This window comes from Bicyclus anynana, chromosome 16 (assembly GCF_947172395.1).
Source record: "Bicyclus anynana chromosome 16, ilBicAnyn1.1, whole genome shotgun sequence".
In the NCBI taxonomy this organism is placed as follows: domain Eukaryota; kingdom Metazoa; phylum Arthropoda; class Insecta; order Lepidoptera; family Nymphalidae; genus Bicyclus; species Bicyclus anynana.
Genome location: NC_069098.1, coordinates 3,376,521 through 3,664,878, shown reverse-complemented (window position 1 = coordinate 3,664,878; position 288,358 = coordinate 3,376,521). Strand labels below are relative to the sequence as shown.

The following is a 288,358-nucleotide window of genomic DNA, read 5'->3' as shown; positions in this document are numbered from 1 at the left end:
CCCTTCACCGTTTGAGACACGTGACATTTAATTTCTTAAAATTTCTTAATTCTCTACAAGTCTGCCAATCCGCATTGGGCCAGCGTGGTGGACTATTGGCCTAACCGCTATAATTCTGAGAGGAGTTTCGTGTTTAAAGCTTAGCCGAAAATGGGTTGCTTAAGAATATGATGTTAGATGCATAGCAGTAATCATAAAATATACGATTTAAGGTAGGTACGTATTTTTTTATTTGTATAATAAAAGAAAGAAGAACCTGTAATTCCTGTGATTTAACATTCACTACTGCAGGTAAACTCTTATCTAAATTGTGAAATTTCTGGAGACTGATTTTATAACTTCTTTTCCAAACTTTTTCAATAAAAACTACCAGGACAGTTTTAACTTCGAAAATACTATAAAGATCTTCACTTAAAAGTTTTTCAAACGACTAAGTTAATTTAGCTTCTGCCAAAACACGCCTAGAGCTCGTAAGCGGTGGATTTTATGACGTTGAAAGTTTGATTGTAAATATAAACTTATTTTAAAAACAAAAGCTTGGATAGTGTCTCAAATATATGCTGCTGAATTATACTAAAGTAACTATCAACTTAAAATTATGATCCTTCTAAATTTTATACTTCGAGTACACTACGTACCGGTCGAAGGAGACCTGCATATTCTTTCCCATTTCATGGAAAGGCGCATGCAATACCAACGACATATCGTTTGTATGGGATGCGCCTTTAAGAGTGTGCAATATGTAATTTGGTGGTTACAAATGGTTCTGGATCTCAGATTCTGGAAAAGTTAGTAAGTAGTATGCTGCGCGCTCACGGAGCCTATTTACAACAAACAAAACCCACTTCAACAAAAAACTTCATTCACTTCAACTAGGCTTAGTTTACAAGCACTTTTGAAACCACGGTAAAGGTTTTAGATAAGGGTGATAATTATAGTCAAAAACTTAAAATTAAAGTTACGTTCCAAACGCAAACAAACAATCAAATCTTACTTTTTCAATCTTATATTTATAAAAAAATATCATCATCATCAGCCGATAGACGTCCACTGCTGGACATAGGACGCCAGCGTCAAAGAAAAAGCGACGAAAAAGTCCGGGAGGTCGAACAACACTGTGCTTTCCGATGCGGGGTCGACATTCTAGCACCTTGGGACCCCAACGTCCATCGGCTCTTCGAACTGTGGCCTACCCATTGCCACTTCAGCTTCGCGACTCGCTGAGCTATTTCAGAGACTTTAGTTCACCTGCAGATCTCCTCATTTCTGATTCGATCACGCAGAGAAACTCCAAGCATAGCTCGCTTCATCTTCATAAGCGCCATATTTAGTGACCCAGTCTAGGATCCGTAGATCATCACTGACAACACGCACTGTTCGAAGACTTTCATCTTTATAATATTAGTTTAAATATATTTCGATGTGTGTGCGATCACCTTAAATAAGTTCTACAGAATTTTCCTCAATACCGCTGTTATAAATCAATGTCCGAAATTTTCCAACCATTGTGTGCAAAAATTGTTGATCCCAAATCGTTTGTAGCATTAACCCAAAAGGAGGATAACTAATGGACGATCCTCACGGGGACACAATAATGATAAAAGTGGGAATTGACAGTTTATTCCATTTCTTCGGCAACCATTATCTACAATGAGGTCGTATCTACCTTATTCATGTGAAAAACGTTTTTTGTGAATATTCGCTTGTGTGAATATGGTTTCCCTTTGGCGAATATGTAAAGTCGCGTCTGCCTTTTATCTAGTTCAAGAGTTGGTCTAAATTTATAAGGAGCCCAGGCCAGGTTTGTGTACAAAGGCTGAAAAAAATAATATATTTGATTATTTAACTATTTTTGACGGCCTCCGTGGCGCAGTGGTATGCGCGGTGGATTTACAAGACGGAGGTCCTTACTGGATTTGATCCCCGGCTGGGCCGATTGAGATTTTCTTAATGGGACCAGGTTTGGCTGGTGGGAGGCTTCGGCCGTGGCTAGTTACCACCCTACCGGCGAAGACGTACCGCCTATTCATTCTACTCCTAAGAAGTTAGTCCAATTTCATCTAAGATTGCATCATCACTTACCATCAGGTGAGATTGTAGTCCAGAGTTAACTTGTAAGGACTAAAAAAAATCTACAAATTCACTTTTAATTTAATGAATTTAATATTTACTATCTTAAAGAAATGCAACAACAATACAGATAATAAAAGCCGATTGATTTCATGTGTTATGTCGGACTTAAACCGACTAAAACCCCATGGCGATCCGACTCGGCGCTTGATGAGTATGCTACGGGAACTTTTCGTAAGCCATCGCAACTCAGCTAGCGGTACCAATCTCTCCTTCTCTCTATTATTGTTAAAAGCGGGCACATTGGACCACTGAATACGTCAACAACTCGAGGATGTATCTACGGTGGGCAACAGATTCCCCATGCCCATCACCCGGAGGTCCTCGTCAGAGAAGCAAATGGCGGTAGTGAGCGAGCCGCTTAAGTCCGGCTCTCCTACGGTGGACAGGGTGATACTCTACGTAAACCTCTCTCAATTTTTTCGCCTTTTTCTGTGACGTCACAATCTCGAAATAAGAGACTACAGCTTCTCAGGATTTCTCACTATCTGTCATGGCTTTCATGACATCTGCCAGAGATAAGTCTCGACCGATTGCAACCATGTGTGTCTCCACCCAACTGGAAAATTCATATGATATGAGGCCAGAGCTTCTCAGAGTCATTGACGCAATGTGTCATGGTTCATTGAATCATGGCATTACCGAGGAGTTGTCAAGGTTTTTTGACATATTACGATGCAAATAATTTTGACTACACTTCATAAGTCATACACCAAAATATATGATCACAATAACCCTTTCAAACACATAATTTTACCTTCAAAATGAATGTTTTCCTAAATACAAGCTTGTCAGCTTGTACTCACTTGTGTACATATTTTCTTTTGAAGTGAAGTCTAACCGCCGACATAAATAATCTTCTTCAGCTGTCAAAAGTTATGATGGATACGATTGATTGTATTAGGTTTAGGAGGGGGGAGGCAGGTGAAAGGGGGGTTCTTTACGGGATAGCGAGCTTCTGACGTAGGGTCTGAGAAACATGGGGTAAAATATTATTATGTACCCACTAAGATGGATTTCTCAGAAAATTTGCTCTGGTAATATTGTCTTACAGTTACAGTTTGTGCAAAACAGATTGTATAAATACTTTCAAGTAAATTACGTATTAATGGTTAAATAAGGTAGTTAAGGGTGTTTTTAACATTTGTTTTTTTTTGTTATTAATAATTTTATATAAGTACTCAATATACCTATCTAATGTAAGTTTCTTTTGCAACCATTGAATTTTTACGTGATTTATATTTACCAATCTATACTAATATTATAAAGCTGAAAAGTTTGTTTGTTTGAACGCGCTAATCTCAGAAACTACTGGTTCGATTTAAAATTACTTGCAGTGTTAGATAGCCTATTTATCGGGGAAGATTATAAGCTATATATTGTCTCCATATTCTTACGGGCACGGGAACCACGCGGGTGAAACCGCGCAGCGTCAGCTAGTTTTTATATAAATGACTATTTTAGCCTTACTTGAATTCGCCGTATTAACTTACTGAATTTCTGGTGTAATTGTAAATTCAAATTTACTTATTTTTAAAAAACTTGTTTTAAAATGTAAAATTACAAATTACACTTTAGGTCTAGGTACCTACTCGTAATTTTCCAGTTTCAAACCGCCCCAAGAAAAAAGACAAAAAAATTAAATAATTGACGTTTACTTATACCGGTCTAAGTTTAACTAGTTTCAAATTATTTGTAAAAGGTTTTGGAAAACTCCAGTTAAGTATTCAACAGCCGTAATTACTTTTTGAAAAGGAGATCTTAGCATTTACTCGCTCGTTAATCACTGGACATCACTGACTTTTTGCACAACTCCGTCAGCGGAATTCAAACGTAGACATAATATGCTCTTCCTTATTAACTTTCTATTTAAACGCGCAAAATAATTACTAACCTATTAGCTATTATCATTATCTATCTAATCATTATCATTATTAGTCTATTTTAACGCGGGCTATTATGTATAACGGTGTACCATTTCTTTGTTCATTCTTTACAAGTTAGCCATTGACTACAATCTCACCTGATGGTAAGTGATGATGCAATCTAAGATGGAAGCGGGCTAACTTGTTAGGAGTAGCATGAAAATCCACACTCCTTTCGGTTTCTACACGGCAGGGTGGTAGCCACGGCCGAAGCCTCCCACCAGCCAGACCTGGACCTACTAAGAAAACCTCAATCCGCCACGGAGGCTGTGAAAATTGCAGTAATGGAATGGTTAGGACCGTGGCGCAGTGGTATGCGCAGTGGATTTACAAGACCTGGGTCCTGGGTTCTATCCCCGGCAGGGCGGATAACTAAATTTAGTTATTTCAACGAAATGATGTTGATTTATCATGAATATTATTATATTGATATAAAAAAACAAGTTCAAGAAAGAAATAAGAATATTTCTCGTATACCAATATTGAAAGGGTTCTTTGTTTTTATTGAATAGGCTGTTTTTTTCACTGTTGTAAAGCTACACTATCCCAGGCTGCTATAGGCTATATTTTATCCCTTTGTTACAACTGGAACGGGAATTACAGGGATAATATATAGCCTATAGCCTTCCTCGATAAATGGGCTATCTTACACTGAAAAATTTTTTCAAATCGGACTAGTAGTTCCTGAGATTAGCGCGTTCAATCAAACAAACAAACTCTTCAGCTTTATAATATTATAGCATATAGTATAGTTAAGAAATTATACCTTAACACAAGCGTAAACAAACTTGAATTAATCTTCTTTTAGAGCAAGACGTTTCGCTGACAAGCACACTCGTGCGTACGAATTATTTTGGCTTCGTTCATAGAAATCGTATGAAAAAGAGCAACGTGTTTCCCAAATAAATGTTAACAATCATTCAGACTTCGCGGGCTTCTCTCGCATCAATTTCGTGTTTACATCTTTTAGGATGAAAACATCGTTTATTACATTGGTACGAGTTCTTAGATATTATATTTAGAAGCCGTGATAGCCCAGTGGATGAGGTTGGCCAGTACCTACCTTCGGGGGCCGTTCGAATCCGGTCCGGGGCATGCACCTCCAAATTTTCAGTTATGTGCATTTTAAGAAATTAAATATCACGTGTCTCAAACGTTAAGGTGAAGGAAAAACATCGTGAGGAAACCTGCATACCTGAGAATTTTCTTAATTATCTGCGTGTGTGAAGTCACAATCAGTATTAGGCCAGCGTGATGGACTATGTGGCCTGATCCATCTTATTTTGAGAGGAGACTCGAGCTCAGAAATGAGCCGAATATGGGTAGATGAAGATGATGATGATGAATATTTGTGTAGATACACTCTACTTTGGATCTTTGGATCTAATGAACCGATTTTGATAATTCTTTCACCACTATAAAGCCATGTTATTTGTAAGTGTCCCAGACTATATTTTATCCCTGCATTCCCACGGAAACGAGAACTACGTGGGTAAAACCGCGGGGCATCGGCTAGTATTATATGTTTGTTTCAATAACTGGAATATTCAATTTAACGTTACTTTTCATGTTTTAAAGCGTTATATCGGATGATACCTTAATAACACATTTTAGTAGTATTTCAGGCATTCCTAATATTACTTTTCTATTAACTTTTCAATCTAAAACGTGACTAAAGAATAGGTTATTAAAATGTCCCGTTACATTGCAACCGGCGAAGAATTTTCGAGAAATTACTATTATAAGTATAAAAGGTTTTAAAATTTTCATAATTGTGTGCAATAAAGAATTACAGTTTCACTTAAAAACGAGGTTGAAATACACATTAAAATAAATGAGGTGAATAATAACTTATTGTGTTTTTAAAACCTGAATGCGCATTTATTTTAATAAATTTTAAAACTGGAACGTGACACAAAATCGTATCGAAATTGTGTCAAAGTATTAAAATAATATTTTGGTTTTCTTTATCGATTCATCTTGAATCTTTAAAATACGTCTTTAGTAAACTTTAAGAAGTAACTAAAGTTCTTTTTCAACTGAAACTGAAGTTCTTCTTTTTTTTTAAATTCCAACAATTGTTTCAATTTTAATGGTTAGCGTAGGAAAAACTTACGCTTTTCTCGCGGTACAAATGTACTGTAAGTATCGCTTTGCTATGGCTTTCCACTTCTAATTATTAAAAAAAAACTACTTTCTATATTACAGCCTTTCTCAACGTGTACTGTTTACTAACAAACAAATTAGAAATGAATGTAGAATGCAAGTCAATTAATAACTTATTTATATTAAACTATGTATTGTTTGTTTATAAAATTTAATTTTAAATTATATAGACTATATCTAATTTTTCCAAGCTTGTTTATCGAATTTATTTTCATTAATTGAAGAACAAGTTAATCATAGTTATTATTAGGTTTGAAATGATTAGCGATTTATACCCTCATTTTTAATTTGTTTTATCGTAAACAGTACACATAAAGATAGGTTGGATAGTTAATAATTTGTCATCTGCATATTCTGTCCATCTATTGACCTGATTTTTGATGCAGTACGGTCTTCAAAGCATTTTGCAAGTAACTGCACGTCAATCCATAATAGCACAGAGTGCTAACGTGGAACTGAAGTGAAGTTTATATTTGCAAGCGCGGCTGAGTGATGCGTTCGGCGCCGCACTACGTAAGCGAGACTGCTCGTAGAACTAAATGTTCCTGTGCTTTTAGGCTGCCACTCCACTGAAGCGGAGCGAGGCAGCGGAGCCGAGAAACGTAGAAATATTAACAACTAACTCTTAATTAGACAGAGACTTGCGAGCTTGTTTAAAAATTCATATAAAACCGGTAAGCGGAGTGGGGAATCACGTGCGGGGAAACGGAGCTTTCTTCGGGAAGTCACTACGCTCCGCAGCCTCGCTCCGCTTCGGTAGACAGACACAGTATGCAATTCCGCTCCGCATTATTCCGTTTCTCCGCTGCACTCACTCGCTCCGCTTTCGTGAACAGGTAGCCTTACTCTGTGCAAATATTCAGTGCTGGATTAAGATACCTTGATTCCCTAAGCAATCTTATCCTGTGCACCCCTATACTAAAGTAAATTACATAAAACAATGTTAATAGGAACTTATAAGAGGTAGACTTTGTATCGACGTCAATTTCATCACCATCAACCCATATTCGGCTCACTACTGAGCTCGAGTCTCCACTTAGAAGGAGAGGGGTTAGGCCAATAGTCCACCACGCTGGCCCAATGCGTATTGGCAGACTTCACACACGCAGAGAATTAAGAAAATTCTCTGGAATGCAGGTTTCCTAACGATGTTTTTCCTTCACCGTTTAAGACATGTGATATTTAATTTCTTAAATTTATGGCTATTACATATTTATGGCTATATACTAGTTAGGATTTGCATGAAAACCGTCCGTACAAGGACTATGTGTTTGAAGTCTGGCAATCCGCATTGGGCCAGCGTGGTGGACTGTTTGGCCTAACCCTTCTCATTCTGAGAGAAGACTCGAGCTCAGCAGTAAGCCGTATATGGATTGAGAATGATGAAGCCATAAATGTATGTATCTAGCACAATATTGGATACCTACAGCATAAACCAACGTATGGAACGGTTTCACTGGTGTTTTAATTTAGACTTTGTCAATTATAATTTAACGTCGGAACAACGTGTGAAAGTTATTATTCTATCCCTGGACAATGATGTTATTTCTGGATAAAAGGTAAATGGGTAGGTGTATTTTCTGTATCCCTCACAACATGTTTTTGGGATGATTAAAATTAACCATCCGTTGAAGAGTTAAGCTTTAAAAGCAAATCCGATAAACAAAATCACACTTGAAAATATATTTTTTTTGAAGGCTCATTTAACGCTAAATGTTGCCCAAAGTTACCATGCAGGTACATAATCTATTTGAGAAAACAGACATACATCCTACAACCGAACTCAACACGTTGTTTCGAAGTCGATTAATCCTATAAACTAATATTATAAACGCGAAAGTTTGTATGGATATTTGTTACTCTTTAACGCCGCTACTACTGAAGCGATTTGGCTGAAATTTGGAATGGAAATAGATTTTACTCTGGATTAACACATAGACTTTTTATCCCGAAAAAATCCATGGTTTCCCGAAAACTGATGATTCCGATGATATGAATGTTTGCTACTCTTTCACGCCTCGACTACTGAACCAAATTGGCTGAAATTTGGTATTGGGATTATATATTATGGGATACTTTTTATCCGAAATTATCCATGGTTGCCGAGGGATTTGTGAAAAAGTAAATTTCACGCAGACGAAGTCGCAGGCGTCCGCTAGTAATTGATACTTATTCACAAAAATACATAATTTTAGATACAAAATTTTAGTGTCATTTTATTATGTTTTTTTTCAACCCTATTATTCGATTCGTATAAACCAAAGAACACACTATTTCCAGACAATAAACTACACATAATAGAGTAGATATACAAGGCATAGATGTAAAGCCTTTTGTGAATCAACTTTGAAATTTTTCACTACATTGTGTGCAAAAAGCGTTTGTCTCGAGCCAAAGCATCCGAAAGAGAACGAGCGCGAGCCTTGAGAATGGGCTTTCAAACTATAGTAGAGAATATTACACAATGCAATCTGAGTTTTTAGGCACTTATTTTGTTGAGCCCGGAGGCAGTTTCCAAACACTAAAATACTAGTAGACGCCCGCGACTTTTGCATGTATTAAAATTATTTTATTTAATGACAAATTAGACCTTAATTGCGACCTCACCTGATGTTAAGTGACGATACAGTCTAAGATCAAAAAAAGAGGTCGTTAAATCGCTTGGCGGTACGCCACGCCCAAACATACCACTGCGCCACGGAGGCCGTTTAAATTTTTATTTTAGCATGTTTTATATTATTTTCTTTGTAATTGTTTTTATTTGTGTGCAATATAGTATAAATAAATAAATAAAATAAATAGTTATGTATGCAACACCAACAAATTGTGATGAATTTGGATAATGAGATACATTGACTTGGAGCAGAGTAATTCCGGAAAATACGTAGTTACTTTGGGTATATCATAAAATGTAACGAAAATACGAGCGTCCACTAGTTTAGCAATAAATTCGTAGAGGGGGTTATATTCTTTAACGAAAAATAATTAAAAACGTTCAAGGAACATAATTATGTTCTAAAATTAACATTTTCGGGGAAATAATATTTCTTTTGTAAATAGATCTTAAAATGTGTCCTATATATGCATATAATTATGACGTAGCCAAGTTTGACGTATTTTGAAATGCAAGTATAGAGCAAAAGCTAGGTATCATTACTCGTTATATGTATAAAAGATAGCCTTTTGTCTGTAAAGATAAGATAGCCTGAACCCCGCTACTTCGCGCAGGGTGTACGTGTTGTGAATAACCAAGTTCTGTATTCTCGTTGACTGATTTAAAATGTCATGTCGCGAGTACATTGTGTGATAAATTGGACGTTCTCCGCAGAAATGTTCGTAATTGAAATTAAATTGACCTGAATTATTATAATAAAACTTTTTTCGAATCTTTATTCGAACAAAACTTTTTTAAATGCTTATTTAAACAGCTTTCTGTGTCGGAATGTATTACTCCGTACATTGACTAAGACTCTACTTTATTATAAAGTGCGTAAGATTTTGATAATAGGACGTTGGGGTCCCAAAGTGCTGGAATGGCGACCCTGCAGGGATTCCCTGGATGCAGGTGGCTCAGTATCGTGATGTTTGGAAGTCCCTACAAAATACCTATGTCCTGCAGTGGACGAACATCGGCTGATATTTGTTTATTTGTTACGATTCAACTTGATTACTCGTCCGATTTTTTAATTAGAAAGCCATGTTTTCACCGAGTAACTATACTAATAAATATTAATGAAAATAGATAGAATAAATAATAATGAGAGCCGTGATAGCCCAGTGGATGGCCGTGACAGCCTCTGCCTCCGATTCCGGAGGGCGTAGGTTTGAATCCGGTCCGGGGCTCCAACTTTTCAGTTGTGTGCATTTTAAGAAATTAAATATCACGTGTCTTAAACGGTGAAGGAAAAACATCGTGAGGAAACCTGCATACCAGAGAATTTTCTCAATAATCTGAGAGTGTGATGTCTGCCAATCCGCATTTGGCCAGCGTGATGGACTATTTGATCTAACCTCTCTCTTTCCGAGAGGAGACTCGTGCTTAGCAGTGAGCCGAATATGGGTTGATAATGATGATGATGATAATGATGAATGAAAATTAAATATTAATAATAATGTATTATTTCAAATCACTTAGGTAAATTAACATGATATTCGAAAATGAGTGGAAAAGTTCCAATGGGAAAATTCACAAAAAGCGTCGATAAAAAAAGGATACCTATCGATTTCGTGTAATTACATCACTTTTCACCGCCCGGCCCATTAACATAACCCTTTTAATCCGTTCCCCGGATATTGTCGATGAGAACCGCCCACTCATCCGGCCCGGGCAATGCCCGTCCGAGCACTTAACTACTGTTTATCGGATTCCTGATCGCTTCACCCGGATAACAGAAATTCTACTATTCTACTATAATGACACATTATTTGGATTCTTTTACTTTACTTTTACAGCCGTGATAGCGCAGCAGATATGACCTCTTACCATCGATTCGGAGGGCGAAGATTCGAATCAGGTATGGGGCATGTATCTCCATCTTTTCAGTTATTAAATATACTTAATTGAGTATATATTTTTTAAATGCACTTTGCAGTTATAATGTTTATATATTAAAACCTCTCATTTCCACAGAATCAAGACCGGGAGCCGCAGCAGAAAAAGCTAAAACCGGTAAGTGGCTCAAGTATGCCTCTCTGACAGAGAGTTACATATTTGTAACTTTTGCCGTGGAGACCCTTGGGCCATGGAGTCGTAGTGCCAAAAAATTTTTCCGTACCATTTCACAGCGGCTAGTTGCCTCGACTGGTGACAGAAGGGCTGGCTCATTTTTTGCGCAAAGGATCAGCCTGGCTGTCCAGCGCGGAAATGCAGCCAGTATTCTTGCCACCATTGCACGTGGGCATGATTTGTATAGTTATTAGGATAAGTTAGCTTAAGTTCCTTATTGTATTCTTTCTCTATAAAAGAAAAAAAAATCCACATCAAATATTTCATTTTTCAAATGTTTGTTAGTAATGTTAGTTTGTTTTTTTTTAATCTAATGTTACTTGTAGTACCAGTTATCTTCCTATGATTTGGATTATGTTTGGGTAGAGGTCTCCTCTTTCTTCGTCCAGTATTTTCTTTATTTGGTAAGAGAAATTATATTAAGATTAAAGGCTAGTAAAAAATAAAAAATATGTAGCTATTGATTAGACTTTGATTTTATAGGACCAGATTTAAGCCCGAGAATCCTTAGACACGATTTCCACTTGGACACCCTTTTGGACTCTTTATTGGACGTTAGCCACTTCACTCCTAGAATTATCACCAACGTTTAAAAAAAGGCCAATAATTGTTCTGGTAAAAAGTTTACAACGACAAGAGACCCTTGACTACGATCTCACATGATGTTAAGTGACGATACAGTATACGAGGTCAATTGACCTCGTGCTTCTAACGCCTTCAAGGGTTACGAGGTCGATGGACCTCGTAACGGACCACATAAAGTTCTAGCACGAGGTCAAAAAGCTCGTACCGCACCAGAGAAAAGTACAGAAAAATCAGTGCCGCAGCGAACGTGTTAACTTGATAGAGGAACAAGTAGATATATATACTAACCAAACCTCTCACGGTTTCTACGCGGCATCATACCGGAACGCACAATTGCTTGTCGGTACGTCATTGCCAGTAGGATGGTAACTGCAGATGCCTATCTATAACCAGAAAAAAATTATAGGTCAACAACCTCAGACCAATTATTGTATAGGACCTACCTCGCTAGATGTTACTTTTCTGTCAAAGTATATGATCAACGATCTAATGCGATTATAAAAACTGTCTCTATATAATCGGTGCTAAATAGTTGTAATCGTGTTCATCGGTTAAAGAGCTCCGTAAAATACCTTTTTAACCGACTTCAAAAAGGAGGAGGTTCTCAATTCGGTCGGTATTTTTTTTTTTTTTTTTTTATGTATGTACACCGATTACTCAAAGACGCCTGGACCGATTTCAAAAATTCTTTTTTTGTTTGAAACGGTATAGTCCCCATTTGGTCCCATTGCCACCATGTCAAGATCTGATGATGGAATCCTGGAGAAATTGAGGAGAACTTTCGAAAATTATATGGGTGTCTAGTGTGTTCGTTAACTTTTCCATTTAGTACTTTTAAGCACTACAATTTCATGAAGGTTTAAAATCGATCTGATGATGGAGCCATAAAACACACGAGGGAACTCCTCGGCGATTTGCAGCAGTTACCTTGTGTTTGGGCTTGATTAATTTGTATTAATGAGAACTTTCCACATAAATAGGTTGTGACTGTCATTTATGGGTTTGGTGATGAAGACCAAGGACAATTAAGGGAACTCCTTAACAGTTTACAGTAACTACCTTGTGTTTGGCCTTGATTAATTCGTATTGCTGAGAACTTTCGACCTAGATGAGTTGTGTCTGTCATTAAGGGTCTGATGATGAAGACCAAGGTCAATTAAGGGAACCCCTTAACGGTTTACGGTAGCTACCTTGTGCTTGGGCTTGATTAATTTGTATTGCTGAGATATTTGTACCAAGATGGGTTGTGACTGTCATTAGGGGTCTGATGTATTCGTTTAAGATGAAATTTTACACTAAAAATGGAAAAATAATAAAAATTTTAATAAAAAAAATACAACCGACTTCAAAACCTAAAAACGTACTCACTAAACTAAAAAGTGAAAAATAACATCATAATATGTTCTACCTGCTGATCAGTATGAAGGCGGTGCTTAGCCGGTGTTGTCTTAATTTAAGCCATTTCTGACAGGACCACATGAAACAACACTGTCTGCAAAATGTAAATCTAAAAGATGTTCTCACATGGCTTGAATTATACATCACCGGCTTAGCACCGCCTTCATACTGATCAGCAGGTAGAACATATTATGATGTTATTTTTCACTTTTTAGTTTAGTGAGTACGTTTTTAGGTTTTGAAGTCGGTTGTATTTTTTTTATTAAAATTTTTATTATTGTGTAATTGAATTGTGTAAAAATTGGACAAAAACTTCAAGTTTAGTACCAGATATATACCAAATCTAAGCTCGTTTTCCTCAGAAAATGACAGACAATTTTGTTAGTGACTATGAGTGCGATACAGGTCCTTCTATAATTGGTCTGAGTCAACAACCTACAAAAGCGATTTCCTTACAACCGTGTTCCGTATACGCCGATGAATAATAGAACGAGAGGTCAATAACACAAAGATGCTGCTCCTAATACCGTAATCTCGGAACAAATATTACCTTGAACATAAAACCCATTTAGGCATCGTATAACGTTGTACCGAACGCTGTATTTGTTATTCTCAAGGCGTACGTGGGCGGATAAATTACACTTACCGGCTTCAACCCCTATCCCAATCAATAAAATACCTTTTACGGGCCCTTTGATTACGCGGCAACTATTATGTACATTCAATAATTAATTATTAGATACAAGAACAATACCGTAACAAAAACATAACATGCATTAAGTGCAAGTGAATAGGCCCACTGATAGGTCGACATATCATTTGGCCTATTCACTATTTTAGTCTATATTATCTACTAAAACAGACATTGAACGAACGAGCTATGCTAGGAGTTTCTGCGTGATCGAATCAAAAATGAGGAGATCCGCAGAACTAAAGTCACCGACATAGCTCAACGTGTCGCGAAGCTGAAGTGTCAATGTTCGAAGAGCCGATGGCCGTTGGGGTCCCAAGGTGCTGGAATGGCGACCCTGCACTAGAAAGCGCAGTATTAGTCGACCCCCCACCAGGTGGACTGACGACATCAAGCGAGTCGCAGGTATTTGCTGGATGCAGATGGCTCCGTATCGTGATGTTTGGAAGTCCCTAAAAAAGGCCTGTGTTATGCGGTGGACGTCCATCGGCTGATGATGATGATGATGAAAACAAACATCAAATCAATTGAAAAATGTCGTCTACCTACTGTATGATATCCACCAGTAGGCACCAGATGAAATTTGTTAAATACAATCTTAGTTTCGCATAATATGTCAACTAACATACGTCAAAGATAGTGAATTAGCCTGCAGGTTGTAAGAATTCGAGACAAAAGACACTGACTTCGAGAGAGAGTTCCATCCACTAGCCATGCGTATACGAATAACCAAGAATATGCGTATACGAATAATCAAATTGCTCTTTTTTTTTCTCTACAAGTTAGCCCTTGACTACAATCTATATGTAATCCTGATGGTAAGTGATGAAGCAATCTAAGATGAAAGCGGGCTAACTTGTTAGGATGATGATGAAAATCCACACCCCTTTCGGTCGCTACACGACAGCGTACCGGAATGCTAAATCGCTTGGCGGTACGTCTTTGTCAGTAGGGTGGTCGAAGCACCCACCAGTCAGACCTGGACCAATTAAGAACACCTCAATCGGCCCAGCCGAGGATCGAACCCAGGGCCTCCGTCAAGTAAATCCATCGCACATACCACTGCGCCACGGAGGCCGTCTAGCTTCGTAAGAGTTCTAGAAATGTCAATAACATAGGGATGCTAATAATGTCTTGCCGTGACGGTGGTACAAGCTCAAATAGCTCCTGTGAACTCTCCAAAATATCTATACTAATATTATAAGGCTGAAGAGTTTGTTTGTTTCAACGCGCTAATCTCAGGAACTACTGGTCCGAATTGAAAAATTCTTTCAGTGTTAGATAGCCCATTTATCGAGGAAGGCTATAAGCTATATATTATCCCCTTAATCTTACGGAAACGGGAACCACGCGGGTCAAAATAAACAGTATTCTCGGAAAACACAGTAAATCATGAAACTAAAATAAACATTTGCAGAAAGTAAAATAGTGCAAAATATTTCGCTCGTAATGATGAAAGTGCGTAAACCCGCTACTGAACGTGTCAGGTGGCGTGACAGTCTCAAGATGTCATGGAGTATGCTTCACGGAGAAAAATCTTACGGAAAAAGTCTAGCTACAATTTCTTGTTATTCCAGGCTATTCTAAATAACCTGTCATGCAAATAGGAAATTGTTCCTCTTTTTACTAAGTGTTATGATCTGTATGTGTTTATTTTATTGTTCTAAACTTCTAAACTTGTTTCATATTTTAACGAATAAGGTTTCGTTAGTAGGATATACTTGGGTTGTTGCTGTCACATTTAATTATGAATAACTAGCGGACCCCCGCGACTTCGTCCGCGTGGAGTTTAGTTTTTCAAAAATCTCTCGGGGACCATGGAATTTTTCGACATAAAAGTAGCCTATAAGTTAATCCATGCTATAATATATCTCAGTACCAAATTTTAGCTAATTCGGCCCAGTAATCGAGGCGCTAAAGAGTAACAAACATTCATATCATCAAAATCATCAGATTTCGCAAATCTCTTGAAACCATGGATTTTTTCGGGATAAAAAGTAAAAATCATTTCCATTCCAAATTACAGCCAAATAGCTTCAGTAATAGCGGCGTTATAGAGTAACCAACATCCAAACAAACATCCATACAAACTTTTGCGTTTATAATATTAGTAGGATTAAATTTTTCTTCTACCGTGTTAATTTTAACAGGCATAAATTAGCTTCACTTGTAACTATGTATGTAAGAAAATCTTGGAATCTCAATTTGACCCACTTTCCGGTCTTCGATTATAGTGAAATTTTGGACACGCTCTGAGTTCTGATGACAATACATGACTCGCTAAGAAACGTCATTAAAAATCCCCAAGATGGCGGACTGGCTGTTTGAAATCCACCGCATGATATGGATATTAATGAAAGGGTTTGCTGTCAGGAATACGAAAAAAATTGTCACGTGACTTATCTATACTAATATTATAAAGCGGAAGAGTTTGTTTGTTTGTTTGTTTGTTTGTTTGTTTGTTTGTTTGTTTGTTTGATTGAACGCGCTAATCTCAGGATCTACTGGTCCGATTTGAAAAATACTTTCAGTTATAGATAGCCCATTTATCGAGGAAGGCTATAGGCTATATTTTATTTAAAAAAAATTAGGGATCCTTCCTAAAACTCCAATAATGTAACCCAAGGTGTACATGGCGCCTTCCCAACAGTCTGCTAATTCCCTCAAGCATTGTCATTGCTATTCAAAAGGCCAAGGGGTTGCTAATACAGCAGCGTCATTCACTCGCAGCACACATCATTTTCTACAAAAAATGTCGCGACAGCATATATCTATCTATCTATACTATAATAAAAGAGTAGAAATCGAGTGTCTGTACTTTGTACAAATTTAACTAAAATCAAGTTAGGGCGATTAGAAATGAGCAATAGAATACAAAAATATATTTTTTTATTTTTTTGCCTGTCTGTCTGTCTATCTGTCTGTCTGTCTGTCCTTCTGTCTGTATGTTCGTGCTATTCTCTGGTTCTGCTGAACGGATTTTGACGCGGATTTCACAAATAGATTAAGCAAAGTTCAGGGCAACATATAGTCTTTGTTTCATTAAAATCGGACAGATAGAAAAAAGTTATCTTGAAAAAACCGGATTGCTCAAATTGATTCGCAGGCGTTATTTGGAGAAACGAGATTTCCACTAAAACTGTGTAATATCGATATTGAGGCACATATTCTATACTCAACTGACCAATTTGTTTGTTTATTTGGTTGAACGCGCGAAACTAATCTCAGGAACTACTTAAAAGTTCAGGTTCAAACTGAATAATCCTTTTTGTGTTTAAATAGTCACATTGTCTACTTTTTTATCGTATAATGTTATGCAAGATTTATTACTATAAAAAGAGCACGAATTTGGCGCAATAGCTATTAAATACTTATCTATATACTTATAATACAACTGTAACAGGTCAAATTACAGAACTTTTTGATTAATTAAAAAAAAAAAATATCATAGGGCATTATACAATCGATACTGAATTCAAAAACATTTTTTTTCGATTATTTGTCTGTCTGTCCCTATTTTTTGTTGACCGGGCATCACACTGAAACTACTGAATGAATTCAAATGAAACTTAGCACGGTTTGAGAACATAATACGGGGCAGGTTATAGAATACTTTTTATAGCGAAAATAAAATCAGAAGGGGGTGAAATAGGGGTTGAAAGTTTGTACGTAAACTTTATTATAGACCGGCATTTGGCCGGGAGTTTGTGATAGGGTCTTTACGGCTGGGTATTTTACCCAAACAAAAAAAAGCGCGGCCTTCGGTCGCGGGGTTGTAATATGGCCTCTGATCGTGGCTACGGCTGGGCATTTTTCCGATGCACAAAAAACGGAACGCGTGGCCTTCGGCCGCGCACCGTATTGTAGTCCGGCCTTCGGCCGGGAGTTTGTGATACAGCCTTCCACCGTAACTACGGCTGGGGATTTTACCCAAACACAAAAAACGGAACGCGTGGCCTTCGGCCGGGAGTGTATGATACAGCCTTCGACCTTGACTACGGCTGGGTATTTTACCCAAGCAAAAAAAAACGCGGCCTTCGGCCGGGGGTTTGTAATATGGCCTCTGATCGTGGCTACGGCTGGGAATTTTACCGATGCACAAAAAACGGAACGCGCGGTTTTCGGCCGCGCATTGTATTGTGACCCGGCCTTCGGCCGGGAGTTTGTAATACAGCCTCCGACCGTGACTTCGGCTGGGCATTTTGCCCAAGCACAAAATACGGGACGCGCGGTCTTCGGCCGCGCACTGTATTGTGGCCCGGCCTTCGGCCGGGAGTTTGTGATGCAACCTCCGACCGTGGCTACGGCTGGGCATTTTACCCAAGCACAAAAAAGTACGTACTTTGTTGTGCACCCTCTTTCGTCCGGGAGTTTGTGATAGGGTCTTCGACAGTGGCTACGGCTGGGCACTTAACGCAGACACAATTAATTGCACGCCGGCCGTCGGCCGGGGGCTGGATAGGGCCTCCGACGATGGCTACGACTTTGCATTTTACCCAAGCACAAAAAACGCTCACATTATTGTACACCGGCCTTCGGCCGGGGCTGTGATTTTATAATTTTTATATATAAAACATAAATAGAAGGGGCGACGGCGTCGAAAATGTACATCGATTTTCACGCGGACGAAGTCGCGGGCACCTGCTAGTATCCAATATGGCGGACGTTCAAGATGGTGGACAGGCTATTTGAAATGCACCCCCATGGTATGGGTATCAAGTGTGTTTTTTAGTTTTTTAAACTTTTCATGTTATTGACATATTATGATAATCATGTAGAGGACTCATTATATACATGGTTGTCTGAATACTTATCATTAACTAAAACTTAATAAATTACAGAACCACAAAATAATAACATTCCGAATATCTAGATAACTAAATGTAATATTAAGAAAATGCTATCCTTTAATCAAAATCTACGTTTGTAAATAGCTTTTAATGGTTATAAACTACAAAACCCAGTATATTTTTAAATACAAAGTAATTTGTCAAAGGATAAGCAGTTTCTGAAAATAAACATCTTAATAAAGGTGCATATTTTTATAGAAAAGATGAAATTGCTTCCTTGTAACTTGGAACAAAGCAAAGCATTGAGGAGTTAATTGACGCTAACTTTATATTACAGTGCACCGTGGGAGTCAGTGCCAAAGAGCGACATTATAATTAAGCGTTCTCACAGATAATAACATTAGACTACGTAATGGTCTATCCAAAACATTGACCTTAATACACCAGCGTACGTGGAGGTACAAACGACGTATACGTTGCCAAAATGGCGTAGGAAAAACTTACTCACAACCAAATTTAGTACGACACGAGTCGACCGATTAAATAACTAACCCGCGCCGACAAGTATCAAGAAGATTATGGAAACACGAATTAAACTATCTACCTCATTTATTGCCAATTATAGCAGCAAATATATTAAAAACAAATGCCAATGAACGAGGTTTAAAAGTCTACCTTGCCAAAATGATGTAGGAAAAACTTACTCAGAGCTAAATTGTATACAAGCATCAGCGCCATTTTTTACTGGCTCTGCCGTGTAAGTATGAATCAGGTAAGTTTTGAGCAACTTTGTTTCAATAATTTCTCAGACGTGATTATAGAAATACAAGTTAATTTATATTTCCTTTTATTGGAGTTTCAGAGCGTCAACGCACTAACGGCTAGCCGCAATGCGGTACGCCGTTCACCGGCAAGCCATATCGTCTCGGTTCTATAGCGGTCCGCCGCAATGGTCAGAAGTTCTTGACTATTGCACAAGATGTACGTCGAAGAAGCTGCTACAGTTATTTATTTATATTATATCTCTGTATCGAAATCCATGATGAGACCCGTGCGCGTGGTTCTCTGTAACGATGCCTGGCAACTTAAGCTAGAGGCGCCCCGCACGGTCGGCCGCAAAGTGCGTTGAGGGGTTGCACACCGCAAGATTCAACCGATACGGCGCGCCGCACTCTCGCGCCAACCGGAGCGGTGGACGGCTAGCCGTAATTAATTATACGATTTCATAATAAAATAGACATGCGGTCTGCCGCAACGGCGCGCCGCATTGCGGCTAGCCGTTAGTGCGTTGACGCTCTTAGTATCTATGTTTGACTCAACCGAGCTTGGAGCTAATAGACGCTAATTTTATATTGCACTGCACCACGCAAGTAAATGTGCTGAAGTGCGACATAGTAATTTGGCGTTCTCGCTTGGAATAACATTACACTGCATAATTACTTTATTATTACTTGCATTAAACATGGTATTTGACTTTAGTTACATAAGGACCGAGGGAGGACCGAAAGTAACGGGAATTGGGCTTTGGAATTTTGAAAATAGAACGATAGTTTGCTTCATGCGTTGTGAGGGTGGATATACTTTGAAGGAGATCAAATTCAAATTAAAAATTCATTTATTTCAATTAAGCTTAGTGTACAAGCACTTTGAAAAGTTAGGATTATGTCATAATTTAATTTAATAAAATGGTGGTAATAATAGTCGAAAACTGAAAGTTAAAGTTACGAGGGTTCCAAAGCGCCTTGGTCCGAGAATAGCCCACAACAAACTCAGCCAAGAAGATCAAAATTTGGATTGAATATATTAAGAAGTTATGAATGGAATTCCTGATATTTTTGGGTCTCTCCTGATATATCTACCTACATAATTGTACAGGATATTTTAATATAAGTAATACAAATCAGAATTTTGACCATAAAACAGGTAATTTGTGTTGTATCCAGATATTTGTTTAAAGAAAAATCACTTGAGCTATTTGATAGGATATATTTAACAACGATATTTTATACTATAGACGTGTTACGTGCCTACAAAACCACCGCAAAAAGTGATCCGAATTTAGCTACTCCACTGAGGGCACACATGTACAATTTTGTGTTTATTTACTACTACTACTACTTTATATAGATATTTATGTATATATACATATAGTGTAGTGTTTACATTTCTTGAAAACAGAACACGATATTGTAGACAATATTCAGGTAATATTTGTTAAAATAACTTTCGTTGCTTACTATGCAACTAAATGAAATTAAGACAATTAGCCATCTTTATTCGCCTCAGTTTCGACGCGTTAATGACATATCTAATAGTATAAAATCTTTGGGCGTTTAACAATAAATGAAGTTTAAGAGTCTGTAGACTTATGTGATTTTTCTAAATGCTTAAAGTTTGTCAGTACTACCATAGCTGATGAGTAGGAAACTATAGCCACCTTTGTTCGCCTCAGTTTCGACGCGTTAATGACATATCTAATAGTATAAAATCTTTGGGCGTTTAACAATAAATGAAGAGTCTGTAGACTTAAGTGATTTTTCTAAATGCTTAAAGTTTGTCAGTACTACCATAGCTGATGAGTAGGAAACTATAGAGTTAGAACCATGGTTACCTTGGATGTAGAAGATCAATCAACAACGTAGATAGTGGATAAGTTAATTGGGTCGCACCCCTAAAAATTCACTTCAACTAAAGTGCAACTTAGAACAAAGCAGTGTCTAGTTTAGAGCTAATAGCTATGCAACTTTATATTACATCGTACAGTGAAAAAACTAAGCGTTACTTCTTATACACAGATTAATCAATAATAGGCAGATGGAGCGTACGAAATATGACGGTGTACGACACCGCTCCATATATAAAAGTCAAAAACGAATACCATTCTCAAGTAAGTGCGACACGAAGCGTCGCATCAGTAACTTTCAATATTATTCAAGAAAAATGGCGTCGTATGTTTTTAAATATTTTAAAAACTGTTTACAATGACTAAAGAAATAAGATGGAGTATTTTTTATTATTGATATAATAAATATTAATTTACGTAATTGTTGCCAGTGTTAAATTTTTAAATACAAATTATGAAAAAAGTTTGTATATGCGGATGTCAACGAGACGCGTAACGTTTGTTTTTTTAAATATTTCACCGCCTTCACCACGCTGCTTGTAAAGACTCACTCTGTATGATCTTTACTCTGTGTTCTTATAGAATCAGACTGAATAATTAAACATTTACCTAGAGTGAAATCGCTTTATGGTACGGGGTTGCTATTTCAGAAACTTGCATACTGCTCAAGACCGTGGTTTGAAAGTCCTTATAAGAGGCCATAAGTCTAACAGTGGACGTTTACTCGTATCTGTTGACAATAAAAAATAAAGTCTCTGAATTTACCGGAAAAGAAATGTAAGCATTACTCGTTATTTCCCGCCACGAAACTCGTGGGGGAGCTAGGTCCCCCGTGTGATTACTCATCATTTGTTTAATTGGAAATTACAATATTTTTTTTCATAAAATTATGAAAAGACATTTATAAGTAATAAGCAAAGTATTTTTTATTGACATTTTAAATAAACATAATTCTAACGTTCTACAAAAAATTTGGAAAGTTTAAGTTAAATATACATAATTAAAATAAAAAAAAACTAAACTTAAAATCAAACGTGAATTGTTTTCCTTTCAGACATATTATAACCGAATTTGAAAAACAGGAATAAAATTTTCAATATTTTCATTAGCATGCAAAATCACAATACTTTTGGTTACTAATCAGTCTATAACAATTCTGCCTCGCTACTAGGTAATACGGCTATGCTATTTATGCGTTATATTAAATATATAAATAGGTAGATATTTGAACAAAGAAAGTTATAATTTTACGTTGCAGAGTTAATTTATTGGAGTAATAAAGGCAGGACGTAGATTTCCTTCAGAGATATAGTATAACATTTTATATAACAATTCTTATAATCCATTTAATTTAACGTTTTACTGTAACATTTAAACAGTGAACAAAGCAAGTCAACGCCTTTATATTGCAGACACGACCTTGCTAGCTGAGGAGCGACATTAGAAGCAATTAAAATTAACTTCCCGGCAGAATATGATAGAATTAAACTATATACAGAATACCAGCCGATGCCCCGCGATTTCACCCGCGGGATTCCTTTCCCCTAAGAATAACGGGGATTAAATATAGCTGATAACACTCACAAATAATAAGGCTTTCTAGTGGTATAAGAATTTTTATAACTCATTTCCTCGTAAAGTATCGCTTATTTCACCAATTTCAATATCGTAATGTATCTCATTACGCACATGTGCCGCAATGTAAAGTAAAATGCAATATAGGACCTTTATCATCCGTCTAAAACGAACAGTACTTTTTTAAATATTGGCAAAGAGTTTTTATGTCAGAAAAGTGCTCAACATTTTATGAATATAATTAACTTTGGATGGAATGGATGGATGGATTACCAGCAAATTTTTTTAAAAAAACATTTAATTCATTTGCCTAAAAAAAACGAACACACTTCGCTGTCTGTCCAAAAATGACAAGCGTATCAAAATGTCATATGGATAACAGGCAAAGATCATTAATTTTCAGAAAGTGTGTTTAAGTGTGTTTCCTCGCAAATGTGTTATAAAACGTCGTAAACTTATATTATAATTTACTATTAAAATCGGTTATGTAGAACCAAAGATTACCCCCTAAAATACTATAAATTTTACCACTTTATGATATTTTTAGAGATTAGTTGTTGTGCCTACGCAGGTCTTATAATATTTTTAAGTAAGTATGAATAATCATATGGTTTAAGATCTTTAATTTCACAAAAGAATTACATAAAATTAGCTTAGATGAGAAATACAATTAACTAAACTAAGATACTTATTTACGAGTGTACACATCTAATTAAAATTCAATTATACATACAAATAACAAAATAATTGTTATAAATGCAGGTGGTAACATATGTAACAATGTCATGTTATTCAATAAGTAAAATTTTAATTTATTTTTGAAAATAAACATAGATTTAGCTTCTTATAAATCGGATAGTAGTTTATTGAAAATTTGCACTCCTTCAAATATAATTTTTTTGTTGCCATAGCTAAATCATGATTAATTAATTAACTAACGGTGGAATTCATAGTCGTAGTAGGGGGCCCCTAAGGGGATTATTCAGCCGCTATGTGTCGAATTCAACCCCTACGCGTTTCATAGACAAAAGAAACCCCTCATTTGACAGGAGCTGGCGGCTGACTGCTGAATTACCGATATTTGTCAGCCAAACCATCCCCTGGCATTTTTTTTTGTTGTTATTCGTGATTTATTTATTAGAAAGTGGACGTTCGGATCGTTATAAGTGAAGTTATAAACAGCGAGTTATATCAGTGCCCAAGATATATATTCGCAATTGCGTAAACCCAGTATAATACTATGGCGATATGGAATGTACGAAAGATTCTCATATTAGGCATAATATGCCTCTGTTTGATGAAGAATGAACACAGAAGACCAAGAGAGGAATACCAATACCGCTAGTATTATACATTCTAGCAGCACTTCGATTCTATGAAACGGGATGTTATCAGGTACGTACCTTTGTTCATTATCAATAATTTTTTGTTCATGAAGACGCCGCGCGGTTTCACCCTGTGTGGTTCCCATTTCCGTAAGAATATGGGGATAAAATATAGCCTATAGAGCTCGGGAATAGTGTAGCTTCCCAACAGTGAAAGAATTTTTTAAATTGGTTCAGTAGTTCCAGAGCCTATTCAAAACATACAAACAAACAAATCTTTCCTGTTTCTATTATTAGTAAAGATAAATTAGGAGTAGATATAAAACCAATTAGCCCAGTGGGTATGACCCCTGCCTTTGATTATGATGGTGTAGGTTCCCAACAGTGATAGAATCTTTCAAATCAGTTCAGTAGTTACAGATCCTATTCAAAACAAACAAACAAATTTTTCCTGTTTATAATATTAGTATAGATAAATTAGGAGTAGGTCAAAATCCATATAGCCCAGTTGATATGACCTCTGCCTTCTATTCGGAGGGTGTAGGTTCAAATGCTGTCTGAAACATGCACCTCCAAATCATTTCAGTTATGTGCATTTTATGAATTTAAATGTATATCACATGTCTCATACGGTAAAGGAAAAACATTGTCTCTACATGTGTGAAGTCTGCCAATTCACATTGGGCCAGAGTGGTGGACCTTATCCCTCTCATTCTGAGAGGAGACTCATGCTTAACATACTCATGATGAAGAATTTAATTAGTTTGTTTGTAATCTAACCTATATAAATGTTAGGTATACCTATCTAGTTTTGATTTAGGAAATATACCTATAACCTACATAAATGTAACTAACATAATGTTTATTTTCAGACTGTATGTGCATTCCATCAAGCATTCTATGAAATAACAGAAATGCCACAAGTCAAGCTGTATTGATGGCACGCATAGGTATACATATAAACAACCCCGGAGGACCCTATGCACAGATTTAAAGAAACCGGCTATCATGGCAGGGAATAGCAGTGATGAGCTCTGAGAATACTGTTTTACCAAGAATACTGAGAATACTTTGGTCCTTGAAAATCCGAGTTTTCAGATCACAGTAATTGGAAGACCCACATACCTTTAAAAGTCAGCAGCATTTAATATAGAGGTAGTAGGAGTGAGTGCAGTATGTTGTAAGGTGGTCACTCACTCTGAAGTCCATAACAATAGAAAATGTATACAAATCTTAATTGAATGAAATTTATTGATTCACATCTTTAATAAAGATAATTATTAAATGTTTACTTCTGCATTTTTCATTTAAGTCTGGCCCTATAAAAATATACAATAATAACAATAAGTTATATGTAAATTATGTATTTATTGTTGTTATTAATTAAACTTTGTATTAAAAGGATATAGGTTTGATTTTAGAATTGCAATAAGTACTGTGTGGTTCATTATTATCAGCCCATTACCGGGCCAAGCCTACCTCCTAAATATATAATATTATGTGATCTAAAGCTTTGTGAAATGCAATTTTACCACTATTCCTAAGGATAAGCTACACTTATATTTATTTACTGCACTTACTATAAATTGTAAGAAAATACAGCATAATAGTACCTACTTGTAATTATTTCAGGTAATTATAGGTGGTTTTGAGTAAAATAAACAAATTTCCTCTTACAATATTTTTTTTATTTCAAGTAGGATTCCACATTACAAAAGTATGAAATATCAAACTACATATATAGTAAATAGTATGCTTGGGATTTCTCTGCGTGATCGTTTCACAAATGAGGAGATCCGCAGACAAACCAAAGTCACTGACATAGGTAGCACAGCGAGTCGTGAAGCTGAAGTGGCAATGGGCAGGCCACATAGTTCGAAGAGCCGATGAAATCGCAGTGTTGGTCGAACCCCCACTAGGTGGACCGAGGGCATCAAGCGGGTTGCAGGGAGCCGCTGGACGCTGGCCCCTCGAGACCGTTGTGTTTGAAAGTCCATGCAAGACGGCTATGTCCAGCAGTGGACGTCCATCGGCTGATAATTTTGTATATGATCATGTTCGTCCACATAACTTCAATATTTTTCTAACAGCTCCTTGTGAGAAAGAAACTTTTTGATAAAACTGATCTATTGTACACTTGAACGAATTAAATTTTACTACGATAAATAAAAACAAAAAGTAAATGAAAATATTAGAAACTCAATTATTTTGTAAAATGTCAAAGAAAAGAATTAACAAAATACGTCTCTCTGTGGTTGTGTCACAGAATTTTCAAAGATCTAATGTAAAATCATAGACAACATTTGCTTGAAACTCCAGTCACCTAGGGGCTCTCCAGTAGTTGGTTTATGAAATGCAATGAAGGATGATTCAATAGTCAGCCCCTGGGTGAATACTGAATATTGGTTTGTGGGGGATTGTTCACTTCACGACTATGAATTCCAGGGTAAAATCTACATTAGTTTCTTTTCCCAAATCGCGTCCTTTGAGAGATAATGCTTCGTCCTTTTATTTTATAACATTTTTCACAGATAAGAATATCCTTAAGTTGGGAAAATATCTTAAGTAATTTCTTGTCGTTAAGGTCTCCAGGGAGCAGTCGCCCACGCTGTATTATGTCGCTGGAAATAAAAAAAAATACTATCTCAGAAAAAGGACGACGAAATGTTTCAGACAATGATGTTATATTCGGCGGTTTATACTACAATCAACATCGACGTAAATGTATTCTTTGTATAAGAAATTGAAGAAACTCATGCTGCGTTTACAAGAAACTCATACTTTAATGGCATGTGTATTGTGTAGTTGTAGGTGTAGGTATATAAATACTATAACTCAATAAAGGTAACTTTTTTGTATAAATTACAAGTTCTAGGAAATGCGATGGCCCAACACTATTTAAGTAAAGCGAATAAACAGTAATGTGAATATTATTGTCAATAAAGTTGGTGGTTTAATAACCATTAAAGAAAACTGAAATGGTTTTCAATTGGTTGATCGGTTTAGTAGATCCAGAGTTTACCCCCTACAACCTCACATACTTTACCTCTATATAATATTAGTATAGATATCATTGTGTGTGCGCGAACAATCACAATAATCACACTTCACATCACATCACATCACACTAAAATATAAATTTAAAATAAATTTTGACGGCCGCCGTGGCGCAGTGGTATGCGCGGTGGATTTAGTGACGAAGGTCCTGGGTTCGATCCCCGGCTGAGCCGATTGAGGTTTTCTTAATTGGCCCAGGTCTAGCTGGTGGGAGGCTTCGGCCGTGGCTAGTTACCACCCTACTGACAAAGACGTACCGCCAAGCGATTTAGCGTTCCGGTACGATGTCGTGTAGAAACCGAAAGGAGTGTGGATTTTCATCCTCCTCCTAACAAGTTAGCCCGCTTCCATCTTAGATTACATCATCACTTACCATCAGGTGAGATTTTAGTCAAGGGCTAACTTGTAAAGAAAAAAAAAATGCGAAAGTTTGTGTGTAAGTTTGTGCTTGTTCCTCCTTTGTACAGCAGCTACTAAAGCGATTTGGTTGAAATTTGGAATGGAAATAGATTTAATCTTCATCCCGGAAAATCCATGGTTCCCGCAGAATTTGAGAAAAACAGAATTCCACGCAGACGAAGTCGCAGGCGTCCGCTTGTCTTAGATATTTTTTGCAGGTGTGTGTGTACTGTAGTCTTAGATATTTCTTTGAAGGTGTGTATACTGTCGGTTTTCATTACTTAAACTTCATCTTAGATGACTTTGTCGGATTTAAAGACTGGTTGTATGCAACTATGTAGCATTTTTCAGTACATCAAAGCGTTCTTTGCTGAAACAACACAGCTACGTCGGCGGCGAGCGAAAAAGCGTTAGGAAAATACAAACGCGACGGAATTTCCATGACAATACGCTGGTATGGGAACATAGCTTCACAGTTCGTTACGTAGCGGTATAAACCGCTAAAAAAGCCACATAACTCATTGTAACATAATATGTTGTTCACGAAGTGGCACTAAAGAACTTAGTGCATAAAAAGAACGAAAGAAATGCTTGTATTACGTGTTATGGTACGATAACTGTCTCGCTGTTTTAATGTGGTTTTGGACGAGATGCTGGGTTCTATTCTTGGGCCGAGCTATGAGGTAATGCCTGAGTTTCTTAGTGACATTTGTGGTGTTACGCCAGCAATGTTAATGAATTTTATAACACATTTGTAAAGTATCGCTTATTTCACCAATTTAAATATCGTAATGTATCTAATTACGCACATGTGCCGTAATGTAATATAAAATCTTTATCATCCGTCTAAAAACGAACGGTACTTTTTAAATCTTTGCAAAGAGTTTTTATGTCAGAAAACTGCTCAACATTTTATGAATAAAATTGACTTTGTGAGATAAAATTTACTAAATAAACATTTAATTCTTTGATTTTAATAATTTTGACAATAAATGTCAACCAATTTATCTGTATGAAAAACACAAAAATATTAATTTACTTTATTAGTAATACTGGCTGTTTTTGGTGCATTTGTCTAAAAAAAAACAAACGCTGGTGTGCGCACTTCGTTATCTGTGCAAAAATGACAAGCGTATCAAATGTCATCATATGAAAAACAGGCAAAGATGCAAATTAATTTTCAGAAAGTGTGTTTCCTCGCAAATGTGTTATAAAACCGTCGTATGACATACGTGCGCTTTGACAATTACAGCCTCTGCTTCCTTACTATAGTTATTGCCTTTGGCTCGAGCAACAATATCGCCTCGGCTGTAATTTTCAACTTACCGCACTTATATCATAATGTACTATAACTTTATCATCATAACCCAGCCAATTGGATCAGCGTCATTGAGCCTAAAGGGAAGTTATGACCAAGGTCTCATATCTATCACCTATTTAGTTGTTTCAATGGATCAGGCATGATTGTTCCTCTTCCTTCTGTCGTGTTCCTCACGTATGAAGATCGTGACTACCATGCTTGACTTTTATTTTCATCGTTATCAACCCATATACGGCTCACTGCTTAGCTCGAATGCTCAGAATGAGAGGGGTTAGGCCAATAGTCCACCATGCTGGGCCAATGCGGATTGCCAGACTTCACACACGCAGTGAATTAAGAAATTCTCTGGTGTGCAGGTTTCCTCACGATGTTTTCCTTCACCGTTTGAGACACGTGATATTTAATTTCTTAAAATGCACACAACTGAAAAGTTCGAGGTGCATGCCCCGGACCGGATACGAACTTACACCCTCCGGAATCGGAGGCAGAGGTTATGTCCACTAGGCTATCACGGCGATCTTTTATTTTACTTTATTGTTATTTAAGTTTTATTCTCTCCCTGTTTTCGAATTAAATTATTCAAAAAATGTTCTAAATGACATAGCAAATGATACAAACAAAAGAATGAATAAAATAAAATATTTTAGAGATGTACAACGCAAGAAGCTCCAAACTGTATGATATAAAAACACGAGGAATTCCATAAAAGCACAAAGAATTCGTACAATTTACATGCTGTTTTGTCGTTTCACGGCAAAGGAACTGAATAATACAGCAATATCTCTCATGGGGCCTTATTTCGGTGGGAAGCAAACGTTTGTGACGAATGGCGTTATGAAATTTTTATGCCGAAAAAAGTTAGTTCAATTTTACTTAATTTATACTTAAAAACCTAATACCGCAGTCAACATTCGACCATTAAAAATGAAATAAAATGCGTAATGATATTAACTATTTTAACAGTATGGGTAGACTTAAATTGTTTTCAGATAGCATGGGTACAGTGACAGTTCGTTTCATTCTTGAAAGTTCGCCACGATTCACGATGACAGTATCTACGTATTATGAACGTCATAAGGCAACTGTATGTCATGCTATCTGAAAAACATTAACTAGGAATGTCCGACCGAAACTAGTTTTTACTGCGGAAATTTAAACCGAAACAGAAACGTAAACATCCACGTAAGGTTATATTTCGTGCGACAAAAAGAAAATTTTAATAGTTTAATAAAAAAATCACGAATTCAGTTTCAGCCGAAACTGGTTTTTTCGCCGAATCTTGGCCGAAACCGAATCCAAAACTGAAAGTTCGGTTGGATCCCAATGCTTCAGCGCTGCAACAAATTCTTCAATCAGCCAGGTAACATGATTTTGTTTAGAACAGCTTCTCTATACTAAAGCCGTACTGGAGGAAAATATTTTATGAGGGTATAAATCTCTAGTCATTTCACACATAATAATAATTTTAGATAACTTGTTCTTAGAATAATGAAAATACATTTGATTATTAGGCTTAAAACAATTAGACATATAGGTTTGAATAACATTTTATAAGAAAAAATACATAATGTAAAATAAAAAAAATATGAAATTACATGCGTTTTCTACCCTCATTCCTAATTTGTTTGTTATTGAACATTACTCTTCGAGTATGGCTTTAGTACTTAGTACATAGTAACTCAATGATTCAGATTTCCAGATCCAAGATAACTATATCATTATATCCCCCGTGCCCCCGAGAGCACAAGCAGTTCACTTTCACTAAGCACCACATGTTTTCTAGCTGAATACGTGCTCAGACGCGCCTGAATAATAACGTAGCTGACTATTGCTCCTAAAAATTTCATAGCCTTATCCGTCATAAACTCTTATGTTTTCTGTTTTCTCTTTATACTATACTAGCGGACGCCCGCGACTTAGTCCGTAGTAGTTTTTCACAAATCCCTCGGCCTCCGTGGCGCAGTATGCGCGGTGGATTTACAAAACGGAGGTCCTGGGTTCGATCCCCGGCAGGGCAGATTGAGATTTTTTTAATTGGTCCAGGTCTGGCTGGTGGGAGGCTACGGCCGTGGCTAGTTACCACCCTACCGGCAAAGACGTACCGCCAAGCGATTTAGCGTTATGGTACGATGCCGTGTAGAAACCGAAAGGGGTGTGGATTTTCCTCCTCCTCCTAACAAGTTAGCCCGCTTGTATCTTAGACTAGTTAGGTTGTAGATTGCATCATTACTTACCATCAGGTGTGATTGTAGTCAAGGGATAACTTGTAAAAAATAAAAAAAAACTATGGATTTTACCGGGATAAAAAGTAGCTTATGAGTTATGACTAATCTAGATCTATCTCTACTTCAAATTTCAACAAACTTAAAAGTAGTCATAAGTTACTTCAATAGATGTAAAAAGGTGTACCTATAAAAATAGTTTGGGTATAGCTTGGCAACTTCGTTCGTAACACTTCCGATATTGCGCGCGGGCATGTAGCGATGAATGAAAAACCCACGACTGATGCACGTCACTTCCCCGCACGTACGATTTCACACCCGGGCAGTCTTTCAGCCCGTCGCCCGCATATCATGAGAGTATTATCAACGAACTTGCCAGACTAACAATCTTACTATCCGAATAATTCGACATCGACATAATAATTTTTGACATGATTAAAGTTAAATATACAAAAAATCATTATCACCTTTTAACACATTTTTACGCTGCATAAATGTTTCAAACTTTTCTGGTATTTTCAATCGGTCATGTAATTGCAAAAACAGTACAAACCCTTATTTTCATAATAAACAGAAATGAAAGAAAAAAAGAGAAAATATATCAGCTCTAACATTGTATGTTCGAGTATATCGGTTTATCTAAATGAAAGTCTGGCGACGATTTTATACAGGCTAGCCTCCTACGTCAGGATTCCTTATTTGCGCCAATATTATATAATATAGGAGGTTGCATAACACTGTCCGTTAGTGTGACCAATTTTTTGGTGTTTCCGGAAAAAAACACTCGTCAACTCACGTCAACGTTTCAATTCGAAATTCACTGTTTTTCTGCTTTGCCTGAGACATTTGACACACTATGTGACATCCTTATTTACATATATAGTAATCCTTAACATGAGAGTTTGGCGAACAAATCGTACAATTTACCCACATGTAGCTCATGTTTTATTTTCAATGATTTGCAGCATTTGATATTGCATAAAGTAGAATGCATTTTATGATTTATAGCTCTGTAAAGGTGCAAAAGTACAGTGTGTTAAGTGAGATTTTTGAATCATTAATTCAATTTTCTCGCTGGATTCTACCAAGTTTTGGTAAGGCTGCCTTCGCCTTAGTAACGCATGACATGAAATGATAAAGAACCGACTGACGGACAAAGATAGACGATATATATTTGACCATTTTCACCAAAATAGGGCAAATTATTTAATAAAAAAGTTATCACTTGAGAACTGGATACATACAAAAACTGCAAAGACATAATGGGAAAAGGAATCGATTGAAATCGAACATGGTTGATTTTAATTTGCCATCCAAGATTTGACCCACTTGCCTACCACCCTTTTAGTGTAGTTTTAGGCTTACTTTTAGGCTTTGTTTGTATGTAAAAATATATAACTCAAAGGTGACTGACTGACTGACTGACATAGTGATCTATCAACGCACAGCCCAAACCACTAGACGGATCGGACTGAAATTATGCATGCAGGTAGATGTTACAATGTAAGCATCCGATAAGAAAGAATTTTGATCAATTCTACCCCCAAGTGGATAAAATAGGGGATAGGGATAAAATAGGGGATAGGGATAGGATAGGGGAAGTTTGTACGAAACTTTGGCAATTTTGCGGCGATTTGGCTGAAATTTGGAATGAAAATAGATTTTCCACTGGATTAACACATAGGCTACTTTTCATTTCGGAAAAATCCATGGTTCTCGCGAGGTTTGTGGAAAACGGAATTCCACCACGATTCGCTGGCATCCGCTAGTTGTACGAATATATACTTACGAGTAATTGAGTTCAGGATTGTAACAAAACACCTTTTATTAAACGAATTTACTTCATTTGTTCTCACATATTTAGTTTAGCCGATTATTACCAACTTTTTTTTACTTGTCTTCGTTCACTAGGAGCTCTGCGACATTATTAATACATTTATTTAATGAAAAGTGATCCTAAAATTTGTAGCCAAAGACATGGACACACGGATGCCTATACTCTGCGCGCGGGAAATTGAAAACCATCGAATGCGATTTGGGATTTGAGTGGAGGTCATAAAATATATCCGAAACCGGCACTGGGTGCTAAATAAAGCATCGGGCGGGTGAGGGTCAAACTGTTTATTAAAATGTTTGCTTGTTTCGCTTCGTGGCTGAGTGGATATAGCTTTGATGTGTATTTGCTTATGTTTACTTTGCATTTCATCATCATTCTAAGTAAGTAATTTAAGTGTGCTTTTACCCTTATATACTCTGCATTGACAACACGAGCATACACATATATTTTAATAAACGGTTTAATATTATTTTTTATCATAACCACCAATTACAACTACATAGTTAACCGACTTCCTTTATAATTTATTTTTAACAAAAAAATTTAACCGATTTCAAATTCACAAAATTAAACTAAAAAGTGAAAAATAACATCGTATGTGCTACCTTTTGATCACTTTGACGACGGTGCAAAGCCAGAGACGTATTAATTAAAGCAGTTTCTGAAAGAACCACGGGATAGAACTGTCTTTAAATCTTAAAGTTAATAATTTAATCGGCTTTAGTTAATGCATCACTGTGTTGGCACCGCTTTCAAAGTGATCAGAAGGTAGCATATACGATGTTATTTTTTGCTTTTAAGTTTATTTTTGTAATTTGAAGTCGGTTAAAAATGAAATCGCTTCCGCTGAATGCTCGCTTAGAACTATTCAACGGATTTTAATGAAGTTTTCAGCAATAGATAGAGTGATTCAAAAGTAAGGTGGTAAGAGGAGGTTTGACGGCCTCCGTGGCGCAGTGGTAAGCGCGATGGATTTACATGGGGGGGGGGGCATAATAACCGTGTGTGTCATAAATATCCTGCATTGTGAATAATCATAATATTATTAATCACTCCACACTGCGTTATATTAGTATCTAACTATATAGCACCCGTGCGAAGCAGAGGCGGATCGCTAACATTAAATACTACTATAACTAGCAAAAGCCTTGGGACTTCGCCACGTGGAACCCTTTTAAAAAATGGAATATGAGGGATATTGCATTGCATTGTTTTGGTATATGTCAAAGGGATTGGGCAGCTTTTTCGACGAAATCTCCCAGGCGACATAACTTTTTCCGATACATACTACAAACTATACTACAGCCTCTCTTGATAAGTACTGTTTACTAACAAACAAATTAAAAATCACTAGTCATGTCACACCTAATAATAATTATAATTAACGTGTGCTTAAATTAAGAAAATAAATTTTATTAATAAGCTCAGAAAACTTAGGTATGGTTAATATATTTTATATAACATTTTATATACAAACCATACATAATTTAAAATAAATAAGTTATAAAATGACATGCGTTTTCTACCTTCATTTCTAATTCCTTTTTTGGTAAACAGTCCTCATCAAGAAAGGCTTTATATTAATAAATTTTACACAAAACCCTGAAATTTATATACCTAAGCTTTTCTCATGAATCAATTATTCTATATTGGGGAAAACTGTATAAAATCTGTTTAGTAGTTTCAAGTTTATCGCAAACAGACAGAAAGAGTGACGCGGCGGACGAGGTTTTATAACACAAGAGCTTTTGAGTGCATAACATATCAGACTTTTAGTTAGGTAAAACCTGTCCAGTCCTTTCATTCTGGATTTGAAAAGCGGTAAAAAAATGTATTAAAAAAAATCGGGTCTCGACTTTAATATAAACATATCAATTTTGTCTCCACTGAAATATTACATTATAATATAGACGGTCAAGTAAAACCTAACAATAAATTCACATCTGTTACAAGGTTAAACGTATAAGGTAATTTTGAGAGGAACTCAACAAAGAAAGTAGTATCAATATCTGGAAGAGGCAATGATAGATTCATATTTTTGCATAACTAGTATCAACACCATCATTATCAACCCATATTCGGCTCTCTGCTGAGCTCGAGTCTCCTCTCAGAATAAGAGGGCTTAGGCCAATAGTCTACCACACTGGCCCAATGCGGATTGGCAGACTTCACACACGTAGAAAATTAAGAAAATTCTCCGATATGCAGATTTCCTCACGATGCTTTTCCTTCACTGTTTGAGACACGTGATATTTAATTCCTTAAAATGCACACAACTGAAAAGAGAGCCGTGACACCCCAATGGATATGACCTCTGTCTCCGATTCCGGATGGTGTGGGTTCGAATCCAGTCGGGGGCATGCACCTCCAACATAACTAGTATAGTTCGAATGAAATGTTATATCTATTAACTTAATTAGTTTAATAAAAAGACAAGCTTTTTTTTATTTTCTACAAGTTAGCCCATGACTACAATCTTACCTGTTGGTATGTGATGATGCAATCTAAGATGAAAACGGGCTAACTTGTTAGGAGTAGGATAAAATCCACACTCCTCTCGGTTTCTACACGACATCGTATCCGACTACTAAATCGCTTGGCGGTACCAAGTGAACCCAGGACCTCCGTCTTGTAAATCCGACGCTCTTACCACTGCGCCACGGAGGTCGTCAAAATTCGTAGATCTGCGATTACATACACCCTCATTGCAAATAAGACAAATCCCATTTTATTATATAGTTTTTTTAGTTAAAATTGTATAATTAATAACTGTATTGTTAATCACAGACAGACAGTTAATTGAAAATAGCTACAAACGAACAACAAGAATAACTATAAATACAGTGAATGGAAAAAGATAGAAGCAAGATATCACTTTTCAACGATCTCTTTGAGTCTCTGAATTATCCCTTGATCTCTTTGACGCTAACCCGAGATTGGCGTAAGGAAAGAAAAACTATTTCATGATTCTAAGGTTAAAATGATTACAAAATGTTCAGACTATATTATGAACTAGCAGATGCCCGAGACTTCGTCCGCGTGAAAATCAATTTTTTTATTATTAAATTTTTATAATTGTAACTCTAAAAATGGAGGACTTTCCATACAAACTTTCAACCCCTATTTTACCTCCTTCTGATTTTATTTATGCTATAAGAGTATTTTATAACCTGCTCCGTATTATGTTCTTGTTAAGTTTCATTAGAATTCATTCAGTAGATTCAGCGTGATGCCCGGTCAACAAAAAATACGGACAGACAGACAGACTGACTGACAGACAGACAAGAAATCGAAAAAAAATATTTTTGGCAATACAAATTTTCAAAATATGTTCAATGTACAGAATTTGACCTGTTACAGTTTTATTATAAGTATAGATATAACTAGAACGTATAAAGTTACTTAAATCCTCTGTCTTGTCATTCTTCCATTCCCTTTGTGACCCGAAACTTAAAAATAATGTAAAGCAAATCACTTTTGTCGAATTGGGTTTTACAAATAATAAATTAATTTTATCATATCTATAAAATTGCAGGTTTAAGAGTTTAACAGTACCTACATATTTAGTTTCTTTTGTACCTATTATTTTATTTTTACAACATTTTCCACTACCAGGGTCACAAACAGAGATCTTTTGTTGAGATAAGCGTTTCCTTGTTTACTGCTTTTCTTTTTACTTTTATGTGTGATTATTGTTGATACTACATGAATAATACAAAGAGCCGTGATGGCCCAATGAATAATAACCTCTGCCTTCGATTCAGAGGGCGTAGGTTCGAATCTGGTCCGGGGTATGCACCTTCATCTTTTCAGTTGTGTGCATTTTAAGAAATTAAAAATCAAAGGTCTCAAACGGTGAAGGAAAAACATCGTGAGGAAACCTGCATACCTGAGAATTTTCTTAATTATCTACATGTCTGAAGTCTGAAAATGCGTATTGGGCCTGCATAGCCTAGCCCCTTACATCCTTAGAGGAGACTCGTGCTCAAAAGTGAGTCTAAAATGGGATGCAAATTATGAAATAAATAAAATCTCTTAGAAGCGAAGAAGCAATGCCCCACAACGCTACCAACCACCTAAAGTGGAGAAACATGGCGCAGTCAGCTTCCTACATCGTAGCAACCATGAAGAAGAAGAAAGAACTAGGCCTGTAGCCATGTGGCACGTCGATCGCCTTTCTACAAACGCTAACGCTTCGAAAAGAAATAAAATGTATTGGTATGACAGATCCGATGGACAACTTGATCACGTCACCTGTCGATAATGAATGTCATTCCCATACTCGTACATTTTGTTAGTTTTCGAAGCGTTAGCGTTTGTAGAAAGAGAATCGACGTGCCACATGGCTACAGGCCCTGTCTAGTAACTCAACATCCTCGTGTTCCGGCACGCTGAAGGTTTATTGAACCGACATCTGGTGTCGTTAGCATAACTAATGTTCTTTGCCGGCCACTTATAATATCTTTTAATATTAGCTTTTGATAACTTATCTTTTAATATAATGTGGTTAGAGAATGCTTCTTAATTTAGAATTTATTCTTCGTATTTATTTATGATGAGACTTATTTCAATTTATGTAGGACGTTTATCTAGCAATTGTGCATTGCAAAATGGTTTTTCCTCTAACTTCCAAGTGACAGAGTGAATAATTATAATAATTCACAAAAAAGCATATCTTTCTATTAATATCACATCACATTTTACTCATATATATAATTATGCGAAAGTTTGTGTGTAAGTGTGCGTGTAAGTTTGTATGTTTGTATGTTTGTTCCTAGTTTGTACAGCGGCTACTGAAGCGATTTGGCTGAAATTTGGAATGGAAATAGATTTTATTTAATTAAATAACTGATTGACCTTTAATTAAATAAAATGACGGCCTCCGTGGCGCAGTGGTATGCACGGTGGATTTACAAGACGGAGGTCCTAGGTTCGATCCCCGGCTAGCCTTTTGAGGTTTTTTTAATTGGTCCAGGTCTGGCTGGTGAGAAACTTCGGCCGTGGTTAGTTACCACCCTACCGACGAAGACGTACCGCCAAGCTATTTAGCGTTCCGGTGCGATGTCGTGTAGAAACCAAACGGGGTGTGGATTTTCAACCACCTCCTAACAAGTTAGCCCGATTCCATCTTAGATTGCATCATCAATTACCATCAGGTGAGATTGTAGTCTAGGATTAATTTGTAAAGAATAAAAAAAACATATTAAAACTCTTAAGAAACATTGCAATAGACAGTTTGTAGCACAGTTTGTAGTCTTTTTAGTCTATTATCAATAAAAAGAAGTAATCAAAGTAGCGTTGTCGCGTGCTTAACTTTAATCTTTATTTATGATTGTACTAACTTTTGTCGTAAACTTTAGCACTATTAGTTTCTGAATTGCTCCCTCTGATATATTTATTGCTTTATTATTTGTATCAACTATCTTGTAACGATAAGTTGCATGTAAATTGTATTGAAGTACTATACTTTATTGCTTGTGCTTTATCTAGTTACCTTAGTTTTGTGATTTGTGTAATACGGGTTTAATTCCGATGTCAAGGAATTCCTTAACCCTACATTCTGTAGTCACAAGTTCAGGACTCTGCTCGGAGTTTTTCTCTCTACCACGCGATGGACCCGACACCCGCACGGTGAATCCATGGAATGCTAAGATATTCGTCTCATATTATCTTAGAAAGGGTATCTAAAGCTGCTTAGTAGAATCTTACCAAATTTGGCTTGGCATGGAGAACAACACTAGCGGTTTATTCTAATCGATCGTCAATGTCTGTTCGGAGTTTTCCTCTATACCACATGATGGACCTGGCACGCGCACTGTAATTCATAGAATGCTAAGATATTCGCTTCTCTTACGAAAGGTTGATCAAATGAAACTAAATCCATGTTATGTTTTGCCTTAGTTCTTAGTTCCCAGAATACTCGTATGTTTAAATACAGATAGAAAGACATGTAAATAAATTGTTTTTCTTTAACACCAACTTCACCAAGTCTCCAGACTGAGACTTTTTACTGAGAATTCTCTCAGAGAAGACTCGAACCCAGAACCTCGTAGTCCGAAGCTACTGGAACACTGTACCAATGAAGCTTGAGCAACTAGAATTGTGAAATGTAAAATGTAAAAGTAAAAATGTAAATGTAAAATTCAACCCACTGAAGGCTTTCCTTTCCTATGACGGTACATAACAAAAGAATAAAAGAAAATTATACACATTATTTACTCTGCGGCTGTACATTCCTACCCATGAATGGCATTACACACACTTTTTAAATCCCTTTAAAAATTCCTCATCTTTTTGCATTATTTAACAAAGGAAAACCAACAATGCACTTTCGCGCTGTCTGAGAGGCTTGCAAGGAGGCGCTAGGACCCTCTACGCTATTGTTGTGAGGCTTTACTAAGGCTCTAGTGCTCACGGGGTTTAGAGCCCCCTTCAATTTGAAGGATTAGCCATGGTGCTACGCTAAGAATAGTTGTTATGGTTTTATAAATAGGCATCGAGTCTCAATATTCTATTATTTTTACCCGACTGCAAAAAGGGATATGTTTTTCGCGCGTACCCTGTATGTATGTATACGAATACGTGAGTATGTATGACTGTCGTCATCATCATCATCATCATCATCATCATCATATCAACCGATGGACGTCCACTGCAGGACATAGGCCTTTTGTAGGGACTTCCAAACATCACGATACTGAGCCATCTTTGGCACCTGCATCCAACTAATCCCTGCGACTCGCTTGATGTCGTCAGTCCACCTGGTGGGGGGTCAACCAACAAACTGCATAATATGACTGTATGTATATAATATTTTTTATTGCCTCATATCTTCCAAACCGCTAAACGGATTTACGTAATTAAGATATCGTTAGATTCGTCTTAATAACCCAAGTGTTCTTAGATAGGTAAAATAATCACCTATACAATGACTGAGACGCTATAGACTCGATGTGAAAAAAAAGTCTTTGTCGAATATTGCGATATGGATATCAAATTCAAGTGCTCATCAAGAGGATATCAAAATGATATATCATAGCCATATTAAAAAACCTACAATTAGAAAAACGTTATTTGTTAATCGTTACACGAAATACTCGGATATATGTGCATTCTTCACACAACACACATAATACCTACTCGTACAACTGAGATGTTAAATGAGAGTTTATCAAGAAAGAGAATGTCAAGAACACAATAAAATGTACCTAACAGTCATTTTAGCTTTATCACCCGCATACCAGTTCAGATTAGCTTTGAGATTCAAGCCTATTAGAATAGCCTGTGCTAGTGTGGAATAGCGAAACGAATGGCGATTGTAATATATACCTAGTGAATATATGAGACACTAGAACATATCACGTCATTTTCAAAACCTATAAAGTGATGCCATCTGGATCTGTATTAAAAATAGAGTAAAATTTATCCATGAATGTTTTTTTTTCATCAATCAGCCGACCAGCCCACCAGAACATCAAAAACCAGAATACGTGGTTCTATAACACCGTATTCTGATTTTTGATGTTCTGGTGGAATATGAAAAATAAAATTTTTGAAAAGTTTATTTCCACCACAGAAAAATTTATTTAGGGGATTTCTAGGGATTCCTTTCAAGGGATACAAAAAGCCCCTTAAATCTAAAATCGCTTAAGTAAATATTCAAAAAATATTCTTCAACAATTAAAAAAAATTACAATCTGTATTGCCAAACTGACGGCTCGCCATCCTTAATCCTTACAAAGGGCCTTACAATGGTGATGATGATGATTGGAAAGATTAAAAAAAAGAAAAAAAAATAAGTTCACAGCTTCAGAAAATGTAGAAGGAAATGATCTTAAATTAAATGATCCAAAATCTCGTATATATTTACGAGCCCCTAAATCTCATGTCATCACATACTGAGATTGAGAATCGGCAAAAAGATTAGAATATAATTGAGCTCAGCCTTGAGTGGTATGATGCCGAGCATTTGATATAAAGCGGCTTTACGAAGTGTATTATGAAAGGTTCGTTGCATAATTGCGACGGAGAGCCCCGTAAATCATCCGCTTTATACTTTATACGTAAGATTTAACAATTGTCTGAATGGGATGTATCAAACACAACGTCTTTATATACGTACGATGTCGTGAAAGCCTTAATTTTACATATTTTTTAAATAATTTATACAATCTGTATGTTAAATTGAAATCAGTATCGATGAACTCTGAAATATAAATTAATAGTCGCTAATAAACAAATCAAACTATTGACTGCTAAAATTAAATGAAATGAAATGTTAAAATTTCCAAGACGGGTTAACATAGCTTTTGGCTGGTGGGAGGCTTAGTTACCACCCTACCGCTAATGACGTACCGCCAAGCGATTTAGCGTTCCGGTACGATGCCGTGTAGAAACCGAATGGGGTGTGGATTTTCATCCTCCTCCTAACAAGTTAGCCCGCTTCCATCTAAGACTGCATCATCACTTACCATCAGGTGAGTTTGTAGTCAAGTGCTATCTTGTAAAGCGAAGCGAAATAATAAAAAAAAAGCGAATTTAAAGGGCAAAACACGAAACACAATTATTGAACGAAAGCATATCGATAAATTTCCATCAAGAATGTTTCCAATAATCCCACGAATGGCAAAGCCTTGAGCGAAGTCCCGGACTTGTAACCGAATGATGTAGGGTTAAGGACGTCCTTTAAAACTAATTAATACTCCCTCTTCGCTCAAGATATTCTCTCCGCCCAGCCAAACCTGGCAAGATCCCACCAGAGCAGCTTTAGACACCCGTTCTAATATAGAACTACGAGTATGCGATATTATATAGCCAAACACATTTCTCCGACTACATTCTCCCAACACTATATTAATACAATAAGCAGTACACTTAAAACGCCATGTTTAAAGTTGAGAGCTCGCAACAAAAAATCTTTCCGCATTAAAAAGACAACAACGTCACAATAGTACAAATTAAAGTAGAGAGATCGAACAAATAAGAATACAAAAAAACTCTGACCCAGAAGAACTCTTTGCAAATTCGAAATTTTCTACAGCCTGACGCAATAAAGAAAAATATTAAGAGCGCAGTTAAGACGTAACACAATGGAAGCGACTGCCTCTCCCCGGGACCGTAACGACAGAGGAAATTACTTAAGAATATTTCCTTAAGATCTTAAGATTTCATCTCTGTAAAAAAAAAAGAAAAATATAAAGAACAAAGCATTATCTCTCGGGAGACTCGATTTCGGCGGATCTCTGCCCATCTTGCTCCGAAAAGGCCATTGTGGGCTTTATAATGAATTATAAAAACAGTGATAAGTGCTAAGTGTGTGCACTCCGTTCCATGCTGTGAACGTTACATTACTCTCTCCGTACTGTGCAGAGGAAGTTCTTTTATAATTTTTTGTGTTTGTGAACATTTTTTTTGGATAAAACTCAAAAAAGTAGCATATATGAGGCTCAATAAATTTTCTTTCAGTGAAAAGTGTATTTGTATTATCGGTTCAGTTTTTTCTAAGAAATGCTTTGACAAACAGATAGACAGATCTTGAAATCACAATGAGACACATTAATTTTATTTATATGTATTGATTAATATATGGATATCTAATAACCACATATATTATATATATGATAACTGTGTATATGGTGTCACACTATACATATACACTTGATAAAAGATTATACAACGTGTCCCAAAATTCAACGATAAGCGGGCGCCAAAAGATTGACCTGCTCATGAGCACTTAAGGAAAAATAATAAAAAAAATATACCTAAATTTTTTTTTTAGTTACAAAATAAATTTTAAAATTCTTTGAAAATTTACACCTTGTATGATATTTTGAACTACCGCAGCTACAATTTCTTAAATATGCTTAAGATTTTTTTTGTATCGGAACCTAAGTAGTACTACTATTCACCACAACTCTTAAAAACACCACAATGCCCGCAGTTTTTACACAAAAAAAAATCAAAATATTTTTTTTCCCTCAAATTTTTAAAGATTTTTACTTTCAGTCTACTTTGACTCATGGTCTTGCAAAAAAAAGTATGAACACCGCTATGGCAAGTTATTTTCAAAGTTGACGCAACTAATCAAGATTTCAAAATAGTATAATACCCTAGGATAACTAGTCACAAAAAAAAATATGCGTACCATTTGTAAACAAGAACCAAATTTCTTAATTGTTCTTGTTGTTAGTAATAAATTTTACTATGTTCCAAAAATGTGTTTGTTATTTTAATTACACAACATTAAAGTAAATGTTCGAATTGTTTTCCACCGGCATTAATACAGGCACGACATCGCCTTAAAAACGACCGTTTTATTTTTCGCGCATATCTTCTAGCATTGATATGTGCCGCAGCCTGAGTGATTTTTTGCCGAAGCTCGTCCAATGTCGTAATCGGTTTTGCGTAGATCCTGTCTTTGAGACAACCCCAATAAAAGAAATCCAGGGGGTTTAGGTCGGGTGATCGGGGTGGCCATAGGATAGGACCAAGTCGCCCGATCCAACGCCCCGGATACTCGTGGTCTAGGTATTGTCTCACAGGACGAGCGTAGTGAGCTGGGCAACCATCATTTTGATACCACATATTTTGAAGGTCGCTTAGGGGGACGTCTTCTAGTAATTCTTGCAAATCATTTTGTAAAAAGTTCAAATAACTGTCCCCATCTAAGTTTCCTTGTAATTCAAAAGGCCCAATCACTTTTCCATTTAAAATGCCCGTCCATAAGTTGACCTTAAATTGATATTGGGATTTGTCTTCTCCCATCAGGTGCGGATTCTCATTGCTCCAGCTGTGTAGGTTGTGAAGATTTAAATAGCCATCTTTCTTGCAGGTTGTTTCATCCGACCATAGTACTTTATCCAAGAACTGAGGATCTTCCCGATGCTTTTGAAGCATCACTCGGCAAAATGCGATCCGCAGTGGATAGTCCCGTGATAGTAACGTTTGTACACGTCTGTAATGATATGGGTGTAGCCGATGACGTTTTAGTATTCGATGTGCTGAACTTTTTGGGATTCCCGTAGCTGCTTCTATGGCACGCACTGAGGTAGTTGAATCAATGTTTATTTCATTGAGAACTTCTTCATCGCATTCCGATCTAGGTCTTCCAGCGTTTCTTCTAGCTGACGGCAAACGACCCTCCGAAAACGCTTGATGCACATTCATAAATACCCGATAATCTGGATATCTTTGAGCGTTTGGGTACCTTTCTCGATACAATCTGCTAGCAGCGTTAGCATTGCACCGACATTCTCCATAAATGAGATGCATGTTAGCGTATTCCATCGGCGTGTATGGTTGCGGCATGATAACGCTAAACAGTCCAAAATACACCAAAAGTCCAATTCACAAAACACAGGCACAGTCCAAAATAATGCCAGGTCAGTTCAGTTTGCAGATCACTTAAGTCCAGTCCAAAATGCAAAGCCAAAAGTCGTTAGTACGAGAGCCACGTCAATTGAATACGGAAAGTTGCGCAGTAAACAAAGGAGCAGAGCGTACTGACTTGCTGGGAACAGGATTTTCTTTACCTGCATCATTGTCATTCAACAAAGAACATCTGTCTATCCCTCTCTAACGTATACTTATCGCTATCTTTCTCTCTCTCTCTCTCTCTTATTTTTAAATGTTATCGTTCGTTCCATTAAAATTCTAGGAAATTGCAACGTATGACTCACATCATTTTGTGCATAAAGTAAAAGTGATTTCTAGGAGCAAAAACATTTTAGAAATTTAGTTCTTGTTTACAAATGGTACGCATATTTTTTTTTTGCGACTAGTTATCCTAGGGTATTATACTATTTTGAAATCTTGATTAGTTGCGTCAACTTTGAAAATAACTTGCCATAGCGGTGTTCATACTTTTTTTTGCAAGACCATGAGTCAAAGTAGACTGAAAGTAAAAATCTTTAAAAATTTGAGGGAAAAAAAATATTTTGATATTTTTTTGTGTAAAAACTGCGGGCATTGTGGTGTTTTTAAGAGTTGTGGTGAATAGTAGTACTACTTAGGTTCCGATACAAAAAAAATCTTAAGCATATTTAAGAAATTGTAGCTGCGGTAGTTCAAAATATCATACAAGGTGTAAATTTTCAAAGAATTTTAAAATTTATTTTGTAACTAAAAAAAAAATTTAGGTATATTTTTTTTATTATTTTTCCTTAAGTGCTCATGAGCAGGTCAATCTTTTGGCGCCCGCTTATCGTTGAATTTTGGGACACGTTGTATGTATTGATTACTATATGGATTATATCTATACATTCATTAAGTAAAACTTTTCCAACATCTTTTGTGTACAAATCCTTAAAACTAACAATGACCGAACAAGTAACACAAAGTAAGTCAGTTAAGTCGCTCTCAGTTGATAGGCGGTTGCAACAATTTTAAAGTCAAATCCGTATCGCAAAATATTCAAAGCTACGTTGCCGCTGCTTCGACTTGCAAATCGTAACACAGTAACGCCCTCTGTGCTACAATGGCTTGATGTTTGGATACTTTATTGTTCTTGGGTCAAAAATGTTGATACTGGAGTAATAGTGGTAGAGTTTTAATAAAATAACTCATAAGGGGAAATCATCATCATCATTATCAACCCATATTCGGCTCATTGCTGAGCTCAAGTCTCCTCTCAGAATGAGAGGGGTTAGGCTAATAGTCCACCACGATGGCCCAATGATTGGCAGACTTCACACACGAAGACAATTGAGAAAATTCTCTGGTATGCAGGTTTCCTCACGATGTTTTTCCTTCACCGTTTGAGACACGTGATATTTAATTTCTTAAAAATGCACACAACTGAAAAGTTGGTGGTGCATGCGGGGGACCGGATTCAAACCCACACCCTCTGGAATCGGAAGCAGAGGTCATATCCACTGGGCTATCAAGGGGAAGTAACCTATCTTATTTTGCCGCCAACGTATACCGTATAACGTAACTTTAACGTATGTTAGTTGACATACACGAAATAGAGATTCTAGATAGTTTAGCAAGTTCATTGATACACTCCCATGATGTGCGGGCGACGGGGGAACGGACTACGCGGGTGTGAAGTCGACCGCGCGGGGGGCAGAGGGAAGGACTGTGCGGGTATGAATTCGTGCGGGGCATCCCTACCTCCATCCCGGCCCGCGCGAACTATCGGGAGTGTAACTAACGAATTTGCCAAGCTTGTAAAAAATGTCACCCGCTGCCCACTGACAACCCTTCGGGGATATAATGCAGTAGGTACGCATTTTCATTCCAAGCCATCTTCAGTTGGTCTGACAAATACAGCCCTGAAAATTGTCCGACTAGGTTAATAAATTCAGCACAAGTTTTCAAATTACAAACTTACTAAATTTTACATGAAAAATACCTATACATCTAAACGCAAACTTGATACAAATCAAATCTTTATTTCACGGAAATAATATTATGCTATAGTATGCGTATGATACTCACGACTACATTAAAATCGATTGCAGAACCTCCTTTTTAATTTAGAGTACAATTAGTAACTATCCACACGATCCACATTGTAAACGAGTATAAATCATAGTTGGCAGTGAAGAAAGAGCTTTACATAGTTTACAGCAGATGGGTACATTTTGGCAGATATTTAATAATAAACAAACCTTAACCCGGCAACTACAAGGGCCGGTATTAGCAACGCAAAACAGCTCGCTCGGGCCAAACGTGCCCCGCATACTTTGTGGATTACGAATTTGACTTTAAAATTAAGCAGACAAACTAAATTCCGAACATCTTAAATATAATATTGACTTTTAGTCAGACCTTTCAATGAACTACAATACAAAATTCTCAGAGAGTTATGGCCGACGCGAGGGAAGGAATTTTAATTTATCGATTTAATTTCATCATTATGATACCATATTCAGCTCACTGTAGAGCACGAGTCTCCTCTCAGAATGAGGTTAGGCCGTAGGCCACACTGGCCCAATGCGGATTGGCGGACTTAACACATTAAGAAAATTCTTAGGTATGCAGGTTTTCTCAAGATGTTTTTCCTTCACCGTTTGAGACAAGTGTTATTTAATTTCTTAAAATGCACATAACTGAAAAGTTAGAGGTGCATGCCCCGGACCGGGTTCGAACCCACACCCTTCTATCACGGCTCCAACTGTTCTGTGAATCTAATGCCAATGATCAATTCCGAAGCTGATTTATAGCATCAGATACCACAGCTAAAAAGCAACAGTACGTGCTAGCAAGCACTGTTGTTGGCTAAAATCTGCCATCTATTTTAAAAGACCACCACCACATTTCGATAACCAGAATGTCAGAAGATTCACACCTACAAGATCTCTTGCAAGTGGAAGTTAAATACTATAAAAATCTTCCTGAAATGTGTGTTCTCCCAGGGCAATTCCAATCGTAGATCATTAAGATAAACAAAGTTATTAATTAAGTTATTTGATAAGAAATTCAAGTATTTCGTGGTTTGGAAAATCGCGTTAAGCCGTCATTTTTACCATTAATTAATAGTAGGTATCTAGATCAAGAGCTAATACTATAATCTATTTAAAGCCTCAATCATTAAAAAAAGTCCTCCTAATTACTTTAACTAGCAAACTCTCCAAATAAATCGTTACCGTACATTACACGAAATCTATTATCCGGTAAAAACCGTTCAGGATTTCGGAGAGCAGTAGTTAAGTGTCCAGTCGGCCATTCAATAGATCCGGATAAGTGGACCGTTAGTCGCCCGCCAATATCCGGGACGGACCGGAAAAAGCCGGATTAAAAAGATTACGTTAATAGTGCCACCGTGAAAAGTGACGCAATTAAAAGAAACCGATTCCTTACCTTGTCCTTTAACTTTTAAAGTAAATTTGTTTTCGTTGGTTCATTTTTTTTTCTCTGTTTGATGCCTTACCATGTCTAACAAAAATGCACTCATCAAATCAAATCATTTACATCGTTATCAATCCATATTCGGCTCACTACTGAGCACGAGTCGTCCTCTCAGAATGAGAGGGGTTAGGCCAATAGCCCAATGCGTATTGGCAGACTTCACACACACAAAGAATTAAGAAAATTCTCAGGTATGCAGGTTTTTTCACGATGTTTTCCTTCATCGTTTTGATATTTATTTTCTTGAAATGCACACAACTGAAAAGTTGGAGGTAAAAAGCATACCCCAGACCGGATTCAAAACCACACCTCCGGAATCAGAGGAAGCTTACGAGAATAGAGCAAAGTCATGAAAACAGACTACATCCGGTTTACGAAAATTATAATTACCCAGTCTCACATCCTAATCTTAAGATAAACCAAAACTTTTCGAGTCCTAAGGAAAGCTTTACTTAAACTAATTATTATCTATTTCCGTTTAATAATACTTTCTTTCTCGGCCTAACTTTTTCTAATGGTTTCTTGGATGAACGAAAAACACTATATTAGACCGGGCTCGAACCTCGAACAACAAAACATACATAATTAGAAGGCTCGAACTTTTTGAACCTCATTTTTTACATATACGAGTATGTTATAAATACAAAGATTTACTAAATGCCTGCTACATTACATACGTTTGGAACATGGCGTTTAAGTGTTTTATAACGTATTTCATTAATTTCCTCATCATATTAAGCTCTAAATTAGCGAGTGGTCGACTCTCAACAGGTGGCAGGTGCAGCAAAACCTCGCTCTCTAAATTCTACCCCAATAAACGTCAAAGGCCAATTAAAATACATTTATTAGCGTTAAAATTTACGCGTTGGGTTGTGTGTCGACATGTTGTTCGCAATAATTTCATCACAGTTTATTGTTTAATACAAAATAAAGTCTTCTCCATTAGGTTATGTTAGATCTACCGACATTAAAACTGTATGGTGTTTCAACTCGTCACTTGATAACAATTCATTGGAAGGTTTCGGAAACCATCGCTACCCAGGCAATGGCACCCGCAAAGCAAGCTTTCTCTAGAAGAAAGCAATCTGACAGCGGAAACAAAGAAAGCGTCAATCTTTCAAAACTCAAGGACTTATCTCCGGTAACCCACAGATTTCTCGTATCTATCGTCAGGAGGTCTATTTCATAACTAAAAATATATTTTAAAACGTAGAACACACTTCGCTTTAGTTAGAATATAATTATGGTGTTTACTTTTTAATTTCTTTGCAATTATATCGAGAAGTACATCCCAAAATAATATTTTTATACATAAATCTAACTTATCTCACACAATGATATTTTAAATCAGTCAAAAACGAACGCGGTACACGGTTTCTTTATTCAGAGCACGTACGAACAGGGGCAAAAGGGGTGAGAATTCAACCTATCTTATCTGCTCGAACAAAACGGCCATATTTCAACCCTTTATTACTATGTACGGGAAAATTCTAGAACCCTTCGTCGAGCTTTTTGTGAAACCGATTCTGATCGGATTTAAAAATGGCAAGTTTATGGTGTATTCAAACATAGCAACATCACATCAAAATTCAGCTGAAAATCAGCGCCGTGTATTATACCTACATGTATATAGTACACGATATATGCTGAACTGTACACCCTTTCTTTTTTAAGGGTTACAAAAAGATATGCTGTCTTTAGGTTAAGTTACTGTCTGATACTTTTAAATCTGAATAAACTTATTTTCTTTTATTTTTCATCAAAATTAGCATTAGAAAGAAAGAAAGAAATTAAGAAAAGACGTTTATTTTAAAGTTGTGCCACACATCACATTGCCTTACACTAACTGTAGTGGTTGAGGCGTCAAACATCAATTAATTTTTTATACGTTTTCATCAACGATCTCCTATAGAGGTCGATGGTTTTCATACTAAAACTCGGATAGGCAGTGTCACAAGGCCTTTAAATTAATTAATATTATACAAAATGAAAAATAATATCACAAAGCGGGCGATGGAACGAGCTATGCTCGGAATATTTCTGCGTGATCGAATAAGAAATGAGGAGACCCGCAAAAGAACCAAAGTCACCGACATAGCTCAACAAATCGCGAAGCTGAAGTGGCAATGGCGCGGCACATAGTTCGAAGATCCGATGGACGTTGGGTTTCCCAAGGTGCTAGCTAGAATGGCGACTCCAAACTAGAAAGTTCAGTGTTATTCGACCGCCTACCAGGTAGACCGACAACATCAAGCGAGCCGCAGGGATTCTCTGGAGGCAGGCGGCTTAGGATCGTGATGTTTGGAAGTCCCTACAAAACTTATGTCCAGCAGTGGAAGTCCAACGGCTGATATAATGAAAATGGAAAATTAATTTATAATTTAAATTTGTAATAAGAGTAAAGACTGAGTAAGTAATTTTTGCATCTAAGATATCTACAAGTGCTGACAAGTTTCTCGCTCTTGTCAGACTGATCCCAGAAAGCCTTGATTGTGTTATGTGTGTAGTGACCCTTATTGATCGGATTTAAAAGCGGTAAGTTTACGAGGTCTTCCGGTAGGAGTGGCTCAAATTGTAAGTTAATGTTACTTACCGAAGAGAGCTTAAGGTAGGTAGCGTTTTAAATTGGCCTTAAGCTTCTGGGGTTCTTTTTATCGTGAAGCGAAAATGTTATTTTAATTATTTCTGTTTAACTCGTTTAAGTATTTAATTAAGTATTACAGGGTTCGATATATGCTTCTTCTATTGAAAATTATTAAAAAAATAAACCTTCCCGGTGCGGGACATTTGAGTGCCCAAGCAACCGGTGGTCAGGGCTCTAAAGTGAGGAACCTCCTCACAATACGCGCCGTCTCAAGTATCACTGCCTTCTGTATCCGACTCTTGATCCAACAGTTAAGTGAAAGCTTCTTAAGGTGTTGGTCGAACCTTTTCGCTACAAGACCATTGATTGAAACAACTATCGGAACAATAACAGTTGACTCAACATTCCACATGGCAGTAATCTCGTGAGCAATATCCAAGTATTTTGATACTTTTTATTTTTCGGCTTTAACTAGATTATCGTCATGTGGAACCACAGATATAAGAAGTAACTAGATTTATAAAGTGCCAATTCTTTGTATTGAAACCAGCGTACCCGGGGGCGTGGCCTTACAAACACATTTATAGTGTAATAATACTAATCACACTGATAAACTCTTCACTTAATTGGCTGTTTAATATTTAGTGAAAAAAGAAATATGTTACCCTTATATTAGAGTTGAAATTTATTTATTACTGTTGTCTCAAAACAAATGAAAATTCTTGAATGAAAAATCATGAATGAAATCTATAGTACCGCTACTCGTCACTAGTTGTCTCTATTTAGAAGCTTTATTACCTTATAAATAAGATTCAAAATAATCCTAACTTTGTTTTATTAATATTGTCTAGGGATGTGAAATAACGATAGTCTTAAACATCGATAGTCATCGTTACTCGCAGTAAATAAAACAAACGTCTGTTGTTTAAAAAAAATTGAATTTCATAAAACTAAGAATAACAACATAGGTCAATCAAAAATTTAAAATATATGAAGAAACACACACAAGAAAGTAAAAAACAAGCATTTTTTTTTAATGTAACACTCTGAAAAAACATTAATACAACTAAAACTTTGCACGATTCGAGTTTACACAACAAAGAAGGTCAAACACAAATCCATAACTTGTGATCTTCGTACTATTTGCTTAAATTATGCTAAGTTTCATTTGATTTTATTAAGTAGTTTCGGAGTGATACATTTGGAAAAACCAATGTTAAACAATGTTTCACAATTGTCTCAGGACAATTTGACTTACAAATGAAATGAAAAACAAATAATAAAAAATAAAACCCGAGATAGTACAGTGTCGTCATATCTTTCTCAGACTATTCTTTTCGAACTATATTTATTTACAGAAGAAGATTTTTTATATTTTTTTCAGTATGTACTGTACAATATATGCCAATACAAAATAGATCAAATAGGAAATAGGCCAATACAAACTGCAAGTATTGTTATGCCTATCTGTCAACTTTAGATATCACCAGAAAAACACCACAATGTCACATTATTGCAATGTCTAAATTCGTTCGTTTAAGTTTTGAGAAACACGTGACCAGCTGCTCTAAGTATTTCGTAAACTTAATTCCTAAATATTTCAACGAAAAGATTCACTCTTTTCCACTAAGTAAAAGTAGTTCCTAAATATATAAAAAACACGATAGTATATTTTTTTTTAATTCGTCGGTTTTTGCAGAAAATAACTCAATTATTTCCTATTTAACTATAATGAGTTTCATGATGAATGTATGTATTACCAGTAGATTATTTTCCAACCCGTTAGTAGTCAATAGGTCAATTACAAATACTCAGACTTGACGTTCATGTTTGGAATAAATTACAATACGGTTTTGCATAAAACAAATTTTGCTTCCTAGTCGCCTCGATTAATTGTTTTCCTCTACGGATTCCTAAAAAAAATTTTCGAAAATTTCATCATTATCGTGTCATCATAATAGTAGTAGATATAAAATATCGATATAGTATTATCGACATCCCTAAATGAATAGCCAAATGACATATGGCAGCTGCTTAAATTCAAAACTAACATAAATCAAAATTACACTTTTTTCAGGAGAACTAAAACAAGAAAAATAAAAATGATTTTTTGGTCTATTTTTCGTCTTATTTTATATAAAGCATAATATAATATATACATTGGAATCATATTTTTAAAATGTTTTGCAGTTTTCTGATAAACTGAATGCTAGAGGAGATATTAAAAGCATAAAATATGCTGCTTTTCAATTGAAACCTTTGGCTTTGAAATCAATAAAATAATCGTATATTTATTTATTATTATATAAATATAAAATAACAAGGATTATTAATATTAATAATTAATACATTTAATTAGGAATAGAAGAATTATTGCAATAAAATCATTTTTGTATATTTTTGATTTATGATAGTTTTGTTGTTGTTGTTGACGCAGCAAATGTATGCCCACTGGTGTCAACAGAATCATCGAGAAAATCGAACTTGTATTAAAATAAAGTAAACTTTAGTACTATTCCCGTAAAGTTTATTTTAGTTTGTGACTTTGAGTAAAATTATTTTTTCATATTTTAATGAAAATATAATAAAATACGTCTTAACGATGGTACGAAACACCATAATTTGATACATGTTTGTGGCGGCTATCATTTTTGTATTCCAAAACGGCACAATACAGCATTTTTCTAGTCGTTTTTAATTATTTTCAATTACCGAATTTGACAACCGCAGGACGTAACGTGTCAGTCAACGAAACAAGACTGCTAGTACATGCGCGGATAGGCTTGCGAAGCTCCGCAGACCCGGGTGTAAGCGGGCCACGCCCCTATGCTACTTCTATTGCTAAAAGCGTTAGCTTTTAGCGATCTCTGTTCTGTGTGTGGAACAGTAATATCAACAATTAAAGCATGACGCATTGACCGGTCGACTATCACTATATCAGGTCTATTGTCAGGTATATCTTTGTACTCATAACACAAAGTACACCGTATAGCCTGTGTAGTATTTTGTACCCATAACACAGAGTACACCGTATAGCAATTATTATTTATTTCACAACCATAAATCTACATGCAGGTTCCATTTCCTTAAAACCTTTTTGTTTAGTCTCACGTAAATTCTGTTTGGACGTTATTTTTTCAAAATGCCTACTGTTTATCGAACGCGAGGGAAAAGGGATATATATCATTTACGGTGTCCCTTTTTCGACAATAGCATTTCAATCCTTTGCATAAAACGCGCTCCAATATGATAACCCGAATAGCCGCGGTATCACTCCAGGCGCTTGAGTTTGCTTTAATAAAAATATTTGTTGTGGATTTGTTAAGGATTTGGCGCGGAACTGTACTGTATGATAGGGATTGCTTGCAGCGATTAAACCATCTTTGCTTTTAAAAATATTGTATCTACTATTCATCATTATCAACCCATATTCAGTTCACTGCTGAGCTCGAGTCTCCCCTCAGAACAAGAGGGGTTAGGCCAATAGTCCACCTCGCTAACCCAATGCGCATTGGCAGACTTTACCCACTCAGGGCAATGTATTAAAATACATTACAATTGCTCGAACACTTCGGAGATACGTCTAAACCTTTCGCCGTCGCAATTTGGCAGATATATGACGTATTAAGGAATAACTTTGGATACTTTCTACTCCAATATATCTACAGAAATAAGGACTACGCGGTGAAACCGTAGAACACAGTTAAACTACAATATATCAGTGACGATGTATTGAAATACATTACAATTGCTCGAACATTTCGGAGATAGGTCTAAGCTATTCGCCGTCGCAAACTGGCAGATTTCTGACGTAATAAGGAATAACTTTGGCTACTTTCTACTCTTATATTTCTACAGAAATAACAACTACGTGGGTAAAACCATAGAGCACAGCTAACATACAATATATCAGTGACAATGTATTGAAATACATTACAATTGCTCGAACATTTCGGAGATTACGTCTAATCTTTTCGCCGTCGCAAACTTTTCCATCGGATTTAACTCGAGTTTTACACAAACAGCTTATGATACTTAAAGGAGAGCTTACGTTATCGAACACGGAATTGGCATAACTCTGCAGAGGGATGTGGAAGGGTGCAAAGATAACTTTATGAGAGGTATTAGGCCTTATTACGAGGACAATGAAACAAATACAGGCTTATTTGAAGTAAACGAATCTTTGAACATTTTTTTAGACTGCAATATGAATATTTTGTTAAAAAATAATAATATGCGCTAGTTTATTGGATTGGATATCTTGCCTCTGGGTGTGTATTAATTATAATTATTTTATTTATTATAAATTTAAATTTAATATACTGTGTAATTCTTAGTTATAATTTGAATATTTTATTCGTCATTCTATTGTATGCAATATAAGATTATCTGAACAAAAATTATATTCTTCCTACCGAATTGTTTTTTTTCGGCCACGGCGGTCTAACCTAACCAAACCTAACCATGTCCGCAGGAGATATTATAGTGTACAAGTGTGACCACAAGTGTACAAGTGTGACCACAAGTCTTTTCCCTCACTCTCATATACGGCAGACCCACATGACTGGTAAAAGATCATGCCTCTCTGAGGCAGGGGGACGTACCAACACCTCCAGTTTCCCAACTCCAGGCTGCTATTAAATCATAATTCTTGTAATAATATTCCCAATAACTTTGTTAACCTGACCCGGGATTCGAACCCTGGACTTCATTGTCCGTAGCTAAACCAGTCAACGGGACCAATGAGGTAGTTAATAAATAATAATATCCAATAGATGGAAAGCGAAACCAGGCATTCTTTAATTTGAAACGTTAAGTTATTGAGGTTTAATCCAATCTACAAATGAAATTCCAATAGTTTGCCACTAAACGGCATGAGTGGACCAAGAAAGGAATTCTACAGAAACCACAAGACTCTAGAGCATTTTCCTTTATTATGAGCTATGTGTGGTCGAAAGACCAGATTTAGGTAGATATAATTGCATTTATAGTGGTTGCTAACAAATTGCGAATCATTGAATAGTTTCGACGGCCTCCGTGGCGCAGTGGTATGCGCAGTGGATTTACAAGACAGAGGTCCTGGGTCCTGTCCAGGTCTGGCTGGTGGGAGGCTTCGGCTGAGCCCGGCAAAAACATACATACATACCGCCAAGCGATTCAGCGCTCCGTAATACTTCGTGTAGAAACTGAAAAGAGTGAGGATTTTCATCCAACTCCTAACAAGTTGGCCCGCTTCTATTTTAGATCGCTCATCACTTACCATCAGGTGAGATTGTACGCAAGGGCTAACTTGTAAAGAATGAAAATAGTCTTCTAAAATATTTACTTGACATTTATGTCTAGACTTTCATTAATTAATATACGAGTAATATTAATAACTAGCCGACGCTCCGCGGTTTCACCCGCGTACTTCCCGTTTCCGTGAGAATACGGTTATACAATATAGTCTATAGCACATAGGCTATATTGTAATAACGTGGTAAAAGATTTTTCAAAATCGGTTCAGTAGATCCAGAGATAACCCCACAAACTTTACCTCTATAAACACTGTAGGAAATAGTAGTCTGAGACGGATATGACGTCACTCGATCTTGTGTTGTGTTGTTGTTGTGTGTGTACCGACGCTAGGTGGCGCGACTTCTTTCCGTAAAGAATAGGGATTAAGAGAGGGGTAGCGATCGTTTGGCGGGAACGACTTGCGATATAACGTGCCGTCGTACGGTCGGCTTCAATATGCTCGTGGCGTTGGAGCTCTCCACTTTTCTTGTTGTGTAATTCTTTATGGGTTACTTGAGGATAGGCGAGGAGAGTGTCTTGAGTGGAAAAGGGAAGTGTTAGTTAACTGCCAAAGGATCCTTTAACCCTACACACAACGTCCATAAGTGCGTGACTCCACTCAAGGTTATTCTCTGTTATTCTAGGGTCTTATTTTGGTTACAGTTTGCTTTGTTATTTCAGTTGTCCTGACAAAAATATTGTGAAACCTTCGTTAAACATCGGTTTTCTTATTTAGTAAATCCACTTTTGAAGAGTTCTGCTAAAAATAGATATATTTGTTAGCGACGCAAATGCCATTCTTGTTGTTTATTGTGTGCCTTACAATGAAACAGAACGTGTGTGATGGCAGCATACATCATACTTTGACAGCCCTTTGAACATACAAGCTACTTTTTCGCGAACCGCCAAACTGTCATAACATACGTTCCCGCTATAAGCCATTTTTAAAAGTAAAACCTGTGCTTTTATTAAGCCTGGCCCTTACTATATTATTTATAGAAATTTTTCATAAAGTAGGTATTTTGAAAATCAAGATAATCTATACTAATATTATAAAGCTGAGTTTGTTTGTTTATTTATTTGATTGAACACGCTAATCTCAGGAACTACTGGTCCGATTGGAAAAATTCTTTCAGTGCTAGATAGCTCATTTATCGAGAAAGGCTATTATTCCTACGGGAACGAGAACCACGCGGGTGAAACCGCGCGGTGTCAGCTAGTAATTATATAAATGCGAAAGGTCATTCGTCAAAATATCTCGATAACCGCTTGATGTGCAAAGTTGTTTGGCAGGGAGTTCATAGGTACGACCCGCGGCACGTAACTTTAGCGCTGACCGTTTATGCGCAGAAGTCTAAAATACGGTATCGGAGGGGGGCTGCAGGTATGAAGGGCGGGCATGCGTAGCGTCCGTAGCGGTGATTGGCTCTCTAGTCGTATTCGGTCCCCGGCACTGATACGACGCTCCGCGAACTCCCAGTGTACAGTCGCGTTCTGAATTGTTTTGTTATTGCTATTAATTTTTATTGTTGGTTTTCGTTAAGTTTATTTGTTAAATATATATATTTTAGTTTGTTTGAGACTTTACAGTGAATATGTCTAGAAGAAATACTGTTTTGAGAAGACAGGCACGGAAAATGGTGCATGACGTGCATTGTTTTTTAAAAAGAGAATCTTCTGAATTAATATATTCTTTAAAACAGCTCAAAAGTGAGATTGGCGAAGCTACGAGTATTTAGAACTTACATATCTAGACTTACATTTATCTGAATTAAAAAATTATAATTGCAATAATGTTTTTATTTTTTACATTCTATATACTTGTTAAAAAAACGATGTCTTTGAAAATATTTGGAAATTTGAACTATAAACTACTCGTATAACACCTACACTGTGAACTTTGTAATATAGAAGTAATAACCACAATATTTTATTTAATAAGTATAATATAATTATGCGTGCGTGACAGTACCTATGCACAGCTATACCCCACATTTCGTTTATAGCTAGACTTACTATTTAACATAAACATTAAAATAATGTCATTAAAATTATTTACTTATTAATTAATAAACGTAATAATTGTATTGTGTGCGTGACAGTACCGATGCGCAGCTATCCCCACCGTGTTTCGCTCAGCGCTAAAGTTACGTGCCGCGGGTTATAGTAGAGGTCTACTAAGAACGGATTTTGCAAAAGAGCCGGATTAAGGAGGTCTAAGGGCGGACGAAGTCGCGAGCGTCCGCTAGTATTGAATAATATAACCATCATGTACTATAGATATTATTCCATAGATAAGCGAAACACGCTTATCTTAAGCACAGCTGGAGCTAGCGAGTTTTGAATGAAACAGAAATAAAACAATTTCAATTCTAAATAAGATCCCACTCTAAATGAAGTCGAGATAACGAGGGGTCGAAGTGACCCACTGGCAATAAAACGGCTCAGTTATAAACGGATTCCTGTGGGAAACATTGAAGGAGTTCTGTAAACTGCTAACTGGGGGCAACTTCGATTTTACTTAACTACATCCGAGAACAAATAAAGGCTGAAAACATTTTTGTCGCCTATCAATTTTCCTTTGTGTTTTTGACGACCTCTTTGCCACAGTAAGTTGGTAGTGCTGCTTCTCAACAGAGAGGTCCTGGGTTCGTTTCCTAGCTCTGTGCAGTAAAGGATTTTATAATTTCTAAATTGGCTGAAGTCTGGTCTGGTGGTAGGCATTCGGTCGTATCGGTGAGCACTTAGTTATTCACACGTCTGACCGCAGGTGGATTTACAAATCGGTGGTCCTGGGTTCGATCCCCGGCTGGACCGATTGAGATTTTCTTAATTGGTCCAGGTCTGGCTGGTGGGAGGTTTCAGCCGTGGCTAGTTACCCGCCATCGATTTAACGTTCCGGTACGATGTCGTGTAATAATCGAAAAGTGTGTGGATTTTCATCCTCCTCCTAATAAGTTAGCCCGCTTCCATCTTAGACTTCAACATCACTTACCACCAGGTGAAATTGTAGTCAAGGGCTAACTTGTAAATTTAAAAAAAAAGCGTTACGCTGCAATATTGAATTGGCCGGTGTGCTTCGTGTAGCCTCAGATCGTGTCGTTCGGCGTTCGATCGGTGTTTTTTCGTTCGTAATCACCACTGTTGTGACGTATGTAGGAGACAAATGAATTATACGACGATTATATTCCAACTGATATATTGTACTGAACGACTTATAAATATATTGTGCAATATCTCTGACCCCCACAGTGAGCACCCTAACAAAGACGCACCGCCAAGCTATTTAGCATTTCGGAATTCGGTACGATGTTGCGTAGAAACCGTTTGAAGTGCCTACGAGTGTCCATTTTTGAGTGCATCATAGCTTAACATCAGATGTGATCGCAATTAAGGTCCAACTTGTTAGAGAATTCAAAAAAAAGTAGAGAGTAGAGAAGAAAAAAAGAAAAAAAAAGTAGGTAAAATGCACTTTTGAAACTCATTTTATTAAAGGTAACTCACCTGTTCGGAAGGCAAAATCAATTAAGACTAACCGACAAGAAACTTAAGCAGATTTTTTTTTATTCTTTTACAATAACTTTCAAGTAACTAAATTAAAGTTATTAATTAGATATTTCCTTTAGATACATCCTTTTTACTTGATTTCCTGCACAAATCTTTGTCGTACGAAAAACATTAACCCTCTATTAATTATTAACCCCCGACACAAAAAGGGGTGTTATAAGTTTGACGTTTCTGTCAGTCTGTGGCATCATCCCGCTCCCGAACGGATGAAGCATTTTCAATTTAGTTTTCTTTTTATACATATTAAAGGTGACTTATGTGCAAGTGTTCTTAGATAATAATATTGGTGAAAATCGGTTGCGCCGTTTAAAAGTTCATGTGGATGAAAATGGGGAAGAATAACCGTGTCGGCTCTCAAATGAAAGCACACTGAAAGACTTGATCGAGAGTGTAATAAATAATTTCGGGGATTTACAAATGTTTAAAATTTTTACTGTATCTTACTATCTTATAAGTCGTAACACATTGATTTACCTTCACAGCAAAAGTAATAAAGGTAACATTAGTAAATCAGAACTACAGACAAACAAAAATGAGATACATGCTCAAAACAATTATTCACACCCCTGCGCCACAGAGATCGTCATAAACGGCTCAAATCAACGGGGGAAGAAAAAATCCTACAGCGGTATTAGTACTAAAGCTTCACTGCCATCGCCTGCGTCTGTCGTAAACTGACTGTAAAAGCTCTTCAGGATCGAACCGGGCTATTCCTTGCGAAGCGTCGTAAATTCGGAATTGCACTGATAAATAAATGATCCGGGGAAATTCGTCACGCACCCAGTGATGTATGCCTTAGGAGCTCGCTGGATATAAATTGTTTGTGATGGAACCATTTCGGGCGGTGTTTTCAATATATTTTTATGTTTCCACCGAAGTTCATGCAGATTGGTTATTACAGATATTGGCCGTTCAGCGTGGATTCGTCAATTTACAGCCAATTTTTTTCGCTCGTGATATTTTTTACCCTATTACTGGTAACGGGATAGCCGGAACGTTTTTGGTACTTACAGTTAACAACTTGTGCTTTTGTATGATTCTACCTCTACTATTTACGAGATGGCGTTAAAAGAATATGATTAAAATTAAATTGATATTGTTCCTATTTTTCGCGTTTTCTAATGAAAATCACCGAAGTTCGTAATAAATCTAAATGCTAAACCTTGTAAAAGTAATGACTTTCAAATGTTTTAACGATTTTGAGATTATACTATAGGTATGACACAATGTCGTCACGGAAATGGTTTGGTAAATCGTTTCTGTACACGAAGAACAGAAAAGGACCCAGAATTGAACCCTGTGTGACGCCTATTATTGTATAAAAAACCACGCGACTTTATTTTTTGCAACATCTTTGATGCTATAGTCGCATTGTTGACTATTATTATTAATTTATTTGAATTGTTTAATTTTAATGTATTTGAATTGGTTAATATTAATTTATTCTTAATTTTTAATTTGATTGAATTTGAATTTATTATTTTTAATTTTTAATTTGTTTGATTTTGAATTTATTTTGTTTGCTTAATCTTCATTTTGTAATTTAAGATTTATTGTCGTAATTATTATTCCTGATTGCTCGAGAAACGAATTGGGAAACTGTAATGTTTCTCTGGGCACATGTCATGTATATAAATAAATAAAATAAATAAAATAAAATCTTATTTAACTGCTAGAGATGTTTTCCTACAGTGAATCGATGTCAAGAAGACAATCTTTATTTTTTTTCTCATCATCGTCTTTAATTTGAAATAAAAAGTTAAACCGAAATAGATTTCCAAAGCTTTCGACGACACGAAGATTTTCATTAAGGACGTAAAAACGTTCGCAATGCATTTTTCATTTGCTGATAAATGACAATAAAACTGGCAAGTGAGATTGGGACAATAAAATCTTTCCACCTATAAACTTGTATCGACACGTGACTTTAAAGATTGAATATCGATTATGTACTAGCATTTACTCTCTTCTTTGCCTACAAATCCTCATGAACCATGTAGTGTAGTGGATGAAGTTTAATAATATTTATTAAGAATTTAAAGTAACGTGAGTGTTATTCATATTAATTGATTATGAAACACAACTAAAACCACTCTCTTAGTGCGCGAAGCGAGCGACTGCACGCCGCGCCGCCGCTTCGCAGTTTAGATTGTGCCGCGCAAGAACCAGCTCATGACTAAGGGCCCCGTATGGGTTCGAAACTGGTCAGGCATACTCCGACCTTATATCACGTGAGTTTTAGTTAGGTGATAATAGGTGTCACACAATGTCTTGAATCATTTCTAGCTAGATCTATTGTATATTCTTATCCCATAGCGATAGTATTTAATTAGGAAGTATTCTATAATGATATAACTGGTCCCATAGGTCTAGCGGTTAGCCTATCCTGCTTCGAATAACGAGATCCTGGGTTATATATTATAAAATGTATAGTTATAGTTTATCGACTTCAAAAATTCGGCCAAAAGTTGGGGAGTTGTACCTTACCTTCGTTCTTAGGCTTGCCTAAGAAAGGTAGGTTTTCATTCAGATTTCTATTACAGTCCCTTTATATCAGCACCTAAAGTGTTTTTCAGATAGCATGGATGGACATGGTCGCCTGTGTGACGTTCTTAATACGTACTTTTATCGTGAATAGCGGCAAACTTTGAAGAGTGAAACGAACTGTCATCCACACCATCCTACATGAAACGAACTGTAGTGAAATTTCTCTAGGCTACTCGCTAGCGAACTTCATTCCTGAATTAGCACCGAGCCAAAATCTTTTAGCTTACTTTCTCTTTTTCTTTTTTACTTTCTCTGTACTAATATTCTAAAGAGATAAAGTAAGTGGTATTGTAGGGGATAAACTCTGGATCTACTGAAACGATTTTGTAAATTCTTTTACCATTAGAAAACCACATTATTTGTGAGTGTCATAGGCTATATTTTATTGCCTTACTGTCACGGTATCGAGAACCACGCGGGTGAAACCGTGGGCCGTCGGCTAGTTCACAATAAACCAACATCAACAAGAATTTATTAAGATTACAATTTAGTTCAATATTTTAACTTACGTAGATTAAGATCTAACATTGTGCTAAAATTTAACTCACTGAAAGCCAGTGGCGTAGCGTGGAGAGGCCCAGTATCAAAATTAGTTGCGGGGGCCCAAATGAAGGGTAAATAATTCTCAAATGAAAATGTTTGCGTAAAAATTCCAGAAAAAATTTATACGATTTCTTAAATATCGATTTAAACTACCATCTACCATGAGCTATGAATCAGCGTGTGCTCGAATGCACCTACTTCCACTATCTATAAGAAGGAATATTAATGACATCACCTACTTACTTAATATTGTAAATAATTCGGTTGACTGTGGCCTGCTCCTCAGTAAGTTATATTTCAGAGTCCCAATTAATAGGTACTCATCCTCGATCACATTCAATTTTGTGTAAGGCGTCTGCGCATACTAAATTTAGAAACAATTCTTATATACCTCGGTCATGTCTTTCTTTTAATAAATTGAGATTGACTGACCAAGAAATTGACCTCTTCTGTACCTCGGCTACCACTGCCCGTAAATCACTGGCCACAGAGTACTTTAACTTGTATATGTTAAGCTAGCTTGTTTACTTATCAATTTAGTTTTGTTGTTTCTGTTTTCTCTTTCGTCTTTTATATTATTGTATCTCTATTATTTTTATCATTATCTCTTTTTTTTTTTTTATATATATGATTATGTTTTATTGAAGTATGTTTTCCTTGCGAGCTTGCTATATAATATGTAAAATTTATTTGCGAAAACTTGTAATTGGCTATAATCTGTTTTCTATGTTGTTACTTTTATTATCTTTGTATTTAGCTGTAAGTTTTCCTTTCTAAATAAATAAATAAATAAATAAATAAAATGAGATTCTATAAAGTGACATGCCGATGAGAATTAAAACAAAATTAGAATTTGCCGCAGAAGTATGGAGAGAAGTATTATGAAAATATCAAAATAATCAGAAGATACGATCATTCTATCATACGCCAAACCAAGGTTACAGTTGCTCTCCAATACTGTCTAAAACAAAAATGGCGATGGGCAGGTCATGTAGCAAGGATGAGTGGTGATCGTTGGACAACATAGTGGTCAGGCGTCACAGGCGAGTAGGCCGACCACTTGGTGGGTGGTCCGACGACATTGCAAAAATTGCTGGCAATACGTGGGTTAAACTAGCCAAAGATCGGCAAAAAGAAATTCTAGTGGTGAAACAAGAACCCCGGCCAGGTTCTTGTTTCACCACTAGAATTTCTTTTTAAATGTATATTTAGTAAATAAGTATATATAGTTTAAACTGCATTTTTAGTTGTACACATTACTTGTAAAACAAGAAATGAAAGGCTTTTTAATTTATTTTATTTCTTTATTTAAAATAAATATGACAGTGACTTAATGTATGATATTTCCAACTTTTGGATGCACGCTTAATCCGGGATTTATTTTACTTTTGAAACTACAGTCTTTTATGATTTTTCCTGGAGAGCATCAAATGAAATGAGGTTGTAGATTACATTCCCTACAGGGAGCCGCTGGATGCTGGCGGCTCGAGATCGTTGTGCTTGGAGGTCCATGCAAGAGGCTTATGCCCAGTAGCTGATAAGGTAAGGGTAAGGTGGATTACATTTAACTAATTTATGCTTTCACACGTAAGGGGCCTTGTAGTCCGGGGCCCCGTAACATTGCTAGCTACGCCCCTGCTGTAAGCTACCCGTACCTACACTGAATGCACCGGAACACTTACTTTTTTAATAAATTTTGCACTCTCAACTTTTCCAATAAAACCCGCCAGGTGAGATTTTAATTTCGGAAACGCCATAAAACCTGCTGCCTCTTAAAATTCGTTTAAACGATAAAAGTTAATTTAGCTCCCGCCGAAACATGTCGGCTATGGTTGAACTGCGATTTTACGAGATCAAAAGTTTTTAAAGCAAATAAACGTTAAAAAGCCTTCAGGGAACACTTTTAGAAACATATTTATTTTAAGCACTTATTGCCACTTCAACCGACTTTCAGAAAATGATACTCTTTAACAATGTTCAGACGGCCGCGTGGCACAGTGGGCAGTGATCCTGCTTTCTGCATCCACGGCCGTGGGTTCGATTCCCACAACTGGAAAACATTTGTGTGATGAGCATGGGTTTTTTCCAGTGTGTATTTATACATTATATAAGTATTTATATGTAGTATATAAATGTATATATGAATATTATAATATCAACTGTCATAATACCCATAACACCAGCTACTCTGTATGCTTACTTTGGGGCTAGATGGTGATGTGTATTGTATAAGTATGTTTATTTATTTAAAAATGTCAAAAATAAAAAATGTTACTGGTAACAATATAACTTTTCTGATGATTTACCAGTTCTTTTCCTTTTCACAAATGCAAGAAGAAACTTAAGCTAACTTATCATAATACCTTCACCCAGTAATACGTGTTTTCTACCTAGTACCTCTGTACTACTTGTTTGTAAGACTTAGCTGATTAATAAAGATTTTTTCATTTTTTTTTTTTTTCATAATAGTTATTACCAATCATGCTCAGGTGGGATAGTGGCAAGAATTTCTTTTTTTATTCTTTACAAAGTAGCCCTTGACTACAATCACACCTGATGATAAGTGATGATGCAATCTGAGATGAAAGCGGCTAGCTTGTAAGAACTATGTGAAAATCCATCTAACACGACATCGTACCGGAACGCTAAATCGCTTGGCGATACGTCTTTGCCGGTTGGGTAACTAGCCACGGCCGAAGCGTCCCACCAGCAAGATCTGGACCAATTAAGAAAACAGCCGAGGATCGAACTCAGGACCTCCGTCTTGTAAATCCACCGCGCATACCACAGCGCTACGGAGGCCGTCAAGAATACTGGCTGCATTACCGCGTTGGACAGCCAGGATCAGATCAGAATCATCATCGACGAAAATCGAAATTACAAACTAGTTCAGTATATGTTGGAATATTTTGGTGCCAAATTCAGCAAGGTCTGTTCAGTCGTTATGGCGTGTAACAAAAGCATCCATCAAACCATCAAACCATCCATCAAACCATCCATCCATCTATACATACAAAACTTTTATATCATCAGCCTTCACTACCTTCCATCTAGGTGAAGGGCGTCCTACACTGCGCTTGCTGGTATGTGGTCTCCACAGAACACGTCACACACACAGAAGCAATGCTGAGAACTGGATGGACAAACGCTAATCACAGTAGTTCAACAAGGCTCTATCTAATGCCCTACAATACCTACATACTAGTTAAAACTTTTCCTGAGTTATAACAACTTTGTTTCACCAATCTTAATTATTAGGATACCTACCTATTTATTTGAAAATGAGTAATAAGTATTTTTTTTCCAAGATGAGCTAAAGTAGATACTTATTAAGATGTTCCCAAGCTAAGAATATTAAAGACATCGCCGCTAATTTGATGAAGAGAACGCTTACGGAAATAATTAAATTATGAAAAAGTTTCCACAAAATTAACTTTCTCTCGAGAAGTAAATAATTGTGATATTTTTTCAAGGATTTATGGAATTAAACTCGTATAAAATAAGCTTGTTTATCTCTGCCGGCCTCTCTCAGTGTCTTTTTCTCATAAAAAAGGGGAAAGTATTTTCACTTTAGCTCAAACCCAATTTTCTTCGATTCACCTTAATTAAAGTAATAAGTAATTAGGTCTGATTTGTCTGTCCATGTTAAGTGAATTCCACAAATTATTATCTTAATAATATTTTTCCTTTTTTTATTACTACTGTCTACTACTATTCAAGTATGGAGATGAGAAAGAAAAAGAAACCGCATAAGGCTGTTTATACTTAAAAACTTATTAATAGGTACGACAGCGACATCTATGATAAACAGCGTAAACTATGACGGTATCTCTCGTGATGACAGCTCCCTTAATTTACAAGCAGCGTACGCTCTAAGAAGTAATTACGCCATCCGAGAGGTGGCGCTAAAACTGCAAAACTTGATAACTACGTTAACAGGTTAAAATAAAATACAACAAAATTAATATGGATATATTCCTTTTTTATTTTAAGCTGAAATGGTATTGAGTCATACTTGTTAAAGTAATGTCCTGCCATCTATGATTTAACTGAGGAAACATGTCCTGTCACACTAGTACGCAAAAATCTACGCAGATGGCAATACCTCATAAGGTTTTTCACTGTATCTATCTTTAATAAAAAGAGTCTAGTCTATTAGTATAATTCAAAATGTATATTTGTCAAATTAACAAATACGATTTATTAGCAAATACATATTTTCTAAAAGTTCTTACAAATAAATATAACTTAGATCTAAAATGGCCTACCTATATAATAATGAAAGTGGTATATCCGTTTTTATTCAATTATGCTTTAAATAAAACTGCCTGTAATTTGATTAAAAAGATTGAGAAGATTTGATAAAAAAGGCGTTATCATCATCATTATCAGCTTACTAGCGGACGCCCGTGACTTCGTCCGCCCTTCGTCATCAACCTATATTCGGCTCACTGCTGAGCTCGAGTCTCCTCTCAGAATGAGAGGGGTTAGGCCAATAGTCCACCACGCTGGCCCACTGCGGATTGGCAGACTTCACACACGCAGAGAATTGAGATAATTCTTTGGTATGCAGGTTTCCTCACGATGTTTTCCTTCACCGATTGGGACACGTGATATTTAATTTCTTAAAATGCACACAACTGAAAAGTTGGAGGTGCATGACCCGGACCGGATTCGAACCCACACCCTCCGGAATCGGAGGCAGAGGTCATATCCACTTCGCTATCACAGCTCTCAACGTCCGCCCTTAGACCTCCTTAATCTGGCCCTCTCGCAAAATCCGTTCTTTGTAGACGTCTACTACCTACGAACTACCTCTCTGCCAAATTTCAACTTCGTACGCTGAGGGTAGGGTGTCAATGTTAACTCTTCAACTTCCACTATCAGACTGATGTTAATGATAATAACCGACGCCTTAACGTGCTCACCGAAGCATAGGGTTGTACCAGCACATATGGGCTGAGAATTTTTACTGAAAATTATCTAATGAAAGGCATCGTATTACATAGCCCAGCCGAGGAATCGAATTCAGGACCTCTTGTGACCTCAAAACCATGTGGCTATGTGATACCGCTAGAGCAGTGGACAGGCATAGGAATAGTTTACCTACATAACATAAAGTATAAATTTATAAATACGTATCTGCCTATTTACGCTGATCCAAAAAACTAAATAACGGATTTTGGTGCAATTATTGGCAATATTTAGACTTTATTGTTGGAAACGAAGAAATTCATCTAGAAGAATGAAATTCAATGCAGTTGAAGTTAGTGTAAAATCTTATTCCTGAAAAATTAAAAACTTATCGTGAAGCTTTACTTAGAAGCAGTATGTACATTGTATAAATAAATAACGTAAAATGTAGGAAGGTCCCAACATGCGTACCTACACAATAAAAAATCTTAAAAAATAAAAAAATAATCTTTGTCTTGACTTTAAAAAGGTACAGATACTACGTTACATTATACCATAAAACTAAGGGATCAATAAATCGACACATTATCTTAAACTTAATTATTTATTATATTAATGACTGCGATAGTTAATATTAGAGTAATTTATTTTTAAATAACTTACTTAAATTACCTTGGTTTAAAAGATATGTCTAATACATAACATTGCAATCATAAAGATATAGCTTACAAAGTTTCTACAGGAGTTACTCTTCGAATGATCTCGTGGTTCCGCGACATCGACGCTTCTTTGTGCTTTTTTTTCTGGTTGCGCCTCATCTGATGCCATGTGATGATCGTAAAATACTTTGTTTTCTAAAGGCTTAGCTGAAACTGTTGCCAAGCGAGTCGTTGTATACGAATTTTGCCTTTTATCTTTATTTTCAAAGATTTCATTATCCTTTTCCTCTGGTTTCTCCACTCCAATAGTTGTAGAATCAAGTGATAAATCCAAAAGGCCTTTGTTAGTTACTTTGAGTGTTGCAGCCGATAATTCCATCGGTCTATCTGTCATTGATGGAATAGTTTTTGTTGTGTGGACTTTCATAATTTCTGCAACTTCGTTTGTAATGGGAATAAGACTTGTCAATGTCGCTCTTGTTGTTAATATGGACATATCGCTTGTGATTGTATCGCAATTCAGAAGTTGTCGTAGATCTGTATAGAATAGTTGTCCGTTCAACTGTGATTCGTCATAGTATTCGTAATCCCCACCAGCTCCGTTAGGATCAACGTCATCTGCATCCTGTTCTGGAGCTTTATCAGACTCCATAGCTTTGACCCATTTATCTTTAAGCTCCGCACTGGGTGTGCATTTTAAGTTTTCTATAGATAACTTGAGATTAGCGCTTTGTGTTTTATTCAGTAGAGTCACAAACCAATCGAGGCGGCAATTGCACGAGAAGTTGTTATCTGAAATTATAAAATAAATCATTTTGTAAGTTAATGTTGTAAGATTGTAATCTTTTTAATTTACAAGAATAAATGCTGATTTTCTAGCTGACTATTAGTAGTCACTATTTACTTAAATCAAATAAAATTGCTTGTAAATTAAGTCTCATTATAATATTATAAGCGAATTTGATAATATTTTATTTATCTAATTCGCAGGGAATGCAAGCAAAATATCTTACACTACACTTATCATCCTGGGATACATAAAGTATAACCTCGTGTGGTTGGTATTAGAGCAGTGATCATAGTCAGTAGACCGTAGCACAATATTTTTTCTTGGAAACAGAAATAAATGTAGCAGTAATTTCCCTAGAAGTAGTTTATTCTTATTTGGATTGTACTACTAGTACAATACAAATAAGAATAAACGACAATATTACCTTCAACGTTCAAGCTGCTAATATTATTATAAAAGTTATCCAGTATGGGGTTCATCACTTCGGCTTTTAATACTTGAAGTTTATTGCCTTTCAAATTCAACTGTACCAATGATTGTAATGCTTCAAACGTCTTAACATTATCAATATCTGATAGAGCATTATGAGCTAAGCTTAAAAACTGTAACTTAGCAAGTCCGTTAAAAGCTTTTTCGTCGAGCATTTGAATTTTATTCCCTTCTAAATTTAGGATACGTAAATTTTTCACCGGCGCAAATGTGTTATCGCCAATAACTTCTAAACTGTTACGACTCATATCAAGCTTCTCCAACTTTTCCAATCCCGAAAACGTTTCGCTGTTCAAACTGAACAAATTATTACGATCGATTTCAAGTTCCCTCAAGTTTGACAAATGTACGAATGCTTTGTCGTGAATGGTTGTTATCTTGTTACTTTTGAGATAAAGCTTTTCGAGTGATGGCAAATCTTTAAACACGTCTCTATTGATTTCGACTATCAGATTTGTATCCAAACCAATTGTCATACACTGTCTAAGATGAGCGAACGCATTTGGTTTCAATATCTTGATCTGGTTATCTGTAAGCGTGATTCCTTTTACGGAACTCGAATTTGAGAAGCTATATGGTTCGATGACTTCAACATTTCCATATTTCACTTCAATTTTAGTTAATGCTTTCGTGTGTTGGAATGCATTTTTAGGAATATATTTAATGACAATTCCTCTAGTGTTACTCAGTGATATTTTTGTGGCGTTTTCTAAATCCTTGAACGTCTTCCATATTGGATCGTCGTTTGATACTCCATCAACATTCAGATAGCAATCAGCACTTTGTATTAGATCGTGGTGGTGGGAGTCTTTGATGCAAAAACACTGCACTTTACTCGTGCTACTCTGGTCGCAGAGGTGAGTTTTCGTTTCACGTTTCTGATGGACCCGTCGGGCTTCGACAAAGATGAATGCGACACATATTAGTGTCAGTATTCCCCAAGAAGCCATTTTTCAATTATCTTCGTTTCTCCTTGTTGTTGTTATCTGTAATAGAAAAAATCATTTTTAAAATCATTATTTTTAACAATACACCCATCAGGGGATTAGGAACGACTAGCAGAACTTCGGTTTTTACCGCGTTAGTGTATGTCTGATTTTCATGAGAATACGGGTATAAACTGTAACTTTTAGTTACTCCCTGATAACATAACTTTCCATTGGAGAAAGAATTCGAATCGGTCCAAAAATCGGTTTATGAGTTTATTCGTTACATACCAATATACAAATCTTTATAATATTGTTAGATTTTTAATTATTTAAATAATTATAAATACATAAGACAACATATAAAAACTCCTTCTTCCAGATAAATGTTTTAATCTGTACTGTTTATTAATGATAATGGTTTTATTCTGAGGTTGGTAGGGTATTGTGATACATACTCTATGTAAAAGAGGCGAACATGCGATTATGTGGCGTGAAGTTTATTTAATTAATGTATTATCCATCTACCAAAGTAACGATTTGTTTAAGAATGAGTAATAAGTTATTTGAAATACAGTTTATACATTCCAGCTTGTGTTATTTTATTCCATTGCTTTTATCAGAAGTGAGAGTACCTACGAACACGATGTCATTACCTACATTAAAGTCGATCTACAGAAAGAAAATGTAACGGCATTTAAATGAAGTGTGAATTTGGGAAACAGTGGTTTACATTACGAGAAATGCGATAAAAATCATACGTGTGTACAACCATTAAGTATGTATACCACTGACGGCTATGGGACCACGCCGCACTGGTCCCGGTAAAAGTATTTATGCGATGTCGGTTGTCGATGCTTACAATATCTAACAAGAATGAAGAAACGTAAACGTAACACACTTATACCATGTTGACGATATTTATGAGCAAAACAGTCAAACAGTCCAACAGCACTCATAAGAGGATATTATTTGAAAAACTGCGAGAGAACAGAGAAGAACGTGTAAATTAATAACAAAATACAAAGATGCATGTGTGGTGTTAGCTGCAGAGTTATATGAGATGGAATCCTGTTGGTTTGACGGATGAGAAATACCAATGATGTCTAAATATATTAAACTAGGTGTCTGGTGAGTTTTATTAGTTTGATTAAACAGCCTCATAAATTATTCAGTTGTGACTAATATGAAATAAAATTACAAAGAATAAATAATCACTAGGTGAAACTAAGTATGGTTGATAGGTTGTCAGTTTGTCTGGCTTATTGTCAAAACATTTTTGTTAGATGACTATATCTAGGAAACCAAAATCATTTAAGTGAAATGTACACACACACACACACACATACACACTGCTCAAGAAATTAACGTATGAAGACAGACCACTCTAGGGTTGTTAGGATGTAGGACACTGGCATAATGTAATATTGAGAAATCTTAATTATAGAACTACATTACATCCGTTGCTGACATGGGACTAAAATGAATTAACTAAAATATTGTTTTTTTTTGTGCCTGTAACTTCAAACTATACATTTGTTATATGTGAGTTTTTATGACTGAATAACATAAAAATTAAAAATATATGAAGTTTTATGTAATGGTTCAAGTATTATTTTAGGCCTTGATGTAGGTACCTGATAACAAGTTTTGAGACAGCTATTACAATATTTTCAGATAGGATTTGCTTAGATATATCATTATGTAGATTACTGTATGTACTTAATATAAATTTTTTTAAATCTTTTAAGAAATTGGATTGATAGATTTCTTGAAAAATAAATTTGTAGTTATGTTTGAAAACCTATTTAACTATTCAAGCGTTGACAACATGCCTTCAGCCTATTTAGTATAGAACAGTTATTAACAATCTGCAGCAACACAGTAAATGATTCTTATCCATGAATATTATTATATTCGGCTTATCTACAAGAGTACTAAGAGATATTATGATATTCATCTTAATGAAATCTTATAATTAATTAAATTGGAGATTTTTTTTTAGGGTGATATTAAAAAGTTACTTGTGTGACAATTGAGTAATAAATAATTAATTATAATAATATCATTGATCACAAATTGTCTTAGAGCCCAGTCTGTATGGACTTCAAGTAAAGAGACACAGATTGCCATAAATAGGTTGTAAAATATTTGTCTAAGACATATTTTGACAGTTTTGTGGGTGGGTGACGTTGGGCTCTCTTTTCATTAATGGTCATGTGCAGATGTATAGATTCTACATACAAGTAAATTAACCATACTATTGCTGTTGTTTTAGATTCAATCAATCAGTTTATTATTTGCAGATACACTAGTGTATTTAATCCATGTCTCATTTGTTTATTTCTAGCATTTTATTAGATTGCAACATTTTGTATAATTATGAAAATTAGTAATTATTATGGGGTTGTGGTTAGAATTATATATTCGGATGGTTACGATGATATGTGCATAAGGTTTTAACTAGGGTATACTAGTACACTAAAGGTAAAAAAAAAAATTAGAAAATTCCTTGGCCAACATATTAAGTGGTATAGGTTTTGAATATAGATTTGTATTGGGTCCTTAGGTAGTCAGTACATTTGTGCATCTACAAAGTGCATGCCACCGAGTTGTTGGTACCTGCATGCAACTGATGGGTGGTCTGCATCAAGTATGAATCAATATAGAGACTTAAATCATTACATCAGTAAAATAATTAATGGATATAGCCAAAAAAAAAAAAAAAAAAAGAAATTTAACAGAATTAAAAAAAAAAGAATATACTAAAATTAATGAATAGGTAAAACCTCTGATAGCAAACTAGAGGTATATAACAAAGGGGGTGGTCTGGTCTAAGACAGGTTTATGCTACTATTATTACAAAAAAGGGGGTAGTCTGAAGATAATTATACAATACATAGTCAAATATCATCTTTTCTTATCTAGTGATAACTACTAGGATTGGATTACATACTAAAATTATTACAATCATAAATCGCAATATTTTCAAGAAGTCTTTATTATCATTAAAAAAAAAAAGCATTTCTTTAAGAGAAAGAGTCTTTTGTCTGAATTAAAGTAAATTGATAGATTAACACATGTTTAACATTTTATTTCATTTTATGTACCGGGTCTAAGGTTCATTCAATTATAGACTGATTTTCTCTTGGATGCTAGGTATGCTAGTTATGTTAAATTAAATTATTTGTCAAACAAGTATGATATTTATCTGAACGATTAAGTGACTGAGCTATGTGATACTGTGTGAAAATATTTGATTACAGATCCGAGATGCATGGATATTGATTGATGAATATGGGATATATGAGATTCTCATGATAATCATCGGGTTGAACACAGCCCTATTCGACAGTTGACCCAAATCACAAAGATGAGAGAAGTTACACTATGTATTGATAACACACGATTTAAATTTAGTATTTTTATTTATGATATGATGATATTATAATTATGTATTATATTGAGAGTTATTAGTTTTGATATATACATATATTTTAAATATTTGCTCACATCCATGATGTTATTCATTAATTATGACTTACTGATGACGATTTGTGTTTTGGTAAAATTTTAATATAAGGATAGATGTATTACACAGGCCGACACGATTTTCGTTGTCCAAGATATAATTATTTTTTTTCTACTGATTTTGTAGTGCTGATTACGAAATCAGACCTAATTTTATCATATCACATCAGATTTTTAGTAAAATTAATATATTCGCTAGTTTTGATTTTTCAGTGAAATTTTCGAGTTTTGGCACTCTTTCTTTGAATTAAGCGACCTCTCATGAGAAATTACTTCAGTTATAACAACGACACACCTATTTGTAACGCGTTTCGTGGAAATAAGCTGTTATAGTGCCTTTGTTAAAAAAAAATATATATATATTTTAGTTAATGGTTTTTTTTGTTGTTGGAAAACGTCTGATAAACATAACGTCTTCTATAAAGTGTCACAATAGTCCAGATATATTTTGTTACATTTGTTGAAACTTTATGATTCTAAGCAAAAACTGAAAAATTTGTGGAAAATATGTATAATAAATATGTAGCTTATTTTGACTTCAAAATACAAATAAAATCGTGGACTCTGCAGTTTGTACTAATCGTGTTGAACAATTAAGGCAGTGGACACTGGACATACAGCAAAAGACAATCTCTACCTTTTGGTACTACCTATGATATAGTGAAAGCAAGACAATCATACAGATATTGTTATTTTTGCTGTATGTTAGAAGCTTTTAAAGTAAAATTTGTTTTCCTTTTTGTAAAAAAAAATTGATGTGATAGAGTAGTTGTGCAGGTATTTTTGTGTTCAAAATACTATAAATTACTGATAATTTTTACTGAAATCAAAACAACGTTCAAAAAGTATTCATTTGTCGGCCGGTGTTATCGATAATATTTTAGATAGTATTATAGTATAGTAGTGTTATGACGACTAATATACCGTTATTTGTTTTGTGAATGATTATGGATATATTTGTTGTATAATAATTTCTCTATTGATTATTACACAGCAAAATAAAATAAATAAATAAATATAAAAAGATTCCAACGAATTGATAAACTCCTTTTTTTTGAAGTCGTTTAAAAATGTATGTATATGTATTTATATCTGATTTTATATTTTGATTATCTTCTATCACATGTCATCTGGAAGTCTAACACGATCATGAAGTCCTGTAACTATATTAGTTCTGAACTTGATGGTGAGGGGTTCGGTGCAGATGCAACACATCATCTGGAAGTCTAACACGATCACAAAGTCCTGTAACTTTACTAGTTCTTGACTTGGTGGTGAGGGGTTCGGTGCAGATGTCACACATCATCTGGAAGTCTAACACGATCACAAAGTCCTGTAACTTTACTAGTTCTTGACTTGGTGGTGAGGGGTTCGGTGCAGATGTCACACATCATCTGGAAGTCTAACACGATCACAAAGTCCTGTAATTTTACTAGTTCTGGACTTGGTGGTGAGGGGTTCGGTGCAGATGTCACACATCATCTGGAAGTCTAACACGATCACAAAGTCCTGTAACTTTACTAGTTCTGGACTGGGTGGTGAGGGGTTCGGTGCAGATGCCATTAATCGATGATGACGAATTTGACAAATATAAATAATGTTTTGAAATGATAAAAATAGATAAGTTGATTGACAAAAGCTTCACATGAACATTATGTTTATTTATAATATGTATCACTCTTATTCTTATTTAACATTTTTATGATAAAAGTATATAGAAGAAATCAAGAATTTCATTATAGTTTCATTGGATTCTTTTAAATAACTTATGGGATGCTGTGTGATAATTAATTATAAAATTTTATTGTTAACATTGTTCTATTTATAGTTGATATTATAGTAATGTCATAATTTCATGATATTCTTGTGTTGTTTGGGGACAAACTTTTAGTAAGGATGGCCGAATATTAGAAGATAAAGACATTACATTTGTAAATATTACATATCGTCTATGTACTTAATGCTTTAAATTAATCTACTACTCTGTCTAAGTTAATTACAATATTTAATAAGTCTCTGTCTAGAGTAAAGCTCCCTCTTGTCATCTGGAAGCTCAGACAAATATTAGAAGATAAAGACATTACATTTGTAAATATTACATATCGTCTATGTACTTAATGCTTTAAATTAATCTACTACTCTGTCTAAGTTAATTACAATATTTAATAAGTCTCTGTCTAGAGTAAAGCTCCCTCTTGTCATCTGGAAGCTCAGACAAATATTAGAAGATAAAGACATTACATTTGTAAATATTACATATTGTCTATGTACTTAATGCTTTAAATTAATCTACTACTCTGTCTAAGTTAATTACAATATTTAATAAGTCTCTGTCTAGAGTAAAGCTCCCTCTTGTCATCTGGAAGCTCAGACAAATATTAGAAGATAAAGACATTACATTTGTAAATATTACATATCGTCTATGTACTTAATGCTTTAAATTAATCTACTAATCTGTCTAAGTTAATTACAATATTTAATAAGTCTCCGTCTAGAGTAAAGCTCCCTCTTGTCATCTGGAAGCTCAGACATACATAAGACCTACCTCGCTAGATGTTGTTTTTCGTCAAAGTACATGATTTACTTGTATGATCTAATGCGATTATAAGAACTGTCTCTGTAGAATCGAGGTTTCATAGTTATAACTTTATATTAACATAACTTTTAGTTTAGTTTAGGAATGACAAAATGACAGACAATTTTGTCATGAATTTGGGTAATTGGACTGAATCTGGAAGTGATTAAAGATTGAATTTATTTCAAATTTGTAAAAACAAGAATTAACATACCAGTTTAACTGAATTTAAGTGTTTGGATTTTTATCAATAGAATCACTATCAAAATCTGTATAGGTCTGTATTCACAATTTGTAAATATTGAATGAGAAATCTGTTAAACTATAATTATATAATTCTTAAAGAATAATTAAATGTATTGTAGGGTGTTTCAACATATTGTTAAATCAAGGTTTAAAATTAGAAAATATCTGTAATGACAAAATTGAATTTTACTACTTGTAAATCAGTGAATTTAGCAAGTAGTAATAATAATAGATTAATTGGGACTCACTTTTGTTATAATTAGAAATTATTGGAAAATTAATGAGTTGTGGTAATAAACATAAATTAAAATTTTAAATACTATGAGACATAGTTCAGTGAATCTTTATAATAATGTAATGTTAGAATTTATTTGTGTTTACAAAGTTTGAGGACAAACTTGTAGTCAGTATGGCCGAATGTTAGATTTTTAATTATTTAAATAATTATAAATACATAAGACAACATATAAAAACTCCTTCTTCCAGATAAATGTTTTAATCTGTACTGTTTATTAATGATAATGGTTTTATTCTGAGGTTGGTAGGGTATTGTGATACATACTCTATGTAAAAGAGGCGAACATGCGATTATGTGGCGTGAAGTTTATTTAATTAATGTATTATCCATCTACCAAAGTAACGATTTGTTTAAGAATGAGTAATAAGTTATTTGAAATACAGTTTATACATTCCAGCTTGTGTTATTTTATTCCATTGCTTTTAATATTAGTGTGGATAAGGATTCTAAGGAATAAGGGCAAGGCGGTGATGATGACCAACTCAGTCGTACGTGTTCGTGTCTCTGCAATTTCACTAGCAACTACATACACCCTTAAAATAGACAACAGCAGTATTTTTGTATGATGCTACATGCATGCGATGCTGTACTGTTTATATTAAGGCGTGTCCAAACATAGCGCGACAATCGTGTGCTGCATTTCAGCGCGTTGTTAGGCTTGTCTAGGGCATGACACATTAGATGCCATAATTATGTTACGTGCCTACAAAATCCGCAAAAAGTGATCCGAACTGTGCTACTCCACTGACCGCACACTTGTACAATTCTTTATTTAGTTACTTATATTATTTATGTATATACAAACACACAACTTGACATTGTAGACCACTTTTGTCCGCCTCAGATTCGACGCGCTAGTGACATATCTAATAGTATAAAATCTTTGCCGTTCTGAGATGTCTACACTAGTCGCGCGTCAGAACTGTGTCACGATTGCCATGTATCTAACGTGCATTCGCCGCGCTGTTTGGACCCGCTTTAAAACGCCGTATTATTTAATGCATTGCCAATAACAATAACTAATGTCATAATTATTTACAAGTACTTGGTCATCGCCTCTGAAGTCATTCTATTCACCGCAAGTCACGTAGGCAACATTTCGAGGAGACAAACTTTTTTATAACTGCCTCAATTAGTCTAGTGTTATGCGCCTTCAGCTCACGAAGTCCTGGGTTCGAATCCTAGGTTGGGTCATGGAATACTTAGTGAGCTTTTTTTTCATCTAAGATATTTTCAGTAAAAACTGGGCCCGGAGTTTGGAAGTTAGTGATGACCCCCGTGCCTCAGAGAGCACGTTAACTCAGTCCCAGTCACTATCATTCACATATGATAAAGTACAGCCGCTCAGAGATTGCGTATCTGACAGGGCGTGAGCGACTGGCAAACATATTCAATAATTATAGTTACTCGGTATATCTCATGTCTGATGAGACAAAAAAACGAGGCAATGTTATATGTTGAATAATATGTTTGTAATTTCTGAGCAGCCAGACTTTAGTGTCCGTTAACGAAAGCAGGTGAAACAGCGGTTCACAGCTAGTTCAATATGCATACTCTACATACATGATCATCATCATCATTATCAACCCATATTCGGTTCACTGCTGAGCTCGAGTTTCCTCTTAGAATGAGAGGGGTTAGGCCAATAGACCACCACGCTGGCTCAATGCGGATTGGCAGACTTCACACACGCAGAGAATAAAACTTCTCTGGTATGCAGGTTTCCTCACGATGTTTTTCCTTCACCGAGACACGTGATATTTAATTTACATACGCATACCTTAAAAGGGCGAAAGTTCAACTAGCCTGCAGAGTTTACGAAATGCTTGCAAAGTTATTTTATCTATAAAGAAATAATTCATAACTTGGACGGAGCTTAAAACAATTCCGAAGAATCTTAAATGCGCTCATCATACAACGGTAAAGTTTGGAATACTTCGCGAAAGTTTATACCTACCAAACAGAAAATTTATAAAACTTCATCAATTTTCAGAAAGGCCCATTTCATACTGAAAAACTGTAATCTGAATTATTAAAACTTGCCAACGCAGCATATATAGGTGTACTAGCTGACGTCGCGCGGTTTTACCCGCGTGGTTCCCGTTCCCGTAAGAATACGGAGATAAAATATAGCCTATAGCCTTCCTCGATAAATGGGCTATCTAACACTGAAAGAATTTTTCAAATCGGACCAGTAGTTCCTGAGATTAGCGCGTTCAATCAAACAAACAAACAAACAAACTCTTCAGCTTTATAATATTAGTACAGATAAACGCAAAAAATCCTAAATTACGTACCTATATATTGTCGGCTACTAACCCTACCGGCAAAGACGTATCGCCAAGCGATTTAGCGTTCCGGTACGACGCCGCATAGTTCCATCAGGGCTAACTTGTTATAGAATAATAAAAATAAAAAAAACCGAGATGTTCACGACTGTTTATCTATATAAAGCCATTATAAGTTTTGTGTAGATTAAATAGAAATATTTTCACAAATCTATCTATAATAATTAGTATTTTTGTTTGGGAACATTATTTTTAATACCTAGAATACAACAAAGCTAAAAGGGCGGTCTATGAATGGCACCTAATAAACTATTCATTCGTTTTTTTTTAATAAATAGTGTGCCAATCAATTCGTTATTTATAACTTCTACACTACAATTCCTTAAATTTTTACTTATTAGGTGATACGAAACGAAGTCCACCGAATGAGCTAGTTATAAATATCTATTTAATAACAAGTGTATCCTTTTACTAATTATAGTTTGTAACAAAATAACAAATTGTGTTATTCGGGCTAGCAATCACAAAAGCGAAACCCTTGTGATAACAAGTGGCTCAAATAAATCATATCACATTCCAACTAGTCAGCCCTATTCCGCACGAGTTCACTGATTGTGCTTACATCGCGAATTACTGAATAGCAAATACCTAATCTACTTATGTGTTGAGACTTGAGATCGATATAGCTACACGTGTAGACGTAATAAAAAGTCCAGACACCGTATCCTGAACTGAGAAGTGAGGCACCGCAATTCTATCAGTTCTTCGTTCTTCTGTTTCGCTTAAATGTACACGCTGTCACGCACATTGATGCACATATGAAGACAGACCGCCATTAATTTCCTATATCTGGCTATACAATTCACACTCATACATACTCAGCTACACATATGCATATGTACATACTCATAGATACTCAGCGTCATTATGGTGTTTGACAGCGAGATACCGTCTGTCTATTTTATAAGTCTATTATAACCAGTCGTTATAACCATCTATCTATCTATGGGTACTAATATTATAAAGCTGAAGAGTTTGTTTGTTTGATTGAACGCGCTAATCTCAGGAACTACTGGTCCGATTTGAAAAAATATTTTTGTGTTAGATAGCCCATTTATCGAGGAAGGCTATAGGCTATATATTATATAGTAGGCTTCTTCTAATCATCGTCATCATTGTCAATATATTTATTTTAGTATATGTATAATTTAACGTATTTCATATTTTTTTAACACTGACCGAGACTAATATCTTGACGTTTCAAAAGTGCTTGGAAACTCAGCCTAATCGAAATAAATGAATTTTGACTTCTTTTTACTTTTTTTTTTTATTTAAATAATTAATTTACATTGTACCGGTGGCAGCCCTACCAACTGTGAACCATGTGTTGTTTACATTAGCGGGACAAATCGGCATTAGTTAATCTAGTTAGGGTGTGTTTGATCGAGCTGAGCAGAGCCACAGGAATACACTAAATCACTAAACAGATTATCTGATGAAATGATAATATTAGGTAAAATATTAATTAACCTACTATTACTTACCTACTTCATGAAGCAATTATTAAAGTTCGATTATTTTTTTTTAGAATTTAAACTATCGTGAGTGTTATTCATATTAATTGATTATGAAACACGGCTAAAACTCACGTGATATTTAGTCAGAGTATGCCCGACTAGTTTTAACCCATACGGGGCCCTTAGTCATGAACTGTTTTTTTCGAAGAGTTGCCACAAATCTAAATAAATGACGACTGGGCCTAACTAACACTAATAAGAAATTCTTTCTTATATTATGCAGTTTATGCTAAGGAAAATATAATAAAATTACGCTCTGGCCAGGACCCTATACCTACTAAAGCCACTGTGGTCACTCACTGCACAACGGTCATCGAACGTATCCATGGTAGATGCTGACTTTCAGACAATAAAATCAAAAGCCGTACGCCGGCAAAACGCAGATGTCGCTTAGAAACCGAAAAGTTGTGGATTTCATCCTACTCCAAACAAATTAGGGTCAGGTGAGATTGTAGTGAAGGGCCAAGTATAAAGATAAAGAATATAAAAAACACGACGTCTATCTAACAAGATTTTCACAGGCTCAGAGTTATATTCCTTATTTATATTATTTTCTACACGAGAACAAAGTTTTCCAGAAGCAAGTTTTATATTTTAAAATAACATAGGTATCTATTGTTTTACTTAGAAATAAATTTATTCTAGCAATAAAATCACCGCAGCGTTACATCACCTTACTAAAATAAAATGGAACCGCATTAAAAACATTTATATTATCTTTTGTTGTCCAACATGACCTCGCAAATAAAGCTAATAGCATACTAATATTATGAATGCGAAAGTATATCTGTTTGTTTTTATGTTACCTACTGTAACGCCTAAACTAATCTTGCATGTTGGTACAAAGATTGATCATGAAAAGAAAAGTATTTTTAAAGGCATTTAATCAGGGAATGAAAGTAATATTCACCGATCTAAGCATAGCCCTGTAAACCTGCACGCATACCAGAGAATTTTCTTGATTCTCTGCGTGTTTGAAGTCTGCCAATCCGTATTGGGCTAGCGTGGTGGACTACTGGTCTAACCCCTCTTAATCTGAAAGGAGACTCGAGCTCAGCAGTGAGCCGAATATGGGTTGATAACGATAACGACGAAGCATAGTATAAGTAAGTACGTACAATTTATCGCAGGTGAAGTCTTACTTATCTAAAAGTTGTGAGTAGTAAGAATATACATTTATACTAAGTGTCGTGGTGACTCTGTCCGTATTTTTAATACAGGGTTCATAACCATTCCAAAGGAGATGGTCCAAAATTGTATGGAGCCCAGGTCCAGTCATAGTACCCTGGCGGAAATAAAAGAAGATATTATTTTTAACTATTTTTGATTATACAAATCTACGAATTTACTTTAATTCTTTCGAAATAATATTCATTATCTCCCAAGAAATGCAACAATAATAAACGTATAAATGGCGGGTAGATGACGTTTTCAATGCATTAATCGATTTGACGTTTGCTGTCAACTGTCATGTCATAGTTGCTCGATGGGCGCCATCTTGATATAACTCAAAAACTTGGATTTTTATTTTATTTATTTCTTTTTATTTAGTTAGATTTATTCACTTTAATAAATTTTAATAAATTCCTTGTATTTTTTAAATTTTAATGATATGGGGTACAAGAGTGGGCCTGAAATGGACCATCTCCTTTACATTCAGTAGTTTTTATATGAAAGAGTAACAAACATCCATACAAGTTTAGTACGAGTAGTAGGATAACAAAAAAAATGATCTCATTATCATTTGTTACCCAACACTCTTGTGTTTTCAATAACGACTCCCACGGTATCACTCAGTGAGCGATGCTTTTAAAGTAAGCACTCCATTGTAGTGCTAAGATTATTTTTTGAAAATATTTTTTTTTATTGAGAAATAATACAATAAGGAACTTAAGCTAACTTATCTGATTAAGATTAAGATATGATAAGATATTATACCTATGATATTTTCGGATAAAATTTTGCTATTATCCGATTTCAATAAAACAAAGCTCATTGTCCAGTCTAAGTTTGAAAACTATATTTTAAGCTTTTTCATTTTAACATATGATGCGAAAATATTTTAGGAGCTGCAATGAAACATAATAGCAAAATTAGTCAATTTCAATGGCCCACTAGTGGGTCCCCCTCCCTCCTTTTATTATGTCTTGCAAAATAACAAACTTCCCAAAATTAATTTAGGTATATGGATTTCCGAAAAAAACGGCTCTTATTAGACGCTTAACCTTACATAAATTAACAAATGAAAACTATAAAACGAAACGAAAGGTTTGTAAGAAACTGTTAGAATGAGTTTTTCTGTCGCTTTAATAAATTTTAATATTAAATCGCGTTAAAAAACGTTAGCTTATGTTGGCGAAGCTCTAATGGCAACACAAGCTTATCCGGAACGATAAAACGTATAAAAATAAACCTATGATTGTTGCCTTCGCTGAATCTCTTTCGGATATACTCGTATCTATAAAGAAGTGTGTCATATGCACCTGTTCTAATTGATCAGAGAATAAATCGGTCGTAGAAATATTTTTTTTCACATGAGAAAGCGTTATCTATAAGTAGGTACTAATACTCGTATTATAAAGCTGGAGAGTTTTTTTGCTTGTTTGCTTGAACGCGCTAGTCTCAGGAACTACTGGTCCAATTTGAAAAAAATCCACCAAAAAAACAAATGAACTACAAACAGACCACGTATTAATTTTTTGAACGCCAACTTAACAATGAAAATATCCTAAAATCCGCTCAGTAGTTGCGGAGTTCAAGGTAAATAAATAGATAACAGCAGATTTTTAATATTGTGTCTTATTGGATTCTTATCTTCTATTTGAAATAGTTTTGTTAAGAAGATAGTTAAACGTACCTACCACTTTTTTTTGCTTCATCATTTCTATATTTTTTTATTATTTATATACTAGACTACGGACTTTAGCTGTAAGATTTATGAGTTTCTACGTCCTGTGTCACTATAATTTACATTTTTCTGTTTCTTCATTCTTACCAAAATATTGTGTTTGACAATACATATTTAGGTAAGAATGAATTAATGAAATAATAAATATTATTTACAACTCTTTACTTTAGAGCCGTGATATGACCTCTGTCTCCGATTCCGGAGGGTGTGGGTTCGAATCCGGTCCGGGGCACCTCCAACTTTGCAGTTTTGTGCATTTTAAGAAAGTAAATATCACGTGTCTCAAACGGAGAAGGAAAACATCGTGAGGAAACCTGCATACCAGAGAATTTTCTCAATTCTCTGTGTGTGCGAAGTCTGCCAATAGCCATTAGGCCAGCGTGGTGGACTATTGGCCTAACTCGAGCTCAGCAGTGAGCCGAATATGAGTTGATAATGATGATGATGATATACAACTTCATGTTTTAAGAGTAGATATTTTTATATTACTATCTACTTTATAATACCTAAGCTTTTTATACTTGATGTATTCGCTTGTATACAATCATGTTTTGATGTTTAATCTCTGTTTAGTTGAAGCACGAAATCAGGTTTTCGCATAAAATTTGCGAAATCAATTTAGATTAAGTACTTATTCATTGTTAGACCAAGCAGATGGTTAATAGAAGTATAAGCCTGCAAAGTGCCGCCCAGTGTCCATCAACTTTTTAGACACCTCTCCAATACTGAAGGTCAGCTTCCTAAACTTCTCCTTTCCTTCTTTATGTCAGTAAACTCCTTTACCTATGAAATTGCCGTTTGTTTGGCTAAGAATTATAATTTCAAATTAATTTTATTTTAATTACATGTAATTCTTTTTTCGAAAGTAGTCATTTGTTTATTCATTGCTGTTTAATTTTCATCACATTTCGGTCTTTTTCGTCATCATGGATACTTTAAAAATGAGTAATTATGGAATATGAGTTGAGTAAACAATACATACTTGTACTTATTTTCATACTCCCAGATCTATCTCATAGTTCCCAAGTAAACAAATTATCCGCTCGATAAAAATCGTGTGCAAATACTCTAAATCTCCGTTCCTCCCTCCCTCACATTTCGCAGCCCTACAATACATCAGGCTGTCAGTGAAACCTTTTGCATTTCAGACAGATAAAGTACAATTGCGTTGCCGGAATAACAAATAACCGGGTTATATTAATAACCCGGTATCGGTATGTAGAACGTTCTTCAACAATGGATTTCTATATCCATATATCATAGCCGGAGAGGTCGTAGTAAATATACAGATATGAAAAATATTGCTTCACATACATTGAACATCACATATTATGATTTTCATCATTGTCATTTATTTCCACACCACTCTTGTGTGTTTGTCTGTGTGTCTGTGTGTGTGTGTGCGTGTGTGTGTGTGTGTGTATGTGTGTCTGGATGTGGCATCGTAGCTCACAAACGGATGAGGTGATTTCAAAATGGTTTTTTAATTTGCTATTTGAAATGCACCTCCATGATATGGGTATCAAACGTGTTTTTAAAACTATTAATATTTTTGATTGTGAATTTGCTATAGATTCCTTAATGGGATCTCAGCAGCTTCCCCAGAGGTTTGTGGGCGAGCGTAAAATCTGTGTGTGTAGTGAAGAAAACGACGAGTACCTACTTTGAACAATGTGTATCATAATTATGTTTTATACGACGAATTACCTTTAAGTTAAAAAATAATCTAGCTCATCGTCCCGCTTGAAGGAATAACTTAATAACCCCGTCATATAACACAGGAAGCCTTTACTATTCTACAGGCGAATAAAAAAGGCTAAATGAGAATGATGTGATTTTCATCGTGAATCTTCTCGACTAAATTTTAACGTCATCATCATTATTATCAACCCATATTCTCAAACTCAAGTCTTCTCTCAGAATGAGAGAAGACTTGAGTGACTTGAGTCCTCTCAGAATGAGAGGGGTTAGGCCAATAGTCTACCACGCTGGCCCAATGCGGATTGGCAGACGCAAAAAAATTGAGAAAATTCTCTGGTATGCAGGTTTCCTCACGATGTTTTTCCTTCACCGTTTGAGACACTTGATATTTAATGTCTTTTTTAATATTTAATAAAAATACTAATTCGGTCTGTATTACAATATGCATTTAGATGTGCACGTTTTGCCTGAAATACGAGTAATTAGTACCTCGGCATGTTGTGGCGTAAACGTTGAAAGTTTGTGATAAGCCGGGCCGGAACATGGTAAATGTTTTATGAATTTTAGATTCCTATGTCAGGGATTTTGAAACGCCTAATCTACTAACACATTATGTATGCATTAGTGCAACAACCAAGCTGTAAGTCCCTCAATTAAAAAATAATTATAATACTCGTATGATCAACGTGGGGCTATTCTTTATTAAAAAAAAAATAATAAAACATAAATGCTAATGTTAATAATGTTTTAGCTAATTTTTAGTCATTGTTTTTTTTTTGTATTTTGTAGATTGTTTGACTGAAGACAGTTTCTACGAGGACAAAGCCACGGGGAAAACAAAGTTTTTTTTTATTTTCGTATTCACTGCAGGTTAGCATAGTGGCCCCTTGATCAAAAATTTTGAATTTTGAATTTTCAAGCATTCACTGGAATTTTTCCATCAGCTCTCAGGAATTTTTCCGTTTCTAGATAAAAACGGTAGTTCACAGACGTGGGAGAATTTGGGTTATTCAAACTTAATGCATCCTGACGCATTCCACATGATTGATGGAATAGAGCGAGATCTCAGGGCCGACAGACTTTGATTATATTTGAAATTAGCTGACGCCGCGTGGTTCCCTTTCCCGTAAAATTACGGGGATAATAAATAGCCTTTCTCGATAAATGGGCTATATAACACTGAAGGTTTTATTTTCAAATTGGACCAGTAGTTCCTGAAATTAGCGCGTTCAATCAAACAAACAAAACTTTATAATATTAGTAGGTATAGATTATTAAGTGTAGCTTTCAAATATTATCTAATAAAAACACTTTGATATTAAATTACATTTAAGTACGTACTTAATCTTAGAAGTACCTAATTTTTATATCCAAGACACCAGTCCCTGCATTCTGTAAAGTTACATCGATGTGACATCGCTCATTTCCGTGGCAACTACATTGTTAGTGACTTTTTATTTTTTGCATTCCATAGACAATATTACAGGCGAACATTACATCGATGAATATAAAATAGCGGAATCACACACCAGGTCCGCTAAACAATGATTATTTTCTGATCGACACAATATTTCATCAGTAAACAAGTGTAATTAAATAGTAGCTTTTAATAAAAATTAATCAAACTTAAAAAATATCTTGTAATTTAACATAATAAGTATAAATTATTCCGTTGGTTAACTCACCAAACCTACCTAAACTCTGTTTTAAAGTTCCCACAGTCTTCAGTTCTTTTCGAACCATGCCGACTACAACATTTCCATGTTAAAACCATAATAAGTTGGTCATTTATTGGCTTATAAGAATTGGCTAACTTGGCTATTTGCAAGTGCCAACCATGGCTTAGTTACGTCGACACGACTTGGCATGGGCCTCTTGAATGGGGTCCAAAATCACTACTTCGAGATATTTTTCAAAGGCCAAGGCTGACTATATTAGCTGTATAACCCGCGCGAGTTTTCATACTACGCAATATTATCCCATGTACATACACAAAGTTTTAGGTCATGGTGTCATCTCGGGAACCAATCAAATATGAGGAGCTCCACATAAGAACCAATATTCCCACATAGCTCAACGATTCATCACTGAAGAGATGTAATAATCGGCACGGCACATAATATGAACATGATTGTTGGGGTCGTAAGGTGTTGGAATGGCACCGCAAAGCGCATTGTTGCTCAACCGTAATGGTATGCCGATGACATCAAATGGTTTGAAGGGGGAAGGAAGGCAGACTGCTGATGATGACAAACCTTAATACCTTTTTTTTTATTCTCTAAAAGTTAGCCCTTGACTGCAATCTTACCTGATGATGCAATCTAAGATGGAAGTAGGCTAACTTGTTGGGCGTAGGATGAAAATCCACACCCGTTTCGGTTTCTACACGACATCGTACCGGGACGCTACATCGCTTGGCGGTACGTCTTTGTCGGTAGGGTGGTAACTAGGCACGAAGCCTCCCACCAGTCAGACCCAATTAAGAAAACATCAATCGGCCCAGTCGGGGATCGAATCCAGGACCTCCGTCTTGTAAATCCACCGCGCATACTACTGCGCCACAAATAATAAATTAGCTAAGACATTCTTAAGGATTACTTCGACTATTCGTGAAAAAGTATAAAAAAATGTTTAGTAATTTGTAAGTGTATCGCGCACAGACATACATTAGCTTTCGGAAGCTTTCGTTTGATGTCAATAATTACGATAATAATCACATCACATCACACCACACTATCACACTAATATTATAAAGTCGAAAGTTTGTGTGTAAGTATGTAAGTATGTTTGTTCCTCTTTTACGCTGTAGCCACTAAAGCGATTTGGCTGAAATTTGGAATGGAAATAGATCTTACTCTTGATTAACACATAGGCTTTTTCATCCCGAAAAAATCCATAGTTCCCGCGGGATTTGTGAAAAACTGAATTCCACATGGACGAAGTCGCGGGCGTCCGCTAGTTATTGATAATTATTGACACACCTCCCGCAATATTTGATTTTACTCGTATGCGCGTTCCCCGAGGTCTGAAATCACTTAATAACATTCACATGTTAATTACAAGCCTCGACGGAGATCCAATCAACCCGTAGCGCAATTGTTACCTTCGGCACGAGTCTCGTTGCAATTGGTATTTATACACAGGGTGTCCCGTGAATATTACGACATATTGTACAGGTTGATAGCTTACATCAAGGCTTACTAAAATAACGCAATGTATGTTAGCTGAAATTCCACGGTTCATAAGTAAGAATACAATACCTATGGAACTTAAGCTAACTTATCCTAATAACTATACAAATCATGCCCACGTGGAATAGTGGCAAGAATACTGGCTGCATTTCCGCGCTGGACAGCCAGGCTGATCCTTTACGCAAAAATTGAGCCAGCCCTTCTGTCACCAGTCGAGGCAACTAGCCGCGGTGAAATTATTCGGTAAAATTTTTTGGCACTGCGACTCCATGGCCCAAGGGTCTCCACGGCAAAAGGTACAAATATGTAACTCTCTGTCAGAGGCATACTTGAGCCAGTTCATAAGTTTTATTGATATTGATTTTTGTACAAAACACAAAAATCCTTCAGTGCAGATTAGTCATACCCTGTGCTGAAAAATTACTAAAATGACTACTGGAAATAACTTACTTTGCAATAGAAAAAAATTAAACTGTCATTACTTGAAATAACTATTCAAAAATAATTACCAAGCTTTTTAACGCTTTAGTAATTTTACAGCACATTGTACCTATGACTGAACTGCATTGAAAGTAAGGATTTTCAATTTTGTACAAAAATCAATAGGTATACAGGCTAGTGGTGGTGATGGTGGGTAGGTATACAAACCAACAGACGCTATGCGTTTTTATACCACATTTTTTTTCACACGCGTAATTGCCGTTCTCGTAGGAATACGGGGATAAAATATAGCCTATAGCACCCGGGGATAGTGTAGCTTCCAAACAGTGAAAGAAATTTTGAAATCGGTTCAGTAGTGTCGGAGCCTATTCAATGCAAACAAACAAAAATCAAATATTTCTTCTTTTTAATATTAGTGTAGATTGAATGAGAGCCTGCGCCGCCGCCGCCAGACATACCTCGTTTTTGAAATAATTTAAAAAAGATTAACAACTTTTTGTAAGTACTGGTAATAACAAAAAGAAATTGGTCTGCTTCTCTGACTGCGGAAAGAACAATGTTGATAGCTATTCTTGGTCAAAGTAAAAGTAATTAGGCTTAGTTTACGAACACTTTCGAAACGTCATGTAATAATATCATAAGATAATGGTGATAATAATTAATCGAAAACCTAAAATTACTACTTTTGAATTTATCTAATACTAATTTCACTATAATGTACAAACTGATGTGACACATTTACACAGAAATATGGATTAAACAATTATGTATATACTACTGCGAAGCTTAATGTTACCTAATTACATTCGCGTGTCAATTACAAGTGACGGGTGATCCAATCAATCTGTAATACGAACAATAGTAACTGTATAATGGAATCTGTTGATTACGAGATGATACTTGAGCTCGTTATTTGTCAATATATCGTATTTGAATTGTTTCATCTGACGGTAATAATGCTTAACCTTTGATCAATTGAACAAAGAGGCTAACTTTGTTAAGTATAAATTAATTGGTGCCGATTGAGTCGCGAATCATAGAACTCTTTTCGTCAATAAACAACATAATAATTATGATTTACTAGAGGACTTTATTTAAAGAGCCGTGATAGCCCAGTGGATATGACCCCTGCTCCCGATTTCGGATCCGGCATGGGTTCGAATCCGGTCCGGAGCATGCACCTCCAGATTTTCAGTTGTGTGCATTTTAAGAAAATAAATATCACGTGTCTCAAACGGTGAAGGAAAAACATCGTGAGGAAACCTGCATACCAGAAAATTTTCATAAATCTCTGCGTGTGTGAATTCTGCCAATCCGCATTGGGCCAGTTTGGTGGACTATTGGCCTAACCCCCTCTCATTCTGAGAGGAGGCTCGAGCTCAGCAGTGAGCCGAATATAGGTTGATAATGATGATGATGAGAGGACTTTCATGACCTTGTTTACGTGATTTTTTCGTTTGTCACAAATACCGCAAGAATCAATCTACCAACTATATGATATCCACGAAGGGTCGTCACTAGTCACCGGATTTATCATTTCACATTTCGTATATGTCATCTTATCATACGTCAAAGTTAGTGAATTAGCCTGCTGACCTGCAGTGGGCCATTAATTTAATATAACACTAAATACTTTTATGACCCACACAGATTTACGTAGTCGGAACTAGGCCACACAACCTACGTATTCATAAAAACAATATCAAAATCGGTTTGCCTCAAAAATGTCATCCTACGCGACAGGACGTTCTATATTACACTGTATCATAAAACATTGCTAACATAAAATATTTTATACGATCCAAATATGTGTAGGTACAATTTTGGTTCAAACATTAATCACTAGTAAACCAAATGTCTTTATGGTGCACTTCCTTCTAAACACCTAACAAGCAATATTGACCTTTAAAGCTATAGCAATAGGCAATGTTTTACTACGTAACAGTTGTTGAGCAAAGTTTGAGCAATTTAGCATAAAAGGTATTGTCATAATGGATTGGACATAAAATAGTGGCCTGTGAAATGTATACCACCTACTTAAATAGTAGGATGCGTGTATCATAAAGATAATATTTGCTTAATGCTATTCGCACATTAGACACCAATAAATCATAATTCAACGATGTCTTAACAGCCCATCGTTAGGCACCTTGTTTTCCTATCGAATATAAAAAACACTATTAAAGTCCCTACTGACTGCGTTCTCACTTTCTAAATATATATAACTCAAAGGTGCCTGACTGACATTGTGATCTATCAACGCATAGCCCAAACCACTGGACGGATCGGGCTGAAATTTGGCATGCATGTAGATGTTATGACGTAGGCATCCGCTAAAAAAGGATTTTGATCAATTCTACCCCCAAAGGGATAAAATAGGGAACTTTGTGGCGATTTGGCTGAATTTTGAAATAAAAATAGATTTTACTCTGAATTAACACATAGGCTACTGTTCATCCCGACCAACTTTGTGAAAAATTAAATTCCACGCGGACGAAGTAGCGGGCGTCCGCTAGTTTATTTATAAATATGATTAAATATATTTTCTCGTATTTCTAATTACTTGGACTTCTCTAAATCTGCCCCTGTAACAATATAGCGATTACCTAAGACTTTATGGCACATTAGATGACATCACAGTCAAGTAATTATAACTAACGTTTGTATGGTTCGTTTAACAACTAATTATTTGTATTGTATTTGAATCATCCTTATATTGTCTCTCATCTAAAGTTGGTGATTATGACGAAGTACTCATGGAAACTGGCTACTTATAAGAGGAACTGTCCTATATATAAACGAGTCAAGTAGGAGGATTCACCTCAGCAGGGAGACTAAACGGCCGGGAGTCAGGGCGACAGGTGGTGAAACCGGCGGACTATCCTAGCCGGGTCCAGCAAGTATTATGGTAGAGAAATAAGTAGACTAGATAATAGTCTCTACTCTACTCTATCTTAACTAAGCGAGGAGAGAGTTATCTATTGTAGTGAGTAAAACATACTAGCCATTGTCAATAGGGCAGGGCTAATAGCAAGTAAGGTATACAATAATTATGTTGATAACTAAAGTAGAATAATGGCCAGCTCACAGATATAAGAAGTAACTAGATTTATAAAGTGTCAATTCGTTGTATTGAAACCAGCGTACCCAGGGGCGTGGCCTAAATGGCTGTTTAATATTTAGTGAAAAATGAAATATGTCACCCTTACTTTAGAGTTGAATATTATTTAGTCCTTCTGTCACAGAACAAAACAAGACTGCTAGTACATGTGTGGACACGCTTGCGTTATTCCGCACACCCGGGTGTACGCGGGCCACGCCCCCTTGCTAGTTCTATTGCTAAAAGCGTTAGCTTTTAGCGTTGTCTGTTCTGTGGGCCAGCTGGCCATGTTCAGTAATTTGGTTTTTATAAACAACCTATTAAAATAATAATAATAAACATCAAATCAACTAAGGAATGTCATCTACCTACTGTATGATATCCACGAAGGGTTGTCAGTACACATCGGATGACATTTGTAACATAGAATCTCAATTTTGTATATGTCGACTAGCAAACGTCAAAGATAGTAAATAAGCCTGCAGGCAGCCTTAAACAAAGAAGTAAATATCAAGTAAGATCCGTATTAGAAACGACCTTCACCCATCTGTTTAATGGATGAAGTGTTTTATATCAAATTTAGTACGATAAAAAATATATTGCGAGTAGCTTGCCTAAAAATTTTCTGGTCAAACTATTATTAACCATTAATAACTATCATTAGTGATAGTTGGGCCTGGAGGTTTTACTATTTCGTTTTGAGTCCATATTCCGTACGTAACTCAATCAAGTGACCTGCGCTACTAGGCCGCACTGAATTTTACAAACGGAATTTTAAATTTAGATTCGTCAGATAAACCTATGTAAATCTAGTTATTTTCTACAAAACTAAAGGTACTAATATTAATCTAACACCAGGGCTGACAAATATAATAAAGAGGTGGTTGTCTTTTGGTATATTTTTTAACTTTTTTTAGTTAATAAAATATTAGTCATGCTAACTTCAAGGTGCTGATGAGACCACTTATAAGAACCGAACTTCCTATAAGTGGTCTCGTCAACACCTTGAAGTTATGAGAATTACTCCCGAGCACCCTGTATATACATGGTAGTAGTTTAATAAACTGAGACACTTTTAGGGTTGTAAAATCATATAGGGCTTGAACCAAATGCCCTTTGGACCTCACAACGAAAGTTATTTAGGCTTTGAATCTATACTAATATTATAAAGCTGAAGAGTTTGTTTGTTTGTTTGATTGAACGCGCTAATCTCAGGAACTATTGGTCCGATTTGGAAATTCTTTCAGTATTAGATACCCCATTTAATGAGGAAGGCTATAGGCTATATATTGTCCCTGTATTCCTACAAGAACGGGAACCACGCGGGTGAAACCGCGCGGCGTCATCTTATCCTAATATTATTAACGCGAAAGTTTGTGTATAAGTGTGAAAGTGTGTAAGTGTGTAAGTATGTTTGTTCCTCTTTTAAGCTGCGGCTACTAAAGCGATTTGGCTGAAATTTGGAATGGAAATAGATTTTACTCTGGATTATCACATAGAAAAATCCACGGTTCCCGCGGGATTTGTGAAAAACTAAATTCCAAGTCGCGGGCGTCCGCTAGTATAGTATAAACAAATCAAAGCCTTTCAATGCAATTAGACTTAAACTCTAAAGGTTATAATGCATTAAGTAGTAAATTTTTTATTTTGTTCTCAGCGCCGAGTTCTTTATTGACCGGCAGGAAACAGACGGGCCCGATTGTGCTTTCTGTAGAACAATTGGCAAACCTCGTCCGTTATTCATTAATGCCTGCAGAGAAGTTGGCAGGTGCCCAAGAGATTTAGGTAGCGTTCTACCCTCGGATTCATTCCTTACATTTTACGAGAATCAAAGAAAATTCTGCACAAATATCACGTTTACACACCATTACACAACTACACATGCACTGATTTGGAACTGTATTGAAAAGGAACGTTATTCTCATATCGGTATCTTTTTTTGCACATTTTTAGTACATATCTTTGTCTATTCTTGACTGATTTGATACGATTTTTTTTTTACAAAACCATGGCTTTTCTGTCGTGTCGTGAAACTTGTGCCTACGTAATGTTTGATTTGTAAGAAACAGTTGTTAATTCGCCCGCGTCATATTTCAAAATATTTTAATTTTAACGAAATTGTAAGTCTGTGGGTTATAAGGGATATAAAACAACATTTGTTCAAAAATGTTCCATATTTCATTCTCGAAAGTACACGACGTACTTTCGAGAATGAAATATGGAACATTTAGGAACACTAGGAGTATGTTGGTAGACGTAAAAAGGGAATATAAGAGCTACGGTTGAGGGAGGAGGGGTATTATTAAACTAGTTAGAGGCGCAGTCAATCAGAGAGCCAATCAAAATGCACTGTGGGGTGACCATGTTTATTTTCAATCGTGGACAAATTTGTCCTTTTTGCGGCTGGTTATTTATTAATTATCCTGTTGTCCACGTGCGTGATGCGTACGTAATGCGAATGTCTTTTTGCGCGTGGTTCATAGTTGGTTAAGTGTGTGAGAGTGAAAAAGTATATAGGTATACAGGACATTTTTGGGAGCGGAACAAGGACAGATAGCTTTATTCGCGTACCATTTTGTCCACATTTACTATATCGACAGTCGTTATTAGCTTTGTATAGCATTATGTAAATTTGTATCCATTACATTAGGCTTTTCATTTCATTCGGGTTCCATTTATACAGTAGGTTAGCAATCAGGAACGATTTTTAAACCCATAATTGTTTTACCCGGGCGATTCAAGCCTGCTTGTAAATATCTACATTATAGTGTTCAATTATTTTGTAAACTATGTTACTCTTTTTTTAAATATTGAGTTACTAATTAAATTGAGTCATCGTACCGTTCTAGTATAACGTTCTAACAATTCACAACAAAAACACAGACTTATTTGTGTTGGAGTTCTATAATAATTCATTTTTTGATGAGTACCTATTATGAACATGTCTATTTTGGTCACCCTACAGAACACTTGAGTTCATTTTTGTTTATTGGCTCCCAGCGGCGCTCGTAAAATGAATTAATGGCTAATGTGATCGATGATAGAAAAGTGGCTGAAGGAAATATTTCAAGATATTTCATGTATATGATTGAGTTACGGCATGATACGGTTGAAAAATCCATTTCCGATAAAATAAAGATAGGACGTGTATATAAAAAAGGAATGTATACCTACCTACTCACCACTGTGTTACTGAAATTATACGTAACAACATACGAGTAGTACTAAGTCGTAACTCTTGAACTATTTGAACTAGAATTATTTGAGAGAAAACTCTCTTGGGTATAATAAACACTGCTTATTTGATATGTTGTTTCGAATAGACATGCTCCTAGTTTGAAGGGTATGGTTACCGGTAAAATGCCACAATTTCATTTAAAATATTTTTTGTTTTTTCGAATCAGGTTGACTGACATAGGTAACAGAGCACCGCAGGATACATTATACTTAATATAATTATTATACGTATTACCTACATAATATTGTAAATTCGTTTTACCTTCACATAGACCATCAGTTGAGATTGGAGTCAGCGAAAACTTATTTCATATAAAAATATTTATGCATATATAATCTTTTTAACAAAAAAAATTAACCAACTTCAAAATCACAAAAATAAACTAAAAAGCGAAGACTAACATCGTATGTGCTACCTTCTGATTACTTTGAAGGTGACGAAGTTATGCGGTAACAAATAAAAAAAAAACATAATCGTCGAAAAGAGAACCTCCTCTTTTTTTTTAAATCGGTTAAAAAAGGCAACTATAGTCATTATAGGTAATCATAAAAAGATGATTTAAATCTATGACAAATTAACATCTATCAATCAAGTTACAGTTAAAGTTTCTGTTAAAAGCAACCATTTAACATATCCTTGACAAGATAGATAAAGCTCCATAGAATAAGTATACATTAAGCATTCTAAAAATATTCTCAAATGCCTCACCCACGCCGATCGACCAGTCCGCCTATTTAAGACTTTTAGCATTTTAGTTAGCCTACCTACTTTACTTATTCAGCAAGATAGATAACTATCGAGAAGTTTGGCATAGATATATAGTATATATTATATACACTATATTATTACATTTTAAAAGAGCAACTGTTGAGTTTCTTGCCGGTATCTTCTCAGCAGAACCTGTCTTCCGAACCGGTGGTGGAATCTTTACAAATAGTCAACTGACGTATCAAAAGTGCTTGTAAACTGAGCCTACTTGAAATAAATGAATTTTGAATTTAGAAAATTTTAATACACTATACAATTATACAGATTAATCATAAAAGTTAATAGAGTATCTATACTATGTAATGCCAAGCAGCAGACTGTAAAGACTCCGAAAAAAAAGAACGATTATGTATTCTGTTCTAATAGTCCTAAGACATATTTGTATGGAATCGTAGCACAGAATTCATAAAAGTACGAGTTAAAGCTATAGACGACAGATTTCAATTTTAATTATGGTGAGGTAATCCATCTATCCAGTGGATATGACCTCTGCCTCCGATTTCGGAGGGTGTGGGTTCGAATCCGGTCCGGGGCATGCACCTCCAACTTTTCAGTTGTGTGCATTTTAAGAAATTAACTATTACGAGTCTCAATCGGTGAAGGAAAACATCGTGAGGAAACCTGCACACCAGAGAATTTCTTAATTCTCTGCGTGTGTGAAGTCTGCCAATCCACATTGGGCCAGCGTGGTGGACTATTGTGGTGGACTATTGTGGTGGATATAAGTGGTGCCTTACCCCTCTCATTCTGAGAGAAGACTCGAGCTCAGCAGTGAGCCGAATATGGGTTGATAACGACGAATCCATAAACGACGAATTTGGGTTCGCTCTTTTAATGAGAACTAAAAATTGAAGTCAGCAAAGTGAAATGCTTATAATGGTATCAAGTGTCAGAATATTCTATATGAATGTTCAGATACTTGATACTTCTATAAGCAAGCACGTTTGAGGAATGATACGTCTGGGTATTGAGTGTCATGACATTTACCTTACACTTTGTATTATATTTCTGTTTAATGACAAGTTTGAATTGTAGTTTCAGATCGATTAAAGCTAAGAACAAATTATAATTACAATGCCGCTATTTTTAATAATATTTCACCTATTCTTAATATTTTGCACGCTTATAACTACGAGTATATGGTGAGCATTCTTAATAATTTAAAAGTTTACATCTACCAATTTGCACTAGGCTATTGTAGCGGACTATTGGCTTCATCATCATCATCATCATTAACAGCCAATGGAAGTCCACTGCTAGACGACGGCAAAACGGTATCGAGCCGCCAGCATCCAGCAGCTCCCTGCGGCTGCAATCCGCTTGATGTCCTCGGTCCACCTAGTGGGGGGTCGCCATTCTAGCACCTTGGGACCACAACGTCCATCGGCTCTTCGAATTATGAGGCCTGCCCGTTGCCACTTCAGCTTCACGACTCGCTGTGCTATGTCAGTAACTTTGGTTCTTCTGGTTATAGAAACTCCAATATTCTAACCTATTGCCTTACTTCTACAATATTAAGTACTTATTCTGTGACTCGGCTGAATTGCCGTTTTTCTTCCTTTCTTGAAGACCAAACGCTGAACCTAATCAGACCTTGAGTATAGGCTACTTTTTATCCGGGAAAAAACATGGTTAGCGCGGGATAGTTATGTAAAAAGCAGAATTTCACGCGAACGGAACCGAGGGCGTCCCCGCTAATTCTCCATAATATTCTGCCAATTCACATTAGGCTAGTGACGGAATAAAGCATGTGCTTACCCACGAGAAACCTCCTTCGAAGTCAGTCATCGCAACGTAAATTCAGACCGCTGGATAAAAATTTGCGAAACTTCCGCGTTTTCTGAAATCTACACCGCTTTGCCATAAATTTTTCTAACATAATAATGAAATTTTCCTGCAGCGCTCTACCACAAATCTGCAGAAATGTCACATGAGCAATTTTGTGTGTTAGTAAAGCCAAATGCATTGGCTTTAGTTGCTGGGTTTGCTGCACTGGCAACAAATGAAAAGTTGATATATTCCGTTTGCAGACTTGCTGAATGCGACAATTGCCTTTTTCATCTAGAAATGCGGAAGTAGGTAATGAAAAATGAAAATTTCATTTCCTCTGCTTTCGTCATCAACCCATATTCGGCTCACTGCTGAGCTCGAGTCCCAATGCGCCAAGGCCCAATGCGGATTGGCAGACTTCACACGCGTAGATAATTAAGATAATTCTCTGGTATGCAGGTTTCCTCACGATGTTTTCCTTCACCGATTGAGACACGTGATATTTAATTTCTTAAAATGCACACAACTGAAAAGTTGGAGGTGCATGCCCCGGACCGGATTCGAACCCTAACCCTCCCGTATCGGAAGTAGAGGTCTTATCCACTGGGCTATCACGACTGATATATATATTTTTTAATATACAAAAATATATTTAGCGCAAGATTGGTTTACTAATATATGAAATATGTTTTATAGGTATTTTTATATTGTAATTATTAGGTGTACAACATTAAAAAACTATAGAGTTTTTTTAAACCTACATAAAAGCACACACACCCATCATATTTTCATCAATGTGCATTCTGTTGGTTCAGCTAAAAGTTTCACAGTTCAATTGTTTTCAAAGATCTATCTAATAGGTCGCAGATATAAATCAATCATTAGGCATTCATGATTGAAAAGTCTTACAACAGAAGCTTGAAACGAATGCACAAAACATGACCCAAGAGATTTCTTTGAATGCATAAAATTCTAGGAACATTTCACACGCGCGGATCGAATGGCTCACATTATTTTCCAAACGTCAATGCCGATATTTTTACTCGAACACGAGCTCTGAGCTCCGGACTTCAAATTATCGAAGAACCAATAAATCACTGGAAACTCGGCTACCATGTGGCCCGCATCCTTGGAGCTTTCGACATCAAACAGAACGGATGTCTTTTGTTATAATATAAATGAAAAACAAAATTATGATCCATTTTTTAGCCACTCATCCAGCTTACACTTAAAAAATTATTGTTTGTTTTATTTTATTTTCTTAAATCTCTGTATCGAACTATTGAGTCAGCATTATTTGGAGAGATTACATTGTCGCTTAGATAACGCAAAAATAATGTTTATTATTTTTTTTCTAAATTAATGTATCGATGAATAAATTAGTCTTTCTTGGATATGTTTTTTAGTAATAGTTGACAGAACGTTGTGCCGCATGCGGAAGAGAAATCTATTAATTTTTTTTGTATAGATTTCAATTGAATGAATAGGTAATATATTAACTTTTAATCAATAGATAAACCTATTATTTTAATAAAAAAAGAATATATAATTATTAAATCAATTAAAGTTGAAGATTCAATTACCTTCAAAAATTAAAGCTACACCAAATATTACCAGTTAGGAAATTTTGCAGGATCGATTTTTTTTATTCCTAACAAACAAACTACTACTACTACAATCTCACTTAATGGTAAGTGATGATGCAATCTAACATGAAAGCGGGCTAACTTGTTAGGAGAAAGAAGATAATCCACACCCCTTTCGGTTTCTACACGAACATCGTACTGACACGAGATAATATAGGTCAGAGATTGTTTCACTAAGAATCTTTCTATAAATTGTAAAAATTATGTTGTTGGCCGTACATAACCTGGGGTCTGTTATATTTTTTGTTGGCCCTCGTAATAAGTCAGTTTCAGATATTTTTAACACTGCTTTTCTTTGTTGAAAACCTTGCAAATAACTGGTCATAAAACAATTTTAGTTGTTATTTCATGAAGCCCCCAAGACATTTGCTAACTTGAATGTATTTTTTTGCATTAAAATGAGATCGCAGTCAAGTGTAAGACGTCGATTGATAAAAATAAAATTTAATAAAAAGCCAGACAACAACTCCTCTTCGAATAAAATAAAAAAAAAACAATTTTTTCTAGAAATATTCCAGACTGAAATGTTGAAACGGAAACAGCTGCAGATTTCTCCTTCCAATATATTCGAAATGATGGAGAGAAACATTTTTCTTTGCCATATAATTTCAGCGACTGCAAACGAATTGGGAATTTTCGCTGGGAAAATATTTTTCCCTCCTTACGTACCTAACGCGGAGGTTGTAAATTTTAATATTTAAAAAGTTCTTTTCAATTTCATGTGACTTAGTTCAAACGGAAAAAAATGGTTTCGCGGAGAAAAAAATACAATACTCATCTTCGTCAATATAATATATTGAAATCACAATAATCGATGGACATAAGGCTGGAATGGCGACCCCACACTAGAAAACGCAGTATTGGTCGATCCTGACGGCCTCCGTGGCGCAGTGGTATGCGCGGTGGATTTACAAGACGGAGGTCCTGGGTTCGATCCCCGGCTGGGCAGATTGAGATTTTCTTAATTTGTCCAGGTCTGGCTGGTGGGAGGCTTCGGCCGTGGCTAGTTACCACCCTACCGGCAAAGAAGTACCGCCAAGCGATTTAGCGTTCCGGTACGATGCCGTGTAGAAACCGAAAGGGGTGTGGATTTTCATCCTCCTCCTAACAAATTAGCCCGCTTCCATCTTAGACTGCATCATCACTTACCATCAGGTGAGATTGTAGTCAAGGGCTAACTTGTAAAGAATAAAAAAAAAAAATCCTCTACCAGGTGGACTGACGACATCAAGCGAGTCGCAGGGATTCGCTAATGTTTGGAAGTCCCTACAATAGACGTCCATCGGCTGATATCATTGATTGATTGATAAGAATCGATCACCGTGTAAAAATTTAATCCTACATCAGGAACATTATTTTTGAATAGCCCACTGCAAAGCAAAGGCGTTTTTGAAGCGTTTGTGATCGTAGAAAGAGAATCGACGAGCCACTTGGCTACAGGGGCTTGTACTTGGTAGGCTTAGGCTGACAATGTGGAAACGATAACGATCATAAGGGAAGGAAATATAAGGGATCGACGGCTTAGCTGTCCAAGTGTTATCTTCGCTGAGCGAATCAGGAACAGAGAACTGAAAAAGTTTCCTAGGGATATCGACAACGTGAGACTGCAGATTACTACGAAAATACTACTAGAAAATAATTGCAAAATTGTTTAGTAGATTCAGAGATTACCCCTGCAACCTCACAAATTGTAGCTCTTTATAATATTAGTATAGATAAGAATTATACATAACACCCTAAATTGACCTGATATGGGAAATAAATTCACTACTTCTCTACAACTTTAAAGCAAGGTACTAACTTTACATACGTACTATTTACGGTAAGAACGCTAGTTTGCTGGGGCTCTAAACACTTGTTATTGTTGTCCTCTGACATAAGCCAAACACACAGGGCACTTTATATTATACGGTACCATAAATTCCCGCTGCACGTCCACAATAATTTCCAGAAACATTACATCACATTGCTACAACAATACCCCGTTTGTTAGGTCGACGTCCGCTTCTGATAGCGGCGATGCTTTCGTTCACTTTATCTCGAGGGTAGTGTTTTATTTTTAACTGTAAGATATTTTTGTGATCTTTAAAAACTACTTTGTGTATAGTTTAGATATCGTTCGATAGCTTACGAGTATAAGTTTATTGTAACATCTTACTTGTGTGCGGCTGAAGTCATGATATGTGATTATCACTCTAAAGTTCGAGCAAATCACCTTTTACTAAGTCACAAACCTCGTACTAGCTATGGTAACAAAAATATTATATTTGAAGGAGCACAGATCTACAATAAATTACCATCTGATATCAAAGAAGCTAAATCTATGTTTATTTACAAAAAGAAATTAAAATTTTATTTATTGAATAACATGTCATTGTAACACATGCCGCATCCAGTAAGCTATAATCTTTGTTTTATTAAAACTAGTCAAGTATACTACGTAAGAAGCCGGTTACAAACATGTAATTTAAAATCTACCCGCATTCTTTTTTTTTTCTTTTTTTTTAGCAATTATTTATTTTGATTTATTGTATGTAGGATTTAAGTCTAATTAGTATGTACACACGTGAATAATTACCTTAGTGAGTTAATTGTATTTCTCATATAAGCGAATTTTATGTAATTCTTTTGAGAAAATAAAGATCTTAAACCAGAAGTTATAAAGGCGAAAGTTTGTGTTTGTTCCTGCTTTACGTTGCGGCTACTGAAGCGATTGACATAGGCTGCTTTTAATTCCGGAAAAATCCATGGTTTGCGTGGGATTTGTAAAAAACTTAATTCCACTCGGACAAAGTCGAGGGCGTCGGCTAGTCATTTAAACATACTTTTGTATTTTTTTGGAATATAGCATAAATGCACGTCTATGGTGCAGTGGTAGCATATATAGATACAGGTGTAATAAGGTGTCTATTGTCTGTGGATATTGTTTATTCAACCTGTCACTCTCGTACATTCAAGTGTCATATTAAATATTCTCTATTATTTTCAAGTGTTCACTTTATTTTACTAATTAATAAATGGAACAGTCGAGCAGTGCTTAAATCTTTTCTTTGACTTCCGGGACTCCCTACCAACAGTATTTATAAGATAAATAAGATAAATATACTTTATTTGCACACCACAATTTATGTCAAATGTTCGACTTTTCCTTTTGTTTTATATAATCCTCTTGCTCTCTTTCAATGAAACAAAACAAACCACCATTTTTTCAGACCATTTCCAAAACTAGAATCGACTTTCTATGGCCACCAAATATTTACATCGACCGACCTTAATCCCGTTTTGGTCAGTAAGCTCTACTACAAACTAACTATAACAGTGATGCTATTCTGTTCTTTAATACCACGGAATAAAGGTGATAGTTGTGTGGCGTGGAACAATTGATTGGGTAGGAGCTGCATGTGTCATAAGTCATAAAATACGTGAATAGTATGCGACGCAGAGACCGCAACGCCGCTAGGTTTCTAATTCTGCATGTTATGACATCATTTGTATGAACAGACCGCTAGACGCTTGATAGAAACGTTTGACTCATCTCTGCGGTTTAACTCATTAAATGATCTGTAGGTCAGGTTGGCTAAGTTTATTGTGGGCTCTTCTCAGAACAAGGCGCGTTTGGAACCCTCTTACCTTTAATTTTAAGTTTTCGACTATTATTACCACCATTAGATTAAATTAAATTATGACATAATCTTGACCTTTCAAAAGTGCTTGTAAACTAAGCCTAATTGAAATAAATGAATTTAGAATTTTTGATGCAAATTAGTCGCAATGTCAAAATTATATATCACGTGTCTCAAACGTAGAGGAAAAGCATCGTGAGAAAACTTGCATACTGGAAAGTATTCTTAATTCTCTACGTGTGCGAAATTTGCCAATTCAGATTGGCATAGTATTAGCCTTACCCGTCTCATTCTGAGAGGAGACTTGTGCTCAGCAGTGAACTAAATATGGGTTGACAATGATGATGATGATGAATGTCTTTTTGCTATAGACGATATAATTTTCATGAAAATTTCATAAAGCAAGCTCAGAAAATTTAATAGTCTGAGTCCTTATAGTTAAGTTAAGTTAACTATATTTCTTATAGTTAAGAGTCATGACTGATGTCACTGTGATATCACTCAGACCACAGACTTCAATAGCCCAATCCGAGGTCTTTGTCTAACAGGGCGCGTTTGAAGGAATGTTTCGTCTCCTCAATTCTTTTAACCTTAATAGTCCACTGAGGGCTATCGTCTCTCTCTCTCATTAAACATTAGTCCATAAAGGAGTCCACAGTATACATATTAAAGTCAAAATTCAAAAGTCATTAGGGTTAGTTTACTAGCACTTTTGGAACGTCCAGTTATGTCATTCTCATTATTTAATGGTGATAATTAAAGTTCATTGAGAAAAACAAATATAGCACTTTTTTATATTAAGAGTAACTAAGATATCTAATCGTGAAAGAAAAGATTAGCGTAAACATCACCATTACACTTTTTAGACAATTTTAAATCAAGTGCGATTTCCCATTAAATCAATACCCACCCACGCCCACTTCGTCCGCTCATAAGATATCTAATCGTGAAAGAAAAGATTAGCGTAAACATCACCATTACACTTTTTAGACAATTTTAAGTCAAGTGCGATTTACCATTAAATCAATACCCCACCAGTGGACGCCCACGACTTCGTCCGTCCTCATTCCGTCAGTCCGGCCCTGACTAAACACTACCTCCCTGCCAAATTTCATATTTGTACGTCACGCGGTTTTCGATATTTCGTGATGATATTTGATTTAGTAATAGAAAGATTTATTTAAATTTATTTTCTTTAGCCCTGTAACCTCAGCACTGATTGAAATATAGAACGACATAATTTGATCTGAGAAGTATACCGTAACTTGATCAGAATTTGAGTCCAAAATGTGACGACCATTTCCGTTCGGGCTAGTTACCCAGTCGCTTGTGTTCCGCAAGATGGAACCGAATATTCAATTTCAACAAATTTTGTGCATGAACGAACTGATATTCAAATTAATTGTAATTACTTTGAATTTAGAATGTGCTTTTATACAGGCTGTACAGTAATTAATGGATAAAACACAAATGGTATATACACTATCTAATTATTTAAAACTAATTTGAATAGTTTTCCAAAAAAAAAGCTACGGTGACCAAGTTTTTTATTTTGGATTTTTCAATTTTTGCTATCTGCTGCTGATAATTTTAAAGTTCTAATTTTTGTTAAACATTACAGATTGAATTACCAATGTATTTTATTACTATTTTTATAAATGATGTTTTATGAGAGATTTAAATGGTGTATGGTGTATGGTGCTGCGTTTTATCCACTAATTACGAGACATCCTATTGTGCATTTATATGCTGGCGGCTCGTAGTCCAGGGGTTAGACTAATAGTCCACCACGCTTTCCTAATGCAAATTGGCAGACTTTACACACATAGAGAATTAAAAAAAAATCTCAGGTATCCAGGTTTCATTACGATGTATTTAATTCATCATTTGAGTTATGTGATATTTAATTTTTTAAAACTGTACATGAATTGGAGGTGCATGCTCCGGACCGTATTTGAACTTAGGCGATCCGAATCAAAAGCAGAGGTCATCACGGCTGGGCTCTCATCTGCTGTTTGTGGAGAAACATTTTTGTTTTATTATAAGTTTGTGAGAAAAACTCACCACACAGGTCACATCTGGAGATGAGAGAAGGTAAATGTCAACTAATAGCGTAAACATTGCGCTGTCCTTTATTATATTACAAAATAATGCAAGGTAGGAAATTTAATACCGTAATTGACCGGAAATAAAAATTTTAACATGAATCAAAATTTTGTTATTAATATTAATTTCAATTAATTTAAATTTAATGTAATTTTAATTTAAAATTTAATGTAATTTGAATTTAAAAATGAATTTATTAATCAATTAATTTAAATTTAGTAAATTAAATTTAGTAGATCTACAAGAAACGCATCCGTGATGGCAGAATTATGAAAATAATATTGAAGTTTCCTTATTTATGAAATTTAAGTTAAAGAGGAAGGTCCTTCAAAGTCTTTGAAGTTAGGAAGGTCAAAAGTTGCCACGCGGGCGAAGTCGCTGGCAGCTACTAGTTAAAAAGATCGATAATAGTAAATCGTAGTAACACGGCAGTTGCAAATTACAGTTGGCCTGTTCCCTATTTCTAAAATATGCATGCGCATTGCATTCAGAATAGCAGTGATGTAATAACTGGATGACAGCCAACTTTACCTGATTGTTATATAATTATATACAACCTTGGCAATCATTCTTCATCTTGAAATTTAAGAGACGATTATTTTTCCTGGCACCTCTACACATTCATAAGTCTGTGATTATATTATCATTATTATCTAACTATTATGATGGCCTACTACAGAGCCTTTTATTTATTCTTTACAAGTAAGCCTTTAACTACAATCTCACCTGATAAGTAAGTGATGATTCAGTCTAAGATGGAAGCGGGCTAATGTGTTAGGAGGAGGATGAAAATCCACACTCCTTTCGGTTTATACACGGCATCGTACCGGAACGCTAAATCACTTGGCGGTACGTCTTTGCCAGTAGGGTGGTAACTAGCCACGCTCGAAGCCTCCCACCAGCCAGACCTGGACAAATTAAGAAATCCTCAATCGGCCCAGCCGGGGATCAAACTCCGTTGTAAATCCACCGCGCATACCACTGCGCCACGGAGGCTGTCAAAAGCGTCTTTCCTTATATGAGAGGGCATTTGAAGCTCTTGTAAGCTAAGCCTACTCAAAATATTCATCGATCGATCGTAATCGCGAATTTCTAAGGAATTGAAACAGCGCCCATCTAGTGGCACTACTGCACAACTGATTTAATTCCTTAGAAATATGCGTTTACGGTTACGCGATAGTCACAGTATGAAAACATTGAAAACTGCCACTAGGCACACAGACATAAGCTGCTTGGCGGCAGTAATAAGCAAAAGTAGAAGAAGAAGAAGAAGAAATATACTTTATTGTACATTAAAAACAAAAATAAACAATAACTTATAATAACACTTAGAAACTAATGTACAAATGGCGGTCTTATCGCTAAAGAGCGATCTCTTCCAGACAACCACTGTGGAAGAGAAAAAAAAAACGTAAGCACCGATTCGGGTATACGCACACAAAAAATAAGAAAAGTTAAGTAATTTAAATACATAAATATTAAGCCCTACTTCCGACCTACTTCCGACGAACTTTACATAAAAAACCCTACTACTGTTGAATACTCAAGTAGCTCTGTACATAACAGATTTTAACCTGAATACCTTCGTCTTGAGTAAAAACAAACAACCACCTAGCCATTAAAAATAAAAGTTAATATTATAATGAAAACTCAACAAAGTTCTCTAGACTATGCACAATATTTCTTGAGCTATAGAAAAGTGTTGGGAACTTACTTTGAAGGCTCGAGGCTGCTTTTTTATGCTTTTTAAATAAAAACTTGCCTCCTTTAACCGTAAGAATGAAAAAGTTTAAAATTTACTAAGTGTGCATATTTAGACCTGAGGGTAGTTCTTGTTCAACCTAGTTGCATTAGCTATAGTCTGGAAAGTTTGTTGATGACACTCCCATGATATGCGAGTGACGGGGGGAATAATTTCGCAGGTGTGAAATCGTGCGTGCGGTGAAGGACTGAGGTGCATCAGTCGTGGGTTTCTCATTCATCGCTACACGCCCCCCGACCCGCGCGGACTATCCGGTGTGTTACAAACGAATCAACACCGAATAAGCAATTTTAAAACCAATACCATAACTAAATGTTTAGCCATAAAATATGCTATGCTCGGAGAATCTCTCGGAATGAAGATCTGCAGTAGAACCAAAGTTGGCGACATAGCTCAACCAGTCGCAAAGCTGAAACGTGGCAATGGGCGAGGTATTTCGGAGAGCCGATGAATGTTGAAGTCGTCTTCACGAGATATTGTGACACGTCGGGTAGCAGCGACAGTGACGGAAACACCATGAAGGACTTGTTTAAAGAATCCTTTAGCCGACATGTTCTCCATGCCCACACTAAACAATTTATGATAATCAACAATTACAACACAAAACATTATTGCACAAAATCACTAAAGCAACTGGCAGCGTGACGGTGTCTAGGCTGCCTAACAAACAATTGAACTCAAGTCATCAAACACCCTCTTATTTATACCAACACAGATACCTGCCTCCACAATAACATAAATATGAATGTTATTACCAACCGTAATCGATGAACTTGTAACATTATGTATTTGGTTGCATTCTATGCGTACTGAAGATAATGTATATTTTGTGATCTCGGACACTGGTGAGAATGCTATCATCTAGCTAAATTCTAATCTAATCTAGCTAGTCAATGCTAAATTTTAGCTTTTACACCAAAAATTCCAGGAAAATGTGTACACGGTCTGTGATTAATATTCTATTACAAAGATTAGGTCATGGATGCGTTGTATATTTAACAGAGTCGTCAGCTAATAAACAATAGGAACAGTTCACACTAACAGCTGATTTCTAAATCCGTCGCGCTGAGATCAGCGCAGAGTTTACTTGTAACTGCATTATCAATAAAGCACATTTAATGGGCCAAGTATTTCCGCTGGGTGGCTAGCAAATCTAGCTGAAAATTCACTAAATGGCTTGCGAGAAACAAATCGCTTTTGATTTAACTTTAAATTGTTCTTACCACGGAGTAGGTAGTCCGTAGTTCTTACGCTAAGATATATAAATTTATATATCAACTTCAACTACGCCTTTTAAAAACCATTGTACCTAGAAAAATAAAACAACAATATAGAAATGATTATCATGTCTTATTTAATTACTGTAAATTAATGCCAATAGACGTAAAAACAAAATATTCCATAATAACAGAGCAGTACCTTCAAATAAAACCTAAACTGAAGGAAATTACATACAATAAACAACTAAGAAGTTCAAAAAAATGTAAATTGTATGTACCGAACTTCATAAATGGGTATGGTAAGAGAAGGCTGGAATATATTGTTCCAACAATCTTTAACGATTTTCCGGATGCGGTAAAGAATCTTCTAAAAGATACCAATATACTCACGAACGTACATAAGCGGAAACTAAAGAATTATTTTTTGGGACAGCCTGTGTAGCGTCGCAGCACCGGTTCACTCACACTTTTTTTTTAACTACCCTATAATGTTTATTCTTGGTATTTATCCTCTTCTGTTTGTTAATCTGTTTATTTATCCTCTTCTGTTTGTGAATAATGTTCTGTTTGTTCCTAAATATTGTATTTATTGTATGCAATAATAACCAGTGCACAGTAAAACTAACTGTGGTTTGTGTTGCACTATGGTTAGGCTTAATTTCAATGTGTTGTTTGTTAAATAATAATAATAATAATAATAATAATATAATATATATTATTGTTTTGATATCACAAATGAATGAATATTATTATTTTTTAAATCCTCTTATTGGTAAATATGTACAAGATCATCATTAATAAGTATACTAGTTATGACATCACGATACAACACAATCGCAGCAACACCGGATATGAAATTAACACAACACGCCAGGAATACGACCAACATAAAATAGGATGCACCGCAAAGCAGGTAATGAATCTATTATTTATACAAGGGAGTAGAAATACGGTAAATATATTTATAAAAATTTGTGTGTCTTACCAGAAACATGCTTAAAAATAATGTGATTAGATAATTTTCAAATTCTTCCTCTAAAAGGGTTAAAAGTCTTCTCAATATAAATTGTTCAGGTTTTAAGTTATATTTTTGTTAAAGAGTTAACGCGTTAATGAGTAAATACATATAAAACATTTCACCTGCGTGGTTCCCGTTCCCGTAGGAATACGGGATATATATAGCTTATAGCCTTCCTCGATAAATGGGCTATCTAACACTGAAAGAACTTTTCAAAACGGACCAGTAGTTCCTGAGATTAGCGCGTTCAACCAAACAAACAAACTCTTTAGTTTTATAATATTAGTATAGATATGGGGTTTAATAGAGAAGGAAAGTTTACACCGCGGACGAAGTCACGGTGTCCGGTAGTAAAAGGATAGTAATAATATGGTCTATTTTAATCCTTCAAAAACTAATTTCAATTGTGAGTCACACGGTGCCGCTATATGCAGTCTGCTCAGGACTGTGGTGTTTAGACGTCCCTTAAAAGGTTATGTCCTGTAGTGGACGTTCATCGGCTGATGTGATAATAATATGTAAACAGAAGATCATATCAGCATTTGCAATAAAATATATGCTGTTATGACGTCACGATACAACGCAATCGCAGCAGCACCGGATATTAAATCAACACAACGCGTCAGGAATGCGAACAGCGTAAAATAGGATGCACCGCAAAGCTGTCACAGGCAACTGCTCATTTTCCATGCAAAGTAATTCGGACCCCCGGCGCCGCGTACACACGGAATGGAATAAATTAGCATTTATAAAGACTTAAATAGTTTATGAATAATCTTCCTAATCGAGGATGGTGCTGTGGTCGCCGCAAAGTTAAAGTCTGGATAATCCTTTAATAGCCGGAAATAGCTTAATTTTATATGAAACAATGTAAACCAATGATAATTTATAGCCTCAATAGCTCAACGGTAAGAGCGGTCGGACTCATCACCGAAGGGTGGTAGTTCGATCCTCACCCCGTTGGTCTATTGTCGTACCCACTCCTAGCACAGTCTTTCTCGACTAGTTGGAGGGGAATGGGAATATTGGTCATATTATAAAAGATATGGCGAATATTCTTTTAAAAAAAAATGTATACTTATTGTCATTGGTTACTACATTATTCCATATAAATTAACCGCAAAAAGTGATCCGAATTTAGCGACTCCACTGAGCGCACCCATGCCCAATTTTCCTTCCTGAACACAACTTTTTATTTCCTTTTTTTTTTATTCTTTACAAGTTAGCCCTTGACTACAATCTCACCTGATGGTAAGTGATGATGCAGTCTAAGATGGAAGCGGGCTAACTTGTTAGGAGGAGGATGAAAATCCACACCCCTTTCGGTTTTTACACGGCATCGTACCGGAACGCTAAATCGCTTGGCGGTACGTCTTTGCCGGTAGGGTGGTACCTAGCCACGACCAAAGCCTCCCACCAGCCTGACCTGGACAAATTAAGAAAATCTCAACTCAACTCAACTCTACAACTCGACATTGTAGACCAACTCAAGAACTCGACATTGTAGGCGATATTTAGGTATTAATTGTTTAAATAACGATAAGCAACTAAATGAAATTAAGTCAATTTTCCACATTTGTCCGCCTTAGTTGATGGGCTAGTGCCCCATCTGTAGTATAATATATCATTGGTAAGTAATAGATAGTGAACCCAAGATTTCTAATATTCTATTTTCGTCTCATTAAACATCGAACTATAAAGGGTTTAAATTCAAATCGTTATACAATTAGTGATTCACCAACAAAATAATTATAAAGTCACATGGAAAGTACACAAACTGGTGCATGGTTTGATAGTGGTTTAATACGAATAACCTCATGTGAAATAATGCGGTTAACAGTGAACTAATGACTCAATGATAATGTTATAAATAAACAGGTTTACATTGCTGTGCACGATATTATATTTTATCCGACCGCTAAAGAAAGGTTCCAACATCCACTGTTGCACGAATCTCCTTTCAGAATGAGAAGGATTAGGTTAATAGTCCGCCACACTGGCCTAATGCGGATTGGCTGACTTCACACACGTAGAGATAATTCTCTCTAGAATTGTCTTAATAGACAACTCTCTGGTATGCAGATTTTCGCACGATATTTTTCCTTAAAATGCACATAACTGAAAAGTTCGAGGTGCATGCCCCAGACCGGATTCAAACCTACGTCATAAATGTGTTTTCTTACGATTAATGAACGTCTCATACGTTGACGTGCACTTCGTACATGCAATAATGCACTGCCTACTATAAAAACTCATACCATGTATTGGAGAACGAACTTCACATTTAGTTCAATTGAAAGATTAATGTATACCCTAGTTCAAAATACTGTGTACGCCACTATTTTGCATAGTCTAATCTAAGACCATATGACAGATATACCTCGGTAATTTTATAAAAGCTGAATGTTTGTCAACCTATGATCCTTCTATAGCTAACTACAGTAAACAAATATGGATTAATAAGATCATGGTGATATTGGAAGTCTTGGTAGAGATTTAGGAAATCTAAGGGAATGGATACTTGGTCGCTAACTATGGGCCTCATAAGAAGGCTCAGAGTCACACAGCGGGCGATGTTTTGAAGTCCCTACAAAAGGTCTATGTCCTGCAGTGGGCGTCCATCGGCTGATATGATGATGATGATGAAGGGCATGGAGAACTCTTATGTTGTTCAGAAGGAAATGTGAAAAAAATCGCTTTATACTATGTTTATTGCGGGACCTTTTAAACGTAGATGTAATTATTTCTTAATCTAACAAATATTGTATGACAATCTATACTAATATTATAAAGCTGAAGAGTTTGTTTGTTTGTTGGATTGAACGCGCTAATCTCAGGAACTACTGGTCCGATTTCAAAAATTCTTTCAGCGTTAGATAGCCCATTTATCGAGGAAGGCTATAGGTTATATATTATCCCCGTATTCCTACGGGAACGGGAACCACGTGAGTGAAACCGCGATCAGCTAGTGATTTTATATAACTACAATATAAATAAGTATTGCTTTTGATTACAGTTTCACAGCTAAACAACACATCATCTCAAGGAACTTTCCGCGCAATTTAACTTCTATGGACCAATTTCCTTAGGGTTGCCAATAGCATACATTTTCAATTTATTAATTTTAAAATTGTTAATTCGTTAAAAGTGCTTGTAATCAAGTAGGTACCTACGCTACGATTACAAGCACTTTTGAAAGGTAGTTTTTTACACCTTGAATTACATTATTGGAGTTTTATTAAGGATCCCTTATTTTAATATAGCGCCCGAGAAAAGTTTAACTTTCCAAAAATGAAATAATTTTTTAAATGGGATTGATATATTATGTATTTATTTGTATTGAAAAGGCTCTGATAGTATCGGAACAAACAATCAAATCTTTCCTCGTTATAATATTAGTATAAAAAACCGCATACAAACCGATCCAATCGTTTGAAAGCTACAATGTATCACACATTGGTAATTTTAGCCGGATGGAACAAGGTTCTTCGGCGGCTTAAAATATTCCTAAACGTTAATATTCCTAAAGGTTAGGTTTGGGTGTACTCTTCTATAATATCAGATCCCCAAGACTGTGATGGACCTGCCAATGCATAGCTTTAAGCAATGTGTTAAAAACATTTACTTAGTCGAGGTTACTACAACATTGATGAGTTCCTTAAAGATAAAAACGCTTGGAGGCCATTGGATCAGCTTCCACCTTCACACAAAAAGTAAAACTATAAGAAATTGTATTGTTATTATCAATTGTAAATTGTAATACTGTATGATTTTTTAAAAAGAGCAACTTGAGTTTTTGCCGGTTTCTTCTCAGCAGAACATGCCTTCCGAACCGGTGGTAGAATCTTTACAAATAGTCAACTGACGTGTCAAAAGTGCTTGTAAACTGAGCCTACTTGAAATAAATGATTTTTGATTTTGATTTTGAAACCACTGTGCGATTCGACCCTGAATTGAACAACCTACAAGATTAATTATTGTTAAGCCCGTCTAAAATTCACAAGTATCGAATTGCATTATAATTGCTTAAATACGGTAATAAATCATGATTCCGCTCGGCCAGATTTGGCGTTGTTTCCGTAAATCAATCCTCACCTCTCTCCTGCCCCCGAAATATAATTTCTATTGTCTTTAGGTTCTTTTTTGGATGTGACGTCAATTATTGATGGCCCACATAATAAATTATTTAGTAATCATTATATTTAATGAAAACATTCAATTCAATTTTTTGTAATCCTCCCCGCTTTACTTTCAACTTTTATTAAATTAAAAAGACTTGAAATCAATTATTTATGTTTTTTTAACACGTTTAAATTAGCTTTTTCTGTAACTAACTATGTATGTAAGTTAATTTGACCCACTTGTATGTCTTCGATTAGGATGAAATTTTGCACATAACAATACATGACTAGCTAAGAAACGTCATTACAAATCCAATATGGCAGCCTCCCTCCTCGAATTAAAATAAGACGAGGGTACTTTACAAAAATTACCACGTGTTTCAAAAGTATTTTTTATTTCATTGTTTCTAATTCAGTCTTTACTTTAATGTATTTGGGTCAACTGCTCTCAAAAGCAATATGTGATAAATCGGCGTGTATTTGCCATTCTGACAGGCTGTATACATTATTCTGTAAGTGATGGTCATTTACGTTGAAACGATATGCCATGCCCGGAGCACACTCTCGCATGAATATTGTACGCATTTGAATGGGAAATATCATTGTTATTGGATGCTGTGTTGTGTTAGATCCGATGTTATACGTATAATGACAGAAGGCTGTTCCTACTCGTATTGTCGTTGGGATTATACTGTAGGCAACGATGTTTTATACTAAAGACAGGGCAATAGCGCTTCAAAACTGAGGCGTACACGTAACCTGACTATAGTATGAAATATCGTTGACAGTAGGTACATTTTGTTTTATTGGGACTTACAATCGATTGGTTGGAGCTTTGTCCTATCGTGAGTGTCCACATCCACTTCATGACAAAGGCATTTAGTAAGAACTTCCAAACTCCACGCAATGCTGAGCCGTCTATATCCTGCGGCTCCCTGCGACTCACTTGATGTCGTCAGTCCACCTGGTGAGGTGTCTTCTGAAGCGGTTTCTGAAGCGCAAACGGCAGCATACGTTACATAAGTCGAGTCGTCATGCACGCAGCGACCAATCCACAATCAGTTGTAGTCGTGGGTGCTGAAGAAACGTGAGAATAATTGATCGTCAATGGCGTGCATACCACTGCGCTTTCTACTACGGGGTCACCGTTCCAGCACTCTGGGACCCCAATGTCTATCGGCTCTATGAGCTATATGCCCTGCCTATTGTCACTTTGCTACTAGTTGAGCTATGTCAGTGACTTTGGTTCTTCTGCGGATCTATCTCCTCATTACTGATTCGATCACGCAGAGATACTCCGAACATAGCTCGTTCCATTGCCCGCTGATGTGATTCTTCTATGTATCCAATAAAAAGTAAATGAATCACTTGATTAATTGATTGATAATGCACTAGAATAATCGACATTTTGCTTGAACACGCTAATCACAAGAACTACCGGTCCGATTAGAAAAATTATTTCAGTGTTAGATAGCCCATTTATCGGGGAAGGCTATAGGCTATATATTATCCCCGTATTCCTACGGGAACAAGAACCACGCGGGTGAAACCGCGCGGCGTCAGCTAGTTACTGATAAAACTGTCCAACAATGGACGTCCTTAGATTGTCAAATTGACGACAACAACTGAAAGATTATAATGCCCAAAACAAAGTTATAATCTTAATTTTAATCCGTTAATCTGCTCTAAGACTTAAAATTTTAACGAACTGTGCCAAGCGATATTTAAATTTAGTGAAATATAATTTCAGTAGAGTTAGCGGTTTATGAGAGTAAGAAATCTAAAAAAAAAAAATTTTTAAGAATATTTGCCATATCTTTTGAATATGACCAATATTTCCGTTTCCCACAAATTAGTCTAAAAAGACGTGTAGTAAGAGTGGGTACGTCAATACTCCAACAGGCGAGGAACGAACCAACGATTGCTCGGCGAGTCTGACAGTTTTGGTCCTCAATCGCACAAAATTTTTTTAACGGACGTTAAAAACGCTAGGTTTCATCGCTTTTTTAACTCTCGTGCGAATGAGGACTATTGTACCACTATTGAAGCTTCAAAATTAAATCCGTAATGGACATTTTGTGCTTCTGTTAGATATTCATAATAAAACGTATTGTAGTCGAAATACTGTTGCATCTAATTATTAACATAATAGCGGACACGCGGTTTCGCCCGCGTAATTCCCGTTCCAGTAGGTATACAGGGATAAAATAAAGCCTGTGTTACTCGCTGATAATATAGCTTTTGATTGGTGAAAGCTTTTTAAAATCGGTTAAGTGGTTTTACTTCCCGGATTTTAGAAAGGAGGAAGGGGGAAAGGAGGGGGATAGCAGTCAATACTTTTGTCGTGAGTTTCGTAACTTTGTGAGTGTCAGGCTATATTTTATCACGGTAGGTACGGGAGCTATTGGAGTGAAATGAAGCATTCGGTAGTGATTAGAATGAAAGATGTCTTCATAATTTGTCCCAAAATAATGAATATAGCCTTGACCAACATGTCTGCCATCTGACCTCCTTAGCGAAAGATGTTTATTGATCTATTAAATATACGAACGAGAACAACATAATCAAACGTGCTCAAATGCACATTTCTGAAAAGTGACTCAGCCTCGTGATCTATATTTTAACCCACTTTAAAAGTAGTTTCTCAATTTGATGAGTACGTTGAAATACGAAGCTTTTTAGAGGTTGGGGGTGAAAAGCACGATTACGTATTTTTTTTATTCTTTACGAGTTAGCCTTTGACTACAATCTCACCTGTAACTGATAATGCAATCTAAGATGAAAGCGGGCTATCTTGTTAGGAGGAGGATGAAAATCCATACCCTAAATTGATTGGCGGTAAGGTGGTAACTAGCCACGGCCTCCCACGTTTTTAAAGAAAGAAAGAAATTACGTCGTATAAATGAAACTGAGGTCTTGTTGTAGAATTAGCAGTTTTCTTAATTACTAACCGACTCTCCGTGGTTTCACCCGCGTGGTTCCCGTTCCCGTGAGAATACGGGGATAAAATATAGCCTATGACACAATGTAAGTCTATGACAATTACAATGTAAATAAATCTATGTGGCTTTCTAGTGGTAAAAGAATTTTTAAATCGGTTTAGTAGATCCAGAAATTACCCCCTACAATATTTACCAAAAATTTTACCTCTTTATAATATTATAGTCTGACAAGTTCGTTGATGACACACCCATGATATGCGGGCGACGAGGGGAAAGACTGCGCGGGTGTGAAATCGTGCGTGCGGGGAAGTGAGGTGTATAGTAGGTTTTTCATTCATCGCTACACGCCCTCCGGCCCGCGCTAGCTATCGGGAGTGTTACGAACGAAGTTGTCCAGCTATAGTAGGTACAGATTCCAGTTTTGTATTGTTGTTGTACTTTAGGGATTGTCTCTCTATCCATTATCGGCATGCGTAATTACTTAATTATTTTCAAATAATGATGATTTGTATTTCAAGTATGTCACATTACAAATAATCATTTTTGATAAATGTTTCATTGCCTTTTTCTCTGCAATATTTTAGTACTTTTTGGAAATATACTTCCTTGTGCATGATTTAAGCGACATTTCCCCTGTTGCAAGCAAACAAACCAAGAGTGAAAATTCAAAGATTAGTTTAATCCCCAAAAAAATATTCTTTTAAATTTTCACGCAAACCAAGTCGCAGGTGCTATTTGACCGTCGACACCTTTATACTTGCCCCTTAGCAAAAAACATTACATTAAACGCGAGCTTTTAAAACGTTCCAAAATACAAAGCGCCTTTTGTTGTCTTAAGTATTCATAGCTACCCTCTTTTTGAAATTATCGCAACATTATATATGGCATACATTGAATGAGCAGTCAGTGAGATGTTACCGTTTGAGTCAATTTCGATTATTATTAAGAACAAGATCTCAACTAGAGGGATTAATTAATTGATTAACAGTGAATAAGATACGTACATTAATTTACTAGATGATGTTTGCAACATCGTCCTAGTTAAGATTTTCACTAGCCCACATAGTTTTCTTTTTGTTTTTAAAGTAGCCTGTTCTTTACCAGATTATAATCTACATCTGTACCTAATTTCATCGAGATATGTTAATCCTGATCCACGGTTAAGGAGCCGGAAAAACTCGTCCGTTGGACTAAAATGTCGTGCCCACTTTTAACACAATATTTTTGCTTAGTTGGACGACAAGAGTTCGACAGAGTTCAGCTCGTGTGGATTAATTTCACACCTGGCTCGAATGATTTTTGTACTGTGTTTGGTGACCAGGTGTCAAGTTAATGCGCATGGGTTATATATACCATCAAGCTTCATTCCTATAGGGGTAGGCAGAGATCATGTCCTTCCACTTGCTACGATCCTTGCATATCTCTCTTGATTCTTCCATTCTCATCAACTTTTTCAAACAAGTTAGTCGGTTTAGGGTACTCTTGGCCTTGCCTTTATTAAGAATATCCTGAATTTGGCCCAAAAACGCTCGCTTTGTCCTTTCCCTTCCAACATTTACGTTCACAATCACCTTATAAATTCCCTTTATCCTCTCTACTTCTCCAAACCGTCTAACCTTTCTCTATTTTGGTCAATACGTCTTTTATACCAAAATATATGGCAAATATATATTTTTAAAAAGTATATGAAAATAATAACATCTCATTGTGACTGGATGGATATACTTAAATGTTTTTAATGGAACACGTTCCGACTTCAAAGTTATCGGGAAGCCCAATAAATCCATCGAACAAAGCTTATGTAAACTTGAACAAAGTGGCTCTTTTGTTTGAAGTACAAAAAGCATTTGAACTGAATGAAGGCTCAATATTTCTCGAAATAATAATAAAGTAATTATTAAGTAATTTAACATTGTAGATATAACATAGCTCAACGTAGCTCAACGAGTCGCGAAGCTGAAGTTGCAATGGGCGAGGCACTTAGTTCGAAGAGCCGATGGACGATAGGGTGCTGGAATGGGGACCCTGAACTACGAAATGCTGTGTTGACTCCCCACCAGGTGGACTGACGATTTCAAGAAAGTCGCAGTGATTCGCTGGATGCAGGCGGCTTAGCATCGTGATGTTTGGAAGTCGCTACAAAAGGTAGTCCTGCAGTGGACGTCCATCGGCTGATATGATGATGACGATGGTGATGATAATGATATATTCATTATAGGTAGAACAAAATATAGCCGTGATAGCCCAGTGGATATGACCTCTGTCTTCGACTTGAAGGGCGTAGGTTCGAATCCGGTCCGGAGCATGCACTTCCAACTTTTCAGTTATGTGCATTTTAAGATTCTAAATATCACTTCTCAATTAGTGAAGGTAAACATCGTGAGGGAACCTGAATACCTAAGAAATTTAATAATTCTCTAGGTCTGTGAAGTCTGAAAATCCGCATTAGGCCAGCGTGTTGGACTGTTGGCCTAACCCCTCTCATTCTGAGAGTAGACTCGTGCGCAACAGTGAGCCAAACATGGGTTGCTAATGATGATGATGAGTAGTTTTTTATTTTTTTTTATTCTTTACAAGTTAGCCCTTGACTGCAATCTCACCTGATGGTAAGTGATGATGCAATCTAAGATGGAAGCGGGCTAACTTGTTTGGAGTAGAATGATAATCCACACCCCTTTCGGTTTCTACACGACATCGTACCGGAACGCTAAATCCCACCCACAAGCCAAAAGTACATAATTATCTTTATGAGAATTAGTAGTATATTATTAGTAGTAAAACAAGGCTTCACAGGGTTCAGTACTGTAATAAGACGCAAAACGAAAAGATTATAAATATAATTTAAAGAGAGAAACATTTTTCTTCGGGACTTAATTTCAATGAATGCAAACGACATGCAAATGTCCAATGCGAAATGTTTTCTTTTGCGAATAATTTTACATAATATCATTTAAAACGTTTTCTTACAATTTGTTGGTGCGATGTAAATACTATTGCAAAGACATAAATTTGTTTCTATACTTTGTGTTTCTTGGTGATAAAATTGTTTCACAATAGGGAAGTTAAGCTAACTTATCTTAGTAACTGTACAAATCATGTCCTTAAAGAATGGTAGCACTTGCAAGAATACTGGCTACATATCCGCATTGGACAGCCAGGCCAGGCTGATTCTTTGCGCAAAAAATTAACCAGCTCTTCTGTCACCAGTCGAAGCAACTAGCCGCGGTGAAATAATATGTTATTATTGAATACTGTTACGAACTAGGGTTCGAAGATTTGGAATGAAACACCTGGTGACTTAACTCCACTCCATAATCCGAGTACCATTACACACTTTCAAACGTAGACAATTCGTTCGTCCAAAATCCGTGGTAGCCGTGATCACTATTATTCTTGTATCACTTGTATCACTGGTATCACTCCGATGTTACTCCACTTCGTTCCGAAGTTACACTGTAATCGTATTTATACCAGTGACAATGATTCTAGATCATTCAGAGAATGCCTACACACGTGTTGATTATTCCACGAAATTCGACAAAAACAATAACAAAATATTATTATCTCGAATTGTAACTCGATATGGCTGAGTGAATGTGGACCTTATATTACTATAAATAAGGTCCTCGGTAACAATATGTTTATTCAGTTTGATTTAGCTTTAGCTAGCTTAAATTTTTGACCAAAATATGATTATAGTTATTATTTTTGTCCAAACTGAAACAAACGGTTAAAAAAATAGGTAAGTAGAGCTTTTAAAATCATATTATTATAGTTATAATATTAAATCTTTTCCATAAATAAAGGCTTTTTATGGCGCTCACAATATTTGTTTGTTATTTACCCAATATTGTACCTAAGCTAAAAATACCTAGAATATTAAAAAAAATATCGTCCACATTTGGTACGTTTTAAGTTACTTGTTATAGCCCAGGTATTTATGGCTCAGTATACGGTATTATCGTAGTATACACAAGCGCTGCCGGGCTATAAATTTCCCGTATTCCGGACTCTCCTAAAGTCTGCGCCCGCAAAGTGCTCTAACGACAAGGCTTGCTTTTCGTACTTGTGTTTTTATTGCACTTTATTTGAACTAGCGGTTCGTCTAAGAGTTAAGACCACATTAAAGATCACTTTATAAGAGAATTTTTAACGCCTTCCTCGCACAGTCGATACCTGCTTTCTGTATAGACTGTGGGTTCGATTCCCACAATTGGAAAATATTTGTGTGGTGAGCATATGGTTTTCCAGTGATTTGGTGTATTTATACATTATATTTATGTGTAGTATATAAATGTATATATCATAAAATCAGTTAAATTAGTACTTAGCCTACCAATAACACTAGCTATGCGATATGCTTTCTTTAAAAAAAAAATTACCAATCTTGACCAATATTCTCATCGATTCGGATCGAATCACTTCTCGGTGATGCGTCCGAACCCTTTACCGTTGAGTATATTGATTGTATATTGTGTATTGAGAGCCGTGATAGCCCAGTGGATATGACCTCTGCCTCTGATTCCGAAGGGTGTGGGTTCAAATCCTGTTCGGGGCATGCACCTCCAACTTTTCAGTTGTGTGCATTTTAAGAAATTAAACATCACATATCTCTAATGGTGAAGGAAAAACATCATGAGGAAACCTGCTTACTAGAGAATTTCCTTAATTCTCTGCGTGTGTGTAGTCTGTCAATCCGCATTGGGCTAGCGTGGTGGACTATTAGCGTAACCCCTCTCATTCTGAAAGGAGACTCGAGCTCAGCGGTGAGTAAGTGAGTGAGTGAATCGTGAAAATCTACAAGACGGGTTTGTAATAAAAATTCCATAAATAAATTATTGAAATTGAAAACTCAAAAAGTAATACCAAACATAGCTCGTTCGCTCAGTTTATACGAGTTTGCTTTTCCCGAATTACACTAGAAAATACGTATAGAACATGGAGACTGTACCGAAAATTATAACTGACTTTCGACCCAAATATCCGCTCGGAGCGACCTTAATCCCATTTCATTCAGTAAGCTCTCCAGTGCTTCCGCGCAAACTAAAGTACGCGCGTTAACAACTGAGTCTTAGGGCCATAAATCATTTCTCTATATCTATCTCGCTTGCACTTATGGGTCTTATGGAGCCGTCTAGTGAAGGGTGTAACAATGAAAGACATATTATCGATAAGTAAAGTTTATTATCGTATCTTGTTCACAAAATTAAAAAAATTAACAATATTTGATTTAATATAATACATATTTCATATTATATAATTATTAACTAAATAAAATTAATCTTCATCTGAGTCTTCATCATCAGAATCTTCGTCTTCTGCCAAATTTATTATAAGCGGCGCGTGATCTCTAATTAGAGCTTTTTGTAAATCTTTGTTTTGAAGTTCTTCGGCATGCCTAACACATTTGGCCCAGTCTTCTCGTGTGACATTTTCTATGGCTCGGTGGAGGTGATTTTCGACATCTGCTATCTTGAAGGTATTATTATTCTTCGCAACTTCTCCCTTTACTTGTGCCCAAATTAATTCTATTGGGTTATATTGACAGTGATATGGAGGGAGCCTTATTACTTCATGACCTCGTTCATTATAGCAGGAAAGTCCCAACTATTTTCCTACTATTTCGCTCTTCAGTTACATAGCTGCCAACAACTATATTGAGCCGTGATAGCCCAGTGAATATGACCTGTGCCTCCGATTCCAGAGATGGAGGTTCGAATCCAGTCCTGGGCACCTCCAACTTGTCAGTTGTGTGTATTTTAAGAAATTAAATATCACGTGTCTCAAACGGTGAAGGAAAAACATAGCGAGGAAACCTGCATACCTGAGAATTTTCTTAATTCTCTGCGGGTGTAAAGTCTGCCAATCCGCATTGGGCCAGCGTGGTGGACTATTTGCCTGACCCATATGAGAGGTCATATGGATTATGGGTGAAATATGGGTTGAATATAGGTTGATAATGATGATGACGACAACTATATACTGTAGCCCTTCTCTAGTTTCGAACCCAAACGGGGCTCTTAGTCATGAGCTGGTTCTTACAACACAGCACGATCCAAACTGATTAGTTCAGTTTTGACAATAAATGAAATGAAAAAAATTAAAATCTATTCAGGGCATTAAATATTAACATTAGTTTTGGTTTAACAAGAACCAGCTCATGACTAAAAGCCCCGTATGGGTTCGAAACTAGTCGGGCATACTCCGACCTAATGTCACGTGTGTTTTAGCCGTGTTTCATAATCAATTAATATTAGTTTTGGTATTACCGTTACATGGTGAATTTAAATAGTATTATTATAGGATGCGGCCGTAATACGATAGAACTGTCATAACAAATTACCCATTTGCTATGCAAAGTGATATCCGACCACCGACATAGTTGTGACGTCTTAGTATAAACTAACCGTGAAGTAGAGGCGTGAACATTATAGTAGGGGAGTCCGGGGTGCTAAATTTGCAGTTACTAAAGCGTCATGGGGGACCGATTAGACTTAGTAGATTAGATGATAGGAAATATAAATGGTAATATACTTTTTTGGCTTACAGCGGTGGGAAAAAAACTGAGACTTCAATTTAATTTTGATTGCTTCAGCTTACTGGAATTATCACAAAATATTAGCGATTTTTAGACATTATTTGCTTCAAAATAAGTAAAAAATTAACCGCGCTTGTGGCTATAAGGATTTTATTTTGTAACTTTAGAACCTGATCTTTTAGCTATCAGCTAATCTCACTTTATCCATATCTGAATCGCTGGATGAGTATTTTTGAAGTTACTTTATTTTTTTGGTTGTGTAAACGTACCCAACAATATTAAGAGCTCATACTTAGTGGGGATACTCGACTCAACAACGTACAGGGTATAGTCTTAGGTTCAACTGCCGCTCTCGAGTAACTGCAAAAGTCCTCACTTCGGTTCCCTTACTATTAGTATTAAAATATCTTTGTGAGTAGTGGATGATTAATATTCCTCTATTGCTCTAGTTAAAAGTCCGGTCTCAGTTTAAAAAGTGTTAGGTTTAATCTGTCAAATTTAACTGCTTAGTAGGACCAGTGGTTAACCTAATGGCTTAGCCCTCAATCGCACGAGAGTTTTTTTAACGGACATTTAAAAAGCGTTCAAATACAACAAATGCATTCCCAAGTATATTTTCACACGACAGCCTTTTTTAAAATACGACTCTTTTTTTATCGCCAATATGTTAAATTTTCAATTTTGGACGTTGGAAATAGATCATAAATTAAATTAAGAACGTTAATAAAAGCGCCAATGCTGGGTTTTAACATATCGCTTTTTTAAATCTCGTGCGAATGAGGACGAGGATCATTGGGTTTAGGGTTCGAGTGAGTCAAGCTAGGGAATATTGAGCTTTTCTTTATTTCAATAATTTCAGTAAGATTTCTCTGCACTCAGTTGGGAATGCGGTGGTATTATACCACCATGTCTCAGAGAACACGCTAATCCGTGGGACCTGATTCTAGCAGATAAGCTTGCCAACCTGGAGTGGTGGGTTTCAAGCTCCAAATTCTTTGTCCTACAAAAAGAAAAGAATGCCTGATGATGAGTTACAAAATGGTACTAAATGAGAGTAGTTTAATCATCACTCAACTTATATTCAGTTCACTGTTGAGCGCGAGTCCCCTCTCAGATTGAAAGGGGTCAGGCTAATAGTCCACCACGCTGCCACAATGCGTATAGGCAGACATCCCTCAGGAAGATAATTAACAAAATTCCAGATTTCCTCACGATTTTTTATACTTTACCGTTTGAAACACGAGACATTCATTTTTTAATTGCACGTAACTGTAGATGCATGCCTCGTATTGGATTCGAATCGAAGGCAGACGGGTTAACCACTTAGTAGCACTTACTGTTTAACAAAACAAAGACAATATTTATGTACAGGAAAAGCGCAATAAATTAGATATATAAACAGTTGGTGCGTTATCCACCTTGTTCCTATTCTACTAGTGCCAAACCACACTGTTTCGTATTGCTATTATTGCATTTATTACAGCTGTGTAGGACGCACTTTAATTTTTTTATTGTGTTACAAATACGACATCTTTTCATTTTTTATATAGTTCTTTTTACGAGGCTATAAAAACTGAGGCCTACACGTGTTTTCGCGCTTTATGAAAAAATAATGAAAACGATTTTCCTCATAATACAGACTTTGTGTAATTCGATATGAAATTTTGATGAAAAAATGAAATGAAGGTCATAAAAAACTTACTTCAAATTCACAGAGTAACCAGAGTGAGTCTACAAGTAACGTGTGAAGCCGGTGCAACCCATAAAAAAATAGTCACGCGTCTCCTTGACAACCGCATATACAAACTTTTTTCATAATTTGTATTTCAAAATTTTACACAACATTTACTTTTATTAATATAATAATCAATAATTACCAATAAAATAATACTCCATCTTATTTCTTTAGTTTTTGTGAGACGCCATTTTTCTTGAATAATATTGAAAATTACTGATGCGACGCTTCGTATCGTACTGACTGGAGAATGTATTCGTTTTTGAATTTCGTATTTGTGACGGGTACGACACCGTCGTGATTTCGTTCTATCTGTATATTAATGATTAATCTGTGTTCAAATTATATCAATTACAAGTCGTTCTTTTACAAATTTCTGGTATAGAATGAAATAGACAGACAGATTGACACGACATGAGGGAAACCATGAGTCAGAACTATGGAACCTTTAACTTTAATTCTGAGTTTTCGACTTTAATTATCACCATTATCTAAGAATATTACCTTACAAAGTTGCTTGTTACTAAGCCTAATTAAAATAAATGAATTTTCCTTTTGATTTATAAATATTATTTTCATTCAAAGAGTAACAAAAATACGTAGGTATATCTACCCTCAGAAAGTTTTAATATTAGCGATATTTGTTACGTAATGCAGTAGTCGAGTCGTGGAATAACACTGAACAGAAAATATGGAAGGAATAAAATTACGTCGTCGCATTTCAAACAATATCTCTCGCGGAATATTAAAGTTCATAAGGCTCAGTAGGAATTGAAATCTGTTGCGACTTCAGTGGGTATAACTTCGACAGTTCCTTTTCTAACGTTTTATGTTGATTTACAGCTGCTGAGACATTCCTAGAAAGGATCAAATATATCCTAAACCTGCGTACCCGGATTGATTGATTGAAGCAGAGCTGTAAGTTCTAGCTTTCCGCTACCCGCGTACTACTACTACCGCGTATTACCCGCGAATACGGGAATAAAATATAGCCTGTAGCCTTCCTCGATAAATGGGCTATCTAACACTGAAAGAATTTTTTAAATCGGACCAGTGGTTCCCGAGATTAGCGGCTTTAATTAAACAAACAAGCAAACTCTTCAGTTTTATAATATTAGAATAGATTATACACCATTAGTAATAATAATAATAATTAGTGATATTCCGAAAAATATTTGTATTTTAACTTGCATAAGTAATGTATTTTTATAGAAAAGTTTCCCTAAATCCTTTTTCGATTAAAGAAAATAATCACAAAATTTTCTTTGATAAAGAAGAATCAAATACTCGTACACTTTTGGGTTAATGAGTCAATCCCCGGAACGTCAGGTAGTACCTACTCGCCCTGAGATTCACCCGCGTAGTTCTTGTTCCCATGACAATATGGGGATAAAATATGGCTTTCTAGTAGTAAAAGAATTTTCAAAATCAGTTCAGTAGATCCAGAGTTTTACCCCTACAATACAACCACAAACTCTATCTCTTTACAATATTAAAGTATAGATAAGCAATCTACTAATAGTCCATTACCCCGTAGCAATAAACTTTTAACGGCACAGTTTCAAAATTAGTTTGTGATGAAAATCATGATTCATCCACATGCGAAAAGCTTTTCCACCCACACATTGTTTTGTTGATCATACGTTTTGGCACCTATAAAACTAGGGTCAATCAAGGGTTCAAAGCTATAAAGATTAATGTAGGCCGGCTCTTAAATGCAACTCTTTGACTGTGCAAAGCAATGGAGGGTTATGTGTTTATCAGTCTACGTATATTTGTTTTTTTGGTGCTCTGAAAAAAAACTCGTAGATCGTTATAATATTGGTTGAAGTAAATGAGGATTTTGTTAGCAACAGGTAGCAGCAGAACCTCGTGGTTTCACCCCCGTAGTTCCCATTCCCGTGGGAATAAGGGGATGAAATTTAGTATATGTTTTTCCCTGATAATGTAGTTTTATTTTGGTAAAAGATTTTTTGACGTGACAACGTCTTATAATTCGATGAAGCGGCTGCACACTCGAATAAAGATGACGTCATGCGTCGTTCTCTCGCTCTAGCTCAACTTTTTTAACAAGAAATAAAGTATAGTCTATGAAGATTATTAAACAGTATTATAGAAAAACGAACATTTTCTTTTGAAAAATGCAAGCATTCCATTAGTATTTCCTTATGACGTTGTCACGTTCAACTATCATCAGTAAACCACTTTACAGACAACTGATTTTTTTTATCGGTCCAGTAATTTTGAGTTTTTAAGATACAAAAATAGTAGTGTATATACTAGATACCATTTTTGGAGTTGTGCAGTTTGTTTTCTCAAAACCTTTTCATATATTATTTTTAGAACAGTTTTTATATATAAAAGTCATTTATTGCGGCATTTTGCCCTTCAGATCGCATGACTCCGTAATAAAATGCAAATTGGTTGATGGCAGTCGCTCTCACAAAAATGTCGCTTTATATTTTTGACGGCCTCGTCGACACAATGTAGTAGCAATGTGTTTTGTCCAAAAAGAATGACGTATTCGAAAATGTGTTTTGTCCGGCTTTTAAAAGAAGAGGTAGACACTCTTCTACGTTTTCACCAATTCATCATTATCATCATCATACCAGCCGATGGACATCCACTGCAGGACTGCCTTTTATAGGGACTTCCAAACATCACGATCCTGTGTAGTGAAGTACACCACTAATCTTAACTTGGCTATAAAAGGCCATAGTTAGAACATCGCCCTCTCTCTTCTCCCGAGCCCCAGTAGCAATGAACCTGTGATTAATACCAGTGTAATAATTATATTTAAACTAAAATAAACTCTCAAGACCTCACCAGAACAATCATCTTTTATTATAAATATAATAAATATAATACATACTGAGCCACCAATTTCATTAATTACGAGACTAATAATAATTTTACAAAATATTTTTTGTATTTAATTTTTTTTTAGATACCTAAGAGTTATGGATTTATACACTACGTACTACGTATACAGTTGCACAGAGAATTCTCTGTTTTGAAAATTATGTATGTGTCCTTCTACAGAGTATTACAAAATACTCAAAAAAGATAAATTGGTAGGTTGGTCGTTCTCAAGTTATGGCGTAACCGAGTGAAATGGGAATTAATTTTCATACATGTAGATTTAAAAGATACACGAATACGATAAGGGACTTTATGGCACGCGAGTGTCGGAACTTTGGTCGAATGCAACTCATTTTGCTAATTTAAAACACACCCTCATTTATGTCAAGGGAGACAAGTTGGAAATAAAAACAAACGGGCCACGTAAGAAGCAGACGATTCGGAGAAAACAATGAAAGAAATTCAACATTCGCAACATCTGCTGTGAATGAAGGTTGTAGAGTGTAGACCGAGAGCTGGTAAACAGTTTGTTTGAAGCGTTTATTTCTGTATGGATATTTATATGTAGATATAATTGATGAACCAAGTGGATAATCCACCTTCAGGGTTATTATGTAACTGGGTGTCCTATTTAAATCACTTAGATTTTTATCGTATTTTCGTTTTTACAATCATCTAACAAAGTGTTTTCAACGAAATGACATAATTACCGTTATTTTACGTAAAAATTAGTATAGAAGTGCTAGTAGCAAATAGAAATGTTAATTTAATGAAAAACTGGTATTTACGTCACTTCATTGAAATAATCATGTTAGATTATTCAGAAAATCAAAAATCTCTGACACAAGAAGCGCGTACTTTAAATCAAATTATTTTATTGGCAGAACATAACCTATTGTAACTTGCTGTGCTTGGATATATTATAAAAATATAAGATTTTCTCTTGCCAATTTATTTATTTTTCCTCATTAATTGATCCGGCTTAAATTCAGTATTAGGTAATACTTAACATATTTTTTTATCACTTCAAATACAAAGCTTTAGTGCATTAGAAGAAACTTCAAAACTATTGACTCGTCATTATACAGAATTTTCAATTATTTTAAGATTTAGACAGATGTATAAAGCTTTTAAATTTAATCTACAATAGCTCTTAGACTACGAAGTTAAGTTGAGAAGTGCGACCTACTTTATATCTGTACTAAGAATAAGATAAAAAGATCGGGCCGAAATGTTTAACGTTCCATTATTTATTAGAAGAAGCCGAAAAATTAATGTTCTTATTTCAAGGGCATTACGTAACACAGATGTGGAGAAATAATTTTACGTTACTTAGGTTAAGCTTATTTACAAACATGGATTAAGATTTAAACCTCAATTTTCGTCAAAGTAAAGTAGACCTAATCACTATTATTTCAGTTCACTTTACTTTGAAAATAATTGAGGTTTGAATATCCATAACTTGACTTGAGTTTTTATGTTGTAGGTATAGGCTTGCGCTTTACTACAATTAGACCTGATGTAAATCTATGATGAGGTCTAAGATCAAGCGCACTTGCCTAGAAGATGTCTATTCACTATTGCCTAGAAAAAAGTTCAAATTGTACGTGTCAGGAAACCTCGGTTCGGGGCAACCCTTCTTTTTTCGTTATTTATTAGTTGTCTATACAAAGTACGCGAGGCGGATGACTATAGATGCGAGCAGGTTTGTGAAGTGAAGTTATAAAAAAGATTAAATTAAATATATTGATTATAAAAATCGGCTAAGTGCGAGTTGGATTCACCCACCGAGCGTTTTTTTGAATTTTTTGAATATTTGCTTAACCTCGGTTGGACGTATAAATTATCGTAGGTACTTTGTAATAAACGTAATGAATGAATCCGAAATCCGACTGTTTTAAAATTGCTTTCTACACTTCTGGACTGAGCTTGTTTTTTTTCTTTTCAGTTTTTTTATACTTTATGCAGTCGGGTTTTTTTATTTGTTTAATTAATTTATATACATCACACGTTTGAAACCTTAACTTCATACATAAATATCATTTTGACGGCCTCCGTGGCGCAGTGGTATGCGCGATGGATTTAGAAGATGGAGGTCCTGGGTTCGATCCCCGGCTGGGCCCATTGAGGTTTTTTTATTTGGTCCAGGTCTGGATGGTGGGAGGCTTTTGCCGTGGCTAGTTACCACCCTACCGACAAAGACTTACCGCCAAGCGATTTAGCGTTCCGGTATGATGATGTGTAGAAACCGAAAGGAGTGTGGATTTCATCCTACTCCTAAAAGTTAGCCCGTTTCCATCTTAGATTGCATCATCACTTACCATCAGGTGAGATTGTAGTCAAGGGCTAACTTGTAGAGTAATAAAAATAAAATCATAAAATCACTGAAGCTAGAGTATCAAAATAGACAATCAAACCGATTTATCTAAATTAAATTGGGACGGAGCGATGACGTAAAAAACACCATCGTTCAATGTTCACATGTGTTCCTTAAATGGAGATAACCTCTGAACCGGTGGAGCGGTGGCCCGACTGTAGAACAGGACGTGATTGTTAATTAATTGCCCAATTTAAGCTTTCGTCGGGTTATCTTTGTCCTGAATGTTTTCAATTTTATTGGTGAGCTTTATCTCTGGACTTACATTATTTTACCCGACTACGTCAGAAGGAGTGTGTAAAGTTTGTTTGTATGTATCTTTTTTTCTTTGGCACGCCCTACAGCCCTAACGGCAGGACGGTTTTTGACTTATGAGATGTCAGGTAATGACATAATATGCTATATAAACTTTCAAAATGGCGCTGGTAAATGAAAAAAAGGTGGAGGTGGGTTTTTTCTTACCGCAACAATATGGGTATCAAATGAAAGGTCGTGAAAAGAGCATTACAAAAATAACAAAACACGCATTTAATATTGTTATTTCGCGACCATAGTAGTGTTTTTCTGGACTGTTTAAAATAAAAGGTCTGTCTTGAAGAAACTGTAAAGTCTGAAAAAATATAGTATGATTTAGAAAATATAAAATCTGAAATTGAACCGAGCTGAGAATCAAACCCAGGACCCCTCTGTTGAGATGCACTACCAACTGCACCAATACTTTAAACCTACGTAATGTACTTTAAGTAAGAGTATTTATTTATTTGTTGAGTTGTGATTGCTTTGTCTTTGATTGATCTAAGCGATGGTTTTCCAGTAAACGTTTTTTCCTCGGAAGTTAAAAATATATATTACAGTGAACCGTGACCGCCACATGTCTAGACAATGATATACCGGATCGGATGCTAATATTCGGCGCGTAACATGTGGTGCATACAAATGTGTGTTTTAATTTTAAGAATACGCGTGACAACACATACACTCATTAGGTACTATTTGATAGTGTGTGATATAAATGAGTGATTATTTTTAACCGACTTCAAAAAAAAAGGCTGAGATTCTCAATTCGACGCGTATGTTTTATTTTTTTTAATGTTTGTTACCTCAGAACTTCGTAATTTCGTAAACAATTTGGAAAATTTTGTTTTTGTTTGAATTTAAACCGCTCTCAAACTGATCATCAGTTAGTACATAATATTATATAGAACTTAGAAAATCTATTATTTTTCGCTTTTTATTTTAGTCAGTATGTTTTATGTTTTTGAAGTCGGTTAAATATTTTTTATTAATTTTTTTTATTGATAGCTTAGTGTTAATATAATAATGGTAAAATAAATTAACGCAAGCATACAGAAAAGTATCGTTGTATATTGTTAATGACTACTTATATAAACGAAAAAACAGCTTAAAAACGGAAATTAAATGTATTACATGACTGGTTACTTATATACCTATTGTTAAATGGTGATAAACTAAAAAAAAGTACCCTAGCTGAGTTTATTCTGGGCTCGGACAAAGGCGCATTTGGAACCCTCGTTAATTTTAAGTTTTCGACTAATTATTATAACCATTATCTTATAATAACTGACGTTTCGAAAGTGCTTATAAACTAAGCCTAATTGAAATTTGTAAATGAATATTGACTATAATATTGAATGTATGTAATGTAGGTGTAGCAATCAATATAAAAGCAGGTTAATTAAAAAATATATACGGTCGAATTGAGAAACCTCCTCCTTTTTTTGAAGTCGGTTAATAATAAAATATAGACACTCACAAATAACGCGGCGTTCCAGTGGTAAAATAATTTTCAAAATCGATTTAATAGAACCAAAGATTACTCTCTACAAACTTTTATAATATTAGTAAGTATAGATAAATATTTAAAATATTGCGGAGAGAACTGCAGACATATTACTATAGTTTCCAAAATATATGGCAAAGTGCGAAGTACCTCTTGGGAACTTGTTTAGAAACTTAGATTTTAGTGAAGGTCTTTTTATGCAAAAACTTTACTTTCATAACAGCTTTGGGTATACACTATACAAACTCAAGAAACTTTGCTTGTAAGTGGAGTTACGTTGGTATGTTGATGGCGTGTATGAAACTAGCAAGTTATTTAATCTCAAAGCAGAGAGTCCAAGATGTTAAATGAAGATTTACTCGAGCGACGAAGGATGATTGGATTTCATATATTACGATAGGAAGAATAAAAAATCGTACTAGTACACTAGTAGTACTAGTACACTAGTAGTACTAGTACTTAAAAAAAGATATTTGAGAGAATGAGGAAAAAGCTGGAGATTTTAAAGATAATTTTCTTAGGATACTTGCGAAAATTATCAGAAAATATATTTTTTATGTGATAACTTCTTAGGGTAGGTAAGGTAAATTTTTATCGTTATCATATAGTGTGGGATATCGTTATCGGTATTTTCGTGCATTATATAAGGGATTAAAGTGCTAACTTAATCTACGGAACCCTATAGCCTACACTGCAAAAGGACCGACACGCACTTGGCCGGTTTTTATTTTCTTTTGGGTTACGCTGACATCGTCACATTTTCGAAATGCACAATCTTTAGGTATTAACTACGTTAGCCCTTATAGGCCGTGCTGATTAAATATTTCTGAAGTTGATTTTTTATTTTCTCTAAACGTAAACATAATAGGCACTCATACTTCTTGGAGATACTTAATCACGATTAGGTATCCTCTCTTACGTTCATCTACCGCGCTCGAATAACTCCTAAATTCCTCACTTCGGCTCCTCTACTATTACTAATAGATACGAGTATGTTGGGAAACGACACTAAAATGCGATCGTAAACGTCAATCACAATAAGTCAGAAGTGACTGCTATATCTGACGCGATGACAACATTCTGTGGGCATCTCCTTGATTTGATACCTACACTGTAATATAATCCTCATTTAACAATATGATTATAGCGCTCGTTTTATGACTAATTACATTTAGATTGAGCCTGTAATGGTCAGAACTTTGTTATGTCATACAAGCTGAGTTTGTCAGAGTGCAACAACACTTAAAACACAACACACTCATACAACATTTTAACGGCCTTCGTGGCGCAGTGGTATGCGCGGTGGATTTACAAGACGGAGGTCCTGGGTTCGATCCTCGGCTGGGCAGATTGAGATTTTCTTAATTTGTCCAGGTCTGGCTGGTGGGAGGCTTCGGCCGTGGCTAGTTACCACCCTACCGGCAAAAACGTACCGCCAAGCGATTTAGCGTTCCGGTACGATGCCGTGTAGAAACCGAAAGGGGTGTGGATTTTCATCCTCCTCCTAACAAGTTAACCCGCTTCCATCTTAGGCTGCATCATCACTTACCATCAGGTGAGATTGTAGTCAAAGGCTAACTTGTAAAGATTAAAAAAAAAAACATAATACACTAATAATAGCTTATGGTTCTTGATGGTTCCGTAGAAAATCTAAAAAATACCTTTTTTGCCTAGACAATTCAGTCTGGACCCTTGAAAGCAATCATAGCTACCATAAGATTCAAACATACATGAGCTTAAGCCGACAAACTTTTAGCTTACATAAAATGAGGTAGATCTAGCTATTGCAGGCTCTTACTTAGTCCTAAATAAATACTAGCGGACGCCCACAACGTCGTTATCGTAAAATTAAGGTTTTCAATAAATTCCGCGGGAACCATATTTTTTTCGGGATAAAAGTAGCCTTTTTGTTGTTCAAAAACCTCCTCTATCTACCAGTGAAAGTCCCGTTTAAATTAGTTCAGCTGTTCCAGAGATTGGCCCGGATAAACTGAAAAACACAGACATACGAAAACTAAAAAAAAGCCTGTTTGTGTTTTAGTATTATGTACTATAGACGCTTGAGAAAATACAAACAGACACTTCAATTCTATTTATAGGTATGTATTTAGAGACACACCAAAGTTAACTGAAATACCAAGGCGACATAACTCAATAAGAAGTCTGTGAAACAAAGGATCGTAACGACAGTGACGTAATATGGGACTGAAGTAAGGTTTACGAGTGTCCAAAACAGGTTACTAGGATGGCAGTAAAATTATTTCAGCTGTAATTGGCTGGAATTACTCCCTACGGTGCAGTTTCTCGACACTCTGCGAGAGTTAGCTGTTTAAACATTGTGGTATCTACAGGCACGGTGATAAACCCAGTTTTAGGGTATAGTGACGTAATGGAAAGACAGTAGGACCTAACGCAACTGGTGAAAAATAGAAGACAGAAGTATGATTTGCTATTTGGCTACGAATCCTAGCTATTTTGTGTTTATATCTTTGGTGAAGGATTTCTTACAAAAGACTTTGAGTAAGTTGAAATTAATATTTAACAGTAAAAAGTATTGTAAAACAAAAACTGTTATATTCGCACTTCCATACATAATTATTATAAATTGAGATTGACTGACCAGGAAATTGACCTCTTCTGTACCTCGGCTACCACTGCCCGTAAATCACTGGCCACAGAGTATTTTAACTTGTATATGTTAAGCTAACTTGTTTACTTATCAATTTAGTTTTGTTGTTTTTGTTTTCTCTTTCGACTTTTCTATTATTTTATTTCTATTATTATTATCATTATCTCTTTTTTTATATTGGATTTTGTTTTATTGAAGTATGTTTTCCTTGCGAGCTTGCTATCTAATATGTAAAATTTATTTGCGAAAACTTGTAATTGGCTATAATCTGTTTTCTATGTTGTTACTTTTATTATCTTTGTATTTAGCTGTAAGTTTTCCTTTCTAAATAAATAAAACAATGTCCTCCGCCGGGTCTATCTCTTTCTCTGTTCAAAACTACCGGGAGGAAAAAAATCATAGGAAAGTTTTCAGTATATAATATGACAAAGTTTCATCTAAATCGGTTAAATATGACTAGATAAGCTAAATGTTGGAAGTATCGGTAAAATTCAAGCCACCAGCTTACACCGAAATAACTAAAATTCAGAAACTCTTCGGAAAATAACAGAAATTCCTCTTTTAAAAATCTACAAAAAATCTGCAATAGGACATATATTTTATGCTTACTATACTAATTCTGTCTTTACGAATTTTCCCACGATGTTTTTCATTTACCGTTTGAGCACGTGGTATTTAATTTCTGAAAATGCACATAACTGAAAAATTTGAGTTGCCCCAGACCGATTCGTACCTTTGCCCTCGAAATCAAAGCCAGCATCCATATTTGGAAGTACAAGAATCGGTCCCAGAATCTACTCGTAGCTAGGGTATTTAACCAACATTATATTGAATGCTTGTACAGAAAAAATCCTTTAAATTGAACTGTAATTAAATATTTTATACCTACGCTTTGCAAAATATCCTTCAAAACGCTACATGGTATGTAATAAATGGGCCAACGAAGCGAATTAAAATTACAAATTGAAGAGACTTGAGCCTGAAATATCATTCTGTGTGTATGTATGTATGTATGTATGTATATATGTATTTCTTTGTATATATGTATGATGTAGTTAAGTATAGTCTATGTATTATTATTATGTATTATTGCTTAATATTTATGTATTTAAATTACTTAACTTTTCTTATTTTTTGTGTGCGTATACCCGAATCGGTGCTTACGTTTTTTTTTTCTCTTCCACAGTGGTTGTCTGGAAGAGATCGCTCTTTAGCGATAAGACCGCCATTTGTACATTAGTTTCTAAGTGTTATTATAAGTTATTGTTTATTTTTGTTTTTAATGTACAATAAAGTATATTTCTTCTTCTTCTTCTTCTTCTTCATTCTGTAAAAGCAAAAGTTGTCTCATTACCACTACATTAATGCTCTAGTTAATTTCAACTGCCACTAGTTATAGGCGTAAATTGAATGCTTGTTATGTATGCCTCAGATATTAGTAGTATTAAAGTTCATTAATTATAAAACAATGTAAATACCTACATTTAATAGTAGGCCGATTTTTAAGCCACTTTAGGTGCTAATTTGGTATTAAATAATTGAAAGATGTCAACAGTATTAATACTAATATAATTATTTTAAGCATCAAAGATTTAAAAACAAAATGAGTTTATTATGATTTACTAATTTTGATTTTGAACGCAATACCATAGACGCAAAGTAATGGCATAGAAGCAGTAGAGGTGCGTCGACATGTTAGATTTGGTGAATATCATGACAAATTTTTGGTTCGAAAAGGTGTTCTGGCCTGGCATGTGACTAAGCCTTAATTTTCATTTTTCTGTCGTAATTTGAAATTTATTAGAGATTCCTTGTCAAGTCTTTATATGGTAAATCAAATATTGTCTATAAATCATGACTAATTACGAACCTGAATGAATTTTCCATTATGTACAAATGTGGTGTTTGGAAGTGCCTACAAAAGGCCTATTGTCCTGCAATCGTTGCAGGACGTCCATCGGCTGATATGATGATGATGATGATAATGTACGTTTCATACTTACCCTATTTAAAACTCTTGTGCAGGCACAGTAAATGCGAGTATTATAGATATTAGAATCAGTAAACTGAACAGTTTATCACAGACCATTAACGGATCCGTTTCGGTGTAACACGTTGCGTGGATGGTTCTATTTGTTTACGTTCAAACAATGTTTATCGCTTCCCAAGCTGCGCTGTGCTCTGTCGCTATGAGTATTCCGTTCCAAGTGAATACTGAATGTATTGATTGTTAGATATCTACCTCTTAACAAATATGTAACTCAGAGAGTTACATAGAGAGAGAGATGTTCTTTTTGCATAGCAAAAATGAATGTTGACCCGGGTCATTGAGTCGCAGTGGCACAAAAAATCCGCGACTAGTTACCCCAACTGGAGACAGGAGGGCTGGCACATTATTATTATTATTATTCTTTACAATGACTACAATCTCACCTGATGGTAAGTAACTATGCAATCTAAGATGGATGGCGGGCTAACTTGTTAAGGGTAGGATGAAAATTCACACCCGTATCGGTTTTTACACGACATCGTACACTAAATTGCTTGGCGGTACGTCTTTGCCGGTAGGGTGGTAAACAGCCACGGGCGAAGCCTACCACCAGCCAGACCTGAACCAACCAAGAAAATCTCTATCGGCCCAGCCGGGGATCGAACCGAGGACCTCCAACTTGTAAATCCACCGCGCATACCACTGCACCACGGAGACCGTCGAAATACAATAGTATAATTTTTTTGCGCAAAGGATCAACCTGGCTGTCCCTCCCACGCGGAAATGCATTCTTGCCACCATTCCACGTGGGCATGATTTGTATAGTTATTAGGATAAGTGGCTTAACCCTTAAATGCATGAAGTCTTCTTTATCAACAAAAAAAATATTTTATTATGTGTAAATGATTATAGATTACGGGAAAAATATTGAAAAAAATCATATATGTATAAATTTATTTATTTATATAAAAAACCACCATGTGCCGTTTTCGGCACTACATGCATTTGCGACATAAATTTTGATTTAGTTTCTATGTATCTCACTGAATAATTTTTTCGATTTTTTTTACACTTAAATGAACCTTGTACTTGTTCCACATGGTCACTCATCATGGTCGTGGTCAATATATCTGACGGCACATATACCTTTGTCTGTCTACCGTCCTTATTTGTTTGTGACCTACTCCATCGCGTATCACATTTTATCATTTACCGAGGTAAAACTTGACATAGCTTTTCTTTTTGTACTTTTTCAAGTGACTCCTGTGATGAACTGGAACTTAGATAGCCTCTTGTGTGAAGGACTTACATAATGTATCATATGGTAATGGTAACATATTCTTCATACGGTCCTCGTGGCACAGACTTCTTCATTTAGATGACAGCTTACAGGATTTTCGATGGAAAAATTAAAATGGCAGCTTGCAAGCAATTTTATCTTCTGCAAAAACTAAATTTCTTCTTCTTCCTCTTATATTCTGACCGACTGATGGTAACATATTTGGAATATGTGGCAGTAAATGTGGCATCCTCTTCTGTGAGAAAGGGGTTCATCATTAGAGTCAGAAATGCTGCCGCGTTCTAAAGGGGGATCATCATAGCTGCCACCATCGTCAGCACCAGCATCTCCATCATCTTCTAATTCATCTAAAAATTCTAGACGACTTGGAGAGAAATTTTAATCTTCACTGTAAGCTTCTATATCGTTTTCAGAAATATCGCCATATTCTAGAGTGCCTCCTGAATCACCTATGTCCTTGTCCGTTATAACTGTAAGCTAATATCAGCACCAGGTTCAAATCAAGCGGGAAATAAAAAAATATAGCAGAAAAATCGTAAATTAAATTGATAAGGGGTCTATAATAAAATTCAAAGAAAGTACTGAAGTAAAGAAAAAAATATACTCTAAATGCATTTTGGGTCGTTTTCGGGACAAGGCTTATGGCGCAGTTTTCTATGTTGTTTTGAAGCAAAAATGAAAAATTCATCAAAAATCATAAAAAAGAAGTACATACCTGCGTGATAAATATTTTTTCGTGACACGAATTGATAAAGTAATTGAGCTTAGCTGCGATTGAAATTCGCAAAAACCACTTGACAACCAAAAGAAGGTATAGGTTCGCAAATTGTCATATATAAAAATAAGGCCGATACATCCATAGATATATGTTAGTTTTCCTTTATTATTAGATATTATTTATGATTTTTATGACATACAAGACTAAAGATTTACGATTAAAATGAGAAGAAAGTCGTTGTGCCGTTTTCGGCACCATATGCATTTAAGGGTTAAGTTCCCTATTGTATTCTTTCTTAATAATAAAAAACCAGATATCTCATGACAAGCATGAGTGGGGTGGATTATTACAATAACATACAGACTTTATTATTATATAGGTACAGTGGATATAAATTTTTAGTTCTAGGTTTAATGACCTCTCTTTCTTAGAACTGCTGGGATATTCAGCAGAAAAGTCCAGGATTTTACATTTTCCAAAGTGGTTCAGGTGGTCTTATGGTAATAAAAAATGGAACTACACGGGTAAAACCGCGGGACGTTGGCTAGTCTATTATAAAGCAAGATATTATATGAAAGAAATATATGAACTGCATCAGAGTGAAAAGCTGCGATAACTTTATATATTTATGAGTTCAAATAGACAAGACAATTTTCTTTCGCAAACAGGAAAGTGCACGAATATTGCAAGAATTCCTTCTAATATGAAGGCTTCAGTTTGAGACTGTTCCGGAGTGTCTCTCGAAAATATAACGGTCCCGACCCGAAGGAATTTATGCCCTATAAAAACGTCCGTTCGACAGCGTTATTGCCAGAAAGGTACTACCCATGCCACCTTACAAGCAGTTTATATGAATTAATAGTACAATATCAGTAAATTTTTGTCAGGACAGGCCAAACGAATTTTCGTCAGGACCAAAAGCTGGGTTGATTTATGTCTTTGATGGCTTTCAAAGCCTTTTTTGGTGTACGAAGTTTTTTATTGTTACATTTGAATGAATATTTAAGATTATATAATGATTTATTTATTTTGCTATCATCCGCGAAAAGTCGACGAACCCATGCGACAACGTCACCCAGGTCCGACAAAATACTCTCTACGTATGTTTCACCCCGAAACCGGAGCATCCTCAGGAGATGTTGACTCTACAACGTGTTAGCTTTGCAATTGCGTTAACTTTGCAATTGCACGTTGTAGAGTCAACATCTCCTGAGGATGCTCTGGTTTCGGGGTGAAACGAACGTAGAGAGTATTTTGTCGGACCTGGGTGACGTTGTCGCATGGGTTATAATCATGATGAACTTCCGCAAAGTAACGCCTGCTTCTATCGAATATTTAAGATTTTTTTAATAGTAGTAGAGCTTTTGTTTCCGAACTTGTGGGAAAGTACTATTGTCTACGATTAGCCCACCTCCCGTGTTTTTACCCACGTAGTTCCCGTTCCCGTGAGAACCCAGGAATAAAATATAGCCTATGATATTCAAAAATAACATGGCTTTTCAGTGGTGAACGAATTTCTAAAACCGGTTCTGTAGAACCAGAGATTACCCCCTTCGTTCGTTATCAACCCATATTCGGCTTACTGCTGAGCTCGAGTCTCCTCTCAGAATGCGGATTGGCTGACTTCACACACGCAGAGAATTAAGAAAATTTTCTTGTGTGCAAGTTTCTTAACGATATTTTCCTACACCGTTTGAGACACGTAATATTTAATTTCTTAAAATGCACACAACTGAAAGTTCAAACCCACACTTTTCAGAATCGGAGGCAGAGTTCATATCCACTGGGCTATCACGGCTCTAATCCAATCGCTATACCGCATCGCAATATTGAAGTTTTAAATTGCAAGGACATTCAAAGATGATAATATCATATTCAACTAATTCACAAAGCTGCACCGCGCCGTCATTTGGTCTGGGAAATAGATTGAGGCGCTCGTCTCATCATGTCTCACGCTAACCAAACATCATTGTCTTCCCGGAATGAAGATAACGAACGTACTGACACACTTTGTCCTTTAATTTTAGTTAAACCAACATCCGTTATTATGACATACTCGACTTTAAAGCAAATGTTTTTTCTGTACTAATATAAATCATCATTAACAACCCATACTCTGTTCACTGTTCAGCACGAGTCTCATCTCAGAATGAGAGGGGTTAGGCCTTAGTCCACCACGCTGGCTCCAAGGAAAATCTATTTTTTTTATTCTTTAAAAGTTAGCCCTTGACTACAATCTTACCTGATGGTAAGTGATGTTGCAGTCTAAGATGGAAGCGGGCTAACTTGTTAGGAGGAGGATGAAAATCCACACCTCTTTCGGTTTCAACACGGCATCGTACCGGAACGCTAAATCGCTTGCCACGGCCGAACCCTCCCACTAGCCAGACCTGGACAAATTAACAAAATCTCAATCTGTCCAGCCGGGATCGAACCCAGGACCTCCGTTTTTTTTTTTGTAAATCCACCGTACATGCGCCACGCAGGCCGTCAAATTTCCATTCCAAATTTCAGTCAAATTGATTCAGGAGCTACGGCGTAAAGGAGGAACAAACATACTTACACACAAAGTTTTGCCTTTATGATTAGTGTGAATATTATTTTATCATACTAACGAGTTAAAACCAAAAACAGAAAAGAATTTAAACTAACAAGTTAAAACCAAAAATAGAAAAGAACTTTACCCAGATTATTATAATTGTTCCAACCAATTAAAACGTTGAGATGCGTTATAATCATTTATTATCAAAGTCAAATTAATTGAAACAATGACTCTCAGTGCTGACACAGTAATACAATGACTCATACAGTAATTACTATTAACTCTATAATGGACATGTTTGTTCTTAACAAATAAAATTGTTCATTTACTGGTCAATATTATTACTGTAACATAGTTCGAAGAGCCGATGGACGTTGGGGTCTCAAGGTGCTGGAATTATCTTTTTTACTAAGTGGCATTATATCGAAATTCTTATGTATGCATGTAAATGTATAACATAACAGGTTAAAAATACATCAAATAAATTAAAAATATCTATAATTTTTCAGCAAAGAAAAAGTTATTTGAAATTATTGATTCTTCATCATTTATGATTGCCAGCTTCCGTATTCTATCCTTTGACCAATTCGTTTTGTACTTAAATTCATTTTATCTTCTGCTTCATTTGGTATTGATTGATGCTTTATTTTGTAATTGATCAAACTTGTGGCACGACGAATCTCTTTCTACAAACGCTAACGATTCAAAAATGAAAAAAAAAAACGTGACCTGTCGATAGCAAATATCATTCTCATTCATTTCTTTATTTTCGAAGCGTTTGCGATTGTAGAAAGAGAGTGATGTTGCAAACACCACATTGCTACAGGACCTCGGCTTCTAGCAACAAAGATAAAAAGTGAAAAAAAAAAACAGTGGGCAAACTTTAATTAACGTATAAACAATCAAGCCAATCAACTCAAAGAGTAGACATGCATAAGGTGTACTGTAACAGAGGAGTTAGTTCGAGAAGATCCAAACTTAATATTCATGAACAAAGTTTGCCTTGCATTGACTCGTCTTAGTAAACTTTGAGAAGCTGTTAGCTGTCTGCGTTCAAGTTTCTGCATACTCAACATTATACAGCTTGTGTGTATCTTTTGGGCCACCTTCGACCGCAGAAACGTACTGAGGCTCGGTGGCATGCACTAGAGTTTAACTAGAGTATGCATTATACGTATAATTTGAACAAAATGGAAATTTCCATCTCAATTTTTAATGTTATAAAGAGGAAAGATTTGATTGTTTGTTCAGAATTCTATTATGATACTAATAATAAACTTGATATCGGAGCGAAGGCCAGCCTCCCCCCCTAGAAAATAATCCTAGATACGCCGATGACCTTGGTCTAAGTACGTTAGGCGACAATGGGAATAGACTGTAGTGGAGTGTCAGCTTCCACCTTCACACAGAAAGTAAAACTATAAGAAATGTAAACTGTACTTGTTATTAATTGTAAATTATAATAGTGTATGACTTTTTCAAAAGAGCAACTGTTGAGTTTCTTGCCGGTATCTTCTCAGCAGAACCTGCCTTCCGAACCGGTGGTAGAATCTTTACAAATAGTCAACTGACGTGTCAAAAGTGCTTGTAAACTGAGCCTACTTGAAATAAATGATTTTTGATTTTGATTTTTTGATTTTGGACTTGAGAGTTAGGAAGTTTCAGAATTCAGGCCTTATATCGTCCAAGAAACAGCACATTTTCTTAATATTTATCCCGGCATTTTAAGAAATTCAATTGCCAGTCACTTATTTTAGTGGCAATCCTTCGAAAAACAACGTTAAAATCAAACTAAGTATATGAGCCTCTAGCGAAGGGGTGCGACGAAAGTATTTATCTTGCAACAGGATATTTCATTCCACGATATCCCAGTAGAAAATAAACTAATACGCTTTGAAATGTGACAATTTAGAGTCTGGCTAAATACAAAAAACTGCTTATGAAAATAAAAGTCGAGTAACTTATTTTATCGTATCTTTTATTTTCATTCGGGCGCGAGGCGGCTTCATTTGAGCTTTTGACTTAAATCCCGCGTTTTCTGTCGGATTTGTTTCTAGACTTCTGGGTCAACACGACTGCTTTTGTCATGATCTCGCAGTTAACGAGATACTTCGTATTAGGATGCAATTAAGAGTAAATCTTCAAAAGACTTCAAGATAAAGACATTACAAAAGAACTGCGATCTCTTTATGACAATTTTAAATGAAGTTTTATCTTTTTTAATAGGTGAGGATTTTTTTTAATAATGTTTACATACATGGAAACGACTAGTTTTCTCCTCTCATGTACAATTAAGAAAAATGCCTATGTGTATAACTACAATACTAAATACATACTATTAAAAAAAAAACAAAAAAAGAATATTTGCCGAATAATAAATAATAAATATGACGAATATTCCCATTCCCCTCCAACTAGTCGGAAAAGAATTGTAAAATACGTTAATTTATAATCTCACTCGCGATATTGTAATCTGTCGACATATTGTGAACTGAACACACTGATTACAATTGAACGTGCTATTTTTCGGCATATTAAAATCTATCTGTCTAATGATAATATCGCGAGTGAGATTATAAACTAACGTATTTTACAATTTAACGGTAATATATACAAGACCTCAAGATTTTCAAATGTAGCCAAATTAAAACGCGCTTGCCTAAAATATGACTATAATGTTTTAGTCTGAAAATAAAAGGTAGTCGAATCATATTAAGCAAAACGAAAGGTTTTTTTTTCATGCCCGATTTAAAAGTTAAACCTTCAAAAACAAAAATCGAAACCCGCCAAAAACTGCTGCGTTCAAGAATTCTATAAAAATATTATCCGAGATTTACAATCCGAAAGGAACAGCTTGGAGAAATATAAATATCATCATCATCATCATCATCATCATCATCATCATCATCATCATCAATCAAATGGTCACGTAACATTATGCTGAGTTGGGGCCATTTTCTGGGTTATGCCAAACATCGCAGGGTATTTTCCTGAATGTCCTGCTGTACTGGAGATATTGTGATGTGATGTGTGGCATAATTTCGAAATAAACGCTTTTTTCTTTCCTTCTTTCTTTTTCATCATATTAACCGCCGATGGGCATCGGCTGTAAGACAAAAGCGTTTTGTAGGGACTTCCAAATATCACGATACTGAGCCGCTTGCATCCAGCGACATAAATGTAAACGAACAGAATTCCAGTACACATACCAATAAAGCTTTTAAGAACTACCGTAATAAATATGAAAATAGTTAGTAGTTACATCAGAATTGGAGCATACACCTGCGTTATAGCAACGCGTAAACTAAACAGTAAACACGAATAAAACCGAGCATACGGAAGATATTGGGCCGGACGGTTTCCTCCATTGAAAATTCTCGCTTACCACAATTTTACGTAATGATTGTAAAAATATAACTAACGGAAGGGTTCACGAACTGGGGCATATATCTAGGTCAGTTAAGCAAATGCAGTATAATGTATGCGCTTGCAATGTGTTGCAGCCGATAAGTTATGTGGGGTGGCTTGAGTAACAGATTATGTTTATTAATAGGTAGAACGTGCTTTTAGGGGTAGGTCTAAGCTTAATGCCTTTATCTCATACTAGCCATACCGCGGCTTCAACCACGTTGTTCCATTTTCGATGAGAACACGGGGATAAAATATTATAAACATCATCATTATCAATCCATATTCGGCTCACTGCTGAGCTCGAGTTTCTTCTCAGAATGAAAGGGGTTAGTCCAATAGTCCACCACGCTGGCCCAATTCGGATTGGCAGACATCACACACGCAGAGAATTAAGAAAATTGTCTGTTATGCAGGTTTCCTCAGGATGTTTTTCCTTCACCGTTTGAGACATGTTAGATAATTTCTTAGAATGCACATAACTGAAAAGTTGGGATTGCATGCCCTGGACCGGATTCAAAACTACGCTTTTCGAATCAAAGCAAAGAGGTATACTGGGCTATCATGGGTCTCTATTAATGATTGCTATGTCCAAAAATCAAGTTGCCACAATAATCGCCGACCTTCGCTAGAAATGACACTTCAGGATCGCGATAATAAGTTGCAAAAAAATATTCAACCTCTAGACACAAACAATGACTTTTTAACAAGAGATGTAGCTGAAAGTAAAATTTAAATTGTAAATGAAGCGTCGCCCAACAACGCTTATATGCAGTTGTATAAATAAAACAACATTCGTTCATTAAAACAGCGGAAGCGAGTTAGTTGTTTGCATTGGTGTAAAACGGTATATAAATCACGAATTTAAATTCACGGCTGATTATCTCGTGTTCACATTACAGTGATTATTTCATTGTCTAATTTAATGTTTTTCAATAAACTATCAGGGAATCTCTTTATCTAAATATTAGAACTTTCACTTTGAATTATAAAATAATCCAAGAACCAGCAATACAAACCTCTCTCATCTGTTATTTATTAGTGATCCTAATAATATTATAAACGTGATAGTTTGTATGGATGTTTGTTACTCTTTAACGCCGAACCGTTTTGGCTGAAATTTGCAATGGAAGATTTTACTCCCACCAGTCAGATTAGGGCGAATTAAGAAAACCTTAATCGGCCCAGCGTATCGAACCCAGGACCTCCGTCTTAAAAATCCACCGCGCATACTGCCCCATGGAGGCCGTCAAACACAAGAATTGCGTGAAGTCTGCCAATACGCATTGGTCCAGCTTGGTGGACTTATCCTAACCCCTCTCATTATGAGAGGGTATAATAATAGGGATGATGACAATTTTTTAAATTGTATATAAATTAAGAGTTTGCTAATAGTAAAGGAATTTTGCAAAAGTAACAGGGTATCTGCGATCATTACTTTCGGAGCTACAGGGATTTAAAGGGTCAGATTTGCGGCGATGTCTCGGATCCCTGAAAAACGCCCCATACAAAATTATACGAATTAATGACGTACATAATGATCGTAAGATTTGTATTGGCGTTCAAACAAAATTACTAATATCTTTGTTATTTGTGCGTTTATGTTTATAGTTAATTTTTAACTGACATCATTTTTTAAATGTCACATTTAATGTAAGGAAGCTATAACTGTAAACTTTCAACTAATTACGATAAAAGATTTTTAATAGATTTTTTAATTTTTATATACCCGAATGTATCGTAAAAATCAATATATTTAAACCTATTAGTCATCATCCCCATTAACAGTGTCGATCGTTAGTGATGATGATGATGATGTTCACGTATATTCGTAAACTCTTGAGCTAAATTCATTTCGTTTGTGCCTCTATCCATGATAGAAACTCCACATCTCTGTTTCTATTGAACGCAATTAGTCGATACGTGCCTTGAGTGCTAAGTTAAATAAAATACAATTTCTTAAATTAAAAAGATACTCGTATCTAATAATATTTATTTAAACTTCACTTTGATTTGAACTCTACTTTGAGGTATCTATACTAATATTATAAAGCTGAAGAGTTTGTTTGTTTTATTGAACGCGCAAATCTCAGGAATTAGTCGTCAGCTAGTCGTTAATATAAATATACCTTACTAGCTGACACCGCGCGGTTTCACTCGCGTGGTTCCCGTTACCGCAGGAGTACGGGGATAATATATAGCCTATAGCCTTCCTCGATAAATGGGCTATCTAACACTGAAAGAATTTTTCAAATCGGATCAGTAGTTCCTAAGATTAGCGCGTTCAATCAAACAAACAAACAAACTCTTCAGCTTTATACACATATTAGTATAGAAATAGATTTCCATAGACATTATTTATTACTAGCGGACGTCCTTCAGACGCGTGTAATTCAGTTTTCCACAAACCCTGCGGGAGCCATGGATTTTTCACAGATAAAAAAGCCTGTATGCTGCTGAATGACCTTCTTTATCTTCCTGTGAAACTCCCATTAAAATCCGTTCAGCCATTCCAAAGATTAGACCGGACAAACACACAGACATACGAACATTTTATCAAAAAGTTTAAGTACGTGTTTTGGTATCGCGTTAATAAGCTTGATATAACACAGACATTCACTTTTATTTTATTTATATTATTGATAAATGTTACTCAATCCGAAAATATGGGACAGATTTTGATGAAATTTGGCAAAGAGATACAGAACAACAAAAGAGTCCTCCATATTAACGCGGATGATATTAGCTAATAAGTATTGTATGTAATAGTATTTTATTAAATCATATTCTCGAAGCCAAACCTGAAACAAAACACAGAAAACTAAAATCGAATCAGACATTTCGAAACATGTTGAAAGAACAACCAAAATACAGGCTCGTTGGAATTTTACACATGCATAACAAAAAAAAATTAAAAAAACACAACAAATGTTCAATCTAACATTAAAAATAGCGGGATAGAGTCACAACAAATAGAACGAGCTTGCTAGAGCCAGATATACTCTTACCACATTTTAAGAACGCTCAAAAAGGGAATGCCCATCCCCGGCCCAGGCCTATCCTATTCACCCTTCAATTGACTTATATCTAAATAAATCTTGATAATTCTACTTTCTATCTCATTTATTTTGCAAATATCCAGACAATCTTTGCTTTTTATGTATGAAATTACTTAACATTGACCCTATTTACCCGAATGTGTCATAAAAATCAATATATTCAAACCTAGTCATCATCCCCATTGGCTACCGTTGTATTAGGATTGGACTGACAAACTTTCACCCATTGAAAAATGAGGCATATCTGGCTTTCGCAGGCCAAACGGTGAACGCTACTAAATAATTTCTACGGCATTCGGGCACAGAGACAATCGGCCGTTTATTTACCATCGGACGCGCTTTGTGGATCGTTTTACCCGAACACAAACTGCAAACTACTAGTAGTTACGTTACCAGTCCGGTTACGTTGCTTTGTCACGTTTTAATGGAAACGGACGTTTGTTTTATTTGTACTAACTGCTAACTCCGTACTAACTTCGTGTTAGCATTGTTGTGAAGCTTCATCTGAAATTTAAATTTGACTTTCCGTAACGGCTCTAGTGGGACCTGAACTCGGTGAGCCTTGATAGACGTCCAGTCAAGGTACTAGTGAATAATACTTTATTCAAGACTTAACACTCGTACTTAAATGTTATCGAAGCCTCAATATTTTTAACAAAACATAAAAATAAAATTGAAGTGTCTGTCTGTTATTTTAATTTTAAATAGCTATGTTTTTTCAAGTGCTTAAAACTAAAACTTAATCATTCGTTTTTAAAATTTTTGTCTATCTGTCTTTATGTTTGTCCGGGCTGACTTCTGGAATGGCTGAACCGCCCGGCTGACTTTAATGGGACTTTCACGGGAAAATAGTGGAAGTTATGGAGCAACATGGCTACTTTTTATCTAGAAAAAATAAACGACCTGCTGAAAAGAATAAATAGTTAGAAGAGAAAGAAAGAGAGCTGTGATAGCCCAGTGGATATGACCTCTGCCTCCGATTCCGGAGGGTGTGGATTCGAATCCGGTCGGGGGCATGCACCTCCAACTTTTTCAGTTGTGTGCATGTGTATGATATTTAATTTCTTAAAAGAAATTAAATATCATACACATAAAAAAAAAATCTTAAAGGAAATTAAATATCACGTGTCTCAAAACAGTGAAGGAATAACATCGTGAGGAAACCTGCATACCAGAGAATTTTCATAATTTTCTGCGCGTTTGAAGTCTGAAAATCCGCATTGAGCCAGCGTGGTAGACTACTATTGGCCTAACCCCTCTCATTCTGAGAGGAGACTCGAGCTCAACCGTAAGCAATATGGGTTGATAATGTAAGTGTGAATATCAAAGAATAACAATATACAGACAACATTGTTATTCTGCGCCTTTGAATATAAGCTTATCTAAGTTTAATTCTACAATTTCAGCTTTACCACAACGTTCAACATTCATTGTTTGTAGTACTTACTCGAATAGTACACAAAAAAGGCGAGAACTAATATCTACACATACTATATTAGTTTACTAGCGGACGCCTGCGACTTCGTCCGCGTGGAATTTAGTATTTCACAAATCCCTTGGATTTTTCCGGTATAAAAGTAGCCTATGTGTTAATCCATGCTATAACATATCTCAATACCAAATTTCAGCTAATTCGGTTAAGTAGTCGAGGCGTGAAAGAGGATCAAACATTCATATCATTAAAATCATCAGTTTTCGCAAATCTCGGGAAACCATGGATTTTTTCGGGATAAAAAGTAGCCTATGTGTTAATCCAGAGTAATATTCATTTCCATTACAAATTTTAGCCAAATCGCTTCAGTAGTAGCGGCGTCAAAGAGTAACAAACATCCAAACATACATCCAAACATCCATACAAACTTTCGCGTTTATAATATTAGTAGGATATCAAAGTTAACCTAAAGGCTTAGAAAAAATTCGTAAAGAGGAAAGAAGAAAACACAATATAAGGCAAATCGATAATAAATTAACAACACATCCGGACCGACAAGTTCGAAAGCGTTGGCAAGCTTTCTGAAGAGCCGATTGGCGTGAAGTGGTATAAGAGGGTTCTGTAGAGTAGCAGCTTTGTGGGAGGGCAAGATCCTCTTTAAACCAGCCAAGTAAGTACTTTGTATTTTAAAGAACTCATTATTGAAGGTTAATATCACTCGTCGATCTTTTTTGCTCAGAATACTTACTACCTACTACGTGTTTTGTACATAATGCATAAAGCTACGTAATAGGAGTAAGCTATAAGACATTGAGATGAAAAATAAAAATAAGTTACCTTTTTTAGTCCCTCCGACTATTAATGAAATTTTTAGTCATAATGCCTCGTTATGTACTTATACCTTGTTATTAATTAAAATAAAATATTAATACCTTGATATAATTCGTACAAAATTGCAGTTTTAACAGTTGGACTGTGCTGTTAAATCGTCCGTGTGCAGTATCCGGTTTTTACTGTACAGTTTTTCTCATGATTTTAATTGAAATTTCGATTTACAGTTTAATCTGTAGTTCTGTAGAGTCTCTTATTAGCTATCTCGCTCCTTTGATTGTGATTACAAAATTTCAATTCTCCTTTATTGTATTAGACCAGTGCACATACTCGTAGCTTTACTACGTGGGGACGTGACTTGAACAAACGCGATCTCCAATATTAGGCCACTTGAAGTCTCAAGCACTCCCACCGTATAGGATGCGAACAAGTGTTCTATAAAACCCATAAATTTCACCCTCGAGTCCTGAGAGGATAATATAATGTAAATTCTGATATCCGTTTAGAACGGGAGTCGATTTCCAGTGCACCCAAAATTCACCTTTAATTACTGGATATCCTTTATAGAATCTTACTAAAATCGCATGAATATTCTTGGCTGTACTAGAATCTGTCACCTAAAACCTAAATCCCTTTAGATGGCTCGTATAATGAAGTAGAGCTTAGAACGTCTTACTAAAGGGATTTTCAGTATATCTAAATTACTTATTAAGTATGTCTTCACAGAAACTTGAGACCACTGTTTGCTAACGAAGATGTTGGGTAGTCTAGCTCGAGACTAGTTTTATTATATTTTCTTAAGAACTAAGAAGCACGGGGAATTTCCATCTATTGTTTGGACGGACAAAAGATTAATGATCTCTGCCTCTAGTGAGTTTCCTCAGATATTCTCAGGAAATAAAATTAAAGACCTGTACTAGATGATAAATTTTGTAAAAACAGGGCTAAAATTGCCTAACTTTTTTACGGTTTTGTATGTAATCTGTAAATGTATCTGTTGAAAATTCTGTCCCACATTCGTTTTATAGCTCCCTCCTAGCAACTTATTGAATTGTCATCAAGTTTTTATATTCATCAAACTAACCCGTGTTACAGACCTACAGTTTTAACTGAACAGTCGAACTGTTAAGGTAAATCGTCAGTCACAGTTTTCACTGTACAGTTTTCCTAATGATGTTGGTTGGAATGGCAAGTAGATAAAACTGTACCGATAAAACTGAATATCTGTAGCGCCTAACCCGCGCTACATACGTTCAGTTTTAACTGTATTACTCTGATTTATTTAATTGTACCTTTTTAAAAATGTTAACAATGCTATTCATACAAAGTATATTACAAAACACTACTGAAAAATTAAAAATAATATATATTTAACCCTCCCGCTGCTGGACATTTGAATGCCCAAGTAGCCGGCGGTCAGAGCTCCAGAGTGAGGAACCTCTGCACAACAATACGCGCCGTCTCAAGAATCACTGCCTTCTGTATCCGGCTCTTGGTCCAGTTTAACTATTTAGTATTTAACAGTTAAGCGAAAGCTTTATAAGGTATTGGTCGAAGCTTTTCGCTATAAGACCATTGACTGAAACAACTATCGGAACAATAATCTCGTGAGCAAGGTCCTTATCAGCTTTAACCAGATTATCGTCATGTGGAACTTACTGTGTTTTATTATTGTTGTTAGATTATCTAGTCTCAGGTGACAATGGTGAGATCGTTTTTGGACGATACATTATAAAATTAATTAGGTAAATGGACGTGTGTGTAAAATTTCGGACGTGTTTTAACTGTTCTAATTCAACTGCACTATGAAAACCCGTTTCCTTTGTTCAGTTCTGTTCTAATGAAATAAACGTTGTTTTATTTGCGCAAAGTTTAAGCGGGCTTTGTTTACTAGCGCCGCATCAAAAACCTGGCATACATAAGTTGGCTAAGGTTTCTGTAATGCTCCTGTATTTAAACAGTATTACAAGGTAATAATTAAAAAAATAAAATTACTCGACTGCCTTACCTGCTCGCACCCAGTCAACCGCTTCGCGTAGATATTTTATAAAGCGATTAATAAATAACGTTTTTCTAATTATAGGTTTTTTAATATGACCATGATATCAAAAGGATTTCAAAATGGTAATTTCTATTTATGAACACTTAAGTTATTAAGACGAATCTAACGATATCCTTATTACCTTTCAGCATACACACTTACATACAAACATACATAGATGCATACAAACATACAAACATACATATATGTATGTATGTATGTATGTATGCCATTTTTTAATTAAACTATTAATGCTATAATGCTTTTTAACTAAAAAACATTTGAACTTTACCTGCTCTTAGTATTTACACGTAAATTCATTTGTAACGATTTTGCTGTTGTTAGTATTGTTTTATAAAGAATGAATACCTTAAGGAACTTTTAATGTTAGGACATTAGGAATATTATTATCGTTTGTATCTTTACAACTTCGTTTTAACACTATAGACAGCGTGAAAAGGAAACTACGCATTTAATTTTTTTCTTCGACTGTTTTCAGAAAATTCTTTTCTTTTTGCCGTCGCACAATAGAGGAAAAGTCCTTGTCTTGGAGAAAACTATTCAAGAACTTCCAAGTTAGTGACAGCTGGTAATTACTTTGCGTTCAAGTTACAGCGGCGTTCCTGATAATTACTGTAGACTTAATATTATTATCGTTTCCTGTTAACTTAAGCTACGTACTAGCCGACGCATCGCGATTTCACTCGCGTAGTTCCCGTTCCCGTGAGAATGCGGGGATAAAATATAGTATAGCCTATGACGCTCACAAATAACGTGGATTTCTATTCGTAAAATAATTTACTTAACCTAAAAATATTACCATCAGCCTATTTTGACAATCCACTACAGGGCTATGCCTCTTTAAAACAGAGGAAACATGGACTTTGGAGCCACCACGCTACTCAAATGCGGATTAGCGAGCTTATGATGGTGATGCTTGTAAAGATCACAGTCGGGTGTTAATGCTAATATTCAGAATTGACGTCATAAAGGACCATAAATGTTCTCCAAGGCACGGGAAAATAACAACACCAACTTTCCAACTCTGAAAATTTACTTATAATTTCTTGGATGAAAGAAAAGCTTTATCTATATGTATTTCATAACCCAGGACCTCGTGAATCAACGACTGGAAGTTATCCATCTTATCTTTTCTCATCTGAGCCTAATATACATGTACTGAATTATCTACTGAACAGATTATGTTAAAATGTAAAACTTTTCAGTACCTTAGTTTAACCTTACAAGTAAGTTCCTATGTGCATAAATGAAAAACAACCTTCGCTAGTAAACCACATAGCCAATGTAAAAAATCTGGGTCAGAATAAGTACATACCGGGAAATGTTAAATGGAAAAAGTCCGTAAGCGGTGAGTGCGACACTGATTTGTTTTAGAGAACACTTCTCAAAGGTTCTCGCTCAAAGGTCATATCCTATGCTATTGTTAAAGACTGCTTGGGACTTCAAGTGGGCCGATTTTTGGGATCTAATTTGTTCAAGTCACGTACATCACGTACTGGAGCGATGTGAAGACTGGTTACGTACAATAAAAGGAAATTGAAATTTTGGGAATCGACAATATGATGCATGATCACCGCGCACGGAAATGGGTTGAAAATACGCTCAGGAGACATAGAGAAAAAATATACGAAGTCTTATAAAAACATTGTTATTAAATGGGAACTTTACAAGTTAACGTTCCGAAATATTGAATAAATACGTATGTTTGCAACTTTAAATTGAAAATTTCAATATGTATTTCGTGGAAGTTCACGACAACTTAAATGAATGGTGAAGAAATTTTTCTACTTTCCGTGAAAAGCTTGAAAAGTAGACATCAAAAGATGTTACACTGTCTATTTGATTTTATTGAAGGCACCACATTTCTCACTTTAGTGACAAACGAATAGACCTGACATTTTAAAAATGGTCGTGAACTACTTGAAATAAATGAATTTTAAATTATGTAGGGATAAAAGTACACATTTCGATTGATCTGGGTGGCATTCTCACAGTATACACCTAAAACTACAAAATTTGTTGTTAATTTAATTTGTCTATACCAGAATTCGTCGACTTATCTGTTATAGGCGATAATTTTGATTTTAAGGTCAGTAATTTCATTATTCCAAATTAGAAAAACAATGTAGTGAGAGTACAACTACTAGGTAGTACTAGCTACAGCCCTTCAGTTTTTACTACGCAGTTTTAACTGTACAGGTAAACCTTTCATGTGTAGGCAAATCTGTACAATTAAATTGACAGTAGGTAAAATCTAATCAATCAGTCGAAACATCATTAAATGAAACTGTACACTAAAAACTGTGCAGTTAAAACTGAATGTCAGTAACCCGCGGCCGTATAAAGGAACTTCATTCCAAAAATACATCTTATCACTAAACCAGTAAAACAGTTGGTATAAACCGTAACACTGTTTTCTTACACTTCGGACAGTTCTTACTGAATAGTCTGTTAATTTCTGCGTGAAAAACTCCAGTTTGTTCCGGACAATTTTAATTAAAATCCTCGCTGCGGTGCAATGAATGGGTGCACTTTAATTGCATAACACTTTTTAATTCTTATCGTGGTGGCACACTCTTCGTTTGCAGTTAGCGGGTGTAGTGTTATGCCGTAATATTATTATAATTAAGGAGATTAATTCCGTAATTAATTTCGAGTAACACTAGAGAATAATGAACGATCGCTCTATTTCATTAACGTAGCTTAATTAAATAGGATATAAAGCCTATTATTGTTTATCAGATTATGAAAATATGTTGTAGGTACTGATGGATCGCTAATTTTATCTTACAGCCAATTAACTTGTATTTAATTTGTTCTATTAGACTGTAACTTTGGATCTAATCTTGGTAACTACATTAAACTGGGTAGTTCCTCAATTTACTGGTAATTAGGTTAAAAGTAAAACCCTGTTTCAAGAATAAATAAAACCCTTTTAGGTATATTCTATACAGGGTGCTCGGGAGTATTTCCCATAAATCTAGGGTTATATTCTTCAAGGAAAATTAGTTAAATATGTCCAAGAAACATGTGTTCTAAAATGACTATTTTCGGAGTAAATAACATATCTTTTGTAAAAAGATCTTAAATTGTGTCCCTTATACGCATCCTTATAATAATGGCATAGCCAAATTTAAAATGCAAGGAAATATAAAGGCGTGTGTTACATGGATAGTCGGAATTATTTGAATTACTTTGTAGGAAAACATAAAAAGATTTTATTTATTCGCTATCAACCCATATTCGGCTCAATGCTGAGCTTGAGTTTCTTCTCAGAATGAGAGGGGTTAGGCCAATAGTCCACGTTGGCCCAATGCGGATTGGCAGACTTCACACACGCAGAGAACTAAGAAAATTCTTTGCTATGCAGGTTCCCTCACGATGTTTACCTTCACCGTTTTATGTTATAGTTAAGCAAATATTATAACCGGCTCCTATAAGTGAACTCGTCAACACCTTAAAGTTATGGAAAATACTCCCGAGCACCCTGTATATCAATGTTGATGTCTACTCAAGTCTGACCTAGACAATAACTATGACGCAAAATATCCTTCACCGTTCATTCAACCTCACCAACCTACAACTTGCCATAGGATATTTGCAAATGCCGTAATCTCCTTCATATTCGAGGCCAACACGTGGGAACGGTAACCAACAGTATTACGTCATTTACTTGAGCTTTTAAGCCTTTTTGTTTAACAGGTTCATTGCTTGTTTATTATTTATTAAATCGTATAAGATTTTTAAATAATTACATGACTCGAGATTTTTTAACCATCAGTAGGGAGCAACCCAACAAACTTCACTTGAGTACATCGACCGCCCCCCCCCCCTCAAAAGTGGCTCAGAAACTCAAAAAGTTTTTCATAGTACCTCAATTACATTTGTACCTACACACATACATGAGAATGTCCTCTACATCTTTTGTCAATTTAATGTAAAAGTCATACTTTAGGAGAAAAACGCAATCCAACCTTTTGAGTTTCTAAGCCACTCCAGGGGGGGGGGGGGTCGATGTACTCATCATCATCATTTCAGCTAATTTCGGTTCAGTAGTTGCGGTGTGACAGAGTAACAAACATCCATCAATAGAAACTTTCGCGTTTGTAATATTAGTGGGATTATTAGGATCAATGATCATAGTATTAGTAGGATCAAAGTCAAAGTTTAAATTCATCTATTTCAATTGCTTAGTTAACCAAAACTATCGAAACGTCATGTCAATTTATATTGTTAGATAATGGTGATAATTAATAATTAGTGGAAAACTTTAAATAAAAGCTACGAGGGTTCCAAACACGCCTTTACTGACCACCATTTAAATCTTGACGTTTCAAAACTGCTTGTAAAATAAGCCTAATTGAAATAAATGAATTTTGCATTTGAATTGTATTTGAATATTTACCTTACCAGTAGGTAGTATTAAGTAGTAGGGATTATACGAAAAATTAAGCTCACCACTAATTACTGAAAACTTAATAACAAACACGCTGTATAAACAAGTTTTTAATCAGGTTAAGCACACAACGATATTATGTTTGTATGCAAACCTTTTCCAACTTGATGGTTAGTTGCTAATTATATCGTGTTGGAGCTTTCACGCCTACTAGCTTGGATGTGATGACGTCAGCATTTGAGAGTTAACCTAATGATGTGTGCCTTCGCCGAAGCGTGAACCCCGGCCTTCAATTAAGTGTGAATTCACAATTTCTAACCGAGCATCGAGAATGTTTTTCTGATGACTCTGAATGGGTTCTTAATTTTGCAGTAAAAACGTTTTAAGGGGTTGATTATGTCTTATTATATATGGTATTTTTGACGGCCTCCGTGGCGCAGCGGTATGCGCGGTGGATTTACAAAACGGAGGCCCTGGGTTCGAACCCCGGCTGAGCAGATTAAGATTTTCTTAATTTGTCCAGGTCTGGCTGGTGGGAGGCTTCGGCCGTGGCTAGTTACCACCCTACCGGCAAAGACGTACCGCCAAGCGATTTACCGTTCCGGTACGATGCCGTGTAGAAACCGAATGGGGTGTGGATTTTCATCCTCCTCCTAACAAGTTAGCCCGCTTCCATCTTAGACTCCATCATCACTTACCATCAGATGAGATTGTAGTCAAGGGCTAACTTGTAAAGAATAAAAAAAAATGTACACATCCGACCATATTCCGTATAATCAGTAGCCTACATTTCTACTATAGCTTGGCAAGTTCGTTCGTAACACTCCTGATAGTCCGCGCGGGTCGGGGGGCCTGTAGCGATGAATGAAAAACCCACGACTGATGCACCTCACTTCGTGACTCTAGCTCATCAGTGAGCCTACGAACTTTCATGAAAATAGTTGAATTCCTTCCAAAATATTCAGGTGTTACTTTCAATTTGTCATCTATCTAGTTCAGAGGGCCTAGTGGAAGTTTGATACTGTTACTAACGCGTTAACGTAAACACGAATTTCCAAAGAATTGAAACAGCGCCATCTCAACGCGATAGTAGCAGTATGAAAATATTGAAAACTCCCACTAGGCACACAGATAGAATTATAACATACGAGTACAGAATACCTCTACAAAAAACTTACGAGTAAGTAGAACTATTATCTAATGTAGTAGGAACCGCAAGGCAAAAGGAATTGTGCTTAAAACGTCCCCAGACATTAAGGCAGAGAGCTACAAGATAGCAAAGGATAAAAGCAAATTAATGACCCGAGCGTAAGAACTGGCATTTGAACCTTGCACTACGCCGAGAGAATATGGGAAGAACGAAATGGTTACATAAATACATATTGTGGCCTATTAAGTAATTCAAATATGGCCTCGTTAAAATTAAAATCGGTTGTCTGTAAAGTCGGTTTACTGACGAAAGTTGAAAGTAACAACGTGATAGTCTATGTGTTAATCTATGCTATCGTCGTCATCAACCCATATTCGGCTCACTGCTGAGCTCGAGTCTCCTCTCAGAATGAGAGGGGTTAGGCCAATAGTCCACCACCTGGCCCAATGCGGATTGGCAGACTTCACACACGCAGAAAATTAAAATAATTCTCTGGTATGCAGGTTTCCTCACGATGTTTTCCTTTACCGATTGAGACACGTGATATTTAATTTCTTAAATATTTAATTTTTTTTGTCTATGCTATAATATATCTCAATATCATATTTCATCATTGGTTAGCGCTGGTAAGTTCAAATACTTTACCTAATAACTAAGTATTAGTAGTATAACTAAAACCACACTAAAACTTTCAAACTATAATAAATTATGCAAATACATTGCCAAAATATTTAAATAATTGCGTGTTGATATTCAAACATAACTTTGCGATCCCTGCTACTTTATTGGTAACCGCTGGTGAATTCAAACATAGTAACATTTCTAATTTAGAGTAGGTACTAAAACCCATACGGTTCCAAACCATAATATGTTGCCATAATATTTAAATTATTGCACGTTGATATTCAAACACAACTTTGCGACCCCTGCCTCTATGATATCCGTTGCTAACTTCAAATACCTAATAAGTTAACATATGTGTTTTACTTCAAGGAATGGAGGAAAACACATATGCTTGAAAAACATTAAGTACATTGCCTTAGATCGCGCGTTGATCATACATTTAAGCTTTGCGACCCCTGCTTGGTTGGTATCCGTTGGTAACTTCAAATACTGTGGTAACTTCTCGGTAAGTTTGGATTACTGAAATACACTCGCGAGTAGGGTTGCCAGGTCGCCGGGATTAAAAACCGGACAGTCCAGTCACTTTGGCCTGATATTTGGGTAAAAAGACCAGACAGTCAACATTATTAAAGATATTGTGTATATCAGTATTAAGAGGAACAATTTTCTTTTTATGTAAAATCAAGCATTCATGATTATTATAGTAAAATTTGTTCACAAATACACTCGTCGTTCGCTCGCTTGCTAAATGTAAAGTCTGACAAAGCCGGACCAGACGGACACCGTTTATATAGGCCGAACACGGAATCATCATCATCATTATCAACCCATATTCGGCTCATTGCTGAGCTCGAGTCTCCTCTCAGAATGAGAGGGGTTAGGCCAATAGTTCACCACGCTGGCCCAATGCGGATTAGCAGACTTCACACACGCAGAGAATTAAGAAAATTCTCTGTTATGCAGGTTTCCTCATGATATTTTCCTTCACCGTTTGAGACACGTGATATTTAATTTCTTTAAATGCACACAACTGAAAAGTTGAGGTGCATGCCCCGACCGGATTCGAACGAACACCCTCCGGAATCTGAGGCAGGGGTCATGTCCACTGGGCTATCACGGCATTGGACACGGAAAAGAAAACCTAATTATGTCCGTCTTTATCCGGTCACCTGGCAACACTACTCGCGAGACCGTATATAAGTTAAAGCTAATACCGAATACCGCTTTTAGGAGATTGACTCTCATGTTACTATACTTTGAATCCAACTTACACTGCCGTATATGCAGATACTAGCGCACGCCCGCGACTTCGTCCGCCTGGAATTCAGATTTTCACAAATCCCGCGGGAATCATGCATTTTTCCGGAATGAAAAGTAGCCTATGTGTTAATCCAGAGTAAAATCTATTTCCATTCCAAATTTCAGCCAAATCGCTTCAATAACCGCAGCGTAAAAGAGGAACAAACATACTTACACACTTTCAAATCAAAAGCAAATCACACTAATTCGCGAAAGTGTGTAAACACTTACCTACACACAAACTATCGCCTTTATAATATTAGTGTGATTTGCTTTGGATGATTTGGAATACATTACGGATACCAGGGTAACAAGTTAAATAGATCGAGTGACGATATAGTCAGGGTTGCAGGTAAAACATGGCAACGAACAGCCAGAGACAGAATACAATGGCTACAATTGGAGGAGGCTTTCACTGCTTTATGCAGTCCTTACAAACAAGAATAATGAAATGAAAAATTAACATTACTAACATAATATATAAAAATTAGATAATATCAACTAACCTACTAACAATCTATAAAACTTGTAAACCTTAATAATAATTTTCAAAAAAAATGTCTGTAATTGTAAGGAAATAAAGCTATTTTTATTTTTTTATTTATTTTTATTACCTACAGTTACTGCCGTGTCTTGACAAAACACTGTATCTAAATAAAAACCGACTAAGTGCGTGTCGGGCCACGCGCACTGTTGGGTTCCGTAGATTAAATTAGCACTTTAAGCACTTTCTATATTAATTAATGCACCAAAATACCGATGACTATACCCCACACGATACGACGATAAAAGAATCATCCTCACATTGCACCCAGGGAAAAAGAAACCCCAAACAAAATTGTTTTTTTCAATTTTTCTTTTTACCACTATATAGACGTAATCAATATTTCCTTTGCATTCTAACCAGTACCAACTGTGTTAACGATTGACTAAAAAAAATAATTATGGTCCTGTACTTAAAAAATTTAAGTTATCTCCACAGAATAAAGAACATACATAATGAGTATTTACAAGCATCGTGGTGAAGCCGGTGAAACCCATACAAAACAAACGTCACACTTCTCCTTGACATCCGCATAAAGGTACAAACTTTTTTTTATAATTTGTATTACACAATTTAATATTAACAACAATTACGTAAATTCATATAATAATCAAAAAAAATACTTAATGCTTTAGTTTTTGTGGACAGTTTTAAAATATTTAAAAACATACAACACCAGTTTTCTTGAAATATATTGAAAGTTACTGACGCGACATCGTCGGTCCTGGTGCTTTTGAATAATCGGGGGGAAATTAAAGATTCTAACGAATTAAAACCTCCGCTCTTTTTGAACTCGGTTAAACAATTCTAGCACTTATTATAAGCTTGAAAATATTAATAATTATTAAAATATAAATATTTTTGATAATTTAGTGTCTTTTATTTTGAGGGTACCTAATATTACAACAAGAAAACGTTCTCATGTTTTTATTAGTTACCTACACAAATAAAAAGAATTATTTAAATGGCTAATAAACATTTAAAAATAATTCTTACCTGTAAAAATCGTACAGAAACTCGATTCGGACTTCAATACAGTTTTTCTCACTTCACATTACAGTGTTTAATACATTTTTTCAACATTATTAAGTTTCTGAATCAGTTCATTCAATTTTTTAATAAATCAAAACACGATAACGTTACGCGATTTATAAGCACTTCTTCAGTAAAACTTTATCACGTCGAGACAACCGCGCAGTTGACAGCCGGCTTTTTCAAATGTCCGACTCTCGAATTTCTTTGCCGGCAACGCGCCTGCGTCTTTACTGTGGCTCTATTCTATCTAAATTTCCCGCCGCCGTAGAGTCTGGTGACGACGTTTCCCGCCAATGTGAATCATAACCCAAAAAAAAAATATAAACTATAAAATATTTAATTTCTGTCCTCGAATTGGTACTATTTAATTTAGCAGGATTATAAGTATTCTATTGTCATGTTAGTATTATGCCAGCAACACGGGAATATTAATTTAAATTAGAATTATCTAATCTTGGAGGACTATTTAATTTTGTATCATTAAATTATTGTAGCGCCATCTATCGTTAGATGACTTCAATAAGTGCTAAAGTCATAGACTAAATAACATGTAGGCAGAGAATACAGATTATAAAGTCACTAAAAGCAAGTACTTTTTATTTAAAAGGTTTATTAGTAAAGTTCAATTATTTATATTCGCACATTTTTCCAGTGCGCTATCCAGTTCGTTTATTAAATCCTTGGGTTTTCATGATCCTATTCGTGTACATATTGCTCAATGAGAAATTCGCAGATTTATTTGGCCAGTATTTATTTATGGTAAATACTTAATGTAGGTCTTAAATAATGATACTCTCAAAAAATCTGAATCCAGAATCCTGTAAATAAATATAAAAAAAACTGCTGGTTGTCCTTGTCCTTACCAGTTTATCCAGAGATATCACAGAGTATTATTAAATGATTTTTATTTTATATGTCTATTAAATTATTAATAATCTGTGATCATTTGCCTTTGCCGAGTTTTAACTTTTATTTTTTGAGGAATCCCGTAAATTAATTATTATTCCTTTTACAAAGACATTGCATCTCTGTTGTATTTAGCAGGTTACACTTTTCAGGAAAGTTTGATAAAAAGGATTATAGTAACTTAGAGAACTTGTAGATGAATTTGATCGCAATGTTGCGACCACCGAGTTTATATTTTGGCCAAAGAATTTTCGTACAAAAACAAACTGTCAGAAACAAAGTGGTTCGACCTGCATCGTTCCTGAAACCACCGGAAAAAATTAAACTTTACAATAGAGAGAACAAGGAACTGTTCGGAGCTCTGCTAGAGACCAATAAGCAAAGAAAAAGTCGATTGCGAAAGGAAGGTTAGTCCATTGCAAACACATTATAACTTGTTATTGTAAATAGCCTTGTAGTCATTTCCACTTTCATTTAATTCATTCATATACCGCGTATCAGTAGTGATATTTGCACCCATATTGTCAATATCATCTCATATTTAAACTATCCTTGAGTCGTAAATACTCGTTACATTTGAAACATTGTATTGCGCGGTTGTTACAAAGTAAATAACGATAATATTACGTCTCCAAAGTACGTCGTATTTAAATCAAAACAAATCTCTCAATCATATGACACTAGGCGCCTTGTGATACGCTACGCGTACGTTTTTGTAGTTATAAAATTATCTGTCCCCAGCTAAAAATAGACCGCATCAAAACAACGCAGCCAGCACCAAGGAAAGTACGCAAAAGTTCGACATTCCGTGCGAAAATGTTTTGAAGAATCTCATTCAAATACAGAACAGTGCTATCAGAAGATTAGAGGCAGTGAAAGGTAAAATGTGGCTAAAAACAAGGACTTGTTCTAACTTGGCCAGTGTTCTCTTCAATGGCACACCAGTAAGAGGCATGAAGACACAAGCAGCTTATTTTGCACAAAGTTCCCCAGCACAGCCTGGTTATGCGAGCGAAGACAAGATTCTCCAAATAAAACAGTATCAAAATGACTTTACTCAACAGTTCCCATCAGTCACTTTGATACTAAATAAAACAATGACTGAGGATACTAGAAAAGCCTTAGATAAGTGGAAACAGGATAGAATAGCTGAGCTGGGCGAAGAAGAATTCAATAGGGCTTATCAAGGTAATTTATATAACATTTTCCTTAAATAAATGTCAAATTTGCCTGTGATTCTATCATTAAAGAAATGATATAAAATATAAATGCTATTCATAACTTATACCTGTAAGTCAAATTTCATCTAGATTCAATCCTTGAATGACATAACAAATTTTTACTTTGTACCATCTTTCATAAAGGTTAATAAATAAGCTGCATGAATGTAAATAAACCTATTACACCAATGATAATAGGGTCATTCCACGTCAAATCGACCAATAGTTGGACTCGACCCCTTTCGATTTGGATAAATTTTGGTCAGAAGTTTTCTTTTATCCTATAACGAAGTTCTGCCGAAGAAAAAAAATTAAAAAATTTTTTTCAAAAGTTATGCAAAATCCAAAATTTCACTATTTTCCATATTTTTTAAATTTATGTTTTAAAAATCTCGAAAACTATTGCAATTAAAAAAATCGCTTATGGTAAACTTGAAAGGGGATACTTGGGGCTATTAAAAAAAAAAATTCCAAAAAAAAATTTTGAAAAATCTCCAATTTGTGAAATTTTGAATTTTTGAAAATTGTCAAAATTGACCGTCGACAATAAATTTTTGGCTCAAATTTTTTTGTGTACTACCTTGTACCAATCTTAAAAGATCCTGAAATTTTTGGAACTGTGTTTTTTTGTTTTTTCAAAAATATGAATTTTTGAAATTTGTTAAAAAAAATTTTTTTCTTAATTTTTATTTTTTTTAATCAGTTTGGCGAATCGCGTAATTTTGATATTTTGAACAAACTGATTAAAAAAAAATTTTAAGAAAAAATTTTTTTTTAACAAATTTCAAAAATTCATATTTTTGAAAAAACAAAAAACACAGTTCCAAAAATTTCAGGATCTTTTAAGATTGGTACAAGGTCGCACACAAAAAAATTTGAGCCAAAAATTTATTGTCGACGGTCAATTTTGACAATTTTCAAAAATTCAAAATTTTACAAATTGGAGATTTTTCTGAATTTTTTTTTGGAATTTTTTTTTTTAATAGCCCCAAGTATCCCCTTTGAAGTTTACCATAAGCGATTTTTTTAATTGCAATAATTTTCGAGATTTTTAAAACATAAATTTAAAAAATATGGAAAATAGTGAAATTTTGGATTTTGCATAACTTTTGAAAAAAAAAATTTTAATTTTTTTTCTTCAGCAGAACTTCGTTATAGGATAAAAGAAAACTTCTGACCAAAATTTATCCAAATCGAAAGGGGTCGAGTCCAACTATTGGTCGATTTGATGTGGAATGACCCAATATGAATAGGATTTTATGTGATATCATAATAAAGAGACCAACATTTTAGAGACCATAAAAAAGTCTATAACCAGCAAACAACCTGTGGTTTTACCCACATTGTTCCAGTTCCCGTGAGGATAATATGGAGATAATATTTTATAGCCTATATTGCTCCCAAATAAATTGACTTTCTAGTGATAAAAGAATTTTCAAAATCAGTTCAGTTCAGAGATTACCTCCTACAACACCACAAACTTTATGTCTATAATTTTAGTATAGATATACAGGAAGAAAATTTTTTTAGTGCGGATATTTTTATATTTTGTACATAAACAAAATTTAATGATCACGTATTTTTTCTTTTTTTTTTTAACTCAAAAATAACAAAATTATCGTTAGCTAAAGTTATTTACTTTTGAACAGAATTTTAGGGTCACCCTATTGTGCGTTTATTTTATTTTCGTTTGATACCTAAAGAACGTCACCAGATCACTTTTAAGCTGAATATATCTTGTTTAGTAATAATATGTACATTATTTTGTTATTTTAGAGACATAAATTAAAAAAAAAATTACATAAAATGTATCGAACTGTTTGTAGATTTATATTCTATTAATGATACAGAACCACGAAAAAAAATATCCGCACTAAAGACCGAATCACCCTGTAGATAACAGAAACTAATTACACTCTATAAATTACATGATTAATTAATGTGTTTAAGAAATATTTACTTAAATAATTCTAATTATAGATTCCAGGTTATTAGGCCAGGTATTTTGAGCTTTGTAATGAGTTTCCACAAAGGGCATTGCCCTGTGAGTTACTTGGCAATGTGACTGTGACTGGCTGATGCCTGTGTCTTTGCCCTATTATGTGAATAATATAAATCATGATAATTTCTAGTTTTGAGATTATTTTTTTTACTTATTTGGCATATATTTTTAAATATGACCAACATCCCAGTCCCTTGCAACTTGTCCGAAAATACTGTATTAGGAATAGGTACAACAATAGTCCAACGGGGAGGTATCGAACCATCACCTGTTGGTGAACCATCACCCGTTAGTGATGAGTCTGACTATTTTATCATTATTAAGGCTCATTACCTGTAGCATGATTTAAGAGGTTCCTCAGGGGTCATAATCTGTATTTTATGGAATAAAATAAAGAATCAATGTGGGTTTTATGTGATACTAGCTGACGCAGCGCGGTTACACTCGCGTGGTTCCCGTTCCACTAAGAGAACGGGGATAATATATAGCCTTCCTCGATAAATGGGCTATCTAACACTGAAAGAATTTTTCAAAACTCTTCAGCTTTATAATATAAGTTAGATAGATATGGACAAATCATTATAATATGTGGCCTGCATATTTTAACCATTTCTCTGGTAGAACAGAGATGAAACTCAATGTTCAAACCCAAATGTTAATCTATTTCTTTGCCAAATTTCATTTTAATCCTTTCAATTATTGGTCTGGTGTGATAGAAAAACAAACATCCATTTGCTTATCCATCAATACAACCACAATAATAATATTCTATTGAAATAAGGAAAACAAGGTCAAATTTTCATACCAAAATAACATATGTTATGAACACAATAAGTAGTATTTACAGATTAATTAAGACTTATTGACTTATCATTAAAGTTACTTTTAAGAGAATTATTCTAAAGTTTCTAGTTGTTGGCCATGAAAGTATAATTTGTAATTTCAATGGGATTTTACAAAACATTTCTTAACTCTGTGGTTCTTGACCTTGGAGAAACAATTCATTTAAGCCTATTACTGGGTGGGATCCGAGTATTTACAACTTAAAAGGATGTTCTTTCTTCAGCTCAATTAGCCGTGGGCACAAAATTCCACAATACCCTCAAGAATTACTTCACACAACCTCAAACACAACTGCGCATTGAGAAGGATGTAGAAGGAGTTTGGGTGTCTGTCGCAGAAGTATTGAAGAGCATATCCTCACCAAAGGCCATAGAATCCAATGTAGTGCATCCTGTATTAAAGTATAGAGGAATATTTGATGCTATTGCAGATTATGAGTAAGTTTTATTTATTTGATCCTGTACACATTCATGTAATAATAATAATTGCCTTTATTTACATACTCATGTGTTAAGGTCGTAACTCATTAGAGCCACCCGGGACCTAACCCGCCTCGTCGTTAGGCTTCCACTTGCAGTCGACAGGTGGGCCACGGGTGGACACTGCGTTGTCACCAGTGAATCTAGCGTGATCAATGAATTTCGGAGTAGTATTTCACATGAAGCAAACATGCCAACAGCGAGCTATCATTGAGTGGTCCACTCGCAGTCCGCGCATGGACACCTCGCAAGCGAGGCGATCCGATGAGGGTATGGAGTTGATGTAGTGAGCCCATACAAATCCATACGAAGAATACTAACCACACGAGGCGAAGCGCTACGGGTCGGGTCCAGGGTGGATCTAATGAGCTACGACCTTAAATCCTTAATTAATATTTTATCCTTAATATTTTTATTATATAAAATAATCCATATTATAGAACACTCTTGTACTCCGAGCATGTGTCAAACACATCTCATCAAGTTGAAAAAACATATTGTCTACCAATTATGACAATCACACTTTTGCCTCATCTCAATGAAAGAGAGATTTTTTTCTAATTCACTGTTATTAGTTGACACTATGTCTTTTTCTCTTCATAAAATAAGTCAATAAGACGCATCGAAGGTGTATTGTTAAGGTTTGATAATATCACCATTTTTTGTTACTTTCCAGAGACAAGCCAACACTTATTGAATGGAAGAAGTCTGACAAAGCACGCAAGGCTATATCAGCCACATACGATAACCCTGTCCAACTAGCGGCATACTTCGGTGCAGTATGCAATGACCTGAACTACAAACATTTGAATGTTCGAGATGCTTTACTCGTTATAGCGTATACGGACGGGTCGAAGGCAGATGTATTCCATCTGTCAACGGACAAGTTGAGGGAACACTGGGCTCAATGGTTGATACGATTGGAAGAGTATACAAAGAAGTATGGCAACGATGATGAGAAGATTCTCAAGGGCGGCAAGAGGACGTTTGAAGAGAATCTCGGGAATATCTAAATAATTCAGGTAACAATCTATTATTGTAATTACTGAAGATCTCGTTGATTCAGTGATTGGCCTATATGATTTCGCGTGTCGAGGTCCTGGGTTTGAATCCTGCATTGGGCTATTTGAGATACTGACTTACTTGACAAGGCCTGGCCTTGTGGGCCGTTAAAAAGGGGGGGGGGCAACATCGTCGCGTGGTAGGGTAGAGATAGGCTGGGGTAGGGTATGGTAGGGTAGGAGAGGTTAGGGGTAGGGTTGAGTCCCTACTCATCCCCTGTATGGTAGGGTAGCTGTAGAGTTGGAGTAGGTTAGGGTTTCATAAAGAATGGATCCCTATCCCTCTGAATGGATTTTCTTCTGCATGGAAAGTGAATCCTTATAATCTTTTCTGGGTATCTATTAACATTGTATCCAAAATTTTGTTATAGTTCATTAGCAGCATATTATAACAGCCCACCAACCGCCAACATCTAAGGAGATATGGAACTCTAGCTTATAAGTTCTTTATGGTAAATAAAGGAATCATTTGATGCTAAGAAATGCTCAATATTTCATACCCAAACAGGGACACGAACCTAGGACCTCATGATCAGAAATCAATTTGGTTTTACTTTTTAAATAAACTAAATGCATTATTTCAGATACGATCAATCATCTATTGAAGCTATCTCGAGAAATACATCAAGATACCTCACTGGAGTCTCATCAGATTAAGATAACTGATGTATGGTGTGACGTCAGCTACCATACAATCAATCATACAAACCAAACGAAGAAAATGCATTTTTCTATGCTGAGAATTATAATGCATTGTTTATTTTCGTTATTTAAAATACTGTTTTTCCAACAAAATTATTCAATTTTTTAACTTATTTGGTATAGTCATTAATTGAATTAGAATTTAGTTTTTTATTACATAGTAAAATATTTACTTTTCACAAAGCGATACAAAGGAGTTCAAATTTTTTTTGTATGGAGGCTGGCATAATCGACCTGTCTCCATTTTTTTTTGTAAATTGTAGTGCATGTATGGATACATAAATGAACAAAATAAGTCAAGTAACATGGTATCCTAAATTGTCAAGTTATCCAGATATTTGGAGTTTAATTCAATTAAATTCTTCTTCATGGCCATATTTGTGCCAAATGAGGACAGTTTATCTCACCAACCAACCTCACGAAGGAGGTTTATTGGTGAAAGCTGACAAGTTCAATTTTGAGGATCTAGTAAATAGTTAATATTTTGTTAGTTCTTAACCTTTAAACAGCACAAATAACATAGATTAATAAAATATACAAATAATTTACTTACTATAAACAAATGATATCTGGAATTAAAGTTTGACATAGTATAACTTGCGGACTCAATCAAACTTCGCTTTGTCAGTTACGCAACCAACCAAGAAAGCTATCAGCGACAAACTGAGTTTTTACTCGCATAAATATAAGAGATTAATAAAAATAAACTTTAAATACTCTGAAACTAGACACCATGTTACTTGACATATCAAAAAAAAAACAAAATGGCGTTAAGTCAATTGCTATATCAGTGTGATGTTTTTTAAATACGTTCATTGTTATACCACGCGACGTCGCGTGATGCGGTTTTTTACGCTGTGGCCGGTAACGCGACGTCGCGCTGTGGTCCATGACAATCTTGTACGAGCTATAGGACATCGGCCATTTACTTAATTCTAAGAATTTGGCTGGGCAATGAACGTGTTAAGGATTGCAATCGAAAAATTAAATACTAGTAGTACTGAATTAAAAAATTGTATTTTTTAATTCAGTACTACAAAGTAAAAAAATTTTTTTTTTTTGTATATTCTTGTGGTGAATTGATACTTTACTTGTAACTTATGTTGTGTGTATGCATTTATCGATTTACATTATCTGTATATTGAATGGTTTATAATTTTATAGTCATTAGTGATTTGTTGTCAATACAGTTAGGAACCATAACACCTAGAAATAGTTTTTTTCAATATGCATTACTTGATTTTTGAATTATTTTGCAGTTGGCATTATAACAAATCCAAATTAGCCCAAGCTTGGACTTGGACTTGAAAAAAACTAGACAAATATCAACCAATAGCGGCGCAACCAGATTTGTGTACTTGTTTTTGCGATCTGTTATTCAAACAGTCAGCGAATAGTTAGAAGGTATTAAACCAGAAATATCGTTTTCTTTCATTATGATAGAACTGTGACATTGCCCTGTTGGTTGCCTTTGTTCGAAATTTGTCTATTTCTCTTCACGATATAGTTGGTCGCATGCTAGGCCTACTGCTTGGGTAAATTTGGATTGAGTACAGTAATAGGATAAGGCACGAGAGTCATTGTATGTATACCAAAAATTTAAAGAAGATAAAGCCCGAGTAATTGTCTAAATTATTTTTATCTAGCATCTCGACAAACTTACACATTATGCGTGTGTATTGTCTGTGAAAATGAATGAAGAAAAAAAATATTCATGTGATTTTTTAGTGCATAATAAGTGTATTTTATTTCATAGGTATAATACTTGTACAATTAATGAGTTGAGGTGCCAGGAAGAAATAATTTACATAATATAAGTCAGCATAGTAACAGTCCCTCTCATTCTGAGTGGAGACTCGTGCTCAACTCGTGCTCGTGCAAATGAATGATGTCATGAGCACTTTTTAATGTCCCATCAAATTGTCATTTTTATTTATTTCTCATCTCTAAAATAAATATTATTTTTAAACTAATTTAAAATGGGTTATTTTTATATATGGCAACATTATAACTATAACAGCATCATGCGTAACGTTAATTTATATTGAAAGTTATTGTGGTTATTTCTTGTTCCTAATTATCTAAATTCTTAGTCTGTAGGTAGTTATGTATTATATTTATTTACTAATTGCTACGACTAAAAGATATCCTTGTGTACTCACATTTAGTGGAGAGAGAGTTGCTCTTGACAGATCTTAGTGAAAATGACAGTAAATGTGGCGTTGCCACATGGCGAGTTAATTAGTTCCATTTTAATTAACTTCTACTCTTTTATGTTGCACTATAAATAAACTTATTACGTTGGTCCAACCAACTTTAAAATTTTGAGTTCAGACTCCACATTACTAGAAAATTTGGAACAAAATTTTTGATTGTTAATTGTTGTTTGTGTGCCAAAAATAAATAAATTACTAGTCACTTAGTGTTTATTAATTAGTACAAAATAATAATCTGCTTAAACAAAATCTCTACATACCTACTACGTAATATAGAAGAAGTGTTTTTCATTTAAAATGACTATGAGAAGATTGTAAGAATCTAGTTAAGATTTTCGGAAAATGGCTAAACAAAATCGACTGATCTTAAAAGACAGTACTGAAATTACGATTAGTTTTGTATAACATGTTGATTTATTTTATTTATAACCGAATCTTTCGCTGCCTTTTAATTTATGGTCTGATTTGGTAATATTATGGTCTGATTTAAGTTTGTATCACAACAGATGACTTTATTAAAGTACCAATTTTTACAACCTGTTTTATTTATTACAATTTTTAGTTATAATATCATAACCCATTAGTATAGGCAATGAGTTGAAAATGAAAAGGTGACTACTAAAGTTAAACTCAATGTGAAATGTTTATCAGCAAAGAAATAAAAAACAAACAGACAATGAGTCCGACTACCCCACCGAAAGTTACGTACGTAGAATCATTATGAGTAAATGGTCAAGGAATCGAATTGCGCTTGTTTGCCGAGCTTTTCAATTTGTAGGAATATAGGAGGAGGAGTAGGTTAGAACTAGAAAGCTGAAATAAGCATGAATAGGTGTGTTAAATTAGCTCTTTAGAGTTGTACCTAAGTAAAAAGAAAATTTCAAATAGATTGTTTTTAGTCTATCCCATATCGTATCGTATCGGGTATCGTTATCGGTATTTTTATGCATTACCTAAGGGATTAAATTAAAGTGCTAACTTAATCTACCGCACCCTACACTGCGCGTGGCCCGACACGCACTTGGCCTGTTTATTGAGTTATAATGGACTATTTTTACTTAGGTATCTCATTATACTTTTTGGAGTTTACTCCTTAAGTATCGATTTTTTATATATAAGGCGCCCGGTATGAGAAAAATCCGAGGGGTAAAACCAACTGAACTAACGAAAAAGTGTCACGTTTTTGGTGCGCACCTTTAGTGCGCAACTTTCTAATTTATTTTAATGATTATATCATTGTAAGAGTAAAATATATAATGTGAAGTATATTATAAAGTCTATTAGTTATTTTACAATTCTATAAATTTAGTCTTCTTTAACATAAGCATTACTAAAGCCCTACTCGATGTGCACTGTTTACCAACAAAAAAAAGTGTGCATGTTAAAAAGAAACAAAAAGTTACCCCGAAGCACGTCTCAATACTCGCGCCTTAAAAGTGAAAGGTGCGCAACCGAGGTGCAGCAGGCCTCGGCGTGCGCGCCAGCCAACTGGGTGCGCACGTATGTGCACGCTGTTGGCGGCAGCGCACGGTGAAAGGTGTGCAGAATAGGTTGCGCACAAAAAACGTAACGCATGTCATTTCATAACTTATTGGAGTTCACTCCTTAAGAATAGATTTTTCATATATAGCCTCCGTTATGAAAAAAATATGGGCAGTAAAATTCGATGAACGCATAGCGTTACCTTTTTTGTGCGCAACCTATTCTGCGCACCTTTCACCGTGCGCTGCCGTCAACAGCGTTCACATGCCTAGCGCGTCCGCACGCACGTGCACGCTGTTGGTGGGCGCGCACGCAGCGCTGCACCTCGCTTGCGCACCTTTCACTTTTCAGGCGTTGCTATTGAAAAGAGTAAACTCCATCCGTGCGTCGGAGCTGACACACACTTTTTTTTTTTAATAATGTTTATATAAAGATAAAATACAAAACACTATTATTAATTCATAAAAAATCGACCCCTCCCGCTGCGGGACATTTGAGTGCCCAAGCAACCAGCGGTCAGGGCTCCAGAGTGAGGAACCTCCTCATAATACGAGCCGTCTCAAGAATCACCGCCTTCTGTATCTGACTCTTCATCCAACAGATATGCGAAAGCTTCGCATGGTGTTGGTAGAAGCTTTTAGCTATTAGACCATTGACACGGTCACTGCTGAGTGCTGGCTCAAGAGTCTGAAATAGTGACAACATGGTTCATGGTTGACCGGTGCGCAGTAAGTTTAGTTCCCCCCTCTGTTGGGCTGGACTATTTAAGTACATATTATATAAAACGTGAAAATATGAAGGAGAAAGGAATTGGTGACATAGGAGTTGAAAACATCGATTTTCACGCTGACGAAGTCGCGGGCGTTTGCTAGTACCTATTGATTAGAATTCATTGTACTAGCCATAGAGTACATTGAATTGGTACTAGCTTTATGGAATAGGTACAACTCTAAAATGCAGATAATAGCTAATCAATGCAAACAAAGCGAGAGCTACAGGTAAGGTAATTCCTATGATTACCTATCGCTATCATAGACGTCAAATTGACGACCACGGACACGGACGCTGTGGTCGCAAAAAACGTCACGCTTTTGCTTCATTTTGAATTAAACTTCAAGTCTGTAGAATGTATTCAACAAATCAACACACAAAACGCTCCATTTCACTTGTGATTATGATTGCAACGCTCGCAAGAAAGTAGAACGGCCCAAACAAAAAAATCTGTTGTCTTAAGAGTGATCGTGATCGTTATGATCGCTTAGTGGAACGTAGACATTATGCATAGTGATTTCTTATGTCAAAAAGTTACATTAAATTGTCAACGTGAACGTCTACACTTACTTACGTCACTCATTCAAAAGTGATTCAAAATCAAAACACCTGTGCGTTGTTTACATTTTCTTTTCATTGTTTCTACACCGTTTTTTTCGCTAAAATTGTATTATACCCATGATTTTAATCAGTAAAAAATGATAAGTAGCAAATTATCGCGTTTATCTTTTGTAGAATAAATTATATGAAAACAAGAAATACAACTTTACTCATATTATCTTAGCTGTTTTGTTTAGTGACTGTTCTGTTCTAGTTTTTAAATTATTCCGGTTTTGTATTGAGTCCAAAGTCTAGTCCATCAGTTTAAAGATTGCCGAGATATTACGTGTTTATTACCCACTGTTGTTGATGTTGTTTGAATATCGAACAGTTGACTTGAAAGGTAAGTTCTTGTTTATAAATGTTAGTTTGTTTTTTTTTAATTACAATTTCTGGCTAAAGGTTTTTAGAACTGGAACCTTAATATTCTATTACATTCTAAGGTTTAAATTATTAGCCATTATTAACAATTTACTTAGGTATTTAAGGTATTTGTATCTACAGGAAATTTTTTACAAAATTATACTGTAGGTATAAAATTTTGCAAATTTACCTATGTCTGGCTATAATAATTGTATTGTACTTAAATAGATTTTATTTAACCTAGTCCTACACAATTGAGCAATATTAAAAAAAAAGTTATTTTAATTTATAACAAGAACTTGTACATTGTATAAAACAATAATAATGCAAATAAGTAATGTACATAATAAATCAATTTGTAGCAAAAAATATCTTGTCTATTAAAAATATCAATTTTCCAATAAACACTGACAAATGGCACAAAGCTTATCCTGTCAGACACGTTTCAAACTATCCTCAAAGCTTGGACCTAACCGGGTCTATGTGGAACCTATATTAAATTGTTTTTCAGATAGCAAGAGTATGGTGCCAGTTCGTTTCACTCTTGAAAGTTTGCCGCAATTTATGATAATAGTATGTATTATGAATGTCATAAGGCAACTGCCACCATATCCATCATCATGTTAACTGATGGACGTCCACTGCAGGACATATACCTTTTGTAGGGACTTCCAAACATTACAAAACTGAGCCATGCTATCATACGCATGCTATCTGAAAAACACTTTGAACCAGTGCCTTTCTAATGAGACATGCTTAAAATTTTAAAGCAAATAAAGTTATGAACATTTCCACACTATAAATTTATTTGTCTTATAGTGTATACAATCTGTATTATTATTCTATCTGTCTGTATTATAATTTATATGTGGGTTACGTGTCTGTATGTTGCTGATAACTTATTGGTTGCTTGTGTAACTGTACAAGCCAATGGAGTGAAGTTACCACATTACTTTGTATGATTTATAGTATGGATGTGATGATGAAGAAATCTATGTTCAGGGGACTAGGCTGTGCCCCCACTGGGTAAAATAAAATGGCACAGCTGTATCATCCTTTTCTCAAAGCCATTTCAACCCCCTGTAATTTCATTGTAGGACTTTCTAGTCTTACAATATAAATGTTTTTAATGTTTTAAAGTAGTGAAGGAACATGTTTCAACTAATTGTTGGATTACATAGACCTTCAAGTGTGATCAAGATCAAATGCCACAAATTTTGATTACTTTCATGTTGAATATGTATAGATAAATTACTTGATATTTACAAGTATGTAGATAGTATAGATAGAGATAATACTTAAAGTATGTATTAAATGGAATTTAATTTTTTTTTTCAGCTTAATAATGTCAAGCATTGTCCGTCGTACATTGTATGCAGCACTCAATAAAACTAAGCAATCATTGCCAGCGTCACGGCAGAATAGCACTGAAGCTAATATACAAAAGTCTATATATAAACAAATTGAGGGGCCAAACCATATCACAGTCAATGACTTTGCATGGCAAAATTTAGACAGGTGGCCTGATAAAACATTAACTGTAAGTAAATTGTTAATTGTAAATTAAAAAGTGTATGTTACCAGTGATGACGTATGGTTCAGAGACTTGGTCGCTAACTATGGGCTTCATAAGGAGGCTCAGAGTCACACAGCGGGCAATGGTACAAGCTATGTTAGAAATATCTCTGCGTGATCGAATCCGAAATTGGGAGAACCATAGAAGAACCAAAGTCACCAACATAGCTCAACAAGTTGCGAAGCCGAAGTGGCAATGGGCGGGGCACTGTTTGAAGATCCAATGAACGTTGGAGCCCCAAAGTGCTGGAATGGCGACCCGGCACTAGTAAACGAAGTGTTGGTCGACCACACCAGGTGGACGGACGTCATCAAGAGAGTCGCAGGGATTTGCTGAATGCAGGTGTCTCAATATTGTGACATTTGGAAGTCCCTACAAAAGGCCTATGTCTTGCAGTAGATGTCCATCAGCTGATATGATGATGAACTTGTTAATTAGCAATAACTTGTAACAGCATTGTTTGTTGGTCCAGTGCTCAGTCTAAGTGGCTTCAGATCAAGAGGTCCTGGGTCAGAATAAGAGATACTGTTCTTTTCTTTCTTCCAAGAAGTTTTGTGGAATTCTCAGCCCGGAGTTGGAATGTTGGCAATGTCAAATTACTAATATACCTGTTACCTGTGCTACTGCATGTACTATTCTGAGAGCTATTGGTTCCAGTGATTAAGGAAAGATCACCCTAATTCCATCAACCCACATTGAAGCAGCTTGGTGGGTTTAAGTACCATATCCCCTTCTACGAGAGAGTCCTGGCTGTGTAGTATGCCATTAAAATAGTCAAGCCAAATATATAGAAAGCTATATTTATTATCAGGGAGTAACATAGGCTATTCAATTCAATATATTTTTATTCAAGTAGACCAGTACTATACATACATTTGCAAAATAATTGTACATAAATGTATCTGTTATATTTACATTGTGTTTTAATGATGATAAGGAAATTCATAAATTTAATGTAAGTTGTTGGATATTAAGTCTAAACTCCAAGTAGTAGAGCCTATATTTCATTGCTGTTTAAATTTGTTTGTTGTGAGGAGATTGCACCTTTGCTGATATAAATAATGTTTATCGCTTTTTTACAACTGTATTTACAATACAAAGCAGTTACTTAAATGAAGTTATTAATTAAGAATTATGTTGATAAATAGCTTTATAAATATCTACAAATGTATATCAATATATCTAATTGTTCTAAGCTTGGCTGGTGGGAGGCTTCGGCCGTGGCTAGTTACCACTCTACCGACAAGACGTACCGCCAAGCGATTTAGCGTTCCAGTACGATGTCGCGTAGAAACCGAAAAGGGTGTGGATTTTCATACTCCTCCTAACAAGTTAGCCCGCTTCCATCTTAGATTGTATCATTACTTACTATCAGGTGAGATTGTAATCAAGGGCTAACTTGTAAATAATAAAAAAAAAAACTATTTAAGCCTTATTAAGCTAAATAAAATTAAATAAAAAAAAGCGTATTAAAAATTAGATTATATTAACCAATATTTAGTTTAATTTAGAAACCAGGTAATTGAAAATATATTAATAGGTGTAAAATGACTAGTGATTACGATAGCGATATCTTCAATTTAATTTGTTTGTTGATAAACATTCCACATCGAGTTTGGCTTTACAATAAGGTTTTTAGGATTAGTCACATTAAGAATACATATTCGTCTCACTGTTGAGCACGAGTCTCCTCTGAGAATTAGAGTTAAGCGAATAGACTACTACTAGTATAGTCATCTTCATCATCACCATCATCATTAACACCGATATTCGGCTATCACGGCTCACTATATTACAGCCTTTCTTGATGAATACTGTTTACCAACAAACAAATTAAAAATGAGGGTATAAATCACTAGTCATTTCACACCTAATAATAATTATAATTAACTTTTTCCTAAATTAATGAAAATAAATCTGATTAATAAGCTCAGAACAATTAGATATAGTTAATATATTTTATTTGACATTTTATAAACAAACCATACATAATTTAAAATAAATAAGTTATGAAATGACATGCGTTTTCTACCTTCATTTCTAATTTCTTTGTTGGTAAACACTAAACAGTACTCATTAAGAAAGGTTGTGGTATAGTATCACTAGAATAGTAACACTAGTATAGTAACACTAGTATAGTAACACTAGTATAGTATTACTAGTATAGTAACTCTAGTATAGTAACACTAGTATAGTAACACTAGTATAGTAACACTAGTATAGTATTACTAGTATAGTATTACTAGTATAGTAACTCTAGTATAGTAACACTAGTATAGTAACACTAGTATAGTAACACTAGTATAGTATTACTAATATAGTATTACTAGTATAGTAACTCTAGTATAGTAACACTAGTATAGTAACACTAGTATAGTAACACTAGTACAGTAACACTAGTACAGTAACACTAGTATAGTAACACTAGTATAACAATACATAATTTAAAACAAATGAGTTATGAAATGACATGCGTTTTCTACCTTCATTTCTAATTAGTTTGTTGGGATATTATTGAAACGGGTACATACCACGATAAAACGACGAGATTTTTAATGTCGATATTAAAAAAAATCTCGTCGTTTTGTCGTGGTTTAAATAATACCTATTCATAATGAACAACTACGAAATAAGTTTTAAATCATTAGTACTCATCAAGACAGGCACTAGTCTAGTAACCAATGGATATGTTCTTTTCATCAGGTCTGCGCAGCAACTGGACATGGTTATACATATGCGCAAACCCATCGGATGTCGGCAATTTTCGCTGCGTCCCTTCGCACGAAGCTCAAACTGCGCAACGATGACAAAGTGGCCATTATACTACCAAATGTACCGGAATACCCTTGCGTAGCGTTTGGTGTGTTAGAAGCTGGATGTATAGCTAGCATGATGAATCCTGCTTATACAGCTGGTAAGTTTATTTATTTACTAGTCTCGGACCCGTAGGTCATCACTGGCAACACGCACTAATCGAAGATTAGCCGCCGCGCGGTTTCACCCTCGTGGTTTTCGTTCCCGTAAGAATACGGCGATAATATATAGCCTTCCTCGATAAATGGGCTATCTAACAGTGAAATAATTCTTAAAATCAGACCAGTAGTTCCTAAAATTAGCGCGTTTAAGTAAACAAACAAACTCTTCAGCTTTATAATATTAGTATAGATCTGCTGATCTGCACTTGCTCTTATTTCTCCAATTTCAATATTATATCTCATTACGCACTTTATGGCAATGAAAAACGCACGGGTTTTTGTTGTAATAAAGTAAAACGCAGGGTTTATTAAGATGCTTTGTCTAAAAAGTATTACTGATTGATATTTTTTTTCTCAGATGAACTAAAAGTCCAACTGGAACTAATTGAATGCAAGGCGATAGTGACATCAAAGCTTTCATACCCGAATATAGCGAAAGCTCTAAACGAGTTAAAGTCAAACATACCAGTAATACTCATAGACAACGACTCTCTTCCTGAAGGGACCATAAAGTTTGCGGAATTCGCCGAAGATTGGGCTATCGACACTAGTTGTTTGAAAGAGGTGAAACGGACCAAAAATGATGTGGCGATATTGCCTTTCTCCAGTGGCACTACTGGATTTCCTAAAGGTGTGGTGTTGACACACAAAAGCGTCAATTCTATGAATAAAATGATCTTTGATCCGAAGATCATTGCAGTTGAGGAAGCTTCTGGTAAGCATTGTTTAGTTGTTTCCAAAAAAGTACACTTTAAGGAAGTAGGACAATCCGACCTCTAATGTTACTTACATTATTATTTCAATTCTAAACGCAATTAAAAATGGAGATTACTTTTGATCTTATGAGTTTTTTTTTCTCATTAGTGATGATGACCGTTTTTTAAATTCTACTCGTATAGGTACGGTGTATAACATACACCGTGCTAGTTTCACCGTCTGTTAGCCGAACTGACATTTATGAGTCCAATACAAGAAACCCCTTAACAATATTAAAAATGACCTCAAGAGATTCACACGCTAGCGAAAAAAAAGTTTATTTATGAATATCCTGTTTAATTATGTTTCGTAAGTATGAAGTTATTGAACTTCAGGCTAAAGTGAATGACCTCAAATTTTCAAACACAACCTGTGTTTGAAAATACAGGGTACTTTAAAATAATCGATTTTTGAAAGTTTGTTACAATTATTGTAACTCCTTGAATTGTACTTTGTTTTTTGTAATTACATTAATGAATAATATATATTGGGTACATTATCAGGGATTTTGGTTTAAGACGAAGGAAACATCACGGTGTATTACACATTATGAGTATGCTATAAGTAAAGCAATTTTGTAGAAGTAATAGGGTCATTACTTTCTGCGATCATTACTTACGGAGCTACAGGGATGGAAAGGGTAATTTTTGGTGCTCTGCGACGCATTGCTAAAAAATGCTTTATAATAACGTTTATAAAAGAATGACGTCGTCAAATGGGCGTTCAAATAAAATTAATAATATCTTTACAAATTTCAATTATAAAATAGATTCGATAATATCGTTTCAATAATAATTCTAGAATTGTCCGTATTTCTAATTATTATATTAATATTTTCTGCAGCTACTCACCAATCAGTGTTGCCAGCAGTGTTGCCATTCTTCCACATATTTGGTTTCAATTTGCTCATGGTAAACCTCATGGGGAGGGGAGCCAAGTTAGTGACGATGCCTGTCTTCAAGCCGGAACTGTTTCTAGAAGTCCTAGTGAAATATAGAGCGAACCACCTGTATATAGTACCACCAATTGGTAAGTTTTTTATGGTCTTACTAGCTGACGTCGCGCGGTTTCACCCGCGTGGTTCTCGTTCCCGTAGGAATACTGGAATAATAGCCTATAGCCTTCCTCGATAAATGGGCTATATAACACTGAAAGAATTTTTCAAATCGGAATCATTAGCAAGTTCTTGAGATTAGCGCGTTCAATCAAACAAACTCTTCCGCTTCATAATATTAATATAGATATAAATGATCTTATTATATGCGGCTAAAGTTTATGTTCGTCGTCGATACCTTATTGGTTGCTTGCGTAACTGTACTAGCCAATGAGTGGTAGCGGGGTTGCGGTAGGTAGGTGTATTAGTACTAGTAGTGGAGGGGTAGGGAAGGGTTAGGGTAGGAGTACTTACTTGCTAGGAAGAGGATAAAAATCCACACCCCTTTCGGTTTCTACAGGAAATTGTACCGGAACGCTAAATCATTTGGCGGTATGTCTTTGCCGTTAGGGTGATACCTAGCCACGGCCGAAGTCTCCCACTCGCTAAATCTGGCCCAATTAAGAACACCTCAATCAAGTACATATAAAAATAAGGTTTATACCTCATTAGGAATGTTGATTCACGTTGTAATAAATTAAAAATTGTTACTTAGTGCACTAAGTGACTAGTAAACCCTGATGATTAATAGCTTAAGGTTATTTATTATGTTATTTTTGAGACGGTACGATAATGCAATATCAAGTAAAGATTATAATTTGTTATTGTAATCTTTATTATTAGCCCGCTACCATAATAGATTGCAATTATACCGTGTTATAACATTACACCGTATCTTCAGATACAGTATTTTGTTATACTACCTAATCTTTATTATTAGCCCGCTACCGTATTAGATTGCAATTCTACCGTGTTATAACATTCCACCGTATCTTCAGATACAGTATTTTGTAGTACCAAACAGATACAGTATTTTGTTATTCTACCTAATCTTTATTATTAGCCCGCTACCGTATTCGATTGCAATTCTCTATAGTGTTATGACATTACACCGTATCTTCAGATACAGTATTTTGTAGTACCTAACAGATACAGTATTTTGTTATTCTAGCTAATATTTATTATTAGCCCGCTACCATATTAGATTGCAATTATATATATATATATATATATATATTTTACATATAAGTATACATATATAGTGTTGTGACATTACACCGTATCTTCAGATACAGTATTTTGTTATTCTACTTAATCTTTATTATAACCATCTTTTCTTAGGTAAGAAATTTTAAGGAGTAAGAAAAATGTTAATTGAAAATAAATTCAAAATCATGCAGCTTTAAACTATTTGTGGCACTAAATCATTATATCATTTGTGATAGAAAAGCAAGTCGTCTGAATGACCTTAGAACCCGACCTTAGGACTTTGGTTGCGTTCCTAAGTCCTAAAGTCTGGTTTTTTTAATCTCAAGGCTTCATTAGCATAATGATTTAAACGGCGAATACGCGTTTAACATAGTAGGAAAGCTAGCAAGAAATTATTAACTGTAAAGTGTATTGTAAAGGCCTTTAATTAATATAGTCCAATATTCAATAAAATCCCAAATTCAGAGCAAATTCAATATTAAGGATTTAGTTTGAGGTTGAATTTGTAAATGCGACTACTTGAGTTGAGTGCCAAGAAGTTGTGTTTGGCGCTCATTGAGTGGGGACGTTTTTTGGTCGCTGATTGTGCATCCACTTTTTAATATGAGATCGATTGTTTTACCTCTATTATAGCGGTGTTTCTTGGCAAACATCCAGCGGTAACACCGAAGCACTTCGAGTCCGTACTGGATATCGTTTGCGGCGCCGCACCTGTTTCTAAGAGCGATGCTGCTGCCATTCTCGATAAAAAGGTAAGTATAGTCAATCTATTACATTGTGTCCATAAAAAGGGAGTTATTACAATGAATTTGAAAATAGTTATTTATGCCACTGTCACGTAATGAGGATCATTGTAGCACGAGTGATTTTTGTGCAATGATGTGAAGCAGAATTGCACAATAGACAGTACGAGTGCTACAATTGCTAATTACGTGCCATGGACGATGATAAAATAAACAACATTTATTTGCAAAATTTGCTAAATATATCAAAAATATATACATAATTCATGTTGGGCATGGTCTCCTCGATTTTGTATTCGCGTGGCCTCCTAGATGTATCTTATGAGGAACCCTGAATTTATGTAGCCAATGCAATTGAACATTGTAATGCAAATCAAAATCTTTGTAGCACGGCTTACCCGTGTGGTAATGAACATTACCGAACGACCTGTAGGAATTTGTAATAATACGGTTTAAAGTACGGTACGGTAAGTTGAAAATTACAGCCCAGGTGATATTGCTGGCCCGAGCTGTAGACGAGGAGTAAAAGTAAGAAGAGGCTGTAATTATCAAAGCGCATAAACTTTTTGCAAGGAAACACACTTTCTGAAAACGAATTTGCATCATTGCTTGTGTTATAAAATATTGAATGATTCCAGAAAGAGCTGATCTTCCGCCAAGGGTATGGTCTGACGGAGACAAACGGGGGAGTATCTGTGGGTCACAACAAGGACACGAACCATGCCTCCGTGGGTCACATATTCAACGGTACTGAATTGAAAATCGCCGATTTAAATACACAGAAAGCGTTGGGTCCTGACGAGGTAAATCTATTGACTGTTCGTTCTCTGCTTTTCTCAGAAGAATCTGCCTTCCAAACCATTTTTTTTAAATATTGGTCATATTTTAAAAAAAATATTTTTTTTATATTGGTCATAATATTTTTAAAAAATATGGCAAATATTCTTAAAAAAAATAATTTTGGAAGGCAGATTCTATATTCCCGTCCCTTTCCAATAAAAGAACTGTGTTAGGAGAATGTATAGAAACCGAAGGGGTGTTGATTTTCATCCTCCTCCTAACAAGTTACCCTGTTTCCATCTTAGATTGCATCATCCTTACCATCAAGCTAAGAGAGCAGAGATGCATAGGCTAGTTATATAAAAGGCACGGAGTAACCAGAGTGAGTCTTTACAAGTAACGTGTGAAGCCGGTGCAACCCATGAAAAAACAAACGTCACGCGACAACCGCATATACAAACTTTTGTTCATAATTTGTATTTCAAAATTTAACATGAAACAACAATTACGTAATTTTATATAATAATCAATAATTACCGATAAAAAAATACTCCATCTTATTTCTTTAGTTTTTCGTGAACAGTTTTTAAAATACTTAAATACATGAGACGCCATTTTTGTTGAATAATATTGAAAATTACAGATTCACTTCGTGTCGTTCTGACTTGAGAATGTATTCTTTTTTGAATTTCGTATTTGTGACGGGTACGACACCGTCGTGTTCCGTGCGCTCCATCTGTATACGTCATCAACCCATATTCGGCTCACTGCTGAGCTCGAGTCTCCTCTCAGAATGAGAGGGGTTAGGCCAATAGTCCACCACGCTGGCCCAGTGCGGATTGGCAGACTTCACATACGCAGAGAATTAAGATAATTCTCTGGTATGCAGGTTTCCTCACGATGTTTTCCTTCACCGATATATCCATCTGTATATTATTGACTAACTGACGCCGCGCGGTTTCACCCACGTGGTTCACGTTCCCGTAGGATTACGGGGATAATATATAGCCTATAGCCTTCTTCGATATAATAATATCACTGAAATAATTTTTCTAATCGGACCAGTAGTCCCTGAGATTAGCGCGTTCAATCAAACAAACAAACAAACAAACTCTTCAGCTTTATATATTAGTATTAGTAAAGTATAGATGAATCTGTAATAAAAGGGAGAATAATTTAATCTGCTAGTAAAGAAACTGTGAAACAAATAAACAATGATTTGATTTGATATTTTTCAGGAAGGGGAAATTTGGTTCCGAGGCCCAAATATCATGAGAGAGTATTACAAGAACGAAGCAGCGACCAAGGAAGTGTTGACCGAAGACGGCTGGTACAAGACTGGGGATATCGGCAAATATGACAAAGACAGTTATTTATATGTTACAGACAGACTGAAAGAATTGATTAAGGTAATTTTTTATATTACACATTGTACATGACTTACATACATATGTACACCGTGCTAGTTTCATCGCCTGTAAGCCGCCCCGACATTTATTAGTCCAATACAAGAAACCCCTTAACGTTATTAAAAATTACCTCAAGGTTATTCACACACTAGTAAAAAGAAATAATTTATGAAAAAATATAAACGTCCTGTTTAATTCTGTTACGTAGGTAAGTATGAAGTCATTGAAGTTTGACATACTTTAGGCTAAAGTGAATGACCTAAAAGGGACTGACGAGCCTGCTGTTTGAAAATACAGGGTGTTTTAAAATAATCGAATTTCATAATTTTCAAAATTTCAATAATGTATTGTCATTATCACTCAAACGGTGAAGGAAAAACATCGTAAGAATACCTGTATACCTGAGAATTTTATTAATTCTCTATGTGTGTGTGAAATCTGCCAATCCGCATTGGGCCAGCGTTGTGCAGAGGAGACTCGTGCTCAGCAGTGAGTGAATATGGGTTGTTATTATTAAGTAGGGCTACAGACCTTCAGTTTTAACTGTACAGTTTTATCTAATCAAAATTTCAATCAAAATAATTGTAAAGTTTTTCTCAGTTTTGTCGACACACGGACAATTTAACTAATCAGTTCAACTTTATAGTTAAAAATGCAGGTATGTAGCTTGCTTTAGACTAAAAAAAACCATTTTACAGGTAAAAGGATTCCAAGTACCACCGGCGGAACTAGAAATGATACTTCGTACACATCCAAAAATCCTCGACTGTGCAGTATTGGGGATCCCTGACCCTATAAGCGGAGAGGTCCCTAAAGCTTTCATAGTACCTCAGCCTGGACAAAACATTAAAAACGAGGAAATACTGGAATATGTTAATAGTAAAGTGGTAGCCTTCAAGAAGGTTAAGGCTGTTCAATTTGTAGACGCTATACCTAAGAATCCATCGGGTAAGATATTGCGAAAGGATTTGAAAGCAAAGTACTGCTAGATAGAGTAAATATGATTTTTGGCTGGTGGGAGGCTTCGGCCGTGGCTAGTTACCCCTACCGATAAAGACGTACCGCCAATTTAGCGTTCCGGTACAATGTGGTTTAGAAACCGAAAGGAGTGTGGATTTCATCCTACTCCTAACAAGTTAGTCTGCTTCCATCTTAGATTGCATCATCACTTACCATCAGGTGAGATTGTAGTCAAGGGCTAACTTGTTAAGAATTAAAAAAAAAATATTCTTAGGGTTTTTTTTATTATATACGTAACACTAATTAGTTAGTAAATGTAATAATATGCCATAATTAGTTATATGTAGAGTTGGTTAAAAACATCAAAATTAAATTTGACTAAACATAATAAGACTGTTCTGTAAAACTTATAAAAAATAGTGTTTTCTATTCTATATTTCTTGAGGTATTAAAAATAAAATTATTCTTAATAAGAGAGTAATACATCTGTTTTTTTAATCTTTGTAGTTTTTAGTCATATTTCTGATACACATTGCAACATTTTTATATATATATATATATATATATTAAAATTTATAACATAAAAGCATGACAGACTATCCGTCACAATTGACATGTTTCAATTCATAGTATTTAGAACGCGACTACTGCGATGTCAGTTGCAACATGCTGCGACAGTCGCGCTGTTTGTAAAGTTCTTTCTATTTTTATATTAAAACTTTATATTAGGCTGAACTTAATTTTATAAAGTGAATCAGGCTATTTCTAACATTTTACACGTTTCGCCTTATAGTGCTTAGAAAGTGATCACGTTTTAGCGTTTTCTACGTTCTGTAACCGCGACAAACGCACTGTCAGTTGCCAGTCGGTGCGACAATCGTGCTGTATTTTAGATACCTGAAAAATTGTAAAGTTACCAATATATACTATTTCTAAATATTAACTGGGATTTATAATATGGGAACAAAACTTCACAATTATTGCTTTTTTATTCAATTTGAAGATTACACTTACAGATAAGAAATTTAAAATAATTATCACTAATTAAGATGTTCATGATATTTTTCTTATTGTAATTAAGTTAAGTATTTTATATTATAAATAAGTCTGACGCAATATTAATATTTTATTATGGATTTTTTTTTGTATTTGTATAAAATTATTGTTATAAGCATTTATTGTATTGTTATGTTTGTTTTTGTAGTAATTGAGAAATATTTTCGTATGTAATTTCAAAGTGTTTCTAGCAATTGTTGAATGCAAGTTTATATAATAAAAAATATGTGGTAAACTTTTTATAATGCTATTTCAAATGTTTTAATTTACAATGTTTATCAAGTTTTTATTTCTGTTTGTATAAAAAAATACTCCGTGATCAAAGTATTACTGTTACTATTTTTTATTTTTGTGAATTATTATTACGTAAAATAAGTATTATAGATGGTTAAATAATTTGTAAGAATAATATTACTAATTGAATTTTTTATATTTGAATTTACTATTTTTCTACTTAATCGTTATTTAGGAGTATTAATTTTTAATTTTATAATAATTCATGTGTATGTGATTTTCTTTTTGAATATACCAAAAATTATGCCAGGATATGACGAGGAGACGTTTGGCCCACGTTTTTAATTTTTTTTTTAAATAAAATAACTGATTTTTTAAAAATAAATATTATAATCAGATAATATAGAGCCGGTGGTGAATTAATTCAAGATATATCTTTATTTTTATTATAAAGATCAAGATTTATTTATATCATAAAAGTTTCTCAGTTTTTCAAATTGACATTAAAAACAAGACTTTCCATATAACAGAACACAAAATATGCATATGGGACCATTGACCTCTTATACTAAAAGGACGCACAATCATGTAGAAATTTTCTCTTGAAAACTGGCCAATTTTGCTTTGACAGTTTTAGAATTATGGGTTAAGCAAATTATACCTAAAGGCCTTTAAATATAGTCTAATATTCAATAAAATCCCAAATCCAAAGCAAATTCAACCTTAAGGATTGAGTTTAAGGTTGAATAATGCAAATGCGACTACTTGAATTGAGTGCCATTAAGTTGTGTTTGGCACTGATTATGTGGGGATGTTTTTTATACGCTAATTGTGCATCCACTTTTTAATAGGGGATCGATGTACGGGACACTATTTGCCGTGTGTTTTTGTTTGCAAAGACGTCATTATTGTAAAAAATAGTACAAAGTTTAAATCGCGTTTAAATTAGCACGACCTTTAATTTTCTTCGTTTACAAATAAAAAACGAAGAAAAAACCATTACAAAAAATACATTGTGTTAACGTGTTATTTATGATATTATCTAATATTTATGTAGAAGTGGAACTATTGAACAATGTGTTAAATTTAAATTTATCACACCAAGCTTAAATTACAATGGGGATGATGACTAGGTTTGAATATATTGATTTTTATGATACATTCGGGTAAATAGGGTAATTGTTAACTAATTTATATATAAATTGTCTGGATATTTGCAAAATAAATGAGATTATAAAATTTCAAAATCTATTAAAAATCTTTTATCGTAATTAGATGAAAATTACCTTAAATTACTTTTTAATATATGAACTATAAACATAAACGCACAAATAACAAAGATATTAGTTATTTTGTTTGTACGCTCATACAAATCTAAAGATCATTACATTGCCTACGACGTCATTAGTTCGTGCCATTTTGTGTGGGGCGTTTTCAGGGATCCGCGGCAGCGTCGCAAATCTGACCCTTTAAATCCCTGTAATGATCGCAGATACCCTGTTCCTTTTACAAAATTGCTTTACTATTAGCGTTCTCTTAATTTATATACAATTTATAAAACTGTCATCATCCCTATTGATTGAATTTATGAATGTCAAGCTTGAATGATGCATGGACGCAATTGGGCGTAGCCAGGATCCTCTATGGGATCCTGGGCAGGTATTTCAAATTTAGTTATTCTTAAATTAGTTTACCAATGATCAACCGCTCTTCTTTAGGGGCAGCTGCATGGATTCAATTAACTGTATTTTGCCATGATATATAGATCCCGGCAAACAAGTTTAACTATACGCACTACACAACTATTCACAGCATTATGTCTTAAGATATTTTACTATGGGGTAATGCTGCTAAAGACTAGTTTACACGCCAGGATATATACGTGAATGACCTTTTTATTTGTTAATTTGCTTTGAAATATTTATATAGGTTTTTTTTTTTACAAAATTTTAATTGTTTTTTTTTATAATGATAATAGTTTAAGAATGGAATGGAATGGAATGGATGGGAGATGTGGACCAAATTTTATTAATATTTGATATATTTTTAAATAAAATGTAATTGCGATACTGTATATAATTTAAAGAAATATTTTCCACTGAATTCATGATCAGGACTGTCTCCATGGTAATATATTATTGCATAGTCACCGAAGATACACAATCTTATATACTAGACCGGTAGATATTAGCCGCTCTAGCCATGTTACATATCGATTTATCTATTATTCATATCAATTTCAGTAAAATCAGAATGACATCCAATTTTTAAGTTGATCACGTGACTTATCGATGACGATTGTTATTCCCATACATTTGCTAATTTTCGAAGCGATTGTAGGGTATGTGCCACGATATACGTACCTACAGGTGTCCCGAAAATAGTAGGTAAGACATATTCTACAGGCTGATAACTAACAACAAGGCCTACTAAACGCAATATATGTTAGCTGAAACTTTACGGTTTTTAAGTTAATATTGATTTTTTTTGCAAAATATTAAAATCTGTATAAAAAGTGAAATTTATTCGTAGGTACCATGTGCTGAAAAATTACTTGAGCGTTGATTTTAATCCATTGATGCGTTGATAATAACTATTAAACTTTGTCTCAATAGTTATATTATTATGGCTATAAGGCAATGATATTTTATACTAGAGGGCACTAACGCATCAAAACTGAGGCTGACCAAAAAATTTAGAAAATTGACTTCATTTCATTTAATCGCTTATTAAATTATTATTTAAACAAATAATACTTAAATATCGTCTACAATGTCGAATTACTATATGAGTATATACATAAATATATAATGGAGTTAAAGACAAAATTGTGCATGTGTACGCTCAGTGGTGTAGCTAAATTCGGATCACTTTTTGCGGTGATTTTGTAGAGTCGTAACCTATCTATAGTATAAAATTATCATTGTCATAAAGTGTTTCTAATTTAGATAAGATTTGACCTACCTACTTATTCACAGGGCTAGATAAATAAGTCTATTAATGTAAACATTAATTCTTGACCAAGGAATCTGACGGAGTGAGCTTTTGTTTTGTTTTAATTGAGGTTTAACCTTTAAAGCATTTTGTGTTTTTTTTTTATTTTTTTATGATTTTTATAATAAACTGGATATATGACATTTAATTAAAATAAGCAATATATACATCACATTTACAAATTGTTATAAAGTCAGATTTTTATACGTTAATTTTATTCTCTATGTTAATAAATTATATACATAATACATGGTGTGTTGAACATGAGATAAGAAAGAATAAATTTTATAATACAGTTTATTTTAAGTTTTTATTTCACCTTATTAAACAAGTCTGCAAATTCAAGTACCTATTATTTAAATTTGCAGTAACTTGCTTCAAAAGCTTTGCCAAGGTAATCTCCTTGTTCTGATATATGAAGGTCTCAATCGTTTGTCTCAACTGTAGGATATTTATATACATATACTGGGTAATATTATAAAGAGGTAAAGAGCCGTGATAGCCTAGTGGATATGACCTCTGCCTCCGATTCCGGAGGGTGTGGGTTCTAATCCGGTCCGGGGCATGCACCTCCAACTTTTCAGTTGTGTGCATTTTAAAAAATTAAATATCACGTGTCTCAATCGGTGAAGGAAAACATCGTGAGGAAACCTGCATACCAGAGAATTATCTTAATTCTTTACGTGTGTGAAGTCTGCCAATCCGCATTGGGCCAGCGTGGTGGACTATTGGCCTTATCCTTCTCATTCTGAGAGGAGACTCGAGCTCAGCAGTGAGCCGAATATGGGTTGATGACGACGACGATGACGAAAGTTTGTGTTATTGTAGGCAACGGCGTACCTTGCCTTGGAGGGGCACCGCAAAATTAGTTGGTAGGCCCAATTAATGAAGAGTAAAGAACAAAAATGATTGCTTACAAACCATACTATCCCAACAATACACAATATAAAAATTTATTGTATGTAAAAGGGCAGCAAAATTTATCTTTGCCCTAAGCGGAGCGGCAAAATTGCTGGATCGGCCCCTGGTAATCTTTGTTTCTACAGAACCGATTTTGAAAATTCTTTTAGGACCATTAGAAAGCCACGTTATTTGTGAGTGTCATAGACTATATATTATCCCCGTATTCTCACGGAAACTGGAACTACGTGATCTATAAAGTACCTTAAAGTACCTGTTGCTTAAGTTATGTATGTATGTACAAGTGGGTAGGTAGGTATGTAGGTAACCTATATATAGAGACAAGTAAACAGTTTAATTGTAATTGAAGTGTTGCAACCTCGAGCCATTGAATTTGCAATCTTGTAACACTCGAGAAGAAGTTTCCTATGCAATTATTCAATTATAAATAATCAAATAGCAGTGACGGCAGCCGTGATAGCCCAGTGGATATGACCCCTGCCTTTGATTCGAAGGACGTAGGTTCGATTTCTCCGGAAGTAGGCAGGGATGTCGTGTAGCCACGTTACTCGTCATGCCCACCGCTCCCTATTTTGACGGTTTTGGGTGCGGGTCAAAGGACCATTTGGGCGTCGCAATGGGGATGATGACTAGGTTTGAATATATTGATTTTTACGAGACATTCGGATAAATAAGGTCAATATTAACTAATTAACAAAACAAAGATTGGCTGGATGGTTGCAAAATAAATAAGCTTATAAAATTTTAAAATCTACTAAATTTTTTTATCGTAATTAGATATATTTTTTTACATTTTTAGCTTCCTTATATTAAACGTGACATGTTTCAATATATGAACTATTAGCATAAATGCACAAATAACAAAGATATTTGTATTTTGTTTGAACGCCCATACAAATCAGCGAGCCAACGACGTCACTAATTCGTGCCATTTTGTATGGAGTGTTTTTCAGAGATCCGCGGCAGCGCCGCAAATCTGACCCTTTAAATCCCTGTAGCTCCGAAAGTAATGATCGCAGATATCCTGTTACTTTAAAAAATTCCATTACTATTAGCAAACTCTCAATTTATATATAGTTTAAAAAACTGTCATCATCCCTAAGTGCGTAAATAGACAGAGCCATATCGCCAACATCGCGGCAGGGCGAGCAGCATTGTATGGCTGCGACCAGTGCCGGATTAAGGTAACTTGATGCCCTAAGCAATTTCCCCTGTGGGCCCCTGTATTAAAGAATGAAACTACCGTAGCCAGAATAACAATCAATGTCAATTTAAAACATTTGCCAGAGCGGCAAAAATAAGTGTGACAAAATTGACTTATTTCCCATTATTTGTGTGACTTAAAAAAATATTTTACTGTTTTTTTCTTGTTTAGTCCCATAATTATGCCTTCGTGATAATTTTGGAAGTGTAAAAACACAAGCCGCAACACGAATAATGAGTAGGTAAGTTGTTACTTTTCATTTGTAAGTATTTGCGAAACCAATGACAATTCCGCGACGCTTCGGGGCCCATCTAACGATTTACGAACGATGTGTAAGAAATACCTACTTTAATTTGTAGCACCTAGTTGCCAAACAAATAAATACAAACAGATTCATGTTACAGAACCCTAAAATACGCACGTAACGAACTGCGATATTGACTTTTATTTTGCAGATATAGTATCAGTTTGCGAAACTCTTCCGCAGTTTCGCCACAGCGCGTCGCCGGCGCTCCTGTCTCCTGCCTCAGTTATTTTTGTGAAACGCTAGAAAACGCGCGCAATTTTCCGAGCATGGCGCGAAAATTGTGTTTACGACAAATCAGAGAGTTGAAATCGCTGAGGAAGCTTTCTACCAGTGTCGCGTCGAGGAAAAATGATGATTATATCATAAAATCGCCTCTCCGGGATGTGGAGATACCGAAAATGCGGTTTTTGGACCGCGTGTGGAAGTTTTCAGAGAGTTATAAGGATCACGAAGCTGTGGTAAGTTTAGTTTATTAACAATAAAAAAATATTATATTTAGTTACCTATCTATACTAAAAAAAATAGTACCAAGGGCTGATTATATTTGTAAATTAAAAAAAAATGTTAGAAGTTTTTTTTTTAAATTATATTGGTAGTACCTACTGAAATTAATTTTAATTAAAAAATAACTTTAGTATCTACCACTAGTTACGCGGACTAACAATTATTATTAATTTAATCTCAAGTGCTTTTCATATAAATTCTTTTCATCTAAGTTCTAAATAAAATTGACAGAAATATCTTGAATATCTTGTCATTAATCAAAAATCATTTCATTAAGATTAGTTTACAAGCACTTTTGAAACGTCAAGTTTGAATATTTGTAAGGACTCTACCACCGGTTCGGAAGGTAGCTTCTTCTAAGAAGAGTCGGTATAGTCGTAGCATCTAAAATAGTGTACTTATTAAGATGTTTTTTTTTTTGTCTGAAAGATGACGCGATTGTGAATAAGATCAAAAACAAACATGTATACAGTCGAACGTAGAACCTTCTCCATTTTGGAAGTAAATTAAAAAGGTAACATAATCACTGTGAGCCCACCAACTGCAGTAGCATGGTGGGTCTAAGCTCTATATCCCCTCTCTCATAAGGAGGGAGGCCTGGCCATAATATTGCGGGCCCTCTAAATAGGTTGATTATAATAATGATGGAGATGCATGACTATCGGGGGTTTTTATTTCTAATTTTACCAATTATTATTTTGTTTTCTTACTGAATAGGTATGTAAGAATAAATAATTTCAAAAACTTAATTTGAATTGCAGCTTAACTATCTAGCAGTGGCGTGTGTAAGAGTTTCGGTCAGGGCATGTAATATTGGGATTCAATTAAGTTCGAATCCGATCCGGGGGATGCACTTCCAAATTTTTAGTTTTACATAAAACTTATGTAAAACTGAAGCATTTTAAGACATTAAATATCATGAGTCTCGGATGGTGAAGGAAAAACATCGTGAAAAAATCTGCATATATGTACCTGAGAATTTTCTTAATTTCTATACGTTTATGAAGTCTGCCAATCCGCATTGGGCCACCGTGGTGGACTATTAGTCTAATCCCTGTCATTCTGAGAGGAGACTCGTGCTCAACAGTGATCCGAATATGGGTTGCTAATTATAAACAGAAATGGGGAAATCTGCATTTGATAAGCTTTAAGAAAAACATCTCTTAGAGTATGTCTTGCTTGAATGCATTTATGAAGTGCACGCCCCTGCCATCTTATAGCTATCAATGTCATGCAAGTTACAAAACACTTACAACAAAGTGTAAACAATTAGATAATACTCGTTTAATAAAGAAAACCTTGTCAGTGTCATTATAAAACTAAGTACCTGAGTTATTTAAATTATCCTTCATAATTGTTGAAACTGCCATTAGGAAGACGTGAGTAAAAGGTATTAAATTTAATGACTTCAGTTATAAAAATATGTTTTGTAATAAAACAGTCCAAAGGTCAATTCATGCCAGTTCAAATGCATACAAAACTGTGGGGGGTGCGGGGCATTGTTAGCACTACATCATCAGATTCAGAGACTTATGATTATCAAGACACCGCATACCAGCTATGGTTCAGTGGTTAAAATCAGGGGCGTAGCTACCGCCGTATCAATGATACGAGTCCCCGGACTACAGGGGCCCTTACGTTTTTGTTTACGTAAAAATTTGCAAAAATGTAGTCCGCAATCTCACCTAATCGGGTGCTTCCCTGGAAAAAAAGCAGAGTTTTCACTTCAGAAATGTTAAAAGTAAAATAAAGTAGTCTCTTTTTCCCAGGTTAAGCGTGAGCCCAAAAATTGGAAATATCCTTCATAGGTTAAGTCACTCGCATTTATTTTAAGCGAACATTTTTGTTTCTTTGGTCAGTAATCTTTACCCTTTATTTGGCCCCCCCATAATGTTGATACAGAGTCCAAGGCACGCTAAGCCACTGGTTAAAATGTTTGTCAGTTCTATGTTTGGGTCTATGAAAATTGGGGTTATCTTCCAAGAAATCATAAATAGCAATCCAGGGTTCGTGAAACGACGGATATCCTCGTGCCTCGAAAGGCATGTTATGCTGTCGGTCCCAGGGTGATACCGCTATTTTATACTCGTCGATGCAATTCGCAAATAATAAGTTTCATTAGAATTTGAACTTTATTTCAAAGGGATGCCAAAAATAAAATGTCACTAACAATGCTTTCATGGAACCCAACGATGTCACATCGCTGTAACTTTACAGAATGCGGTCATTAATCTACTTACATCTGACAGGATCTTTAGAGTGTCATTGATCTCTTTACTTCGTCACACCACATTGGAGCAGCATTATGAGTTTAAAAGTTTAAACATTAAATTTATACAAGAGAAAAGATGTGGCCTTGCCAATAAAAATAGATTATTAACGGTGAGCCGCTCCTTCATTCAATAAGTTGAAGCATCTTGAAATTTTTTTGCTACCTATGGTAGACGTCACGAAAATTATTTATAGATCCCAAAGCAAAACAAAATCATTTCAATCGTAATGCGTCAGTCGAAATGATCGATATAGTAATAAAATCAATCGTAACGTGGATTCAAATCTAAAATAAAGCGCAATCTAAATCGGCAAATGACAGTGGGTGCTTCGAAGTAATCTAAGCATATGGCTAAGCTTGGTCAGGAAAGTACAACCGGCATTTTTGAGCTCATGCAATATTTCCGAGTTTCGATCTTCAGGGAGTGGCTGGTGGGGATATTAGAGGCAAATGAGGCTTAAAACCTATGTCTAATCAGGACATTGTAGGGCGTAGAGTCATCATCATAATTTCCTTCACTTAAGAAGGCAAAATTTGTCAATCTCCTCCATTAGCCTCTATTACTCATTAACTCATTTTCAAGGTGGACTTTCCTATACATATATTATTTCCTCTTTCACACAATCCAACCTTCTCTGCTTTGGCCTACCTTTCCTTTTGTGTCCTTCCACTTGCAATTTCAACATTCTTCTGGAAATATGACTTTTATCCCTCCGCTATCCACTAATATTATCCACTCTTGTCTAATAGATAAAAATCATTTATTTTTTTTCATTGATTTGAAACGTCGAGTTTGACTATTTCTAAGAATATCGTTTCTGTAGGCAGAATTGATACCCATATTTATGACAGACTAGATCTAGTTCAATACGAGACAGGGGACAAACTACTGGTATACTTTCATTTCATTTTATTCGGGCAGGTTGTCACTTATCCAAATTGTCTCCAATTGGGGTCTAGATTTGTAGGTCACTGAAACGTGAGGATACGATATTGTTAGACACGATAAAAATTGCTTGTCAAATACTATCGTTTGGATAGGTACTTATAGATACTGGTATACCTACTTTAGTAGATAAAACGAGTTCAATATTCAATTCGCACAGCTTTATCATGATAGAGTGATAAAATGACATGAGTGCGCTAAAATCATATTCCTCTTTATTGCAATTATTATCATGAGTAATCAGGCCTTGTCACTTGTGATAAGGCACTATAGTCTGTATCAAATGTAGTGGGTGTGAGTTATCGCTTATCAAATCTAATTGCTAATCCAAACTGGCCTCTCTTGATAAACAAACTTACGTTTTTGTGTCATCGACATCGCTACATTTCACAGACATGCATAATTGTACAAGCCGACGCCCTATGGTTTCATCAGCGTAGTTTCCGTTCCCGTGAGAATACGGGAAACAAAATATAGCCTATGACCCTCACAAATAACGTTATTTTGTAAAATAATTTTCGAAATCGGTTCGATAGATCCAAAGATTACCCCTTTAACACCACAAATTTTATCTCCTTATAATCTTAGCATAGAAATATAGATTGTTGTGATGTAAATACAGAACTTTTTATTTAGTATTAGGATAGGAATTTTTATCCTCATCTATCTACATTTTTAGGATCTAGTTCTATCGATTTTCACTTCATGGATGAAAATTGTAATATTTTTTTGTGACTATTTTTCGTCTGTCTACCCTTTCATATGCACTTTCGGTCTATAAAAGGATAGACTTGAAAGATCTTGTTGAAAATTGCTATAATAGTTAGATGTGATTGTGTAATTCTTTTGTCAGAGTTGATTCCAGGGTCTAGAAGAGAGGAGAGACGGATTGAGTCAAAGAGAGAGCTCTGTCTCTTCTTATAATCTTAAACAAAGTTCTATCGATCTTCACTTTATGGGTGCCATTTCTAATATTTTTTGTGCGTAGGTATGTCTGTCTAGGTCTATCCATTCATAGTCCAAGAAAGATTTGAAAGATCTTGATGAAAATTGCCAGTATAGTTTGATGTGTTTCAGTATTTTTTTTGTCAGCGCTTTATAAAAAGGCTGGAAGAATGGGAGACAGATTAATTCAGAGAATCTAGTCACACATAAACAAATGTATCAGTAATTTAAAAGTTCTCACAGATGTTTCGCATATTATCAAAACTGGTGCCAGGCTAGTCAATGATCTAACATTAAAACTTAGACATCTGGGACAGCAGTCTGAAATGCTAAAGGCAACGACCTTTCAAATTACGATTGCGCGGTAGCCGGTAGGTGGGTCCGTAGGTACGTAGTAATAAAACATTGTTTAAAGGCGCCAAAGTTATTGACCTAGCCTACTACAATGTAATCATCAATTAAATGAATCGGTAGCAGTTATTGGGTCCACTGTCCATGGTCCAGCGAGCAATGTAAATACCTATTTAGTACTGATGATTGAGTCTCCCTTGAAAACAATTCTATCTAAACGGTTACGTAATGTGTCCTTTGGAACGTCGAAAATAGGTTGTGATTGCGGTCTTGTATTATTATTATGTAGGGACATCCTATTCGCATCTTAGATTGGTCATAATTTCATCATCATCATCATCATCATAACAGCCGATGGACGTCCACTGCAGGACATAGGTCTTCTGTAGGGACTAGAGGCCCATAGTTAGCGACCAAATCATAATTTACGTGATGCATTTTTAACGACTTTTGACGCCACTCTCCGCTGGTGAGAGTTAGTAAGATTTAGCATGGCCTCTTTATCTCACAGAAGGATTTTTAAAGTGATAATGATAACTTTTTATTGGAGAGTAAGCCGCTTCGTAACGTAACTCGTTACGGCGCCACTTTGTCTGACTTCCCTTTCTCTCACGCATACGGCGGCAGATTTGAGTTATCACTTCTGTCAAGCACCCATAGCCGCACATTTTTTAAAATTTTAGTAAAGTGATGAATTTGTATCAGATTGGATTTAAACAATCGAAGGGCATATTTATACAAATATTTTTTAACAGTACTTTTTCTACATTTAAATAAAAATTATAAGTTTTTAATTTTACACAATTTATCATTCGAAGAAAAAATTAGGCACTTCAAGTTTTTCTAGCCTCGAAATGTTCCTCTCTCGCCCGCTCAGAGATTTGCTAAGAATCAGCTCAATCTCTTTTCCCATAAACAACTAACGCCTATCTGTCCGATCAAAACTAGCTTCACAGTCGAAACCGAAACCGAATTTCGGCCTCACGCAGTCACGCTCCAATCTTTATTTCGAAGAAACCGAAAGTCGGTTTAACACTATTAACGCCCCCTTACACTTTACTTAACCTTTACCGAATTACATCAAGATACAATCATTTTGTCTCGAATTTGTGTATGTGTAAGTGTGTATGTTTTTTTCCTCCTTTCCGCTGCGGCTACTAAAGTGATTTGGCTGTAATTTGGAATGGAAATACATAGACTACTTATCATCCCGGAAGAATCCATGGATTTGTGAAAAATTCTACGCGGACGAAGTCACGAGCGTCTGCTAGTGATTCTTAAAAGGATCTTAATTCTTGTTATATGGTATTGTAGAAACTTTCCAATAGTTACAAAAAATGCTACCCACGTAGCGAATGTTTAAAATGGGGTTACACTCTCACTCACTTCTTTTGTGTATTGTACTGAGGCGAACCTCGAATAGGTAGTTATCGTTGTACTAATGAAGCTATAAGACTTGACTAAGGTTTTTAGTTTTCTATTCTAATTGCATGGTAGGTAAGCGAATACACATGACACACTTAGGTACCTATTTAGTACTTACTTATAGATGGAAGTAGTAAAAGGAAATTTACATTGATACAAACTCTGGTTTCTCATACCAACAGTACACCTATGAATATGTATGGATTTTTAAAGGAATCGGATTGCAGGAACTCTTCGCCCCTGGTGGGTACATGTGGCAACAGATTCCACAAGTTTGGATGCAGGAATCAGGCCCCCTACCCACTGTGTCATCAAATAATAGTTCCCGTAATGATTCAAGTCATAAAACGACAGTCGATTCCGCAGTTGGACACAAAAAACATGCTCCAGATGTCGCTCTCCATATCTGGATTCAAGTGCCTATATCAGCTCCTGGTACCCAAAGCCTGAGCTGGGTAGGATAGTAAATAGCAGTGTTCACACGGCTTGCTGCGTGCGGTTCTTTGCTGGACACTGTTTTTTAAGCAAAGGAATGATAGCTTTTTACTGGATCCAGCAAACTGAACTGCCATGTGAACACAGCGTCCAGTTATGCAGAATACAGAGTGCCTAGTGGAAGTTTTCAATGTTTTCATACCGTGACAATCGCGTAAACGTAAACGCGAATTTATATGGAATTTAAACAGTTGTGCAGTAGTGCCACTAGATGGCGCTGTTTCAATTCCTTAGAAATTGAAACGCAGTTTGCGTTTACGCGATGGTCACAGTATCAAAACATTGAAAACTCCCCCTAGGCACTCAGTAAAAAGCCAGTCCTACAAAACTGGACTATCGTGAGAAAGGACCGTAAGAGCTTGCCCTCTCAAAGCGACTGTAAGGGCAGTCCACCTCCTTATCCTTAACCCCTTAGCCAACTTTCCACTATTTGACGTGCTGGCTAAGTAGATACCTATTTCTAAACTTGATTTTCTTTGGTTTGCTGAAGGTGTAGATGCGGCTACCTGTGTTTTTATGTCGATCAGATCATCGCGGATTGGAGATCTATCATGTGGCCGGTTGCCTTCTACATTTCTCACCTCATTCAATTTCTCTTAAATTATAGTTTCAATCAATTTCTCTTAAATTATGAAATCAATGTAATAATTAAATCAAGGCGTGTGATGTATCTATGTACCTACGCTCCTTTATTTTCAAGGGTAATGGACACACATACTGGCATACTTCTTCTTCTTCTTCTTAGGGTGCCTCTCCGACTAGCGAAGGTTGGCAGTCAGTTTTTTGATCTCGTCTCTATTCTTCGAGATGCGAAATAATTGTGCAGCGCTCGCGATCCCGGTCCAGTCTCTGATGTTTCTCAGCCAAGACTTCTTCCTGGGACCAACGCCTCTTCTACCAGCAACCTTTCCCATCAAGATGAGCTGTAGAAGCTCGTATCTCTCGTGTCGTAGCACGTGCCCTAGATACGCCACTTTTCTCGTCTGATACTAACTGTCTGTAACGTTTAGATTTGAATAAATTTATTTTCTTTCGTTCTTTCTTTTTTATTATATTGCTTACGCGTTTTCTGTTCTGTGGTCAATATAATTACGTCTGATATGTTACATTAGGAATATGTTTTCGGCACGATTTGTGATGACAATGCAACATCCGGGTATACTCACCTTGACCATGAGTTAACCTTTGCTAGTCTAACCGAATGTTTGTTTAAATTTTTGCAGTCCATTACATAGAGTGACGTCATAGTTAAGTTTAGGTATATGAAGATTTTTTATGTTTATTTAAATATCCAATTTTTAATTTTATGATATAAATATCATAATTATTATTCTTTACTAAATATTCGTTGTTCGTATCTTAGGTCTTGATTAATTTGGAGTTTGTATTTTGTCTGTTGGTAGATCAAATGGTTAATTAACATTCTACAGTCAAATGCGTGCAAGCGAATGAATGTTGCAATGCAATGCGAAGTTAAAATCATTCAATATTACCTATAGTAATTTCAGAAGAAGGTTATGGCTTTTCGTTCTGGCAGTAATGTGTACAGACAGATCCACACATTCTTTGTTTCTGTGTTTTTAAATTCAAGGAGAATACGCAAAACTTAACGCATTTTTTACAATCAGTAAAAAAGACGAACTTATCGACGTTTAACACCAAAATAGGGTGGTTAACTCGGGGATAAATAACAACAAAACCGCATTCTTACTGCACGTATTGTTTCAAGTCAATGCACCCGGACGACCTTCATGCACTTTCGCTATAGTTGTCAATGAACGTTGTTCAATGTAGAGATGTGGATGTACCTCTCTTGTATATATATTCTGTGCCTCTGTATGTGTTAGTGGCCTCTAGCCATTTTACATATATACAAACGCTAACTAGCTACAAACAACTAAAACACTACAACTACAAACACTAACTAGTTTTAAAAAGTTAGCGTTTGCAGAATCGATATGAGTATGTAACATGGCTAGAGGTAAAATCAAAATCAAAATCAAAAATCATTTATTTCAAGTAGCCTCAGTTTACAAGCACTTTTGACACGTCAGTTGACTATTTGTAAAGATTCTACCACCGGTTCGGAAGGCAGGTTCTGCTGAGAAGATACCGGCAAGAAACTCAACAGTTGCTCTTTTGAAAAAGTCATACAGTATTATAATTTACAATTAATAACAATTACTGTTTACATTTCTTATAGTTTTACTTCCTGTGTGAAGGTGGAAGCTGATCCAACGGCCTCCAAGCATCTTTATCATTAAGGAACTCATCAATGTTGTAGTACTCTCGACTAAGTAAATGTTTTTTAACACATTGCTTAAAGCTATGCATTGGCAGGTCCATCACAGTCTTGGTAACATTGATTATAGTAAGTATAATACCTACAGGTATCTATAGGTACTCCTTACAGGTATCTGTTGGACGTAGGTACTTACTTATTATAATCAATCAATACATATTAATAAGGAAGTTTATGGGCGGGCGTTCGTTAGTATAGTATAATACGACGACGACCTCTGCAGCGCAGTGGTGTGCGCGGTGAATTTTGAAGACCTGGTTTCGAACCCTGGATGGGTTGATTGAGGCTTTCTTAATTGGTCCAGGTCGTAGCTAGTTACTACCCTACCGACAAAGACGTACCGCCAAACGATTTAGCTTTCCGGTACGATATCGTGTAGAAACCGAAAGGGGTGTGGATTTTCATCCTCTTTACAAGTTAGCCTGCTTCTATCTTAGATTGCATTGCTTATCAGGTGAGATTGTAGTCAAGGGCTACCTTGTAAATAATAATAATAATAATTGCTTGTTTAAACATATAAGATTTGAAACCATGACAGGCAACATAGTCTGGTTATTAGTCTAGACTGAACATATACGCCAGAATGCCTGCTAGGTACTAATCTAGCATAAATATACTCGTAACTGAACGACATTGCGGTGAAGTCATGGTCCATAGTCCACAATTATTGGGCGTAACAATTTACTTGTCTCCATCGTGCAGCAAATTACTTATGACAGGTACTTATAATACAAAGTTCAATATTTTTATTGATAGCTAGATAAGATTGGCATTTCCTATTTTGTATTTGATGACAAATCAACACTTGAGAAACACTCACTTGGTTATTGACATTGATTATTTCTTTCGACGTAAAAAGAAAGGGATGTTTTTTGTTTGTTCATTGTAGTAAAGCTAACCTATGGACCAATATGATACGACTTTTTCTTTGAAAGCTGACTTACATCGATATGTTTTTAGCTATAAAGAGGACCCGATAAATCAATTCGAAAATATCGGCGTTTTCCCATTATCATACGAAATATTTCCGTGTGTTTTTATCACATACTCGTTAAATGCGTTACTATATAGGTAAAATCATGAGTGTCGGGGATATCCATAATTTTAAATATCTTGTTATTCGATGACAATTTAGCAGACTAGACTTGACTACTATTTTATCTAATGTCAACTAATGTGAACTTGGGGACGGTTTCTGTACCCAAAACTCCTGATTTCTACACGGAGTCATGTAGAACACTAAGTTGCTTGGCAGTACTTCTCTACCATTGTACTAGACACAGAATGTACAGTATTAAACTCTTATATCCGTGGCACTAGACCTAATTTAAGCGTGGAGTCGGGGTGCTCAGATTTTGAATTCTATAGAATTCTTTGAAAGTAAATTCTCATAATTAAGTGTATCATAATTTGGGAACTCATCGTCACCCTATTGACACTTAAAGTTAAGGTTAATGTAGTATGTAAATTCATGGTCACCCTTTTTTTCGTGGGTTAATCCTCATGGATACCTTTTCGCCGCGGGGAGGCTAGAAGGACCAACGGACCAACCACAACAACTTGAGGACTTATCTCCGGTGGGTGACAGATTCCCCGTATCCATCACCCGGAGGTCCTCGCCAAGGAGGCAAATGGCGGTAGTGAGCGAGCCGCCTGCGTCCGGCTCTAGGTACTTCGGCAGATGACGTTCCACTTCAAACTCTCTCTTTCAGCCGCCTCTTTCTGTGACATCACATGTCTCACAAAAAGTGACCACAGCATCCCAAGTCATGGTCACCCTACTTAAACGTCAAACTTCATCAATAACCACAGATTAACAATAATAACTATCATTAACTAAATGAAAGCCGTGATAGCCCAGTGGATATGACCTCTGCCTCCGATTCCGGAGGGTGTGGGTTCGAATCCGGTCCGGGGCATGCACCTCCAACTTTTCAGTTGTGTGCATTTTAAGAAATTAAATATCACGTGTCTCAAACGGTGAAGGAAAACATCGTGAGGAAACCTACACCAGAGAATTTCTTAATTCTCTGCGTGTGTGAAGTCTGCCAATACGCATTGGGCCAGCGTGGTGGACTATTGGCCTAACCCCTCTCATTCTGAGAGGAGGCTCGAGCTCAGCAGTGAGCCGTATATGGGTTGATATCGATCGATCGAACTAAATGACAAGCGATATTGGCCTATCTTGTTAAACGTTGCTATCAATTACTTGGCTAATTGTTTTTAGCCCTTTCAATGAATGCCGGGGTTCAATGAACGGTCTAGGCGTTCTATTCACTAGAGAATTCAACCCGATGGCGGCGGCATATATAATTCCAAGCACAGGATACATTGTTATACAATTATTTATTTAAGAGTTAAAATATAAGGATTCAGAAAGTATTCCCGAAAAAATTTTTAAAATCTAACGAAGACGCGGGAATATTTGTACATAAAAATGTAATACATATATTGTACATAAAAAAAGACTCTTTGAACTTGTCAAATAAAAGATAATCTTGTAATCGTTTATATTTTAATATAGAAGGATTTATTTCTTACATTGTATCAGCGAAAGTATAATTATCTTAGTAATAAGTACTATCTAATCTAATTAAATCCAAACCCCCTATTAAAATGTTAATCATTTGGCTGTAATTATAAATATCCGCATTGTTATCTGTACCTACACATAAATAACGTAAATACTTTATCAATTTGTCATACGCGAAAACGATTGATAACAGAGCGTTGGCTTGGTTTTTCTATATTTATAAAATGCTGTGGTTGTTGACTGTCTATAAAGACCCCACTGACTATCAAGTAAGCTCGCATGCCTGCAGCGCTAACGGCTTAACACTATCGCGGTCGCGTCATCATGCCCTGCAGGCATGTGGGCTTATCGGAAGGTGAGTGGCTAGCATAATAATAATCCGTCATTTCCAGCAAAAAATGGTCAATGTCATAGACGAAAGGTCTGTTTAATCTTGGTTTAGTGATAGATAAAGTCTGTCCTAAAAGATTTTTTTTTATTTGACGGCCTCATGACGTAGTGGGTAGTGATTCTGCTTTCTGTATTCATTGGTCGTGGGTTCGATTTCTACAACTGGAAAATATTTGTGTAATGAGTATGGGTGTTTTCCAGTGTCGGGATGTATTTATATATTATTTATGTTTATATTATGTATAAATGTCATCACATCACACTTCCCATCACTCTTCACATAACATCACATCACACTCACACTAATATAAACGCGAAAGTTTGTGTGTAAGTGTGTATATTTGTTCCTCCTTTGTATAGCGGCTACTGAATCGATTTGGCTGAAATTTGGAATGGAAATAGATTTTACTCTGGATTAATACATGGGCATAAATCACATACTTTTTATACCGGAAAAATCCATGGTATCCGCGGGATTTGCGAAAATCTGAATGCCACGCGGACGAAGTAGCGGGCGTCCGTTAGTATATGATAAAATCGGCTATCTTAGTACCCAGAACACAGGCTATGCTATACGCTTACTTTGTAGCTAGATAGTGAAATTGTCGTAAAATACGTATTCATGTATCTTGGAAACATGTTCAATGATTAGATAAAATTTGTAGGTTTTTTGCTCTTTAAAATTTTATCTTTATGGGTGTTTTTCGAAGAAAATGCAAAATTTTTAAACAAAAAGAAATAAAATCATGTCTCCTATCTACGAGGTAAGAGTATAGTTTGGGCATTTACTATCAAACCGAATTGTGTTCTTCGTAATTTTTTTCTAGTAGGAGGATTTTCCATCGGATGTTGTCATCGTTTTTTTTTTTTGCGGATAGCAAAACAAATCTGTTATGCCTCATTCGCACACGAGACTTTTTTAACAGACGTTAAAAAAACGTTCAAATACAACAAATGCATTGTTTTTTATTTTTAAAGAATATTTGCCATATCTCTTAAATATGACCAATATTCTCATTCCCCTCCACCTAGTCGGGAAAGACTGTATTAGGAGTAGGTACGACAATAGACCAACGGCGCGGTGATTGAACCACCACTCTTGGGTGATGAGTCCGACCGCTCTTACCGTTGAGCTATTGAGGCTCTCAGTAGCTGCAGCTCTCTTGTTGTATCCAAGTATATATATCACACGACAGCGTTTTTAAAACACGATGCTTTTTTATCGAGCAGCGTTGCTATTTCAATTTTGGGCGTTGGAAATAGACCATGAATTAAATTAAGAACGTTATTAAAAGCGTTAACGCTGGGTTTTAACGTATCGCGTTTTTAACTCTCGTGCGAATGAGGACTTAGTCACTATTTAGGTATAAAAAAACGAACAAACTCCCTATTAAAAAGTATGATATAGTTTAGGTTTATTGAGACTTGCAACGGGTTCCTTTCTCTCCGTGTAAGGTTGTCAACCTCATTCCAGTTTAGAAAATATTCGAAGTAGCCAGACATCGGCGGAATGGCCTCGCGAGTCGCGGCTAAACTAAAAATCTATAAGCGGATTACCTGTTTAGCTTCTTTTGATGCGAAATATGAGGAGGAATGTTTCTATCGGATTTGTGATTTGTGATACAAGGTAAAATAGTTGAATAAAGTTTGTCCACCAAAACCATTACGTAAATCCATTAAGTAAACGATGATTGGTCTGAGGCCTTCTAAGCCGAGGTCCGAGTCTCAGAAGAGAGTTCCTTAGAGAGTCATTCCGGCCATCCATTGGCGTATCTAGGATTATTTCTTAGGGTGAGATATCATAATAGAATTCCATTCGGTAGCCCAGAATCCTAGGATAGGCACAGGTCCATTTTAGGGTCGGCACAGACCCCCCCCTCCCCCCTTTAAATACGCCTATGCGGCTATCTCCCCTGCTTCCTGCCTTCGGCCTCAGTTTCTGTTCGTCAGTTCTGTGCCTCAACCGTCTGAGGATAAAGCATCATCACCGTCATCGTCAGCTCGTAAGCTCGAGTCTCCTCTTAGAATGAGAGGGGTTAGGCCAATGGTCCACCACGCGGATTGGCAGACTTCACACACGCAGAGAATTAAGAAAATAGAAAGTCGTTCCGACAATCACCTCTGCTTCTGCCTTAGGGTCCCAGCTTCTGCACTTGCCCGATACCCAATTAGCAATTTAAAAAAAAACGTTTAAGGTTCCTCATATCCTCAACCGTCTGCGTATCAAGTATATTTTGTTGAATATTTTTCTTGGCATAAAATGAGAAATGCATGTCCCCAGCGGGTAGTTTGCCTTTGTATTCAAGGCCGTGGGCTCCATTCCCACAACTGACCATCTAAATGTTTGTCGGGTCAGCTAGTAAGTTATTTTTTTGTTTTCCCATTTATTTACATGTCGTTACAAAATATAATACAAAACGCTTTTAAACTTTATAAAAAATATCAACCGTCCCGCTGCGGGATATTTGAGTGCCCAAGCAGCCGGTAGTCAGGATTCCAGAGTGAAGAACGTCCTCATAATACGCGACGTCTCAAGAATCACTGCCTTCTGTATGCGACCCTTGATCCAACAGTTAAGTGAAAGCTTCATAAAGTGTTGGTCAATAGGCTTTTCGCTATGAGACCATTGACTGAAACAACTATCGGAACAACAATAGTTGATATTATTATCACTACATAGTATAAAACAAAGTCGCTTTATCTGTCTTTATGTATGCTTAAATCTTTAAAACTACGCAACGGATTTTGACGCGGGTTTTTTTTTAATAGAGAGTGATTAAAATGGTTTCCGCGGGATTTGTGAAATGCTGAAATCCACGCGGACGAAGTCGCGGGCGTCCGCTAGTTAAATATATAGGAACGTTAATAAAATCAATAGGTACATTTCAATTTCATAGTTTCATTCCCATGCCTAATAATTACTCGTATACCAGTGTTTAACGAATCTAATATTCTAGCGAAACCGGTCCTGAAATAGAATGGTTTATTATCGATGTCCTACATAGACTTTATCAATCGTTTTCAATCAAGCGTAGGTTGTTGCCAACCGCAAGTTTTACACTATTTAAACATTTTAAACACATGACGTCAAGAGGCCCATTAAAGTGTAGTTTGTCTTTGAATGAATAATAAATTATAATTGTTTTTTTTTAACTTTGCCACAGAAAATTAATTTACATAGAATTGTTCTTTAAAATTGTAATAAAACCTGCAGACCAATTCACAAATTTTGGTTTATTTTAGCGGACATATACGAAATTTGTCAACTTATTTTTAGTAATTCATAAGTCACGATTCACTATTCACTATTTATTTAATGCTAACTAATCAAAACTTCAGCAGGCTAACTAACTCTGATGTATGCTAAATTAAGATTCTATGTAACAAATGTCATCGGGTCATCGGGTCGTGGATATCATACAGTAGGTTGCCCAGTTGACACTGTGGTTTTTGTTTACCACTTGGCTTTACGGAATACGAAACTTGTGTTGGTTGTTTGATTTGATGTTTATTTTATAGGTAGGTAGTTAATACAGGCCAAATTAGTAAGCCGGTTAAGATCGTTGTGGTGTGGTTTAATGGAGTCACACCCTCTTGCCCCGAAGAGCATGTAATGTCAGCCATTGACGATCAAGTGAACTCACTTGAAAGTCGATAAAACTGATCGTGTGTTGGCCACGATGTGTCATCTTACCGATCGTGACCAACACACGATCAGTTTTATCGGACATCAAGCCATTAGCGCTGCAGGCATGTGAGTTTACTTGATAGTCAGTGGCAGCTATAATCCGTTAATCATATATGTCATCGTTTACACCCGTAGTACTTTAATATTAATACTCAAAGTTATGCATGACCTGCCTTCCAAACTGATAATCTGTGTCTACAAATATTCAAACTTGACTTTACAAACGTGTAAACTAAGCCTATTTGAAATAAACGAATTTTCATTTTGAAGTGATGCTTATCAAATTTTATTTGCTGATTCGAGTTTATTGCCCCGCAAGCAATAAAAATTGTTAGCGACGATAAGAACATCCGATAAAAGTTAAAAAAAAATATATTTAACTACTGACTTGCCTTTGTTTATTTAGGTATGTCTGGATCGTTATTGGCTAAATCAGTCGCTTTTAAAAAATTAAAGCCTTGTAAATATAAATAAATTTAGGTTCTTGCGAAAGACATCATTTTCCTGATTGTATAAGTGCCATAATTGGACCTCAGCGGTGTCACTGGGGGTTTGGTCTGAGCGCTGAAGCATCGCCTGATAGGGCGCAAAGGCAGTAGAATAAATGGGCGGAACGACTATCTATGGGCGTCTCCTTTGAGACTCGGACCTCAGCGTGTTTTGGCCTAAGTGTATCATTCCGGGCGCCCACGAAATCGTGAGTTAGAAAGCCCACACCCAGGTGACGTCAGATATCAAGGACCTCTTTTTCGCCGATAAAGACTGTGTATCTTGTGTTTGTGTTGCCTGGGAAGCGTTGTTATCTCATCGTAATGGTCGTAAAGGCCGAAAGAAATCCAGTTAACGAATGTTCAGTTGTTCACCAATCATATTAGTTGTCAACTAGTCAATGAGTTTTAGAACAAGTGTTTTATCTGTTCCAGAAATGTGCCGAAACAAAGAAGAGTTACACATACAGACAAGTGAGGAAGAACATGGCGATTTTCGCGACATCACTCCGAAAGAAACTATGTTTGGAGGAAAACGATATAGTCTCTGCTCTGTTACCAAATAGCCCGGAATTCCCCGTCGTCGCCTTTGGTACAATACAGGCTGGTTGTATTTTTAGTCCCGTCAATCCTGCTTATAAAGAAAGTAAGTAAATTAATGATAAGCGGCGTAAGGGATGAGCCCTATGCTTAATCTTAGAGGACAAAACATAGGGAGAAGAAGAATAAGTCAATGAATAAATATTATTTTTTATAATTTTTAATAGTGTTTTGTACTTGGCATATTTTGCATTTTATAAGCAATATAATTTTTTTAAAAGTTATTTAATGAGTGAAAGAAAAAGTCAATAGCAAAAGCCAAAATTATCAATTTCATAAATTAAGCGTAGATCTCGAAAGGGTTAGAAATTAATAATTTTTACTAATATTAGCAAACTTAACTAAAAAATTATATCTCACAACAAATAAGTTAAGTCTGGCTTTATTTGAAAGTAAATTCTTGATGGTTAAAACATCTTGTGGCTGCATGTGATTGCTAATAATAATTTTGATCGGGCTGACAATCTTTAAAAATATCCTCTAACGAGTAAGCTTTATGTCATGCAATCTACATAAGTAATTATTATTATTTTATTAAAGAATATCGTAAAAATAATAGTAGGTACATACATAAACACGTACACCATGTATCCATAGAACAATTCTAGTTCTGAGAAAAATTCAAATGTAAACTATTTTAGACGTGCTAAATGCCTAACATCGCGTATTCCTAAGCGCGTTTGAAATAGAGCACATGGATACTGAGTCTATAAATATAAAAGTAGAGATTAGATCAGACTGTGACTAGCTTATAAATAATAGACTAATTCTCGAACATCTGATATCGTAGTAAGCTGTCAAATGTTTTACAGATATTACTTGTACTATAGTAATTGTTTGTACTATATTTTTTAGACACTCTTACGTAGTCAGGAACCCCGTGATCTATAATAAATAGATAGATATAATAAAACTCCAGCAGATCCAATTCTGTATGGAGGGGCATTAAATAATCGATACTGAAGTAAAAAAAACTTGGACAGACATCTTATTATCAAAGTAGATACAACTAGAATTAAAACACAAAATACGATTATCTTTTTAACTAATGAGACAAAATCCTTCTTCCTTTTAAAATATTAAATAACCGTGTAAAACATAGATCTCCTATAGTTCTTCAAATCTTACTTTATTAGTTAATCCATAATTTACATCTAATAGCTACAATGTTACTTATACAAACTAGCATCAATATTTATTAAAGGATTTTTTATCATCAACAATCATTGTTATGTTAGGTATGAAACATCAAACTCATCACCCAATTAAAACAACAATGTTGCTTTCAGTTGAGATAAGCCACCAACTAAGTACGACACAGCCAAAAGTAGTAATAACAATACCCGAGTGTTACGATAACGTAATGAAAGGAATGAAACTTGCCAAGAGTCGCGCAAAAGTAATCATTGTTGATAGCCCCAACAAAGCAATACCGGCCGGTGTGATAAGGTACACAGAAATTGCCGAATCCGGTGAAACCGACTATATTTTACTGGATACAATTGATAAAAAAGATGACGACGTGGCTTTTATACCATTTTCAAGTGGAACTACAGGTTTACCTAAAGGAGTTGAGATCACATACAAAAATTTGCTAGCTGCAGCTGAAATTATGGCCGTAAAAGAGAACTGTTTTCCGATTTTAACACATGGTAAGTTATTGATTAAAATTGTCCATTGTATACCAATAAGCCTCAATAGCAAACTAGACGATTTAGGGGAAGACCTACATATATGCCACACGGTTTTATTTAAAATATCAATGAGCCCAATTGCTTTCTTTTTAAAGCAAATACGTATTATTGTAAGCAGTAACGCTGCTTATAATAATATTGAAGTATGTAGAGATGGACTTACCAGCAGGAAAAAACTAGATGCATATGGCCAAAGATAGGGAAAAATGGAGGAGGCTTTTACCCATAGGGGGCCACATAATAAAATAACAGAAATACTTTAAAATTTATTGTTAACATATTATGTATTGTAAAACTGTTAAGTGGAAATAAAGCTGTAATAATAATAATAATGTAGATAAATCTTGGGGCACATGTAATATCTATCATTCTATTTTGTCATCATCATCATCTATTTTGTCTGTTCAATAGATACCCTAAATTGATGAGGAAACTTGTCAGTTGACTTGTACCTAAGAGTTTGCGAATTATTGTAACATTATGTCATAAAACTGTTTAACTTAAGAATATTTTTACTCCATCCATTATATTTATAGGTTAATTAAGAGTTCGCCGTGACATCCAACTAAGTAAACTTACGACTGAAGACTAATTAGATAGTAACTGCGATAATAAAGATCCGTTTTAATTAGATACATATGACATAAAACATTGACGACTACGAAGTACATTAACAACCGAGATAATTATGATAAAGTTTACGTAACATTTATCTTAAATTCTCTATAATCTGCTTAAAGACTTTGTTGCTAGGACTACAGTAACTTCAATATAAGAACCCAAAGCTGCTGTAGTAGGATCATACCAAATTTGGCTGAAAGCACAATACGAGAGGAAAATGGTAGTGTTAACTAGATTAAAAACAGCTTCTTAACACTCGCGAGTCATAAAGGATCTGCTGAAGTTATTCTCTCTGTCACTATGGACCCGGCATCTGCACAGCGAATTAATGGAATGTTAAGATATTTTCACTCTCTCTTAATAACTGGCGAATTAATGGAATGCTATGATATTGGTCTTTCTCTCCCTCTCACTCTCGCTCCTAATTAATAACCGTTCCATATTCCAGGTGACTTCCAAGACGTAGTACCGTGTATACTACCATTCTTCCACATATACGGAATGGTTGTTACTCTACTTGGGCATTTCACAAACGGCTGCAAATTAGTAACTCTGCCAAGGTTCTCAACTAGTCTATATTTCGACGTGCTAAGAAACCAGAATCCGACTCTTTTGTATGTGGTGCCTCCTGTTGGTAAGTTCTATCATTTAATAATTAAAATGATTTTAATGTATGCTAGTTTTGCTTTTTTTTTACTTTGTCTTGTTGATAAATTATATCTATAATAATTTATAAAGAGGAAAAGTGTGTTTGTTGTATCTATGGATGGTGGTGTTGTATCTATGGATCTGCTGAACCGATTTTACACGGTCATGGTCACACACGTAGAGAAATAACAAAATTCTCAGGTAAGTCTTCTTTGTCGCTGCGCTCTTGACAGAGCGGTCGTGGTCTTTAGGACGTGTTGGAGGCAGATGTAATACGCCTCACGAGCATTCGCCACTTCTCCCTTTGTGTAGTGAGTCGCGTACATTCATGCAAGGGACCGCCTACAGCAGATTTAATCTGGTCGGTCCATCGCATGGGTGACCTTCCGCGTGGCCTAGTTCCCTCCACCTTCCCTTGCACAACAAGGCGTTCGATACAATCATTCCCTTGCCGGGAGACATGTCCAAAAAACTGAAGAATGCGACTGTGTACTAATGTCGAGAGACGTTGTTTTATGTCGAGTTCTTGGAGTATAGAGACGTTAGTGCGGAACTCAGTCCAGGAGATTCCCAGCATTCGTCTCCAACACCACATCTCCAGAGCATCTATCTTTTTTTTCTCGACTTGTCGCAAGGTCCATGTCTCTGCTGCGTATAAGAAAATGGGGAAAACAAGAGTTTTTACGAGCCGGATCTTGGTGGTTTTGGTAACCTTCTTGTTCCGCCATATTTTCTTCAGCCTGTCCATTGCGGTTCTTGTGATTGCCATACGTCGCTTAACTTCGTCTACGCAACCGCCACTGTTTGTGATTAAAGCTCCTAGATATATGTATCTTGGTTTTGCTGCGATTAATTTTTAATACAAACTCCTGGCTCACGTGCTCCATTTTGAGAAGTAGTCGCTCCATACTGCAAGCACTAGTCGCAAATAAGGTGGTATCGTCTGCGTATCGTAGATTCGATATCTTGTATCCTCCAATAGTGATGCCGTCAGTCCAGTCTTCGAGAGTAATTCGCATGACCAGTTCGGTATACGCATTGAACAAGAGCGGTGATATTATGCATCCTTGGCGAACACCTGCGTTGGGATGAAAACTTTTCGACATAGTGTCATCCGTCCGCACAGATGCAGTTCCATCTTCGTAAAGACGTCGAAGAAGATGAATTAAATGTTTTGGTGTACCCATGTCTAGTAGCACAGTCCACAGTTTAGGCCATTTTACAGAGTCAAACGCCTTCGAAAAGTCAACAAAGCATATGTAGGTCGGCTTGTTGAACTCACGTGCCTTCTCTATGATTTGGCGAACGATTAAAATCTGCTCACGGGTACCCTTGCCTTTTACAAAACCGGCTTGTTCTGGTGCGATCTCTTTCGACAGGAAGTTTTTCAGTCGTTCGTTAAGAATGTGCAGCATAATTTTACTAGCGTGAGAAATAAGAGCTATTAAACGGTAATTGCTACACTTCTTTGTGGAGCCCTTTTTATGCAAAGGAACGAAAACTGTGTACGTCCACTCTTTCGGCCATGATCCTGATTGCCATATTTTGTTGCAAATGTTATGGAAAATATGGACACCTATATCATCCAAAGCTTTTATGGTTTCTATAGGGATAGCATCTCCACCTGTAGATTTTCCGTTCTTTAGATGTGCAATGGCGGCCTTAACTTCGGATTTAAGAATGTCTGGCTCCAGGTTCTCGTTTCCAGGCTCTGTGTTTTGGAAGTTCTCGGACTGATTATCCTGAAACAGGGACAGGCAGTAATTTTTCCAAACTTCAGTGATATTCTCCAGCTCAGTGACAACTCGTCCATCACTATCCTCGATTGCCCAGGTCTTAGAAGAAATTGACTTGGTGATGATCCGAATTTTTTGGTGGAGATCCCTGGACTCGTGTCTATTAGAGTGATTTTCGACTTCTTCACAAATCCTTAGGAGATAATCGTTATAATCTCGCCTGCAACCTGCCTGTACTTGCGCTGATAATTTGTTTAAATCACAAACCTTCACCTCAGGTAAGTATGCAGGTTTATTAACGATGTTTTTCCTTTACCGCTTCAGGTAATTATCATTAGGTATTTATGATATTAGTTGTTAAAAAAAATTAAACTTATCACCTTAAACCCGTAAAACCGGATTGAAGAAACGTGGCGGGTCTATGCTGTATATCCCCTCTCCTATGAGGAAGAAGGCCTAGCACTGTAGTGGGTATTAAAATAGGCTAATAAACACGATGTACCTACTATAAATCCGATATCTATAAAGTTCCACCTAAAATAAAAATTATATTGTAACATTAATGTACGCGTACGTAAGAAATGTAAGAAATTAAATATCACGTGTCTCAATAGGTGAAGGAAAACATCGTGGGGAAACCTGCATACCAGATAATTATCTTAATTCTCTGCGTGTGTGAAGTCTGCCAATCCGCATTGGGCCAGCGTGGTGGACTATTGACCTTACCCCTCTCATTCTGAGAGGAGACTCGAGCTCAGCAGTGAGCCGTATATGGGTTGATAACGACGATTAATGTACGCGTACGTTTTGAATGGTTTGCGTTATGTCAGGGTCTGCTACTATGTATGCCGTAATTGACAATTAGTGCCATAATATTGCGCATCCGATCAAGGTCAGTAAACTCATAAGGAAAATTGAAATTAGGTATTCCATATGATTATTACAAAATGTTTCTTCAAACAATAACTTGTATGTTACCTAATCGTGCAATACGTAGTTTATCACCTATTACCTATATTAAAATATGGAATACTATTTATCTTAATCTGTTTACTGATCATTAATGTCAGACGAACGGACATCTATACTAATATTATAAAGCTGAAGAGTTTGTTTGTTTGTTTGATTGAACGCGCTAATCTCAGGAACTACTGGTCCGATATGAAAAATTCTTTCAGTGTTAGATAGCCCATTTATCGAGGAAGGCTATAGGCTATATTTTATCCCCGTATTCCTACGGGAACGAGAACCACGAGGGTGAAACCGCGCGGCGTCTACTAGTTATCCGATAAATCCGGTTTCCACACATCCGCAGGCATGTGCTAGTAAGTCATAAATCGATTGACGTGTTCTTGATAATTATCTGCCTGCTTTATTATCTAAGATCCTGAATAAGGTCAACCTTCACCTATCTGCTTATCGGATGAAAATTATATTTTATCGAATATCGACCAAAGACCTGCAGTTTTAACTGAACAGTCGAATGTGCAGTTAAATCATCCGTGTATTGTCCGTCAGTTTTGACTGTAGGTACCTCTACAATCTATAGATTTTTGAATGATTTTGATTGAAATTGCGATCAGATAAAACTGTTCAGTTATAACTGCGCAGTTAAAACTATAGCGCCTTTAATAGAGCTGCCTTAAAATTTAAATGAAGGTCGACTTGTCGACTATTCTCTATGTCACTCTCTAATTTTAATTTGACAATAATATGTCGCATAATAATTTAAAGAGAAACCATCTTGATATAAAAAGTAGAACATCATATTTATTTAGGGAAATGATACTGATAAGCTTCTTTTTCTACCTTCATAGGGCGTATAGAATCCGGTCCATGTACCTCTAACTTTTCATTTAAGTGCATTTTAAGACATTAAACATCACGTGTCTCAAACGGTAAAGGATAAACATCTTGAGGAAACCTGGTGCTTCTCTACGTGTGTGATGTCTGTCAATCTGCATTGGGCCAGCGTGGTGGACTATTAGCCTAACCCCTCTCACCTTGAGAGAAAACGCTCAACAGTGTGGGTGCTCTCCAATATTGGTTGTGAATAAGCTTCTATAATGTTTAATATGATATCTTTCCAGCTATTCTCCTCGCCAAACACCCAGACGTTACGAAGGATCATTTCAAGAATGTCAGAACGATTGTTTGCGGCGCAGCACCTTTGGCATCCTCCGATGTTACTGCACTATTAGAGAAAGGAAATGTTAGTACACTACATTTTATTAATTACACTGACTTCACTTAATGTTATAATAGTGACTATAGCTTAGCAACTTCGTTCGTAACACTCTCGAAGATCCGCGCGGGCCGGGGGGCGTATAGCGATGAATGCAAAACCCACGTCTGATGCACCTCGATTCCCTGTACGCACGATTTTACACCCGCGCAGTCTTTTCCCTCGTCGCCCGCATAACATGGGAGTGTCATCAACGAACTTGCCTGACTATAATATCGTGTTATGTCTTAAATTAAAGATCGTCATGAACAGTGACTTCAAATAGTTGGAGAAAGACTAAGATTAAGTTATTGGACGTTATCTTAGTGTAATAATAATTTATAAGTTGAGTTCAAAGTTAAATTAAGTACTAATTAGTCACATAAGCAGGCTAAATAGTAACCTTATGAAGTACCAAATTGGTACTTTACAACAGAGAGAGAAAAATAAAACTTGATTTTACTACATGTTTTAAAATCTCACCCTGTTAGTGGTCTACTCATCAAATCAAATCAAATCAAAATTTGTTTATTGCGAATTCAGGTTACAGTCAGATCTTATTGAAATAAACACCAAATTCCGCCTTACAGCTTGCAATATCATTATAAAAAACATTATTATTTACAATAATCAATTCACACACTTATTTGTACAGTGATTAATTAATTAGTAGGTACATTGAATATTTTAAAGAATAATTCTAATGATGCCTTTACGTCAATATAATGTCAGTTTATGTCAAAGATAAGTAAAATGATAAATTGCAAAAAAAAAAAAATTAGTCATTAATATGGTGTATTTGTATAGTAAGACTATAATAAGTCTTGAAATCAATTGAAATTGGTTTATTCATCAAGGTACTCTTTGATGGAGTAGTATGCTTTGTTTATTAAAAAATTCTTTAATTGTTTCTTAAACCTTGCCAAGTTGGAATTATTTTTTATATTAAATGTCAGCTTATTGTAAATATTTATTGATTGGCAAAATACACTTTTCCGAAACTGTGCTGATTTTGCAGCTTGTCCATGACCATGACATGATACATTCGACGCAAAATAATATAGATTTATTTGAGAGTAGTATTCTTTATAAAAACTATTTTCACTACTACATTATTTTAGAATAATCTAGGTTGTATCCTGAGCTTGTTTAAAATGAATGTTTTACTGATAAAGGATAACAAGGACATCAACTTGCTAAATGCCGATAGGTTAACTGCAGTAGATACAACTCGTGCCTTGTTAACTTGACACCGGGGTCCAATAATGGTTGTACTTTGTTTGGTAGTCAGGTTTAAAGTTAATGCGCACGAGTTATACAAAAATTATTGTGTTGTATTAGTTCTGTGATAAGTATTGTACCACATACTGAACTGATTTTGATAATTCTTTTACCACTAGTAAGCCACGTTACTTGTGAGTCAGCTATAGGTATTTTATCTCCGATTTCTCACGGGAACAGGAACTACTAGCTAGGACAGTATACAATTTTTTTTGAAAAAAAAAGTTAATGGGCAAGTCATAGTCCATGTGCCATTGTCCATTTGCCATTTTCTGAGTTTCAATGTTTAGTTTGAGCAGTTTATCAATGATAGCCAAGTTTTTTAAAGAGCTTACTAATTAGGCATTTTTCTGTAGCAAACAAATCACATTCAATAAAGTTTATTTCCACGTCTGATACGTTGTTGTTGTCCTGGACGTGTTGACCGTGAGAATTTCGATAAAAATCTAGAATTATATCCTTATTTGTTAAGTAATTTTCCTGTTATTAAGTCTTTGTGCGTGGTTTAAAATACGAAAAATAATATATAAAATTTATGATAGGTATCTACTTTGCTACGTGTTCATAATTTACCTTAAAATTTAATTTTAAATTTTCTTGGAGGGTTTTATAATTAGGAGCAGAAATAACCAGTATTTTTTTATTGAATGCCAAGTTAGCCCTTGACTGCGTTCACTGCGCACTGCGCTCTCACATAATGTTTAGTGACAATTCAGTCCAAGGTGGAAGTGGGCTAACTTGGAAGAGGTTGCTACAAGAATATTCTACCCATACTTCTGGCGGTTTCTACACGTCTTCGTACCGGAACGCTTAATAGCTTGGCTGTATGTCTGTGCCGGTATGGTGGTGACTTGCCAGACCAGACCTGATCAAATTTAGAAATAAAAAAATTCTAAACGGACCCAATCTGGGCATCGAACCCGGGACCACTTTGTTGAGTGCTCTACCAACTGCGCCAGAGAGGTCATCAAAAATAGGGTTCAGGCTAATGATAGAATTAAATATTTTTCATATTTATAATCAATCACAAGTAAACTCAGGTTTCAAGGCATATTTTAATGCGTCGGTTAGTTAGTTAGTTAAAAAGTGAAAGACATCTCTGACTCAGAGTTACATAATTATTTGTTCGGTGGAGACCCTTGGGCCATGAAGTCGCAGTGCCAAAAATTCCTCCGAATCATTTCACCGCGGCTGGTTGCCTCGACTGGTGAAAGAAGGGCTGGCTCATTTTTTGCGCAAAGGATCAGCCTGGCTGTCCAGCGCGGAAATGCAGCCAGTATTCTTGCCACCATTCCACGTGGGCATGATTTGGATATAGTAATTAGGATAAGTTAGCTTGAGCTCTTTAAGGTAGGTACTTATTATTTCTTAAACCTGCTGTATATACATTTTACGATTTACTTTATCATTATCATCATCCGATATTTCATATCAGCTCAAATTATAATTGTGAATTATAATAGATAAACGTCTATTATATTTTTAACTAGTTACTTAGGCGCTAAAGATTATAGGATAGTCACGTCAAAGCTATCGTTTACTTTACGATAACCATAGAACTTATAGCATAAGCGACGATAACAATGATTATTTATGTTAGCTATCAAACAATCGTAGACGATTATTGGAACTATAAATGGAAGTTCGACATTTTAATAGAATTATACTGGAGGTTCCTCCAGAACGAGGAAACTCCTCACAAGTAGCCTTCTCAAGAATAACCCCTTCTGTATCTAACCCCTTCTGTGTTCGGTTAACTGCTGGATCAAGACCCTTGATCCAGCAGTTAACCGAAAGCTTCCTATGGTGATGGTCAAAATAGCGATCAATATTGGCACTAATAGTAGGAGAGCTGGCAAGAATTTTTGGGTAGGTATTTGAGGCAAGCTGAAAACTTGTCCTGTACCTCTCCTATTATATCCCAATACGAAACTGCAGACCTGGCTGGTGAGTAGCGGGGCTAAATCAACCCCCAAAATTTTAAAAATATTTTTTTTTTTTATCCAAAAATATACTTGAGGCAATTTGCAATTTTTATATGTTGTAGTTTAATATTTATAGAATATAAAAAAAAATAAGCCAGACGATTCAGTCGGGGTTTTAACATTGCCAGGCGCGTTCAAAAATATTTTGCAAAAAAATATAAAAAATGTATTTGAGGCAACTTGAAATTTTAATAGAGTATTATTTATAACTAAAAAATAAGACTCTCAAAAAGACAGATCATTTCGGTGGGACTTTTTACCTGCCAGGTGATCTTATAAAGTAATGATTACAAAAATATAAAATTACAAAATCAGATTTATTGAAATAGAAAAATTATATACTAATAATACAGCTGCAGAATTATTATGAGTATACAAATATCAATGTAATTAATTCCCTGTCATATCAGAAAGAAATTGTCATTCTTCTTCTGTAGATGCTCCTTCATCAGAGCTATCAGAATCAACTTCAGATTCATCTGTGTCTAATTCGGATACCCCTGCATTATCTGCGAAAAGTAATATATATGGATTGATTAAATAAATCATAGTAATTAAAATACAGCAGTTAAAAAAAAAACTATGTATACGCACCTGTAGTATCATTTTCAATATTATTTTGTTTATTGTTTTCATGAACAATAGCGTCGAATACTGATTGCGGCATACAATCTCCGTCGAACCAGTGGAAATGTAGCGTATCCTCATGAAGTGTCCATCCGTTTCTATTCGGTGTCAAACTGCTGAGGAATCGCAAATATGCATTTCTCCAAATACTCGTTATATATTGCGTTCTTAAAAGATGTTGTTGTAATTCAGCTTTGCACGGAGGTAAAGTAGAGGGATCCCAATTTTAAAGTTTTTTTGAAAGGTTCATCTTCAGTGTTAGCTTTGTAAGTTACACAAAATTTTTGAAACCGTGCTGCATTTATATTTGATATATTTTTATATCCATAAATTTCACAAATAAATGCTTCCAAAATTGGCAAAATTTCTTCACGTGATCCGGTAATATGTGCAACTCCAAGATCTGTTAAAGCTTTTTGATAATTTTGATTTTTTATCAATATTTTATATGGCCTTATTTTTCCTTTTTGGAAAAATGATGGATTACAATCGCATCCTGTTAATGCATGAAAACCAGGTAAACTTGCACATAAAGATGGCCCTAATTCCATGTATAATTTTGTTACATTGATGTACCTTTTAGAGTTCCCAGTGCCATACTCCATAAAAATGTTAAGGTCATCGCTTTGAAGATGATCCATATTTCCTAGCATGATTATCAGTACGTCTGTATCCGAACTTTTAAGAAGAACGTTCGTCTTTCTATATGTATCGAGCTTACACATGGTGGATTATCTTAGTATCAGCTTCTTCGTGATTATTACAGGCCAGATTCTCATCAATAGTCATTTCAACAACATTATTTTTCACAATATATGAATAACACGAATCATAATTCAACTTTATTAATGTGTTACCAATAAATGTTGCCGTTTCATCTGTAGCCCAATAATCAATTAAAAACTGGACAAAACTCTCTTTAAATTTAATATTTTTCAATTCTTTCATAAAGTCTGTTGGTCTAGTTTGGCTGGGACCAATGATATTGAAATCAATTGAAAAAAAATATTGATATATTTTTGTAATCATTACTTTATAAGATCACCTGGCAGGTAAAAAGTCCCACCGAAATGATCTGTCTTTTTGAGAGTCTTATTTTTTAGTTATAAATAATACTCTATTAAAATTTCAAGTTGCCTCAAATACATTTTTTATATTTTTTTGCAAAATATTTTTGAACGCGCCTGGCAATGTTAAAACCCCGACTGAATCGTCTGGCTTATTTTTTTTTATATTCTATAAATATTAAACTACAACATATAAAAATTGCAAATTGCCTCAAGTATATTTTTGGATAAAAAAAAAAAATATTTTTAAAATTTTGGGGGTTGATTTAGCCCCGCTACTCACCAGCCAGGTCTGCAGTTTCGTATTGGGATATAATAGGAGAGGTACAGGACAAGTTTTCAGCTTGCCTCAAATACCTACCCAAAAATTCTTACCAGCTCTTGGACTATAACAGTAGCTTATCGTTCTTTGTAGGGGCCATATATCAAAATTATTAATTGGAGGGCCCAATTTATGAAGAGTAAAGATTTATTACAAAAGAAACAAAAATGCTCGCCTAAAATAAATATAACAGAAACGTATGGAGTGAGTGACTTATGTAGGATGTTCCCAACTTTTAGACGCACGCCTAACCAGGGAAAAGTGAGATTGTGAATTACATAATTTTTACAAATTTTTGGTGATGCATGTCAGGGGCCCCCTATAGTTCGGGGGCCCCGTATCATTGATACGGCTGAAACTAGCTACGCCCCTGGGCTCCCACTACGACTGGAGCAGCTATGCAAGTCATGCTTCCTTCTGCCGCTACATTAATATAAGGTTGTTGTTATTTAATAAAAACAAAACAAAAAATTTAAATATGATATACACTAAACTATGTACACCTATCTAACGTTTTTGCTTACTGTTTTACTTTACTTTACTTTTCTTTTTGTAATGTATTTTTAAGTGCTAGTCCAACGGAAAACATAAGAAAATCCTACCTGGTCTCCACGATACAGATCAATCTAGTGTGGAGACCACAGGCAATCAAATACTCGGTTTTTGTATCTATTTTTCGTTAATAAAGATTTTATTTATTTATTTATTTTAAGGGCAAAATGGAGTTCTGTCAAGGGTTCGGCGCGACTGAGACCACATCGTTAGCGACGTCCACATTCATCGGAACCAACGAAGTGGACTACTCGAGTTGTGGTTTCGGTCTCGCCAACATTGAGATGATGTTTGTGGACCCCGCCACTGTGCAACCGGTTCCTTTTGGTGAGGTGAGTACAGTTTTTAGTTGTTAAAGGAATGATTGTATCATAATCATCATTGATATCCACTGCTGGACATAGGTCTCTTGCATGGACTACCAAACACAACGGTCTCGAGCCACCAGCATCCAGCGGCTCCCAGCAACCCGCTTGATGTCCCCAGTTTAAGTTAGGGGTTGATCAACACTGCGCTTTCCAGTGCGGGTCGCCCTTCCAGCACCCCTCAATTCCCCAACGTCCATCGGTTCTTTGAACTATATACCCTGCCCATTGCAATTTCAGCTTCGCGACTCGCTGTTATGTTTATGAATCGTTCTTCTACAAAAAAAACCTCATTTCTGATAGAGCCACTCAGAGAAACTCCAAGCAAAGCTTGCTCCATTGCCGGCTTAGTGACTTTAGGGATATTCTTATGAGGGCCACAGTCAGCAACCAAGTTTATTTATGTGATAACTAGCTGACGCCGCGCGGTTTCCGTTTCTTAAGAATATAGGGATAATGTATAGCCTATAGCCTTCCTCGGTAAATGGGCTATCTAACACTGAAGTAATTTATCAAAGCGGACCAGTAGTTACTGATATTAGCGCGTTTAAGCAAACCTTCAATAGCTCAACGGTAAGAGCGGTTGGACTCATCACCGATGGGGTGGTGGCTCAATCCTCACCCCGTTGGCCTATTGTCGTACCCACTCCTAGCACAGTCTATCCCGACTAGTTGGAGGAAATGGGAATATTGGTCATATTTTAAAATGGCAAATATTCTTTAAAAAAAAAACCTCTTCATCTCTATAATATTAGTATAGATAATTTCAACTTACTATTCCAGTCAGGAGAACTCTGCATCAGATCTCCCACAGTGATGAAGGGGTACTACAAGAACGACAAAGCAACGAAGGAGACGCTGACAGAAGATGGATTCTTCAGGACTGGTGATCTGGGACATTACGATCCCAAGTACGGCATCTACGTTACTGATAGAATTAAGGAACTTATTAAGGTATGCTAATCGTATTACCTATTATATATATTACTAGCAAAACCTCCCGGTTTCACGCGCGTATATAGTAATGTAGTTTTCTATTGGTTATAGATATTTAAAAATCAGTTCAGTAGTTTTGAGTTTAATCGTTATATACCTACAAAATACAAGAAATGTAAAAGGAAACCCAGGAAATAATAATATCTTCGAAATTATCTTAAGTAGTTTTCACATCTAAACGGCTTGACAAATTTAAATATACTATTATCTGGTTTTGTTATCTCTAATTTAAATGTAATTAAATTCAAGAAAAAGAAAATAAAAAAACCCAAGAATTTACTTGGGTTTTTTGGCTATTTAGCCAAAATCTCCAACATGAAAACTCATATAGAAGTAGTAAAGAACTATTTTGAATAGAAACTGGCATAAAACGTTTTATGAAGCAAACCGTATAAACTATCAGATTTTTATTCCATTTGCTGCAATTTCAACAACCAAAAAAAAATAATACAAAACGTCAATCGGTTTTTGTTGTCCAAGAAATCCAAGAAAATAACATCCAAGAGTCCATATATTCATAATGAACTTCCGCAAAGAAACGCCTTCTTCTGTTTAATTACAAAAAAGTTATTAAAATCATCGATTTTGTTTATCCAGGTAAAAGGAATGCAAGTAGCTCCAGCGGAACTGGAAAGCATACTACGTTCACACCCTGCGGTCCAGGATGCTGCAGTCATTGGCATCCCCCACGAGTACTATGGCGAGGCGCCAAAAGCCTTCATCATCAAGAAGAACGGTCTCAACGCGTCTTCAGAAGAGATCCAAGACTATGTTGCCAGCAAAGTGGCTTCTTTCAAAAAGATCGAAGAAGTTGTATTTGTCAATGACATCCCCAAAACTAGTTCGGGGAAGATTTTGAGAAAGGAATTGAAGAAAATGCATGCGTAACTGTAATATAATTGTAAATAATTTTATAGTATGACTGCGATTTTGCTTCTATACGGTGGAAAGGCGTTAGATAACGTCATAATTATAAATTATTTGGTCCAGGTTTGGCTAGTGGGAGGCTTCGGCCGTGGTTTCCATCCTACCGACAAAGACGTACCGCCAAGCCACTTAGTCTTACAGTACGATGTCGTGAAGAAATCGAAAGGGGTGTGGCTTTTCATCCTCGTTCTAACCGTTCATCAAGTTAGCCCGCTTCCATCTCATCTCAACTGTTCCTTTTACAAAATTGCTTTACTGTAAGCATACTCTTAATTTATATACAATTTAAAAAACTGTCATCATCCCTATTCTAAAACTGTCAAAGCAAAATTATCCAGTTTTAAGTGAATTTTTCTACATGATTATTGTGCGTCCTTTTATTGAGGTCAATGGTAGGATGTTTTCAGCTTTTGGGCTCACGCTTAGCCAGGGAAAAAAAAAAGATTGTGGATTACCTACATTTTGCTAATTTAGCATTCACACATAAGAGGCCCCTGTAGACCAGGGACCCCGTATCGCTGATACGGCGTTAGCTACGCCCCTGGTTAAAAGTCAGTTTAAAGAGCAAGAAGTATTTGTTTCTAAATTCAATCGAATCTAAAGTTGATATACTTACACGTATCTAGTACGTACATAAATATGGCATTTCTTTTGAAAGTTTGAATGATCTCTAAATAATTGAGTGCGTGATTTTTAACTGTTTATAATGTTTACTTGTAAGTATTGTAAGAATGTATAAAATATTTTGGTAGGAGTTAAGGGAATATTAGCAATAATCATCACAGAAAATAATGGATTGGTAAACTCTTTTTAATAAATGTATTTACATTGTACGTGTGGCGTGCACTTCTTATATGCAAAACTGCACTCCCTGTCGGGGAGTGCCCAGTTCGCACGAGAGTTTTTTTAATGGACGTTAAAAAATCGTTTTAATATAGTATGTAGTTAAATGATGTTCTTTTTCCAACGCCCAAAATTTAAAATGCAACACTGCCTGAAAATAGCGTCGTGTTTTAAAAACGCTGTCGTGTGAATATATACTTGGGAATGCATTTTGTTGTATATGAACGTTTTTGTAACATCCGCTAAAAAAAACTCTCGTGCGAATAAAGGCTTACGGCTCGTGTATTGGACACTGCGTGCATGACGGCTCGACTTATGAAACGTCTTCGCCGCCGTCTGCGCTGCAGAATCGTTGACCGTCAATGGCTGACTTAAGAATCTTTATTGGAGAAGGGGTTTTCCATTTGTCTGTTTACGCCTACCCTACTTAAAAAACTTGTGCTCGCCACTTATTGTACCTACTCGGAATTGGGGCCATACTAATGTTAGGATAATTTATGTGAATTAATGATATTTTTGAATGTTTAAATGTCATTGTAAAATACAAAGTGCCTGCTACTTAACTTAACTATCACAATTTTCGCAATTTTTTGGATAGATTTATAATGGGAATTTTAAACAAATTGGAGGGATTTATACAAACTACAAATACACCTATAATTAAATGAGCTTTTATAATGTATTATGTATATTTTTAGAGTTTTTCAAAATTACAAAATTGAACCAAATTATTTTACTAAATTAGTGACAAATGCATTATTAATATTATTATTCTTGTTTGTATACAATTTTAAAATTAAATTTATTAAAGTTTATTTAAAAATAATGATATATACAATTATTGTTTATCTCTTTATTTGGCTTTATAAATAAAGGAATTGTTTTTATCACAATATTTGTTATATGGAAATTAAAGTTGTTTCAAAAAATGTTTTTTTTTTGTCTTTTTATTAACCCTTATAACCTACCTAAAATGTTTATAAAAGACGGAGAGATCGTGGATTTAATCCTCCGCACACTGAAATATTGTCGGAGGTACTTACTCATTTCGTAGGTACCCACGTAATAAAATATTTCGTAATAAAAAAAAATTAAAAAATCAAATTTTTGAAATTTTTCTTGGCGATATTTCTCAAAATCTACTAGTCCGAATCGATTCAAATGTTTTAAGAACTGTAAGTTAAGTAAAGCCCTTTTAAACACTGCCTTATTTGTTCAAATCTTTGAAGTCGTTAAAAAGCTATGAGAGGGTTACATACTTACATACACACCAACTCCTACTGTAAGACAGTCACGATCGTCAAAATAGTCAAGAAAGCTTCCTCCTCTTTCTCCTCCTAGGGCTCAATACGATTCGATTGTTATCGCCGCGTTGCAACGACTTGCGGTACGGACGGCTAACGGTTTCAGTGTGCTCGTGGCGTTCGAGCCGTCCACATCTCTTGTTGTGTAATTCATTATGGGTTACTTGGGATAGGCGGGGAGAGTAACTTGAGTGGAAAAGGGGAGTGTTTGTTAACAGTCAAAGGATCCTTTAACCCTACACACAACGTTCATTCTCTGCCATTCTAGGGTCTTATTTTGGTTACAGTTTGATTTGTTAATTAAGTCGTCCTGACAAATGTTGTGAATCATAACCTTTGTTCGACATTACTTTCTTATTTTTGTAATCACTTTTGAGTCTGCTAAAAATTTTATTTTCGAAACTTTATCGAAACACATTTTTACACAAAAACGCTTTCTACCAAATCCAGCGCTTTGCTACCACACTACAGCTTTACTACAAGCAAGGTCTTTTGTAAGTAAAATAAATATACTTGAAAAAATTCATTATTCTTCGCACGCCAAATGATGATACCTGTGACTTTTCAAGTCAACAGTCATAACATAAAGTCGATAACAGCTTGACGACGGTAATTTAGATGTCAGCACGTATCTATACGTGCTGTAAATTAAGTCGTCAAGCTTTTATCGACTTTATGTTATGATTGTTATGAAATTGTTTTGCATCACTAATACAACTGTCAGTTTAATCGTCACAGGGATCATCATTCGGCGCGCGAACTATAGGTAAGTGTACTAGGTAAAGATACATAGTCGAATTGTGGGTAGTCGTAAAACTGTCACACACACAAACAAGACCATGGATCATTTCAGTGGTTTCAATTTTCAAAGACAAAGAGAAATTATAGATATACAAGTACATTCCAACAATTCCTCATTGCATGAAGACAAAAGTCTTCGAACAGTGCGTGTTGCCAGTGATGGCTTATCGTTCCGATTCTAAGACTTGGTCGCTAACTATGGCCTTCATTAAAAAGGCTCGGAGTCACACAGAAGGTGATGGAACTGTGCTTGGACTATCTTTGTGTGAACGAATCAGAAATGAGGAGATCTGCAGAATAACCGAAGTCACATAGTTCAACCGGTCAAACCGGTCGAAGCTGAAGTGGCAATGGATGGGGCACCTAGTTTAAGAAGGTTAGGTTAGGTACTGGAATGGCAACCCCGCAATAGAAAGCGCAGTGTTGGTCAACCCCCCACCAGGTGGACTAACGACATCAAGCGAGTTGCAGGGATTCGCTGGTTACGTGCGACTCAGGATCGTGATATTTGGAAGTCTCTACAAAAGGCCTGTGTCCTGCAGTGGACGTCCATCGGCTAATATGATGATGATGATGATGATGATGATGATGATCCCTACGATTGTTTAATAGTAGTTCCCATTATGACAGTTCGTCTAAGTAAGTACTACCACCGCGGCATGCACGTTATGCCTATTCGAAAAGAAAAAAATGGAGAAGGACGTTTCCGTTTTGTAGAATTTATGCGTATAGTCACCAACATAGTTAAACTACAAGAATATTGTAAAACTGCGAAATATGACCACGGGCATAGTCTCTCAGAAATTTAGTTTTTCTTAAACGCAATCTTTTAGTCTTATTAAAATGTTAATCTATAAATGTAAAAGCGAAAGGTCACGAAATATTGAAAACCACTTGACGTACAAAAAAACGTTTATAATAGTCAGTAGACCTCTGCTATGAAAATATATTATAACAGGCCCGGATTAAGGAGGTCTAAGGGCGGACGAAGTCGCCGACGTTCGCTAGTAGGTTCCTACATAGGTACATTACGTACCTGCTGAGGTACATTTCAGATCTATAAAACAATTTTATACTTACAAGGTCGTTTTAGTGCTTAAGTTTTGAGAGTAAGTAGGTAGGTACCTACTAATTTTACCTTCGATTAATTACTGTGGTAATTAATGATTTAATATTGACCGGGTCACATAAACCTACTAATCATCATTACAAACCAGGTCCCGCTCTGTATATGAGATGGGATCAGTGGCGTGTATAAGGTTTGTAACTAGGGTATGCACTGTACATACAAATTGAACTAAATCGAACATTCCTTCTTCAATACGAGATCGTCATTTCTCTTATTACAAGAGTCAAGTTAAGACTTAAGTATTACTCTACAGGGTAGGCAGTGCTTTGTTGCATCTATTTAATGCACGACACTGGATGGGTTATGGTGCTTAGACCCATCACGCGGCTTTGATACGGCTTGTCGGGCTTATCGGATGATCATAATAATAAATTATACCCAGGACTCAAACCTAGAACTACGTGATCCGAAGCCTCTTAGACTAACCACTGGACAAACGAGGCACTATTAACGTGCTAATATTTCGCTTTTTTGTTAGCATGAAATTTACATTATGTAGAAATATTAATCGACTTTGAACCAATTTGAACTTTCAACCTACTATCATAAGATCTTTAATCATTTACCACAAGGTGATCACGTAGCACATGGTAATCACTATGCAAAATAGCCGCATGTAATTTTAGGCCTAATTGTGCAAGTGATAAGGCTTATAAACGTTTGATACACACTTGTTAATGACGCATTACAACACAAATAACCTCTGCCCGAGCGCAATTTAACCGTAGTGTTGCTAGTTTATAAATTTTAACCATTTTATGAGCGCCTGAAGATAAGTACGAGTAAAAGTTAATAGAAAAGAATTAGCTGTGGAATTAGTATATTTTATAACTACTCAAAAGAAAGTTCTGAATTCGACCCATACGTTCGTATATGTATGTTCGTGTTTTTCTCAAAACTATGGAATTGGTTTGGATGGCTGAGTGCTGACTGACTGACTTTTTAAGAAATGTTTAATCATATACCTGATTTGATAGCAGGTTGTGGTTTCTTAGTGAAATTTTAAAATATCGTAAAATTCAAACACAGAAATTATGTAGATACAACTAATAAATGCGTTTCTACACGCCTACACGTATGAAATATTGTCACAAGACAGAATTACGTATACGTATTGGGAACACGCAAATGCCTTTCACTAAAACCAGTTAGAACCTTTTTGGCCTTTTGTTTGCGGGCGAAGAGTAGGTTCTTTCTTATAAGGCAAACTAAAAAATAAAACAAAGAGACCATTATATTAAAAGAGTTATTTTAGAGAAGAAGAAAAAAAGTTCATTGAATTCAAAATAAATGATTACAAACAGTAGAAAGAAAACAAGAATACAAATGAATGCAAGCAAAGAGAGAGAGTTTGGTTTTTATTTTTTATTGAATAGAGTTTTTGTTTATTGAGTAGAGTTTTTGTTTGACGCGGACGAAGTCGAGAGTATTCGCTAGTAGTTTTTATAGGCGTGAACGAATTTGTTTCTTTAAAAAAGCGAATAGTTGTCAGTCTAAGTCTTCTATCAGATGATATCATAGTCATGTCTTGCTTAGAAAAAATAAACTATATGAATGTGGATATTCTACGAAATGCTGACAACACTCGTCACTTCCAGCTCCAATCCAATACCATATACCAGACACCAGTCTGTGTCGTCATCGTGGCTATGTTAAATGTTTACAGTTTCCCGAGGACATAGCATAAGCATTGTTTACTTTAACTGAGCGTTAATCGTTTAAGTTTATAATATAAAATGAAGTGATTAAATCTTCCTTTTAATACAAACTGCATTTTAATAAGGTCAGTATACTTAATAACATTGTCTTTGTGTTAAATGTGTGTATAACGTGGTATTGTTTTTGTGCCTCGCCGGTAAAACGCTAATCAGTATGCATTGTTAGTAAACGGTTCTTGCTTTATCTGCTTTGTCTATTTATACCATATTATTATGAAACTTTATAAGAGTTGTTTTTTACATTGTTATAATATTTTGTCTTTTTAGGGTTCTGTAGTCCACAAGGAACCCTTATAGTTTCGCCATGCCCGTCTGTCTGTCCGTCCGTCCGTCTGTCCTCGGCTTAGCGCAGAGATTATTACTACTAGAAAGCTATAATTACATATAAAAAGTAGCAAAATCAAATCTTGAATAATATTTTTATTTTGGGTATCTTCCCTACATGGTGGTATACGTGGAGGTGATATTTTTCCACTCGTTTATCTCGTAGTATTTTACAAACACGTAAAATATTAACATTTTAAGTGCTTTTCTTAGTCAATTAGTATCCTGTCGCCTCCTGAAAGACATGGGTGGACATATAAGGGTTAAAAAAAAGCTAATTTATTCAACGGAACCTTACACTACGCGTATCCCAACACGCACCTGTCCGGTTTTTTTAATAACTAGCGGACGCCCGCGACTTCGGTCGCCAGATATTCGACTGTAACTATCAATAACTACCTACCTCTTAGAGATAAACTATCAAAATTCTTGAATCTTATTTGTTTAACTTTCAAGCTATACCTACATAATAAAAGAAGTTAAGGACTTTCATACAAAATTTCTACTCCAATTCACCCCATAGAAATTTATTTTCGCATAAATAAAAATCAATTTATATGATCCTATTTTTATGCATACAAAATTCATCAAAACAGTTTTTGTAAGCGCCTCACGTAACATTAACAAATTATATTGAAGATTATTTTTTCATCTCATTAATTCAGTAGGTACTTAAAATAACTGTGAGTTTTAAAATAACAAAGACATTAAATAAATAATATGCGTACCTATACCTACGTACCTAATATTATATCTATTCGTAAATCAAGAGATAATTTATATTTTTTTATTTAATCTATTTTATAGAATAATACGAATAATAAATGATTTAAATAAAATAAGGTAGGATGCATTCTATTTTTCTTATTGCCTTTCTGTTTGCGTCGATTCGCCTTATGTGGAATTGTGGAGACATGGAAAATGGAGAAATTCAACAATTTCTAATACAGCTGTTAGTTGACATTTTCTCATTTAGACCCCATTCGCACGAGCGCTTTTATAACCAGCTTATAAAACATTCAAATACAACAAATGCATTCCCAAGTCTATGTTCACACGTCAGCGTTTAAAAAACGCGACGCTTTTTTCGAGCTGCATTGCATTTTCAATTTTGGGCGTTGGAAATAGACCTACATTTAACTTCATATTATATTTGAACGCTTTTTAATGCCCATTAAAAAAATGTTCATGCGAATGGTGGCTTAAATGTAGGTTTATTTAAAAATACATTATTAAGTCTGATAAATTTTGGTATAGAATTAAATTGGAGCTTAGAACAGAATATAGTTTAATTCCTAAAAAAACAGTATTTACGGTATTTGTGAAAAATATATTTTTTTGAACGGAGTCACGTGCGTCCACTAGAAGGTCAAACAATAAAACAATAAAGGAAGATAATTTTACTCGACAGGTAGGCTTTGAAGTAGCATTTACCGCTTTATCATTCGATAGTACAAAGATAAAAGAACTAAAGAAGCGATTATAGTTTGCGAAAAGATTTCTTAGGATAAGTATTTGCAAAACAATCTCTTATCGCAATGGACTAAGGGCTTGCAATAGCCAGACATACATATTATATAATTTTATGACCTCTAAAAATAAAAAAAAAGTTTAATATAGTGCAGATTGGACCGTGGTTGAGGCATGTCTAGCTATTGCAGGCTCGTTTTACAAGATAAGTTTTATCTAAGTAAATACTACTGAAGAATATTGATGTACCGATACTAAATACAATATTTGATATGTTCACATTGTTTTCTATTACAGCCAAGACAATGTTTTCGAAGATTCTGAGAACATCGAACAAATCGTTGAGGGTGTTGCAGAATGGTTCCGTGTGTAGTGTTAGTATACGGAACCAAAGTGTTTGGACGCAAGAAGGAGTTATCAAATCTCCATACAAAACCGTAGAGATACCAAAGTACACATTGTACCATTATGTATGGCATAATTTGGATAAATGGCCCCAAAGAACCATGGCGGTAAGTTTTGAATTTCATGAGTTTTGTAAAGTACAAAAAATTAACAAATTATGATGATGTTGATGATATTTTAAATTTCTTAAGTCTATAGTAATCGAAAAAATTCTGTGAAAGAAGTCGTCTCGAAAATTTGTTAAGCTAACAATCTTCAGATATGTTTGCGTAACGTAATGCAAAATCTGCTTAATTAAATAATCAAATAAGAATACTTTTAACATAGGTAGTTATAAAATATGTAAGTTAAATGAATGACTAAGTCGTAAATGATATTATTCCCAAACATTCATTTTAAAGCATTTTTAAATTAGCATACTAAACAACAACATTGTTATTGTTTCCCGTTAGAAGATATTCTTAACAGATTTATATATATATTTAGATATATTTATAGATATATTTATCTTTAAAATGTAACGTAAATTCAATTTAATTGCACGTGTTACTTATTTCGATAATAAAGAATTTTGGAGCTAGAAGTGTCCCTTGCAAACAGTTCTGTGAATGTTGTAAAACATAGGAATACACTATCATTCCAGGTTTGCGCAGAAACTGGGAGAGGATACACATATGAGCTAGCGTTTAAATTATCTCATACGTTTGCTGCGAATCTTCGAAAAAAGTTGAAAATACGAGATGGTGATACAGTGATGATTATGTTACCAAATGTGCCCGACTTTCCTCTAGTTGCGATGGGTATTCTAGAAGCTGGTGGAGTCATAAGTACAGTCAATCCAGTTTATAAGCCACGTAAGTTATTAATTACTATTATCATGTAAGTGACAAAACAATATCACAACAATTGCGAGTAGGTAATTAAATTAAAGCTGGCCAATTAAATTTAGTTGTACTTTGGTCATGAGTATTAAGGCAATCTATTTGCGATTTATGAGATTTTTAATTTTTCATACAAAAAAGACCTTTGCTCATTCGAATCCTTCTTAAAAAAATAAATGCTAAATATTCATCTTAAGTCAGGCACAAAAATTCTATGTGAAACTTAACAGAACAAACACCAAAGAAATATAAAATAAACATGATAATATAGAAAAAAATAAACAGTTTTCATAAATAATTATAAATTTATTTATACAGTTCCGGTAAATCAGCTTTGTCATACCTATTATGTTTAAGCTGATTATATGAATGCAAATTAATATCTCGTTACAGAGGAGGTCCAAAGACAGCTACTTATGTCTGAAGCCAAGGCCATAGTGACGCTACCTGAACTCACTAACGTTGTCAAAGAAGCTATAAAGATAGCAAAAGTCAATATACCTATAATAGTCGTCAAAACTAACGGAGAACCGATCCCAGAAGGAACTATCGCTTTTAATGAATTAAGTGAGGACGTTCATGTAGATTTAACGTGTTTGAAAGAAGTTAGAAGAGATTACAAGGACATTTGCTTTTTACCATATTCAAGCGGGACTACAGGACTGCCGAAAGGAGTAGAATTAACACATAGGAACATTGTGGGTAACTGTGAACAGTTTAATAACCCAATAATAAGATGTCACGAGGACACTACAGGTAATGAACTATATTTGTTTTTAATTATATTTGTAATAATTAAAGTCTTAAGCGTAAACTAAATAATAAATAGTTACAATAATAATTAGGCAGCATTTGCATAATTCTGTTCTAAGATTTTTAACCTCTGATTTACGCTACTAAAAATGTGACCTTTTTAGTACGACTATAAAAAGTATATATTAGGATTATCTTATCGTCTGGAGTTCTCTGAAACTCTCAAACTAAAACCACGGCCATATTTATAAACATCGATTAAAATTAAAGCATCAATTTACTTCAAAGTAAACAGAACATTAAGTAGTAGTAATTTGTCCCACTTTATTTGGAAATTGATTATTATTAATGATTATATTATATATATTTTTTTTAAGTAAGTAAGTTTAAATATGGCCGTTAATATATTTTGTGTTTCTCACTTTACAGAGACACATCAAGACGTGGTCCTGGCGGTGCTTCCTTTTTTCCACATCTATGCCGCCACGGCGTTAATGTTTCACAAGATGAGTCAGGGCATCAAGTTGGTGACATTGGCGAGGTTTCAGCCTGAGGTCTTTCTACACACGATCGAGAATTATAAGGTTAACTGGCTGTTCGTTGCACCACCATTGGGTACTTAACATTTTATCTTCTACTATATAAAAGTAAGTCGGGTTTTCCTTCCTGACGCTATAACTCCAGAACGCACGAACCGATTTCGTTCGAAAGATCTCGGGCTCCGTGAGGTTTATAGCAAAGAAAAGTTTACATCGAGTTTCACGCGGACGAAGTCGCGGGCGTCCGCTAGTGTTTTAATAATAATGTTTTGTTTAGCGGAATGTCTACTCAACAGCGAACAAATAACAAACAATATAAATTAAAAAAAAACGTAAGACTAGATTAAAATTAAACGAAAACTTATAAAATAAAAATTTAAGAAAGGGACCACACACCTTGATGAGTGCCTCTGCAGAGCTTGTCTCCCTGGTATTTAGGCGCAACCTTTTACATAAATATAAGACAAGATAATTTTCAACACAATGTCCCATGTGGCTTAAATTTGACAATATATTTCGTTTCAACTAAGCAAAAAACCTTTGCTACAATTACCGACAATAATACAGGTGGCATAAATCGAAACCCGTAACTTGTGAAGCTATTGCTTTGTTGTAATTATTTAGTTCTAAAAGCCGGTTCTATATATTTCTGTGTAGGTACGATTCAATAACAAGTCACTACAACGTTTTTCATCGTAGTTTCCTTATGTTTTTAACGATGCAGTCCAAGATGGAAGTGGAATAACTTGGAAGAGATTCAAATTGGTGTCGTTTGTGGCGATATTACGTTTATGTTTTGTATATTTTCAGTACTTCTCATGACAAACCATCCGCTAGCGTCGCCCAAAATTTACCGACACGTAAATAGCGTTATCAACGGCGCGGCGGGAATGGCTGCCACTGATGTCGAGAGGTTTTTGGATAAAGTTCAGGTATGCGGCAACTCTTTCAAATATATTTAATTTATTTATAATTTTTTTTTGGTATTCTATGAAACCAAACAGGCACAGATAGAAGCAGAATATAAAAATACTGTTTTATAACGTTTCCATATCAACCGATCGAATATCGATTTAAAATTGCAAATCGTTCGCTCAAGGACTGCTAAAAATGTTCTGCTCCAAGGGTCAATTTATCTCTATAGCAAATCCCATCCAAATCGGTGGTCTAGTCATGAAATGTGAGATTATGTTATCTTCTGTAATTGATTTTAGCATCTAATCTAATTTAAATTTATACTTTTGGGAAGCTGCACTATGCCTGGGTGCTATAGGCTATATTTTATCCCCGTATCCTTACGGCAACGGGAACTAAGTAGATAAAATCGTGGAGCTTTGGCTGGTATTGTAAGCGAAGGATCACTCACCACAAAAGTTTGAAAACCATTACCTACAAAAATTAAATTTGGCAAGGAGGATTTTACAACAAGGCCAGATTAAAGAGGTCCAAGGGCGGTTGATTTTGCGGGCGTCCGCTATTTATTTTTTTTATAATCCTGATGATATTTTATGATCCAGAGTATGGTTCTTAATTATATTATCTACAAAACCAACGAAAAGTGCTCAGTACAATGAGAAAAAAATTATAAGCCAGCGTTAGGTCAAAATTGCGGAAAAATCATAAAAAAAAAATTCTATCAATTTCCAAATAAAAATAGAAATATAATATACATGTACAAATAGAATATACATGAGGATAATTCGGATACTCCTCGTTACAAGGCATCCAAATTTTAGCTTTGAACGTCAACTCCCCGACCACCCTGTATAATAATTATTGATGTTTTTTTATAACTTCTTTTTAGCGCAACATTCGTTACAACCAAGGATACGGTCTAACGGAGACCTCACCATGCGTAGCTTTGGGTCACAAGGATATTAAAGATTACGACGTCATTGGTAATGCCGTACCCAACACTGAGCTGAGGATTGTTGATATGGAACTTAAAAATTTAGGCCCTAATCAGGTATGTAACTTACCTATACTAATATTATAAAACTGAAGAGTTTGTTTGTTTGTTTGATTGAACGCGCTAATCTTAGGAACTACTGGTCCGATTTGAAAAATTCTTTCAGTGTTAGATAGCCCATTTATCGAGGAAGGCTATAGGCTATACAATATCCCTGTATTCATACGGGAACGGGAACCACGCTGGTGAAACTGCGTGGCGTGAGCTAGTAATTTATATGTGGTATGTAGCGCTATTCTGGGATGATGTTTTTATAATTTGACTTGTTATGCGAGTTTTGAATTCGTTTCTCTCTCTATAGTAAGTAACCTATCGTGTCAGCTTGCGTAGCCAAGTGGGACGTCGATTGTCTTTCTGCGATCGCAAACGCTTCGAAAACTAGAAAAATGTATGGGAATGACATTTGCTATCGACAGGTCACGTGATCAATATATGTCATTCTTAAACATTTTTCTAGTTTTCGAAACGTTTGCGATCGTAGAAAGAGAATCGAAGTGTCACTTGGCTACAGGGGCTTGTTACATAGATAGATTTATATGTGTGGTGTCACCTAGATTACCTGTTACCCTGAACAGCTGAAAATCAGCGCTGTAATAGAGCTTTATTTGCTTGGTTCATTCAGCACAATACTGACCTAAGTGTTTGATGCTTCTATTCGTACTACATGAGTTTTGGTGGTTGAGGCATCGGACATTTTTCCTAACATATTTTTTAGACAATTAAGTAGAATTGATTTTTTAGACTTTTTTCATGTTCCATATATATTATACATTTTGTATGTTCCATATATGTATAGTTTTTTTTCTTATCTTTTTTTATTAAGAAATAATATAATAAGGAACTTAAGCTGTCTTATCCTAATAACTATACAAATCATGCCCACGTGGAATGGTGGCAAGAATATTGGCTGCATTTCCGCGCTGGACAGCCAGGTTGATCCTTTGTGCAAAAAATGAGCCAGCCCTTCTGTCACCAGTCGTGGCAACTAGCCGCTGTGAAATATTCGGTAAGGTTGATGTTTTGTTGAAATATTTAAATTTAAGTAAAATAAATATTTTCAGATGGGTGAGCTATTAGTCAAAGGGCCCCAAGTTATGAAAGGCTATAGGAACGATCCTGAAGCCAATGCGGACGCGTTCACTGAAGATGGCTTTTTCAGAACAGGCGACTTGGCCACGGCAGATGAAAATGGAATACTCAAAGTTTGCGATAGATTAAAAGAGTTGATTAAGGTAACCATTATGTTAAAAACTGATAACCATTCATCTAGGGCAGAGGTTCCCAGACTTTTTTTTCTCATAGACGACTTTCTAATTTAACTGGTTCCGGTGGACCCCCTGTTAAATTTCTATCTAAAACTCGACAAAAATTTGATTAGCTGAATCAACAGCCATCACAAAATAATAGTTAATTAACTTATTGATTATGCTTTGCCAAAAGTAAAACTGTCCAGGCAAAAAGTCATTTCATATCTAAATACTCATGGATTTAAAATATATTCCAAAAACACATTATTTTATCGATATTATTAAGGGGTTTGTTCGATCCCTTTGACCTGTCTGATCCAATGTCTTGGGATAAAATGGATTGGGATGAGTTTGTGGTCTTATAAGAATATTGTGATCATTTGATTTTAATTTAAACAATTAATATTACAATTTTATTACAGGTAAAAGGTTTCCAAGTCCCTCCAGCGGAATTAGAAGCTGTACTCCGAGATCACCCAGCGGTCAGCGATGCAGCAGTTATAGGAGTGCCTCACAATACAAAAGGGGAATCACCAAAAGCCTTCGTGTCTCTTAAACCTGGAAAAAGTGCTAGTGCCAAAGACCTCTGTGATTTCGTCGCCGATAAAGTGGCGTCTTACAAACGGATAGACGACCTTTTGATAATAGATAGTATACCAAGGTCTTCCGCGGGGAAGGTCTTGAGAAAAGATCTGAAAGACAAGTATTGTTAAGTTTGTTGTTATCTAGAAAACGATAAAGTATACCTATATGCTCAGACCAATTATTGTATAGGACCTGCCTTGCTAGACGTTACTTTTCTGTCAAAGTATATGATCTACGATCTAATGCGATTATAAAAACTGTCTCTATAGTATCTATGTTTCATAGCTGTAATCGTATTAGTGTAATACGCACCACAAATAATTAAAAAGAATATTTGACTTTGGGGAATTAATGCAATAAGGCTTTATTACCCTATACTTTAATTTACTCTTTGGGCTTTATGGACAATGGTGCAATAGAGACCCGGGGTTAATATCTGTTGGAATAATAATTTGAGTAACTATTAAACATTGTTGTGAGCCCAAGAATTGATAATTGCAGAAAAATATACAAGCGACTACAAAATTAAATGTAATCATTTTAGTAAGTAAGACTATAATGTATCTTTTATGTATATAAATAAGTACAGACGTTTACAATCAGCGAAATCGAATAAAGAAACAGTAAAAAATAAAAATAAGGTAAAGTTTAATCCCTAACAATCGAATCTAATGATTAATGAAAATTATAAAATGGGTGCTATATTATTATAAAAATCAAATTAATTATTTTTATATATGTTTTGTTTATAAAAGACTTTATATGCTGTTATGACTTATTAAGAATATTTTTGTATATAATCTATAGGACTATATATAACTTTCTAAAAGAAGGGCTCAATAAATGTCTGAAAAAATAAAATTAATGGGTTTTATTCAATAACACTGATATTACCTGACTACCGCGCAATCTATTCTTGATTCAACCAAAGGGCAATGGTCATCCCCGGCCCAGGCCTACCCTAACAACCTGGTAGTTTACTTATATCTAAAAAAATCTTGTTCATTCTACTTTAATACATTACTTTATCAAAAACAGTTAGCTACAACGTTTTTCGACATTTTTAATTCATCTTTAATTTGTCCACAACGGGGACAAGTCGTTGACCATACAGCCTTATGATTGATTTGTTATTTCGTTTTCTTGTTTGTTAACAGAAAAAAATAATTTACACAGTTCACAGCTTCTTGGTAACAGAAAAAAATAATTTACACAGTTACTTCGCCATTTTGGTTACACCGGCGAACAATTTGCAAAAGTAATAAAAAAAATTATTTGTCTCTAAGAAACATTCTTTTACGAAGTCTATTATTTAACTAGATATTTACTTATTACATCATATTATCCATCCATGTACTTTTACACGGGGGTATACCTAGGTTCCCTGGGCAGGCGTTGTATGGGCCGGTGGCCATTCCTCTTTGAATTTACACTGCGTTCGTAGGAGTAATTCAAGAATTTGGGTATGATGCTTGTACTAGAAAGTTCATCTTTAAGGCCTACTTCGGACTTAGTATTTTAGTCGAGTACGAACGATTTTTGGGCGGTAAATCCAAAAATTGTTCGTACTCGACTAGAATACTAAAGTAATCTGTACTTCCTATAAGAAACATTGCTTGCATTGCAGTGTTTTGATTAGACGGTGTGATTGTTAATAAGATTCAATTGCCTAATTAATTATAATTATTATTGTAATTTTAATTAATTATGATTAATGAAATAGTTGATTAAACTAAAAAAAATATAATTAATACTGCTGAATTAAATTACAGAGTCAATGCAATGTTATGGTGCTGATACTCCGCGGTCATAAAATTTTACAGATTGTGTTAAAATTGCAGTGTATGTCAATTTCATTAACAAATGTTCAATCTTAATGATTGATCATACGATCAATCCATCAATCAATCAAATAATCGAAACATTTGTTTATTTATGTAGCATTCGGCAACTTAGGTGATAATACATTGGCTGTCTTAATGTTAATACTATAGATTTACTTACATGAAGCCGAGATGACTACAATTGTAATGAAGATACATTGTTTCGCCCTCAACGGCGTGCTTTCACTTTAACTTACAACTTTTTCAAAAATGACAAGGCATTATAAAATTTTATCATTAGGTACATTACCATGTTATCAAAAAGCCGTGATAGCACAATGACCTCTGCCTTTGATTCGAAGGGCGTAGGTTCGTATCCGGTCCGGGGCATGCACCTCCGACTTTTCAGTTATGTGCATTAATATCACTTGCCTTAAACGGTAAAGGAAAGACATCGTGTGGAAACCTGCTAATACGCATTGGGCTAGTGGGGTGGACTATTAGCCTAATCCCTCTTATTCTGAGAGGCGACTCGTGCTCAATAGTGAGCCGAATATGGGTTGTTAATGATGACGATGATGTTGAATATATATAAGAAAAGTACCGCTCAGAAATGACGGCATGGTGTTCAGAGTTATTTTATGATATAGTAACAGCCTTCTAAGCGTTATTCACGTTGGTTCATTTCACAGGTTAATTATTTCCAAGGACTTGTAGTCTATACCAGAGTTCCCCAAACTTTTTTGTGACGTTGACCCCTTGCCATGTTTTTCCGTTATGAATGTTATTTAAACGGTACATACCACGATAAAACGACGAGATTTTTATTGTCGATATTTCGACCCAGTTGCATGGATCGTGGTCACGACGGGACTGAAGTTGCGAGATGAGAAGTGAAGTCAGCTGTTAGGATGGTTGATTTCCACGGACCGCCACTATATACCCCGAGTAGTTCGAGAAGCCATTGAAATTCGAAAATACAAAAATTTCAATCGGGAAGATGGTTTCAAACTAGCCAGCGAGTGGAACCCGGTAGTAGAATTGTGCAAACCAAGAGGGCGCCGCGATACGCATAATAACAAGAGCGATGTCGTGAGTGTGGTTTGCCTAAACAGCCAAAAACGCGAGGTTGTTGAAAAAAGAAAAAGAACAAGAAAGAGGGTAGATCGATTCTGCCCCTAACAGCTGACTTCACTTCTCATCTCGCAACTTCAGTCCCGTCGTGACCACGATCCATGCAACTGGGTCGAAATATCGACAATAAAAATCTCGTCGTTTTATCGTGGTATGTACCCGTTTAAATAACATTCATAATGAACAACCACGAAATAAGTTTAAAATCATATGTTTTTCCGTGTTGGGTAGACCCCCTACTTAGCTGATATTGATTTCCTGTAAATTTCTAACTGTAGTGAAGTTTTAATGTTAAAAACTTAAAATAAAAACACATGTTAATTTATAATTTTTTTTAAATTAAGTTCATTTATTAATTGAATTTAAATTAAAACTACTCAAAATCAAATTTTGTATCTGTTATGTAAAATATACGTAACATTAAATATACATAAAATAAACTATAAATAAAATAACATAAGCATTAACTCAATATTTTTAGTGAGAAGGATGAACTTGATGCTTTAATAATAAAGATATAAGATAGATGTAAGTAAATAGGTACTATCAGTATATGTGTTAAGATCCACTATCGTGGACCCCCATTTTCATTTCATGGACCTCCAAATTTTTTTTCGCTGACGTAGACCCCTTGCAGGTTGTCATAGACCGCTGGGGGTCGATATAGACCACTTTGGGAATCACTGGTCTATACGAAGATCATGTACCTAATAAATGTTGTTTTACTGACAATTGATAGTCATGTTCAATAATAAGTAGGTGTATAATATTGTATATTATTAGTAGATAAAAATTCAGAGTCAGGGTCATTAGCTGATAACGTAACTATCAAAAAGCAATGATATAATATCCACTTACAAAATGTTATCTTATCATATTATATAGTTACCCTATAATACACTTACAGTGACTTTCTCAATATTTTTTTACCTATTTAATGTTTATTTTCGATCTGTACTATCGAACTCGAATCGTTATGAACTGACTCTTCGGATGATAAATGTCAAAGAGTTATGGATGTGCCGTGCATACTGGTCACGTGGTCTATAAAATTATATAAATTACCTAATTTTAAGTCCGGTAATACTTTAATGATAAGGAGCCGTGATAGCGCAGTGGATATGACCTCTGCCTCCGTTTCCGGAGGATGTGATTTCGAATCCGGTCCGGGATTCAACTTTACAGTTGTGTGCATTTTAAGAAATTCAATATCACGTGACTCAAACGGTGAAGGAAAAACATCGTGAGAAAACCTGCATACCTGAGAATTTTCTTAATTTTCTGTGTGTGTGAAGTTTGTCAATCTGCATTGGGCCAGCGTGGTGGACTAAACTGGTCGGTCAGCAGTGAGCCGAATATAGGTTGATAATGAGGAATACTTTAATAAAAACATTTATTAACAGGACTTCTTTTTTTTTTAATGCAAATTGGCTCGCGTTTGACCATGATCTAACCTGATGGTAAGTGTAGATATAGTCTAAGATGGGACACGCTTGCCTTGAAGGTGCCTATTTACTCTTGTTTTGAAGATACCCAGGTTATAAGATTCAGGAAACAGACTTGGGAAGGGTATTCCAAACCTTAGCCGTGCGTAAGAGAAAAGAAGACGCAAAGCGTTTTGTACGGGTCCTAGGGACATCTACAACATAGAGATGAAAACCCACCCGATGTCTTGCGGTGCGATGGTAAAAAGGCGAAGGTGGTATGACATCGAATAGCTCCTGAGCTGACAGTGTGTCTACTCGATAACTATCTGGACGCTATCAGAAAGAGAATCAGGAAAACGTATTCTATATACTTATACAAAGTAATACATAATTACCTCTTTCGTATCTCGCTTAGTGTTCATGTTAGATCACTACTATAGTGTAGGCTTGTTATGGACTGACTCTTCGGAATTTGGATCATAAATATCAATAGCGGCGCATACTGGTCACGTATTGTATAAAATTATATCAATATTCTACTACCATACCTACATATTGCTACGTAACCTAATTTAGTACTTATTATATAATAAAGTATATAATAAGTACTAACATAAACTGCCAGTGAACCTACTCGATAACTATCTGGTCGCTATCAGAAAGAGAATCACTAAAAACGTATTCTATATAAGTACCTACACAAATTAAAACATAATCATTTCGTATCTCGCTTACCCACTTAAATTCGAAATTGTTATTCGAAAGGACGTGTTTCATAAATTACTGCAGTAATTGTTGGTTTATTATTATTGGAAAAAGTAATTACTTAATAATTATTTAATTGACATTAAATAGTTTAAACCTAGCGAAGATTGTCTTATGTCTTCATTGTTCTCATTTTTAATTAGTGGTATAATATTTCGTGTAGCTAATTATTAAAAGGTTAGCAGTATCTGTAACTTATAATTATTTTATTAGTGTCTGAACTACAGTGGAGTCATGTTGTTAGCGCGAGTGTTAAACAGAGTGACGGAGAAGAGAATGTTTATTGTAAAATATAAGCATACGAGTATCTGGACTGCTGAAAGGACTGTGAAATCGCCTTTTGACGACGTAGTGATTCCTGAGACAACTATCGCTGAATATGTGTGGCGGGATTTGGGCAAATGGTCCGATAAAACTGCAGTGGTGAGTCAGAATAAAAAGTAATAGATCATTATCATCAATACATTATACATCAATCATTAACAGCCGATGGTGTCCACAACTGGACATAGGCTTCTTGCATGGGTCTCGAGCCGCCAGTAGGGGGTCGACCGACACTGCTATTTCCGGTGCGGTGTTGCAATTCACCTTGGGACCCCAACGTCCATCGGCTCTTTGAACTATGTGGTATGCCCATAGCAACTTCAGTTTCGCGACTCAGATATGTTAGTGACTTTGGTTCGTCTGCGAATCTCCTCATTTCAGATTTGATCACGTAGATAAACGACAAATATATATCTCCATCACCCGATGAGTGAGTTTGAGCCTTCTAATAAGGCCCATAGTTAGCAACTAATGAATAAGTTCGTATAAATAAAATTAAACTGTCTGTCTTTAGTTTAAAAACTCTGATTATTTACACAATACTAAAACAAAATCGATGTTATTTAAAATTGTTGTCTGTCTGTCTGTCCGGGCTAATCTGGACCAATTTAGATGGGACTTTACTGAAAGATAGAGGAGGTCATGGAGCAACATAATAGGCTATTTTTGTCCGGGGAAATTCATGGTTCCCGCGGGATATATGAAAAACTAAACTTCATGTTGCTGGCCGCGATGCCATGTAGGTAATATGGGCCCGCAGATTCTGATCTGATGAAGTGTCCATATCTATCACGGTTAATGGTGTATCTCATTAGACAGACAGACAGACGGTCAGCGGTTTTGTTATGGCACCTTTTTCAATTAATTTTTATTGTTATTGTTAGTTGTTATAAAGGCAATATAAATAGATAGGTCCGTCTACCAATCACAGCTCAGCAGGCTAATCTATCTTTGACGTATGCTAGTTGACACGTACGAAATTGAGATTCTAGGTAAAAATATCATCCGTTGCTTACTGGTGGATATATTACACAGTAGGTAAATGACATTTAGTCAATTGTTTTGATGTTTATTTTAATAGTTTGTTATTAAAGATCGAAATACTGAATAGACCAGGAGGGTATTAACCTATGCATTATTTTATTTAGACAAGAAACTATCATAGCCTTATAAAATATTAAGTAAGAGTTGGGTAATTATTACACTGTACACATCGTTACACTACATAGTTTTTTTGGAGTTTATTGGAGTTTACTCCATATGAATCGATTTTTTATATATAAGGCGCCCGGTATGAGAAAAATCCGAGGGGTAAAACCAACTGAACTAACGAAAAAGTGGCACGTTTTTGGTGCGCAACTTTCTAATTTAGCTGTGAGTGTATTGAGACGTACATAGGGTATGCTGTATAGGCGACTATACCTATATACTATATGTTATTGGGCTTGTTTGTTTAATGATTATATCATTGTAAGAGTAAAATATATAATGTGAAGTATATTATAAAGTCTATTAGTTATTTTACAATTCTATACATTTAGTCTTCTTTAACATAAGTATTACTAAAGCCCTACTCGATGTGCACTGTTTACCAACAAAAAAAAGTGTGTATGTTAAAAAAAACAAAAAGTTAGCTCGAAGCACGTCTCAATACTCGCGCCTTATAAGTGAAAGGTGCGCAACCGAGGTGCAGCAGGCCGCGGCGTGCGCACCCGCCTACAGCGTGCACATGGGTGCGATGTGCAAGTTGTTGGCGGCACAGCGCACGGTGAAAGGTGCGCAGAATAGGTTGCACACAAAAAACGTAACGAATGTCATTTCATAACTTATTGGAGTTTACTCCTTAACAATCGATTTTTCATTTATACCCCTCGGTACGTTTTTTGTGCGCGTAAAGTGTTTTTACTCTCTTACTTCCAAACCGCTAATTAACAATGTTTACCGGGTTAATTTGTATATTTATAATATTAGATACCAGCAGACCTTGCGTACAATGTAATTGAGAACGCCATTTCCTAAATGATAATGTCTTCCACTCCCTATATATTTATGAAAAGTATGTCATATAATTATTATATATTATATATTAAAAGAGTTATAAAAACTGATAATACATGATAATGAGTTATAAAAACTTACATAAAATAATTTAATTATCAACATAACAATGCAAATCGTTCAGGACTGGAGCTTATCAAGACGCCAAAGTTTTATGTAAAGCATAGAAAGCAAATTTCTAGCTCTTAGACTGTGGAAAAAAGGTTGAAGTAATCATCATTCTAAAAGACTAATAGATATAGGAAGGAAGTATTCCCATAGGAAGTAACTTCTGTTTTGTTTCTAGGAAAAAATAGACTTCTTCCGTTTTGTTTGTAGGAAAAAATAGAGACAACTTGTTATCACAATATTGGCTTGACCGGAGTCTTTTCAGAAGATTTTTGTAGTGAGGATTTTTATACTAATGATCAGTGGATCAGACAGTTAAAAATCGTTATCTGCCCGAAAATCAGCTTCATAGATTTCCATATATTTTTATTTTTAACTTGTATTACTAGCAAATGCCCCTGCTAAATGTGGAACCTTTCTTACCTCAAAGAACGTATTTCATACAAAGCTTTTTCAAACAATTCTTACTATTATAGTCAAATTTCAATCATTTTACACGTAACAAATAATATACTTGAATCTTTCTTATTAATTACTCTATCTATTGGTAAAAATCTCATCAATATCCGTCCAATAGGTTCGAGTTTATCGGGAACGGACAGACGGGGTGGAGGATTTTGATTCATGATATATTTATATTCATAGATTTTGCCGTTAAGTTTATTTGATTTTTTTACAGATCTGTGGCGTAACCGATAGAAAGTATACGTATTTAGAGTTATATAAACAATCCCAGACGTTTGGTGCTAGTTTGAGGAAAAAGTTCAAAATACAGGATGGTGATGTTGTTACTATTATGTTATCCAATTCACCAGAATATGCCACTGTTACATTGGGTATACTTGCAGCTGGAGGAGTAGCTTCCACCATAAACCCACTTTACACTGTTTGTAAGTATCTATTTATGTAACAACAATCATCATCATCATCATTGCCATCGTCATAATCATTATCAGCCTGTTCGTCCTTATATTATGAGTAGGGATATTTTATATTAAAGCCACATAAATGTTGCTACAACGCCGGTTGGCGGGTTTAGGGTAATAATGTTTGATTTTGTGACGAATACTAGCAGGTTTTTCTCGAACCCAGAACCTCGTGATCCGAGCCACAGAGGATAACCACTGAACTAACGAGGCGTTTATAACAACAATGACATATACCAATAATACCAACGAAAAAATAATACATGGTAAAAACCTTAGATACATATATAGGTGTCAAAGGTAAAAACAATCAACTTTAAGAACAAGAAAAAGAGAAAAATAATACTTGCAGCAGGCTTGACATGATGCTTTAGATAATATGTATAAATATCTTGTGTATGAAATAGTAGATTGTTATACAAGGGGCTAAAAAGACCCATTATTTACGAGGTATTTTTAGGGCCCGAGACGAAGACGAGGGCCGCCTAAATAGAAACCGAGTTTATAATTGGTTTAGCCCCACGTGTTACACTCTGCTTTTCACTAAGATTGCGAGAAAATAAAATAGTTTAGTATGATTTATTTTAATTGAAAATTAAATGTACAAAGTCTACAATTCATGTCTTCAAATATCGCAATATTTGCAACTCAATAAAAATTAAATAAAAAAATGAACGCATTCCACAGACAAGAACACTGCATTTCATTCCAATTTAAAGTTTTTTATTTATTTTTCAAAACAATCAGGACTTACCTATGATGATTCTATTTCCGAATAAAACCTCCTCCGTTTTATAGTAGGCTAGTACTTGGCTAGTACTCGTAACAGACAAGAATTAAAAAAACAAAATTATTTTAGCCCCTAGAGGCTAAAATGCTTGTTTAGCCCCGCTGTGGAGTGGTAATATGACAGTGTTTTTGAGCAAGAGTAGTGAAAATATATTTATTGATCTTGATTGTTTTGATTGATGAGTGATAGAATAATTTTAATAAAAAAAAATGTAGACACTAATGCAAAGATTCATAATTTCCAGATGAAGCCCAAAAACAAATTGCATCCTCCGAGACAAAACTAATAGTGACTAGTCCAGAAAATGTAAATGTAGTAAAAGAAGCCATAAGTTTAAGCAAGTTAAACATACCAGTTATAATAGTAGATTTCGATAAAGATCGACCTGATGATACGGTTTCTTTCAAGGAACTTGTAAATGACCCTCATATAGATAAAGATATTTTAAAAGGAGTTAAAAGATCAGCTGATGATGTCTCTCTTCTGCTGTATTCAAGTGGTACAACAGGACTTCCTAAGGCTGTTGAGTTGACGAATAAAAATATTGTTGCTAACTGCCAACAACAAAATGCGGAAAGGTGCAAAAAGTTCAATGATACAACTGGTGAGTGTTTGGATAAGATCTAAATAAGTATGTTTTTAAATATAGAAATATTAACTGCTAAATATTGACTGATACACAGGTAATAATGTCAAGTGACATTTGATAAAAATGATGTTTATAAATTATCATATTTTGTCTGTGTGTGTTCGGTAAACAACGGTAGAGTCCTTTTCATGAAAGAAGTCCCGTGGTTAAAACCTGAATTAAAATTATTAAATATTGCCTTACACAAATGACAATAAGACCGACATTACCAAATGAAAATGAGCGCCATTAAGACATTAGCGCCGCGTCTGGGGGACTTCTTTCGTGAAAAGGAATATAGTTTACTAAACGGCTTTCGATGTCAAACGTCTCCTCATGTATCATTCTATTATAATTACACTAGCGGACTCGCTCAAGCTTCGCTTTGACTTATTAATTTATTTATTTGCACTTCTTCCCTATCCCTACCTTACACTACCATACTCCTACCCCTACCCCTACCCTACCCCTACCCTACTTCTACTCTACCCCTACCCTACCCTACCCTACAACTACCCTACCACTACCCTACCCCTACCCTATCCCTATACCATAAACCTACCCTACCACTACCCTACCCTACCCCTACCCTAAAGTGTTTTCGACTATTATTACCACCATCACATTAAATTAAATTATGAAATAACCTTGACCTTTCAAAAGTGCTTGTAAACTAAGCCTAATTGAAATAAATGAATTTTGACTTTTTATTACATCTAACGGTGAAGGAAAACATCGTGAGGAAACCTGCATACCAGAGAATTTCTTAATTCTCTGCGTGTGTGAAGTTTGCCAATCCGCATTGGGCCAGCGTGGTGGACTATTGGCCTAACCCCTCTCATTCTGAGAGGAGACTCGAGCTCAGCAGTGAGCCGAATATGGGTTGATGACGACGATTACATCTAAAGCCGAATTATCTTCCAAAAATAGAATAACCGTGTATTCGACAAAACCTTGCTTGTAAAAATCCATAGCCATATAAATTTCGACGGGCTCCGAGTCTCATTGGACTTACAAGACGGAGGTTCTGGGTACGATCACCGGCTGGGCCAATTGAGGTTTTCTTAATTGGTCCCGGTCTGGTGGGAGGCTTCGCTGTGGCTAGTTACCACCCTACCGCTCATTACTTAGCATCAGATGAGATTATAGTCAAGGACTAACTTGTAAAGAATATAAAAAAAAACTTGTAAAGAATAAAAAAAATGTTTTTTTGTATACAACGTTGGCTTTCTAATAAATAAATATATAAATGTTAATATATAAATCCTCCTCCTAACAAGTTAGCCCGTTTCTATCTTAGACTGCATCATCACTTACCATCAGGTGAGATTGTAGTCAAGGACTAACTTGTAAAGAATAAAAAAAAAACTTGTAAAGAATAAAAAAAAATGTTTTTTTTTTTGTATACAAAGTTGGCTTTCTAATAAATAAATATATAAATGTTTCCTTTTATGTTTCGTTTCAGAGACAAATCAAGATATAACACTGGCTTATCTTCCGATGTTTCATTGCTATGGGTTATCAGTTATCAACATTCACAAATTGTCAGTTGGCTTAAAACTGGTGACTCTTCCCAAATTTCGTCCCGATACTTTTTTAAGTACATTGGAAAAACATAAATTTGATCTGATGTATGTGGCTCCACCTACAGGTAATTTCATATATATATATTTTTATTTATACTATAACTTCGTCCACGTGGAATTTCGTCGTCATCAACCCATATTCGGCTCACTGCTGAGTTCGAGTCTCCTCTCAGAATGAGAGGGGTTAGGCCAATAGTCCACCACGCTGGCCCAATGCGGATTGGCAGATTTCACACACGCAGAGAATTGAGATAATTCTCTCGAATGCAGGTTTTCTCACGATGTTTTCCTTCACCGATTGAGACACGTGATATTTAATTTCTTAAAATGCACACAACTGAAAAGTTGGAGGTGCATGCCCCGGACCGATTTCGAACCCACACCCTCCGGAATCGGAAGCAGAGGTCATATCCACTGGGCTATCACAGCTCACAAATTTTCACAAATACCTCGGGAACCATAGATTTTACCGGGATAAAAAGTAGCCTATGTGTTAATTTAGAGTAAAATCTATTTCCATTCCATAAAATCGCTTTAGTAGTAGCAGCGTTAAAGAGTAACAAACATCCAAACAAACATTATTATAATATTAGTAGGATAGGATATATATTAAGTGTATTTTAATTTAGTTTCAAAACCAACTAGGCACAAAAAGTTAAAAAAAAAAATAGTTTTCAAGTAAATGTATGATTATATTTAAACAGCAATCGTTGAGTTGCTAGTTCTTCATAAATAAGTAGATTCTATAAAACAAATAGACATACTAGCTTGGCATGTTCGTTGATTACACTTGCACCGGGACCGGGTAAGAGCAGGGCGGAGATATTATTAAATAAAATCCGGTGAGATAAAAATATAATTTGTATTCAATAATTTAATCTAAAATACTAGCTCGCGGTAGGCACACGAAATTTGTAGGGTCGTGGTAGTCCGTATTTTATCTGCTAATCTTTGATGTTGCTGTATGAAGTACTCCCCTGTTGTGATGCCGAGATGTAAGGTGGCACCAGGACGCGGAGAACCCGACGGGATTTGGTTCAGGGCACGTCGGATGCGTAGACACGTGTACACGTAGATGATTCGATTCGTTGTTTATCCTGATGTATAATCCGTGCATCGAAGAATAAGAGCAACGGCGACGACGACGAAGACGACGACGACGGAGGCGTCGAAGGCGACGAAGGCGACGAAGGCGACGAAGGCGACGAAGGCGACGAAGGCGACGAAGGCGACGAAAGCGACGAAGGCGACGAACCCTGGAATCGATACAGTACCTAATTAGCGGTAGCTATATCAATTCGTCCTGGTGACCACTGACCGGCGGATGTGCGAAACAGGTTTGTACTTACACATAGAAGAAATGCCGGTGTGGTGGTAACAACCAGAACGAAGTAATATTTAAAACAAAATTAGTATATAATAAGCTGAAGGCTAAATGATTCGAATAAATTGAAGATTTATTCGAATTGCGGGTCAGCAAAGAAAAAGTTGTATGAACATTCTAGAATATGTGACTAATAATTAATTTTACCGAATGTTCATGGTTATTGCACTAATATTATGATAAAAAAAGATACAATTCTTCTAGTATAATGTAAGTAAGCTAAAAGTAAGAGAAAAATAAAATACACACACAAAGAAGTAATGAACAAAGAAGCCGTGATGAAGGTGACATTGAGATATTACGTTGCATAAAGTATTTTAATGTGCCATTCAAAACTTACCCTAATGCGGGGAATCGCACTGCACTTACTATGGAACAATTTGGGTTCACTTTAAAGGTTTTAATTTTTATAATTCGGGGTTTTAATTTTTATAATTCGGAACGTGCGTCCACTCTAATAGCGAGCGACACACTCTCGTCGTTCGAAATCCGACGGGCATCGAGCCGAGCCCGCGCGGGGAAGGAGGGGATGACGCAATCGCTGCGTTCACGCAGGATTGTAACGTTACTCGCTTCTATGTTATTTACTTGCAATTTTTAAATATGTGGTACCATTTCGGTACATTACCCCGCCGCTCCCTATAAGGGTTTTATTTTAAAAATAAAATCCGTGTTAAATACTAGTATCAATTCTTCACAATTACCTTTCATAATAACCTTTCATACATCACCTTTCATTAAAACGATTTGTAACTAAGCATTCGTTACAAGTCGCTATCTTTCATTTAAAAAGTCACTGCTTATTGCGGCAGCAGTTGACTTATTGGAAGAATGTGTTATGATTATAATGGGGCGAGTTAATGTAACTAATGTAGATGTGAGTTGTGTTGTATTCTAAAAAATATAATTATAACTGAGTTAATGAAATGTGCTATATTTAATAATAGTATTTAATTCAAAAATTTGTTAATTATTAAGGATCAATTATGATTTATTTTTAAATCTTTAATATGCCAAGTCCCTAGATTGTTACCCAACATGTCTTCTAAGACATATACAAGTGGTGAGCGTTTTTCTAGAACTCGGCACTTTATATATTTTGGGGCCAACTTTTTACTGAAAAACTTGTCTTTGTCAGACAAGACATAAGTTCTCTTGTACACTATGTCTCCTACCTTGAATTCGTGGGCTTTTCTGCGCAAATTATACCTTCGAATGTTTTTTGCATGGGCATGATATAATGTCTTTTGCACCTCATCAAACAAGCTGCCCAAGCAACCACGATTTTCTGCGTATAAATCTCTTGGCATAAATACGATTTCGTCTCCAACGTCATTGTCGAGATAGTGTGAGCCACAAATAACAACTTCGCGACCGAAAACTAGGAAAGATGGTGTATAACCAGTAGCTTCGTTGATGGAGTTGTTAATCGCGAATTGTACTGCTGGTATAAATGTATCCCAGGTTCGATGATCCTTATCGACGAAGGTAGAGAGACATGTTACAATAGTTTTATTATACCTTTCTACAGTGTTAATTTGAGGGGTATATTTGGGTGTGTAAAATACGTTGGGGACATTATATTTTTTGAAAAAATTGTTAGTGACACTACTAATAAATTGAGGGCCATTGTCCATGAAGACAGTTTGGCAAACCCCGTGAACTAAAAATATTTGTTCTTCTAAAATTTTAACTATAATTTCAGAAGTTGCTTTTTTAAGAGGGAAGATATGACAAAACTTTGAAAAACAACAGGTAATTACAAGAATATAAGAATTTTGTTTTCGGGTAACCGGGAGAGGACCGACAAGGTCGATTGATATCATTTGATAGGGACGGGAACATTGCTTGGGCCGACCCATTTCACCTAGCGTGGCATGATTTTGCACCTTATATTGTAAGCAAGTTTGGCATGAGCTAACGTAACTTGAAACGTCACGAAACATGCCAGGCCAGTAATAACGAAGCGTAATGCGTTTGTACGTTTTAAAAATACCTAAATGACCAGAAGTGGGCTCATTATGATTTTCGCTTATAATAGCTTCTCTGAGTTCTGATGGAACTACTTCTTTCCACGAAAATTCATCAGTTAAGTGGCATTTATTTTTAGTTAACCGAAAGAGAGAATCATTTTTAATTTTATAATTTGGAAAATTTTGTGAATTAGTTATACAATTATTATAAATATTTTTGTACCAATCGTCTGTAGTAGTTGTGACAGATTTGGCAGTAGTAATTGCTGAGATATGGATAGCCCGAGACAAGGCGTCCGGAATAATATTGTCGGCACCACGACGGTGTTTAATTTCAAAATTAAATGCAGATAGACGTAGACCCCAACGTGCAAGACGACCCGTTGGATTGTTGATTGAGAGAAACCATTTTAACGCACTGTGGTCTGTGTAAACGTTAAATGTTTTTCCGTTCTCTACGTAACATCTCCAATGTTCTAATGCTGTCAGTACTGCAAGAGTTTCACGTTCAGTAATGCTGTAGTTCTTTTCTGCTGCCGTCAATGTTCGACTCATATATGCAACCGGGTGTTCTTGGCCATTAATAGTTTGAGTAAGCATGGCGCCAACTCCATAATTACTTGCATCTGTATGCACATCGAATGGTAAATCGTAATTGGGACATGACAAAACTGGAGCGGAAACTAAGCACTCTTTAAGTTTTTTGAAAGCTACGTCAGCCTCGTCTGTCCATAGGAAGGGTGGTGCATTCTTTTTACAAGAAGTTAATTTATTAAGCGGTCCTGCAATAGTACTAAACTGTGGGACAAAACGACGATACCATGTTGCAGTTCCTAAAAAACGTTTCAACTCCTTACGATTTGTAGGAGTTGGGAAATTAAGTATGGCCTCCACTTTATCAGGATCGGTTCGTAATCCGTGAGCATCCACAACATAACCTAAATATTTTAGTTGGCTTCGAAAGAATTCGCACTTCTTCAAATTTATAGTTAAGTTAGCCTTCTTTAATTTTTCTAAAACACGAATTAAAAGAGAGACGTGATCATCAAAAGTTTCACTAACAATAATTATATCGTCTAAATAAACGAAGATACGGTGGTCAACATCACCTAATAAAGCGTCAACTAAGCGTTGTTGCGTGGCCGGAGCGTTGGTTAGTCCGTATGGTGTGGTTTTAAATCGAAACGTGCCACGAGAATTCACGTAAAACGCTGTCTTATCTCTGTGTTCTTCAGCAATAGGAATTTGCCAGAAGGCCTTGGACAAGTCTAAGCTACTTAAAAACCGTGCATCTCGCAAATTATCTAAAATTTCCGATATATATGGAAGGTTGTAGGCGTCGCGTTTGGTAACTGAATTTAATTTCCTACTATCGAGGCAGAATCGAGGCTCTCCGTTTTTTTTATTTACTAAAAGAACTGGCGACTGCCAAGGGCTCTCGCAGGGCTCGATCACATCTAATCCTAACATCTCATCCACCTGCTCAACAAGGATCTTTTGCTTTTCGGGAGAAAGCCTGTAATATCTCTGCCTAATTGGTGGAGAATCACCCGTATCGATGCGATGCGTAATTAAATGTGTTCGTCCTAACCCACGATTTGTAAATGAAATGTCATGAAATTGCTCGATGACATTGTCAGCAATAGCTCTTTGAGTATTATTTAAATTATTATAAGAATTTAGCAATTTTTCCGATGTACACTTAGCACTAGTGTCTGCCAGTGATGCAGTAAAACTAAGCGTACTTAAATATTTAGGACATAAATTAAACGATTTCCAAAAATCAATGCCTAATATAAGTGACAATTGTATTTCGGGAACAACTAAAGCCTCAATTATTTTAAATTGACCCTCAAAACTTATAGGTAAGTTAATAGTTCCTATACTTTTAAAAACGTTTCCGCCAGCAGCAATTATTGAGATATTTGTTCCGTTCTCAACAAGTTTAAGACCACTGCGTATCAATGTATCGTGAGAACCGTTTCCAATAATTGTGACTGTTGCACCAGAGTCTAAAAGTCCTGACGCTTCGATGCCATTAATTTTTACATTAACGTAAGGTCTAATATCACCTAGAGGCTTATTTGGCAGAATTGTAGAAATTTTGTAACAGGCGAAAAAATTTTTAATTGTTGTTAACCAATTAATTATTCCATTCCTGTTTATCTAGGTGGCCTTTAATCATACAATTCTGCCTTTCTAGTTTTTTGGATTGCAAGTGGGACATTCTGGTTTTTTAAAGTTTTTTAATCCACACTTGAAACAAATGACCTCTGTGCTTTTACAGTTATGAAAGCTGTGGGTATTATTTCGACATCTGGGACAGAAAACATTTTTAGTAGGGTTAGTAGTGTTAGTTTTATTAATAGAATGTAAATATTTTTTGTTAATATCGATATTATTAGTGGTAGGCTTATCGTAATTACTTTGATTATTATTATTACTAGGATGAGTTAACTTTTTGTAAAAATTCGAATTATAATTATTTTTATTACTAATATTTGCGTCTTGTTTATATGCAAACTCAGGTGCTAAAGTATCTGAAGTGGCGGCGATAGGTTCATGAAACTGGGATAATCGAGACTGAACATTTTCATAATTCTTACACAATGTTCGTAAGTGTTCTATTGATTCGATATTCGTAGCGGATGCTAAAGTACTTGCGTAACATGGCCGAATATTGTGCAACACTATCTCGAGCTGGTCTTCCTCCGGCAGGGCTTTTGACAGACGAGCAAACATGCCTGATAAAATTGATAAATAAATAGTTATATTTTCGCTCTTTCCCTGAGTTCTAGCACGAATCTCTGATAATAAGCGGTAGTCATAGTCTGTTCTGTCAAAATCCTGCTTTAAAAGAACGGCTAGCTCTTCCCAAGTTGAAACCTGGTCTCTGACGCTGCGATACCAATGGATGGCATCACCAGTAAAAATATCAGTACCATAGGCTAAAATTTTAGTGCCTGATATATTACGAGCTAAGCTAAATTCATTGACTCGCTCAATGAATGAACGGACGCATGATTTTCCGTCATATTTTAATTTACCTATTTCAGTAGGGAACCTATTATTGCCTTCACAAGTGACAGTAATATTTAGTGGAGGTGAAGAAGACTGTGGATCCGTGTTCGAAGTAGTTATTGATAACGGGTCAATACTTTTATTTTTTAAGTTTATAATTTGCTCATATAATTCTTTAAATAAGGAATTGCATTGAGTTTTAGTATCTAGCTGTTGTTTGCCAGGTTCTATTCTGTTAAGTCTATGATATAAGTGATTCAAAAGATTTTCGTGCCTACCTAATACATTCTTATCTGTGACCTCTGTCGTAATTGATAAATTTATTTTTTCTAATAATTCAACACAATTGTCTAAATCCTCCTGGGGCTCGAGATGGGTGCACAGTATGTCCTCCGAAGGATATAACTGACCCAGTTTATTTATTTGCTTCCTGAGGTCAGACACTGTATTGGCGGGAACTTCACCTCTTACCGCTACCTCATACTCCAATTCGGATTTTTGCAGTGAAAAAAATTTTATGGGATACGACATTATGAGTAAGTAAACAAATAATATAAGAGAAAAAAAAAACTAAATAAACCAAACAAAAATTTATATGATAGGGTATGTATGGAATGGCACAAAAAAAAAATGAAAAAAACGAAATCTTCGTTCTGTTACAATCAATTTAACAGAACGCTTTGGTTTGATAATATGAATGAATGAAATAATATAATGATTTGCAACAAAAAAATAAAAAATGAAAAACAAAAAAAAAAAGAAAATAATTGCAACTGGTGTGAACGCACCTTTAGTTTTAGTAAACTAGTGCTAAAGTACGCAAATACACTTATAACATTTAATAAATTTTAACAATAAGAAAAAATATGGTATTAAGTTTTTTTTTTTGTTGACCGTACCTCCAGTCAAATATACAAAAATTAATAATAATAAATTTAATATTTTTTTGAGAAAAAAATATGCACTAATTCGTTAAAATCGTCAACGATTACAAATAAAAGGACACTACGTTCACCTCAGTTACTGCAAACCAAAAAAAATCAAGCGTTTTACAAAAAAAAACCATGCACCGTACAAATCTACTACTAGGCAACAAAAAGAAAAGCAGATAAACCACGACAAGGGCGCCAGTGCACCGGGACCGGGTAAGAGCAGGGCGGAGATATTATTAAATAAAATCCGGTGAGATAAAAATATAATTTGTATTCAATAATTTAATCTAAAATACTAGCTCGCGGTAGGCACACGAAATTTGTAGGGTCGTGGTAGTCCGTATTTTATCTGCTAATCTTTGATGTTGCTGTATGAAGTACTCCCCTGTTGTGATGCCGAGATGTAAGGTGGCACCAGGACGCGGAGAACCCGACGGGATTTGGTTCAGGGCACGTCGGATGCGTAGACACGTGTACACGTAGATGATTCGATTCGTTGTTTATCCTGATGTATAATCCGTGCATCGAAGAATAAGAGCAACGGCGACGACGACGAAGACGACGACGACGGAGGCGTCGAAGGCGACGAAGGCGACGAAGGCGACGAAGGCGACGAAGGCGACGAAGGCGACGAAAGCGACGAAGGCGACGAACCCTGGAATCGATACAGTACCTAATTAGCGGTAGCTATATCAATTCGTCCTGGTGACCACTGACCGGCGGATGTGCGAAACAGGTTTGTACTTACACATAGAAGAAATGCCGGTGTGGTGGTAACAACCAGAACGAAGTAATATTTAAAACAAAATTAGTATATAATAAGCTGAAGGCTAAATGATTCGAATAAATTGAAGATTTATTCGAATTGCGGGTCAGCAAAGAAAAAGTTGTATGAACATTCTAGAATATGTGACTAATAATTAATTTTACCGAATGTTCATGGTTATTGCACTAATATTATGATAAAAAAAGATACAATTCTTCTAGTATAATGTAAGTAAGCTAAAAGTAAGAGAAAAATAAAATACACACACAAAGAAGTAATGAACAAAGAAGCCGTGATGAAGGTGACATTGAGATATTACGTTGCATAAAGTATTTTAATGTGCCATTCAAAACTTACCCTAATGCGGGGAATCGCACTGCACTTACTATGGAACAATTTGGGTTCACTTTAAAGGTTTTAATTTTTATAATTCGGGGTTTTAATTTTTATAATTCGGAACGTGCGTCCACTCTAATAGCGAGCGACACACTCTCGTCGTTCGAAATCCGACGGGCATCGAGCCGAGCCCGCGCGGGGAAGGAGGGGATGACGCAATCGCTGCGTTCACGCAGGATTGTAACGTTACTCGCTTCTATGTTATTTACTTGCAATTTTTAAATATGTGGTACCATTTCGGTACACACTCCCATGATATGCGGGCGACGGAAGGGAAAGACTGCGCGGGTGTGAAAACGTGCGTACGGGCAAGTGAGATGCATCAGTCGTGGGGTTTTCATTCATCGCTACACGCCCCCTGGCCGCGCGGATCATCAGGAGTGTTAGGAACGAACTTGCCAAGCTATAATATATGAATGGTGCATGCAATGCCATGTCCCACGATTAACTACTATTGGTCTAAGATTGGTATGTATTATGACTCTACGTGTATAGATCGCGTGTTACAAACAATCAAGTAATCACAACCAATTATATAAGTATCCTTTATTTATATATTTTTGTATAATGTATCCAACTTTTTCAGTTTTATTCCTAGCATCAAACCACCTAGTGAAATCAAACCATTTTGAGAAGCTACAAAATGTATTAACAGGAGCAGCGCCTTTGCCACAAGCTGACGTGGAGCGATTTTTGAGTAAAATGGACGTAAGTATTTGAGACATGAATTTATTTAATTTAATTTATTTATTTAGTTTATTTATTTAAACTAATAATTGACTTAATCTATTTTGGTATTGCAATTGTATCCAAAAAAAAAAAAATTAATGCACCTACCAAAAGTAATACGGGAGCTATTTACGGGTTAACTGTGTTAGCTTTCACCCGCATGGTTCCCGTCCCCCTAGTAATACGGGGATAAAACATAGCCAATAGCACTTTTTTTTCAAATTGGTTCAGTAGTTTTAGAGCCAACTCAACAACAAACAAAAATTTCCTCTTTGTAATATTAGTATAGATAAAATTACAATAATCTAGCGTTATCTCACTATTTGGGCTCCGCTTTCCGGCATAAACAATTTACCATTTTGCCTGATCGTGGGCACCTGATTTTTTTATTTTGTTGGCTCCCATTTCGGCATTTACCATGTAAAGTCAGCGTGTTTTGAGACGACCTCTACAACCTCTATGAACTACGTTAGAGCAGATAAGTGGAATATGACACCGTCCCAGCGCTATATAGCGAGGAATCGCAGTCCACATAGGGGCACTGACAACTCGACCCATAGATTAAGACGTCTAAGCTCCAAAACCCCTTTCGGAGCTTGGAAGAAATCACCGTGAGAGCAAGATCCCCGCCTCTTACTCTCACTCTTACTCGTGCACCCGACACTCGGGAGGAGATCACCCCACTGCTGCATGATAAAAATATATAAATGTCCTTCCTAAACTTTAAATTAAATTTTCAGCATGAAGTACACTTTGGTCAAGTTTACGGTTGCACTGAGGCTGGGCCAGTTGTGACAACAACACCCAATGATCATAAAGATTATAGCTCAGTTGGATTTACATTACCAAACTCTGAATTAAGGATTGTTGACAGTGAAATGAATAATATGGGTCCCAATGAGGTTTGTTTAAAAAAAAAATATGAAAATTACTAGAAATTACTTGAAATTCTTTTTTTTTTATGAAGGCTTACGCTTGAACACAATCATGCCTGATGGAAAGCAATGATGAGGTCTAAGATGAAGCGCGTTTGCCTAGAAGATGTCTATTCACTCTTGCCTTGAAGGTGCACAAATTATACATGTCAGGAAACACAGACGCCGGAAGGGCATTTATTCGTATTATCACTGAGAACGTATTAAAACTAAGTTTTTAAATAATGCTTTGTAAACTATGTTTATATTTCAGTTAGGAGAGTTGCTGATAAAAGGACCAAATGTGATGAAAGGTTATAAAAACAACCGCGAGGCAAATTCACAGGTGTTTGTAGATGGTTGGTTGAGGAGTGGTGATTTGGCAAAGATCGATGAATCTGGTTATGTTACTATAGCCGATAGACTAAAAGAACTAATAAAGGTAAATAATTAAGCTACAAAAATGATTCTAATAGCATAGTATTATAATATTCATACCATACATATTCGCTCAATATTTTTGTTTTTAATGTAATATCTTTTGTATTACAGGTAAATGCTTTCCAAGTTCCACCAGCAGAATTAGAGAGTATTATTAGGGAACACCCAGCAGTTTTTGATGCAGCTGTAGTTGGTGTACCAGATGATAAAACAGGGGAAAAGCCTAAAGGTTTCGTAGTCCTGAATAAAGATTCCAGTACGAGTGAAAACGATATAATGGAGTATGTCAGTAAGAGAGTAGCACCATATAAGAAGTTAAAAGAAGTACAGTTTATTGATAGCATCCCAAAGAATCCATCAGGAAAAATTTTAAGAAGACTTCTTATAGGCCTTTAGTTTAAGAAATAGTTAACTTATATAGTCTTACATTTACGTTTTGAACTATTGATTGTATTTACGACTCTCTTTCTGTTCTAGAGAGATGTAAAATGTGTGTCTAGTTCTACGAGTAGAATACAATTTTATATTACCTTAGTATTTGATTATTGTCATTGTATATGTTTAACTAAGATAGCAATTTGTATCGTAAATTTTTTCTGTGATGTGTGACGTGAGCTCTTTACAAGTATATTATGAATAGAAATAGTACACACATAATTGAGTTTAAATAGTATGCCGATGCCTTTGCCGGTGTTTTTGACCTTGGTTAGATTTTACTTCCTTGTTTTCCTTGTTTTTTGTTATAATTTACTAATAGTTAACATTTATTAATTTGAGCGAAAATTTAATATTTGTATTAATTTGAATATCTCTAAAATTAAATAAATTATAATTGATAATATTTTTTTTTAACTTTCAATCAAAGCTTTTTATAAATTGACTTTAGCATCGTATTGTTTCTTTAGCACTTCGCCTTTATTCGGGGTTATGTTATAACATTTTGTACAAATTTGATTACTAATAAATCAGACTTAGTTACGTTGGGATTATAATTTACGCACATGACCATCACTATTAGATTAACACTTATCGCTGGACGTTAAAAAATAATTATTCAGAAGACAATAGTTCATCTTCTCTATTGTATAGAATATAGAAATTATAGGTTGTATTATAATCGATTTCTCATAGTTAAATAAATTACTATTCCTGCAAATGGTCTATAATTTTCTTTTAGCTATTTATAACGTCGTTTATTTAAATATAGCTAGTGGGTGCCCGCGATTCCGTTCTTGTAAATTTCTGTCTTTCACAAATCATAGATTTTTCGGGATGAATAGTGAAAACGAGTGTGTTAATCCAGATTATACAGATATTCTTTCGAAGTTTCAGCTAAATCGGTTCAGCTGTTGCAGTATCAAATGTAAACAAACAAACTTTGGCCTTTTTTATTATTAGTGTGATTTCCTTTGAGCTCATTTTCTTTGAATAGTTTATAATTATTGAGCAATTAGTGAAGACGACCGAAGTTATATCGAGGACGATAACGGCACGAACTATTTAATTTCTGAGGCCTTGGAGCGCGGTGTATTTTAAGATTTCTACAACTTGCTTTACTGTCAATGGCAGGCGTATTACTAGTATATTTGAATAAACAGTACAATAAAACACACACAATCATATCATTCTGATAAACTGTTGACAGTGGAAGAGTCGTGTTTTAAATTTAATTCCACTTACGAATAAATATTCTTTAGTGTATCATATTATAATATACTTTGTGTAGTTATTTTATTTAGTGTTCATTGGACGTAAACGACGTCATGTTGTTAACTAAAGCGTTAAAAGGTGTAATAGAAAATAGAGGATGTTTATCCAAAATGAAACACATTTGGACTGTAGATAAGACTGTGAAATCTCCGTTTGAAGATAGAGTCATACCGGAAGCAACCATTACTGAATATCTGTGGAAAAATTTGGATAAGTGGTCAGACAAAACAGCAGTGGTAAGTTACAAAAATAAAAAACACTAACAAAAAGGTAATCTTACGAGTAACATTAACTTAAATTGATATTAAGCAAGATTAATTGACAAAAAAATATTTCTATTGAAATATTGGTTGCATGTTTACTCGTACATTATTTAATATAACTTACTAATATTAATATACTTTTGGAAAAAGAAGTGATTATTATCATCCGAATTATCAAAATAATCTTAATAGAAATAGATAGAATAATAGATATATAAATTTAATCTAAGGTAAGTACTCTAACTACTGTTTTGCTTGATTATACATAACGAATGAATTTTAAAATACAAAGTCGCTGTTAAGTAACACTTAAAGGTCACGTAGGTAATCTGAATACGAATAGTAACTAAGCGAGTGCAATATACCCTTAGTGATATTCTTGACAACAAAACAGGTGGGTACAAAGAGTATGTCCAAAGTTTATTAGTTAACAAGATTAATAGTCTAAGATCCTGGATAAGAAATATATACCTACTCTAATCTGTTATTTATTTGTGATAACAAATAAATGATAGATAATATTCACAGTGACACAATACAATAGGTTGCCAAATGTTACAAATAGTAGTTAAGTTGCGGCCAGACACGTATTTCATACAAAATCTTGGAGACTATAATATACTAGATCATAGATAACTTAATCCAGTCAAATTAAACATAAACTTTCATTTACACACGATGTATTAGACAACTTTTATTGTATACCAGCTAATGTAACTGTACAATTGCAAATAAATTAATTGAATTGAATTGAATTGAAATAAATAACTGATGAGGTTATTTAAACAACATTAGATATTCAATTATTTACATCTGGCACCCCACCCCCACAGTTGCAGTGTGAAAGCAGGCCTTTACGTTTTTAATTCTGTTGGATATATTATCTTAACTAGGGTACGATGTTTTAAGGAACCTATGAGGGAAGTAGATAGATAAAAATATATCATTTAATACTAAACTCTCAACATGGGACTTTTGGCAAAACATATGAAAGACACGAGATTGATAAAATAAGAAAACTTTGTACAGCATATTTAAAATTACCACAAGAAACATTGAGGTTAAACAGTAGAATGTTAATAATAAATTAATAAGCCTGTGAAGTGTGTGTGCAACGCACCAGATAGAACACCTAGTTTTATTAATCAAACCAAATAAGTATTGCCGCAATTTTACAAGGCAACTTATTTGCAATGTGTCAATGTGTATATTTTCTATCATTTATTTCTTATCCCAATTAAATAACAGATGAGGGTATATATTTCTTACGCCGGATCTCTTACTATAAGAATGTCTGGCGTGGTATCTATTGCAAAATGATTACATTAAGCCCCCATTTACACGAGCGCTTTTTACAGACGTTAAAAAAGTGTTCAAATAGAACAAATGCATTCCCAAGTATTATGTTCACATGTCAGCGTTTTAAAAACGCAACGCTTTTTTGCATTTTCAATTTTGGGCGTTGAAAATACTAGTTGACCTTTATTTAACTTCATACTATATTTTGAACGCTTTTTTAACGCAGGTTAATAAAACGCTCGAGCGAATGGGGGCTAACAAAACACGTTTCTTATCGCATGAATACGAACTCATTAAAGTTTTTTATCAAGCGATTAAATTTTCTACGAAAAGTACTAAATACTTACACAAATCAATTCCAATATCGTCATCATTAACTGCCAATGGATGTCCACTGCTGGATACCTTTAGCATGGAGTTCTTATACGAGTACTGACCTTCCCGGTTGTTATTTTACAGATTTGTGGTGTAACCGACAGAAAGTACACCTATTTCGAATTGTACAAGAAGACAGAAATATTTGGTGCTACTTTAAGAAAAAAGTTCAAGATCAAAGATGGCGATGTTGTTTGTGTTATGTTACCCAATTCACCAGAATATCCGATCGTACTATTAGGTATCCTTACTGCTGGTGGTTTCGTTACCACTGTCAATCCAAGTTACACTGTTTGTGAGTTTTTTTTGCTGTTTTTTCTTACTAGCGGATGCCCGCGGCATTGTCTACCCGTAGACTTTCTAAATCTGGACCTCTCGCAAAATTTGTTTAATAGCGGACGTGTACTAGTCCCTGTCATATTTTAACTTTTTAAAATTAAGCGGTTTCGAGATTGATCATTGATGATCATTGATGATGAGTGATTTTTTCGCTTACAAGTGTATGCTCGTTTAAAATGATATAGGTTATAAATAGATAGGCAGAGATATTATATTACTTTTTCTGCGGTTTGGTTACTATCTTAAAATAGCCACATCATGCTAGTTGTACACTGAATTAGTTAATTTATTATGTTGTTTCTTTTTTTGTGATGTGAATCTTAAATAATCCTGTATTTTTAATCGAAATCTTAAAATTAACCATGAATTTTCTGCTAAATAGTACAGAAAGATCACATTATCTATAAAACGTAACATTGTTACGTTGGTAACAGCATCATGAAGTTTTGTTTCACTGCAATCGGACGAAAAAAGTTTTGCCGAAGTCGTTACTAATCCAAAGGTTACAGCAAAGAAATCAATTTTCTTTGTGATTTCAGATGAAACGCAAAAACAGATTATATCATCTAATGCGAAATTAATTGTCACTGACCCATCAAATGTGCCGACAGTTAAAGAAGCCTTAAAGCAAAGTAACTTGAGCATGCCAATTATCGCCCTTGATTTTGATGTAGATCGACCTGAAGAAACAATTTCTTTTAAGGAACTTATTAATGACAATACTTTGGACAAAGATGTTTTAAAAGAGGTAAAAAGATCAGCTCACGATACATCTTTACTGCTATATTCGAGTGGTACAACAGGGCTACCTAAAGGTGTTGAGTTGACGCATAGAAATATGGTCGCAAATTGTGAACAACAATACGAAAAACTGATCCAGAAATTCGATGATACCACAGGTGAGTATCTACTTTAATTTTTAAAACAATTATGTAAGGAATGTTTTCATTTTTATCATCGTCAGCCTATAGTATCGTTCGACCTTCCACCATCTAAAAAAAGCGATGTTGGAGCATAAATCCACCACGTTGATCTAATTTACGGGCTTGACTCAGCTTGTTTATCGATTACACAGTTCGTGCGCTGTAGCATAGTGCGGTTGACAGTTCATTTTACTCTTGAAAGTTTGCCGTGATTCTGATGTTAATGAAAATGAGCGCGGCAGACGATTAGCTATTTTTTCTGTGGCATGGATATGTAACAATACCTACCCAATTTCACTGCAACTGAGAATATCTTAGTAGAAAGAAATCTCTATATCGCCTTTATTTTGACCTAGAACTCGAGTTACACTAACCATTGTAATAGATGTTAAAATTGCAGTTATGACTTAACTGCGGTTATAATATTGTGCACCTGGCAAAAGTAAAGCATATCAATCTAAATCATCCTAGGATCAATTGAAACTGTTACAAGTCACGTTAGCAATTATGAAAATACTTCTAGATATCGATACTAATATTATAAAGAGGAAAGAATAAATTGTTTGGTTTGAATAGGCTCCGAAACGACTGATCTGATACGAAAAATTTCTTTACTCTTGGGAAGCTACACTATCCCTATATAAATAGGCTATATTTTATACTTGTATTCTTACGAGAACGGGAAATACATAAGTGAAACCACGTGGCGTCTGCTACTTAGTCCTTATTTAGCTCTAGATAAATGCTTTATTTTAACTCACAAAGTTATTAGAAATTTGAACGAATATAGTACTTTTTTCTTTCAGCTTCAAATCAAGACATAGCACTCGCTTATCTTCCTATGTTCCATTCTTATGGCATATCGGTTGTTGCTCTTCAAAAACTATCGGCTGGTTTAAAACTAGTGACGCTTCCGAAGTTCCAACCAGATACGTTTATTAATGCATTTTTAAAACACAAAATTTGTTGTATGTACCTGGCTCCTCCTACAGGTAAGATGAGATTACTTATCAAAATAACTTTTTCAACAATAACAAGAGAACTTTTTTAAAATAACCAGATTCAATATGTAATGTGACTTCCCAAATTTTGTAACTATTTTTGTTTTAGTTTCACAATTTTAAATATTTATTTATTATTAAAAATATTAAAATTTTGAAAATATTTAATTATATAAATTTTTGAGAATGCACTATCTGTGAGAATGTAGTAAATGTGAAAATTAATGTTGTTTATTAAGTTTTTAATCATTACTATTTCAGTTTTATTTCTGGCCTCGAATCCTGAACTGAGCTCAAAGCATTTCGAAAAATTAAAATACGCAACTGTTGGGGCAGCGCCTTTACCATTGGCTGACGTTGATAGATTTTTGAGCAAAGTGGGCGTAAGTTTTTTTTTTGATTGATTAATTTAATTATACAATTCTTCATAAATTTTCACCATCATCATCATCATCATCATCATCATCATCATCATCATCACCATCATCATCATCATCATCATCATCATCGTCATCGTCGTCGTCATCATCATCACCATCATCATCATCATCGTCCTCATTATCATTATCATTATCAGAATTAAGTCTATAGACGTCCACTGCTAGATATAAGCCTCTAATTGTAAGTACAAGAAAGAGAAGGGGCAACGTGGGAAAGAGCTACTACATGTACTCGTATGTGGCTCAAGACCAAGGTGTTTATAAATATTTTTATTGAGTCAGAGGTCAGCACAAAGACCTTTTACCAAATATAACAACTTTATCTGCTTAAATATATTTGCTATTATACTTATCGAAGGCAACATGTTGAAAACTCGCTACAAATAATTAAATTGGATACATTTTAAATCAATACAACAAATCTAATATTCAAAATTTATTGTTGATTTCAGCATGAATTGCACTTTGGCCAAGGATACGGCATGACTGAAGCATCACCTTTGGTGACGATATCACAAAACACCTCGAAGAGATACAACACTGTTGGTAATGCCCTGCCAAATTGCGAACTAAAAATAGTGGATAGTGATATGAATGCTCTAGGTCCCAATGAGGTACGAATCAACAGGATGTTTAATGTCCTTATACTTTTGTCATTATTATTTGAACTAAGTTATTATTTGGCCTTAAAACTTATTGTTGTTTTTCAATCACAACAACTTCTGTAATATTTGCGGAACAATTCATACAGGCGCTCATAATACCGAACATCCAAACCATTAATACGATGTTATATAGTCCTCTTTTCTTTTTACGCTCCCTATCATTTGCGAATTTGTATGTCAATAGGATAATTCCTATGTAAATGTATGTTGTTGTATTTGTTCTTTTTTTATTAGATAAACTCAAGTCGAATGCTACAACGTTTTTATCTAATAACGAAGTGAATACAGGCTTATGAGTAATTATTTAGTTGTCAGTTGGCATAAGATGTGCGCAAAAAGATAAAGACTTAATTATGAATATGTATCGTTTTCTCTTTCGTCAGTTTTTGTCCTCCATTTCATGTTTAGTTGTGACGGGAGGAAAGAATCATATTATTAAAGCTAAATAGGCTGACCTGGACCAAAAAAACTGGTGATCCTAATAATATGGTTAAAAATAATAACTGTTAAACTTCAAGAATAAGAGCCATAATTCAGAGTTTGTCTGATTGTCCTTTAGGACTAAGGCCTTCTCCAAGCTTTTCCACAATTATCGGTCCCTTGCACATTTTTCCCAGTACTATCCGTCTTATTTCTTGTGTCCATCTCTGCTTCGGCCTTCCTCTTCTCCTAATTTTAATAATAGGTAACAAATATTTAATGAAAACATTGTAATTACAGCTGGGAGAGTTGTTGGTCAAAGGTCCAAATGTGATGAAAGGTTATAAAGATAATCCAAAAGCAAACTCAGATGTGTTCGTTGACGGTTGGTTGAGGAGTGGGGATTTGGCGCAGATTGATGAAGAAGGATATGTTATTATAGCTGATAGATTGAAAGAACTAATAAAGGTAATAAAACAGCGGACAAGTCCGAGTCGGACTCGCTCACCGAGAGTTCTGTATGTAGCATCATAATAAATAGTTCAGGAATCGCATAATTTTTTGCTCTTTGATCTTTGATCTTTTCTTGAATTTCAGATTTGTTTCTTAAAATTTAATTATAAATGTATACCTCAGAAAATAATAATTTATTTTCTATTGTCGATTATAATAGTTCTTACAATACAATTTCCAATAAGACCTACTGATTAAATTAGCGTGCAATTTTTAACAATGTTTCACAATAGTATTACTATGAGTTTTGATTCCCTTAATGCCTCGAAAATTGGCAATGCTATTATAGATAATAAATAAATTATTCCTAGATCATTCACTCGCCGTTCTCAATCGCTCGGTTTACAAACCAGAGTCAAAAAGCATCTGGTGAACAGGATAAAAACGCTCCTTGTTCAAATTACGTTTAATATTTGACGGGCCGGTTTCGTAAACGCCGTTTAAACGAATGTCGGTGAACTCGACCCCAAGTATATCGAAATCTTTTCTTTACTGAATAAACTGAATTTCAAGCACCAGGTTTCAATTACTTTAAATTGATTTAGTTGGGGTGTGCAAAGTCACAAATTAACTAAATAGTAATATACTGAATGACTAAGTACTGAGAACGATTCGAAAGATCATTGTGTATTTATCAATTATCAAACACATGGTAAACTGGGAAGTACCAGAAAGTGTGAAATTATATCTATTTGAATACAGTCATTTCTAAAGTTAAGTGCGAAGTACATTGTTCGTAAAAACCCAAAAAAAAAATTATAAAAAAATTATATGGTGCTAAGTTGGCGGCATTTTTACGTTTTAAGAGCAATCAAACAAAAGGCATAATGTTTTTAAACCTCAATTTCTAATTCAAAATTAACAACTAAAACAGTTATGATTTCAGTAATTTTGAATTAGTATGGCGATGATTTGTTGGCAAATTGCTCAAGAATATCTCTTCAACGTCTACACTAGTTGTAAGGAGAGTTAAAAATCCATTTTAACTTTAATAAAGTCTTATGAGGTAAAGGTTACCCCAAAGTACTTAAACGGTGTGTCACTTACCATTGCGAATCTGCAGTGCATTTACATTAAATAAACATTGGTTTTTACTGTTTATTGGCGCTAAAACAGCTTAAGTCATTAAATTTTTGAAAAATACATTATATTTTAATCAAAATGCCATTGAAAATTACAGGTAAACGCCTATCAAGTTCCACCAGCAGAGTTAGAAAGCATTATTCGAGAGCACCCCGAAGTGTTTGATGCAGCAGTAGTTGGAATACCAGATGACAAGACCGGAGAAAAGCCTAAAGCATTTGTAGTACTTAATAAAAATTCCAGACTTTGCGATAAAGATATTATAGAATACGTTAATAACAGAGTAGCACCTTTCAAAAGAGTAAAAGAAGTTCAGTTTGTCGATAATATTCCAAAGAATCCATCTGGAAAAATTTTAAGAAGAGTTCTTAATGAAGAGCAAGCTAAATGATTTGAACTTTTTTTTACGCAAATAGGCTCGCGTTTGACCATGATCTAACTTGATGGTAAGTGTAGATACAGTTTATGATGGGATACGTTTGCCTAGAAGGTCAATAGCTCAGGGATTATTCACTCTTTTTTTGAAGATACCCAAGTTTTAAGATTCAGGAAACACAGACTTGGGAAGGGTATTCTAAACCCTAGCTGTGAATAAAAGAAAAGTAGAATTAATGAATGTTTACTACTATTAGTTAATATATTTATATCTAATTGTGTTGAACTTCTCATGTAAATATTAAAAAAAAAACATAATATCTATTGTTTACATTTGTTTATGTACTTAATAGCTGGATTTAAAGACAATTTCAATGTCATGGCCTTAAAATAATGCAAAATTGGTTGTTATATTGAAAAAAACTCTAATAAAAAGAAACAGGAAGTCTTTTTTTAACAATATAATAATATTATGTAACCCAAAATAGAAAAAAACTACAGATAATCGATACTTTTATACGTAAAAACAATTAAAGATGCCTCAATTTTATGACAGTTGTAGAAGCTTTTGTCAACTGGTAGAAAAATAAAGTAACAGATAAAAAATAAATGAAAGAAGAGAACCATTAATTGTATTAGGAAATGAAAATGAAACAAAAGATGATAAGTAAAGTTTATGCAACATTATTATTGCAAGTTTATGCATTTAAAGTTTAACCAATATTACGTAAGAATCGGTTTTACTTATAGTTGTTTGGTGATCAAGTCGTAACGTTCATAAATTTCAAAAGATATGTAAATCAATGAAGTCATAAAAACAGGAACCAGTAGAATTTATGAACATTCTCCGATAGAATAATCATTTCATTGGTAATAAATCGTAAGAATATAATAATGTCAAATGGTTAGCGATTTATTACGGAGTCAAAGGAGGTGAACCAAGATTAATGGTATTAGGTAAGGACGTTGTGTCTTATAATACAGGTTTACGTCCTTGAAGACCTGCTTAATAAAATGTATTCAACGCAATTGAAGTGATTCAAATTAACTAATAGGAATTATTGTTGTACAATTTAGTTTGACTACGACTTAAAAATAACTAAGTAACCACAACTAACACTTCTCTAGTTTTTGTGGTTCCTCAATCTCGAATGTGATTTTAACTAATTCGGTACATAAATAAAATGTAATAATAACGTAGCCTGTGCGATTAAAGATTAAGTCAAGTGGCAATTGTTAATAATTTAAAATGAATTAGATGTACATACCTAAGTTATTGATACTTACCCTTACAAATTATAGTATAGTAATAAAAAAAACATGCACATGAATTCAAGCAAATGACCCAGATGGTAAGTAAATAACCAGCCAAGTGCAAGTCGGACTCAAGCACGAAGAATCCGTACAATTATGTATAAAATTTCATTTAAATTCTCAGCCTGGAGTTAAGAAGTCGGTGTTGCGCGCCTCGAAGATCACGTTAAGCCGTTGGTCCCGGTCATTATCATTATCATCTAACAGTTAATGACTATTATTACTTTTGTATATTTTAGTTTTACTTTTGTATATTTTATATTGGGTAAATACCTTTAAATAAAAATTATTATTATTATTATTAATATTGTCAACCAGCATTAGAACAGCGTGGTGGGTCTAAGTTCCATATCCCCACTCCTATATGGAGGGAGGTCTGGTCCTGTAGTGATCGTTAAAATAGGCTGATGATTATGATGATGATGATATATTCTCATAAACAAACTTCTTCAATAGTAAACAACAAAGTATAGTCAATAAGTATATTTTCTATTTCTATAAATATTATTCCTGCTCAGCTTGATAAATAATGTAGTAAATTCTTAATTTATTAGAACAATAATATCATCGAGGTGTTTTTATAATACAAAAACAATCTTGTAAGTAATAAAATGATCGTAAGTCATTTTTGAATATCTTTGCTTTAAATCTAGGCGCCACCGATTTATTTTTGTGAGGTTTTCCCGAATCGAAGGCGCCGTTTTATTTGCATTCCTCAGTGACTCTTCATTCCTTCGCATTATTATAAATTGTTTACTATAAAAAAAAGAAATCATAATTTACAATGATCACTTCGCGATTTTTTGGACGTAGTATTTTGGGTCCATTCCACATTTGTAGAATTTATTAAAAGAAAGATATTTTTGACTAAATATCAAAATTAGATTTGAATGTATCTAATAAGATAAGCCTGGCAATAGTCATGTCAACGGTAGAATACGACACTGTACACTTATATATAATATTCAAAAAATAAAATAAACAAAATGATTTTTTAAGTTCATTTGCCATATGAACTTAAAAACCCATCATTGGTCAAACCATTGGTCATTGACCAATTTTTTTCGAGAAATTATTGAAACTTTAAATTACCAACAACCGAAGGATCAAGAAACAAAATTGTTAATATAATGGTGAGAGGTTTGGTTTTTAAATAATATACTTACTTATCCCAAAATGTGTGATGATTTTCCTCAGGGATTTTATCGTATAGAATAGAATATTTCACTTACAAATTATAAATATTTTAATTGAAAAAAAAATTATGATGATTACACTGAATGTGGACAGATCCTTAGATATAAAAGGAAAATAAAGAAAAGACACTGATAACGATGGAATTCGGTTTTTAATTACGTGAAGGTCGTAGCCTAAACAATCTTGAAGCAAAAAACTAGTTTTAGATTACTGTTTGAAAAAATAATTTTCTGCTCCAACGAGATGACAATAGCGTTTTTGGCATTCTTGTGGCTTTATTGTTTCATTTATTTTTTATTGGTTTTGTTAAATTTTTCGAAGATTGTGGTTATTTATATAAGGAAGACGCCACTTCTAATAATTATATAGATATTTGACAAAAAAATCAAATATATACCAATAACTATTTATATGTTGTTTTTGTTGCCGAATTTATTTATTAGCATATTAATATTGATTGTTGCAGAAATTTTAATAAATACAAAACGTAACCTTAATACCGTAAATGTGTTTCAGTTGCTAAAGTCTAAATGAGAAAAAATTTATGAAATATTTCGTTAGTAACTGCTATTTGAATGTCATGGAGCTTAGAACTATCATGTTACGTCGGTATGAGTTTACCGCCTCGGGGAGAATTTTCGATTCCATAGCAACCACTCTCAGCAGGCCTATTATGCATAATGTTTTATCTCGGTGTACAACTCAAATAATGAGTCACTACAGTCTACTACTTCAGTAGTATTATTATGTCTCTCGATGTACCACTCAAATAATCAGTCACTACATCGTTTTTTCCTTTTTTACAATCATCTAACACTGTGTTTACGTAAAGTATCATTTTAAGTAAAGTTGCATTAGTATAGTAGTAGGGGGCAGCAAGTAGTAACTTTATTTAAATGAAAAACTGGTAATTTACGTTATTTCGTTGAAATACCGTATATTACATTAATAATTAATCATGTTAGATGATAGTAAAAACAAAAAGAACATTGCCACTTGATGTAAAATGATGTAGTCAACATAATTTCATTGAAATATTAATGTTAGATGATCATAAATACGTAACGATGAAAAACGTTGTAGTAGATTGATTATTTCAATGGTACACCGAGGTACATAATATGCCAGTTGATGGTTAAGGTAGTGATTGGAGCCCACAGGTCAATGTGCTCTCCTAGGCGCGAGGGTCTTAGTATCTTTTCAACTTCAGTCGACTAGGAAAATTTCGCAAAAAGAAAGATAACCTCATTATTTGATAGCCCAACCCAAGGCTTGAAGAAGACGTAGCAGATTGAACAAACGAGCTAGTAAGTACTTAAAGATGATGAAAAACATACCTGGACTTCTTAGGAACTTAATATTCTAGAACAAAAGATTTACATGATTAACATACTGGAATAAAAGATTTGCATGACAGTAAGGCGTAACTATATTTACATAGAATTCTCTGTGATTTCCTTATTTGTGTCATCAGGTGACGTAGGTGATATGTTTTAACTTTTTATGGTGTTAATGATTGTGTTGACACTAAATACCCGTTAAGGTGCTTAGAAATAAGACACGTTACTACCAACTATCTAGATACTAATTTTACTTCATTAGTAGCTAGATAGTTGTATTATGATGATACAATATCCCATCATTAAAGTCTTCGAGTAAATTCCCAGTGAATTGGTTCTTCATTCCTTCAATAAATACAGAATATACCTACGTATAATATTCGTTAACTTATTTCTCCTAAGAAGTCTTAGATACTTTATTTATTTATTTATTTTATTTATTTATTATTCAACAAACACCACATTTAAATTAAGCCTAACCATAGTGCAACACAAACCACAGTTGGTTTTACTGTGCACTGGTTATTACTGCATAATACAATATTAAGGAACAAACAGAACATTATTAACAAACAGAAGAAGATAAATAAACAGATTAACAAGCAGAAGAGGATAAATACCAAGAATAATCATTATAGGGTAGTTAAATAAAAGTGTGAGTGAACCGGTGCTGCGACGCTACACTGGCTGTCCCAAAAAATAATTCTTTAGTTTCCGCTTATGTACGTTCGTGAGTATATTGGTATCTTTTAGAAGATTCTTTACCGTATCCGGAAAATCGTTAAAGATCGATCGCTGGAATATATAGTTCCAACAACAATATATTCCAGCCTTCTCTTACCATACCCATTAATTTTGTTATCCACAGAATATCTATCATTACTATCTTCACGTCTATTTTAATTGCCTATTGGAGGACTAAAGAGTAAGAAGGCGTGAAAATACGCCTTCTCACACTTTAGTCCTCTTAAACCTAAATGCTTGTATAGACCATCAGCTATTAAAAGGGTTATTTTTATTTACTGGCATAAATTGCCAAATGGGCCCGCTTTCTAATTTGGGCGGGTCTTTGCCCTTGCATAATTTTGCCAATTTGACCCGGACCTTCGTGTTTCGTTACTTAGTTTATTTTGGTAAATACGAGATGCGGATAATCAGAAAAGAAGCAAAACATCGAAATGTGGAGACTTTGTTTTTTTTACGGGTTAAGAGCAAAAAGAAGGAATTGTCGAGTTAAGAACAAAAAGAAATGTTATTCTTATCATACAATATGATGTTGAACCATCTCTGGTGTGTGACTATTTATACCTACATTCAGGCAATACCGATATACTTACTTATTTTGTGTGCATTTGAGATTTCTGAATCTATTATAAATTATATTATAAATTTTACTATTATATTTTGTTAGTTTTTCGTTTAGATTTGTTGTATTGGAGGCAATGTTCATTAGCTGCTCAGCTACATATTTGAAAACTTGAGTTCTAATAATCGATGACACATTCTTCACTTTATTCGACATATCACCTGCCATTTTACGATAGCAAGCTTTTCACCACCAAATATAGAGGAACCTATAAAAAAGATTTCTGAAGTCCTTAAATGGTGTTGCGTTGGCGTAAAATATTCTTATAGCAAAATTTTACTTTTTTAAATTTTGTGGACAATTAGTTAACTCCAAGAATCAAAGATGATCAATGAACCTAAGTTTTCGTCATGTTACAAAAGCTGTACTTAAGTTTTGTGCCCAAGGCTTTTGTTTCGTAAGAAAGATCGAAATTCATAAAATCAAGCACGTTAAGTGGTTGTATTCTCTTGTTTTCTTTGTTTTCGTTTTTTTACATAATGTTCTTCGAGACAATATGAAAATACTTATAATATGAAAATACTTATAATAAATAATATGAAAACTCGTAGCTTCATGTCAACCTTTCAGACGTCTGGTACGAGGACACATTTTTTGTCGTCAAAACATCATTGCGTTTTTTAAACTAAAGGACCACATGATGCTCTTACTCACTATTAAATCTAAATAGACTTCCCTTTGACGGGAAGCCTTTTTTGTTTGTAAACAATTGCTATAAAAATAAACTTTCTGAATGTTTGTGTTCTATACATTCGAGTATATTGGCCAAACCACAAACCGCACAATTATCTCTGTAATCAAATTATAAATACCAGTTTATTATGTCATTAAAACGGTTAAGGCTACATAAAGATTTTCATCCCACGCAGTAACTGTGTCAATAAGATCAGTACTTTTGAATAAAATCAATCTTTTTTGTCTTCTTTTCTTTTTGTAAAAAGAATGTTGTTTCAGTTGTCAGTTAACAAAGTAAAAAATATTGACGCTACAGTTCTATAACCTCCACAATTTTCCATCTATACTAATATTATAAAGCTGAAGAGTTTGTTTGTTTGAATGCGCTAATCTCAGGAACTATTGGTCCCATTTATCGAGGTAGGCTATAGGCTATATATTATCCCCGTATTCTTACTGGAAAGGGAACCACGTGGGTGAAACTGCATGGCGTCAGGTAGTTTGAAACATAAAATATTATTTTGATAATATCTGATAGATAGTTTGCAAGATCAGATTTCAACTAATAAATAATCAAAATTTCCACTTCCATCACTGAGGTCAGGCGGGCAAGACCTTTTTATCAGTCACAGTTAAAGCGTTACCAAGAGATATAGATGATTTTTTTACCGATATTAAAAAAATTAGGTTATCAATTCGACCTGTATGTACTCGTATTATATTATCAGAATTGCACATTATATAAGTTCTAGTATTAGATTAATTAAATGAAATTCAAAGACTATGCACCATACTACTAATATTATAAACGCGAAAGTTTGTTTGTTTGGATGTTTGTTACTTTTTAACGACGCAACTACTGAACCGATTGCCTGAAATTTTGAATGGAAATTGGTTTTACACTTGATTAACACATAATCTACTTTTCATTCTGGAAAAATACATGGTTCCAGAGGGATTTGTGAAAAACTGAATTTCACGCTGACGAAACTGCAGGCGTCCGCTAGCATATCGTAAATTATGGTAGGTACACTAAGTACATAAATGATGTTATATAATAACTTATGCACGTGCACTCCTTCCATTTTAAGTGTGTGAGAACTTTCTCCAGACGAAACAATTTCAGTTCCATTCCATTTTAGTGATCGCCTTAATCTACTCACCGTCCAATTTGTGCACCAATCTATATTTGGCAAATATCCTAAAAGAGTAATCTCCAAAAAAACTTGAAAAATTTCTCATTCCCCGCGCTAAGCGTGTTAAGCATGCGGATCTTGTCGGCAGATGGCTATAAAAGTGACGTTTGTTTACATCAATATGATGAATCACGAGTAAATCCCATGAGCGCACATTCCATCGACGCGGCCTTCGTTAGGCTGCCCGCGGACAGTGCGATTTTGAACGGACTCTCTAAGCGATTATCGGCTCTAGATAGATTATGAAATAATCGCATTTTATGGATTTTTAATATTTGAATCTAGTTTTATATTAGTATCAATACCCGATCTATAACAACTACTACAACACTCTAAGGCACAGGGTTAAAATACAATCCACTTTGCAACTCCGGGCTGCGACTGTTTAACAGCTGTTTAGAATTACGCAAAGGGAATACCTCCTGCCTGCGTGGTTCCCGTTCCCGTAAGAATACGGGGAGATAATGTATAGCCTTTATAACCTTCCTCGATAAATAGGCTGTCTAACACTGAAAGAGTTTTTCAATTCGGATCAGTAATTCCTGAGATTAGCGCGTTGTTACACACACGCGCACATGTTAGGCGCAGTGAATGTCTTAAGGAATACGTCCGTGCTGCTATTTTTCGCTTGTAGGTAGATCTTATGTTAACATATAATTCACGTTGATAAACAAGCAAAACCAACAGAATTACATTTTAAAAATAATATTGCCATTACAATAACTATAAGTTTCATTAAACTATGTTCTTATGTTAGCTATGGTAAATATGTAAATGCCACTCCTTAAGATTCTCATCTGATACTTTTCAAGTGTGTGGGGGCGGACAGTTGCTCAAGGTTTTATATTGTTACCTTTAGTTGAATGTTTGAAGATGTTCCGATAATAAAGTTAGACATATACAAGTATAGATTAAACTAAAATGAAGATCAAAAATAAATTATAAAGTTCTAAAAATAAGTTCTAAATATCAACCCAATACTATAACAAACGTGTTAATCGTATATCGATAACAAAATTTATATGCAAAAACGATTTTTACTCTAATAACTATGTAAATTAAATATTATAAATCAAAACTTATAATTGATTGCTAATAGGCATTATAAAATCCAGTTTGAGAATATTATTTATTGGAAGACAAGACACAATAAGTTCGTTATTATTATAAAATTTGTTATAATAATGAATAAATTAAAATACCTTCCTTAACGTAATATAGAAACAAAATAAATGATTACCAAAATTATCATTTTTATATTTTAAGGATTAATAATACATATGAGCCCAAAAAGGAAATAACTTAAAAATACAGTTATAAAATGCCTAAATGCCTACTTAAAGGTATTATAACTAAGCAAAAAATGAATAATTTATTAATAATTTAACAAATAAATGTCACAATTATGGGCTTACATAATCTGTTTTATGTCACTGTTATTCAAAGTTCGAATTAATTTAGCATTGTTTACGAATGTAAAATATTCTCGTTTGAGATTAACAGTGAATAGATAAGAACAAAAAAAAAGATGGCAGCGAAAACATTGTCGTCAGTCTGTGGGCTGCCGAGTTTGAATAAAACCAAGTTGTCCGATAAGCCAGTGGTCAGTCTTGTTGCGTATTGCGGAGAGACTTTGTCGAGAATTTTTGGAAATGGTGTCGAGGATATTGTGTATTATGGCGGCGATGGGCCTCGCTTCAGGAGCCGTGTGGCAGGGAGGCCTTCCTGTGAAGCCTAAGGAGCATGGTATGTTTTTAATATTGAATAGAAATAGGCGTTATTTTGCGGAAGTTCTATTTTCCTATTCCCCACAAATAATTGATGATGGATTAAGCTTGCGGAAGCTAGACATATTTTATGAAAGTCAAAAGTTTGTCACCTTATGCTTCTATCCTAGTCGTATGGTAAGCTTTGGCAGGTAGAAGATTTTAGGGGTCTAGACCCAAGTATAAAGCACATTTTTTATATTTAGTCCCCAGAGGAATTAGCTTTGCTACTATCCTTTGAAAAATACCGTTAAAGATATTCAGGAAGCTCTGAATGTATTGTATTGAGTGTTAATGTATATAAAAATGTAGTTAAAGTTGAAGCTCTTGCGAAAGGTTGGTAATTCGAAAGATGATTCCTTATGATATTCCGTAGAATACTCCATTCTGTAGAGGACCCTTGAAACTGTAATTGAAAAATAATTGTCAAACTACTTCAGCGTTTAACTACTAGAACCCGCCCGTGACTTCGTCCGCCTGAAAATCGGTGTAAACTTTCAACCCCTACTTCATCCTCTTTTATTTATGTTTTCGCATGTTTTATATATAATAAATAGTTCACTGATCATTTTACATCATACATACACATACCAATATTTATAAATGTGACTTGAAAAATGAAGGACTTTCCACACAAACTTTCAACCACTGATCAACCCTTTTCTGATTTAATTTTTGTGACAAAAAGTATCCTATAACCCTTATCGGATTACAGTCTCAAATCATGCTAAGTTTCATGATACTGATGCCCGGTCAACAAAAATACGAACAGATAGACTTACAGACAAAAAATAAATTTACAAACACAGATATATGTATACAAGATACAGATATTAGTATATATAGTATGGTAAAATGTGGTATATCTGACTATTGTAGGCTCTTGTTGTTTTGATGAGTGATTTATTAAAGCCCGGCACCCATTGTCAACATCACAGGTGGGGATTTGTTTGTATGTAGTTCAACATCATTAATATCAATCCACATTTAACTCACTGGTTGCCTGGTGAATTATAGGACTAACCCCTCTCCTTCTGAGTGGGGTTAGGCCAATAGTTCACCAGGCTGGCCCAATGCGGATTCGCAGACTTAACACACCTAGAGAATTAAGGAAATGCTCAGGTTGCAGGTTTCCTCACGATGTTTTTTTCTTCACCGTTTGAATTAAGACACTTCATTATTGTAGTTAATGTCTGAGTATTCCAATGCTATAGTCTGGCAAGTTCGTTGATGACACACCCATGATATGCGGGCGACGGGGGAAAGACAGCGCGGGTGAGAAATCGTGCGTGTGGGAAAGTGAGGTACATTAGGCGTGGGTTTATCATTCATCGCTAATTGTCCCCCGACCCGTACGGACCAGCTGGAGTATTACGAACGAATTTGCCAAGCTAAAGTACATAAATCACTATCAAAAAAATATATTTTGCAAATACTTAAATCTTATTATCAACCCATATTTGGCTCAATGCTAAGCTCGAGTCTCCTCTCAGGATAAGAAGGGTTAGGCCAATAGTCCACCACGCTGGCCCAATGCTGGATTGGCAGACTTTACACACGCTGAGAATTAAGAAAATTCTCTGATGTGCAGGTTTACTAACGATGTTTTCCTTCACCGTTTGAGACACGAGATATTAAATTTCTTAAAATGCACATAACTGAAAAGTTGGAGGTGCATGCCCCGGGCCGCATTCGAACCTACGCCCTCCTGAATCGAAGGCAGAGGTCATATCCATTGAGCTGTCACGGCTCTTAAATCTGACCTATAATTTTTCTTCTTTAATCTTATTACACTCAAATAGAATATCAACCGTACTTGTAAATATATTCCAAGTTACTAGTATTTATTTATTTAAACACTTCCTATTTAGAAGCTGTATTATATCCGGCATATGACCGGTACTTTAATCATGAATTATATTTATTTATCAAGTATTAATATCATTTTATTAAGTGGTGACCTTTTGTCTATTAATTGATGATTAGAAAGACAACGATCAAACGATTCATGTGGTAGTATTAAAGAAATCTTGAACTTAAAAAAATATAAATAAAATTTAAGTTAATGGCAGTCCACAGATCCGCATCGAACGGATTTTATCTACTGCAAAATTAAAAATCCGTTTGATGCCATGCGTCCGATACGTATGAATCGTATCCTTGGACGCCCACCGTAATCTCGCCAAGCCGCATTAGAGCAGTGTGTTGGGATAAGCTCCATGTTCTCTTTCCCTTAAAAAAGCTGATAGTTATGATAAACATGAAATGCTCGCATTTATTAATGTTAAGAATCTTTATTTTTTTATAAAATAGATTGACTTGGCAATCGCTCTAAGCAATTATATCTATTGAATATAATATTATGTATTACTTGCGAGATACATTGTGTTTTGATGCGATGGCTAAGTTAATCTACTTTATAAAAAAAATAAAGATTCTTAACATTGATATGGTCTCTATAAGATGTTGTTACTCGTAGATTAGCAAACTACGTAATATCTTAAGACAGAAGATTATTTATGTAGAGACTGAATAAAATAACCGACTTGGTATTACATAGATCTCACAACTTTTTACGGTAGAAGAACTGAATTGCGAGACTTGGTTTTTTTACAAGTATTGTTTTTGATGGCATTGCATTTATCTCGCAATTTATCAAAAAAATTATTTGAATAGTTCGTTTTTATATTATTGTTTGTCAATTTACGAGAAAAAATTGAGAAAAAATTATAGGTACGATTAAAGTCTCAGCAAGTCAAATAGCAACAATTTAAAAACTTTGTGAGTTTTAATTAGTCTGTGTCCTAATTAGTGTGATATCTTATTCAAAACAATAAACTTCGACTATACTCGTAAAAAGGTCAAAAGCTCATCAACAGATATGGAGCTTGTATCCACCGCGCTGCTTCGAGCTGTTGGTCCCGGACATCGTTAAATATCTGATCATCATCAACGAACCATATTCAGCTCACTGATGAACACGAGTCTCCTCTCAGTATGAAAGGGGTTAGGGCTTATTCCACTACGCTAGCCAAATGCGGATTGGCAGACTCCACACACGTAGATAATTCAGAAAACTCTCTGGTATGCAGGTTTCCTCAGGATGTTTTTACTTCACCGTTTGAGACACGTGATATTTAACTTCCTAAAATGCACACAATTGGGAAGTTGGAGGTGAGGTTGGATCGGAATCCACATACTCCGGAATTGGAGGCAGAGGTCGTATCCACTGGGCTATCACGACGTATGTTGATAATGGTGATTGAAAAATAAAGTAATACCATTATTCTAAATGATTAAGAAGGATGGCGCCGGCACGGTATCTCAATCATCCCAATTATACTTGTTAAGCGCGAGACATCGCCCACAAGGCGCCGGCGTGATTTAAAACAACGAGTATGTTTTCTACGATAATCGCCCATACACAACGAATATATACATATAAAAAGATTTGTCCGTACCTACTGTTTATCTTTATCTACACTAATATTATAAACAGGAAAAATTTGTATTTGTATGTAACGAATATACTCAAAAACTATTGGATCTGGATTAAATTCTTTCACAAATAGAAAGCTACATTATCAGGGAGTAACAGGCTTTATTTTATCCCCGTATTTCCACTGTAATGTAAGATAATGGGGTGATACCGTACAAAGTTGAAATTTGTCAGGACTCAGGGAGGTAGTTTATACAGTCAGAAGAACGGAACGCTAAGATGAAGTAGGTTTTCGGGTCTTAGAAGTTCAATTAGTGGATATTTTTCATTTACAACCTATCAGTATTTACAAGCATTGGTTTCATGACATTTCACCCTTAGCGGGTTAACTGAAGGATAAAGGTACTAATAATAATCAGGTTCTTGGTTTTCATATCGTGAGTTATTCGTTTTATAATTTATAAGTACTACTTTCAAAAGATGTGAAGTACAGCTTATAATTTTGTATATCGGGTCGGTAGTGTATCGGAATGTTTTAGATCTTTCACTTTTATGGAAATTGGACTTTTACTGGGGCAAAGAAAACCTTCTTTAATAAATTAACTGACAAAATTAAAAATTTCAAGATAAATAATACCCATAAGTTTAAGCGAGAAACACCACGGGAAAAACTATATTCGAAGGCAACAACTAGTAAATATATATTACAATATTAATAAGACAAATTGTTTAAAAAAAATACTCTATAAAAACAATAAAACGTCTCAGTTTTGGCGCCACGGAGACACAAACAACCGATAGATTTGCATAGTATTTCATTTAGGCTACAATTCTATGTTAATGATTACATTATTACATAATGATTTTATTATAATGTCTTATTTATGAGAATCTATTAATTTATTTATTGTTATATCATATTTATACCTATAATACTTCTTCGTGTTTTTGTGACTGATAGATGTTTAGCATCAGAAAACATAGGTTTAACTAACTTTAAAGAAGAATTTTCGGCATTGTAACCCCGATTTGGATGGGTATTTAAATGAATATTTTCCAGAGAAGATTTTATCGTACTTCCTACTAAAATTATAAAGGCGAAAGTTTGTGTGTAAGTGTGAAAGTGTGTAAGTGTGTTTGTTCCTCTTTTAAGCGATTGCCTGATATTTGGAATTAAAATAGATTTTACTCTGGATTAACACATAGGCTACACTTCATCCCGGAAAATCGATGGTTCCCGCGGGATCTGTGAAAAACTGAATTCCACGCGGACGAAATCGCGGGCGTCCGCTAGTTTTAGTACGGTTTGAGAAGTTCATTTCTAGTATGTACACGCAAGTTTTAAGCTTTTCAATGACAACCTAATACTATAATAGGTAGTCAATAAGCAACATCGTAAATTTTTGATTTGCGGTTTGTAAATCTGCAAAATCCTTCTGCCGTGGGTCGAGGTCAGGCAAACAGACCGCAAGGTCGTGTTTTGTATTTCTTATTCGACGAGATAGCGCCTTAACCCTGAGGTCAAACCATTATTGATAACTGGTTAACTGATAAAACAAATAGCTGCTTTGTTTTTGTTTTCTCAAGGATTTTACATTTGAGCTAAATAATTTACCTAAACATCGAAATTTTATATTTTTGTGAGCATTAATTATAATGAGTCTATTTTAATGAGTAATTGCAAAGCTGGGTCATCTGGTTTAAGGAATATTTTATCGGTGAAGGGATTTGGCACTATGCTGCCGTATTGCGGGTTGGTGGAACTAATGGTGACTAATTAACGAACACAATCAGACGTTAGATAAAAGAGTTTGACTAATTAACGAACACAATCAGACGTTAGATAAAAGAGTTTGACTAATTAACGAACACAATCAGACGTTAGATAAAAGAGTTTGACTAATTAACGAACACAATCAGATGTTAGATAAAAAAGTTTGACTAAGTAATGAACACAATCAGACGTTAGATAAAAGAGTTTGACTAATTAACGAACACAATCAGACGTTAGATAAAAGAGTTTGACTAATTAACGAACACAATCATGCGTTAGATAAAAGAATTTGACTAATTAACGAACACAATCAGACGTTAGATAAAAGAGTTTGACTAAGTAACGAACACAATCAGACGTTAGGTAAAAAAGCAGGGCCTGTAGCCATATAATATAGCACGTCGATTTTTTTTCTTTCTGTAGACGCTAACGCTTCGAAAACTAATAAAATGTATGGGAATGACAGATCCTATTTATTCAGTCATTCCCATACATTATTTAATTTTCGAAGCGCTTGCGATTGTAGAAAGAGAATCGACCAATTTATTAAGAAGGCAGTTTTAGGAAACATACTAGACCTAAAACAACAACTGGTGAAACACGGAATATAAATACCATTTAAAACCCGTTAGATGATGAGACAGCAAGGTCGTTGCATTGTTGTCGAGTTCATCGAGATCATAAAAAAACACATTGAATTCATTTATATTTGATAATTTGTTGTTCGAAGGAATTTGGATCACGTCCGGTTTGTTTTCGGACCACAAATGTTATTTATACATTCACCTGAAATTTAGTTTTACGTATTAAAAAAACCCCAAAGTTTTTTGAATCTCTGGAACTGGAAAATTATTCTTGTGTTTGATAGGTAGTCAATTTATAGAGGAAGGCTATAAGATTTCTTGCTACGAACAATAGGAGCGGAACATCAATGAGAAACCGGCCAAGTGCGTGTCGGGCCTCGCGCAGTGTAGATAGACGATAACGAAACGGAAGGAACCCCAAAAAATATTTTTTATCTATTTTTTTCTTTTTACCACTTTATAGACGTAATTAATATACATACCACTACCAAATCTCATCTTTTTAGTTTTAACTGATTCTGAGTTATCATACTGACAACTTTATCTTTTTAATTAACAACGGAATTAGTATGCAATTTTCTATTTCGAAAATTTATTAGTTTAGTTTATTATTTATTAGAATTAAGTTGGTCGACTATTAGTTCTTAAATAGCAATTGTTAATTAGTCCTTGTGATTTCATTATATACGTATCCTACTTTCATGAATTTTTCCACGTATCCATAAACAAGCATTTAGCCGGTAGAGGGTGAGGACACTTGACTCTAACAAAAATTTCCTCTTAAAAGTTTCATATATTACAAACGGATCCCTAAATCGAAAAATGTTGGTAGAATACCCCTCACATATTTTAAAGACCTATCCAATGATATATCTATACTATAAAATAAAGGAGTAAAAAATCATCCCCACTTTACATGTAGAGGTACTCTAAAAAAATATTTTTCAAGATTTTATTTTACGATCTTTTAAGGTTGACTTTTCTCAGGGGTTTCCATGCGGACGTAGTCGCGGGCGTTTGCTAGTAAATTTGTTTCTACGCGTAATTGTTAATCGATTTTTTGCGTAATCTATATTCGGTTCACTGCTGAGCAAGAGTCTCCTCTCAGAATAAGCCTGGTTAGGCCTATAGTATACCACGCTGGCCCATTGTGGATTAGCAGAATTCACATACGCAGAGAATTAAGAAATTCTCAAGTATGCAAGCTTCCACACGATGTTTTTCCTTCACCGTTTGAGACACGTGATTTTTAATTTCTTAAAATGCACTTATCTGAAAAGTTGGAGGTGCATGCCTCTGACCAGATTCAAACCTACGTCCACCGGAATCAGAGGCAGAGGTCATATCTACTAGGCTATCACGGCTTTTATAAATAATTATTTCAAGTTAAAACAATAACCAGTTAATTCCAGTCACCTTCTATAAATTAATAGGATTTCCGATAAGTAAGCTATCGATTATGGAAGATTATTAGAATATATGAATTTTAATAAAGTTATTAGCTAAAACGATTTCTATTTATATTTTTCGCCTATAACGGAATCTTCCTAAATTCGTCTAGTAATGGAATTCTTAACAATGACTAATTGTGACATAGATTTCGGATTTTTTTTTATTCTACGAAAATCATAAAGTTTAAAAACTTGTAAGGTTACATCAATCGTGAATAAATGTGTTTAATTTTTTTTGCAAAGTAATTTTGCTAAGGAAAATATTATTAAAAAAACAAAATGAAGTAACGCCAGTTGGTTTTTAATTTAATGGTTTTTTATTTACTTCCAACTTTTTTTTGGCAATGGAAAAGATTCTTGATGGCGAAGTGGGTACTCACCTATCCTATTGCATTGCCGTGGGTTCAATTCCCATGTATGAAAAACATTTGTGTGATGAACATGAATGTTCTCCTATGTTTATGTTTATAATTTTATTTAAGTGTCTATGTATTAAAGCAGTTATCTCAGTACCTATATACTTACTTTGGGGCTAGATTCTGATGCGTCTATTGTCCTTATATACAGGATGTCCCGTAATTAATGGATAAAAAATATCCTGTAGCGTTTAATCTATTAATTACGGGACACCTTCCTCCTTATATTTATTTATTTATTGGTTTTTGTTGTTTCAGCTCACAAACAGGGTTGCTACATCGAAGAGCTGAATGACGTCATACCGTTTGGTACCATGGTCTCCCCAATTGGGCATTGCTTTCGGGTAGAATGCTCGCGTTATGGGATTGAATATGCCTCGTAAGTTCACCTTTATTTACTAGACTACTACAACAGGTTATAACTTTTAAGTCATATTTTTTTTATTTAATGCTTTTGAATGCGGTTTACTAGAGTAAAATCAAATAAAGGGTTATGACTTTAGACTTTTATTAGTTAACTTTTTTATTCAATGGCCCTTGACTATGATCTCACCTGCATGGTTATTATGTAACTCGGTGTACCATTCAATTCAAGCAATCAGTCACTACATAATTTTACATCGTATTTTCGGTTTTGCAATCATCTAACATTGTGTTTTCAACGAAATGACATAATTGTCATCATTTTACGAAGTAAAATTAGTATAGTCTTGGTAGTAGCCGATAGTTGCGTTATTTTAACGCAAATTTTGTATTCACGTAATTCCGTTGAATAATCATGTTAGATGATCGTTGAATAAAAAAATCAATAAGATATGATGTAAATTGGTGCAGTTAAGGTTATTTCGGCTTAGACTATAATGGAGTAATCTACTTAAATATACTCGTACAAGATTTGTAGTACCTTTTTCATTTCTGTATCATTCTGAAAAGTTGACCCAATATCGGACATCTCCTTTTTAACTGAACTGTGCTGAGAATGCTCTATCTCTCCTTCAATGTGGATTGGAAGGTTTAGCGATAATGTTTGACTTTGTAAAGATCATTATCTGATAAGTGGGCCCAATTTCGGACATCTCCTTTTTAATTGAACTGTGCTGAGAATCTCTCTATCTCTCCTTCAATGCGGATTGGAGTATCAATTATGTTTGACTTTGCAACGATCATTATTAGATGTTAATGATAAGGACCGGGATCGAACTTACCTTGCTTTCTGAAGCTCTGGAATGTACCACCACTAATTTCCAAGTCTATGTAGTTTTTTAAAAGTTACTGAAAGAAAGAACCTATATCCAGAACCTAAAGATGCATAATCGCATCATATACCTACATTGTTTTGACCTTTATTCATTTGTTCTTTGTATTTGATTTCAGATGTGGATTAGTGCAAGTAAGCGAAGAATCGCATAACTGCTTCCTCACGGAGACAGATCTCAGTAGACCTTACCCAGACTGCTGTCCAGACGTCAAGTGTGAACACGATAATTACTTGATTTAGTAGCAATAAGTAGATATAGGTAGGAGCTCTGAGTTGTTGTTGACATTTAAACTGAAAATGGAACCGTTGACAGAGGGATATGCTTACTCCAAGGCAATACAACAAAAGATGGAAATTCGTTGCTCAACATCTTGCCAAGAAAGTGTATGAGTTCGTCAGAAATTAGCAATTTATTGCAGAGTGTAATTGACTACGTAATAATTTTTTTTTAATTTAACCCAAACTAAAATAAGCAAGTCAATACCTTCAAAACCTTTAACATCTAGTGGTTGTTAAAATAATTATCTTTTATTGTCGTAAGATTTAGGCATTTATAATGTTACTTAAGCAGAACCACGTTGACGTTTGACGGCCTCCGTGGCGCAGTGGTATGCGCGGTGGATTTACAAGACGGAGGTCCTGGGTTCGATCCCCGGCTGGGCAGATTGAGATTTTCTTAATTTGTCCAGGTCTGGCTGGTGGGAGGCTTCGGCCGTGGCTAGTTACCACCCTACCGGCAAAGACGTACCGCCAAGCGATTTAGCGTTCCGGTACGATGCCGTGTAGAAACCGAAAGGGGTGTGGATTTTCATCCTCCTCCTAACAAGTTAGCCCGCTTCCATCTTAGACTGCATCATCACTTACCATCAGGTGAGATTGTAGTCAAGGGCTAACTTGTAAAGAATAAAAAAAAAAAAAAAAACGTACATTCTGTAACCACATTGTAATTGTGTAAATGTTAACAAAGCGTTAGAGCTTATATAAGACTTAGATATTGATAGAGTTCCTTTTATTAGAGTTAGAGTTGTAACTAATGTTAAAGATAATGTTCGCATTGTAAAAACTTAAATTGCAAAGCGTTAAGCACAACTTTTACTATATTAAAGCTGAATCTGTGTACTCAGAGATAACTTATAACAAGTTTATAAAATTACATAATTATAACTCTTTTTATAAAATTTAACTTAATTAAATGTAGCTACATTTATGAATAGGGAATATGCATAAGGTCCGAATGTGTTTTTTTTCATTTACTCTGCTAAATTATGACTTTTAGTAATAAAAAATATGTGTAAAATGCCCAGGAAATTCAGTACAGGTATTCAAACGTTCGCTATTAGTTCGTTCGGAAAGTAACCGTAGTTTCTGGCAACCAATAGAAATGTATGAGTCAAGGGTTAACTTGACATAGAATGAAAAAAAGAAAATTGTCTTTTGGACATTTGTGACTTCAATTTGTGTTCGTTACAATGTTGAATGCTTAAAATATGTCGGTTATTTTGCAAATACTAATGTTCTTGTGATGTCAGTTACATCATAGTTTTACATCGATTGTATAATGAAAGAAAAACATTAAACATAAAAAGCTATGCATATTCCTTATGAAATTGAAACTCTGCGTTATTATGTTTGACAGTTGTCTTTTGTTAGATTTTCATGATTAATATACATTATTATATTTAACAAATTACTATGGATGTTTTATAAAAAGTTCTTATAATGTGAGGGTTGTCTTTCCATTACTCTGACTCGAGAAGCTATCTTGCCGCCAAATTGTTATTATTTATTTAATTAAATTAGTTTCTCTTTGTATTTTGTTTCTTTTTTCTCTATTTCTAGAACACTTCGGTAATTTTCTCAAGACAAAAACCTTATTTAAAGCAATCGAAAAAATAATAAAAATATCTAATATACGTTTCTTTATTAATGCCAAATGCCGTAAATGTTATGATTGAAAAAGAAATACCAAAAATTATATACGATCAGCTGGCCTATTCACTAATTTGGTCATTAACTTCAAACCAACTGAGAAACATCATTTACCTACTGTATGATGAGATTGTGATTTTTATTAG

At 35.3% G+C, this 288,358-nt stretch overlaps 8 protein-coding genes and 1 long non-coding RNA gene across 9 annotated transcripts in view; 7 read left to right on the top strand and 2 right to left on the bottom strand.

Annotated features, from left to right (window-relative positions):
• The first annotated feature begins 23,536 nt into the window (after positions 1-23,536).
• On the top strand, positions 23,537-25,225 carry LOC128198854 (uncharacterized). The gene is made up of 2 exons (XR_008251572.1): positions 23,537-24,004; positions 24,807-25,225. It is a non-coding gene; the product is annotated as an uncharacterized LOC128198854 (long non-coding RNA).
• A 42,415-nt stretch (positions 25,226-67,640) lies between these two features.
• Positions 67,641-160,582, bottom strand: LOC112048461 (connectin-like). Its single transcript, XM_024085988.2, has 3 exons — positions 160,283-160,582; positions 68,929-69,979; positions 67,641-68,506 (listed from the first exon to the last, which is right to left on the bottom strand). Exons 2-3 carry the CDS (start codon positions 69,941-69,943, stop codon positions 67,734-67,736), a joined length of 1,788 nt encoding a protein of 595 aa, XP_023941756.2. The 5' UTR covers positions 69,944-69,979; positions 160,283-160,582; the 3' UTR covers positions 67,641-67,733.
• Positions 160,583-161,248: 666 nt separating this feature from the next.
• LOC112048457 (mitochondrial genome maintenance exonuclease 1) lies at positions 161,249-170,286 on the top strand. Its single transcript, XM_024085984.2, has 5 exons — positions 161,249-161,634; positions 161,969-162,415; positions 165,516-165,729; positions 166,448-166,793; positions 167,417-170,286. The coding sequence occupies exons 1-4, from the start codon at positions 161,424-161,426 to the stop codon at positions 166,782-166,784; spliced, it is 1,209 nt and encodes a 402-aa protein (XP_023941752.2). The 5' UTR covers positions 161,249-161,423; the 3' UTR covers positions 166,785-166,793; positions 167,417-170,286.
• A 2,229-nt stretch (positions 170,287-172,515) lies between these two features.
• LOC112048455 (uncharacterized) lies at positions 172,516-188,892 on the top strand. The gene is made up of 9 exons (XM_052886156.1): positions 172,516-172,946; positions 174,305-174,506; positions 177,246-177,456; positions 177,876-178,232; positions 179,117-179,302; positions 181,050-181,168; positions 181,798-181,962; positions 183,178-183,348; positions 184,047-188,892. The coding sequence occupies exons 2-9, from the start codon at positions 174,312-174,314 to the stop codon at positions 184,335-184,337; spliced, it is 1,695 nt and encodes a 564-aa protein (XP_052742116.1). The 5' UTR covers positions 172,516-172,946; positions 174,305-174,311; the 3' UTR covers positions 184,338-188,892.
• Positions 188,893-191,192: 2,300 nt separating this feature from the next.
• LOC112050456 (uncharacterized) lies at positions 191,193-224,786 on the top strand. Its single transcript, XM_024088724.2, has 8 exons — positions 191,193-191,482; positions 207,799-208,009; positions 209,253-209,615; positions 210,727-210,912; positions 214,753-214,874; positions 220,882-221,052; positions 221,869-222,039; positions 222,679-224,786. Exons 1-8 carry the CDS (start codon positions 191,291-191,293, stop codon positions 222,967-222,969), a joined length of 1,707 nt encoding a protein of 568 aa, XP_023944492.2. The 5' UTR covers positions 191,193-191,290; the 3' UTR covers positions 222,970-224,786.
• A 3,915-nt stretch (positions 224,787-228,701) lies between these two features.
• LOC112050457 (uncharacterized) lies at positions 228,702-237,838 on the top strand. Its single transcript, XM_024088726.2, has 9 exons — positions 228,702-228,868; positions 230,895-231,109; positions 231,646-231,856; positions 232,277-232,639; positions 233,066-233,251; positions 233,986-234,107; positions 234,980-235,141; positions 236,206-236,376; positions 236,814-237,838. Exons 2-9 carry the CDS (start codon positions 230,903-230,905, stop codon positions 237,102-237,104), a joined length of 1,713 nt encoding a protein of 570 aa, XP_023944494.2. The 5' UTR covers positions 228,702-228,868; positions 230,895-230,902; the 3' UTR covers positions 237,105-237,838.
• A 4,255-nt stretch (positions 237,839-242,093) lies between these two features.
• Positions 242,094-271,428, top strand: LOC112050465 (uncharacterized). Its single transcript, XM_052886314.1, has 17 exons — positions 242,094-242,548; positions 245,295-245,505; positions 246,576-246,935; positions 248,425-248,610; positions 257,604-257,725; positions 258,487-258,648; positions 258,935-259,102; positions 259,213-259,496; positions 260,556-260,628; positions 260,841-261,047; positions 262,833-263,043; positions 263,627-263,986; positions 264,817-265,002; positions 265,273-265,394; positions 265,904-266,065; positions 266,837-267,004; positions 268,230-271,428. The coding sequence occupies exons 1-17, from the start codon at positions 242,360-242,362 to the stop codon at positions 268,521-268,523; spliced, it is 3,465 nt and encodes a 1,154-aa protein (XP_052742274.1). The 5' UTR covers positions 242,094-242,359; the 3' UTR covers positions 268,524-271,428.
• A 5,753-nt stretch (positions 271,429-277,181) lies between these two features.
• Positions 277,182-288,095, top strand: LOC112050467 (uncharacterized). The gene is made up of 3 exons (XM_024088739.2): positions 277,182-277,341; positions 285,284-285,404; positions 286,400-288,095. The coding sequence occupies exons 1-3, from the start codon at positions 277,248-277,250 to the stop codon at positions 286,521-286,523; spliced, it is 339 nt and encodes a 112-aa protein (XP_023944507.1). The 5' UTR covers positions 277,182-277,247; the 3' UTR covers positions 286,524-288,095.
• Positions 288,096-288,187: 92 nt separating this feature from the next.
• Positions 288,188-288,358, bottom strand: part of LOC112050466 (uncharacterized) — a 4,078-nt gene continuing 3,907 nt past the window's right edge. Inside the window, exon 3 of the mRNA XM_024088738.2 lies at positions 288,188-288,358. This exon is cut by the window's right edge and continues 264 nt beyond it. The gene's annotated coding sequence lies outside the window, so the exon portion shown is untranslated.

Excerpts from the sequence above, each read along its gene's own strand:
- LOC112050456 (XM_024088724.2), top strand. The coding sequence starts at position 191,291 with ATGGCGCGAAAATTGTGTTTACGACAAATCAGAGAGTTGAAATCGCTG. Across the intron at positions 209,616-210,726 it reads TTTTCCGATTTTAACACATG|GTGACTTCCAAGACGTAGTA; the intron begins GTAAGTTATTGA and ends TCCATATTCCAG. Across the intron at positions 222,040-222,678 it reads GAATTAAGGAACTTATTAAG|GTAAAAGGAATGCAAGTAGC; the intron begins GTATGCTAATCG and ends TTGTTTATCCAG.
- LOC112050465 (XM_052886314.1), top strand. The coding sequence starts at position 242,360 with ATGTTGTTAGCGCGAGTGTTAAACAGAGTGACGGAGAAGAGAATGTTT. Across the intron at positions 265,003-265,272 it reads GTACCTGGCTCCTCCTACAG|TTTTATTTCTGGCCTCGAAT; the intron begins GTAAGATGAGAT and ends TTACTATTTCAG. Across the intron at positions 266,066-266,836 it reads ATGCTCTAGGTCCCAATGAG|CTGGGAGAGTTGTTGGTCAA; the intron begins GTACGAATCAAC and ends TTGTAATTACAG.
- LOC112050467 (XM_024088739.2), top strand. The coding sequence starts at position 277,248 with ATGGTGTCGAGGATATTGTGTATTATGGCGGCGATGGGCCTCGCTTCA. Across the intron at positions 277,342-285,283 it reads TGTGAAGCCTAAGGAGCATG|CTCACAAACAGGGTTGCTAC; the intron begins GTATGTTTTTAA and ends TTGTTGTTTCAG. Across the intron at positions 285,405-286,399 it reads TATGGGATTGAATATGCCTC|ATGTGGATTAGTGCAAGTAA; the intron begins GTAAGTTCACCT and ends ATTTGATTTCAG.
- LOC112050457 (XM_024088726.2), top strand. The coding sequence starts at position 230,903 with ATGTTTTCGAAGATTCTGAGAACATCGAACAAATCGTTGAGGGTGTTG. Across the intron at positions 233,252-233,985 it reads GTTCGTTGCACCACCATTGG|TACTTCTCATGACAAACCAT; the intron begins GTACTTAACATT and ends GTATATTTTCAG. Across the intron at positions 235,142-236,205 it reads AAAATTTAGGCCCTAATCAG|ATGGGTGAGCTATTAGTCAA; the intron begins GTATGTAACTTA and ends AAATATTTTCAG.
- LOC112048457 (XM_024085984.2), top strand. The coding sequence starts at position 161,424 with ATGAATTTGATCGCAATGTTGCGACCACCGAGTTTATATTTTGGCCAA. Across the intron at positions 161,635-161,968 it reads AAGTCGATTGCGAAAGGAAG|CTAAAAATAGACCGCATCAA; the intron begins GTTAGTCCATTG and ends ATCTGTCCCCAG. Across the intron at positions 162,416-165,515 it reads ATTCAATAGGGCTTATCAAG|CTCAATTAGCCGTGGGCACA; the intron begins GTAATTTATATA and ends TTCTTTCTTCAG.
- LOC112048455 (XM_052886156.1), top strand. The coding sequence starts at position 174,312 with ATGTCAAGCATTGTCCGTCGTACATTGTATGCAGCACTCAATAAAACT. Across the intron at positions 174,507-177,245 it reads GGCCTGATAAAACATTAACT|GTCTGCGCAGCAACTGGACA; the intron begins GTAAGTAAATTG and ends TCTTTTCATCAG. Across the intron at positions 179,303-181,049 it reads GTATATAGTACCACCAATTG|CGGTGTTTCTTGGCAAACAT; the intron begins GTAAGTTTTTTA and ends CCTCTATTATAG.
- LOC112048461 (XM_024085988.2), bottom strand. The coding sequence starts at position 69,943 with ATGGCTTCTTGGGGAATACTGACACTAATATGTGTCGCATTCATCTTT. Across the intron at positions 68,507-68,928 it reads TAGCAGCTTGAACGTTGAAG|ATAACAACTTCTCGTGCAAT; the intron begins GTAATATTGTCG and ends TTATAATTTCAG.